This window comes from Nomascus leucogenys, chromosome 17 (assembly GCF_006542625.1).
Source record: "Nomascus leucogenys isolate Asia chromosome 17, Asia_NLE_v1, whole genome shotgun sequence".
NCBI classification, from domain to species: Eukaryota; Metazoa; Chordata; class Mammalia; order Primates; family Hylobatidae; genus Nomascus; species Nomascus leucogenys.
Window position 1 is genome coordinate 35,169,726 of NC_044397.1, and position 232,517 is coordinate 35,402,242.

A 232,517-nucleotide genomic window follows, 5' to 3' on the forward strand; every position below is an offset into this window, starting at 1 on the left:
TGTGTCCAGGAGTCTGGGGACAGCTCTTGCCATGGCCCAGGAAACCCCTTTGCTAAATTACGTGTGTATGGAAGATACCCGTTCACACCAGTCTGGATGCGCCCACGTCCCCAGAATGCATTTGAAGTGCCACATAGGTTAATGGTCCTGTGAGTACTTGTGAAAAGACCTTGTTACTGGTGTGCTCAAGAAGGCTTTCTGAGGGCCTGGGGGCAGGGGCTCATGCCTCTAATCCCAGTGCTTTGAGAGGCCAGAGCAGGAGAAGAGCTTGAGGCCAGAAGTTCAACACTAGCCTGGACAATATAGCAAGATCCTGTCTCTAAAAAAAAATTTTGTTTTTTGAGATGTAGTCTTGCTCTGTCGCCTAGGCTGGAGTGCAGTGGTGCAACCAAGGCTCACTGGAACCTCCACCTCCTGGGTTCAAGCGATTCTCCTGCCTCAGCTTCCTTTTTAGCTAGAACTACAGATGTGCACTGCCACCCCTGACTTATTTTTGTATAATTATAGAGAGGGCTTCACCATGTTGGCCAGGCTGATCTCAGACTCCTGACCTCAGGCCCACCTCAGCCTCCCAAAGTGCTGGGATTACAGGCATGAGTCACCACACCTGGCATTTTTTTTTTTTTAATTAGCCGGGCATGGTGGCTCACACTTGCAGTCCCAGCTACTCAGGAGGCTGAGGTGGGAGGATCTCTTGAACCCAAGAGTTTGAGGCTGCAATAAGCTATGATTGCAGCACCGCACTCCAGCCTGGGCCACATAGTGAGACTCTATCTCTACAAAACAAAAACTTAGCTGGGCGTGGTGGCTCATGTCTGCAGTCCCAGCTACTCTGGAGGCTGAATTAAAATTAAAAATTTCCCATAAGTAAGGAAACAAACAAACCAAAAGATCCTTAATTCATCCATCTCAAGATCACATCTGCAATGTCCATTTTAGGGACTTCATTCACAGGTTTCAGGGATTAGGACGTGGACATTTTTGTCCAGATCATTATTCTGTCTACCACAGGGAGCAATGCACAAAGTGAAGAAGGGTTGAGAAGGTGCTTTGGGACACTTGTCTGGACTGTATGTCAGGGAAGCAAATAGCTCAGGAGGTTTCTGATCCTAGTTCAGGGTTCTGAGAACCCAACAAGTCAAGCTTAGGGGGCTAAGGAGGGGACAGTTGCATCCTGAAATCCAGAGCCCTGTGGCATCCCAAGCCTTAGACCAAGAAGCTTTTACTTCCCAATGTCTTGAAGAGCTGTCAAGACCACAGCCTCCTGAAGCTGTGATTAAAGGTACACAGTGCCAGCAGCACTTAGAATTCCCTGCCTCCGGTAGCTTACACTTCAGTGTCTCCACCCTCACTGGACAAAGACTGGTCAAAGGGGATCCTGGCCGGGCATGGTGGCTCACGCCTGTAATCCTAGCACTTTGGGAGGCCAAGGAGGGCAGATCACGAGGTCAGGAGTTCGAGGCCAGCCTGGCCAACATGGTGAAACCCTGTCTCTACTAAAAATACAATAACAAAAAAAAATTAGCTGGGCATGGTGGCAGGCACCTGTAATCCTAGCTACTAGGGAGGCTGAGGCAGGAGAATTGCTCGAACCTGGGAGGCAGAGGTTGCCATGAGCCGAGATCACGCCACTGCACTCTACCTGGGGCGACAGTACGAGACTCCGTCTAAAAAAAACGGGGGCGGGGGGATCCTGGAGGATGTTCCAGGCAGGGCCAATCATCTAATGTGTGTAACCATTGTTGGGAGTCTTACAGAGCCCCATGCTCAGAAAGGGGCTCTGTGCTTGGGGTTTAATGCTCTGAGATTGTTATGTTGAAATTCTTTTTCTGTTTCTTTTTTTTTTTTTTTTTTTGAGACAGGGTTCCACTCTCCCACTCTCTTGCCCATGCTGGAGTGCAGTGGCACAATCTCAGCTCACTACAACCTCCGCCTCCCAAGCTCAAGCAATTCTCTCACCTCAGCACCCCGGATTAGCTGGAACTACAGGTGTGCACCACCACACCTGGCTAATTTTTTTTTTTGAGACGGAGTCTCGCTCTGTCACTCAGGCTGGAGTGCAGTGGCGCGATCTCAGCTCACTGCAACCTCTGCCTCCCAGGTTCAAGCATGAATTTATGTTTTGAAAGTGTGTCCCCGTGCCCAAAGGAGTGCAACATTAAATATCAAATAAAAGAATACCATGACAGGTTGAGAAATTGTAGAAAACAAAAACAAAAAAAGCTTTGTTCCTTTTTTTTTTTTTTTTTTTGGACAAGGTCAAGGTCTCATTCTGTCACCCATACTGGAGTGCAGTGGCTCGATCATAACTCACTGCAGCCTGAAATTCCAGGGCTCAAATTATCCCTGCCTTGCCTCAGCCTCCTGAGTAGCTGGGACTACAGGTACACACCACTATGCCCAGCTAAAGTTTTTTAGTTTTTGTAGAGACAGGTTCTCCGCTATGTTGTCCAGGCTGGTCTTGAACTCCTGGCTTCAAATGACCTTCCCGCCTCATCTTCCCAAAGCACTGGGATTACAGACATGAGCCACAGTGCCCATCTTGTTTCTGCTTTTGAACAAGGGGTCCTGCATTTTCATTTTGCAGCAGGTCTTGCAAATTATGTAACCATTCCTCATCCGAGGACAAGATACTGGCCAGGTGTGGTGGCTAATGCCTGTAATCCCAGCACTTTGGGAGGTTGAGGCAGGCAGATTGCCCGAGCTCAGGAGTTCAAGACCACCCTGGGCAACATGGTGAAACCCCCGTCTCTACTAAAATACAAAAACATTTAGTTGGGCGTGGTGGTGCACAACTGTAGTCCCAGCTACTCGGGAGGCTGAGGCAGGAGAATCTCTTGGGCCCGGCAGGTGGAGGTTGCAGTGGGCCGAGATTGTGCCACTGCACTCCAGCTTGGGTTACAGAGTGAGACTGTGTCTCAAAAACAAAAAAAGACACTGAAGGCCCCTTCTCCAAAGACCACCATAAAGCAGGTGGTCTTTGGAGAAGGGACCTTCGGTATCTCCTTAGGCAGTTTCCTTAAGTGATAGAAACAGCTCAGTTTTCCCCATGGAGACAGCATTCCTGTGTGCACCCTCTCTGGTCCCTTCTGCCCAATTCCCTAGGTCTCCAGGAAGGGATGATGGGATGGGATGGGCATGAGGGTGAGGAAGAAGCATGAAGGCGCTTATCAATAACAGATGTCACCAGGTGGTTTATTGACATCAGGTGGTTTATTGATGTTGAAACTCCATGCCCCTTTCACCACAGACCATCTGTTGGCCATAAGGCTATGGTGCCAGCGATCTCTCCCACTAACAGAGCTGGCCAGGTCCCAGGGCCTAGCAAACCTCCCAGAGTGGTCTCTAGGTATGGAGGACCCCAGAAAGGGGAAGGGGCTGTGATTGAAGGGATGCTACTCTCAGATTAACTGACAGTATGACCGTCGCATTAGGGTCAGCTACACTGCAGGGCTGGGGTGTGTGGATATCTGTGCTGGGGTCTGGGCTCCGTGGAGAGACGTGTAGGGGTAATGAGAAATTAATCAGCAATGAGAGGTGCACTCTGAGCCACCTCTCTGACCCTGAATCATTCAAGTGAGGAGCAGAGGAGCTCTTGACTGGGGGACAGGAGGATGCGAGGATCCCCAGGGCCTCAGAAGTTGTTATCAATGTTCCAGACATCCCCGCTAAGCGCATTGGCTGCCCCTTGCAGCGTCCAAGTGAGCAGGGCTAGCTGACGCCGGAAGCGGCTCTCCTGGAAGCCAGTGGAGGAGGTGGCCCCGGGGGTCCCGGAGCAGTTGGAGCGCAGCAGCCGCAGGTGGTCCAGCAGGGCGCCCAGCGTGTGGTCTCCGCGGCCCATGAAGATGTGGCGGAACGGGGAGTCGGCTGGCGACACGTACTGGGAAAGGAAGTAGAACTCCACCTGCGCAGAAAGGGGGATCAGGTCAGGGTTGGGGGCTCTGACTCGGGAGCAAAGGCCCGAATCATCCTTCCCGCCAGCCAGTCTCTTTGTTTTTTTTGTTTTTTGTTTTTTGTTTGTTTGTTCTGAGACGGAGTCTCGCTCTGTCACCCAGGCTAGAGTGCAGTGACACGATTTCGGCTCACTGCAACCTCCGCCTTCAGGGTTCAAGCGATTCTCCTGCCTCAGCCTCCAGAGTAGCTGGGATTACAGGCACCCGCCACGACGTCCGGCTAATTTTTGTATTTTGAGTAGAGACGGGGTTTCGCCATGTTGGCCAGGCTGGTCTCGAACTCCTAACCTGAAGTGATCTGCCCGCCTCGGCCTCCCAAAGTGCTGGGATTACAGGCGTGAGCCACCGCGCTAGCCCTCCCCTTCTTTCTATCTCTAGAACCCCTAAAGCCTGCATGTAGTTCTCCTGAGTCTTCCTTCCTCACCCATTCAGTGAATGCCCAAAGCCTCAAAGAACAATCTATTGCCCTGCTATTCCTCTTCTTAACACCACACCTCCCCACACGGAGTCATTCTCCACCTCCACCAATGTCCACAGCCCAGAGACAAAGGTCAAGGGGACAGCCCAGTCCTCATGAAGAGCCTGGCTTTCCTCCCTCTGACGCAGCTGCTGTTCCCTCTTTCCTGAGACGGCCTTGCTCCTGACCTAATCTCCCTCCTTTCTGCCAGCCTCTCCTAGTGTCTTAGCCTCTCCTAGCCCCCTCTCTGGTTTGTTCTGCTTCCACCCATGGGCAGGTCTCAAAGTTCCACCTCCCTCTTCTCTGTACCTATTAAATTATCATTGCCTGGGCACCACCCCAGTAAAATCAGAATCTCTAGGGGGTGATCTCAGATGCTCACATCTTTTATTTTTAGAGATAGGTTCTCACTGTCACCCAGGCTGGAGTGCAGTGGTACAATCACAGCTCACTGCAACCCAAACCCCAGAGTTCAAGTGATCTCCCTGCCTCAGCCTCCTGAGTAGTTGGGAGTGCAGGCACATGCCACCATACCCAGCTGATTTTCAGATGCTCACATCTTTTTAAGGCCTCCATCATTCACTCACAGAGCTCATCTGTGCCCCTGATGTCAACCAGGACCTCTGCGGGGACAGATGCCAAATCTCCCCACCCAATGACCCACTGGAATCCTGCCCTCCAGCCATCTGGACCTCCCCGCTGGGTTTGGGAGCACCTGGACATATCAGTACCAATCTCTTCCCAAACCTGGGCATTGGGCCCACACTCATGTGGCCCACGGTCTCTTCTGCAGGTGTCAAGCTCTCACCCTCAAAGGGGAGTGAGCATGGGGTGAGCACAGGCTTTGAAGGTAGACTACCTGGCCTCCAATTTCGGCTCTTCCACTTATTAACTATATGATTTCCGGTAAGTTTCTTAGCCTTTCCTAGCCCCCGTTTCTAGATATACTAGCAACCTCAGCACTGGGGGAAGCAAATGAAATAAATCCCCTAGCATGTGGTAACCTTCTATTATGGCAACTGCAGACCAGCACGGTGGCTCATGCCTGTAATCCCAGGACTTTTGGAGGCTGAGGTGGATGGATCATCTGAGGTCAGGAGTTTGAGACCAGCCTGGCCAACATGGCAAAACCATGTCTCTACTACAAATGCAAAAAATTTAGCCAGGTATGCTGATGTGCCCCTGTAATCCCAGCTAGTCAGGAGGCTGAGGCACAAGAATAGCCTGAACCCGAGAGGCGGAGGTTGCAGTGAGCCAAGATTGCGCCACTGCACTCCAGCCTGGGTGACAGAGCAAGACTGTCTCAGAAAACAAAACCAACCAAACAAACAGGCCGGGCACAGTGGCTGATGCCTGTAATCCCAGCACTTTGGGAGGCCAAGGTGGGTGGGTCACGAGGTCAAGAGATTGAGACCATCCTGGCCAACATGGTGAAATCCCGTCTCTACTAAAAATACAAAAATTAGCTGGGTGTGGTGGCACATGCCTGTTGTCCCAGCTACTCAGGAGGCTGAGGCAGGAGAATAGCTTGAACCCAGAAGGTGGAGGTTGCAGCGAGCCGAGATCACGCCACTGCACTTCAGTCTGGTGACAGAGCGAGACTCCGTCTCAAAAAACAAATAAAAACAAATGGTAACTGCTATTTTATTATTCTTCTATTCTAAGACAACTATTATTATTATTCTCCTCCTCTTCCCTCAGCATCAAATCTGTCAATTTCTCCTCCTAAACACCTGACATCGGTCCAGTCCCCACCTATGAGCATTTGCTGCCACCTGCCACTCTCAAGACATTTGCAATCTGACCAAAATCACTCTTAAAAACTCCACTTTGTTGTCTGGCATGGTGGCTCCTGCCTGTAATCCCAGCACTTTGGGAGGCCAAGGTAGGAGGATTACTTGAGCTCAGGAGTTTGAGACCAGCTTGGGCAACATATGGAAACCCTCATCTCCACAAAAATTAAAAAAAAAAAAATTAGTCGGGTGTGGTGGTGTGCATCTATAGTCCCAGCTACTCAGGAGGCCAAGGTGGGAGGATGACTTGAGCCCAAGAGTTCAACACCAGTCTGGGCAACACAGTGAGACCTCATTTCAAAAACAAAAACTCCCAGCCGGGTGCAGTAGCTCATGCCTGTAATCCTAGCACTTTGGGAGGCTGAGGTGAGCAGATCACTTGATGTCAGGAGTTCAAGACCAGCCTGGCCAACATGATGAAACCCCTTCTCTATCAAAAAAAAAAAAAAAGTAGGCATGGTTGTGCGCGCCTGTAGTCCCAGCTACTCGGGAGGCAGAAGTGGGAGAATCACTTGAACTTGACAGGCAGAGGTTGCAGTGAGCCGGGATCGCGCCACTGCACTCCAGTCTGGGCGACATTAAGACACTGTTCCAAAAAATAAAGAAAGAAAAATGAATAAAAATAAAACTCCCCTTTGCTCACATCACCTCTCTGCTCAAAAACCTCTCTAATTTCATCGATGCTAAGACCCTTAACATCCAAACTTCTAATCCTCTTGTTCGAGGCTCCCCATGGTTGATTGATAACACCATTTGGTGGTCCCCTCCCCTCTGCTTCTCCATGGGGCCCCTGTTCTGGCTCTGCTGGTCCACACCCTGCTTCCAAGTAAAACCAGACTGATTTCACTGCCACACCCGAATTCTGGTCTCTCCGCCCTGCAATGTCCTCTTTACTTTGCATCAATCCACATCCTGCCTGTTCTTCAAGATCCAAGTCACAGTCTAAAGTCGAGGTCAGCAAACTTTTTCTGTGAAATGCCAGATAGTAAATATTTTAGGTTTTGCAGGCCATGCTGGTTTTATTGCAGCTACTTAACGTTGCTGCTATTACACAAAAGTAGCCATAGAGAGCGTGAAAACCAATGAGCATGGCTGTTTCAATAAAACTTTATTTACAAAAACAGGGAGCAGAGGCTCACGCCTGTAATCCCAGCACCTTGGGAAGCTGAGGTGGGAGAGTCACTTGAGCCTAGGATTTTGGGACAAGTCTGGACAATATAGTGAGACCCCATCTCTACAAAAAATTTTAAAAATTAGCAGAGTGTTGTAGTGTGTCCTCGTAGTCCCAGCTACTCAGGAGGCTGAGGTGAGGTGAGAGGATTGCTTGAGCCCGAGAGGTGGAGATTGCAGTGAGCCCAGATCATGCTACTGCACTCCAGCCTGGGCAACAGAGCGAGACCCTGTCTCAAAAACAACAACAACAACAACAAAAAACAAGCGGCAGTTTGAATTTGGCCAATGGGCAGTAGTTCACCAACCCCTGGTCTAGAGCCAAAAAATTCACTGGGTCTGGCCCAATCCTGTATTGCAGGCTCTGAAGTCCTGAGTCCTTTCCTCTCCATCCCTGAGCCTGAGTCATGCATCTTTTTTTTTTTTTTGTGAGACGGAGTTTCGCTCTTGTTGCCCAGGCTGGAGTGCAATGGCGTGATCTTGGCTCACCGCAACCTCCATCTTCCGGGCTCAAGTGATTCTTCTGCCTCAGCCTCCTGAGTAGCTGGGATTACAGGCGTGTGCCACTACGCCCAGCTGATTTTGTATTTTTAGTAGAGACGGGGTTTCTCCATGTTGGTCAGGCTGGTCTCGAACTCCTGACCTCAGGTGATCCGCCCACCTTGGCCTCCCAAAGTGCTGGGATTACAGGCGTAAGCCACCACGCCTGGCCTAAGTCATGCATCTTACACACAGGTCCCTTTTATCCCTGGTGGGGACAGGGGTATGGCAACTTTGAAAGGCGGGTGTCTTTTTGTCTTCTGGATGCTAACACAGCTGAGGTTAAACCAAGATCTGTGAATGAGAATGAACCATACCCAACCTATTGCCTCACCCCAGGGTCACCCCTGTTCCAGTAGAGGAGACAAAGGTTAAAGAAGAATGAATGGCCGGGCGCGGTGGCTCACGCTTGTAATCCCAGCACTTTGGGAGGCCGAGGCGGGCGGATCACGAGGTCAGGAGATCGAGACCACGGTGAAACCCCGTCTCCAGTAAAAATACAAAAAATTAGCCGGGCGTGGTGGCGGGCGCCTGTAGTCCCAGCTACTCGAGAGGCTGAGGCAGGAGAATGGCGTGAACCCGGGAGGCGAAGCTTGCAGTGAGCCGAGATCGCGCCACTGCACTCCAGCCTGGGCGACAGAGCGAGACTCCGTCTCAAAAAAAAAAAAAAAAAAAAAGAAGAAGAATGAATGGAGAAAGAGATATAAGAAGGAGAGAAGGCCGGGTGCAGTAGCTGACGCCTGTAACCCCAGCAATTTGGGAGGCCGAGGCAGGAGGATCACTTGAGGCCAGGAGTTTGAGACCAGCCTGGGCAACGTGGTAAAACCCTGTCTCTACAAAAAATAGAAAAAATTAGCCAGGCGTCGTGGCACGTGCCTGTACTCCCAGCTACTAGGGAGGTTGAGGTGGGAGGATCACTTGAGCCCAGGAGGTGGAGGTTGCAGTGAGCAGAGATGGTGCCACTGCACTCTAGCCTGGGCAAGGGAGAACGAGCAAGAGAGCAATAGGTTTGTAAATGGCCAACGGGGACAGGCAGAGGGTACAAGCAGGAAAATGCAAGGAGGAGAGAGAACATGAGCCTCCAAGGGGTAGCCATGCTCACTCTGAAAACCGTGAGTGCGTGTGCACAAGTGGCTCTGTGTACACTGCAGTTCCCAGCTCACCCCACACTCACTGAGGACGATCCTGTTTACTATTTTGCCCTGCAGACTTTTCCCCATGGCCACAGTCCCTACTCACCCATTTCTTGAGATCAAAGGGTTGAGAGGTTGAGTTCTTGGAGTGAGGAAATGGAAGGAAGTGGAGGAGTTGCAACTGGAGGTGGGATGTGGGCTGCAAAGGATTCAAAGCTAAGCAGAAGGGATTGGTGAGGGAATAAGCTCTTGTTTAACTTTCACGTGACACCTCCTCCAGGCAGCCTTTCTGGATGTCACCCATTTCATTACCAGAAGAAAAACAGCTCTCTATACTCTGAATATCTTTAGCCTTTTGCACGTCCCAGCCTGTAGCCTCGTACTGTGGACCAGTGTGGACATGCTTTTTCTTTCCAGAAGGGTCGAGGAGGCAGTGGGAGCTATAGGAGGGGAGTCAGCGGGGAGGGGTGGAGGAGGGTGGATTGTCCCAGTTCTGCCAGGCGTAAACCAGGCGACTGTGGCCAAGGGGCTGGCCCTCCCTGTCCATTTCATCACTGATCGCTCGGGTCCTCCAGCCTGACCGATCTATGGGCACTGCGTGTCCAGGACTGGGAAGAGAGCATCCAGAGCATCCGGACTGTGTAGGCGGGGAGAGAGAGGAGGGCGCAGACGGGGCCAGGTCCAGGAGGCGGAGCGCCAGAGGAGGGGCGGGACACTGGGGGCGGGGCGAGGAGGGCGGGGCCTCACCCGCATTATGCGCACGTTGTACATGCGTGTCAGCCGCTCGTCTCTCTCCTCCGAGCTGTAGATCTCCTGCCGCAGCTTCTCCGCCGCCCGGATGTAGTCCCCCCGCGCCGAGTACACCCACTGCAGGGTCAGCCCGCGGGCCTGGGGGCGGAGGCGCGGACTGAGGCTGGCGGCAGGGGCCAGGACCCCCGCCTAGCATGGGGACAAGGACCCCCGCCTAGCATGGGGAAGGGGGCTGGGACCCCTGGCCTGGCAGGAGGGAGGAGGTAGACGAGGACAGAGTGCTGGAGGCAGGAGGAAGGGAGTGGGGAGAACATCCTGCACCTGCCAGGTTGGGCGATGGCACATGCTGGGGGCTAGGAGACTGGAGGCAGGGGGTTAAAGGGCTGGATTGCTAGAGAGGACCTAGACCCCAGGGATTGCAGAGAGAAGGGGCTGGACCCCTGGCCTGGACAGTGCTCCCCACTCCCAGAGACCAAGAGTGGGGTGGGCCTCTTGAACCTTGAGGTCCCCAGAGAACTCGTTGAGGTTCCCGATGTGCCTGAGGACGACGTCCCCGTAGCGGCCGAAGTCGAGGGGCAGCAGGCGATCGTGGCTGAGCCGGATGAGGAGCTGCCCTGCGAGCTGGGCCACGGCCTGGGCCACGGCGGGCAGGCGGCCTTGCAACACCTTATGCAGGTTCTCATAAGTGTCCTCCTTTGTGTGCAGGAACGGGTAGGCCTGGTCGTCCTGCCAGGACAGGGTGGACGCTGGGGCGGAGGCAGACAGGCTGAAGGACTAGCGCTGTGTCTGGGGCAGGGGGAGGACGTCTCACCTCCGTGAAGGAGAACTCGACGGCAGGGACTCCCACAAAGGCCGTGAAGGAATAGGCACTGCTGTCCATGGGTAGAGGCCGGATCCTGGGGGCAGGTGGGTTGGAGAGATCTGTGGGTTCAGGCTCCCCCACATCCCTCCCCAGCTCTCCCTACCCCCCCAACTTACACCTCAGCATCCCAGCTAGGATTGGTGAACACCACCTGTTCATAGAGAGTCTGCCCGCTGTGGTTGGGAGAATCCACCTGGGGGTGGGGGGAGGGCACTGATCAGGCTCTGCTCCTCCCCGCAACCTACTCCCCTTCACCCCCTATTCCTGGGGTGCTCTTGCCTGCTTCAGGACACTCTCAATGAGACTTGTCAGAAGGGGGCTGGTCTTGGCATGAAACTTGTCATCCCCTGGAAAAAGGGGAGGGGAGGGATGCCAGGCTCAGGGCTTAGCCCCAGAGGCAAGGGTGGACCCCAGGGGGCCAGGTGGTGGCACTGCCCCAGCTCACCCAGCACTGCGTTGTCCAGGCTCACGTACACTACGGCTTTGAGGTGCAGCACGCTGAGGTAGCCCTGTGGGTGGTTGACCAGTGTGGAGTGGGAACCCCCCACCCTCACCTCTCCCCACTGCCTAACAACCTGCCCAGGACCCTGCATCACCTCTAGCCACTCCGTGGAGCCCACGCTCCCAAAGTCACCACCGTCCCAGCTGATGAAGAGGAGACTTCTGCGGGGCCGGAAGCCTGGGGGCAGAGGGGAAGGAGGACAGGCTTAGCAGGGGCCAAGCAAAGACCCTCCCCTTGCCTTCTTCTGCCCTGGTCCCCCAGGGTCTCTGCTTCTCTGTCTCTCTTTCTGAGACAGGGTCTCACTCTCTCGCCCAGGCTGGAGTGCAGTGGTGCAATCATGGCTCAATGTAGCCTTGACCTCTCAGGTTCAAGTGATCCTCTTGCCTCAGCCTCCCAAGTAGCTGGGATTACAGGCATGAGCCATCACGTCCAGCCCAACATGCTTAATCTTGACACAGACCCATGGACTATGATTATGATTCATATCACTTTTTTCTTTTTTCTTTTCTTTTTTTTTTTTTTTTTTTTGAGATAGAGGCTCATTCTGTTGCCCAGGCTGGAGTGCAGTGGTGCGATCTCCCCTTACTGCAAACTCCGCCTCCTGGGTTCAAGTGATTCTCCTGCCTCAGCCTCCCTAGTAGCTGGGATTACAGGGGCCCTCCACCACACCTGGCTAATTTTTGTATTTTTAGTAGAGGGTTTCACCATGTTGGCCAGGCTGGTCTCAAACTCCTGACCTCAGGTGATCTGTCTGCCTCGGCTTCCCAAAGTGCTGAGACTACAGGCATGAGCCACCGCACCCGGCCTCACTTTCATTTTTAGGTGAGGAAATAGAGGTGAAGTGACTGGCCCAGGGCCACTCAGGTACAATGTGGATGCCGAGGTCCAAGTGACCACTGGCCAGTCTGTGTCCCTCACTGCCTCTCTGCCCTATCCTCCTCGGGCCACAGGCCCACCGCTGCCTAGCCCAGGCCCAGGCCCTGGCCCTGATCTTACCATTGCTCACCATGGAGGAAAAGGTCCGCACCAGCTCCAGGAGTATAGCTGTCCCCACAGCGGATTTAGCTGCTCCTGGACCCCACGCATCCCTCTGGGCCCCGATGACAACGTAGTGATCTGGGGAGGGGATGTTTGGGACCCACTTCTGATACTGGCAGTACCCAAAGTCTACCCCCTGCACCCTGGGGGCATCCTCCATCAGCCTGTATCTCTCAGCCCATCACATTCGGACAACCCCAGCCCTGCAGTCCCTCCAGTCCCTAAAGAGGGCGCCTCCCACTGCTTGGCCCTTCCCCGATAGCGTGCTCCTTCAGCTGGGTGCCTGCGGTCATTCTGGACTTAAAGGGTTTCTGTCACCCAGGCTGGAGTGTGCAGTGGTGTGATCATAGCTCACTGCAGCTTCAAACTCCCTGGCTCAAGCCATCCTCCTGCCTGAGCCTCCCAAGTAGCTGGGACCACAGATGTGTGCCACCATGCTCGGCTAATTTTATTTATTTATTTATTTATTTATTTATTTATTTATTTTTTGGAGTCTCGCTCTGTTGCCCAGGCTGGAGTGCAGTGGCGCGATCTTGGCTCACGGCAAGCTCCACCTCCCGGGTTCACGCCATTCTCCTGCCTCAACCTCCTGAGTAGCTGGGACTACAGGCGCCTGCCACCATGTCCAGCTAATTTTTTTGTATTTTTAGTAGAGACGGGGTTTCACCGTGTTAGCCAGGATGGTCTCGATCTCCTGACCTCATGATCCGCCTGCCTCGGCCTTCCAAAGTACTGGGATTACAGGCGTGAGCCACCGCACCCGGCCCATTTCTTTTATTTTTAAATTTTTTGTGAAGACGCAGTCTTGGCTTTGTTGCCCCATCTGTCAATTACCTACTTTGATTCTCCACCGCCATCCACATCTAGCTATGCTTGAAAGGGCCATCTATCCTATTTAATCTGATCTGATCTTTCTTTCATGCTTGAGTCTTTCTTTCTTTTCTTTCTTTCTTTCTTTTTCTTTTTCTTTCTTTCTCTTTCTCTCTTTCTTTCTCTCTTTTCTTTCTCTTTCTCTCTTTCTTTCTCTTTTTTTTTCTTTTTCTTGAGACAAAGTCTTGCTCTGTAGCCCAGGCTGGAGTGCAATGGCACAATCTCGGCTCACAGCAGCCTCCACCTCCTGGGTTCAAGTGATTCTCCTGTCCGAGCCTCCGGAGTAGCTGGGATTACAGATGCGTGCCACCACGCTCAGCTAATGTTTGTATTTTTAGTAGAGACGGGGTTTCACCATGTTGGCCAAGCTGGTCTCGAACTCCTGACCTCAAGTGATCCACCTGCCTCGGCCTCCCAAAGTGCTGGGATTACAGGCGTGAGCTACCACACCCGGCCCATGCTTGAGTGTCTATTACAACATCATCCAACGTAGGCTTACTCACTTCCAGTGCTGGGGAGCTCACTACTGGGCAACAACCCCCATTCCATCACTAGACAGGCTGGAAGGTGAGGTCTCTTCACTGCTGCCACCATCAGACCCAGTTCAGCCTCAATTTACCAGCTTCCCTCCTCTGGGCACCACTCCTGTCCCCTCTTGGGGCCTCCTGCACTAGCCCCCTATCTTGCCAGGGTGTATGGGCAGAAATTCCCCCCAGCCCACCACAAGCTGTGAGTGGTACTGGACACACAGCATACCTGGCTCTGAGCGGCCTTCGATGCAGCCGAAGATGTTGTTGATGGGGGTGGAGGTCCTGTGATTGTTGACCACTAGCTGCAGTCCTGGCCCGGGGCCCAGGTGATAAGGGGAGCCTAGGAGGCTCCCCTGCCATTCCTGGGGGGCCACAGGGCCTTTGAGCTTCCTGGAGAGGAGGAAGGCAGAAAGGGGGAAGTTGTAGAGACCCAGAAGAGTCCAAATCACTCTTTTCCTTCTTTCTTTCCCTCCCACCCTTTCTGGCTCCAGATCGCTGCCTCTGGACGCTGCCTTGGTAGGGCAGTGCAGTCAGGGCTGCCTTGGATGGTTCTCAGCTGAGGTAGGTGTGCAATCCACTGGGAACTTTGGTCGCCAGACAGTAGACCCTGGAGAAAGGCTGTGTCCATCCAGAAGAGTCACTTTTTTTTTTTTTTTTTAAGAGTCAGGGTCTCGGCCAGGCATGGTGGCTCACGCCTGTAATCCCAGCATTTTGGGAGGCCAATGTGGGCGGATCACTAGGTCAGGAGTTCAAGACCAGTCTGGCCAACATGGTGAAACCCTCTACTAAAAATACAAACATTAGCCGGACATGATGGTGGGCACCTGTAATCCTAGATACTAGGGAGTCTGAGGCAGGAGAATCACTTGAACCCAGGAGGTGGAGGTTGCAGTGAGCCAAGATTGCACCACTGCACTCCAGCCTGGACGACAGAGCAAGACTCCATCTCAAAACCAAAAAAGGTCAGGGTCTCTCTGTCTCCCAGGCTGGAGTGCAGTGGTGTAGTCATGGCTCACTGCAGTCTTAAACAAGAGTCACCTTCTTCTAGTTCACCCACAGTCACCCTGTGGCCTCGCTGCAGCCTCCCTCTCTCTGCCTCCCCCTCTCCTGGTCCCCAACACTCTCCTCACCTCAGCAGGCGGGAGGCAATGTCTGCACTGATGGGCTGGGCTGGGATGCTGGGAAGGCCTGATGATGCAACTGGAGGGAACTGGGTTTGATTGAAGGAAGGGAAGCCAGGCGTGTAGGGGTCTCCAGTTCCCAGGTGCACCTGCAGGGAAAGGGGTGCCCATGCAAAGCTGTGAGCTGGGCTTCCAGGAAAAACGAAAAACATGCCAGCCCCATTCTGAGCAAGAAGGTGTGGCCTGGGGACCTGGGAACAGCACGGCCAGCCTCCCCAGACTCACATGTCCATACACTGCCTGCTGGCTGGACAGGCTCGGCTTGGGTGGGTCCTGGGAGAAGTCTGCTGGCTCTGGGTATATGAGCACTCCTTGAGCCCCGAAGTCCTGAGCATTGGCCACCTGGGGAAGAAGGTGACTAGAGGACTCCTTCTCCCAGAAAAAAACCCGATTCATAAGGGCAGGAGAAATCAGGAAATGGCAAGGCCTTTGCTTGCAACTGTCCATCCCACGGAGAGGATGTGGGGGCACCACCTGGCCTGTGTCTTCCCAACCTCAGCAGCTCCTGGGCAGCCCTCAAACCCCACTGGGCCCCAGCGTACCCCATGTTTCTGTTCCCTTCCCCATCTGATTTCCCCCAACCCCCAATTTGTTCCCAGCCAACTTTTTCTTTCTTCCTTCCTTCCTTCCTTCCTTCCTTCCTTCCTTCCTTCCTTCCTTCCTCCCTCCCTCCCTCCCTCCCTCCCTCCCTCCTTTCTCTGTTTCTCTTTCTTTTCTTTTTGAGACAGAGTCTCTTTCTGTTGCCCAGGCTGGAGTGCAGTGGCACGACCATAGCTCACTGCAGCCTGGCACTCCTGGGCTCAAGCGATCCTCCCACCCGAGCCTCCGGAGTAGCTGGGACCACAGGCATGTGCCACCAGCCCAGCTAACTAAAAAAAAAAAAAGAATTTTTTTTTTTTTTTTTTTTTTTTTTTTTTTTTTTTTTTTTTTTAGTAGAGAGGGGGTTCTCACTGTGTTGCCTTGAACTCCTGGCCTCAAGCGATCCTCCTGTCTTGGCCTCCTAAAGTGCTGGGATTGCAGGTGAGAACCATCGTGCCCAGTTTATATTTTCTTACCATCCATCCACATGGTTCTTTCCTGTCTCCCTCTCACAGCACCCTGAACGATTCTCACTGGCAGTCCGACCCTCCGGTTCCCGGGCTCACGCCCTCCCTCTGTCCAGGGACACTTACCTTCTGGGCGAAGCTGATCACCCCCACGCGCACCAGCAGCAGGCGGCCCACTGGGTCCACGCCCCTGGCCCGCAGGTCCTGCAGGTCTTCGGGCCGCCCGTAGTGGGCGTACACCAGCTCTCCCTGGGGACACCAGGATGGTGAGGCGCGCTCCCCGCGTCCCTCCTTCGAGACCCAGGAAAGGGCTCGTGCCGCGCCCCATCCTAGGAGCGGGCAGGGGGTGCTCACCGTGACGTTGCCGATGGCGCTGTAGGGGCAGTAGACGTCAGGGTCCTCCAGCGGCAGCTGCTCTCCGACCTTCCCGGCCTCATCGACCCAGTGCAGGGTGTTGGCGTGAGCCCTGGGGAGTGGGGCTGGTGAGCGCCCCGAGCCGCGTCCCTCTCCCCGCGCGCCCCCCGCCCGCGCGCGCACTCACGGGTCCGGGAATTGCAGCCCCACGTAGTGCGTGTCGGTCCACACGTGGTCCAGCTTCTGGCGGGAGAGCGCCGCGCGGAGGTCCTGAGTCAGAGTGGCCATCCCGGCCGAGCCTGCCACCCGTTCCCGAAGGCTGGTTTCCCTAAGCGGGGAGAGGTGGGGACTTTTCTGGGCGCCCGGAGGAGAGGGAGGAAAGACGGAAGGTTGCCAGAGACGTGCGGTCGCCAGGGGCAGGGGCGGCGAGGGGTTCCTGAGTTTAGGAAAAGAGCTCTCCCCGCGGACGCTTTTTTTTTTTTTTTTTTTTGAGACGGAGTCTCGCTCTGTCGCCCAGGCTGGAGTGCAGTGGACCAATCTCCGCTCTCTGCAACCTCCGCCTTCCTAGTTCGAGCCATTTTCCTGCCTCGGCCTCCCTCGTATCTGGGATTACAGGCACGTGCCATCACGCCCGGCTAATTTTTGTATTTTTAGTAGAGACGGGTTTCACCATGTTGACCAGGTTGGTCTCAAACTCCTGATCTCAGGTGATCTGCCCGCCTCGGCCTCCCAAAATGCTGGCATTACAGGTGCGGCCTCCCAAAATGCTGGCATTACAGGCGCGAGCCACAGTGCAGGGCCCTTCGCGGACCCATTTTCTCCCATCACCACCAGGGCGGCGCCCAAGAATCTCAGGACCTCCTTCTGCTTAAAACCTGACTTCCCATAGCTGGGGGTCCTGCCCATCATCCTGTAGGTTCTTCCCGGCTCAAGTCACCTCTAGTCACCTTCTTCCCCAGGTGACCAATGCTCAGGACTTCGGGGCTCAAGGAGTGCTCATATACCCAGAGCCAGCAGACTTCTCCCAGGACCCACCCAAGCCGAGCCTGTCCAGCCAGCAGGCAGTGTATGGACATGTGAGTCTGGGGAGGCTGGCCGTGCTGTTCCCAGGTCCCCAGGCCACACCTTCTTGCTCAGAATGGGGCTGGCATGTTTTACACACACACACACACACACACACACACACACACACACACACACACACGGCACCCAAACACTTTTCTTCAAAAGAGCTAACTGGGCAGGCAGCAGACCCTTCTCATCTCCCCCATCCTCCACGTGGGCCTTGTGGAGACACTTTACACCAAGGTACCCAGGGGAATCACCGGTTCCTGGGCTGGAGCCATCCTCCCGCCTCAGCCTCCTGAGCAGCTGGGACTACAGGTGTACGCCACCAACTGCTGATTTTTAAAAATTTTTTTGTAGACAAGAAGTCTCTCTGTGTTTCCCAAGCTGGTCTTTTTTTTTTTTTTTTGAGACGGAGTCTCGCTCTGTCGCCCAGGCTGGAGTGCAGTGGCGCAATCTCGGCTCACTGCAAGCTCCGCCTCCCGGGTTCACGCCACTCTCCTGCCTCAGCCTCTCCGAGTAGCTGGGACTACAGGTGCCCGCCACCACACCCGGCTAATTTTTTTGTATTTTTAGTAGAGACGGGGTTTCACCGTGGTCTCGATCTCCTGACCTCGTGATCCGCCCGCCTCGGCCTCCCAAAGTGCTGGGATTACAAGTGTGAGCCACCGCGCCCGTCCTCCCAAGCTGGTCTTGAACTCCTGGCCTCAAGCGATCCTCCCAAAGTGCTGGGACTACAGGCATGAACCATGACGACCCGCCCCATATGTGTATTTAAAGGCACATATCAAAAGGGTGAGATGAGATGCTTATGGGAAGGGGAGTGGGGAGGATCACTCAGAGATGAGGCAGGAAAATTAAATGGGAAAGGAAAGTCCTTTAACTGACCCATGAGTACACTGTATTATGGTCTCAGAAGTATGATCAACTCCATTCTTTACACCCAACCTTAAAAAAAATCCCCTCCAATCTAATCATGATACTATATTGTTCAAAACACTCCAGTTCTCTCTCTTTCCTCTTAGAATGAAATTCAAAACAGTAAAGTAGCCAGTATGGCCCTTTAGGGCCTGAGCTACATCCACCTCACTGGCCACATGGACCGTCTTTCCCTTCCTCCAAGAGGCCACCATCTTCACATTTCAGACCCTTTGCAAGTGGTGAATCTCAGCCTGAATGTTTTTCCACAGTCTCTTTGCCTGGCAAATTACTCATCTTGTCAGTTTAGACTCGTCAGTTCCTCAAGGAAGCCTTCCCTGAACTGCAATCTAAATCAGGACCCTGGTTATAGTCTTTTCTTACACCTTTTTCTTTTTTCTTTCTTTCTTTCTTTCTTTCTTTTTTTTTTGAGACCGAGTCTCGCTCTGTCGCCCAGGCTTGGGTGTAGTGGTGCAATCTCAGCTCAATGCAACCTCTGCCTCCTGGGTTCAAGTGATTCTCCTGCCTTAGCCTCCTGAGTAGCTAGGACCACAGGCACCCACCACCACACTCAGCTAGTTTTGTATTTTTTTAGTAGAGACAGGGTTTCGGCATGTTGGCCAGGCTGGTCTCGAACTCCTGGCCTCAGGCAATCAGCCCGCCTTCACCTCCCAAAATGCTAGGATTACAGGTGTGAGCGACGGCACCCGGCCCCTTTTCTTTTCTTTTTTTTTGGAGATAAGGTCTCGCTCTGTCACCCAGCCTGGAGTACAGTGGCATGGCCATAGCTCACTGCAACCTTGAACTCCTAAGCTCAAGCCATCCTCCTGCCTCAGCCTCCTGAGTAGCCGGGACTCTAGGCATGCACTACCATACTGGGCTAATTTTTTATTTTTCTTTTAAAAAATTATTATTATTATTATTATTATTATTATTATTATTATTGACATGGAGTTTCACTCTTGTTGCCCAAGCTGGAATGCAATGGCGCAATCTCGGCTCACTGCAACCTCCACCTCCCAAGTTCAAGTGATTCTCCTGCCTCAGCCTCCCAAGTAGCTGGGATTATAGGTGCTTGCCAACATGCCCAGCTAATTTTTTTTTTGTATTTTTACTAGAGACAAAAAAGGGTGAAACAGGGTTTCACCATGTTGGCCGGGCTGGTCTTGAACTCCTGTACTCAGGAGATCCACCCGCCTTGGCCTCCCAAAGTGCTAGGATTACAGGCGTAAGCCACCATGCCTGGCCAAATTATTATTATTTTTTTTAAGAGATAGGATCTGTCTATGTTGCCCAGGCTGGTCTCAAACTGGGCTCAAGTGATCCTCCCACCTCAGCCTCCCAAAGTGCTGAGCTCACAGGTGTGAGCCACCACACTGAGCCTCACATCCTTTGCTTTTCTTTCAAAGCAATGATTCCAGTCGTAATTATGTAGTTGTGAATGATTGTTAGTTTAGCATTGGTTTTCTCCAGTGGATTGTAAGCACCATGAGAACAAAGTTAGACTGTTTTAGTCTCTGCTATCTCACCACCACCTGCTTAGCTTAGTACCTGCCACACAGTAGGTGCCCCAAAATATTTGTTGGATAAATGAATTAATTACTTAATCATTGTCACCTCCAGTCCAGGCATTCCACTTCCCTGGTCACACCCTGAATCTTTTTTTTTTTTTTTTTTGAGATGGAGTCTCGCTCTGTCGCACAGGCTGGAGTGCATTGGTGTGATCTCAGCTCACTGCAACATCCGCCTGCCAGGTTCAAGCGATTCTCCTGCCTCAGCCTCCCAAGTAGCTGGGATTACAGGCATGCACCATTACACCCAGTTAATTTTTGTATTTTTAGTAGAGACAGGATTTCACCATGTTGGCCAGGCTGGTCTCAAACTCCTGACCTCAGATGATCCATCTGCCTTGACCTCCCAAAGTGCTGGGATTACAGGCGTGAGCCACTGTGCCTGGCCCATATCCTGCATCTTGTCATTACCCGCACTCCATCTCTGGAATACTTATCCATTGAGGATCTACTGAACATCTAGTAAGTGCCAAGCACTGTGGTAGGTGCTGGAGACTCTGAGATAGACAGGACGTATTGTATCAGGAAGTTTTCAAGGTTCCAGAATCCTACTCTCTGACTAGACCTTGTCAGGTTCCAACTCCCCCAGTTATCCTCACTGTACCTGCTCTTCAATCCCATTGAACATGACAAATGTCCTATAGCTCCACGTTTATCATCTCCCCCCACTTTCTCTTCCCTCTCCATCCCACCCAGAGCCACGTTTCACTCTTGTTGCCCAGGCTGGAGTGCAATGGCGCGATCTTGGCTCACCGCAACATCCTTGCTCTCTCCCCAAAACTGCTACTTTTGCCTCAGTGCCACACCCCGCTTCTAGACCTGTCAAACTGTCTACCTGTACCCAGACGACCAAATACTGCTCAGCCTGTACCCAGACGACCAAATATTGCTCAAAAAAATAAAAGTAGCCCTGAACAGGCTGGGCACCATGGCTCACGCCTGTAATCCAAGAAGTTTGGGAGGCCAAGGTAGGAGGATTGCTTGAACCCAGGAGTTCGAAACCAGCCTGGCCAACATGGTGAAACCCTGACCCTAAAAAAGAATACATAAATTGCCGGGCCCAGTGACTCACACCTGTAATCCCAGCACTTTGGGAGGCCGAGGCGGGCTGATCTCCTGAGGTCAGGAGTTCGAGACCAGCCTGACCAACATGGAGAAACCCCATCTCCACTAAAAATACAAAATTAGCTGGGTGTGGTAGCGCATGACTGTAATCCCAGCTACTCGGGGGGCTGAGGCAGGAGAATCACTTGAACTCTCGAGGCGGAGGTTGCGGTGAGCCGAGATCGTGCCATTGCTCTCCAGCCTGGGCAACAAGAGTGAAACTCTGTCTCAAAAAAAACAAAAAAACAAAAACAAAAAACCGTAAATTAGCTGGGCGTGGTGGCTCACGCCTGTAGTCCTAGCTACTTGGGAAGCTGAGGCACAAAAATCACGTGAAGCCGGGAGGCAGAGGTTGCAGTGAGCTAAGATCACGCCACTGTACTCCAGCTTGGGCAACACAGTGAGAATCGGTTGCAAAAACATAAAAATAAATGAATAAATCCTGTCCCCAAATAATAATAATAATTTTGAAAAAAGAAAAATGAAAAATTAGCTAGGCCTGGTGGCCCCTCCCTGTAGACCCAGCTACTCGGGAGGCTGAGATGGGAGAATCACCTGAGCTTGGGAAATCGAGGCTGCAGTGAGCCCAGATTGCACCACTGCATTCTAGCCTGGGTGACAGAGCAAGGCCCTGTCTCAAAAAAAATTAATGTAATGTAATTTTTTTTTTTTTTTTTTTGAGATGGAGTTTCACTCTTGTTGCCCAGGCTGGAGTGCAATGGCACGATGTTGGCTCACCGCCACCTCCCCCTCCTGGGTTTAAGCGATTCTCCTGCTTCAGCCTCCCGAGTAGCTGGGATTACAGGCATGCGCCACTACACCTGGCTAATTTTGTATTTTTTTTGTTTTGTTTTGTTGTGTTTTTTTTGAGACAGAGTCTTGCTCTGTCGCCCAGGCTGGAATGCAGTGGTGCGATCTCGGCTCACTGCAACCTCTGCCTCCTGGGTTCATGCCATTCTCCTGCCTCAGCCTCCTGAGTAGCTGGGACTACAGGCGCCCGCCACCACGCCCAGCTAATTTTTTGTGTTTTTAGTAGAGACGGGATTTCACCATGTTAGCCAGGATGGTCTGGATCTCCTGACCTCATGATCTGCCCACCTCGGCTTCCCAAAGTGCTGGGATTACAGGTGCGAGCTACCATGCCTGGCCTGTAATTTAATTTAAAAGCCCTGAGCAGGCTGTGTGCAGTGCCTCATGCCTATAATCCCAGCATTTTGGGAGGCTGAGGTGGGAGGATTGTTTGAGGCCAGGAGTTTGAGACCATCTAGGCAACATAGGGAGACCTCTTTTCTACTAAAAAAAATTTAAAAATCTGGCTGGGCACGGTGGCTCACACCTGTAATCCCTGCACTTTGGGAGGCCGAGGTGGGTGGATCACCTGAGGTCAGGAGTTTGAGACCAGTCTGCCCAACATGGTGAAACCCCGTCTCTACTAAAAATACAAAAAATTGGTTGGGTGTGGTGGGGGGCATCTGTAATCCCAGCTGCTCGGGAGGCTAAGGCAGGAGAATTGCTTGAACCTAGGAGGCGGAGGTTGCCATGAGCCGAGATCGCACCACTGCACTTCAGCCTGGGCAACAGCGAAACTCTGTCTCAAAAAAAGTAAAAAAAAAAAAAAAAAATAGCCGGGCATAGTGGCACACATCTGTAGTCCTAGCTACTTGAAAGGCTAAGGTGGGAGGATCACTTGGGTCCAGGAGTTGGAGGCTGCAGTGAGCTATCAAGTCGGCACTGTCTGGGTGACAGTGAGGCCCTGTCTCAAAAAAATAAAGCCCTGAACATTGTTGATCCACAGACTTAAGGTCTTTCAGCAGGTGAACCCAGCAACATATCAAAAGAGTAATCATACACCTTGATCAAGGTTAGCGTTGAGCTCAGGAAGATAAGGAAATCTATTAACACAAATTACTATATAAACATTAAAGAAGAGGCTGGGTTCAGTGGCTCATGCCTGTAATCCCAGCACTTTGGGAAGCCAAAGCGCTTTGGCAGATCGCTTGAGCTTACGAGTTGGAGACGAGCCTGGGCAACATGGCAAAACCCTGTCTCTACTGAAAATACAAAAATTAGCCAAGCGTGATGGCGCGCATCTGTAATCCCAGCTACTCAGGAGGCTGAGGCATGAGAATCACGTGAACCTGGGAGACAGAGGCTGCAGTGAGCCAAGATTGCACCACTGCACTCCAGCCTGGGTGACAACAGCGAGACTCCCAAAAAATCAATCAATCAATAAAAGTCTCAGTGAGCTAGGAATGAAAGGAAACTTCCTTAATTCAATTTTAAAAAGCTGTCTGGAGCACAGCAAAGTTCATTCTTAATGGCAAAGTATTATAAAAGCATTGCTATTAAAGTCAGGAAATAGGCAAGGATACCTACTGCCACTGTTACCTTAAATTCATGTCCTCTCAAATGCAATGAGAAATGAAAAAAAAATGTAGAAGGTATAAGCATTGGAAAAGAGAATCTCCATCTCCTACTATCTGTAGCTTAGCTGATTACCTCCTAAGAAAACCCAGGTGAATCCACTGAAAAATTACTCCCGTCCCTAAAGAGGGCTATGGGTGGACCTAGCTTCTGGATCTGCACCCACAAATGAATTTGCTTACTTGTTTTTCTTTTTTTCTTTTTTTTTTTTTTTGAGATGGAGTCTCGCTCTGTTGCCCAGGCTGGAGTGCAGTGGCGTGATCTCGGCTCAATGCACGCTCCACCTCCTGGGTTCAAGCCATTCTCCTGCCTCAGCCTCCCGAATAGCTGGGACCAGAGGTGCCCGCCACCGTGCCCGCCACCATGCCCGGCTAATATTTTGTGTTTTTAGTACAGACGGGGTTTCACCGTGTTAGCCAAGATGGTCTCGATATCCTGACCTAGTGATCTGCCCGCCTCCGCCTCCCAAAGTGCTGGGATTACAGGCATGAGCCACTGCGCCCGGCCGTTATATTGTTTTTGAAACAGGGTCTCGCTCTGTCTCCCAGGCTGGAGTGCAGTGGCGCAATCTCGGCTCACTGCAACCTCCGCCTCCCTGGCTCAGGCGATCCTCCCCCGTCAAGCTCCCAAGTAACTGGGACTACAGGCACTTGCCATCATCCCCAGCTAATTTTTGTATTTTCTTTAGTAGAGACGGGGTTTCGCCGTATTGCCCAGACTTGCTTGCTTGTTTTTCTGGTTCCCTAGAATGCACCTTCTCAGAACCCCTCAGCGCTCCCTGCTCCAAATCTAGGCGCCTGGGTGAGGCACTCAAGGCTTTTCTGGGTCTGTCCGGTCTGATACTGGATGCTGCACCCCTCTGATCTCAGACAGTCAGCTCCCTCACCTCCCAAATATGCCACCATCAGAGCCTCAGTCCCCTGGAACCTCAGCTCCGAATGCCTACCATCCTTCCCAGGACCGCTGAACAGGGGGGCCATGAAGGCAGATGGGAGGACTCAGGAGGGGGACCCAGACACTAGAGGCCTGGGCCAGGAGGCAGGGGGGCCCAGTCTGAGAGGATGAGGGGAGGGACACTCGAGAACAGGATGGGGCAGGGCCATCCCTACCTGATGGTGTCCTCCAGGCGCCCCTCCCCCAGGAACTGCAGGAACATGGCCTGGAGGTCGCTCCAGTACAGTGTGCCCCGGTGGGAATCCAGGTCGGGCTCATAGTTGACATCTTCACTGACCACCAACACGGAGTCTCCACATGCCTGGCAGGACCCTCGGAAGGCGACGTAGCCCAGAAGGAAGGCTGGCAGGTGGCAAGATAGGGATTCTCTTTGTGCCCACCTCTGGACCCCAGAAATCTCCCCCATCCCAGGCCCTTCACTTCTGGGGAGGGGGACAACTCTCACCCCCGGTGAAGATCAGCAGGGCCGTCAGGACCAGGTAGGGGGCAGCCCTCCGTCCTGCTGCTGCCCAGGGAATGAGGTTTGGCTGCCTGGGTCTAGAGCCCAGGGGCTCAGGGCCCCTCAGCTCCATGGGGCAGAAGTGGGCCAGTGTCTCCGCCCCCTCCTCCTCGTCTTCCTCTTCCTCCACCAGGTGCCCTTTCCGGGGGCCTTCCACACGCTGGTAGACGGTCTGAGAGGATCTTGGGGACAGTTGTTGCTGTGCGGGCGAGGTGGGCATGAGATTGGGGCAAGAGGCCTGGGGGGTGGGGAGGCATCTGGCAATAATGAGGTCAGTGACTTGGGGGTGTCAAATGAGCGTGGTGGTGGGGGCACGGGGGAGGGGCAGGGGTGGGAAGAAGAGAGGTCAGGACATGGTCCAGGAGGGGCAGCCTCAGGGGCTTGGGAGGGGGCTGAGGGACTTAGAGAGAAGGCCTAAGGGGTCTTCCCAATCCCACTAGTCTTACCGCTCTCTGGAGTAGACCCCAAAGCCGCTCCATGCTTGTGTCCCCTCCTGAAGCCTGCAGGCTGTCCCCCAGCGATAAACCGATAAACCGTTTGTGGGAGCCCTAGGAGGGCCTCTTATCAGCCCTGGCAGGCAGCCTGAACCAAGGCTGCTCCTCACCACCCCCAAGGGTGGGAGCACAGTCCTGGCCTCAGTCCAGCCTTCCAGACGTGGCCCCCCGGTCCAGGCCAGAGCACAAGGGGCTGTGCTCTCCCCTGCCAATCTCTCCACAGCCCCACGCCTGCCTCCTCCCTGCAAAACAATCAGTTTTTTGACCTTGGGGCGGACTTTGGCCTCTTAGTTCTCATCAGGGGTGGGGGAAGGGGGCTGATAGTGGGGGAGGGCAGAGACATGGGTGTCCCTTCCCCTCTCCTGCTTTTACCCCTCCCTGGATCCTGGGGACCCCTTCCTAAGCCCCGCCATGCCCAGGTGGAAGATTCACTCCTAAGACATCTGCCCCTTCCTCATCTGGCTTTCAGAGTCCCCCAGTGCCCGGGTCCTGTGACATATCAGCTGTCCTCCCTGCCCTGACACTTGCCCCAGTGGCATTCAAAGCTGGAGGCACCACAGTGGTGTGACTTGGGGGTTTGGTCTGGTGGTGTGCATGTGTGTCTCTTTTGAAAGGTGGTTCTCAGACTCCCGCTGGCTGCTGGAGAAGGAGGGGCACAGGTGGGAACACATGGTCAGATGAGACCAGCGAGAGCTCCCAGATGGTGGTCCTCGGGTCAGGGATCTGTGGGTCAGTGGGGAGGAGTGATCAGAGTCCTCGCCAAGGTGTGGGCAGAGCTGGGTGACCCTGGACAAGTCATGGTCCTCCCTGGGCACCGGCCCCTGTTTGGTCACCGAAGGACTTGGATCACATGGGTTTCTACCTCTTTGGGTTCTGAGGCTGATGAAAGGCCAGTTAGCCTCGCCCCAGAAACACGTCACAGGCACAAACTGCTAAACAGGCACGGGGCGCAGGTCCCCAAACACTTCTGAGGGCCCCAGGACAAGTAGCTCTGAAGAGGAGGGCTCAGGGTCCCACCAAGTTTCCCTTTGGGATCTCCCCTGGGAAACATCAGCTCCTACTCAGGTCCAGAGAAGTTCCGAGCTGCTGGGATGCACCAGCGCCCTAGTCCCCGCCCCATGTCTGTCACCACCAAGAGCCCCAGGAAGGAAGGCATAGCGCAGCTCACCTGAGCGCGGGTCCTGGGGTGCTCAGGCGTGCTGCTCCCCTGAGACCTGAGGCCTACGCTGAGGCCCCGCCCACCAGGCCCCACCTCCTGCTCTGCCCACCCAGGCTTCACCTCCTGCTCCACCCACTTCCTGCCACACTCACCCCATGCCGCGCCCCTCCGCTGCACCCTGCAGCCCCTCCCACCTCCCACCACAACTGTTACCCCCCAGCAACTCCCCCCACCCCCAGTGCTCATCGTGTGGCCCTCCCTGGGTCACAAACCCTCAGAAACCTGAGGAATCCATGGCCCCTGGGGCTGTGTCCTAGCGCCCACTGTGGGATCGGCATGGGTGTAGAAGTGAGAATCCCTCCCCTCACCTCCCTCCAGAACCCTGTGCCCACTCCCCACCCCACGGAGGCCAAACTTTTTTTTTCTTAAAACATTTTTACTTCTTTCAACCCAGAAACATCACCATTTACAAGGACAAGAGGGAAAGGAGGAGGGAGGCGATGTGGCATGGGGGTTAAGGGACTTCCATCTGAGCTTGGGAGCAGGTGTGTGGGGAGGAGTGCCATCAGGGGCACTTTCGCTCCACGCATTGCTTCCCGCCCTCCTCATATTCCTGCTTGGAGATCCACATCTGCTGAAAAGTGCCCTGGGTGGAGGGGGCAGTATCAGGGTCAGGGTGGTCTTGGAGGGAGGTGTGGACGGGCAGGTGCAGCCCCTGGGAGCCCTCCAACAGGCCCCAACCACCCCTTGGGTTCACATCCCTCTGAAGCCCCTCCCCACCTCATCCTCCCCTCCTCCGTCTGTCCCCTTTCATATTCAGAGGGAGAGTATCCTCTTTATATCATTCAATCAATAATTCATTCATTCAACAAGTATTTATTGAACAGCAGTCTCTGCCCTGAGCTAAGCCCTGTTCCTGAGGTGGGGGGATGGCACGCACAGCCCCAGACCAGCCAACCTGCACCCAACACTCAACACCCCCTACACACACACAGCCCTTCCCCACCAGGTGTCCTCTTCTCACTCCATCAGGGCTTTGGAACACCGCCGGTCTCCCTCCAGGATATATTCCCTCCACCTCACCATTCCAACACTGTGGCACCTCATCTGCAGCCTTCAGCATTACAACTCGCCCCTTGAGGGTTCCTGCAATGAGCATCTCAGAGTGTCCCTTCTCTCTATTTTTTAAAAGTTTTAATTTTAATTATTTTTGTTTTTATTTTATTTTTTTGAGATGGAGTCTTGCTCTGTCGCCCAGGCTGGAGTGCAGTGGTGCAATCTTGGCTCACTGCAGCCTCTGTCTCCCAGGTTCCAGCGATTCTCCTGCTTCAGCCTCCTGGGTAGCTGGGATTACAGGCACGTGCCAACATGCCTGGCTAATTTTTGTATTTTTAGTAGAGACAGGGTTTTGCCATGTTGGCCAAGCTGGTCTCAAACTCCTGACTTCAGATGATCCGCCCACCTTGGCCTCCCAAAGTGCTGGGATTACAGGCGTGAGCCACCACGCCCAGCCTAATTTTTGTTTTTTGTAGAGATGGGGTCTCACTATGTTGCCCAGGCTGGTCTCAAACTCCTGGGCTCAAGTAATCGTTCCACCTCAGCCTCCCGTAATGTTGGGATTACAGGCGTGAACTACCATGCCTGGGCTGCTTTGATCTTTCTCACCCTACACACATGTGCTGTCTAATGCAGTGGCCAGTAGCCTCCTGTGGCTCACCAGCCCTGGTCCAAATTGAGATGTGCTCTAAGTGGAAAATATACACCCAATTTTTTTTTTCTTTTTTTTTTGAAACAGGATCTCGCTCTGTCACCCAGGTTGGAGAGCAGTGGCACAGCTCACTGCAGCCTCAACCTTCCAGGTTCAAGTTATCCTCCAACCTTGGCCTCCCAAGTAGGTGGGACTACAGGTATGCGCCACATTGCCAGCTGCTTTTTAAATTTTTGGTAGAGATGAGGTCTCGCTTTGTTGCCCAGGCTGGTCTAGAAATTTTGGACTCAAATGATTCTCCCGCCTTGGCCTCTCAAAGTGCTGAGATTACAGGCGTGAGCCACTCTACTTGTCCAGGATATATTATTAATAGTTGATTTCAGCCCGGGCACGGTGGCCCACACCTGTAATCCCAGCACTTTGGGAGGCCAAGATGGGCATATCACTTGAGGTCAGGAGTTTGAGACAAGCTTAGCCAACATGGTGAAACCCCGTCTCTACTAACAATCCAAAAATTAGCCAGGCGTGGTAGCTCACGCATGTAATCCCAGCTACTCGGGAGGCTGAGGCAGAAGAATCGCTTGAACCCAGGAGGTGGAGGTTGCAGTGAGCCAAGATTGCTCCACTGCACTCCAGCCTGGGCGACAGTGAGACTCTGTCTCGAAAACAAAAACAAAAAAAGGAAAAAAACAAAAGAACTGTGGCTGACATGCTTCAGCCCTGAGCTAAGTTCAGACTGCCAGCCTCTGTCTTTCTGACCCTGGTTTCTGTCTCCCTGGGGGACTTCCTTTCTCGTGGATGTCCTCCTTGTCTGTCATGGCCCCACTGTCCCCTCTGTGTGACTGATACCCTCCAGATGCGGGTTGCAACTCCAGCTCCCTGCTCAGTACCTTCCTTCGACCCCAGCAGCAGGTCCAGACTGAACTTACCACCTCCTGCCCCAGAACCAACCTGCCTGCCTCCTTTGCTAGTTGCCCCTTGCTGTCCACCCCATCCCCACTGCTACCCATGCTATGACTCCAGGGCAATCAAAACAGCCTCCTTGCAAGGTCCCCTTGACCCCAGCTCACACCCCGACCCCAAAGACTCATGCCTGGCAGTCTTTCCAATCATGCCTGCATTGCCACATCACTCCCTTGCCCCAAACCATCAGGGTCTCCCCTCTGCTGACTGAGCACAGTGGGTGTATCATCAAAATCTCATCATGACCAATCTCTCCAACTACCTGTCCCTCTACTCTCAATTTTTTATTTTTTGAGAGTCTCACTGTGTCACCCAGGCTGGAGTGCAGTGGGACGATCTCAGCTCACTGCAGTCTCTGTCTCCTGGGTTCAAGAGATTCTCCTGCCTCAGCCTCCTGAATAGCTGGAATTACAGGAATGCACCATCATGCCTGGCTAATTTTGGGATTTTTAGTAGAGACAAGGTTTCATCATGTTGGCCAGGCTGGTCTCGAACTCCTGACCTCAAGCGATCCACCCATCTCGGCCTCCCAAACTGCAGGGATTACAGGCATGAACCACTGCGCGCAGCCTCTTCTCCCCAATTTGTAATAGTAGAGATGGGTCTTGCTATGTTCCCCTGCTGGGTCTTCAACTCCTAGCCTCAAGCCATCCCCCAACTTCAGCCACCCAAAGTGCTGGGATGACAGGTGTGGGCCACCGTACCGGGCCCCTGCCCCCCGATTTGTGTCCTGTTCATCCTTCTGGGAACATTCATTGACTGACATTTCTCAAAAATAAATGTTTGTTGAATGAATGAATGAATGAAGAGGCAGTCAAAATGGCCGGCACTGTCTGGGTCTCCCCTCTCCCCCACAGTCAGTGCTAGGCCAGGTCCCCTTCCTCTCACCAGTGAGGCCAGGATGGAACCCCCAATCCAGGGGCTGAACTTGCGTTCCATGGTGCTGTTGCTGGCAATGAGTTTCAGTCGCATGCTCTGGGGGTAAAAAGGGGCTGGGGGAAGCAGACACCTAGGTTCTGGGAAGGGACAGGGCTTGGGGGGCAGGGGGAAGACTTGGGAAGCCACAGGGGCAGGGGTTCTGCTCTGGTGGCCAGAACAGAAGGAAGGACGTGGGAAGGATGAAGGGACTCAGTCCTGGACAGCTGAGCCAGGACGGGCGTCCAGGGCCCTGGGTCAGGGGTGGGCTCCTACCGGTGGGGTCTTCTGGGAAAGCTCTCGATTGAGCCTGTCGGTGAAGCCCTGCAGCAGTGTGTTCCCGCCGGTGACAATGACACTCCCATACAGGCCCTGAGAGCAGGAAGGAGTGAGCCGCGGGGGACAGCCCCCCAACTCCGCCTCCCCACTTCCCCTGGGCCCCTTTGCTGAGCCTCAGCTGCGGCCTGGCCTCACCGGGCGAATATCAATGTCACACATGCCGATGCTGGTGGTCACCACGTGGCCCACACCCAACATGGTGTTCCCCGACAGGCCCTGCGGAGAGAGGTGTCTGGGGCTGTGGGCCCTCTCCCCCTTCCCCCAGACCCCTGCAATCCTTCCCAGCCTCCCCCATGCCCCAGGATCCAGGGACTGCAGCCAGCACCCACCCCAGTGCTCGCCATACAGCCAAACCTTGACGTTCGAGGGATCAAACAGGCCCTCGGGGATGCGGAGTCGCTCGGCGCCGTAGTCTGTGTTGTAGCCATTGGGCATCTCGTAGTGCACTGTGGGCATTTGTGCAGCCACCCTGCCCAGAAGGGAGCAGGACTCTGCCTGGGGTGCTCGAGAAGGATCAGTGGATAGGCAGCACCAGAGCCCCCCAGCCCACCCCAAGAGTCCCGGTTCTGCCCTCTCTCCCACCCCAAAGCCCTGAGCCACACTCACTGTTCATCATAGGGGGAGTCTGAGACCTGCAGCACGGAGGCCTGGAAGTCCTGGATCACCTCCTGAAATCCCAGCGGGGGTGGTGAGGGCCTGCATTCCCACTGAGCAGCACCCCCTGCCCCGCTCCCCCTCCCTGCTCCACCTCCCATGCAGGGCCTCTGTCCCGCCCCCCATTCATGGCAGGGGAGAGGGGGTTTCAGGGGGCCCTCTCCAGAGCCTCACATTACACATGTAGTTATGCCAGGACTTGGAGACCTGGGGTAGCTTCTCCTTCTTCTTCCAGTTTGGGGGGGCACCCTCCCGGACAGGCTCCTGTTGGGGCACAGTGTTGGAACACCCTTTCCTAGCCCACCTGACCCCCACCCCCACCTTCCTGGCACTGTTCCCAGCTCTGCAGCTAACTGGCACTGCAGGCTCTGCTGTGCTGCCTGCAAGAGGGGTTTCTCACCCTTCCCTGATGGAGAGGAAAGAGAATGGGGCATGCCTCTCTCTCTGTGTGTGCCCTTCATGCGGTGGGTGCAGCTGATCTGGAGAGCACCAGGAATACAGCAGTGACAGAACCTCAAGGGAATGGCCTCCTAGGGGGCCATGATCCGTGTGAGGGCACAGAATGGAGCTAAGCACACAGTGTCACTTCATACAGCACCCTCTCTGCTGCCTACTGCGGTTCCACTTTACAGAAGAGGAAAATGAGACCCAGGGAGCTTTGATATCAAGCTGTTGGTCACACAGCTCTTTTTTTTCTTTTTTTCAGACGGAGTCTTACTCCATCGTCCAGGCTGGAGTGCAGTGGTGCGATCTCGGCTCACTGCAACCTCTGCCTCCGGGGTTCAGGTGATTCTCCAGTCTCAGCCTCCCAAGTAGCTGGGACTACAGGCATGTGCCACCATGCTTGGCTAGTTCTTGCAGTTTTAGTAGAGACGTGGCTTCACCATGTTGCCCAGGCTGGTCTCAAAGTGAGCTCAAAGCGATCTGCCTGCCTCGGCCTCCCGAAGTGCTGGGATTACAGGTGTGAGCCACCACGCCCGACCGGTCCTGCAGCTCTTGCACGGCAGAGGCAGAACTTGAACCTGGGTCTATATTGGACCTTAGAACCCACCACACTGGCCCTCACACATCCTGCTGTCTGCCAGCTGGTTCCATGACCTCAGCATATCCCTCAGCCTGTCTGGATTTCGGATGCCTCAATTATAAAAGGAGGAACTGGAGCCAGGACCCAGTGGAGAGCCTGCTGCTCTCTGCTCTGCTATCTCATGTGTCAGTGGGTTGACGGCCATGGGGTGAGTGGCCAGGACTCTAGTGTCAGCTCCATGTCCCCAGAGGCCCCACCTTGGCTGCGATCATGTAAGGTGGGATGATGTCAATGGCCATCTCCTGGAACAGCTCTCGGCACTGCATGGAGATGAAGTCCCCTGCCAGAGGGGACTTGACGATGCCTAGAAGGAAGCCACTGTCAGGATCTGGTCCTCCCGGGGCACCCCCGCCCCCTGCTGAAGCCCCACCTTGCTGCAGGACGTAGCCGTCATGTACTGGAATGGCTGTGGTGTGGGTGGCTCCACTGTCCAGCACGAGGCCCGTGGACCGCCCATTTGCAAAGCTGGCAAAGGATGGGTAAGTCAAAGAGACAGCAGTGGCAAGTGAGGGGCCTGGGTCCAGATCTTATCTGGTCACTCTCTGCTCTACCGGGGTCCACCCCATCCCCAGTCTGCAAATCTCTCCTCCTGATGATGACTCATCTCCTGGAGAAAGGCTCTGAGACCCCAGTTACTTCTTTTTTTTTTTTTTTTCTTTTTTGAGATGGAGTCTCACTATCTCCCAGGCTGGAGTGCAGTGGTGCCATCTCGGCTCACTGCAAGCTCCGCCTCCCAGGTTCACACCATTCTCCTGCCTCAGGCTCCCAAGTAGCTGGGACTACAGGCGCCTGCCACCACGCCCAGCCAATTTTTTGTATTTTTAGTAGAGACGCAGTTTCACCGTGTTAGCCAGGATGGTCTCGATCTCCTGACTTCGTGATCTGCCTGCCTCGGCCTCCCAAAGTGCCAGGATTACAGGCATGAGCCACTGCGCCCAGCGACCCCAGTTACTTCTTTACTTTTTTTTTTTTTTTGAAACTGAGTTTTGCTTTGTCGCCCAGGCTGGAGCTGGAATGCAATCGCTCACTGCAACCTCTGCCTCCTGGGTTCAAGAGATTATCCAGCCTCAGCCTCCCAAGTAGCTGGGACTACAGGTGCCCATCGCTATGCCTGGCTAATTTTTGCATTTTTAGTAGACATGGGGTTTTGCCATGTTGGCCGGACTGGTCTCTAACTCCTGATCTCAAGTGATCTGCCCATCTCGGCCTCCCAAAGTGCTGGGATTACAGGCGTGAGCCACCGCGCCTGGCCAGTCCCTTTATTTTTCGTTGTGTCCTACAGATTCCCTGAAATTAGGGTCGCTATCACCCCAGTGCGTAGCACAGGGTTCAATGCAAGGCAGATCCTAAAAACAGTCCGTGTTGAAGGAGTTATTGGGAAGGGACTGCCGCAGTGTTCTACACGTCTCCCTCCACTGCCCAGTTCCAGCCCCTGCTCTCTCCCGGGCCCAGCTCACTGTCTGCTCAGCCTGATGCAGGGAACGGAAAGGGGCTGCTGATCTGGCCACCCCAGGGTCGGAGGTGCTCAGTCCATTGGGCCTTCTGCACTAGTGGGGCAGAGGGAGGTGTCTGCCCACTGGGACACTGATCTTCAGAGAACCAGGCCTGACCCCCCAGCTCATCTCAGCTGAGCTCAGCACAGGCCCCACCCCAGCCCTCCACCCAGTCAGAGCAGCTCAGTCCAGAGGATACGCGGTGAGCACAGCCGTCTTGCATAAGAAGAAGGCAGGAATGTTGTACTGCTCGAACATCAGCTCTGTCAGCTTCTCCCGCTTGGCCCGTGTGTTCCACTGAGGAGAAAGTGCAGGAGGGGAGGATTCAGGAAGGGAGAGGCACAGACCCACACTCACGCACAACGCAACCCACTCACTCACACATACACTCACGGTCACACACACGCATCCATTCAAACACTTGCACACACACATAACCTAAACACTCACACATACACTCATGGTCATACACACATGCATTCACTTGCACACGCACACACATACACTCAAACATATACACTCACATTCACAGACACACACATAAACACACACATGCATTCACACTATACATACACTCACAGTCACACATGCAAACACACTCACACACAGTCAAACACACATATACACTCACATTCACACACACTCAAACTCACACACACTCACACATACACATATATTCACACTCACAGTCACACACACATGCATTCAAAACATTTGCACAGGCCAGACACAGTGGCTTATGCCTATAATCCCAGCAATTTGGGAGGCTGAGGCAGGAGGATTGCTTGAACCCAGGAGTTCAAAACTAGCCTGGACAACATAGTGAGATGCTGTCTCACTAAAAAAAAATTTTAAAGTAAGGAGCTTGTGGGAATTAAAACTACATGAACAGAAATGAAAAACTCAATAGAAGGATTAGAACATAAAGTGGAGGGAATATCTTGGAAACCAAAGGAAAAAGGTAAAGAGATGGAAAATATAAGAGAAAAGGGAATTAAATTAGGGGACCAATTCAGGGGGCATCAAAATCCAATAACAGAAAATCCCGAGAGAAAATGGAGAGAAATAAATAATTAAATAAATAATTCTTTTTCACTGAATTGAAAGACATAGGTTTTCAGAGTGAAGAGACACACTAAGTGCCTAGAGCCATGAATGAAAATACACCACACTGAGGATAAAGTAAAAATTCTATAAACTTTCAGAAAGAAAAACATTACATCAGAGGATCAGAAATCAGATGGTTTCATCCTTCTTAATGGCAACAATATATGCTGGAAGAAGGACAATGGAAAAGTGCCTTGAAGATTCTGAAGAATAGGCCGGGTGCGGTGGCTCACGCTTGTAATCCCAGCACTTTGGGAGGCCGAGGCGGGCGGATCACGAGGTCAGGAAATCCAGACCACGGTGAAACCCCGTCTCTACTAAAAATACAAAAAAATTAGCCGGGCGTGGTGGCGGGCGCCTGTAGTCCCAGCTACTTGGAGAGGCTGAGGCAGGAGAATGGCATGAACCTGGGAGACAGAGCTTGCAGTGAGCCAAGATTGCGCCACTGCACTCCAGCCTGAGTGATAGAGCGAGACTCCGTCTCAAAAAAAAAAAAAAAGATTCTGAAGAATAATGATTTCCAACCTGGCATGGGATACCTAGCTAAGCTATCAACTCAAGGTGAGACATACAAAGTCTCAAAAAATATACTTCCCATGACCTTTCTTTAAGTTTTTTTTTTAGATGCCAGGCTCGGTGGCTCATGCCTATAATCCCAGCGCTTTGGGAGGCCAAGGCGGGCAGATCACCTGAGGTCAGGAGTTTGAGACCAGCCTGGCCAACATGGTGAAACCCCATCTCTACTAAAAATACAAAAATTAGCCAGGTGTGGTGGGAGGTGCCTGTAATCCCAGCTACTTGGGATGCTGAGGCAGGAGAATCGCTTGAACGTGGGAAGCGGAGGTTGCAGTAAGCCAAGATCATGCCATTGCACTCCAGCCTGGAGGACAAGAGTGAGACTTCATCTCAAAAAAAAAAAAAAGTTTTATTTTAGATTATTATTTAATTTAATTAATTTATTTTTTTAAATGGAGTCTCACTCTGTCACCCAGGCTAGAGTGCAGTGGCATGATCTAGGCTGACTGCAACCTCTGCCTCCTGGGTACAAGCAATTCTCTTGCCTCAGCCTTCTGAGTAGCTGGGACTACAGGCATGCACCACCATGGCCAGCTAATTTTTATATTTTTGGTAGAGATAAGGTATCAGTATATTGCCCAGGCTGGTCTCAAACTACTGGGCTCAGGGCCTCCCAAAGTGCTGGGATTACAGGAGTGAGCCACTGTGTCTGGCCTCTCATGACCTTTCTAAGGCAGTTACTGAAGGACCTGCTCCATGAAAACAAAGGAATAAGTCAAGAAAAGGAGTCAAGTACAGGAAACAGGACTTCTAACCAGGACAGAGGCAAAGGGATTCTACAAGATGATGGTGAAGGAAGATGCCAGCATGATAGGTCTGTCCCCTGGCAGAGGGGTACTAGTGCAAACTGGACCAGGTCAGTGGGCTCCTGAGGAAATTTCTTCAAGAAGATGAAATTGATGAGAGGCCAGGCGTGGTGGCTCACGCCTGTAATCCCAGCACTTTGGGAGGCTGAGATGGGCAGATCACGAGGTCAGGAGATCGAGACCATCCTGGCTAACACGTTGAAACCCCATCTCTACTAAAAATACAAAAATTTAGCCGGGCGTGGTGGTGGGCACCTATAGTCCCAGCTACTTGGGAGGCTGAGGCAGGAGAATGGCGTGAACCCGGGAGGCAGAGCTTGCAGTGAGCCGAGATCACGCCACTGCACTCCAGCCTGGGCAACAGAGTGAGACTCCGCCTCAAAAAAAAAAAAAAAAAAAGAAATACAAAAAATTAGTTGGATATGGTGGCGGGCGCCTGTAGTCCCAGCTACTCGGTAGGCTGAGGAAGGAGAATGGCGTGAACTCAGGAGGTGGAGCTTGCAGTGAGCCAAGATGGCGCCACGGCACTCCAGCCTGGGCAACAGAGCGAGACAATGTCTCAAAAAAAAAAAAAAAAAAAGAAAGAAATTGATAAAATATCTAATGGAATTGATGTCTTGACAAAATATACAATTGATGAATAATTTAGGGTTCACATTGTTAAGTAGATAGAAAACCAGACCAAATACAGTCAAACACAGGGCCAAGGTGGTGGCTCATGCCTGTAATCCCAGCACTTTGGAAGGCCGAGGTGGGTGGATCACGAGGTCAAGAGATCGAGACCATCCTGGCCAATATGGTGAAACCCCGTCTCTACTAAAAATACAAAAATTATCTGTGCCTGGTGGCGTGCACCTGTAGTCCCAGCTACTCAGGAGGCTGAGGCAGGAGAATTGCTTGAACCCAGGAGGCGGAGCTTGCAGTGAGCCGAGATCGTACCACTACACTCCAGCCTGGTGACAGAGCAAGACTCTGTCTCAAAAAAAAAAAAAAAAAAAAATTGAACACATTTTTTTTCTCCAGTTCTAGGAAAACAAAAAGTTGCACAAGAAAGGAAAAGTGATCATAGTGTATTGTCTGTCTCAGGCCTGATTAGCATACATAGTAATAAGAGTGTAAATATTGGGCTGGGCACAGTGACTTATGCCTGTAATTCTAGCACTTTGTAAGCTGAAGTAGAAGGATCGCTGAAGCACAGGAGTTTGAAGCCAGCCTGGGCAATATAATGAGACCCCATCTCTACAAAAGATTCTCTTAAAATTATTTTTAATTTAAAAAGAATGTAAATACCGAATACTGATTTCTTTTAAAGTCTAAAATACAACTGGGCTGGGTGTGGTGGATCTCGCCTGTAATCCCAGCATTTTGGGAAGCTGAGGCGGGCGGATTGCTTGAGCCCAGGAATTCAAGACCAGCCTGGACAACATGGTGAAACCCTGTCTCCAAAAAAATTTAAAAATCAGCTGGGCGTGGTGGCTCATGCCTATGGTTCCAGCTACTCTGGAGACTGAAATGAGAGGATCACTTGAGCCCAGGAGACCAAGGCTGAAGAATTGTGCCGCTGCAATCCAACCTGGGGGACAAACTGAGCAGAGCCCCTGTTTTTTACACAAAGTCTCAAAAACAAACAACAAACAAAACCCCAAACAACAACAACAACAAAACCCACTGTACTTAAAGGAGGGTAATAAGAAGTATGTGTGGCATAGGCTGGGGAGGAAAAGAGAGCTAAGTGATCATTTTCTAAAGTGGAAAATTCATCGATAATACCTAAAACTGAAAACTCCACAGGCAGCAATTTAAGTGTAATATTAGAGATATGGAAGAAAATACCCCCAACATTAGCTAAAAAGGAGAAAAACGGTTGCTTTATAAAGAGGAATTTATAAGGAGGTGGGTAAGAACATTTTTTTAAATGCAGTTTTAATTTTTTTTTTTTTTGAGATGGAGTCTCGCTCTGTTGCCCAGGCTGGAGTGCAGTGGCGCGATCTCGGCTCACTGCAAGCTCCGCCTCTCGGGTTCACGCCATTCTCCTGCCTCGGACTCCTGAGTAGCTGGGACTACAGGCGCCCGCCACCACACCCAGCTAATTTTTTGTATTTTTAGTAGAGACAGGGTTTCACCGTGTTAGCCAGGATGGTCTTGATCTCCTGACATTGTGATCCACCTGCCTCGGCCTCCCAAACTGCTGGGATTACAGGGGTGAGCCACCGCGCCCAGCAAAAAATTTTTAACTTTTATTGTTTTAATAAAAGAGACAGGTCTTGCCATATTGCCCAGGGTGGTCTCAAACTCCTGGGCTCAAGTGATCCTCCCACCTTGGCTTCCCAAAGTGTTGGGATTACAGGTGAGCCCACATACCCAGCTCACCAAAGTTGACCATAATAATAATAATAATAAGTTAAAAGGTCAAAAAAGGACTTGTAGGCTGGGCATGGTGGCTCACGCCTGTAATCCCAACACTTTGGGAGGCCAAGGCGGGTGGATCACCTGAGGTCAGGAGTTCGAGACCAGCCTGGCCAACAAGGCGAAACCCCCTCTCTACTAAAAATACAAAAAATTAGCCAGGCGTGGTGGTGGGTGCCTGTAATCTCAGCTACTCAGGAGGCTGAGGCAGGAGAATCCCTTGACTTCGGGAGGCAGAGGCTGAGATCTCACCATTGCACTCCAGCCTGGGTGACAGAGTGAGACTGTGTCAAAAAAAAAATAAATAAAAAAGGACTTGGAGACAGAGAAGGGCAGCAGAGTGGACAGAGCAAGAAGAGAGCAGGAGGGATGGAGACTTAGCCAAGAAAGAAGGAAAGTGGTTGGGATGGGTGAAGAGAGTCTAAAAAGTGAAGTGGCTCAGAGCGGTGGCTTGAGAGGAGAGGAGGAGAGGTGGATGGTGGGAAGGAGGTGTGGTGGAGATCAGGGTTGGGCATGAGGATGGAGGAGGCACTCACCGGAGCCTCGGACATGAGCACTGGGTGCAGGTTTGGCTCAGACTTGACGTGTTTGCTGTAGGTGTGATCCAGGATGGCTCGGAAGCACTCCCAGTCCTCGACTGGGGCCAGAAGTGCAGCATGGAGAGACGCAAGAAGGCAGGCAGGGGACAGGGACAGGAAGAAAAGGAGGGAGAAAGGCCAAGCCCAAAGGAGGAGGGTCAGTGAGTCCAGCTCCAGGGGAACGCCCCCCTTCCCAGAAACCTGATGGGCCCCTGGGAAGGGAACCCAGCGAGAAGAACCCTGGCAGCGAGAAGAACCCTGGGGCTGCAAGGAAGACTCCGCGGGGAGTGGGGTCTGCTATGTCCCAGATTGTGGGGAGTGGGCTCCCTGTCTGTCAGGAGGTGATGGGTGGGGGCCCCTTACTCATGCCATTCTTGAGGGGCGACATGACCTCCGCTCCATCCCGAGGCACGTGCAGGGCATTGGTGTCGATGTGGAAGATCTTCCCTTTCTTCTCTTTGTCCCCCTCCAGCTCCAGCCCGCCCCCCTCCTCCGCGGCCAGCAGCCCCACCGTGGTGGGGAAGTCAGCCTGGTGGGGAAGGGTTGGGGGGAGGATCGGCAGGGAGAGGGGTCACCCTCTTGCCCCTGTCCAGCCCCACAGCAGGGTCCTCAGCCCGCCCCTGGGTTTATTCCCATGTTCCAAATCAGCAGAGTTTCTGGGCGATCTGGGAGAGCCCTGGGTCACTGCAAAGCCTGAAGAAGGGTCTGGAGCCCCTAGGATTTGGAGAGGAGACTGGAAGGCTCACCTTGGGACAGTCCTCCCCAGCGTACCCAGCGCGGACTGAGAAGGAGCCAATGTCAAAGACCAGCGCCCCCACCTCATCTGTGCGGGGAGACAGGCCTGTAAGGGGACCTCCCCCGAACTCTCTCCCGCTAGGTAGCTCCGAGAGAAAGTCAGGGCAGAGCCACAGTCTCGCCACCTTCAACACCAGTCTGGGGCCGGTGGGAGCTGGGCCTGGAGTCCGAGGTCCTGGGACTGGGGGTGGGGGCATCACACCGCCAGGGTCCCTTCTTGCCCAGCGGCCATGCTCAGGCCACCCTCCCGACGGGAAAGGAAGGGGCCCGGGGCCAGGTGGAGGTGGGTTGCAAGGTAGGGCCCAGTGCCCGCGGGGCGTCCGGGGAGGACTGAGCCTAGGGGTGGCGGGAGACCCGAGCCTGGGACTGGACCCGTTCGTGCGTAGAGGTGACAGGCCCCGGGGTGCCCAGAGCTCGGATGGATGGCGCGGGTTCGGATGGCAGGGCTGCGGGAGCCGGGGGCCCGAGGCTCGCTCACCTCCGCCGTAGACGCCCCCGCTCATAGTGCCCTCTGCGCTGCTCGCGGCCCGTGGGCGGCGGCGGGATCAGCACCGAGGCGGCCGGACAGCTCCCGGGATCCCTGGCGGGGCGGGACTCATGGCGGCCAATTGGGAGGCCGGATCCCCCGCCCCCAACGGCGCCGCCGATTGGCTGCCAGGCGAGACAATGACCCGACCGGGGGCCGCTGCTTTAAAGGGGAAGATACCCTCCGTTAAGCGGCCAGGAGGAGATGGGGCAGGGGGCACCTAGCAGGGACTTAGAGACCGTCGCTACGGAACGGGCGGCAGAGAGGAGAGCAGAGGGAAGAGGCGGAGACTGGGACTCTGCAGGACGACTGATGAGGTCTCTACCCCCTTGCTTTTTATTTTTATTTTTATTTTTTTGGTAGAAACGGAGGTCTTGTGATGTTGTCCAGGCTGGTCTCGAACTCCTGAACTCAAGCGATCCTCCTCAGCCTCCCAAGTAGCTGGGATTACAGGCAGGTGCCAGCACCCCTGGCTAATTAAAAAAATTTTTTTTATAGAGACGGGGTCTTGCTCTTTTGCCCAGGTTGATCTCGAACTCCTGGCCTCAAGCGATCCTCCCACCTCAGCCTCTGGAAGTGCCAGAATTACAGGCGTGAGCCACTGCGCCCGACCTCTACCCCCTTACTTTTTAAAGCAGGATTGGGGAGAGAGCTCCAGTCCCCAGAAGGGTCATCTATCTTCAGGCTGCTCTGAGCCCGGTTCTGCCACACCCAGGCCTAAATGGAATCACCCAGGTCTAAATGGAATCACCAGGAGAGGGAGGGAAGGGAAGATTGAGAGAGGGACCAGAGGGGGTGTGTCTCCATCTCTCTCTGTTTTTTCCTCCTTTTTTTTTTAAGAGACTGGGTCTTGCTACCTTGCCCAGGCTGGCCTTGAACTCCTGTCCTCAAAGTCCCAAAGTGCTGGGATTAAAAGCATGAGCCACCGTGTCCAACTTCCCTCCTTTGTCTTTCGTTGGCCCCTTTTTTCCTTGCCTTGCTCCGCACCCCCCCCCCAACCCCCCACCCCAGTACCAAGGCCTTATACGTACTGTAAGTACTTATAAGGTACTTTCACACACAGGCATTCAGCACACCTGGCTTTAGCTTCCTTTCTCCATCTGTCTCTCTTTAGCGCCTGTTCTCCTGAGGAGGCATTTATCAACAAGAGTGTTTTTGTTTCTTTTCTTTTTGAGTTGGGGTCTTCCGTCACCCAGGCTGGAGTGCAGTGGCATGCTTATAGCTCACTGTCACCTTGAAATCCTGGGTTCAAGTGATCCTCTCGCCTCAGCCTCCTGAGTAGCTGGGACTTACAGGTGCATACCACCACACCTGGCTTTTTTTTTTTTTTTTTTTTTTTTTAAGAAAAAAAACTATGTTGCCCAGTCTGGTCTCGAGCTCCTGGCCTCAAGTGATCCTCCCACTTTGGCTTCCTGAGTCATTGGGATTACAGATGTCAGCCACAGCGCCAGGCTAACAACAGGGTTTTCTACTGCTTGGATCCCAGGTTCTTCTGGGCTTCCAGCACCACAATTTTGGTAGCAAAGGCAAAGGAGCAGCTCTGACAACTTGGGGGTAGCTGAGGGATTCTTATGTGAGGTTGTGTGTCTGTATGTATGTGTCTATGTGTGTTGGTGTATGGGTGCATGTGTGTACATATGCACATCTGAATGCTTGTGTGTGTTGACTATGCCTATCTACTTGTTTGGGGGCGAGGGAGCTTTGACACCAGAGATAGCACAGGAAGTGGATACTATGTGAGGTCCGCGTGCCCCTGAAGGTTCTCTGCTCACCACATGCCCACCCTGGAAGAGACTCCACCCCTCCCCGGCCAAAGGACAGATGGCTTTAGCTGGCTCTAGCTGGCTCATGGATTACCTACTGACGACGGTGGCATTTCAATGCCTAGGGTTGGTTCCAAGTTCAGACTTGGCTTCTAAGACTGAAAGGGTCCGGGTTTCAGCGGGAGTGGTGAGCTGTAGGGGAGAGGGCTGACTCAGGAGCTGGAAGAATGAGATTTTTCCAGAGTGACCCTACGTCAGTCCATTGAGGTCTGGAGGAATTGAGTGGATCTCTTAAAGTGCTTACATTTCTTTTTTTTTTTTTTTTTGAGACGCAGTCTCGCTCTATCGCCCAGGCTGGAGTGCAATGGCGTGATCTCGACTCACTGCAAGCTCCGCCTCCCGGGTTCACGCCATTCTCCTGCCTCAGCCTCCCCAGCAGCTGGGACTACAGACGCCCGACGCCACGTGCGGCTAATTTTTGTATTTTTAGTAGAGACGTGGTTTCTCTGTGTTAGCCAGGATGGTATCGATCTCCTGACCTCATGATCCGCCCGCCTTGGCCTCCCAAAGTGCTGGGATTGGCCACATTTCTTTTTTTCTTTTTGAGCCGGAGTCTCACTCTGTCGCCCAGGCTGGACTGCAATGGCGCAATCTCAACTCACTGTAACATCCGCCTCCTGGGTTTAAACAATTCTTCTGCCTCAGCCTCCCAAGTAGCTGGGGTTATGGGTGTGTGCCACCACTCCCAGCTAATTTTTTTTATTATTATTATTTTTAGTAAAGACAGGGTTTCACCATGTTGGCCAGGCTGGTCTCGAACTGCTGATCTCAAATGAATGCCCCACCTCTGCCTCCCAAAGTGCTAGGATTACAGGCGTGAGCCAGCATGCCCAGCCGAGTGCTTGCATTTCTTATCGTTTAAAATGCTGAGGTGAGGATGAAAGGAATGTTGGGGTGGAAAGTGATTCTATTCATCTTGTCCCTCTCCTTTTGTTGACATTTAATGATGTTGCCTCACTTACTCTGAAGTTCACCTTGCCAATTCTTACTATCCCTTCTTTCCTTCCCACCACCCCAACCATGTCAGATTTAGAAACTTGCCCAGGCAGGGCATGTGGTGGCTCACGGCTATAATCCCGGCACTTTGGGAGGCTGAGGTGGGAGGATCGATTGAGGCCAGGAGTTTGAGACCAGCCTAGGCAACACAGAGACCCCATCTCCCAAAAAAAGAAGAAGAAGGAGGAGAAGGAGGAGAAGGAGGAGGAGAAGGAGAAAGAGTAGGAGGAGGAGGAGAAGGAGGAGGAGAAGGAGAAGAAGAAGAAGGAGAAGAAGAAGAAGAAGAAGAAGAAGAAGAAGAAGAAGAAGAAGAAGAAGAAGAAGAAGAAGAAGAAGAAGAAGGGGAGAAGGGGAGAAGGGGAGAAGGGGAGAAGGGGAGAAGGGGAAGGGGAAGAGGAGGAAGAGGAAGAAGAAGAAGAAGAAGCAGAAGCAGAAGCAGAAGAAGAAGAAGCAGAAGAAGAAGAAGAAGAGGAAGAAGAAGAAGAAAAAAAAAACTTCCCCAGTCTTGGCTGGGAATGGTGGCTCACACTTTTAATCCCAGCACTTTATGAGGCCAAGGCAGGCGGAACACTTGAGGTGAGGAGTTCAAGGCCAGCCTGGCCAACATTGTGAAATCCCGTCTCTACTAAAAATAAAAACATTAACTGGATGTGGTGGTGCATGCCTGTAGTCCCAGCTACTCGGGAGGCTGAGGCAGGAGAATTGCTTGAACCCGGGAGGGGAAGGTTGCAGTAAGCCAGTGATCCAAGATCACACCACTGCACTCCAGCCTGGGTGACAGAGCAAGACTCCATCTAAAAATAATAAAAAAACACAAGGAAACTTGTCCAGTCTGGCCAGGCATGGTGGTGTGTGCCTGTAGGGGTTTTACAGGTTTTTTTGTTTGTTTGTTTCCAGCTAGAACCTGAGCTCTGTCCTGGATCACACAGTCCAATGGGATCAGAGCCAGGATTAGAACCCACAGCTCTTATCACCCAGTTGAGATATGCCTTTGTTTCCTAACACCTCTGTGTTTCTCACCAAGCTGTGCTGTCTCTATCTATAGGACAGCTGGCGATGAGGCCCCCATCTGATTCTGGAGTCAGTGGCTGAAAGCTGGGCATACAGGACTATTCAGTAAGTGTCCCTGTGGATGTGTTAAGGCCTTAATATTATTATGCATAAGTTGGAAACCTGCAGTCTATTTGGTAATGAGCAGTGAATTTTCTTCTCATGGCTGGGGGGAAAGCTATAGTTGGCTAACTACAGGGCAGAACTTGATTTAAACTCCCAGTCAACTGTGACCAATTTTTTTTTTGTCATGGGATCTGACATAAGATTCTAGTGTATTATGGTAGTGGTTAGAATAAAGCAATTAATACATTTCACTTGTCCATTCATTGATTCAACAAATATCCCTTTTTTTCTTTTTAAGAGACAAGTGCTGGACGTGGTGGCTCATGCCTATAAACCCAGCACTTTGGGAGACCAAGGCAGGAAGATGGCTTGAACCCTGGAGTTAGAGACCAGCTTGAGCAACATATCAAGAACCCATCTCTACAAAAAGTTTTCTAAAAAATTAGCCAGGCATGGTGGTGTGATCCTGTAGTCCCAGATACTCGGGAGGATGAAGTGAGAGGATCACTTGAGCCCGAGAGGTTGAGGCTGTAGTGAGCCATGATCGTACTACTGCACTCCAGCCTGGGCAACAGAGCAAGACCGTGTCTCAAAAAATAAAATAAAGAGACAGGGTCTTGCTTTATTGCTCAGGCTGGAGTGCAGTTGTATGGTCACGGATCAGTGTAGCCTCGAACTCCCGGGCTCGAGATCCTCCTGCCTTGGCCTCCCAAAATGCTGGGATTACAAGCATGAGCCCTGTGCCTGGCCAAGAAACATCTTTGATGCCTACTGTGTGGCAGGCACCATGCTAGACATAGGAGGGATACTGAGATGGGTGAGATACAGGATATCCTCGCTCTCAAGGAGCTTTGGTGCAGTGGGGAGCTCAGATACACACAGAAGAGAGGTGAAAGGGAGGCCAAGGCCGGGCGCAGTGGCTCATGTCTGTAATCTCAGCACTTTGGGAGGCCGAGGCGAGCGGATCATTTGAGGTGAGGAGTTCAAGACCAGCCTGATCAATATGGTGAAACCCCATCTCTATTAAAAATACAAAAAATTAGCTGGGCGTGGTGGCGTGCGCCTGTTATCCCAGCTACTCAGGAGGCTGAGGCAGGAAAATAGATTGAAACCGGGAGGCGGAGGTTGCAGTGAGCCGAGATTGCACCACTGCACTCCAGCCTGGGTGACAGAGTGAGACTCCACCTCAATAAAAAAAAAAAAAAAAAAAAAAAAAAAAAAAGGGATGCCTGGAGGAGGAGGGGCTACCTGTCACTGAGAATCCAGGAAATCTTCTAGAAGTGAAGTTGGAGCTAAACTGTGAAGGATGAGGCCATGCACAGTGGCTCATGCCTCTAATCGCAGCACTGTGGGAGGCTGAGGCAGGTGGATCACCTGAGATCAGGAGTTTGGGACCAGCCTGGCCAATATGGCGAAGCCCCATCTCTACTAAAAATACAAAAAGTTAGCTGGGCGTGGTGGTGGGCGCCTGTAGTCCCAGCTACCTGGGAGGCTGAGGCAGGAGAATCACTTCAACCTGGGAGGCAGAGTTTGCAGTGAGCTGAGATTGTACCATTGCATTCTAGCCTAGGCAACAAGAGTGAAACTTCGTCTCAAAAACAAACAAACAAACAAAAACCGTGAAGGATGAATAGAAGCTCATAAGTGAAGAAGGCGGGAAAGATATCCCACAAAGAGAACAGCGTGGACAGAGGTCTAAGGACATGAAAACTTCTGGAATATGTGGAAATAGGAGTTCAGTCTAGAAGGAGGGTTGGATGTGAGCCGCTGACAGAGGTCAGTGTCAGGAGGAGATGAGACGAAGTAATTAATGACCAACCGGAGGAGGTCGAGGCTGCAGTGAGCTATGATCACACCATTGCAGCCTGGGTGACAGAGTGAAACACTGTCTCTTAAAAATAAAATAAAATAAAATAAAATAAAATAAAATAAAATAAAATAAAATAACAAAATAAAACCAATGGGTTCATGCCTACAACTCTTTTTATTTATTTTTCTTTCTTTTTTTTTTTGAGATGGAGTCTTGCTCTGTCACCCAGGCTAGAGTGTAGTAGCGCCATCTTGGCTCACTGCAACCTCTACCTCCCGGGTTCAAGCAATTGTCTGCCTCAGCCTCCCGAGTAGCTGGGATTACAGGCGCCCGCAGTTACGCCTGGCTAGTTTTTGTATTTTTAGTAGAGATGGGGTTTTACCATCTTGGCCAGGCTGGTCTTCAACTCATGATCTCGTGATCCACCTGCCTCCGCCTCCCAAAGTGCTGGGATTACAGGCATGAGCCACTGCACCGGGCCTTCTCTTTTTCGTTTTAGGGAAAGAGTCTTGCTTTGTCACCCAGACTAGAGTGCAGTCATGCACCACTAAAGCCTCAAACTCCTGAGCTCAAACAATCCTCCCACTTTGGCCTCCTGAGTAGCTGGGACCACAGGCAAGCGCCACTATGCCTGGCTTTTTTTTTTTTTTTTTTTTTTTTTGAGATGGAGTCTCGCTCTGTTGCCTAGGCTGGAGTGCAGTGGCGTGATCTCTGCTCACTGTAAGCTCCGCCTCCCGGGTTCACGCCATTCTCCTGCCTCAGCCTCCCGAGTAGCTGGGACTACAGGCACCCGCCACCACGCCTGGCTAATTTTTTGTATTTTTAGTAGAGACAGGGTTTCACCATATTAGTCAAGATGGTCTCCATCTCCTGACCTTGTGATCCGCCCGCCTCGGCCTCCCAAAGTGCTGGGATTACAGGTGTGAGCCACCGCGCCTGGCCTTTTTTTTGTTTTTGGTAGAAACAGAGTCTTGCTATGTTTCCCAAGCTGGCTTTTTTTTTTTTTCCTTTGAGACAGAGTCTCGATCTGTCGCCCAGGCTGGAGTGAAGTGGCGCGATATTAGCTTACTGCAACCTCTGCCTTTTGGATTCAAGCGATTCTCCTGCCTCAGCCTCCTGAGTAGCTGGGATTACAGGCATGCATCACCACGTCCAGCTAATTTTTTTTTATTTTTAGTAAAGACAGGGTTTCACCATGTTGGCCAGGCTGGTCTTGAACTCCTGACCTCAAGTGATTCACCCACCTTGGCTTCCCAAAGTGTTGGGATTACAGGCGTGAGCCACCGCGTCCAGCCCTTGTTTTGTCTTTTTTGAGACAGGATTTCATTCTGTCACCCAGGCTGGAGTGCAGTGGCGTGATCACAGCTCACTGCAGCCTCAGTCTCCTGGAGTCAAGCAATCCTTTTGCTTCAGTCTCCCGAGCAGCTGGGACCACAGGGACATGCCACTACACCCAACTGATTTTTTTTTTTCTTGAGACAGAGTCTTGCTCTGCCACCCAGGCTGGAGTGCAATGGCATGATCTTGCCTCACTACAACCACTGCCTTCCAGGTTCACGTGATTCTTCTCTCTCACTCCCAAGTGGCTGGGACTACAGGCATGCACCACCACGCCTGGCTAATTTTTGTATTTTTAGTAGACATAGGGTTTTGCCATGTTGGCCAGGCTGGTCTCGAACTCTTGACCTCAGGTGACCACCTGCCTTCGCCTCCCAAAGTGCTGGGATTACAGGTGTGAGCCGCTGTGCCCAGGCTGATTTTTGTATTTTTTGCAGAGATGAGGTTTTGCCATGTTGCCCAGGCTGGTCTCAAACTCCTGACCTCAAGCAATCCACCTGCCTCAGCCTCAAAAGGTACCCGGCCTTCACCCAGCCTTCTGCCAGATAAACCAAGTGCCTTGGCTTCACAGGGAGCCCCAGTCCAAGGATGGATGGCAAGTGCCCAGAAATACACAGTCCAGTAAAGGCTTCAACAGGAATGGAGCCAGCATTGCAGTGGCACACAAACAACATTTAAAGCAATATTTAAACTAAGTCCCAGGAAATGGCCTGGGTTTTTCTGGCAGTCAACGAAGTGGAGCTGGAGTAGGGGTGAAAGGCATTTCTGAGTTGAGGGGACAAGACCTGGCCTTTGTGTCATGCAAAGAAGTTGACTCTTCTCCTGGAAACCCCTGGGAACTACTGCAAGATTTTGAACAGGAGGGTTATTGATCCAATTAGCATTTTAGAAAGATACCTCTGGCAGCCATTTGGTAGATTGATTAGAAAGGGACTAAGTTAGAGGCCAGGAAATGGGCAGGAATCAAGGTAACAGTAATTGGCACACCGTAGAAGGGATGGATTTAAGCAGTATTCAAGAGATAGCATTCGGCTGGGCACAGTGGCTCATGCCTGTAATCCCAACACTTTGGGAGGCTGAGGCAGGAGGATCACTTGAGGCCAGTGTTGGAGACCATTCTAGGCAACATATCAAGACCTCATCTCCACAGAAAAAAAAATTTTTTTTAATTAGCCTGTTGTGGTGGTACGTGCCTGTAGTTCTAGCTACTCAGGAGGCTGAGGCAAGAGGATCACTTGAGCCCAGGAGGTTGAGGCTGTCAAAAAAAAAAAAGAGAGAGTGAGCGATAACATTGACGTGATGGATCCACTAGGCATAGACTGCTACTCTTATGCCATTTCCCATTGCCCTTCTTTGTTTATTATTATTATCATCAATTATTTTTAGTTTTTGAGATAGGGTCTCACTCTGTCACCCAGGCTGGAATGCAGTGGTGCGATCATAGCTCACTGCAGCCTCAATCTCCTGGGCTCAAGGGATCCTCCCACCTCAGCCTCCTGAGTTGCTGGGACTACAGGCACGAGCCACCACATCTGGTTAATTAATTTATTTATTTTTATCTTTAGTAAACATGAAGTCTCACTATGTTCCCCAGGCCGGTTTCGAATTCCTGAGCTCAAGCAATCTTTCTCCTTCGGCCCCCAAAGTGCTGAGATTACAGGTGTGAGTCACCATGCCCAGCCTATTTTATTATTTTTTATTTTTTATAGAGACAGGGTCTCACTATGTTGCCCAGGCTGGTCTCGAACCCCTGGGCTCAAGTAACCCTCCTGCCTCGGCCTCCTAAATTGCCTTCTTTGTTTATTAATAATATTTTAGCTGGGTACATGGACAGAGACTACATGTCCCAGCTTTCCTTGCATCTGACCAACTTATTTTTTTCATTTTAATTAATTAATTAATTTATTTATTTATTTTGAGACAGAGTCTCACTCTGTTGCCCAGGCTGGAGTGCAGTGGTGCAATCTCGGCTCACTGCAAGCTTCACCTCCCGGGTTCACACCATTCTCCTGCCTCAGCCTCCCTAGTAGCTAGGACCACAGGCGCATGCTGCCACGCCTGGCTAATTTTTTTGTATTTTTAGTAGAGATGGGGTTTCACCGTGTTAGCCAGGATGGTCTCCCAACTCCTGACCTCGTGATCCGCCTGTCTTGGCCTCCCAAAGTGCTGGGATTACAGGCATGAGCCACTGCACCTGGCCGCTTTAATTTTATTTATTTATTTATTTATTTATTTTTGAGACAGAGTCTCGCTCTATTGCCCAGGCTGGAGTGCAGTGTCGTAATTTCGGCTCACTGCAACCTCCGTCTCCCGGGTTCAAGCAGTTCTCCTGCCTCAGCCTCCTGAGTAGCTGGGATTACAGGTGTGTGCCACCATACCTGGCTAATTTTTTTTTTTTTGTATTTTTAATAGAAACAGGGTTTCACCATGTTGGTCAGGCTGGTGTTGAACTCCTGACCTTGTGATCTGCCTGCCTCGGCCTCCCAAAGTGCTGGGATTACAGGTGTGAGCCACCGTGCCCGGCCTTTAATTTATTTTTTATTAGAAATTTAAATAATAGAGATGGGGGTCTTGCTATGTTAACCAGGCTGGTCTTGAACTCCTGGCCTCACGCGAACCTTCTTCTGGCCTCCCAAAGTACTGGGATTACAGGCGTGAGCCACTGTGTCCAGCTGCATCTGGACAACTTCTGAGCAGGTTAGTGGTGTCCTTAATCAGGAAAGGACCTGTGCTTCCCACTTTACCCCCCTTCCCACATTCAGATATGATGGTGATTTCTGCCTAGGCCCCATGGAACAGAGAGATAGAAGCCACATGTTTAAGATGGCAGAGACCAGCCGGGCGCCATGGCTCATGCCTGTAATCCCAGGACTTTGGGAGCCCCAGGTGGGCAGACTTGAGGTCAGGAGTTTGAGACCAGTCTGGCCAACATGGTGAAACCCTGTCTCTACTAAAAATATAAAACTTAGCCGGGTGTGGTGGCACACACCTGTAATCCCAGCTACTCAGGGGCTGAGACAGGAGAATCATTTGAACCCGGGAGGCGGAGGTTGCAGTGAGGCGAGATCGCACCACTGCACTCCAGCCTAGATGACAGAGCGAGACTCCATCTCAAAAACAAAAACAAAAAGAAAAAAAAGATGGCAGAGATGTCCCCACAGTCTTGGAGTGTCTGTTTTGAGGTTAAGTCACTGAATTTTGGGGAATTCTTTGTTATAGCCGCTTGGACTATACCCTAACTAATTGACCATCCTTCGGATATGGGGAGGGAGGGCATGGGAGATATCTCAGTGGGTGCTGGTGCTGTCAGCTGGGCCAGGAGATTCAGGGAAGGGGTAAGGTTGGGCAGGGTTGGGCTCAGGGGAAGATGATTAACTTAGTTTTGAATATGTTGAATGTGAGATGTCTGTGAACAGTGGTGTGTAGTAAAGTTTTTTTGTTTGTTTTGAGACAGGATGTTGCTCTGTCACTCAGGCTGGAGTGCAGTGGTGTGATCATAGCTTACTGCAGCCTCCAACTTCCGGGCTCAAGCAATCCTCTCACCTCAGCCTCCTGAGTTGCTGGGACTACAGGCATGCCACCATGCCTGGATAATTTTTAATCTTTTTTTTAAAGATGGGGTCTCACTGTGTTGCCCAGGCTAGTCTCGAACTCCTGGTGGTGAGCCACAATTCCTAACAACCGGCTCTTCAAAAAGGGGGGAGCCCTGATCGGAAGCATTTGCCAATGTCCATGACGTAAATAGTCCCACCTTGGCTGAGTTCAAGTTCCTACTATCTTATTTTATTTTATTTTATTTTTTTGAGATGGAGTCTCTAGCTCAGGCTAGAATGCAATGGCGCTATCTCAGCTCACTGCAACCTCCACCTCTTGGGGTCAAGCGGTTCTCCTGCCTCAGCCTCTCGAGTAGCTGGTATTACAGACACCCGCCACCACGCCCAGCTAATTTTTTTGTATTTTTTAGTAGAGACTGAGTTCCACCATGTTGACCTCAGGTGATCCACCCACCTGGGCCACCTAAACTGCTGGGATTACAGGCGTGAGCCACCGCGACCAGCTCTTCAAGTTTCTACTACCAAGATGACTTCACTGAATAAGGAGCTGGGTGTACAACGGGCACTCGTGACCTGGCATGAGCGGATGCCAGCATGCCACTGTCCATGAGCATCTAAGTGGGGATATTCAGTCAACCATTGGATGTACACCAAGTCGGCACATGGGGAAGAGACATCTGGGCCGGAGACAGAGGTTTGAGTGTTATGAGCAATTAGCAGGTAAAGTCACAGTAGTGGATGAAGTCACCAATGAATAACATGGAGAGTGAGAAGAGGAGGCCAAAGTCAGTATTCTGGGAAAAACAATGTTTGCAGAGTGCCCTTAGGAGGAGGAGAGGCTAAGAAGCCAGAATAGGTAGAGGAAGGAGGCCCTGTGACCCATCAGAGCCACATCCACCACTTGCTCTCGAGGGTCCTGCCTTCTCAGATAAGTTGGCTACTCATTGGTCATCACCTGGCAACTGTGTCCTTCCTTGCATCTGGCCAACTTCTTTTTCCTCTCTCTTTCCTCCTGTCCTCCTCATTACCATCTAAATTAGCTCTAGTAGCTCCCATCAAAAATCAAATAACGGCCGGATGCGGTGGCTCATGCCTGTAATCCCAGCACTTTGGGAGGCCGAGGCGAGTGGATCACCTGAGGTCTGGAGTTTGAGACCAGCCTGGCCAACATAGTGAAACGCTGTCTCTACTAAAAATATCAAAATGAGTCGGGTGTGGTGGCACATGCCTGTCATCCCAGCTACTTGGGAAGCTGAGGCAGGAGAATCGCTTGAACTTGGGAAGTGGAAGTTGCAGTGAACCGAGATCGCAGCACCAGTGCACTCCAGCCTGGGTGACAGAGCAAGACTCTGTTTCAAAAGAAAATATATATATATATATATATATAATTTTTCTGTAGAGACAGGGTCTCTACAATTTTTTTTGTAGAGATGAGATCTTGCTATGTTGCCCAAGCTGGCCTCAAGCGATCCTCTTGCCTCAGCCTCCCAAAATGCTGGGATGACAGGCATGAGCCACCACACCCAGCCTAAAAAATATGCATATCTTTTTTTTTTTTTTTTTTTAGATGGAGTTTCACTCTTGTCATCCAGGCTGGAGTGCAGTGGTGCAATCTCGGCTCCCTGTAACCTGAGTTCAAGCAATTCTCCTGCCTCCCTCCTGAGTAGCTGGGATTACAGGCACTAGCCACCATGTCTGGCTAATTTTTTGTATTTTTAGTAGAGACGAGGTTTCACCATGTTGCCCAGGCTGGTCTCGAACTCCTGACCTCAAGTGATCCTCCTGCCTCAGCCTCGCAAAAACATTGGGATGACAGGCATGAGCCACCGCGCCCAGCCTAAAAGACCCCAACTATCTTGATTCCACTTCCTCTTCTCACTGCTGCACCAGCTTTGTACATGGTCCCCAGCCAAGCTGAGATACCCAAAGTCTGGTCCACGTTGTTTTTCTCCACTGCGTGATTTCTCACTCACCCATTGCAAATGCTGTAGGCAGAGCTACAGTGGCTCCTACCCAATCCTCTGCACACTTCTCAGGGCAGGCTTGCTTCATGTCTCTGCAGCCTTCAGCACAGTTTCCCATTCCTTTTTTGGAACACTCTTTTCTTTTGGGTTCCAGAAGTCCGCATCCTCCTGATTTTCTTCTTAGTTCGCCGGCTTCTCCTTTGGCAACTTGTTCTCCACCTGACCTCTAAATGTCGGAGTTCCTCAGAGCTTGGTCTTAGGCCATCTTGTCTTTTCCCTGCACCTCTTTATGACGTCATCTGCTAGAATGTGCCACTCACTCCTGGGGCTCTATTCCAACCCAGATTTCTCTGCTGAATTCCAGGACTGTGTCTACAGCCACCTATTAAACATTTCTCCTGGATTTCTCAAAGAACTAAAAATAGAACTACAGTTTGACCCAGCAATCTCATTACTGGGTATTTACCCAAAAGAAAAAAAAATCCTTTTACCAGAAAGAAATAATGCACTCGTATGTTCCTTGCAGCACTATTCACAAGAGCAAAAACATGAAATCACCTTAGGTGCCCATCAACGGTGGACTGGATAAAGAAAATGGTACATATATGTTATGGAATACTATGCAGCCATAAAAAGAAACAAAATGAAGAAACAAAGAAACATGTTTTTTACAGCAACATGGATGCGGCTGAAGTCCATTCTCTTAAATGAATTTAGAGCAGGAACAGAAAACCAAATACCATATGTTCTCACTTGTAAACGGGAGCTAAATATTGGGTACTCATGGACATAAAGATGGCATCAATAGACACTGGGGACTACTAGGGGGAAGAAGAAAGAAGAGGGGGCAAGGGTTGAAAACTATTAATACCTAACGGAGCCGGGCATGGTGGCTCACGCCTGTAATCCCAGCACTTTGGGAGGCCATGGCAGGCAGATCACTTGAGGCCAGGAGTTCAAGACCAGCCTGGCTATCATGGCAAAACCCCATCTCTACTTAAAATACAAAAATTAGCCGGGCATGGTGATGCACACCTGTAATCCTAGCTACTTTGGAGGCTGAGGCAGAAGAATCACTTGAACCCAGGAGGTGGAGGTTGCAGTGAGCTGAGATCGTGCCATTGCACTCCAGCCTGGGCAACAGAGCAAGACCCTGTCTCAAAGAGAAAAAGAAAAACTACCTACTGGGTACTGTGCTCACTACATGGGTGATGGGATCAATCATATTCCAAACCTCAGTGTCACACAACTTACCCATATAACAAACCTGCACACGTACCCCGTGAGTCTAAAATGAAAGTTAAAAAAAAAAAAAAAAAAAAAGAGGCTGGGCGCAGTGGCTCACACCTGTAATCCCAGCACTTTGGGAGGCTGAGGCAGGTGGATCACGAGGTCAGGAGATCAAGACCATCCTTGCTAACATGGTGAAACCCCGTCTGTACTAAAAATACAAAAAATTAGCCAGGCCTGGTGGCGCGTGCCTGTAGTCCCAGCTACTCAGGAGGCTGAGGCAAGAGAATCACTTGAATCCGGGAGGCGGAGGTTGCAGTGTGCCGAGATTGCGCCACTGCACTACAGCCTGGGCAACAGAGCAAGATCTGGCCGAGTGCGGTGGCTCACACCGGTAATCTCAGCACTTTGGGAGGCTGAGGCTGGCGGATCGCTTGAGGCCAGGAGTTCGAGACCAGCCTGGGCAACATGACAAAACCCTGTCTCTACAAAAAAAATACAAAAAATTAGCCAGGCATGGTGGTGTGTACCAGTAGTTGCAGCTACTGGGGAGGCTGAGGTGAGAGGATCATCTCAGCCCAGGAGGTCGAGGCTGCAGCAAGCTGTGATCGCGCCACTGCACTCCAGTCTTGGTGACAGAGTGAGACCCTGTCTCAAAAAAACAAAACCAAAAACACCAAAAAAAATTTTCTCCATACCCACTTCAAACCTTAAACTTCCCAATCTTAAACTGTTGATCTTCCTCCCAGAATATGTTCCATCTCAAATGTTCTGCTCGAAGTAAACAATACCTCCAGGCCAAGCAATGTTATTTTTTTGTTTTTGTTTGTTTGTTTTGTTTTGAGACAGGCCTGGCTCTGTCACCCAGGCTGGAGTGCAGTGGTACAAATTCAGCTCACTGCAACCTCTGCCTCAGGAGTTCAAGTCATCTTCCCACCTCAGCCTTCTGAGTAGCTGGGACTACAGGCGCACGCCATCATGTATTTCTTCTTCTTCTTCTTTTATTTTTTTTTTAACAACAAAGTCTTGCTATGTTGCCCAAGCTGGTCTCGAACTCCTGGACTCAAGTGATCCGCGCACTTCTGCCTCCCAAAATGCTGGGATTACAGGTGTGAGCCACCACGCCTGACCCTAATCCATATTTCAATGCCCATCTGCCTCCTCTATAGATTGCAAGCTCCATGAGGAGGGTGCACCTGTCATTCAAAGTTGCATCCTCATTGCCTAGGGCAGTGCCTGATACATCATCTGGTTCAGTAAATATCAACGGAATGAGTTAAAACAGGAAAGCTTATTAGCACAGAAACCAAAGCAGAAGAAGCAGCACACATGCCCTCTTGAGATTGACAAAATTGTGCTGTAGTCCTGCGCTGCTTGTTGTTAAGTGACTTTAGGGAAGTCACCGTGGCCATCTACAGATTGAGGAAATCAACGTAATTATCTCTGAGGTCCCTCCCAAATTCTCATGTGTAGTTGACATCTATTATCTATTGCTTATATGTCACTGAATTGGCAGGTATGCATAAATAGAATTAGCACCTAACTACGAATATGATTGTTTATATTTTATTTAAAAAAAAGTTGGGCTTTTGTTTCTCATATTGAGAGCTCTGTTATGCCATTGTGGAATTTCTCCCAGATGTCCACCCCCGCCCACCTTCAAACTCTGCTTCCTTAGACAGATTTGGCAATAGCTTTGTAAGTGATATGGACATAATTGCCTACAATAATGAAAACCTACAGGATTCTTTTTTCATTTTCCCTTTGGCATGTTTACTATTCCCTGCCCCACCAGGCAGATCATTCTGAGTGTGTGAGTGTGTGTACCCATTACGAAGACAACTACTATGTTCCTGACATATTCGATTTGGAAAAACCAATTGTAGGCTGGGCACGGTGGCTGACGTCTGTAATCCCAGCACTTTGGGAGGCCAAGGCGGGCGGATCACGAGGTCAGGAGTTCAAGACCAACCTGGCCAACATGAAACCCCATCTCTACTAAAAGTGCAAAAAAAAGTGGCATGCTCCTGTAATCGCAGCTATTCAGGAGGCTGAGACAGGAGAATCGCTTAAACCCAAGAGGCAGAGGTTGCAGTGAGCCGAGATTGTGCCACTGCACTCCAGCTCTGGTTGACAGAGCAAGACTCCATCTCAGAAAAAAAAAAGAAAAAGAAAAAGAAAAAATTGTTTTTGAAAAGCGATTTGTAATGTCTTTCACAGAGACTAAATGAAGAGTATGTTTTCATACTTTTTAAAATACAATTTCATCTTTTTAGATTCTGATGCATGTGCACATGAATGTACACACGTACATGGGTATATCTCGTGATGCTGAAGTTTGGGGTACAATTGATCCTGTCACCCGGCGTGCAGTACCCAATAGGTAGTTTTTCAACCCTTCCCCCCTCTAGTAATCCCCCGTGTCTATTGTTCCCACCTATATGTTCATGAGTACCCAGTGTTTAGCTCCTACTTATAAGTGAGAACATGCAGTGTTTGGTTTTCTGTTCCTGCAAAAATGTGTCCACTTAGGATAAAAGCCTCTAGCTGTATCCATGTTGCTGCAAAGGACATGATTTCTCCTTTTTTTCTTTTCTTTTGTTTCTTCTTTCTTTCCCTTCCTTCCTCTTTCTCTTTCTTTTCTTTTTCTTTCTTTCTCTCTCTCTCTCTCTTCTGCATCCATGTTGCTGCAAAGGACATGATTTCTTCTTTTTTCTCTCTTCTTTTCCCTTTTTCTTTCGTTCCCTTCCTTCCTTCCTTTTCTTTCTTTTACTTTTTCTTCTTTCGTCTTTCTTTCTTCTTCTTTTTCTTCAGTTGAAGTCTTGCTCTGTTGCCAGGCTGCAGTGCAGTGAGTGGTGCGATTTTGGCTCACTGCAACCTCTGCCTCCCAGGTTCAAGCAATTCTCCTGTCTCAGCCTCCTGAGTAGCTGGGATTACAGGCGTGTGCCACCATGCCCAGCTAATGTTTGCGTTTTTAGCAGAGACGGGATTTCACCATATTGGCCAGGCTTGTCTCAAACTCCTGACCTCAAGTGATCCACCCCCCTTGGCCTCACAGTGCTAGGATTACAGGCGTGAGCCCCATCTCGTTCTTTCTTATGGCTGCGTGTTTTGATACTTTCAAATTACAAGGATTCAGTGAAGGCTATTCATTGCCTTGAACTTCCCAAAGCATTTCCACAATCGATGGTGTTCTCAGTAAGAATCTGGGACTTGCAGGGCAGATGCTGTCAACACCCCCATTTAACAGATGTGGAAACTGAGGCCTAGACCTACGTTCTTGTCCCTTTACAGGCAAGGTCCCTGGAGGAAGGGGTTCATCTAGAGACTCGTACAGATATACTGGAATGCACAGTAAAGTTTTGGCTGCCTGGGTTCATATCTAAACTCTGCAGCCTCAGGTCTCTTTCCACTATTAGAAAATGGGGAGAAGGCTGGGCACAGTGGCTCACGCCTGTAATCCCAGCACTTTGGGAGGCCAAGGCGGGCACATCACGTGAGGTCAGGAGTTTGAGACCAGCCTGGCCGACATGGTGAAACCTTATCTCTACTAAAAATACAAAAAAAAAAATTAGCCGGGCATGGTGGCGGGCGCCTATAATCCCACCTACTCCAGAGGCTGAGGCAGGAGAATCGCCTGAAACCAGGAGGTGGAGGTTGCAGTGAGCTGAGGTCATGCCACTGCACTTCAGCCTGGGCGACAGAGTGAGACCCTGTCTCCAAAAAAAAAAAAAAAAAAGAAAAGAAAAAGAAAAAAAAAATGGGGAGAATGTTAGCACTTAATTTCCCAGTATTGTGAGACTTAACATATGTCAGCCTGGGCAGCATAGCGAGACCCCACGTCTACCAAAAATTTAAAAATTAGCTGGGCATGGTGGCTGGGGCACACCTGTGGTCCCAGGTACTAGGGAGGGTGAGGCAGGAAGATCACCTGAGCCCAGGAGATTGAGGTGGCAGTGACCTACAACCACGTCACTGTACTGCAATTAAAAAATAAGTGTGGGGCCAGGCGCTGTGGCTCATGCCTGGAATCCCAGCACTTTGGGGGGCCGAGACAGGCAGATCACGAGGTCAGGAAATCGAGACCATCCTGGCTAACACCGTGAAACCCGTCTCTACTAAAAATACAAAAAATTAGCCAGGTGTGGTGGCACACGCCTGTAGTCCCAGCTACTCAGGAGGATGAGGGATGAGAATCGCTTGAACCCGGGAGGCGGAGGTTGCAGTGAGTCGAGATAGCACTCCAGCCTGGGCAACAGCGCGAGACTCCGTCTCAAAAAAAAAAAAGTGTGGAAATCAATAAATGTTATTTCAGTGGCAAGCCCTGAAAGGGGGTCTACAAAGGCCCAGTGGGCGAGGCTGAGGAAATGCCTGGACACGACCCTTCTCATGACATTCCCAGGGCGCCCGCATCAGCCCCTACCAACTCCCGCTCGGGGACTTTCTCGGAATCGCGCTGCTTCTTCCAGCCGCCTCGAGGCGAGCCCCGTCCAGGTCGCTTTAGCTCCGCCCCCTGATGAGGGGCGTGGCCTCCTCAGGGCCGGGGCGTGGCCCAACCGGGAACTGGGGCGACGAACTCCCCTTCCCAGTCTGGGCCACCCAATCCAGGCGGGGCGGGAGGCTGATCACGTGACCAGCGAGCGGTCTCACCCTCCTCATGTGCCAGTACCACCTCCTCCAGTCCCAGAGGGGGGATGTCTTACTGCTTTCCGTGAAGCAAACCCTTTATTTGAGTACGGTTTGCGTCCACAAAGCGTGCGTGAGATCCTTGGGAGCTACTGGGCCCGTCTTTGCCCCCCTCGGTGGGGTTTTGTCTCCTGGCTTCCCCCAAGTGCGAGGCAGTTGGTCTCGCCCAGCCGGGTCCTGGGCGCGGCGGCGGCAGCCGCGTCACTGGCGGGCGGGATCCCTCCGCTCTGGGGAGGCATTGCTGGCGGCGGGGCTGGGGCCACTGAGGAAATCCATCCGCGCCGCCGCCGCCGCCGCCTCCGCCGCGGAGGAAGACAGCGCCACCCGCGCTCCGCTAGCGACCCCCGCCGCAGAGTTCCACCGCCACAGGTACCTCCGCTGGCAAAAGGAATCCTCGCGCCCCCCAGCCCCAATTTCCCCCAGGGGAACCTCTCTTCCTTCGGTCTCCCCGGGCTGGCCTCCTGGGAGCGGACGTAACTCCCCAGACCTCCCTTCCCTTCCCTTCTGGCCCCGTCGCTCCCAAACCCGGAAGGGGAACTGGGGGGACCCTCGCCTCCCACCGTGCGTGCGCTTCCCCGCACCATCAGCGAAGTTTTTGCCCGACCCCAGACCCCAGCCCAGCCCCGCCCCGACTGCCCCTTGCTCCCTTGGAAGTTGGGGGGCTAAATTCCGGGCTTCCTCTAGGCCCCGCCCCGCCCCCTTTCCCCACCGCCACCCTCCCGCCTGCCCCCGGGGAGCACCCCTCGTGTCCTCCACTGTCGCACCCCTGCCGGCTCTCGCCTTGCACAACTCCAAAATCGGGGAGAAGCAGGCAAGGCCGCGCGCCACCCTTCCTTTCGTCTCCGCCCTACCCCCCGATTTGGGTGCTGCCCGTGGTTTCTGGCCCCACTCCCCGAAACCGGAGCCCTCGGCGCCCTATTCCCTTTGCAGGTCCTCACCCCAAGCCCAGCTCCCAGGCGCCCTGCGCCCGCCCCCCGCCCAGCTTTCTTTTGGGCAAAATGGAGGTCGTGGGGGCTGGAGGGCCAGGCCCACTGCGCTTCGCAGCGCCGCACCAGCCCGCGCCTTCCAGCTGCCAGATCCAGGGACCCTCCCTTCACCTCTCCTGGGCCCCGCCAGACCTGCGGAGGCGGTGGCACCCCCATTTCTCTGTGGGGCCCCAGCTGCTATATCCCTAGAGTCTGGGGGCTGCTGAGGGCCCTGGGGGGTGATGGGGACCGAGGACTGAGAGCGTCGTCCCCGCCCCCGGGTTCTTCCTCCAGCCCTGCTTCCTTCTGCCCTAGGCCTCCGGCGGTGCCGCCAGGCCTGGGCTGCTAGTAGCTGGAAGAGGCTTTGTGCGGGCCTGGGGGTTGGGTAGAGTAAGGAGTTCTGCCCGCACCCCCCACCCCCGATTTTGAGGGTCACCCCTTGGCACTGGCGTAGAAAGCTGAACTTACAAGGAGGGGAAATGTCAGTGGGGAAGAGGAACGCCCTGCGCCTGGGGGAAGTGGGAGCTGGGTGGGGGACGCCTGGGCCGGCCAAGTGCAGTGTGTACGGCCGGATCGCACAGGTGTCCCGCGGGCGGGGAAGGACTCAGGCTCCCGGAGCGGAGCCAGCCAGGCCCCTGGGGCCCGGGCGCCGAGCCTGCGGGCTGGGCCCCCCGGGTGTCCAGGGCGCCGGGGCCAGGCCGCCTGGGGCCGCCCGCCGGCGCCTGGGAGAGAGCAGCTCCGCGCCTCCGGGCCGGGGACCTCGTTGCGGAGCCGTAATTACTCGAGAGCGGCTCCCACGGGCTTTCTGCGGGCGCGGCGGGGCGGGCGGTCTCTGCGCTGGAGGGAGCAGCGGCTCGGGGCTGCCTTCCCCGCCGCTGTCACCCCCACCCGCGGCGTACGGCTAATGGGGCGCAGCCGGACCGGGGATTATCCGGGGTGAGCCGTCCAGAACCTATTAGCGCCCAATCGGCTTTTCCCAAATCCTGTAAACAGCCACCCGGACCGGTTCTGGGGAGGGCGGGAGGCTGGGTCGGGCGGGGGCGATGGGGCCGGGGGTGGGGTCACCCACCCTACAGGTCTCTGCCGTGGATGCGGTTGCCTTGGCAACGGGGCTAGGGTGGGGGCATTTCACCAATGAGGTGCTCTCGGTCCGGGTGACGGTTGCCTAGGCAACCCCACGAACAGCCCAGCTTTCCCCTCTGGTCTCTCCCCCCCACCCGCCACCATCGAAGCTGGGGGTGTGTGTGGAGGGTGTGCGCCTTGTGGGGTGAATTTCAAGAGGCACCGCCCCTTTTAAAATTAGGTGCTTGGAGGGCGGTGCCTGTGCGGGTTGGGGCAGACGCCAGGTCTGTTTTCGAAGGGACACCCCCCCTCCCCCAGTTCCTGCCGCGGGTGTCCTGCCCGGGCTGTGTCCGAGGGAGGGGTTTCCCCTGCGCTTCCTCTTGCACTTCCCGCTCCGTTTCCGGGGGGCGGGAGGAAGATTGGGGAAGTCGGCTCTTACTCGGCGACGTCTCTGGTGCCGGAGACCCTGGTTGTGCCCGGGGTCGGCGGCCGCGCCGCCCCTTCCCCCTCCCTTTGCTTACCCCTTCCGGGCCGCGCTGCAACCCCGCCTTTCTCCCCACTTCCCCGGCGGCCTCGGGCCTGACGTCAGCCCTGCGTCCCCCAGGCCTCGGGCCAGCGGCCAGGAGCTGCCTCCCCCAGCCCCCGTCCCGCGGCCCCCAGCCGCCCCCAACCCCGCCCCACGGGCCCGGCGCCATGAGTGAGCTGGAGCAACTGAGACAGGAGGCCGAGCAGCTCCGGAACCAGATCCGGGTGAGGGCCTGGTGCGGGGCGGGCGATTCATGTGTATACCGCCCCGTGCCCTGGACCGGGTTGGGTGAGGGTGTTGGTGGGGGAAGGGGGAGGGAGGGCCCCTTAATGGCTCAGAATCTGACCCTGTCCACTCCTGTCTTCTGTTCTCTTCTCTCCCTTTCCTCCCCAACCTGTCTTCTCTCGCGTCTCTCTGGCTCTGCCATCCCCTACAGGATGCCCGAAAAGCATGTGGGGACTCAACACTGACCCAGGTGAGGGCACTTGGTGGCCAGGGGGTAACTAGCGTTGGAGGGGCAAGGATCAGAGGCCGCTGCTCTCTGCAGTCCTGCTGCCTGGGCCTCCCCGAGCCCATTCGGTCTCTATCTCCAGATCACAGCTGGGCTGGACCCAGTGGGGAGAATCCAGATGAGGACCCGGAGGACCCTCCGTGGGCACCTGGCAAAGATCTATGCCATGCACTGGGGGACCGACTCAAGGTGTGTCTGTGCGTGGGTTGGCAATGTGGGCCGACTTTCTAGCAGGCTGTGGGAGCAGCCTCAGATCTGGCGGGGTGAGCAGGCCACCAGAATACCCAGAGTATGTCTGGAAAAATGGTGACTGCCAGACATGCCTGCCAGATATGGACAGGCAGGATCATGCTGGTGAGAACTTGTGGGCTGCAGCTGGAGACTGTCTCTCAGGTGGCTCACGCCTGTAATCCCAGCACATGGGGAGGCCAGGGCAGGATCACTTGAGCTCAGGAGTTTGAGACCAGCCTGTGCAACATAGTGAGACCCTGTCTCTACTAAAAATTGAAAAATGACCTGGGCGTGGTGGTGCTCGCCTTGTAGTCCCAGCTATGCGGGGGAGGCTGAGGTGGGAGGATCGCTTGAGCCTAGGAGTTCCAGGCTGCAGTGAGCTGTGATGGTGCCACTGCACTCCAGCCTGGACAACAGAGAGAGACCCTACCTTCTCCCACCCAGTGGGAAGGGGGTGTGTCTTGTTTTCATGCCACCCTTCTGCTCTCCCTACACCGTTTCCTACCAGGCTGCTGGTCAGCGCCTCCCAGGATGGGAAGCTCATCATCTGGGACAGCTACACCACCAACAAGGTAGGGTGGCACGGGCTGCGGGGTTGGGCAGGGCCACAGAGCCCTGGCTGGCTCTGACCCCGGCGCTGCCCCTGCTCCGCAGGTCCACGCCATCCCGCTGCGCTCCTCCTGGGTCATGACCTGTGCCTATGCGCCCTCAGGGAACTTTGTGGCCTGTGGGGGGTTGGACAACATCTGCTCCATCTACAGCCTCAAGACCCGCGAGGGCAATGTCAGGGTCAGCCGGGAGCTGCCTGGCCACACTGGTGAGGGGCCTGGCCCAGTTCGGGCCCTTTTTGGGGTCGGGGGTGCACTGCCCTCTGTGTGGAGACCTGGCTGACCAGCTCCTTCCCCAGGGTACCTGTCATGTTGCCGCTTCCTGGATGACAACCAAATCATCACCAGCTCTGGGGATACCACCTGGTGAGGCTTTGCCAGGGCTGGGCAGTCTGGGCAAACCCACACTTCCTGCCTCAGGGGCCACCGTCCCAGTGCTCAGCACGCAGCATGCACTGTAGCCTCCCTCTCCTGGTGGGCACTAAGGTGGTCAGGGAGGGATGCATCCCCTCCCCACCTAAGGCTCTGACAAGAGCCTCCCCGGACCCTTCCACAGGATTGGGCTCACGTGGTGGGGCGGGGAGAACAGGGACTCTGTTCTTCGCCCTGTCTCTTATCTTTTCCTTCTTCCTGTCACCTTTCTAGTGCCCTGTGGGACATTGAGACAGGCCAGCAGACAGTGGGTTTTGCTGGACACAGTGGGGATGTGATGTCCCTGTCCCTGGCCCCCGATGGCCGCACGTTTGTGTCAGGCGCCTGTGATGCCTCTATCAAGCTGTGGGACGTGCGGGATTCCATGTGCCGACAGACCTTCATCGGCCACGAATCCGACATCAATGCAGTGGCTGTGAGTTCTGGGGCGAGCTGGGCCAGGCCCTCCCCACCAGGCTCCCGGCCCTGCCCCTCACCCTCACCCCATCCCGGTCTCGTGTCGTGCAGTTCTTCCCCAACGGCTACGCCTTCACCACCGGCTCTGACGACGCCACGTGCCGCCTCTTCGACCTGCGGGCCGATCAGGAGCTCCTCATGTACTCCCATGACAACATCATCTGTGGCATCACCTCTGTTGCCTTCTCGCGCAGCGGCCGGCTGCTGCTCGCTGGCTACGACGACTTCAACTGCAACATCTGGGATGCCATGAAGGGCGACCGTGCAGGTGATAGCTGGGGGCCCAGGCTGGGCGGGCGAGGACCTGGAGCCCAGGCCAAATGGGTTCTGACTTCTCCCTTCTTCACAGGGGTCCTCGCTGGCCACGACAACCGCGTGAGCTGCCTTGGGGTCACCGACGATGGCATGGCTGTGGCCACGGGCTCCTGGGACTCCTTCCTCAAGATCTGGAACTAACGGCCCCACCCCCGCTGGGCCCAGGCCGGGAGGGGCCCTGCCCACGCCCACACTACAGGCCAGGGCTTCGGGGCTGGGCACACTCCCAGCCCCCTTCCCTGGGCCATGGGGCCTTGGGTCCCTGCCCTCCCACCCAGATTTGGTTCCTCCCGGGGCCCCCACTGTGGAGATAAGAAGGGGATGGAATGGGGGAAAAGGAGGGGCAGGAGGCCCTCATCCTTCTGCTGCCCTGGGGTTGGGGCCTCACCCCTCTGGAGGGCCAGAGGCAGGAGGTGGAAACCCCAGGGGCTGGCTTTTTTAAAACTGGTTTTATTTTAATTTTTATTATATTTTCAGTTTTTCCATAAAGGAGCCAATTCCAACTCTGTACCTGGTCTCTGCCCTTGTGTTCTCCTTGTTTCTGGACTTTGTTGCCTGAGGGCTGCTGAGGGGGTGGGTGGTGGGGAGGGTATGGGGCCTGCCAGGCAGCTGGGGCTGGGGGTGGGGTCCCCACTCTCCCTCAGAGCAAATCTTAAGCCCCAGCCCAGAGCCTTCCATCCAGAGGTTCTGGGATAAGCAGCCCCCACCGTGGTTTCTCCTGTCAGGCTGCTGACCAGAGCCAGTCTGACCAGGGGGGCCCTGCTCGGAGCTTCTAGTTCCCAGCTCTGTGCAGAGCCACTCATCCCTATGGCTCTCCCCAGATAACGAGCAGCGGAGGCGGAACGGGAGAACACACACCAAGTTTTATTGGGAGAAGGGAGTATTTACAGGAGCAGGTAAAAGAGAGGGAAGTCACACAGGGTGGAGAGGGGGCAGGGAAGATTGTGGGTACAAGGCAGACAGGGAACACGGTGACCCCTGCACCCACCCCAACCCCAGGAAGGGCAGGGGAGCAGCGAGGGCCCAGGAAGACCGGGGCCGGGGAAGGACAGCAACAGGGTCTGAGTCCCTGGGCAGGGGGGCTCAGGGGCTTGTAAACATTGACCACTCTCAGAAGGGGATGGGGGTGGGAGAGGGCTCCCCCTATACTTCCTCACAGGGTTAAGGCCTCTCCAGGCTCATGGGCCCCCTAAGTCCAAAGTCTCTTTAGCTGGGGAGAAGGGGCAGGAAGAGACAGGAAGAGTGTCCCCCTTCCCCTGCATTGGCTGCGGCAGGGGTGGGGGGGTTACATTCAGTCACAACAGGAGTCTCCCCCACACCTGGCGAGAGGGAAGGGGAGCTGGGGGCCAGCAGCAGCAAACACTCCCCCCGGCCCGTCACCCCTTATTGCTTTAGAGAGAATATTGTCTTTTCAGGGACGCTAACACTGTGGGAACCAGGGAGAGGCAGGTGGGGGCCCCCCACCCTGAGGCCAGCTTGATCCCCCAACACTGACCTAGTTGCCACTTTGGTGCAAAAAAAAAAAAAAAAAACAAAAAAAAACCCAACAACAAAAAACCAAACACCATCTTTCTGGGACTAGATGGGAAAAGAAACGGGCCACTCCCCATGTCCCCAGGGCAGGAGGGAGAAATACATTCATGGAGGGAGGCAGTGGCGAAGCCTTGCCCTAATACTGCACTCTGAGCAATGAGGTCAATGGGAGGAGCTGGATGAGAAACCCAAAAGACAAAACTGTTACAAAACCCAAAATGGGCGGAGATGAACCCAAGTAGGAGACCGGGAATAAGAAGTGGGTGAGCAATAGAAGGGGCAGCCTCCTCTGACCCAGGAGCTGCACGCTTCACCCCAACCTTACCCAACGGCAAAAAGCGCATCATATCAGACCCGGGAAGCCACCCGCTCCTCTCCCATTTGGTCAGCGGAGGGATCAGGTGCAGAGCTGGGCGGTCCACACCTCACGAGCTGGCTATAGGTTGGGGCCCCAGGCGGCAGCCCCTCCACTGCAACCCTAAGCCCAAAGCCACCCACTCCTTGCCTTTGAGGCTCCTCCTCCTGCCCCCTTCACTGGAAAAACAGCTCAGCCTTCTCTCTGCAGCCTCCGGAGCAATCATCCACCCCCGCTGCTCACAGGGGTGAGGCAGGAGCCAGGCAGCGGTGAGGCGGGGGCTTGTGGCCCAAAGAATACATTCACGTGGCAAGGCAGAGTGCTGGGGCTTTCAGGTTCAAACCCAGGGTGTCCCCCAAAATGGCAGCGGTGGGAGACGCCCCTCACCAGGGCCAGAGTCCAGCTGCCCCACCCTGCCAGCCAGAGAGGTTGGCACAGCCCGGCCCCTCCCGTCTACTCCTCAGCCAGCACAAGATGGCAGCCAGAGAGCTGGGGCCACTCGTCCAATTTGTGCAACTGTACCCCAAAGCAGCGAAACCAAGGGGCTACTTTGGCCCCACCCTGGACAGCTCAGCCAGCCCCGGTGACAGGAGCTGCTCACAGCGGGTCCAGCGGGCGGGGCTCAGACAGGCCTCCTGTGCAAACTGCTGGCCGCCGGCTTCGTTACCCCATGGCCCGCCTTCTGGGGGGTAAGTGTGGCCTTGGGGGCCAGGCAGGACAGGTCCATGGGGCCTGTGTCCCCATTGCCCCAAAATAACAGTGTGTTTTTTCTTTCAGCCTCCTAACCATTTTTTTTTTCATTTTTCATCTTTTTTCTTAAAAAAAAAAAAAAAAACAAGAACAAAAACCTCTGTGGACCTTCCATTGTCACACCCACTATCCTCACAGCGGGAAGGGGTGTTTAGAGTCTAGTTTTTAACAATATTTTTGCCTCTCCTAATGTTTTCTTCAAAGTCGCTTAAAATTAAAAAAAATAAAAAGAAAAACCCCCTCCCCCAGTCTGTAAAGTGCCTCGTGGTGGGTGAGTTAAGGTGCATCGTGTGTTTGTAACAAGTGCTGGGGACCCCGCCCCTGCCTCTTCCTCTGCTCCCTGCGGGGAGCCTGCAGGCTGGGACCCTCGGTCCACGCCGCCGCGGCTGCCCTGGCCTACAGCCCAGGGGCTGGGGGTCCGGGCTGGTCAGTAGTCATCCACGCTCTCGATCTCACCAGAAGATCCGTGCAGGGAGTACCCTGAAGCCGGGGAGAAGCTGCGTCTGAGCTCTCTCCTGGGCTCCTCCTGCCCTGTGCCAAGGAAGTCCCGCTCCTACCCCAGCCCAGCTCACCCAGGATGCTGGGGTCTGAGTGCAGCATCAGTGCCCGCCTCTTGGCCTTGCTGCCCTCCCCGGGGCCGAGTTTGGTGCTGTGGTTGGCCTGGAAGGCCGTCTGCAGCGAGGCGCTGCTCAGCCATGCCTCCTAAGGCAGCGGAGAGGAGGGTGAAGGTCAGGAGGCGCCAGGCAAGCCCTCCCCAGCTGCTGGTGCCAGCTGCCTCACCTGCTGCTGCTGCCGCTGCTGGCTGGCTTTCTGCTTGGCCCTCCGCTCCAGGAATTGTTTGGCAAATTCTTTGGCTTCCAGCGTGTCCCCCAGGCAGGAACGGATATAATCGTGGACATCATAGGGGGATTCCACCTCCTTGAGGATCGCTACAGCCATGGGCACTGCAGTATGAGCGAGGGCTGTCAGGGCCCCCTGGCCGGTTCTGGATTCCCAGGCCCCGCCCACCTCCTTGGAGCCGCTTGCCCACCGTCCAGGCTGCCCGTGGCGCTCAGCGTGTGCAGCATCTGCTCGCACCACTGGGTGAAGCCGTCCTGGGGCCTGGGAATGCCCTGCAGCAGCTTCAGCAGCTTCTCTTCTTCCTCCGTCTTTTTGCGAATGGGCCGACCCGATAGATGGCTGTACGAGTCACTGAAGGGGGTGGGTGAGTCAGGGTTGGAAATCAGCTGGCTGGGGTGGGGGGGGTCTGCCACCTTCCCTCCCAGGGCCATCCCGGAGCCTCCAGGTGCTACGCCCACCTGAGAGATGGGCTGCTCCGGCTGTTCTTCAGGCCGAGGCCACGGACCAGGCTCCCGCCGCTCTTTGGGGTGTCCTCCCAGAGCCCCAGGCCGCTGCTGCCGCCCCCACTCTTGTCTGGCCCGCCCCACAGTGGCCCAGCCTCAGACACCCACTGGTTCAGGGGGGCAGTGCCCAGGCCCCCAAGCTGCTACAGATAGCAGAAGATCAGAGTGGCTCAAACAAAGGCACCCCAGAAAAGCAGACGGGGAGGCTTGTTTAGGTGGCAAACGGACAGGGGTGAGGTGAGGGCCACAAGGGCTGTTGCCATCACAGGAGGGGCTGGGGCTTGGGCTGCACAAGTCTGGGTTCAGTGATCTCCCTCCCTGTGCCACCCTGGAAACTGTGTAGGGGGGGCCCGGGAGGTTCCCGGCCTGCTCACCACTCGGTGGTTGGGGGCCTGGGCCCGAGCTGGCTCCCGAGATGGGGGCTGTTTGTGCAGCTGCCGCTCGCCCTCCAGCTGCAACTCCAGGAGCGTCTTCATGGACAGCCCCTGCTTGGCCAGGCCAGCCCAGAGTGGGGGTGGGGAGCTGGGTGCGGGGGGCACAGGGACCACTTGCTGCTGTTGTAGCAACTTCAGCAACAACTCCTGCTGCCGCACCTAAGACGGGGACACGGTGAGAGAACCTGGCGAGGGTTCTCCCCCCAGCCGAGACTCGGCAGCACCCACCTGCTTGCGCCGAAACAGCTCTTCCTCCTCCTGCCGCCGCTTCTGCTCCTCCTGCTGCTGCTGGCGGCGCTTCTCCTCCCGGCGCTTGCGCTCCTCTTCCTCCCGCTTCGCCCTGAGCTCCACTTCTCTGCGCTCCTGGAACTGAGCCCAGTGGCCGATCAGAGGGGAGAGCTGCGGGGGACAGCTTGGGGCCTGCCTCGGTCCACCCTTCATTCCCAGGGCCTCAGACCCAGGATGCCCACTCACTTTATGTTGCAGCTGGAGTTGTTCTAGAATTGGACCCTGAGTCGAAGAATTAATTGGTATGTCCCAAAGACTGGCCTCACCACCTGCAGGGGGCAGGGGGGCAAAGGCGGCTGCAGGTGGGCACTCGGGCCCACTGATCTAGTCCAGCCGCGGCAGTGGACTCCCCAGCCAGAATGGCAGCTAGTGGTGTGTGAGGGTGGGGAGCAGACCCCAGTTCACCCGGAGACTGCCTTGGGGGTGGGGGGGGGCCAGGCAGGCCACACACCTGACTGTGATGAGGCTGAGGTATGTACGTCCCAGAGGCGGCCCGAATCCGGCACTGACAAGGACCGGCTCATCGTTGGGAGCAGGTTCTGGTCCCCGCCTCTGAGGAGCAAATTGTGGATTCTTAAGACCCCAAATCCATCTCTGGTCTGCCCCCGCCCCCCACCCTGTATCCTGAGGGCTCGCACGCACCACGCACCTGGGGGGTTTGAGCGCCTGGAGCTGCTGCAGGAACGCCGTGAGCTGCTGCTGCTGCTGCGGCGGCGGCGGCGGCGTCAGGTCCCCCAGAGCTGCCTTTTCTCGGAGCGTGCATTGCGGGAGCTGGCGGCTGCAAATGGGACAGTGGAGATGGTGGGCCACAGAGCTAGCGCCGGGCCTTCTCCCAGCCCACCCCAGGCCCCCCGTACCTGCTGACCAGCTGGAGAAACTGCTGGTGCTGCAGCTGCTGGTACAAGGCCGCCGTGGCCAGCTCCTGCTGCTTCTTCAGCCGCTCCTGGTCCATGTTTCCCTGCTCAGGTGAGAGCTCGGCCAGTGCCCGCAGCAGGGAGGAGGGGACTCTGCTGGACTCCTGCCCGCACCCCTCACACCCTGTCCCTCCATGCAGGGGAGAAGCAGCTCACCAGCAGTGGGGGTGGTGAGGGCCCTGGGGCAAAGGGCACGCGGCCCCACATCTTGATCACCTCGCCCAGCGGCTGGAAGCCCTCATCGCAGCCCCGCTTCACCAGCAGCGACATGGAGAAGTAGCCGGCCTGGAACCACTCTGCCATCTCCTGTGTCGTGAAGGGGCCTGGACAGGGAGCGAGGGAGCGGAGAACCACTGGGGTCACAGGGTATGCCGGAGACACTCTGAACCAGAACGGCCCTGAGCAGCCCTCCCATCCCATACAGGTACCTTGGATCTCGCCCTGTGGGTCCTTGTAGAACCACTTCCGGGCAGCCCCATGGCTGAGTGGGAGGGCAGTGGCTGCTGCGGAGTGGCGCAGGCCCTGGGTCTGCATGGCAGCCGTGAACTGCTCCTCCTCCAAGGAGCTGTCCTGCAGGGAGGCCACCAGCTTCTCCGCCTCCTGGATGCCCAGAAAGAGAAGAAAGGCTCAGCTACCAATCTCGGCAACATCAGGATGGGGATGGGGATGGGGATGGAGCTTGAGCTGGGGCCGGGGCTGGGGCCAAGAGGTCAGAAGTGGGAAGGGTCCCTCCCGCTTTCTCAGGCCCCCCACACCTGCTGCAGGTGCTTCAAGCCTTCATCATCCTCCAGATCTCCGGGTGGGCCAGCAGAGGAGCCCACCCCGGGACTCAGCTGGATCCCCCGAATATCATCTGGAAGGCATGAGACAGGAGGTGGAAGGGCAGGGAGGAGACAAGATAGCCTCCGCCTGCTCTCACTCCAGAACACCACGCTCTTGCCATGGCTCCTCAATGTGAATGCCCTGTGTGCCCACCCCCACGAGGGGAGCACTTTCTCCCACAGCCCCAGCGCACCCGGGAGGTAGGCCATCCTCCCTTCCTACCTTCGGCCGCTGGGGGCTCTTTCTCCGCAGCTTCGTCCCCATCCCCGTTTGTCCCCCAGAGTGGGCCCAGGGTGGGCAGTGGGGACGGGGAGCTGGACTTCTCCTCCTGAGGAGGCAGTGGGGTCAGCTCCTTCCCACCTAGAAGAGAGAGATGGCCAGAGTTCAGAACCAAGGGCTGGGCCTGCCACGCAAGTTAGCACAAGCCCTTGAGTGTAGCTGGAACCACGGGTCACACTCTCTTGGGCCGAGTCCTCCACTTCACTTGGGTCAACTCAACTAACGGCGGAGGGAACGTGGTGCCGACCCTCGCCTCCATGCTGCCAGACATGGCAGGAACGTATCACAACACCGCACACCACCACACAACACCGCAGACTTCACTCCAGGTTCTACAGCTTCTTCAAGGGACTTTCAAAGGTTATTTTGATTACGCCTGATTTCTATCTGGTACACTGCCTTGAAGACACGGCTCTGCTACCCCCTGGTTCCTGCCCACCTCTCAGCACTCTTCCAGTTCTAAGTAGCCTGTTCCTACAGGTAGGTGGGTAGCCAGTGCCCAGCCTGGCAAAGAACCCCGGTGCCCACCCGGCCCGGCCCCAGGCCCGCTGGGCACCCCGAGGCTCACCCGCCTCAGGCCCTTCCTCCTCTAGCCCTTCGGAAGGCTCTTCCTCCTCCTCCAGCCCTTGGAAGTCCAGCTCCTGCTCCTCAGGAATGGGCTCCTTGGGGCCCTTCTGCATGGGGCCGGGGTGGGGAGCAGAGAACAGCTGGGTGGGTGGGGAGGAAGAGGACACCGGAAGGGCAGGTTCCCACCCTCGCTTCCTCACAGATACCTTGAGAGGCAAGAAGGCCCCAGAGGCATCAAAGGTGCCCATTTCTTCATCCTCATCGTCCAGGCACCACTCTGGGAGCCCATCCTTGTCCTCCTCAAAGCCGTCAGGCGCTCGGCACCGCCGCAGGTGAGAGCTGCCTCCCCCTCCCCGCCCCTCCTCTTCACCACACCCTCCTCGATCCCCTCGCAAATCAAATTCAAACTTGCGCCTCCGTTCCCCATGTTCCCGCCAGCCAGCAGAGCGGGGACCGCCATCTGCGCAGGAAAAATCAGGGAGAAGAAGAGTGGGTACCCGAGCAAAGCCGGCGGCCCCCTCTGCTGCAGCTCATGGAGCACCTCCAGGGCTGCTGTCCCGGCCACTCCCACGCCAGCTAGCCTCTGCTCCCTCCCCATGGCTACAGGAGCCCGCCCTCTCATTATGGTTCCTGCTCCCCACTGCCCCCGCCAATGCTACCGGGCCCCAATCTCACCAGGGCTGGCGGAGCGCCAGCGGTCGCCGTCTCGCCGGAGCCCTGCCCCGAGCCTCCAGCTGCCCTCCTCCTCCTCCTCCTGCTCCTCCCGTAGGGAACGCCAGTTCTCGCTGTCTGAGCGGGCGTGCTCCTTCCTTGGACCAGCCCCTCCCTCCTCAAACCCACATCGTGCTAGGAGATGGGAAGAGAGGGGCAGTTATCAGAAAGGCAGCGTGGTGCCTGGACCCTCAGGAAACGTGTGGGGCCAGCTCCAGGCCCTCCTGCCCCCAGCACCTCCGAAATAAACACCCCCATACTGGGCCACCCATCTTGGTCCTCCCCGCTGCCCTGGCCGCCGCCCTCAGCAGCCTCGTACCTCCATCCCGCCTTGCTGACTTCTCAAACCGCCTCTCGCCTCTGCAGCAGGGGAAACGTGTGGGTCAGAAACAGTACAGCCTCCCCTGCCACCCTGTGCGACCGCCCCATGCCTTGTCCACTGTGCCCTGAGGCAGTGGAGGGAGGGAGGAGACAAAGGAAACTAGGGGTCAGGAGCACAGGCATCTCTGACAGGGCTTATCTGGTGGGCCTCTGTTACCCTCTAGTGACAGGACCCAGGCCTCCCCTTCCTGGCCTGCCCTGCTCTACACCACGCCCCCTCCTGGCCCCACCTGTCATCCCAGCTCTGGCTGCGCTGGATTTCTCGGGGGCTTCGTCCAAAGGCCCCATCACCTTCTTCGATGCTTCTTTGGTAAAAGCAGCTGTCACCACGGCCGCGGCCTAGAGAAGAGGCCAGATGCACACTGAAACCTGCTGCACGTCCTCGAAGTCAGGGGCCCAGATCTGCCCGTCCCCAGGACACGCCATCACCCCTCTACCTCGGCTCCGCGTGCTGCCCCTGCCTCGGGAGGTGCCAGCCAGGGGGGGGCCAGCCCCTTTCCCCATCAGCCTCAGCACAGCCACGCTGTTCACTGACAGGGAGAAGTTTCTCTGAGGAGGGAGCCAGGGGCGGGAGTGAGGACCCAGGCACCCGACCACCCCCACCCCACAGCACCCTCCCGGCCTGTCTCCTCAGCGCTGGCCCCTCTCCTCCTAGCCCGACCCATGGCCTCCCCTCCCGGGCTCCCGCAGCCTCAGCTCCTGGCCCGGTCCCACCTGTTCCTCCTCAGTCAGCGGCTCCAGGGCCAGGGGCTGCAGTGGCTCGTCCTGCAGCACCGCGGCAAACTCCTTGTCCTGCAGCTCTTCCGGGACCTGGCGGTGGGGTAGGATAGCCAAGACACCACATGCTGCCAGATCCCCTCCACAGGCAGAGGCCACCACCGCCAACCCCCCTCGCCCGCGCACCCACCTTGTTCTCCTTGACGTAAAGGGCCAGCATTTCCTCTCGCCCATAACGGTAGTCAGCCAGCTTGTATTTGGGCATGGCAGGGGACGGGGGTGGGGAGGCCACGCTGCCGCCCCCGGACAGGGCCCTGAGCCTGGACACGACACAGAGAGAAGAAGACAGAGGTCAGGGCAGCCTGGACTGTGCTTTCTCGAATCTCCACGGCAGCGAGGCGCACACGTGACTCACCACTCAGGCCCAAAATTGAGTGTCTCTGCTGCCATCGTGGGGCTGGGCGTGTTTCTGAGAGGCCGGGGTGGGGAGGAGGGGACCTGGCGTTCACTCTCCAAACACCTGTGGGGGAATAGGGGCCATGAAGGACAGCACACGAAGGAGACCTTTAAAGCGCAGGGAGGACACCATGGGGGACATCCTGGTGGGCACGACAATGGGCCCTGGACTAGCCGGTGGGTCACCTGGGATCTAAAAGGACTCACCTGAGCCAGCCACGTGGCCACTCACACCATGAGTTACCCAGAGATGAGTCCAGACGGTGAAAGACCTGGGGGAGGCGAGGAGATGGGAAGCTCGAGTCCTTCCGGTCTCCACAGGGCAACCTCCCTCGGCCCGGGGCTCACCTGGCAGCCCGGCCCAGGAAGCAGGAGGGCAGAGGCTGGTGCTGGAGTGAACGAGGGTCCCCAAGCCACTGGGAATTGGTCTAGCCTCAGTAGAGCCTGGGAGGGACCTTCACATCCGGGAAAAACCCTTAAGGAGAGCGGGGGGAGGAGGTAGGGTTCAGGACATGGCTCTGCCGGCAGCCCTGCCCTGCCCCGCATGCCAGGAGAGGTCCATTCGCCGGGTGGTGTCTCTGGGCATCAGCACCCTCACCACCCTCTCTGGGAGGCTGAGACAGGAGGCGCAGTGCAGAACTCGGGGACGGAGGCAGCCGAGGCCAGGATGGACGTTCAGGGCAAAGATAAAACAAAAACAAGCAAGCAAGCAAAAACCCACTAGAGCCACAAACAGCTTACAGAGAAAAGGTCAGTTATGGAGAGAAGGATTAGAAATAAATCTAGGAGCAAAATTCTTTCCCTCATGAAAAAAATCACAGTTGGCTGCTCAGAAGCTCAAATCCAGGGGCTTGCTCTAGGGAGAAACCCAGTGAAAAGGAGCAGGAGGTGACTCTAGGGCCACAGACGGGTATATGACGAGGACTCCAGGCAGGCAAGCCTGAGCCAAGGCACCTCGGGCTGGTTTCCCCCACAGGAATCACACTCAGACCACCGCCCCCAATCAATAATGGAGGTTCAAACAACCAAGCCACCAAGGGGACAAGGATCTCAGGATACCGGCTGGGAAGCAGCCTCTGGCACCATCAGGTGGAAATAAGGTCAGGGCAACGGAGGCTGGTGGGGGCACGGCGGCAGCCTGTTCCTCTAAGGGACGACGGAGGGGACTCTCAGGAGGAGGCGCATCCCTGGGGCCCCGGGCAGAGGACTCAGGCGGGTGGGCGGGGTCCAGGTGCTGCGGTGTTGTCACTGGCTGGGAGGGAGGCTGGCCAGGCTTGGTGCTGCAGCTCCCATCAACTCCCGGACGCCACAGTCTGGGAAAGAAGAAGAAGGGGGGTTCAACTAGGGTGCTGAGGGGGAAAGGCCATCAGCCCCAGCTGAGCCAGCAGTCCACGACAAGCCGAGGCCTGCTCAGAGCCCAGGCATCCCAGGGGGAAACACAGGGCTCAGAGGCAACCCAGGGCCAGGCTGGCCTCCCCCGGGACCTCTCCTTCCTCAGCCTCCACTGGATGCTCCGGTGGTGGTGTGCTCCACGCCACGAAAAGCCACCAGCCTGTCACTGACTGCAGGTGGCCTCCTATAGCAATCTGGGGACTAGATGAGCCTTGAGAACATGACGCTAAGAGAAACAGACCAGCCAAAAAAGGAGAGCTACCCCTCACTTCTCTTTCATGAGGTCTCTAGAGCAGTCACTCATTGAGGCAGGAATGTAGAAGGGCAGCCGCCAGGGGCTGAGGGGACAGGGAGCTGTTGCTGAAGGGTCCAGAGCCTCAACTGAGGAGGGGATCCCGGGGCCGCTGGTGGTCATGGCTGCACACCAATGTGAGTGTACTTAGTACCACAGAACAGCACAGTTAGAGACAGTTAAAGTCTCCAAATTTTGTTGTATATTTTACCAGAATAATCACTTTTTAAAAATAGCTTTAGGGAACAAAAGGTATCTGGAGAGAACCACCGCATACCTAAGTTTACCCCACTCCAAGAAAAACACCCCACATTCTTTCAAACCAGCCTCAGGAGAGGCCGTTTTGAGCCTCCTCCAGTTCATTCCTTCTAGAAGGCCAGAAGCTCATCCTGGAGGCATGAGGGTCAGAGAGAGTAGAACAGAAAAGGGACCACCTGGCCAGCACAATGGCTTATGCCTATAACCCCAGCACTGTGGGAAGCTTGAAGAGAGGAGTCCGAGACCAGCCTGAGTAACAGAACAAGACCACGACTCTACAGAAACAATTCTAAACATTTTTTAAAAAAGAAAAAGTGGCCAGGCGTGGTGGCTCATGCCTGTAATCCCAGCACTTTGGGAGGCCGAGACGGGCAGATCACCTGAGGTCAGGAGTTTGAGACCAGCCTGGCCAACGTGGCAAAACCCTGTCTCTTACTAAAAATACAAAAATTTGTCAGTCCTGGTGGTAGGTGCCTGTAATCCCAGCTACTCGGGAGGCTGAGGCAGGAGAATCGCTTGAACCCAGGAGGCAGAGGTTGCAGTGAGCTGAGATCGCGCCCCTGCACTCCAGCCTGGGCAACAGAGCAAGACTCTGTCTCAAAAAAAAAAAAAAAATTTTTTTAAAGCGATGGCCTCACACTGCCCCCTGCCAGGCGCAGCAAGGGCAGCTCTCCTAGGTGCCTCTGGCTCGAGTCATCCATCCTGGCTGTCTTGGCTGCAAGGGGCACACAAAGGGGGAGTGGCTCATGCAGCCTGAGGACAGCGACACCAAGACAGGGGAGAGAGCAGGCCCAGAGCAGGAAAAAGCCCATGCCACCCACCTTCTTGGGAAGAAACCAAGAGAGTGAGGTTAACTCTCTAGGCACCTCCACAGCAGGATCTGGTGCCGGAAGCTGGTGGTGCCTGGCCCCTTCCTTGGACTAAAGGAACTAGTGGCACACCTGCAGGCCACCATGGGGCTCCCACCCTCCAACAGGTTCTGGACTAGGGGCCCCTCTGCTCAGGGGGCTCTTGGCCAAGTCTAGAGACATTCTGGGTTGTCACCACTGGGCAGGGGGTGCACAGGGCAGCCCCACAGCCAAGAGCTATGTGACTCCAGATACCAAGTGCGCCAGTGCTGAGACGCCCTCCTCTGCGCCACGAGCATGGGCAGAGCCCTTGGGGGTCTACTGGGCCAAGGGGAAGGCAAGGGAAGCCAGGTGTGTGCACGCTGGATCATTCTCCTCTCTGAACAGCAGGGACATCATTCCCTAATTACACTGTCCCACGAGGGAAATCTGAAATCCTGCCAGGAGGAAATCTTTGAGAAAAGAATAGTTTTTTGTTTTGTTTAAAGAAAAACTGCCTAAGTTTGTCTATTGCAAGCTCTCAAAGCCAGGCATCTGATCCCTGTCCAATGAAGACAAGAGCAGGAGGTGGTGGGGGCTGGGGTACTGCCACCTGCCCGCCTGAGCTTACCCGGCTGAGCTTTCTCAGCTCAGGGTCTCCTTCTCACAGGCCCCTTCCAGCCTGTCCCCCGCCCTGGCCCTGCCCTCAAGCCTCGGCCTACTTCGGCTCCTCGCCCCCTCCCCACCCCTTCTCTTTCTCGGGCCTGTCTACCCTCACTCCCACAGCATCTGAATCAATGCTTTTGAAAGACTGCCCCCTGCCGGAGACAAGGGGCGAGGACACGCTGGGCCCGGGTGCTCCAGTAGGCGCCGGGGCGCGCGGGAAGGGAGCCTGCTCTCTGGGGCTCAGAACTCAAGAGAGAAGGAAAAGACGGAGAACAGGCGGTCCCAGTGCACATTCAGCTAAGAACATTATCTCCTCACTCCATCACCCCTAAAATTAGCTCCAACATGGAGCACTGTGCCTTGGCACAGAACACAGCCACTTAAACAGAAGCACAGTTCCCAATTCCCCAACACTGGAACAATCGCCCAGCCCCAGGCCTGCTGGAGGGGAACTGGCCCTTTCTCAGAATGGAGATTCTCCAAGCGTGGTAGGGTGAGGACGCTGAGGCTTAAAAAAGAGATGCAAGCCCGCATTCCTCGCGGCTGGTCGGTTATCCCAGCTCTCTCATCTCTGAGCCATCCCAGCAAATCACACCACCGCTTGGCAATTGTCTACAAGTTAACAGTTTTCAAAGGATTTTCACTCTTTACCTCCTGTGATCCCTTTTGCCCATTTGCCCAGCCTTGGGCTCCAGCCAGGGAAAACAAGGAGGAAGCTGCTCCGACAGCGTGCCCCCCCCCCCACCCCCGACATCCTTGACACTCTATGCAAGACTGGAGGTGCGCATGGTGGCAGTAACCATCCCAAACTCTCAAGCATTATTCTGTGAGTTTGAAGCCATTTTACATTTGTTAGACTTTCAACATCCTTCATCTAGCCGCCTCCTCTCATCTTCTCTCCTCTAAAGTGGGCTATTTTTCTTCAATTCCCAAATTCCAATAGCAGATGTAAAAGTTACGGCTAACGCATCAGATCACGAACACGACTGATGTGTCCAGCAGCAGAAAAAGCTAGTCCAGAAGTTTAAGCACATGGTTCACTTGACTAACCACCACATGGGACCCTCAGGGCCCCTGGTCCCCAGGCAATGGCAGGGACACCAAGTCCAGGTCTACCCTCAAATCCTTCCCAATGGCACGACAGACCGCTGGGGTACCAACACCTACAATCTAAGAAAATGAGATTGGAGCTGGCTAGCCTGGTGGAGGGTGGCTAGCCTAGGTCTGCAAAGGGCACAGGAAAGATGGGAAGGAGAAAGAACCCCAAATCCCCCATGTTGGCAGCAAAGGAGAGACCCTTACTGGTACCACCGATGGTGTTTCCATGCCAAAGGCGAGGGTTGGCGGGGTTCTAAATTGAAACTGCTATATAGACTCGAAGGGGCAGTGCAGAAGAGGATGGGAAAGCTGACGATCTTCCAGAACGACACTTTGAGAGGCAGGAGAGAAGTAAGGCTTGGGTGGCTGGAAAAAAAAATCCAATCCAGCTATCAAGTCTTTATGTAGCATCTCCTAATTCCTAGCACTGGGATGCAACAGACCTGGAGTCTGACCGGGAATGCGAATAATGACTGTATAACAGAGAAGAAAGACGAGGGGCTTTTAAAAAGTTACTAGGAATTTTTTTTTTTTTTTTTTTTTAAGGCAAAGTGTGAGAGCTGTGGCCAGAGAGCTGCTGCACCGAGGGGCATGAGCTGGGAAGGGCCTGGCCTGGGACGGGGAGGGCAAGCAGTCTCTGCTAAGGAAGGTGTTTCCCGCGGCCGAGCAACTGGAAAGGAGACCCCAATAACCCAGCACCAAGATCGCCGGAGCGAAAGGAAAGAGAGGTGAGGAGGACCTAGGCGAGGTGCCTGGGTGGAGAGGAAGGCTTCCATGTTGGCCAAAGTCGTGGAACGCTTGCACTTGGGGAACCGCAAGGCCCAGCTCGTTCCGAGGGGAACCCAAAGGCGCGCTGGGGACAACTCTGGGAAGCGCGGGGCCCGGCCACCCTAGGACGCTAGGGTCGGGGGCCCCCAGGCGGCCCAGGACAGGGTTTGGCAGGGGCCCGGGGGCGACCGTTAGGAGCGCGGGGGTGGAAGGCAGCGCGCCGGCCCGGGAGGACGGCGTGCCCTTCAGGGAGGGGCGCCAGGTGCGAGGGGGGCGAGCAGTCGCCCCCTAAGCCGGGCGCCGGCCTCCCGGGGCCTCCCCGAGGCTGGCCGGCTCTGGGGGAGGGTCCCGGCGGCGGGGAGGGGCCGGAGCGAGCGGGAGGGCTGGCGGACGCACCGGGCGGCGGCGGCCTCGGGGAGGAGACGGGGGAGGGTCCTCGCTGGCGGCCCGCGCGCTGGCTCCGGCGTTTCCCTAGCTCGCGGGCTCGGCGCGGCCGCCGCGGCGTCGGGGGCGGGCCTGCCCCGGGGCCGGGCTGCGGGCCGGGGGCCGCGGGGCCACCGGGCCGCCGGGCGCTTACCGCGGGCGGCGCGAGGGTCCGGTCCCGGGGCGTGGGCGGCGCGCGGCGGGCGGGGGCCAGGGACGGCGGCTGCGGCGGGGGAGGGGGCGCTGGCGCTCCCGCGGCGGCCGCTCCTCTGTGTTTGTGTTTGTAGCAAGATGGCTGCCCGCCTCGCACCACGTGACGCGGACGCGGGGCCGCGGGGCCGCCCCCTCCGCTGCCGCCGCCGCCGCCTCCGCCTCCCTCCGCGGCTCCGGCCCGCGCCGCCTCTCCTCGTGCGCTGCTCGCGTGCCCCGCGCGCCACTGCCCGGACGCCCGTCGCCCCCGACAGCTCCCCCGTTCCCGCCCCGGCACGTGACTCGGGCGCCCAGCTGGTCACGTGACGGGGGCCCCCAGCTGCGGGCGGGGTCGGCCCCGGAGCGGCCCCCTCTCCCCCACCTCCCCCGTCCCCGCGACGCGCGACCCTTGGGACCGAGGCCGCGGCCTCCCTGGCGGTCCGGTTTCCTCCGGGAAGCCCGCCTGGATGACAGGAGACAATAAAATCCAGAACCCTTCATAAGCCGTCGTGGGATGTGTGAAATAAGTGGCTCAGGCAGATGAGTTGACTCTCACGAGCCTCTTTATTTTATTTTTTTATTATTTATTTAATTATTGAGACAGAGTGTCGCTCTGTCGCCCAGGTTGCAGTGCAGTGGCGCTATCTCGGCTCACTGCAACCTCCGCCTCCCGGGTTCAAGTGATGCTCATGCCTCGGCCTCCCGAGTAGCTGAAATTACAGGCACACACCACCACGTTTGGCTTATTTTTGTTGGCCAAGCTGGTCTAGAACTCCGGACCTCAAGTGATCCGCCTGCCTCGCCCCCCCAAAGTGCTGGGATTACAGGGGTGAGCCACTGCACCCGGCCCCTATTTATTTATTTTTTTGAGGCAGGGTCTCACTGTGTCGCCCAGGCTGCAGTATACTAGCCTGATCTCGGCTTACGGCAGCCTCCAACTCCCGTGTCTCGAGCGATCCTCCCATCTCAGCCTCCTGAATTGATGGGACTATAGGTGTGCACCATCATGCCCAGATAGCTTTTTTATTCTCTGTAAAGACGGGGGCGGGTGGCATGTCTCATAACATTGCCCAGGCTGGTCTTGAATTCCTGGCCTCAAGGGATCCTCCTGCCACAGCCTCTTGAGTAGCTGGGACTACAGCCGTGTGCCACCACACCCAACTAATTTTTTTAATTTATTGTATTTGTTGTTTGTTTTCCAAGATAGAGTCTTGCGCTGTCGCCCAGGCTGGACTCCAGTGGCGCTATCATAGTTAACTGCATCCTCCGCCTGAAGCTCCCTGAGTAGCTAGGACTACCAGGCACACTACCATGCCCAGCTTTTTTTTTTTTTTTTTTTGTAGAGACGGTTTCCCCCATGTTGCGCAGGCTGGTCTTGAACTCCTGGACCCAAATGATCCTCCTTCCAAAGTGCGGGGATTACAAGCATGAGCCGCCATGCCTGCCCTCTCAAAAGCCTCCGTTTCTCTTACAGAAGGATGTTAACACTGCTCTGCACCCAACCCCCGACCCCCAACTCCACACTCTTCCTTGAGTGCTGTAAGAATTAAAATAAGTGAATGTGAAAGGCTTTGACAAGAGAGAAACTGCTATGCAAATGTGAGGTGACTGAAACCCCCTTTGTTTAAAAAAAGGACTTTTCAAGAAAGACTCGCTGAACTTTTTCAAGGCTCGAAAGTTCCGTATATGCTTTCACCTTTTTCTTTGGAAGTTACTCCAGAATGTATACCTTACTTCCCAGAAGCCTAAAAGAGCTGTCGCCCAACACAATGTAATCCTCAAAACAAGGAAAAGGTAAGTTCGTGACTTGGAATTTGAGTGCCTGGTGTCTTGCCATGATAGAGTGTTGACTTCAGGAACTATTGTACCTGGAACAACTTTTGTTTCCCCCACCAAGTACCACTAGGCTTCTGTGCACTTGGAGTTTTCCTGTCTGTTTTCCTTTTTTAACTATTTTATTTATCGAAGAGACAGGGTCTTGCTCTGCTGCCCAGCCTGGAGTGCAGTGGCACAAACAGCTCACTGCAGCATCGACCTCCTAGGCTTAAGCGATCCTCCCTTCTCAGCCTCCCGAGTAGCTGGGACGGCAGGGAGTGGCACACCACCATGCCCGGGTATTATTTATTATTATTATTTTTTAGAAAGAGTCTCACTCTGTTGCCCAGGCTGGAGTGCAGTGGCGTGATCTCAGCTCACTGCAACCTCCAACCCCAGGTTCAAGCAGTTCTCGTGCCTCAGCCTCCCAAGTAGCTGGGACTACAGGTGTGTGCTACCATGCCTGGCTAATTTTTGTATTTTTAGTAGAGACAGGGTTTCACCATGTTGGCCAGGCTGGTCTCGAACTCCTGAACTCAGGTGATCCACCTGCCTTAGCCTCCAAAAGTGCTGGGATTACAGGCATGAGCTACTGCACCTGGCCCAGCTATTATTTTTTACTTTTAAATTTTTGTACAGACTGAAGTATCACTATGTTGCCCAGGCTGTTCTCGAACCCCTGGGCTCAAGCAGTCCTTCCATATCGGCCTCCCAAAGTGTTGGGATTACAGGCGTGAGCCACTGTGCCTGTCCTGCTGTCTGTTTTTATATTTTATTTAATATTTTATTTTTTTCGAGATGGAGTTTCGCTATGTCGCCCAGGCTGGAGTACAGTGGCGTGCTCTCAGCTCACTGCAACCTCCACCTCCTGGGTTCAAGTGATCCTCTCACCTCAGTCTCCTGAGTAGCTGAGACTACAGGCGGGCGCCACCACGCCCAGCTAATTTTTGTATTTTTAGTAGAGACGGAGTTTCACCGCTTTGGCCAGGCTGGTCTCAAATTCCTGGCCTCAAGTGATCCTCCCGCCTCGGCCTCCCAAAGTGTTGGGATTACAGGCGTGAGCCACCGTGCCCTGCCACCTAGCTTCCTTTCTCAAACAGGGAGTTTATAGGCTTTACTTTCTGATGACTTCAGCATCAGTGTTCACACTTTACAGTTAGTGGGGATTACTTGTCCAAAGTCACAAACTGGTGTCCAGGAGATCCAGGGAGACCCCTCTAGTCTTCTACTCTGATTGTATTAGTCAGTTCTCATGCTGCTAATAAACCTTGTCCTTCCTTGAGCCCAGAAGGACAAGGTTGTGTACTCCAGCCTGGGCAACAAAGTGAGTTCTTGACTCAGAGAGAAAAGTGAAAAAATATAATAAAAAACAAAAAAGAACTGTGAGTCTCCCATGAAGAATTAAAAAATTACAAAGAAATCACTTGGACCTAATTGGCCGGGCATGGTGGCTCATGCCTGTAATCCCAGCACTTTGGGAGGCCGAGGCGGGCAGATCACCTGAGGTTGGGAGTTCGGGACCAGCCTGACCAACATGGAGAAACCCCGTCTCTATTAAAAATACAAAATTAGCCAGGTGTAGTGGCACGTACCTGTAATCTCAGCTACTAGGGAGGCTGAGGCAGAAGAATCGCTTGAACCTAGGAGGCAGAGTTTGCAGTGAGCAGAGATCATGCCATAGCACTCCAGCCTGGGCAACAAGAGCGAAACTCCGTCTCAAAAAAAAAGAAATCACTTGGACCTAATGTGTTTTTGTTTGTTCAGGTGCTGCTCTGTAAAATGTCTTGGTCTGTGTTCTAAATTTGCAAACTTTTTAACTAAACAAAGAGATTTGTTTAGAAGGTTAATGGAGATGAAAGAGTGGTCTCACGCAGACAAAACAGCCAGCCTCTGCCTTTCTTTTCTTTTTCTTTTTTTTTTTTGAGACAGAGCCTTGCTGTGTTGCTCAGGCTGGAGTGCAGTGGTGCAACCTCCGCCCCTCCAGGTTCAAGCGTCTTGTATTTTTAGTAGAGATGGGTTTTGCCATGTTGGTCAGGCTGATCTCAAACTCCTGACCTCAGGTGATCTGCCTGCCTCGGCCTTCCAAAGTGCTGAGATTACAGGCGTGAACCACCGCTTCTGGCCCTTTTTTTTTCTTTCTTTTCTTTTTTTTTTTGAAACGGAGTCTCCCTCTGATGCACAGGCTGGAGTGCAGTGGCGCGATCTTGGCTCACTGCAAGCTCCGCCTCCCGGGTTCACGCCATTCTTCTGCCTCAGCCTCCCGAGTAGCTGGGACTACAGGCACCCACCACCACGCCTGGCCAATTTTTTTGTATTTTTAGTAGAGATGGGGTTTCACCGTGTTAGCCAGGATGGTCTCCATCTCCTGACCTCGTGATCCACCTGCCTCGGTCTCCCAAAGTGCTGGGATTACAGGTGTGAGCCACCGCGCCTGCCCCGCCCCCACATTTTTTTTTCCTTAATGGCAGATTCCTCTTCAGTGTTTTCCTTCGATGAAATGCAAGGAGAGGGCTGGATGCGGTGGCTCACGCCTGTAATCCCAGCACTTTGCGAGACCGAGGCAGGTGGATCACGAGGTCAGGAGTTCAAGACCAGCCTGGCCAACATGGTGAAACCCTCGTCTCTACTAAAAATACAAAAATTAGCCTGCGTGGTGACGGGCGCCTGTAATCCCAGCTACTCGGGAGGCTGAGGCAGGAGATTCACTTGAACCTTGGAGGCGGAGGTTGCAGTGAGCTGAGATTGGGCCACTGCACTCCAGCCTGAGAGACAGGGCGACTCCGTCTCAAAAAAAAAAAAAAAAAAAAGAAATGCATGCAAGGAGATAAGGACTGTCTTGTTGTCAGATCGGTTTATTGTCAAATCGGTTTATTACGGAGCTTGTCTTCACCCACCTAAATTGCGAGCCTTGATATTTTTTTTTGTGGATATCAGAGTTTGCAAAACATATTTTAGGTACCATGGAAAGACACACGACCTGAGTAATGGAGTGATTGCTCATAAACTGTGCTTATTGTTAATTATCAGACATAATGGGCCTTAAAATTGATTTATTGCATTCCGAATTACTTTTGGCCCTGAGCTAAGTTCTTTGCTCAACCAAACATAACTGCGTTGTAAGTCACCAATGACTTCCACATTGTGAAATCTACTGGTCCATTATCTTATATGACCTGTTACCAGCCAGTGACATAGACGGTCACTCCCTCCAGAAATACCATCTTCACCTGGCTTTCTGGATGCTATATTCTGTTGGTTTTCCTCCCACCTCACTAGCTGCTATTTCTCAGACTTTTACTGGTTCCTTCTCTTCTCCCCATCCTCCCAGGACTCAGACCTCCCCACTGGAACAGGATATGGGTTGGGCACAGTGGCTCACATCTGTAATCCCAGCACTTTGGGAAAGGCTGAGGCAGGAGGATCGCTTGAGCCCAGGAGTTCAAGAGCAGCCTGCACAACATGACGAAACCCCATCTCTATAAAAAATACAAAAATTATCCGGGCGTGGCGGTGCGCACATGTAGTCCCAGCTACTCGGGAGGCTGAGGTGGGAGGATTGCTTAAGCCAGGGAGGTGGAGGTTGCAGTAAGTGGAGATCAAGCCACTGTACTCCAGCCTGGGTGGCAGAGCCAGACCCTGTCTCAAAGAAAAAGGGAACAGGATATAGGACCTACTGCTAAACATTCCCGTCTCTGCCTAATCATTACTTCCTCTCGGAAAACCTTGGATCCCTCAAGATGATATTGGCTGTCTCTCCTTGGGGATCCACCCAATCCTATTCATGTCCCCTCAGCACAGGTCACGGGATCATGCTCACCTTGTCTTGCACACTACAATATGAGCAGTTCAGCACAGTATTATGTAATATAACTGGTATGTTCGCAGCCTAACAGGTCACCTTGATCCATCCCTTATAGCTGTGTAATATTCCATGGGATGGATGTGCCATAGATTGTTTACCATGCACTGATCAAAAGTTATCTGGAGGTCGGTGGCTCAGACCTGCAATCCCAGCGCTTTGGGAGGGTGAGGTGGGAGGATTCCTTAAGTACAGGAGGTCAAGACCAGCCTGGGCAACATAGGGAGACCCCCATCTCTACACAATAAATTAATATGAAAAGAAAGCCATCTGGGTTGCTTCCAGTTGGGCTATTACAAATAAAAATGCTATGGACGGGCTGGGCGCGGTGGCTCACGCCTGTAATCCTAGCACTTTGGGAGACTGAGGCAGGTGGATCACGAGGTCAGGAGTTCAAGACCAGCCTGGCCAAGATGGTGAAACCCCGTCTCTACTAAAAATACAAAAAAATGTAGCTGAGCATGGTGGCATACGCGTGTAATCCCAGCTACTCAGGAGGTCGAGGCAGGAGAATTGCTTAAACCCGGGAGGCAGAGTTGCAGTGAGCTGAGACTGCGCCAGTGCACTCCAGCCTGAGCGACAGAGTAAGACTCCATCTCGGCCGGGCGCGGTGGCTCACGCTTGTAATCCCAGCACTTTGGGAGGCCGAGGCGGGTGGATCACGAGGTCAGGAGATCGAGACCACGGTGAAACCCCGTCTCTACTAAAAATACAAAAAATTAGCCGGGCGTGGTGGCGGGCACCTGTAGTCCCAGCTACTCGGAGAGGCTGAGGCAGGAGAATGGCGTGAACCCGGGAGGCGGAGCTTGCAGTGAGCCGAGATCGCGCCACTGCACTCCAGCCTGGGTGAGAGAGCGAGACTCCGTCTCAAAAAAAAAGACTCCATCCCCCCCAAAAAAAAAAAAGAAAAAAAAATGCTATGGATGTTCATGTACAGGTTTTTAAATGCCGAGAAATATTCTTGCTGGGTCATTTGGTAAGTGTACGTTTAATTTTAGAAGGAACTGCCAAACTGTTTTCTAGGATGGCTGTACGATTTTACACTTCCACAAGCAGTGTATGTATGAGAGATCCAGTTTCCCTGCATTCTCATCCACACTTAGTATTGTTCAGATTTCGTATTTCAGCCATTTCAACACGTGTTATTGGTAGCTCGTCATGGTTTTCATGTGTATTTCCTTAATGGCTAGTGATATTGAACATCTTATGATGTGCTTATTTACCATTCTTATACTCTCTTTCACTGAAATGTCCGTTTGAGATTTGCCCATTTTCTTTCTTTCTTTTTTTTTTTTTTTTTTGGAGACAGAGTCTGACTCTGTTGCCCAGGCTAGAGTACAATAGTGTGATCCTGGCTCACTGCAACCTCTGCCTTCCAAGTTTAAGCGATTTTCATGTCTCAGCTTCCCGAATAGATGGGATTAACAGGTGCCTGCCACCACGCCCAGCTAATTTTTGTATTTTTAGTAGAGACAGGGTTTCACTATGTTGGCCAGGCTGGTCTCGAACTCCCAGCCTCAGGTGATCCACCCACCTCAGCTTCCCAAAGTACTGGGATTACAGGCAAGAGCCACCGCTTGCTTGCTTGCTTGCTTCCTTCCCTCCCTCCTTCCTTTTTTGTTTTTTCTTTCTCTCTTTCCTCTCTTCCTTCCTTCTTTCCCTTTTTCTTCCTTTCCTTCCTCTCTCTCTTTCTTTCTCAGAGCCTCACTTTGTCTCCCAGGCTGGAGTGCAGTGGCATGATCACAGTTCATTGCAGTGTTGTCCTCCTGGGCTCAAGCAATCCTCCTACCCCAGCCTCCTGAGTAGCTAGGACTGTAGGCACACACCACCAGGCCTGGCTAATTTTTAAATTTTTTGTAGAGACAGGATCTCACTATGTTGCCCAGGCTGGATTTGCCCATTTTCTAATTGGGTTGTTTGGTTTCTACCTCTCGAGCTTAGAGAGTGCTTTATATATGCTGGAAACAAGTCCTTTGTTGGATATATGATTTGCAAATATTTTTTCCTAGTCTGTGGCTTCTATTTTCATCTTATTAATGTGGTCTTTCACACAGCAAATGTTTAAACATTTTGATGAAGTCCAATTTATGTTTTTTTTTTTTTTTTTTTGAGACAGTTTCACTCTTGTTGCCCAAGCTGGAGTGCAATGGCGCAATCTCAGCTCACTGCAACCCCCAACTTCCAGGTTCAAGCGATTCTCCTGCCTCAGCCTCCTAAGTAGCTGGGATTACAGGCGCATGCCACCATGCCCGACTAATTTTTTGTATATTTATCTATCTATTTATTTATTTATTTATTTTTATTTTATTTTTTTTTGAGACAGAATCTCGCTCTGTTGCCCAGGCCGGAGTGCAGTGGCGCTATCTTGGCTCACTGCAAGCTCCGCCTCCCGGGTTCACACCATTTTCCTGCCTCAGCCTCTGGAGTAGCTGGGACTACAGGCAGCCGCCACCGCACCCGGCTAAATTTTTGTATTTTTTTAGTAGAGACGGGGTTTCACCGTGTTAGCCAGGATGGTCTCGATCTCCTGACCTCATGATCCACCCGCCTCGGCCTCCCAAAGTGCTGGGATTACAGGCGTGAGCCACCGCGCCCAGCCAATTTTTTGTATTTTTAGTAGAGACGGGGGTTTCACCATGTTGGCCAGGCTGGTCTTGAACTCCTAACCTCAGGTGATCCACCCACCTCAGCTTCCCAAAGTGCTGGGATTACAGGCATGAGCCACCGTGCCCAGCCCAGTTGTTTTTCTTTTATGGATTGTGCTTTTGGAGTCACATCTAAGAACTCTTCACCTTTAGCTCGGTGTGGTGGCATGTGCCTGTAATCCCAGCTACTCAGGAGGCTAGGGCAGGAGAATCTCTTAAACCCGGGAGGCAGAGGTTGCAGTGAGCCGAGATCGCGCCACTGCACTCCAGCTTGGGCGACAGAGTGAGACTCTGTCTCAAAAAAACAAAACTCTTCACCTGACCCTACACTATGAAGTTTTTTCCTAGATCTACGATCCATTTTGTATTAACTTTTTGCATAGGGCTGAGGCTCATTTCTTTGCCTATTTGTCCAATTGTTTCAGCACCACTTGAAAGGATCGTCCTTTCCCCATTGAAACGCTTTTATACCTTTGTCAAAAACAAGTTGGTTGGCAGTGGCTCACGCCTGTAATCTCAGCACTTTGAGGGAGCTGAGGCAGGAGGATTGCTTGAGTCCAGGAGTTCGAGATCAGCCTGGTCAACATAGTAAGACCTCGCCTCTACAAAAAATAAAACAAAATTAGCCGGGTATGGTGGCGTGTGCTGATAGTCCCAACTACTTGGGAGGCTGAGGTGGGAAGATGACTTGAACCCAGGAGGTCGAGGTTGCAGTGAGCCAAGATTGTGCCACTGCACTCCAAGCCTGGGTGACAGAGTGAGACACTGTCTTATAAACAAAAAAAAAAAATTATTTTTAAAGAGAGATAGTTGGCTGTACTTGTGTGAATCTATTTCTGAGCTCTCAATTCCATCTTATTGATTTTTGTGTCTATCCCATTGGGGAAACCATACTTTCTTGATAACTGTATTTATATAGTAAGTTTTAAAATCAGGTAGTGTGATTCCAACAACTTTTTCAAAGTGGTTTTAACTATTCTACTTCTTTTGCCTTTCCATAAAGTTTAGAATAAACGTCTATATTTAATACAAAAAAATTGCTGGGGTTTTTGTAGGAATTGCATTACGCCTATAGATCAATTTGGGTTTTTGTTGTTGTTGTTTGAGACAGAGTTCGCTCTGTTGCCTAGGCTGGAGTGCAGTGGCATGATCTTAGCTCACTGCAACCTCTGCCTCCTGGGTTCTAGCTATTCTCCTGCCTCAGCCTCCTGAGTAGCTGGGATTAGTACCAGGCGCGTGCCACCACACCCGGCTAATTTTGTATTTTTAGCAGAGACGGGGTTTCACCATGTTGGCCAGGATGGTCTTGAAATCCTGACTTCAAGTGATCTGCCCGCCTTGGTGTCCAAAGTGCTGGGATTAAAGGCGTGAGCCACGATGCTCGGCCCCTATAGATTAATTTGAAGAGAATTGGTATCTTTACTATAATATGTTGGATCTTCCAATTCAATCCCAATCTTGTGGTTAATGAAAGAATCTGAAGTAAAGGAAAGAACTACGGGATTGAAATGGGGTGCTGGGAGCAAATTTCTCTAGAATCTGAACTCTCTTCAACTGCTGATCAAATGGGGTCAGACTCCATCCTAGGGAACTGAGAAGGGTCTGGGAGACATAAATATGCCAACTCACCTGTGTAGGTTTACAGTTTACAACATTACCTTGGGTTTCACAAGTCAACTGCAAGAAAGGAGTTAGCATCCCCACTTTTTTTAAGCCAGTGTTTTCATATCCTTTATTCCCAAGTCAGTGTATTTGTCAGTTTGAATGTTACATGTATGATAAAACAGATTATGAAAAGCATACTTACAACGAGAACATTATCTTATATAACTGATCATTGAATATGCAACTTCTTGCAACAATAACTTAATGGACCCAACTCTGCCTTCTGAATGGACCAATTTTATGATTCTCCTAAAACGTTTTGAGTTGGGTATAGTTTCTTGTTGCTTCTTCCTGTGATCCAAGGCTTAAAAATGAGGCTGGGCACAATGGCTCACGCCTGTCACCCCAGCACTTTAGGAGGCCAAGGTGGGAGGATCACTTGAGATCAGGAGTTTGAGACCAGCCTGGCCAACATGGTGAAACCCCATCTCTACTGAAAATACAAAAATTAGCCGGGCATGGTGGTGCATGCCTGTAATCCCAGCTACTCGGGAGGCTGAGGCAGGAGAATAGCTTTAACCCGAGAGGCAGAGGTTGCAGTGAGCTGAGATCGTGCCCCTGCACTCCAGCCTGGGCAACGGAGCGAGACTCTGTCTCAAAAAAAAAGGAATGAATCTCTGGAAACTAGCAATTACAGCCAGACCTCCCTAGGACCAAGGAGACAGGAGTCGCGGGAAAAAGACACTACAGGTGATGCCCACAGTCTCAAGCACTGTGGCATATGCTTGACTTCAGAGCATTCCAGCACTCAAGGTCAAGTGTGGTGCCATCTGTATATCCTGTCATCGCAAATGCCCACAACTGCTACAATTAACAGGATATGGGAGAGAGGAGGCACATCATGTGTGGAGGAATGAATCAGTCCCAACAATTATGTGAACATTTCGAAAAAATTTTTTTTTTTTTGAGATGGAGTCTCGCTCTGTCCCCCAGGCTGGAGTGCAGTGGCCTGATCTCGGCTCTCTGCAAGCTCTGCCTCGCGGGTTCATGCCATTCTCCTGCCTCAGCCTCCCGAGTAGCTGGGACTACAGGCACCCACCACCACGCCTGGTTAATTTTTTGTATTTTTAGTAGAGGCGGGGTTTTACCTCGTTAGCCAGGATGGTCTCGATCTCCTGACCTCGTGATCCTCCCGTCTCGGCCTCCCAAAGTGCTGGGATTACAGGCGTGAGCCACCGCACCCAGTCAACGTTTCGAAAATTTCAATACCAAGGATTAGCTTCTAAAATACGACTTTACATGCTAGCGCATGCCTGTAGTCCTAGCTATTCAGGTGGCTGGGGCAGGAGAACTGCTTGAGCCCAGGAGGTCGAGGCTGCAGTGAGCTGTGATCACACCACTGCACTCCAGCCTGGGCAACAGACTGAGACCCTGAGACCCTGTCTCTAAAAAAAAAAAAAAAAAAAAAAAAAAAAGACAAGTTTAGGCTGAGCACAGTGGCTCACACCTGTAATCCCAGCACTTTGGGAGGCCAAGGTGGGAGGATCACTTGAGCCTAGGAGTTTGAAACCAGCCTGGGCCACAAAGTGAGACTCCATCTCTACAAAAAAAAATCAAAAAATTAGTCGTGCATTGTGGTGCACACCTGTGGTCCCAGCTACACAGGAAGCTGACACAGGATGATGGCTTGAGCCCAGGAGTTCAGGGCTGCAGTGAGCCATGTTCATGTCACTGCACTCCAGCCTGGGTAACAGAGTAAGACCCTGTCTCAAAAAAAATGAAATAAATTGGCCAGGCGCAGTGGCGTGGCCTAAAATCTCAGCTACTCAGGAGGCTGAGGCACAAAAATCGCTTGAACCTGGTAGGCAGAGGTTTCAGTGAGCTGTGATCACACCACTGCACTCCAGCCTCGGCAACAGACTGAGACCCTGTCTTAAAAAAAAGACAAGTTTAGGCTGAGCTGAGCCCAGTGGCTCACACCTGTAATCCCAGCACTTTGGGAGGCCACGGTGGGAGGATCGCTTGAACCTAGGAGTTCAAAACCAGCCTGGGCCACAAAGTGAGACTCCATCTCTATAAAAAATAAATCAGCCTTGCGTTGTGGCACACACCTGTGGTCCCAGCTACACGGGAAGCTGACACAGGATGATCGTTTGAGCCCAGGAGTTCAGGGCTGCAGTGAGCCGTGTTAACGCCACTGCACTCCAGCCTGGGTGACAGAGTAAGGCCCTGTCTCAAAAAAAATAAAATAAACTGGCCGGATGCAGTGGCGTGCGCCTGTAATTCCAGCTACTCAAAAGGCTGAGGCACAAGAATTGCTTGAACCCGGTAGGCAGAGGTTGTAGTGAGCTGAGATCACACCACTGCAGTCCAGCCTGGGCCACAGAGTGAGACCCTGTCTCAAAAATAAATGCATGCAAGTTTATAGACAGAAGCTATACAGCTAGCCATTCAATAAAATGCATGTGCAATATGGTGGAGGAGCTGTTGTGAACATCCCCATTTGAATGCTGGGCAAACAGAGTAGTTCAAGGTCCCCAGTGCAGCAGGTCCTACTCATTTCAGAAGGGAACTCTGCAGAAACTATGCCCATCTGGGCAGAGCCCCCACTCCACTGGCCTGGAGAGCCACGAATCCGGCGCGCGTCTTCCCCACCTTGTCCGCCAGGGGGCGACAAGTCCCTGCTCTGGGGTCGCGTGCCGCAGAGCTGGCGGGAGATGGTTGAGGGGCGTGGGTGGGTCAGCGTTCCTTGGGGACCCGTGAAGCCTGCGCTTAGGGCTCACCGCGTGGGTCCCCAGCACAGACAGGAGGCGGACAGCTTCCTGTGAACTGCAGGGGAGTCCCCGGACGCTGTCCTCCAGCGAGGTGGGGACCGGCTATGTCCCTCAGTTCCCCCTCGGTCCTCGGGCCACAGGGATATTAGACTAGGGGGTCAGTTCTGCCAGCCCTGCCCAGGCCTCTTTTGACCAGAGGAGCTACGACAGACGCGGAGTTCACGCCCCTTGGCGACCGCGGTCTCCTGAACTCGACCCCTTCCCTACTCCCATGGGGAAGAACCTCGCCCCTAGAACAGCCTCCCCTCCAGGTGTCTTCCCTACGCTACCCCTCCGCCGGCCGGGAACTCCGCCAGGCCTAGAAACGCCGACCCGGCCCTTTCCAGCTCCTCGCTGGCTCGTTCCTGGTCCCCGCCCTCGGCCGCCCGCCAGTCCCCGAGGCGTACACGTGTAGATCTCGTCACGCCCGGAAGTCTCGCGTTACTCAAACGCCTCGCGCAGTCGCACTTGCGCTCAGGGAAGGGGCGGGGCGAACGGAAGCCGGGAAGGCGATTTGTAGCTCGCGGGGTACGGGCGCGCGTGCGCACTCCGCAGCCCGTTCAGGACCCCGGCGCCGGCAGAGCGCCAACGAGCTGGCTGGCTGCTTGCACCCACATCCTTCTTTCTCTGGGACCTGGGGTCGCGGTTACTTGGGCTGGCTGGCGAACCCTTGAGTGGCCTGGCGGGGAGCGGGCCTCGCGCGCCTGGAGGGCCCTGTGGAGCGAAGAGAGTAAGCACGGGAGGGGCGGCAGAGGGGCGCGAGATTGAGGGCGACGCGATGAATGAATCGGAACGGGGGGTGGGGAGACACGGGATCTGGAGGAGGTGAGTGGGAGAGGACGAGGGGCCGGAAGGAAACAGGGACATCGAGTGTGTCCCCTCTCGGGTGCACCCTTTATTTTTGTTTTTGTTTTTGTTTGAGACAGAGGCTTGCTCTGTTTCCCAGGCTAGAGTGCAGTGGCGGGCGCGATCACGGCTCACTGTAGCCTCGAACTCCCGATCTCAAGCGATCCTCCCGCCTCGGCCCGGGTAATTAAAAACATTTTTCTTAAGATAGGGTCTTGCTATGTTGCCCAGGCTGGTCTCAAACACTCCGGCTCCAGTGATCCTCCCGCCTCGACCTCCCAAAATGCTGAGGTTACAGGCGTGAGCCACTGCCCGGCCAGGTGCACCCATTGTACAGGAAAAGGGGTAGGAAAGGCTTCGAGGTCACTGTGATCCCTCTGATCGCGTCCCTTTCCCACGCCAGGGCACACAGCATGGCAGAAAACCGAGAGCCCCGCGGTGCTGTGGAGGCTGAACTGGATCCAGTGGAGTACACCCTTAGGAAAAGGCTTCCCAACCGCCTGCCCCGGAGGCCCAATGACATTTATGTCAACATGAAGACTGACTTTAAGGCCCAGCTGGCCCGCTGCCAGAAGCTGCTGGACGGAGGGGCCCGGGGTCAGAACGCCTGCTCTGAGATCTACATTCACGGCTTGGGCCTGGCCATCAACCGCGCCATCAACATCGCGCTGCAGCTGCAGGCAGGCAGCTTCGGGTCCTTGCAGGTGGCTGCCAATACTTCCACCGTGGAGCTTGTTGATGAGCTGGAGCCAGAGACCGATACACGGGAGCCACTGACTCGGATCCGCAATAACTCCGCCATTCACATCCGAGTCTTCAGGGTCACACCCAAGTAATTGAAAAGACACTCCTCCACTTATCCCCTCCGTGATGTGGCTCTTCGCATGCTGAGTACTGGATCTCGGACCAGAGCCATGTAAGAAAAGGCCTGTTCCCTGGAAGCCCAAAGGACTCTGCATTGAGGGTGAGGGTAATTGTCTCTTGGTGGGCCCAGTTAGTGGGTCTTCCTGAGTGTGTGTGTGTGGTCTGTAACTATTGCCATATAAATAAAAAATCCTGTTGTACTAGTGTCCTGCCACCCTACTGCCACTGACTCTTTCCTGTGTAAATTCTGTGTGTGCCTGAATGGGGATGGTAGGAAATGCTACAAGTATCTAGGTGAAAGGGGAACCCAAGTGTTTCTTGCCTCTATAGAGAGCGTAGATTATGCTATGAGCAGTGTAACAAAACAGTACAGTGCAGAAGCCCAGTCATCCCAATGTCTGTTTGTTTGTTTGTTTGTTTTGAGACAGAGTCTCACTCTGTCATCCAGGCTGGAGTGCAGTGGCGTGATCTTGGCTCACTGCAAGCTCCACCTCCCGAGTTCACGCCCTTCTCCTGCCTCAGCCTCCCAAGTAGCTGGGACTACAGGTGTCCGCCACCACACCCGGCTAATTTTTTTGTATTTTTAGTAGAGACGGGGTTTCACTGTGTTAGCCAGGATGGTCTCGATCTCCTGACCTCGTGATCCGCCCGCCTCAGCCTCCCAAAGTGCTAGGATTACAGGCGTGAGCCACCGCACCTGGCCCCAATGTTTGTTTTAAAGATTTTCTTCTTCTGTTTGGGTGCAGTGGCTCCAGCCTGTAGTCCGAGCTACTGGTGGAGGCTGAGGCAGAAAGATCGCTTGAGCCTGGGAGTTTGAAGGTGCAGTGAGTTACGATCGTGCCACCTGCACTCCAATCTAGATGACATACTGAGACCCTGTCTATGCAAAAAAAAACCATTTTTTTTTTTTTCTGGGATGAAGTCTTGCTCTGTCACCCAGGCTGGAGTACAGTGATGCCATCCTGTCTCACTGCAACGTTCACCTCCTGGGTTCAAGTGATTCTCCTGCTTCATCCTCCCCAGTAGCTGGCATTACAGGTGAGCGCCACCACGCCCAGCTAATTATTTTTGTATTTTTAGTGGAAACACCATGTTGGCCAGGCTGTTCTTGAACTCCTGACCTCAAGTGATCTGCCCGCCTCGGCCTCCCAAATACAAAAAATTTTTGAAAACTAGATGGGTGTAGTGGCTTGCACCTATAATCCCAGCTACCTTGTTAGCTGAGGCAGGAGGATCGCTTGAGCCCAGGAGTTTGAGGCTGCAGTGAGCTGTGATCACGGCACTACACTCCTCCAGCCTTGGTGACAGAGCAAGATGGTATCTCAAAAAAAAAAGAAGGAAACAAACTAAGACTTCAGGACCTTGTTAGTGTCAGGCTCCGTGGTAGGGACTGGCAAGTGGCTTCATTTAATTCCTGGACCTGCAGGGCCTACCTAGATGGCACCCAGGCTTTCAGGTGCAGAGCCCTTCAGACCCTTTTTTTTTTTTTTTGAGACAGTTTCACTCTGTCATCCAGGCGGGAGTGCAGTGGTGCGATCTCAGCTCACTGCAACCTCTGCCTCCTGGGTTCAAGGGATTCTGCCTCAGCCTCCTGAGTAGCTGGGACTCTAGGCATGCATCACCATGCCCTGCAATTTTTTGTATTTTTAGTAGAGAAGGGGTTTCACCATGTAAGCTAGGCTGGTCTCAAACTTCTGACCTCAAGCGTTCTGCCCGCCTTGGCCACCCAAAGTGCTGGGATTACAGGCATGAGCCACCGTGCCCGGCCTTCAGACCCTTCTCACTGGGCTGCTCCAGTGGCAAAGTGACCCCCCCTCCAAATAATTACTGGGCACACAGGTAATACTTTCTGTTTGGATATTTGTGGGATGACCTGATTTTTCATATTTATCAAACTAGAGTCAACTAAAGCAATGTTTATCAAAGTGGGTTGTGACCCATTTGTGGGTCACAGCTTCTTAAAAAAAAAAAAAAAAAAAGCCAGGCACGGTGGCTCACTTTGGGAGGCTGAGGCGGGCAGATCACGAGGTCCAGAGATCAAGACCATCCTAGCTAACATGGTGAAACCCTGTCTCTACTAAAAATACAAAAAATTAGCCAGGCGTGGTGGTACATGCTTGTAGTCCCAGCTACTCTGGAGGCTGAGGCAGGAGAATCACTTGAACCGGGGAGGCGGAGGTTGCAGTGAGCCGAGATCGCGCCACTGCACTCCAGCCTGGGCAACAGAGCAACTCCGTCTCAAAAAACAAAAATAAAAAAAAACAAGGCTGGGTGTGGTGGCTCACACCTATAATCGCAGCACTTTGGGAGGCCGAGGCAGGTCAATCTCTTGAGCCCAGGAGTTCGAGACCAGCCTAGGCAACATGGCGAAATCCCATCTCTACAAAAAATATAAAAAGTTATCTGGGCATGGTAGCACAAAACTGTGGTCCCAGCTACTTGGGAGGCTGAGGTGGGAGGATTACCTGAGCCCAGGAGGGGGAGGTGGCAGTGAGCTGAGATCAAGCCGGTGCACTCCAGCCTGGGCGACAGAGCAAGACCTTGTCTAAAAAAAGAAAAGAAAAAGAAAAAAGAACCCAAGTTAAAAAAAAAAAAAAAGTGCAACTTAAATGGTGGTGTTTTATTGCAGATTTTTTTTGTTTTTTTGAGGCAGAGTCTCTATCTCCTAGGCTGGAGTTCAGTAGCACAATCTCGGCTCACTGCAACCTCTGCCTCCCAGGTTCAAGCGATTCTCCTGCCTCAGCCTCCTAAGTAGCTGGAATTATAGGCGTGTGCCAACACACCTGGCTAATTTTTGTATTTTTAGTAGAGATGGGGTTTCGCCATGTTGTCCAGGCTGGTCTCAAACTCCTGACCTCAGGTGATCCACCCACCTCAGCCTCCCAAAATGCTGGTATTACAGGTGTGAGCCACTAGGCCTGACCAGCAGATTTTTTAGTTAGGCATGTGTATATATATGTGTAGTATAATAGGATGTACATTGTGTTTTTTACTGTTTGAGGTCATAAGAGTTTAAGAGCCTCTGATTTACAGGTTAGGAACAGAATTTCACTCTAATTCAAGTAAAGGTAGTTTGGTTTGGAGGTCTGAAGATCAGACTTCTAATTCATCAAAATCCCTTCCTCTGGCATGTGCATATGAAATGGTCCCTACATTCACAGAGCTCGCCATCTAATTGGGAAGGTGGACACATAATTTTTTGTGAATGAGTAAGATGTGTGAGACATAAGAGTAGCAATGATAAGGAAATGTAGAGATGGAAAGGGCTAATAACTTCCTGGTGGGACCCAAAACGGTTTCACTCACCTTTGATCTGGGTGTTGAAGGATGTATAGGAGTTTGCCAGGCAGAAAAGAGGGGAGATGGCATATTTGGCAGAGAGATCACAGTGGGGCGGGGAGATGGGTAGATTTGGCTGGGAATGGTGGCCATGCCTGTAATCCCAGCACTTTGGAAGGCCGAAGAGAGAAAATCGCTAGAGCTCAGGAGTTTGAGACCAGCCTGGGCAATAGAGTAAGACTTCGTCTCTATCAAAAATTTAAAAATTAACTGGGCTTGGTGGCGTGCACCCGTGGTCCAGCTACTCAGGAGGCTGAGGTGGGAGGATTGCTTGAGCCCAGGAGGTTGAGGCTGCAGTGAGCCATGACTGAGGGCTTGTGAAACAGCAAGAACCTGTCTCAAAAAACAGTGGGCAAGGAGGGGATTAATGAGTAGGCAGCTACGTTCTGGGACCGGAGGGACTCGAGGTGGCTAGAAAGCAAGAGGTACTGGGAGACAAGGCTGTAGACATTTCTTTTTTTTTTTTTTTGAGACAGAGTCTCTATCGCCAGGCTGGAGTGCAGTGGCATGATCTCGGCTCACTGCAACCTCCAACTCCCTGGTTCAAGCGATTCTCCTGCCTCGCCTCCCGAGTAGCTGAGTAGCTGGGATTACAGGTGCACACCACCACACCCAGCTAATTTTTGTATTTTTAGTAAAGACAGGGTTTCACCATGTTGGCCAGGATGGTCTCGATCTCCTGACCTCGTGATCTGCCCACCTACAGCCTCCCAAAGTGCTGGGATTACAAGCGTGAGCCACCGCACCCGGCTGGCTGCGGATATTTCTATTGGGCCACATCCCTTCCATCAGCCTGACTGCAAGGCTTCCTTGCCTGGGAGCCCCCCAGTAGCCGAGCGGGGAGCTGGCAGGAAGCTGGATGGAGCTGTGTCTCCCTGCACGTATGTGCTCCGGGCCTGAGCCCAGCAGAGGTGGTGGCAGGCAGCCTTTCCCATCTGGTTTGTTTTGGCAGTTCCCTCCTGCAGCCTATTTGTTTGTTGTTTCTACTCCATGTTTTCTCACTGCTTGCCAGTGGGGCTTCCCTCAGTGGCAGTTCTGCAGAAACAGACCTCCACATTGCCACTGAAAGAAGAGTGGGGCCTGGGGCTCACTCTTTTGTGTGTGGGGGGGCGTGAACCAGGCTCCTGCATCTACTGGAGTCCATGCAGGGCAGGTGGGGCAGGGAACCCTGCCTGCAGGCCCAACCGTAGGGAGGCTGGCTCCAGCCTCTGTTCTCCTCCCTCTACTGGCTCTCCAAAGTGACTTCCATCAAAGCTTGGGAGGCCAGGAACAGTGAGCCACGTCTGTAATCCCAGCACTTTGGGAGGCCCAGGCAGGCGGATCACCTGAGGTTAGGAGTTCAAGACCAGTCTGGCCAACATGGTGAAACCCCGTCTCTACTGAAAATACAAAATTAGCTGGGTGTGGTGGCAGGCGCCAGTAATCCTAGCTACTCAGGAGGCTGAGGCAGGAGAACTGCTTGAACCCGGGAGGTGGAGGTTGCAGTGAGCCAAGATCGTGCCATTGCACTCCAGCCTGGGCGACAGGGCGAGACTCAGTCTCAAAAAAAAAAAAAAAAAAAAAGCTTGAAAAACAGGGGACAGGGGTGAGGAGATGGAGGCAGAAGGTGAGTGCAAATGCAATGCCCTGCCCTCCTTTTTACATTTTATTTATTTATTTATTTATTTATTTTAGAGACAGGGTCTCACTCTGTAGCCTAGGCTGGAGTACAATGGTACAATCATAGCTCACTGCAACCTCGAACTTCTAGGCTCAAGCAATCCTCCTGCCTCAGCCTCCCAGGTAGTTAGGACTACAGGCGGAAAAAATAAAAAAAAGAGCTACTATTGTTTTCTTTGTTTGTTTATCTGTTTGTTTTGAGACGGAGTTGTGCTCTTGTTGCCCAGGCTGGAATGCAATGGCATGATCTTGGCTCACTGCAAACTCCGCCTCCTGGATTCAAGTGATTCTCCTGCCTCAGCCTCCTGAGTAGCTGGCATTACAGGCATGTGCCACCAAGCCCGGCTACTTTTTGTATTTTTAGTAGAGACGGGGTTTCACCATGTTTACCAGGCTGGTCTCAAACTCCTGACCTCAGGTGATCCGCCTGCCTCAGCCTCCCAAAGTTCTGAGATTACAGGCGTGAGCCACTGAGCCCGGCCAAGAGCTAGTATTGTTTAGTATGAAGCCATTTTGCTAAGAAATGGTTTTAGGCTTCTTAATAGGAATGGGGAGAAGTGAAGGAAAGCAATTTTGTGTGTGTTTAATTCTCAAGTCTGAGTTATTAGTTTCTGCCAGAATCAGTTGTGGCTCGCATAGCAGGGAAGGGGACAGGGCCTTGAAATATTAAGTGGTTTAGTCAGGCTGATGATCCCGCTAGAGAGGCCCAGCACTTTGTCCCAGGTGAGTTTCTGGTGCTTGGTCAGGAGTTGAGGGAAAAATGGTGTTTCACAAACCCTCAAACCACCAGAGAGGTTGGACAAGAACGTGTCAATTGTAGTTCCTTAGGAAACAGATGTCCAATTGCACAGAGATTTGGGATGAGGCAAAGGTCATCCTACCAGAAGGAAGCCTGTGAAAATGGCCACTTAAGGTCCAATCTTCCTAATGACATTATGGGTGTTTTTCAGTTTTTGTGTTTGAGTTTAGCACTGTTTTCTAATTTTGGTCACGTATTGTTTTTGTAATGAGCAAAAGTTCATTACAAAAGTTTTTTTTGTTTGTTTGTTTTTTTTTTTTTTTTTGAGACGGAGTTTGGCTCTGTCACCCAGGCTGCAGTGCAGTGGCACAATCTCGGCTCACTGCAACCTCCGCCTCCCGGGTTCAAGCAATTCTTCTGCCTCGGCCTCCTGAGTAGCTGGGACTACAGGTGCACACCACCATGCCCAGCTAATTTTTCTATTTTTAGTAGAGACGGGGTTTCACCATATTGGCCAGGCTGTTCTTGAACTCCTGACCTCGTGATCTGCCTGTCTCAGCCACCAAAGTGCTGGGATTACAGGCGTGAGCCACTGCGCCCGGCCTACCAAAGTTTTATGAAGCCTATTCCTGACTGATCCTTTGTTCTCCAAGTAAGGTGATCAGGGAGTTAGTTATCAAACTGATGAGGGGCCAGGCGAGGTGGCTCACGTCTATAATATCAGCACTTTGGAAAGCTGAGGTGGGAGGATCATTTGAGGCCAGGAGTTCGAGACCAGCCGGGGCAACACAGTGAGACCCTGGCTCTATAAAAAATAAAGTTATTTTTTATAGAGTTATATTTTTTATATAAAAAATAAAGAAGTTAGCCAGGCATGGCGGTGCATGCCTGGTGTCACAGCTACTTGGGAGGCTGAGGAAGGATGATCATTTGAACCCAGGAGGTCGAGGTTGCAGTGAGCTATGATCATGCCACTGCACTCGAGCCTGGGGAACTGAGCAAGACCCATCTCTAAATAAGTAAAAATAAAACTGATGAGATACCTCAAGAAGTCATTTTATTGCCCATTCCAGTAACTAATAATTATCTGATGAATGAATGGGTCAGTGGATACATGGATGGTGCAGAGGAGAATGGCTTGCTGTCTCCTCTATAACAAGCCTCTGCTCCCTTAAGAAAAGGCAACCATCTCGTCACTTGAAGAATGCAAACAGAGGGTGGACTTTCACCTTCACAGGACCTGCTAGATTTCTTCCAATTCAGTCTATTAGTCTTGTTTGCTATTAGACAAATATACTTCCCTGAAAAGGGAAAAATTATTTGCTGGTTGATGAACTAAGACACGAGCAGAAGAGCTCACTTAGGCCGGGCACGGTGGCTCACGCCTGTAATCCCAGCACTTTGGGAGGCTGAGGTGGGTGGATCACCTGAGGTCAGGAGTTCGAGACCAGCCTGACCAACATGGTGAAACCCCGTCTCTCAAAAAGATACAGAATTAGCCGGGTGTGATGGTGCATGCCTGTAATCCCAGCTACTTGGGAGGCTGAGGCAGGAAAATTGCTTGAACCCAGGAGGTGGAGGTTGCAGTGAGCCAAGATCGCACCATTGCACTCCAGCCTGGGCGACAGAGCGAAACTCCGTCTCAAAAAATAAATAAATAAATAAATAAATAAATCACTGGGCATGGTGACTCATGCCTGTAATCCCAGCACTTTGGGAAGCTGAGGCAGGCGGATCACCTGAGGTGGGGAGATCGAGACCATCCGGGCTAACACAGTGAAACCCTGTCTCTACTAAAAATACAAAAAATTAGCTGGGCGTGGTGGCACATGCCTGCAATTCCAGCTACTTGGGAGGCTGAGGCAGGAGAATCACTTGAACCCAGGAGACGGAGGTTGTGGTGAGTCGAGATCACGCCAGTGCACTACAGCCTGGGCAATAAGAGCAAAACTCCATCTAAAAAAATTAAGTAATTAATTAATTAAAAATATATATAGACACTGAGAGACACCTCTCTCCACCCCACTATTCTGACGATGCTTTTTCAGTAAGTTGCATGGTAGGGGCAGCTATAACACAATACCCAAGGTAAAGTGCCACGAATCTATCCCTGGCTCCCCAGAGAAACAGGAGATGTTGCTGGAGGAAGGCTAAGGAATACACTGGACATTTGGTCTCCAGGCCTCCCAAGAAAGGACAATGGGAGAAATAATAAAGTGGGGAGTAGGGCAATAACAGCTAGTGTTTATCGATTACCATGTGCCAGGAGTTACATAATCCCACCGCAGCTGTGGGAGGCAACCACTATCATTTCCACCTCCCCCACTCTGCAAAGAAGGCTCAGAGATAAAGTCACCTGCCCAAGTTAGGCGCCTGGCAAGTCAGTGGCAGAATTCAGGCCACCAGGCTGGGTGCGGTGGCTCACGCCTGTAATCCCAGCACTTTGTGAGGCCGAGGCAGGAAGATCACAAGGTCAGGAGTTCGAGACCAGCCTGACCAACATGATGAAACCCCGTCTCTACTAAAAATACAAAAATTAGCCAGGCATGGTGGGAGGTGCCTGTAATCCCAGCTACTCAGGAGGCTGAGGCAGGAGAATCGCTTGAACCTGGGAGGCTGAGGTTGCAGTGAACCAAGATCACTCCACTGCACTCCAGCCTGGGCAACAGAAGAAGACTCCATTTAAAAAAAAAATAATAATAATTCAGGCCACCAATCCAAGCACTCCTGGTCACCAGACAACCAACCCCTTGAAGCCACCAGGCCACAGATCTGTTTGCTGAGAACAGAAACCTGGATGTCTGGTTCTATCAATGATTTTCTGACCAAGCAAGTAGCCCTTGCCTCATGGTCTCCAAATTGACTTTGGCAAAGGATTTTCCTTTGGTTCTCCAGCAGGAATCCCTTCTTCAGTGTTCCTTTTTTTTTTTTTTTTTTTTAAAGAAAGACAGGGTATTGTTCTTTCACCCAGGCTGGAGTGCAGTGGTGCGATCATAGCTAACTGCAGCTTCCAACTCCTGGGCTCAAGCAATCCTCCAGCCTCAGCCTCCTGAGTAGCTGGGACTACAGGCATGTGCCAGCATGCCTGATGAATTTTCTGTAAAGACAGGGTCTCCCTATGTTGCCCAGACTGGTCTCAAACTCCTGGGCTCAAGGGATCCTCCCTCCTTGGCCTCCCAAAGTGCTGGGATTCCAGGCGTGACCTACCGTGCCTGGCCCCCCAGCATTCTTGCTTCCTTCACAGTTCCCCAAAGGCCACCCAACAAGGTCCCCAGCCACCTCCCCTCCCAGCACAGAAGGTCTGGGCCTCTGGCTGAACTCGAGCTGAGCTGAGAAGCCACTGCTTGGAAATGAGGAGGGGAAGAGAAGCCAGGAGGCCCCTTTCCCAAGTCCGACTCCAGGCATCTGGGGCTCCGTGCTGCCTGGGGGTCTGGGACAGCTCGGGGGGGGGGTGTAAATTTGCTTCTGCTTGGATTTCCAATCTGAATCTGCTGCCAGGAGGAATCCGTGGAGCACAGCCTGCCTCCACGCCCACCATCCTCCTGTCACAACTGGCCCTTTCAAACTCTGCCTCAGTGGCTGCCTGCTCAGGAAGTGCATGGAAGCTTCGCACACCCGAGGATCCCAGGGAGCTGGGTTGATGGAGGATGGCTCAGTGCCCCCTCTAGGCTGGGCTCTTCTCTGAGCATGTAGTGGAGGGACCACATAATACAATCCACACATGGGTGGTGACCACAGAAAAGGGACATGCTGGACGCTTGGTAGTCACAAAAATGCATCAGAACTTCCATACGCAGCCCTTCGCTCTCTTCGATGACCAGGGCACCTGCACTACATGACTCCAGATGGTACCATTCCCATCAGAGTCTCTATGGATGCCCCTGGGAGTTGGGCAGTGCTCAGCTTTGATGGCTGTCCATGGCAGTCCTGCCAGTGAGATGCCTAAGACATGTACATAAATGACGGCAGTGCCAAGGAAGGAGACGATTTCCTGCTGGGAGATCAAGAAAGGCTTCATGGAGGAGGCGATGCACAGATTTGGGCTTTAAAGAAAAGGAGGAGATGGTGTGGGAGGGTAATCCAGGATGAGCCGAGCGAGGGCAGGAAGGCACAAACCATCTCCTGCGGTGGAGGGAGTGGGAGTGAGCAAAGCGGGAGAACAGGCTTGAACATGAAGTGAAAGGTAGACCTTGGAGGGTCTCAGTTCTGAGGCAATAGGAAGCCATGGCAGGTTCCTGTTCAGGGAATTAGCACAAATGAGGCTGTTCAGTGGGAAAGTTAATTGAGCAGCAGGGTTAGGGATTAACTGGAGGGGTCAATGAGGAGATGCTTTGCAGTGGTCCTGGGCCTGTGGGTCAGCAGCATGCTAGAAGATGAAGAGCAGGCAGATGGCAGGGGTGGGGAGCACTGGGCAGGGGGACGGTGGGCATTGGACGGGGACCCCCATAGAGCTTCTTGTTTTCTTCCTGTTCCTCAAGGACAGATGAATGGACCCTGCATAGCTCAGTATCCAAGAGGCTCTGGGCTCCAAACCAGCCTCTCCCCTCTTAGCGGAATTACTATGGCTTCAAGCCGGGTATGGTGGCACACGCCTGTAATCCCAGCACTTTGGGAGGCCGAGCTGGGCAGATCACTTGAGGTTGGGAGTTCGAGACCAGCCTGGCCAACATGGTGAAACCCCATCTCTACTGAAAATACAAAAATTACTGGGCGTGGTGGCACATGCCTGTAATTCCAGCTACTTGGGAGGCTGAGGCAGGGGAATTGCTTGAACCCGGGAGGAGGAGGTTGCAGTGAGCTGAGATCATGGTGCCACTGCACTCCAGCCTGGGCAATAGAGTGAGATTCCATCTCAAAAAGAGAATTACTATGGCTTCGGATTGGGTATGGGGCGAACCAAGATCCTCTCCTTCCTCCGAAGCTGCAATCACAGCTCTCTCTCCAAAAGCCCCAGGGGACAAGGCAGTCACCACTCCTATCCAGCAGGCTCCAGCATTTAGAAGCTGGTGCCCCCGGCCCATCTCTCACTGCTCTTCTACTGCAGACAAGGATGTAGGGACCCCAGAGAAGCTGTGTGAGAGGAGGGGCAGGTCCCACAGCCCAAAAGGCTCCTCCTCCTCCAGCTGTGTCCACCCCACCCATCTGTCTCTGGCCCCCTCTCCATGGTTAGGTCAGGGCATTGACGCAGCAGTCAGGGTCCTGGGAGAGCAGAGGCTGGGGAAGGGGAGCAGCCAAGACAGAACGCACGTGCGGCCATGTGTGGACGTGAGTGTGCGTGTGCACGTCCCAGGACTCTGGAAAGGATCAGAACCAGGAGCCGAGTGGGGCTGGGGGAGCCTGGACAGCAGGTTTGGGAAGGCTCAAGGTGAGCAGAGGATTCAGGGGAGCAGGGTCTGAGGGAATCAGGCCAGCCAGAAGCATACCAGCCTCCGTCTTCTGACCCCCACCCATCCATCTTGCCAAACCACTCATTTTTTCTTTTTTTTTTGAGACATGGTCTCCCTCTGTTGCCCAGTCTAGAGTGCAGTGGCGTGATCAGAGCTCACTGCAGCCTCGACCTCCCGGGCTCAAGATCCTCTGACCTCAGCCTCCTGAGTAGCTGGGACTACAGATGTGTACCACCATGCCCAGCTAATTAAACAAAAATAAAAATTATAGACATGGGATCTCACTATGTTGCCCAGGCTGGTCTCAAACTCCTGGCCTCAAGCAATCCTCCTGCCTCAGCCTCCCAAAATGTTGGGATTACAGGTGCGAGCCACTACACTTGGCCCAAATCCCCCTCCCATCAAGCTGTTCATCTCACCACACCCTCATGGTCCCTCACCCCTGACAGGTATTTATTCAAGTCACTTTCTCAGCCTGGTGTCTCTGACTACCTTATTTTAGATACCCCTGCCCGTGTCTTTTCTCCTTAGTTCTACTGGCTATTTGAAACCCTCTATCTTTTCTTTTTTCTTTTTTTTTTTTTTTTTTTGAGACGGAGTCTTGCTCTGTCCCCCAGGCTAGAGTGCAGTGGCGCGATCTCGGCTCACTGCAAGCTCCGCCTCCCGGGTTCACGCCATTCTCCTGCCTCAGCCTCCCGAGTAGCTGGGACTACAGGTGCCAGCCAACACGCCTGGCTAATTTTTTTGTATTTTTAGTAGAGACGGGGTTTCATCGTGTTAGCCAGGATGGTCTCGATCTCCTGACCTCGTGATCCGCCCACCTCGGCCTCCCAAAGTGCTGGGATTACAGGCTTGAGCCACCACGCCCGGCCTTTCTTTTCTTTTCTTTCTTTTTTTTTTTTTTTGAGACAGGGTCTCACTCAGTTGCCCAGGGTGGAGTGCAGTGGCAAAACCACAACTCACTGCAGCCTCAACTTTCTGGGCTCAAGTGATCCTCCCACCTCAGCCTCCCAAGCAGCTGGGACTCTAGGCACATGCCATCACACCCGGTTAATTTTTGTATTTTTTTGTAAAGATGGGGTTTTGCCGTGTTGCCCAGCTGGTCAAGCCAACTCCTGGGCTCAAGTGATCCTCCTGCCTTGGCCTCCCGAAGTGCTGGGATTACAGGCATGAGCCACCTCACCCAGCCGAAATCCTCTACCTTGTACCCATTTTTGTGTTCATCATCGGCAACCCCACTTGAATGTCAGCTCCATTCCCTGCTCTATCCCCAGGTCCTTGGCCAGGGGTAGGTAGGAAATCCATAAACATCTTTTGAATGAATGAGTGAATGTTTCCCACTCTTTCCAAACAAAATCCAAATTCTTCAGAGAGGCATTCAAGACCGTAGACAGCCTGACTCCTCCCTAAGCAGCACCCTGGCCTCATCTTCCACCTCTCTCTTCTCCACCTTCCCTTCTGCTCACCTGTAGGGAGACCCCCTGACACTACTGTTACGGAATAAAAGATGAAATGCTCCTGATTATTGTAAACACAAAATTGCATGCAGGATTGTGTAAAGACAATGCCAGGTTGGACTGCTAGAATGAGCCAACAGCCTGTGATGTGCTTCCCCCTGCATAGAGCCTATGAATGGACGTACAGTCAGGGAGGTTTCATATCACCAAGATTTCTATCCCAGAAAAGCAGATGTTCATAGCTCTGGGAATGGAATGCGACCCTTGTGGAGAGCCTATAAACGGACGCATTGGGGGGCGCCTGTCCATATGGATAAGATAGGGCTACAAACGCCCTCATCTTGCTGTGGCTCTTCTAGGCCTCTTTAGGGTTAAGGCATACTCCCTTCTGAGAATTTCTGGTCTAACCGGTTGTCTAGCTTCACGTCCTGTTTCCATGGATTGTTTGTAACCAGCTTTTGTTGCAATTGTTACTGCTGATTAGTGTCTTGCTAATCATAGGTTATGGAAAGATTGTGTTTCTGTTTTAAGGCTCTGTTAGAAATTACTGAAGCACACACTATATTGTAAATTCTTATCTCTGTATACTGTACTTCTACATACAAGTGTACTGTACTTCTACATACAAATGTTATGTTAAAGAATTACTTCATCCCCATGTGACCATCTCACCTCATAATCAAATGACCCTAAATCTCTCACTAACCTACCCCTGCCCTCACTAAACTTAATAATAAATGCTGGTATATCCGGTGCATTGTTGACACCACGGGACCAGAAGGTGGTGACCCCCCTGGACCCAGCTTTCACTATCTTGTGTGTGTCTATCATTTCTCAACCTGCCGATCCGTCTGGGAACAAAGAGATAGCCCCGTTGCACTGCGGGCTGCTGGCCAGATCCCACAATACTCACCTGACTCTCCATTCACTTTGCTGAAGCGACAATCCCCCACCCACCTCATACCTCTTCCCATTGATGTCCTACCCGCCTTCAAGGCTGAGGTCATTGTCACCTCCTCCCTCAAATCTTTCTTGACTTCTCCCAGCTAGCGGTGAGCTCCCTCTTCCAAACTCTTACGGCTCAGATCTGCACATTCCAGTCTTTTTTTGTTTTTGAGACGGGGTCTCACTCTTTCGCCCAGGCTGCAATGCAGTGGTGCGATCATGGCTCACTGCAACCTCGACCTCCTGGGCTCAGGTGATCCTCCTGCCTTAGTCTCCTGCATATTTGGGACTACAGTCATGAGCCACCACACCTGACTAATTATTTTTTATTTTTATTTTTTTTTAGAGACGAGGTCTTGCTGTGTTGTCCAGGCTGGTCTCAAACTCCTGGGCTCAAAGGATCTTCCTGCCTTGGTCTCCCAAAGTGCTGGGATTATAGGTGTGAGCTGCGGCGCCTGGCCCTTTCTTGTCTTTTATGAAGCCTGAATGGGATAGGCTGGTAGTTTCACCACACCCATTTGACAGATGAGGACACTGAGGGCTCAAGGATGAGGCCACTTTCTAAGGTGTGAGAGACCAGCTAGTCTTGGTCTCCTGCTCTGGGAATCTCACTCATCTGGCTCAGGGGTTCCAGAAGCCATAAAACCTTAGCTGTAAATCCCAGGCCCCATCACTCTTGGTGTTAGCTGTATTTCAGCGTTCTTAAGAACTCGGCAATGCTGCCTAGCTAACCTACATCACAGGTCAAATAAACAGATGTCAAGGTGCATGTGTGTCCTGCACAATGGACTGTGTGCTCTGTGCACTAAAAGTTAGGTGTCTGGGGTGGGGGCTGGGTGAGGTGGCTCACGCCTGTAATCCCAGCACTTTGAGAGGCCGAGGAGGGCGGATCACCTGAGGTCAGGAGTTCGAGACCAGCATGGGCAACATGGCAAAACCCCATCTCTACTAAAAATACAAAACATAGCCGGGTGTAAATGTGTGCCTGTAGTCCCAGCTGCTCCGGAGGCTGAGACAGGAGAATTGCTTGAACCCAGGAGGGGAGGTTGTAGTGAGAGGGAGATGGCACCACTGCACTGCCTGGGCAACATAGGGAGGCTACATCTCAAGAAAAAAAAAAAGTTAAGTGTCTGGGTTTGCAGAGTACTAGACAGTGAGGAGTGGGGTGGGGAGGAAGAACCCCAAATTTCTTGCCCTATTTGCCCCCATCAAATTCCTCAACATGGTCAACACTGTTTCTAGAACATGTCCCGGGATTGTGGGAAGAGAGACCACTCATTTGCCCCTCCCTAAAGCTTCTGGGCTTCCAGACCCAGCTACTTTGCGGAACCCAGCAACCCAGGCACCTCTGAGTCTCCGCCGAAGACCGGGATGCCCCCCAGGGGAGGTGTCCGGGAGCCCAGCCTTTCCCAGACAGCACGCTCCGCCCGTCCCGAGGGTGCGCACCCGGCTGCACTCCCCTCCCGGGACCCAGGGCCCGGGAGCAGCCCCCATGACCCGTACGCACGTCTGCAGCAGCCCCGCTCATGCCCCGGCGAGCCTCAACCCAGGCGTCCTGCCCCTGCTCTGACCCCGGGTGGCCCCTACCCTTGGCGACCCCTCACGCACACAGCCTCTCCCCCACCCCCACCCGCGCACGCACACATGCAGATAACAGCCCCGACCCCCGGCCAGAGCCGCAGAGTCCCTGGGCCACCCCGGCCGCTCGCTGCGCTGCGCCGCGCCGCACCGCGCTGTCCTCCCGGAGCAGGACCGGGGCCACCGCGCCCGCTCTGCTCCGACCCCGCGCCCCCTGGACAGCCGCCCTCTCCTCCAGGCCCGTGGGGCTGGCCCTGCCCTGCCGAGCTTCCCAGGATGAGGGCTCCCGGTGTGGTCACCCGGCGCGCCCCAGGTCGCTGAGGGACCCCGGCCAGGCGCGGAGATGGGGGTGCACGGTGAGTACTCGCGGGCTGGGCGCTCCCGCCCGCCCGGGTCCCTGTTTGAGCGGGGATTTAGCGCCCGGGCTATTGGCCGGGAGGTGGCCGGGTTCAAGGACCGGACCGGCGACTTGTCAAGGACCCCGGAAGGGGGAGGGGGGTGGGACAGCCTCCACGTGCCAGCGGGGACTTGGGGGAGTCCTTGGGGATGGCAAAAACCTGACCTGTGACGGGGACACAGTTTGGGGGTTGAGGAGAAGAAGGTTTGGGGGTTCTGCTGTGCCGGTGGCGAGGAAGCTGATAAGCTGATAACCTGGGCGCTGCAGCCACCACGTATCTGCCAGAGGGGAAGCCTCTGTCACACCAGGATTGAAGTTTGGCCGGAGAAGTGGATGCTGGTAGCTGGGGGTGGGGTGTGCACACGGCAGCAGGATTGAATGAAGGCCAGGGAGGCAGCACCTGAGTGCTTGCACGGTTGGGGACAGGAAGGACGAGCTGGGGCAGAGGCTTGGGGATGAAGGAAGCTGTCCTTCCACAGCCACCCTTCTCCTCCCTCCCCGCCTGACTCTCAGCCTGGCAATCTCTTCTAGAATGTCCTGCCTGGCTGTGGCTTCTTCTGTCCCTGCTGTCTCTCCCTCTGGGCCTCCCAGTCCTGGGCGCCCCACCACGCCTTATCTGTGACAGCCGAGTCCTGGAGAGGTACCTCTTGGAGGCAAAGGAGGCCGAGAATGTCACGGTGAGACCCCTTCCCCAGCACATTCCACAGAACTCACGCTCAGGGCTTCAGGGAACTCCTCTGAGATCCAGGAACCTGGCACTTGGTTTGGGGTGGAGTTGGGAAGCTAGACACTGCCCCCCTACATAAGAATAAGTCTGGTGGCCCCAAACCATACCTGGAAACTAGGCAAGGAGCAAAGCCAGCGGGTCCTATGGCCTGTGGGCCAGGGCCAGAGCCCTCAGGGACCCTTGACTCCCCGGGCTCTGTGCATTTCAGACAGGCTGTGCCGAACACTGCAGCTTGAGTGAGAATATCACCGTCCCAGACACCAAAGTTAACTTCTATGCCTGGAAGAGGATGGAGGTGAGTTCCTTTTTTTTTTTTTCCTTTCTTTTGGAGAATCTCATTTTGCGAGCCTGATAGGATGAAAGGGAGAATGATCGAGGGAAAGGTAAAATGGAGCAGCAGAGATGAAGCTGCCTGGGCGCAGAGGCTCACGTCTGTAATCCCAGGCTGAGACGGCCGAGATGGGAGAATTGCTTGAGCCCTGGAGTTTCAGACCAACCTGGGCAGCATAGTGAGATCCCCCATCTCTACAAACATTTTAAAAAAGTAGTCAGGCGAGGTGGTGCATGGTGGTAGTCCCAGATATTCGGAAGGCTGAGGTGGGAGGATTGCTTGAGCCCAGGAATTTGAGGCTGCAGTGAGCTGTGATCACACCACTGCACTCCAGCCTCAGTGACAGAGTGAGGCCCTGTCTAAAAAAAGAAAAGAAAAAAGAAAAGTAATGAGGGCTGTATGGAATACATTCATTATTCATTCACTCACTCACTCATTCATTCACTCATTCAACAAGTCTTATTGCATACCTTCTGTTTGCTCAGCTTGGTGCTTGGGGCTACTGAGGGGCAGGAGGGAGAGGGTGGCGTGGGTCAGCTGACTCCCAGAGTCCACTCCCTGTAGGTTGGGCAGCAGGCCGTAGAAGTCTGGCAGGGCCTGGCCCTGCTCTCGGAAGCTGTCCTGCGGGGCCAGGCCCTGTTGGCCAACTCTTCCCAGCCATGGGAGCCCCTGCAGCTACACGTGGATAAAGCCGTCAGTGGCCTTCGCAGCCTCACCACTCTGCTTCGGGCGCTGGGAGCCCAGGTGAGTAGGAGCGGACACTTCTGCTTGCCCTTTCTGTAAGAAGGGGAGAAGGGTCTTGCTAAGGAGCACAGGAACTGTCCGTATTCCTTCCCGTTCTGTGGCACTGCAGTGATCTCCTGTTTTCTCCTTCGCAGAAGGAAACCATCTCCCCTCCAGATGCGGCCTCGGCTGCTCCACTCCGAACAATCACTGCTGACACTTTCTGCAAACTCTTCCGAGTCTACTCCAATTTCCTCCGGGGAAAGCTGAAGCTGTACACAGGGGAGGCCTGCAGGAGAGGGGACAGATGACCAGGTGTGTCCAGCTGGGCACATCCACCACCTCCTTCACCAACATTGCCTGTGCCACACCCTCCCCCACCACTCCTGAAGCCCGTCGAGGGGCTCTCAGCTCAGCGCCAGCCTGTCCCATGGACACTCCAGTGCCAGCAATGACATCTCAGGGGCCAGAGGAACTGTCCAGAGCGCAACTCTGAGATCTAAGGATGTCACAGGGCCAACTTGAGGGCCCAGAGCAGGAAGCATTCAGACAGCAGCTTTAAACTCAGGGGCAGAGCCATGCTGGGAAGACGCCTGAGCTCACTCGGCACCCTGCAAAATTTGATGCCAGAACACGCTTTGGAGGCAATTTACCTGTTTTTGCACCTACCATCAGGGACAGGATGACCTGGAGAACTTAGGTGGCAAGCTGTGATTTCTCCAGGTCTCATGGGCACTCCCTTGGTGGCAAAAGCCCCCTTGACACTGGGGTGGTGGGAACCGTGAAAACAAGATGGGGGCTGGCCTCTGGCTCTCGTGGGGTCCAAGTTTTGTGTATTCTTCAATCTCATTGGCAAGAGCTGAAACCACCAATATGACTCTTGGCTTTTCTGTTTTCTGGGAACCTCCAAATCCCCTGGCTCTGTCCCACTCCTGGCAGCAGTGCAGCAGGTCCAGGTCCGGGAAACGAGGGCTGCAGGGGGCTGGGCCCTACGTGCTGTCTCACACAGCCTGTCTGACCTCTCGACCCTACCGGGCCTGAGGCCACAAGCTCTGCCTACGCTGGTCAATAAGGTGGCTCCATTCAAGGCCTCACCGCAGTAAGGCAGCTGCCAACCCTGCCCAGGGCAAGCCTGCAGTGCGCTGAGATTGTCCTCAAGGAGAGGGAGCCCAGAGGATGGGTCCCTTTGGGGGTTTTGGGGGCTGGTAACAGCTGCCAACCCTGGTCACTGGCCCTTGTTAATTTCTGCCTCTTCTTTGGTCTCTTCGGCTGATGCCACACTCCCAGCATCAGCCTTCCGCCTCAGTGCACATCCCCACTAAGTCCAGCTGCCTCCTTTACTCACCTGAAGACTGTCACCATGAATGCTGTCCTCTGAAATTCACAAAAGGGGCGGTACACACAGATGCGGTTGGAGCCACCTCTATAAACAGCATCTGCTCAGGGACAAGGGCCACTCTAGGTGGTCCATTTATATATTTGCGATTTTGTTTGTTTGTTTTCAGTGACAGTGTCTTGCTCTGTTGCCCAGGCTGGAGTGCAGTGGTGCAATCATGGGTCTCTGCAGCCTCAAACTCCTGGGCTCAAGTGATCCTCCAGTCCCAGCCTCCTAAGTAGATGTGACTTAAGGCATGCATCGCCATGTCCTGCTAATTTTAAAATTATTTTTATCTTTTTTTTAGAGATGGGGGCTTGCTATGTTGCCCAGGCTGGTCTCAAACTCTGGGCTCAAGTGATCCTCCCTCCTCAGCCTCCCAAAGTGCTGGGATTACAGGTGTGAGCCATTGCGCCTGGTTTATTCCTTCTACCTAATCCCTACCTGCTCCTTTACTCCCCTGGGGTGGGGGACATGGAACAAATGAACTCTACTTCCACTCTTGATTTCTACTTCTCATTTTCCCCTTTACTCTGACCACAACTTCAGATTCCTTCTCAAAATAATGCTTCAGCGGGAAAGGACCACTGAGGAGGGACCTGTGCAGACAGCAAAAGCTGTCATAAAACTGTATGGGAGGCCAGGCACGGTGGCTCATGCCTATAATCCCAGCACTTTGGGAGGCTGAGGTGGGTGGATCATCTGAGGTCAGGTGTTCGAGACCAGCCTGGCCAACGTGGTGAAACCCCATGTCTACTAAAAATACAAAAAATTAGCCGGGTGTGGTGGTTGGCTCCTGTAATCCCCGCTATTCTGGAGGCTGAGGCAGGAGAATCACTGAATCTGGGAGGCGGAGGTTGCAGTGAGCCGAGGTCGTGCCACTGCACTCCAGCCTGGGTGACAAGAGGGAAACTCTGTCTTAAAAACAAAACAAAAACAAACAAACAAACAAAAACAACTGCATGGGACCCCGATCCTGGTTGTTATCCCATATGTGAGGGCCGGTCTTTCTGCTTGTATCATCAACTGTAGAGAAGTCAGCCTGTGTTCCCCTGCACATACGCAAACGGGAGAGAATGTTTTGCAATCCGCAGCAGGAAAAATTACGGGCAGGTTTTGGAGGTTGGAGGGTACTTGACAGGTGTGTAGGGAGCCGGGCAGTAGGTGTGGAGCTCGGATGCGAGGAGTCGCCAAAGGGGAGGACCCAAGAGAATTTCCCTCTGTTCTAACCGGCTCCTGGGTTACAGTGCCCTCTTCAGGTCTTACTAGGAACTGCTGGAGAAACCTACAAGTGATAGATTCCTTAGGGCTCTGACCTTGTACATTTCTTTTCTTTTCTTTTTCAATGGAGTCTCACTCTGTCACCCAGGCTGGAGTGCAGTGGCGCGATCTCGGCTCACTGCAACCTCCGCCTTCCGGGTTCAAGCGATTCTCCTGCCTCAGCCTCCTGAGTAGGGGGACTGCAGACGCCTGCCAACACACCTGGCTAATTTTTTTGTATTTTTAGTAGAGATGGAGTTTCACCATGTCGACCAGGCTGGTCTCAAACTCCTGAGCTCAGAGGATCCGTCCACCTCGGTCTCCCAAAGTGCTGGGTTTACAGGCGTGAGCCACCGCGCCCGGCCGTGACCTTGGACATTTCAATACACATTTGCATTGTGGTTTCCACAGATGGCATTTGATTCTTGCACCATGAATGCTGTCAGCCAGTAAAGGAGAAATCTCCCTCTTAGGCTGCTGACATCGGAGCTAAGAGGCTTGTTCTTAAGCCGAAGGAATCTGGCTAATAAGAGACTGAGCTGGAACCTGAGCACAGGATTTAGGACTCCTAATCCCAAATGCTGTCCACCTCTTAGCCTGATTTGTAGTCTAAGGCTCAGACATCTCATCAATGAGTAACCTGCTTTTTCCTCCCTCCTCTCCCTCTGCAGGATTCAGGGTCACTGATCTTATTCCACAACTCTCTTCAGACTTCTTACTGCTTTCAGTTTCTAAAATATAATAAAAAAATAGTAATTTTCAACCAGATGTTGTGGCTCATGCCTGTAATCCCAGCACTTTGGGAGACCAAGGTTGGAGGATCCCTTGAGCTCAGGAGTTTGAGACCACCCTGGGCAACATAGTGAGACCCCCATCTCTACAAAAAAATGTAAACATTAGCTGGATGTGGTGGCATGCACCTGTAGTGCCAGCTACTTAGGAGGCTGAGGTGGGAGAATCACTCAAGCCTGGGAGGTTGAGGCTGCAGTGAGCTGTGATCACACCACTGCATTCCAGCCTGGGTGACAGAGCAAGATCCCATCCCCGCCCCCACAAAAAGAGTAGTTATCAAATCTGAACTGTCTGACCACTCCTGGGACGGATGTGAGAGGCAAGTACGTTAGAAACATTTAAAACATTTATTCCAAGTTTATAGAATGGCTACTGTGAACCAAGCCTTTGCACTAAGTGCTAGGAGACATGAAATGACACTCATAGCCTAGTGTCCAGTGGGCAGCCTCCTGGGGGCAAAAAAAGACACACATTAATTTATTTTATTTTATTTTATGTATTTTTTGAGACAGGGTCTTGCTGTGTCAGTCAGGCTGGAGGGCAATGGCGCGATCTCAGCTCACTGCAACCTTCATCTCCTGGGTTCAAGCAATTCTTGTGCCTCAGCCTCCCGAGTAGCTGGGATTACGGGCACATGCCACCACACCTGGCTAATTTGTGTGTGTGTATTTGTGTTTTTTTGTTTGTTTGTTTGTTTGCTTTTGTTTTTTTTTTGTTGTTGTTTTTTGTTTTGGTAGAGATGGGGTTTCTCCATGTTGGCCAGGCTGGTCTCAAACTCCCGATCTCAGGTGATCCACTCATCAGTCTCCCAAAATGCTGGGATTACATGCATGAGCCACTGCACCTGGCCTTGTTGCACATTAATTCAGACATAGTCATTTTGGTATGGGACTGAGTGCTAAGCTGTGCAATGCCAAGAGGCCGGGGAAGGGAAGAACCACAGGAGTTAGAAGAACTAAATGAGGCCCAGAGTCCGTGCTGAGAGGCAGATTCCCAAGGAGGGTGTTGCCAGATTTCAGAGGTTCTTCGAGTGCGGGACAGGAAAGGAACTTTCCTCTGAACTATGATTATGGTTATAATTAACAACACATTCAATCTGTGGCATCTGCATGCTACGATTCTCACCCGAAATCCACGAAGCAGCAATACAATGGGTATCATCCCCATTTGTCAGATGGGGAACTAAGTTCTGCTGGAAAGTGACAGAGCCAACACTTTTGACTTTCTGGTGGGGACAGGAGCCAGCAAAGCCTAGTTCTGAGTCAAGGGGTTACAGAATTGTTTAAAGATGATGCCTTCTGTTTGTAGAGAGCTTGGCTATTTACATGAAAAGCATGTGATTTCCTGGCATCCTTTTCATTTGCTCTCCTAACGCCAAGAGGAAGGCAGGGATGATGGACAGTCCCCATTTTGCAGAGGAGGAAACTGAGGCCCAGAGAGATTATGGGCCTTGCCCAGTTCATAAAACACAGAGATGGGGCTGGACGAAGTGGCTCATACCAGTAATCCCAGCACTTTGGGAGACTGAGGCAGGAGGAGGGCATGAGCACAAGAGTTCCAGACTGGCCAAGGAAACATAGGGAGATCTTGTCTCTAAAAAAAATTTTAAAGCAGTGGGGCGTGATGGTGTGCACCTGTAAGCCCAGCAGAAGCAGGAGGGATCACTTGAACCCAGGGATTTGAGACTGCATTGAGCTATGATTGCAGCACTGCACTCCAGCCAGGGTGACAGAGCAAGACCCTGGCTCAAAAGAGAAAAAAAAAAAAAGTCTGGGGGTGATGGCTCAGGTCTGTAATCCCTGAACTTTGGGAGGCTGAGGTGGGTAGATCACTTGAGGTCAGGAGTTTGAGACCAGCCTGGCCAACATGGTGAAACCCCATCTCTACTAAAATTACAAACATTAGCCAGGTGTGGTGGTGCACGCCTGTAATCCCAGCTACTTCGGAGGCGGAGGCATGAGGATTGCTTGAACCTGGGAGGCAGAGGTTGCAGTGAGCCGAGATCAAGTCACTGCACTCCTTCCTGAGCAACAAGAGCGAGACTCTGTCTCAAAAAGAAAAAAAAAGAGAGAGAGAGAGTCCCTTTTCTCTTTGACCCAGGATCACCAGGGAGAGGAAAGAGAAGAGATGGAGTGGATGAGACAGCTGTGGTCGGCAAGGCGTGTCCATCTTCCACGACCGACTCCTTCCCATTCAATCCCCTGCCTTGGGATCCTGCTTCTTCCCTGCATAGGCAGAAAGTACCTACCAACTTCCCTTCTTCCCAACTCCCTGCTCTGAGTACTGCACTAGGAGCCAACTCAGCCACCTCCTGCAGCCCCAGCTCTCCATCTTAACTGCAGCCTCTCGCTCTTGGGTACTCACTGACTCAAATCCTCCCTCTGGGCCCAAGCATCAGGCTGAACAAAGACCAGTCCTTAGTTCACAGGTCACCTAGGATTCTTTTTTTTTTTCTTTGAGACGGGGTTTCTCTCTTGTTGCCCAGGCTGGAGTGCAATCCCACCTGCCTCAGCCTCCCAAAGTGCTGAGATTACAAGCGTGAGCCACTGTGCCTGGCCAGTCACCTAGGGTTCTGCTGGAACTACTGAACCATAGTTCAGTAGGTGATTTTACCACATTAGGGTTTGTTGCTGGAGTTGCACTGGCTAAACAGGGTCTTTTAGATACTAGAATCTAAGCTGAAGGCTAATTATATTATTTGAAGATGGTGAAAGTTAATTCTACTAAAATTCCATCATAAAACTGTGGCATTGTGAAAGATTGTTGGCAACAAATAAATAGACGATAGTATAGTTTCTCAATTTATGGGAGTCATGGCCAAATGTCTCTAAACTCCCTTCTTTATTTAAGAAAATTGATTACTAAAAATGGCCAGTGGCTCACGCCTGTAATCCCAACACTTTGGGAGGCCAAGGTGGGCAGATCACCTGAGGTCAGGAGTTTGAGACGAGCCTGACCAACACGGAGAAACCCTGTCTCTACTAAAAATACAAAATTAGCCGAGTGTGGTGGCACATGCCTGTAATCCCAGCTACTCAGGAGGCTGAGGCAGGAGAATCATTTGAACCCGGGAGGCAAAGGTTGCAGTGAGCTGAGATCGTACCATTGCACTCCAGCCTGGGCAACAAGGGCAAAACAAGAGAAAAAAAAGAAATTACATGACCAGGCATGGTGGTGTATGCTTGTAATACCAGCACTGTGGGAGGCCAAGGTGAGAGGATCACTTGAGGCTGGTAGTTCAAGACCAGCCTGGTCAACATAGCAAGACCCCTGTTTCTATAAAAAATGTTTTAATTTTCTGGGCTGCTAAAAAGTAGACTGTAGTTCCAACTACTTGGGAGGCTGAGGTTGTAGTGAGCTATAACTGAGCCACTGAACTCTAACGTGGGTGATAGAGCAAGACATTGTCTCAAAAAAAGAAACGTGACTGCCACACATAGATTTCTTTCTTTTATTATTATTATTATTTTTTGAGACAGAGTCTCACTCTGTCACCCAGGCTGGAGTGCAGTGGTGCGATCTCGGCTCACTGCAACCTCCCCGTCCTGGGTTCAAGTGATTCTCCTGCCTCAGCCGCCTGAGTAGCTGGGACTACAGGTGCACACCACCATGCCCAGCTAATTTTGTATTTTTAGTACATACGGGGTTTCACCATGTTGGCCACACTGATCTCGAACTCCTGGCCTCAGGTGATCTGCCCGCCTTGGCCTCCCAAAGTGTTGGGATTATAGGCGTGAACCACTGCACCCAGCCAACATCATAGATTTCTGGCTTTAAAAAAATCTTGGCTGTACTGATTGAGCCTCCTCCCCAATCTTACAGAGGAAGGAACTAAGACACAGAGAGGGTGAGAAAAGTTCCCAAAGACACACAGCAAATTTAGGACTGGGCTCCAGTTCTCTCCAGGGGTTTTCCACAGCCCAAGGTCTTTCACACCTGTTCCCACAGCTGCCAGTCTTGTCAAGGTTGCCAGTCTCTGGGGCCTTGCTGGTTCCTGGCTCCCTAAAATACAGGGCCCAAGGGTCCTCCCCGACTTTCCTGTCCTGCCTTGAGCTCCCCACCCCCACTTCCAGATGGATTGGGAGCTGTGACCCCCAGCTCTGTGGTCCCAAAGGGAGGTCAGCTAAAGCAGCTACCAGGGGACTTATTGCCCAACAGGGAGTGGCTGTGATCAATGTCTTCTGCTGCTCTTCCCTGGGTTAACCATTTCCTGGCCCTGGCCTCTCTGTTGATTCCTCTGCTAACCTGGTATGGAGGAAGGGTGGACAAGGGCTTGGGATGGATGCCATTGATATCCCCAGGTCTGACATAAACAGGCAGGGGGGTGCTCTCAGTCCTCAGATGTCATCCCTGCCTGGGCTCTGTTGGCATTCCATGGCGAGGCTTTTCAGCCTCATTTGGGCAGAAGGCGTCCTGGGGATTGCAAAGGGGCTTTATTTCTCTTTTATTTCTGTTTGTTTGTTTTGTTTTGTTTTGTTTTGTTTTTTTGAGACAGAGTCTCTGTCACCCAGGCTGGAGTGCAGTGGCGCGATCTCGGCTCACTACAAGCTCCGCCTCCCGGGTTCATGCCATTCTCCTGCTTCAGCCTCTCCGAGTAGCTGGGACTACAGGCGCCCGCCACCACGCCTGGCTAATTTTTTGTATTTTTAGTAAAGACAGGGTTTCACCGTGGTCTCGATCTCCTGACCTCGTGATCCACCTGCCTCGGCCTCCCCAAGTGCTGGGATTACAAGCGTGAGCCACCGTGCCCAGCCTATTTATTTCTTTTTAGAAATGGTCTCCTTGTGTTGCCCAGGCTGGAGTGCAGTGGTACAATCATAGCTCACTGCAGCCTTGAACTCCTGGGTTCAGGCGACCCTCTCACCTCAGCCTTCTGAGTAGCTGGAACTACAGGTGTGCACCACCATGCTTAGATAATTTTTGTATTTTTTGTGTAGAGGGTGGGTTCTCGCTATGTTGCCCCAGCTGGTCTCGAACTCCTGGGCTCAAGCAATCCTCCTACCTTGGCCTCCCAAAGTTCTGGGATTACAGGCACAAGCCACCATGCCTTGCCTTGCCTTTTCCTTTCCTTTCCTTTCCTTTCCTTTTTCCTTTCCTTTTCCTTTTCCTTTTCTTTTGAGACAGATTTTTGCTCTTGTTGCCCAGGCTGGAGCACAATGGCATGATCTTGGCTCACTGCAACCTCTGCCTCCCAGGTTCAAGCAATTCTCCTGCCTAGTACTGTACTCCTGAGTAGCTGGGAGTACAGGCATGCACCACCATGCCCAGCTAATTTTTTGTATTTAGTAGAGACAGAGTTTCACCATGTTAGTCAGGCTGGTCTCGAACTTCTGACCTCAAGTGATCTGCCCACCTCGGCTTCCCAAAGTGCTGGGATTACAGGCGTGAGCCACCGTGCCTGGCCTCCAGCTATTTCTTAATATGATCCAATTACATACCTACTGATAAATATTTATGATGATAATTTTTCCTATTGTAAACAACGTTGCAATTAACATCTTCAGGTATTCGCAAATTTGTGCAAAATGCATGTATTTCTGTAGCAAGATTCCTAGAAATGTTAGGTCAAAGATAATGCACATTTGAAAGTTCAACAGTCATTGTCAAATGCCTTCTAAGAAGTTTTCTGGCCAGGCATGGTGGCTCACACCTGTAATCCCAACACTATGGGAGGCCAAGGGGGGTGGATCACCTGAGGTCAGAAGTTCGAGACCAGCCTGACCAACATGATGAAACCCCATCTCTACTAAAAATACAAAATTAGCCGGGTGTGGTGGCACATGCCTGTAATCCCAGCTACTTGGGAGGCTGAGGCAAGAGAATTGCTTGAACCCGGGAGGCGGAGGTTTGCAGTGAGCTGAGATTGTGCCATTGCTCTCTAGCCTGGGTGACAGAGCGAGACTCCTCCCCCAAAACAAACAAGCAAACAAACAAACAAACCAAAAAACAAACGCCTTCTAAGAAGTTTTCACTGGCTGGGCACAGTGACTCATGTTTGTAATCTCAGCACTTTGGGAGGCTGAGGCAAGCGGATCACTGGAGCCCAGGAGTTTGAGACCAGCCTGGGCAACATAGTGAGACCCTATCTCTACAATACAAACAAACAAACAAACAAACAGAAATTAGCTAGGCATGGTGGCTCATGCCTGTAATCCCAGCTACCCCGGGAGGCTGAAGTGGGAGGACTGCTTGAGCCTGGGAGGTTGAGACTGCAGTAAGCTGTGATGGCACCACTGCACTCCAGCCTGGGCAACAGAGTGAGACACTGTCTCAAAAAAAAAAAAAGTTTTCACCAACATTCTTTTTTTGTGTTGTTTTGAGACAGGGTCTCGCTCTGTTGCTCTGGCTGGAGTACAGTGGCTTGATCACAGCTCACTGCAGCCTCGAACGCCTAAGTCCTCCCGCCTCAACCTCACAACCAGCTGGGACCTACAGGCACATACTGCCATGCTTGGTTAATTTTTAAATTTTTTTGTTTGTTTGTTTGTTTGAGACGGAGTCTCACTCTGTCACCCAGGCTGGAGTGCAGCAGCGCAATCTCGGCTCACTGCAAGCTCCGCCTCCCGGGTTCACGCCATTCTCCTGCCTCAGCCTCTCCAAGTAGCTGGGACTACAGGCGCCCGCCACTACACCCGGCTAATTTTTTTTGTATTTTTAGTAGAGACGGGGTTTCACCGTGGTCTTGATCTCCTGACCTCGTGATCCACCCGCCTCGGCCCCCCAAAGTGCTAGGATTACAAGCGTGAGCCACCGCGCCCGGCCTAATTTTTAAATTTTTTGTAGAGACAGGGTCTCACTGTTTTGCCCAGGCTGGTCTCTAGCCTCAAGTGGTCCTACCATCTTGGCCTCCAAAAAGCACTTGGGATTACCAGCATGAGCCACCGCACCTGGCCACCAACCTACAGTCTTATCATCACTGAGTTCGTATCTACCTGCATCCTGTCCAACACTCCATACTACTGATCTTTCAAATTTTTGTCAGCTGGGCACAGTGGCGCACGCCTGTAATTCCAGCACTTTGGAAGGCCAAGGCAGGCAGACTGCTTGAGCCCAGGAGTTCAAGACCAGCCTGGGCGACATGGCGAAACCCCGTTTCTGCAAAATATACAAAAATTAGCTGGGCTTGGTGGCATGTGTGGGTAGTCCCAGCTATTCCAGAGGCTAAGATGGGAGGATCACCTGACCCCCGGGGGTTGAGGCTGTAGTGAGCCAAGTCATGCTGCTGCACTCCAGCCTGGGTGATAGAACGAGGCTCTGTCTCAAAAAAAAAAAAAAAAAAAAAAATTTTTTTTTTTTGGTCAATATAAGAGTCATAGTTTTGATTAGCATTTCCCTTATTACTAGTGAAGCAGAACAGCTTTTCAAATGTTTGCTGCCTGTTCGTATCTCTTCCTCTGTGACTTATCTTTCTCTGTGATTTGCCAATAGGCATTTGCAGTCCTTTTTTTCTTTTTTTTTTGACATGGAGTCTCGCGATCTCAGCTCACTACAACCTCCGCCTATCAAGTTCAAGTGATTCTTGTGCCTCAGCCTCCTGAGTAGCTGGGATTATGAGCATGTGCCACCACCCCTAGCTAATTTGTTGTATTTTTAGTAGAGATGGGGTTTTGCCATGTTGGCCAGGCTGGTCTCGAACTCCTGACCTCAAGTGATCCACCCGCCTTGGCCTCCCAATGCTGGGATTACAGGTGTGAGCCACCAAGTCCGGCCGTTTGCAGTCCTGCCTTCACCTAACTCTCCAGTTGCCACCGTTGCCAGTTACAGAATTTTAGGTTTGAAATGGTTTTCTGTTGGAATTCTGCAGACAATGTTCCACTGGCTGTTAGACTCCATGGTTGCTATTGAAAAGCTGGATGCCATGTTGATTTCTGATCCTCGGTATATGACTTGTTATTTTCTATCTGAAAGTGTTTCAGATCTTCTCTTCGCCCGATAGTCTGAAATCCAGTGCTTCCATGGGTCTCTGTGCATTCATCACCCTGGACACCTTTTTAATCTAGTGACTTGTATATTTCAGTTCTGGATATTTTCTTGTGCGTTTTTCTTTTTAGAATAATAATTTCTTTTTCCTTTATTCTCTCTTTTTGAACTCCTTTCATTTGAGTTTAGACTTCCTGGATTGATCCTCCAAACCTGTTTCCTTTTGGTTTCTTTTTCTTTTTTTTTTTTTTTCTCTTCTCTCTAGTTTATTTCCCTCTATTTCAATCTACAACGCTTCTACTGGATGGTAAATTTGAACTCTCATAGTTTTAACTTCCCAGAGTGTTTCTGTGTTTCTCTGTTCATTTTTCATGGCGTCCTTGGAAGGATGCCAAGCTAAGGAGGCCAGGGGGGAATAAAAGGAGTCCGGGCTCCCAACTGTGCCCTTCCCCTCTCCCCTGGGAGCCACCACTGAGGGTCCTCATGGTTCCTCCAGTCTGGACTCTGCTGCTGCTGGTAGGGGCTGCCCCTTTCAGGTAAGCTGGGCCCAGGGGGTAATGATAAACCAGGGTCAGTTGAGGGTGGCTTTAAGGAATATGGAAGGGCAGAGCTGGAGGGGGTGAGCAGGCTAACTACAAAAGACCTGGAGAGAGGCCAGGCGTGGTGGCTCATGCCTGTAATCCCAGCACTTTGGGAGGCTGAGGTAGGCAGATCACGAGGTCAGGAGATCGAGACCATCCTGGCCATCAAGGTGAAACCTTGTCTCTACTAAAAATACAAAAGATTAGCCAGGCGTGATGGTGAGTACCTGTAGTCCCAGCTACTCAGGAGGCTGAGGCAGGAGAATCGCTTGAACCTGGGAGGTGGAGTTTGCAGTGAGCTGAGATCATGCCATTGCATTCCAGCCTGGGTGACAGAGCGAGACTCCGTCTCAAAAAAAAAAAAAAAAAAAAAAGACGTAGAGAGGAAGGGGGAAACCCGATGGGATGGAAATGGGTTGACCTTGACTGCTGAACAGGAACGGGGAGAGGCCGCACAGCCCCAGAGCCTGGAATTAAGGGGTGGGTTCTGGGAGCAGGACAGGGCTACAATGTGAGAAGGGACGGAGGAGGTGCAGAGCTGGAAGACAGATCTAAGGCTAGGAGAGAAGGATCAAGGGGTCAGGCCCTCAGGAAATGGACAAGACCCAGGGTGGACCCAGCTGATGAGACAGACTTAAGTACGAGGCTGCGAAGAAATGACGGATGACAGGCCGGGCGTGGCGGCTCACCCCTGTAATCCCAGCAGTTTGGGAGGCCAAGGCGGGTGGATCGCCTGAGGTCAGGTGTTCGAGACCAGCCTGACCAACATGGTGAAACCCTGTCTCTACTAAAAATATAAAATTAGCCAGGCATGGTGGCACATGCCTGTAATCCCAGCTACTTGGGAGACTGAGGCAGGACAGTCACTTGAACCCGGGAGGCGGAGATTGCAGTGAGCTGAAATTGCACCATTGCTCTCCAGCCCGGGCAACAAGAGCGAAACTCCGTCTCAAAAGAAAAAAAAAAGATGGATGTCTTGGTGTCCTGCAGTGTGTTTGGGAGAATTTGAACAAGTAGAACTTCAACAACAACAAAAAATAGAGGGCTGAGCACAGTGGCTCCCACCTGTAATCCCAGCACTTTGGGAGGCCAAGGTGGGAGGATTGCATGAGGCCAGGAGGTCATGACCAGCCTGTGGAACATAGAAAGACTCCATCTCTATAAAAAATAAAGATAAATTAGCTGGGCGTGGTGGCATGTTCCTGTAGTCCTAGCTGCTGGGGAGGTTGAGGTGGAAGGATTGCTGGAGCCCAGGTTTGAGGCTGCAGTGAGCTGTGATTGCACCACTGCACTCTAGCCTGGGTGCCAGAAAAAAAAAAGAAAAGAAAAAAAGTCAAGTCACACACATTCACTGCATAAACACTGATCATCCTTACGTGACCACTCAGAAAGCTCACAGTCACTGAGTCTTATAATTCTTAATAATGACAAGAGTTGCATTTTTACTTTCTTCAAACCACCCCCAAGGAGAGAGAAGCCTCCAGACCGGAAGCTGGTCGTTCGCAGCTCTAGGAACAACTGTGAGTTGGAAACCAGGAGTGCTAAGATTTCTCCTCCCTCCTCCAAACCCACATTCTGCCACCAGAACACCAGTCCCTGAGTTCCTAGCAGGAGCAGCCACCTCCAGTCCCCTCTGGGCATCAGCCAGGACTACAAAACGTGTCCTGCCAAGGCCACGTCCAGCCCTCCAACCTCAGTTCATGACCCCGGACCTTGTCATTCTGTCCACTCTCCCAGCCCCGAATTTCTCCTAAAAGATTCTCTCTTTCAAATCTCTGCTCTGGGCCGGGCACTGTGGCTCACACCTGTAATCCCGACACTTAGGGAGGCCAAGGTGGGAGGATGGCTTGAGGCCAGGAGTTTGAGAGCAGCCTGGGCAACATAGTAAGACTCCATCTCTACAAAAAACAAACAAACAATTTCTGCTCTGGACCCCAAGTCTTTGCGACAGCTTTCTTTTTCTTTTCTTTTTTTCTGAGACGGAGTCTCCCTCTGTCGCTCAGGCTGGAGTGCAGTGGTGTGATCTTGGCTCACTGCAAAGTCTGCCTCCCGGGTTCAAATGATTCTCTTGCCTCAGCCTCCCCAGTAGCTGGGACTACAGGTGTGCGCCACCACACCCGGCTGATTTCATGGCAGCTTTCTCTAAGTGTAGCAGTCTTGCTACTTCCATCTCCCAGTGTGGCTCTGGGCCCTGCCCCTGCCCTTTCTGAAACCTCACGGTGACCCATTCTTCCTAGACGTCCTCACCCAGTGTGATTTTGAGGATGATGCCAAACCCCTCTGTGACTGGTCCCAAGTGTCCGCAGAGATGGAGACTGGGTTCAAGCTAGTGGGCCCTCTCCCACCGGCTCCATCGGGCCCCCCGGGGGGTACCCCAACGGAGGTGAGGGGCTATGGTTTCCGGGGGACCATGAGCAGGGAGGCAGCTGGGAGGCAGGGGTGGCTAGATGGAGAGAGAAGGGAGGCCGCCAGACCTGGATGCCTGGGCTCTGAGAAGGGGATGGGTGGGGGCAGCCCTCAGAGGTGGCTGGGCCTCAGTGTCCTGGGCTCTGCCTCCCCCAGAGGGCAGCTATCTGCATATGGAATCGAACAGCTTCCACTGTGGGGGAGTGGCCCGCCTGCACAGCCCGGACCCATGGGAGCAAGGCCCCCTCTGTGTGCACTTTGCCTACCACATGTTCGGGCTGTCTTGGGGCGCCCAGCTCAGGCTGCTGCTCTCGGGTGAAGAGGGCCGCCACCCCGATGTGCTCTGGAAACACCGGAACACCCAGAGACCCTCCTGGATGCCCACCACCGTCACTGTGCCCGCAGGGTTCACCCTGCCCACCCGGGTAAGGCCGGGGACAAATTGTGGGACCTCGGGGGGGGTGTCTGGGTGTTGGAGAGCCTGGGGGTGGGGGTGTGGCAAAAAGGGATTGTGGGGGCCAAGCCATCTGAATTCAGGAAGGAAACTAGGAGCCAGGAGGCCTGGCTGAGGGGCTCATGGGGTTGGGGTCCCTTTATCGTCTTGCAGCTGATGTTTGAGGGAACACGGGGTAGCACTGCCTACCTGGACATTGCTCTGGATGCCCTCTCTATCCGCCGGGGCTCCTGCAATCGCGGTGAGTCCCTGTCCCTCCTGCTCCTGCCTGCCCTCAGACCCTTTTCTCTCTGCCCTTGCACAACAAGAAGAGGATCCAGGGTGGGCGCGGTGGCTCATGACTGTAATCCCAGCACTTTGGGAGGCCAAGGCGGGCGGATCACGAGGTCAAGAGATCGAGACCATCCTGGCTAACACGGTAAAACCCTGTCTCTACTAAAAATACAAAAAATTAGCTGGGTGCAGTGGCGGGTGCCTGTAGTCCCAGCTACTCGGGAGGCTGAGGCAGGAGAATGGCGTGAACCCGGGACGCGGAGCTTGCAGTGAGCCGAGATCGTGCCACTGCACTCCAGCCTCAGCGATGGAGCGAGACTCCATCTCAAAAAAAAAAAAAAAAAAAAAAGAAGAATGAGAAAGGAGATGAGGAGCTGGCTGTATTGGGTCTGCCAGGTAGAGCTTGTAGGGCTTTGACTCTGGAAGCAGCCACGCCTGAAGAGAGGTCTCCGCGCAGCACAGTGGCTCAGGCCTGTGATCCCAGCAACTTGGGAGGCCAAGGTGGGAGGATGGTGTGAGGCCAGGAGTTTGAGATCAGCCTGGGCAACATAAGGAGACCCCCATCTCTACAAAAGAATTTATTTATTTATTTATTTGAGATGGAATTTCACTTGTCACCCAGGCTGGAGTGCAGTGGCACGATCTCGGCTCACTGCAACTTCCGCCTCTTGGGTTCAAACGATTCTCCTGCTTCAGTCTCCCAAGTAGCTGGGATTACAGGTGCCCACCACCATGCCTGGCTAATTTTTGCATGTTTAGTAGAGCTGGGGTTTCACTGTGTTGGCAATGCTCTTCTAGAACTCCTGACCTCAGGTGATCCACTCACCTCAGCCTCCCAAAATGCTGGGATTACAGGCGTAAGTCACTGCGCCCGGCCAAAAACTTCTTAAAAATTAGCTGGGCATGGTGGCGCACACCTGTAGTCCTAGCTACTCAAGAGGCTGAGGTGGGAGGATCGCTTGAGACCAGTAGTTCGAGGCCGCAGTGAGCTATGATCACACCAGTGTACTCCAGCCTGGGTGACAGAGACCCTGTCTCTAAAAAAGAAGAAAACATTATATCTTCCCTTCTTTCTTTCCTCTCAGTCTGTATGATGCAAACATGCAGCTTTGACATTCCAAATGACCTCTGTGACTGGACCTGGATCCCAACTGCCTCCAGGGCCAAGTGGACTCAGAAGAAAGGGTCGTCAGGAAGGCCAGGCGTGGGGCCTGATGGCGACTTCTCTAGCCCTGGTAGTGAGTAGCGGCCATGCTTCTGTCCCTCAACTTTCTGGGCACCAAGCACCCTATGATAATTGCCCTGGGACGGTCTGTCATGAACACCTACAGCTTCAAGCCTCTTATCAGCTCAAGTTTCATGCAGGAAGCTGATTTCAAGCACCCAGCCAGCCTCCCTCACCACCGCCCTACAAGCTCTACCTGGCAGACCCAATACAGCCAGCTCCTCATCTCCTTTCTCTGGCACCTTTCATTCTTCTTCTTCTTGTTTTTTTTTTTTTTTTTTTCTTTTTTTTTGAGGCAGAGTCTCGTTCTGTCACCCAGTCTGGAGTGCAGTGGCGTGATCTCTGCTCTGCCTCCTGGGTTTAAGCAATTCTTCTGCCTCAACCTCTCAAGTAGCTGAGACTGCAGGCGTGCACCACCACGCCCGGCTAATTTTTGTATTTTGGGTACAGACAGGGTTTCACCATGTTGGTCAGGCTGGTCTCGAATTCCTGACCTCAAGTGGTCCACCTGCCTCAGCCTCCCAAATGCTGGGATTACAGGCATGAGCCATTGCTTCAGGCTCCTTTCATTCTTTTCATTCTTCATTCATTCAAGAAATACTGAGCACCTACAATATGCCAGGTGCTGTCCTAGGCACTTGAGATACACCAGTGTAGAAAACAGACAAGGGCCGGGCGCGGTGGCTCACGCTTGTAATCTCAGCACTTTGGGAGGCCAAGGCGGGTGGATCACGAGGTCAGGAGATCGAGACCACGGTGAAACCCCGTCTCTACTAAAAATACAAAAAAAAATTAGCCGGGCGTGGTGGCGGGCGCCTGTAGTCCCAGCTACTTGGAGAGGCTGAGGCAAGAGAATGGCGTGAACCCGGGAGGCGGAGCTTGCAGTGAGCCGAGATTGCGCCACTGCACTCCAGCCTGGGTGACAGAGCGAGACTCCGTCTCAAAAAAAAAAAAAAAAAGAAAAGAAAACAGACAAGGAAGAGTAGGGTGGGGTAGCAGGGGACAGTTACCAACACAAAGTAAATATAGTTATAAAGTGAGCGATGCCACTGGGAAAATAAAAAGTCAAACAAGTTTGGAGCCAAGTGCACTGGCTCACGCCTGTAATCCCAGCGCTTTGGGAGGCTGAGATGGGAGGATCACCTCAAGTGATCCGTCCACTTCGGCCTCCCAAAGCGCTGGGATTACAGGCGTGAGCCACTGTGCCCAGCCGTGAGTTATCAATTATTTATTTATTTATTTTTGAGACAGAGTCTCGCTCTGTCTCCCAGGCTGGAGTGCAGTGGCTCGATCTCGACTCACTGCAAGCTCCGCCACCCGGGTTCAATTGATTCTCCTACCTCAGCCTCCTGAGTAACTGGGACTACAGGTGTGCACCACCACGCCCAACTAATTTTTGTATTTTTAGTAGAGACGGGGTTTTGCCATGTTGGCCAGGCTGGTCTTGAACTGCTGACCTCAGGTGATCCAGCCACCTCGGCCTCCCAAAGTGCTGGGATTATAGGTGTTGAGCACTGTGCCTGGGCGAGTTATCAATTTTAAATAGGCTGGTCAGAGTAGGTCACATTCAGGACACATTTGAGCACGAACTTGAAAAAGGTGAGGTAGCAGCAGAGGACATTCCAGGCTGAGGGGCCAGCTGTGCAAAGGTCCTGAGGTAGCAGTGGGGCTGTAGGGGAAGGAGGGGATCGAGGCACAGCGAAGAGCCATGTGGCCGGCATGAAGAGGGTGACCTGAGATCCACAGGAGAGGCAGATCACATAGAGCCTTGAAGGCCATTGTCAGGACTGTGGCTTTTCTATTCTATGTGAATGGGGAGCCGTTGCAGGATTTTGAGCAGTGACTTGATCTGACTTATTTTTAAAGGATTTTTTTGTGTTGAGAATCCACTGAGGAGAACAGGCAAGGGTCAATGCAGAGAGGCTGTTTAGGAAGCTTTTGCAAAAATCCAGGCAATATTCTTTTTCTTTTTTTGAGACAGAATCTTGCTCAGTTGCCAGGCTGGAGTGCAATGGCACGATCTCGGCTCACTGCAACCTCTGCCTTCCGGGTTCAAGCGATTCTCCTGCCTCAGCCTCCTGAGTAGCTGGGATTACAGGCGTGCGTCACCATGCCCAGTTAATTTTTGTATTTTTAGTAGAGACGGGGTTTCATCATGTTGGTCAGGGTGGTCTCGATCTTCTGACCTCGTGATCCACCCACTTGGCTTCCCAAAATGTTGGGATTACAAGCGTAAGCCACCACACCCGACTGATGTTCTTTCTTTCTATGCACCCAAGTCTATTCCTAGCTTCTTTCCACCACCTCCCTGTGCTCTCAGCTGAGCTTCTTTCTCTTTCTACTGTTGACTTCTTCCTTTTCTCTCTCACACAACATTCAGTTTCTTTCTCAATCTTCTCACACAGCCCACATTTCAACCCCTCACTGAGCCAAGCACTGTAGGTCAAGCATAGAGAGTTCTGCTCCCTAATTTCCTGAGTTTATAATTCTTATTTTTGAATTAAAAAAAAAAAGTGTTTAAAAACTAGGCCAGGTGCAGTAGCTCCTGCCTGTAATCCTAACACTTTGGGAGGCTGAGGTGGGCAGATCACTTGAGGCCAGGAGTTCAAGACCAGCCTGGAAAATACAGTGAGATCTTGTGTCTACAAAAAATACAAAAATTAGCCCAGTGTGGTGGCACACACCTGTAATCCCAGATACTTGGGAGGCTGACATGGGAGGATCGATTGAGCCTGGGAGGTGGAGGTGGCAGTGAGCTGTGATCGCACCACTGCACTCCAGCCTGGGTGACAGAGTGAAATTGTCTCTCAAAACAAATAAATAAATAAAAATAGAGATGGGGTCTTGCTACATTGCCCAGGCTGGTCTCAAACTCTGGGGCTCAAGCCATCCTCCTGCTTCGGCCTCCCAAAGTGCTTGAAGTATAAGTGTGAGCTGCCACGCCCAGCCTGTATCTCTTTGTTCTTCTTTTCCCTTAATACTTATCATTTCTCAATCCATTTCCTCCCTTCCACCTTACCATTTCCACATTTTATTTTATTTTATTTGTAAAGATGGGGTCTTGCTATGTTGCCCAGGCTGGTCTCGGACTCCTGGCCTCAAGTGATCCTCCTGCCTCTGCCGTATCTTCTTTTCTGTTCTTCCCCATCTTTTCCTCTCTCCACTCCATCAGTGTCCACTCAGACTCCTGCACTCCGGTCTCTGATCTTTCCTGCTGCCTAAACTTTGTCTTCTAGAAGGGCCCTGGCCGGGCGTGGTGGCTCATGCCTGTAATCCCAGCACTTTGGGAGGCGGAGGCAGGTGGATCACCTGAGGTCAGCAGTCTGAGACCAGTCTGGCCAACATAGCGAAACCCGTCTCTACTAAAAATACAAAAAATTAGCTGGGCTTGGTGGTGTGCGCCTGTAATCCCAGCACTCGGGAGGCTGAGGCAGGAGAATTGCTTGAACCCGGGAGGCGGAGGTTGTGGTGAGCCGGGACAGCGCCACTGCACTCCAGCCTGGGCAAGAGTGAGACTCCATCTCAATAAAAATAAATAAATAAATAAATAAATAAAGCCTTAAGAAGCCCTGGCCCCACCTTCACTGAAAGCCGACCAGACCTCTCTGCAACCCCTCAGCATTTAGCACCGTGTACCGCGCCCAGCAGCTTCAGTAAATGCTGGTTGGCTTTTTGGCTTTTTGTTTTTCCTTTCTCTCCCTTTCCTTTTCCATCTTGCTCGCTTCCTTATATTTTCTTCACCTTTCACTTCTTTTTCTCCCATTTCTCCTCTTCTGTATCTCATAGGTCTCCTTGGTTCTTTTGTTTGTTTGTTTTTGAGAGTCTCGTTCTGTCGCCCAGGCTGGAGTGCGGTGACGCGATCTCAGCTCACTGCAACCTCCGCCTCCCGGGTTTAAGCGATTCTCCTGCCTCAGCCTCCCGAGTAGCTGGGATTACAGATGCCCGCCATCACGCCCGGCTAATTTTTGTACTTTTAGTAGAGACGGGATTTCGCCATGTTGGCCAAGCTGGTCTAGAACCCCTGACCTCAGGTGATCCGCCAGCCTCGGCCTCCCAAAGTGCTGGGATTACAGGCGTGAGCCACCGCGCCGTCTCCTTGATTTTTCTTTCACCATTTTCCCACTTCCTTTCCTTTCCCTTCCCTCTTCCTTCCCGGTTGTTTCCTTTCTTCTTCCTCCCGCCCATTCCCGCCATTCCAGCCTCTTCGCCGCCGCTCAGGATCCCACCTTCCGCAGCAGTGAGCGCGCGCCAGGCAAGACTCCCTGGGACTCGGGCGCGAGCACGCACGCGAGCGCGCTCCCCACGAGTTGGCAGCCGCTTACATTTTCTTCTTCGCTACCAGTTGCGTCACCTAGCGAGGTCCACGTGATTGGCTGTCTGAGCTGGAGGCCGAGGTGGTGTTGGGTGAGAGGGGGTTTGCCGCCTGCTCGTGTGTGTCAGAGCCACTGTATCTCTCACCAGTTTGTATGAATAGGTTATGTCCAGCGGGTAAAGAAAAGGAAGAGGCAATCGGGTGTAGTGGCTCAAGCCTGTAATCCTAGCACTTTGGGAGGCAAAGGCGGGAGGATTGCTTGAGGCCAGGAATTCAAGACCAGCCTGGGCAACATCGTGAGACCCCATCTCTTAAAAAAAAGAAAATTAGCTGGGCATAGTGGTCCAAACCTGGAGTCCCAGCTACTCGGGAGGCTGTGGCAAAAGGATTGCTTGAGCCTAGGAGTCTGAGACCTGTGCCACTGCACTTTAGCCTGGGCAACCGAGCCATACCCTGTCTCAAAAAAGAAAAAGGAAAAAAGAAAAGGAATAGGCTATGACTCTAGTGGACCTTAAGAGTTAGCACCCAGGCCAGACGTGGTGGCTCATGTCTGTAATGTAGCACTTTGGGAAGCCAAGGTGGGCGGATCATTTGAGCCTAGGAGTTCAAGACCAGCCTGGGCAATGTGGTGAAACTCTATCTTTTCAAAAAAAATACAAAAATTAGCAGGGTGTGGTGGCGCACACCTGTAGTCCCAGCTACTTAAGGAGGCTGAGGCGGGAGGATCACCTGAGCCCGGAGAGGTTGAGTCTGCAGTGAACCATGAGAGCCATGACTGCGCCACTGCACTCCAGCCTGGGCGACAGAGTGAGACTGTCTCAAAAACAAAAACAACAACAACAAAGAGTTAGCACCCAAAGGACAAAGTTCTAGTTGCTGCTTTGGAGAAGGTGTCCGGCGCTTCCCATGGCAGCGCTGGGTCCTCACCCATCCCAAGCATTTGTGGGAAAGTTGAAGACCTCAGTCAGTTGGGATAGGACCACCTCGGCGCTGCCCGATTCTAGGCTGCTGTTGGGGCTCCCCAGGGACAAGTCCCCAGCCTCCTCAGGGCCCTATCTCTGCTGCCATCTTCCCTCAATTCCATCCACCCCAGTTCCCTGGCCTTTTGCTTCACAGGTGGCCGCTTCATGCTCCTGGACCCCAAGAATGCAAGACCTGGGCAGAAAGCCGTCCTCCTGAATCCCGTGAGCCCGTCCTCCGGCTGTCTGAGCTTTTCCTTCCACTACATCCTCCGGGGCCAGTCTCCTGGTGCAGCCCTCCACATTTACGCTTCAGTCTTGGGTTAGAGCGGATAATTCATGGGATTTACACTGACCTGGGCGCATCTCCCAGGATTGGCTTGATGGGAAAACATGGGGCATCCCTCAGAGTCTAGGGAGGTCTGGAATATGTGCGAGATTATTCCATGAAGTGGAAATCATGGCTGGGAGGGCACTTTGGGAGGCCGAGGCAGGCGGATCACGAGGTCAGGAGATCGAGACCATCCTGGCGAACATGGTGAAACCCTGTCTGTACTAAAAATACAAAAATTAGCTGCCTGTAGTCCCAGCTACATGGGAGGCTGAGGCAGCAGAATCGCTTGAACCCGGGAGGCGGAGGTTGCAGTGAGCTGAGATCTTGCCACTGCACTCCAGCCTGGTGACAGAGCGAGACTCTGTCTCAAATAAAAAAGAAAGTTGTGCTGGCCTGGCACGGTGGCTTATGCTTGTAATCCTAGCACTTTGGGAGGCTGAGGCTGGTGGATCACCTGAGGTCAGGAGTTCGAGACCAGTCTGGCCAACATAGAGAAACCTTGTCTCTACTAAAAATACAAAAATTAGCCAGGTGTGGTGGCACGTGCCTGTAATCTCAGCTACTCAAGAGGCTGAGGCAGGAGAATTGCTTGAACCTGGGAGACAGAAGTTGCAGTGAGCCAAGATAGTGCCACTGCACTCTGGCCTGGGCAACAGAGCAAGACTCCATCTCAAAAATAAATAAACAAATAAAATAAAAAAGAAGATTGTGCTTTCATCTGGTGGTTATAGTCCCCAACTATACCCTCTGCTCCTCATCCTCCTGGGTATAGTTCAAAGTCATTTCCCAGTCACCTTAAGCTCACTTCTCCTTCCAATTCCTTTCACTGCAGGGAGTATCCGGAAACACACTCTCTTCTCAGGACAACCTGGGCCCAACTGGCAGGCTGTTTCTGTCAATTACATAGCCGTGGGACGGATACAGGTACAGAGAAGCAAGGGGTCAGGTCCTTGCACATGGTAGGCACACTCAATGTTGACATAAATTGAGGGGCCTGGTGCTGTGGCTCATGCTTGTACTCCCAATACTTTGGGAGGCTGAGGAGGGAGGATCGCTTCAGGACAGGAGTTCAAGACCAGCCTGGGCAACATAGCAAGACCCCATCTCTACAAAAAAATACAAAAATTAGGCGGGCACAGTGATGTGTGCCTGTAGTCCCAGCTACTAGGGAGGCTGAGGTGGGAGGATCACTTGAGCCCTGGAGGTCAAGGCTGCAGTGAGCTATGATCGCACCACTGTACTCCAGCCTGGGCAATAGAGCAAGACTCTGTCTGGGAAAAAAAAAAAAAAAGAAAGAACTGAATTGAGGGTCTGGGCACAGGGAGTAGGGATTCTGGGTCCTGGAATGGAGTCGAGTCAGATCAGGGGCTTGGGGGTGTGGGCTGTGTGCTCACTCCCGGCCCACCTCCCTTTCTTTCCAGTTCGCCGTGGTGGGCGTTTTTGGAAAGACCCCTGAGCCAGCTGTAGCAGTTGATGCAACCAGCATTGCTCCTTGTGGGGGTGAGAGCAGGCCCTGAGAGGCCTGGATCTCTCAGAATCTGGGGTGGTCTGGGGGAGGGCTGGAGAGCGTCACTCAACTTGTTCAAATATCCTATTTTGATCCCCCAGAGAGTTTTCCTCAATGTGACTTTGAAGACAACGCCCATCCCTTCTGTGACTGGGTCCAGACTTCCGGGGATGGTGGACACTGGGCCCTTGGACCTAAAAATGGACCCGTCCATGGCATGGGCCCTGCAGGAGGTTTCCCTAATGCAGGTGAGGAGATTGAGGAGTGCTCGCGCCAAGAAATCACTCAGTCTGCTCCCAGGTAGCGGGCTGGCTGCTGTGACTGATGGGAGAAGTTGTTTCAGGCGGTGGGAAGATAAGTCCACCGGTGTTTATTCGGAAGTTGCCATGGTACCAGAACTGTGGAGATAGCAGAGCAACTTAAAGATTCTCAGGGCGGGGTGGGGGAGGTCACTGAAATCCTGAGAAAACCCAGGCATCTCACTTCATGGAAGCCAAGGCTTCAAAACCCACCACCTCATTTTCAGTCTAGACATTTATGAGTGGCTCATGCCTGCAATTCCAGCACTTTGGGAGGCCGAAGCGGGAGGATTGCTTGAGCCCAGGAGTTTGAGCTCAGCCTGGGCAACATAGTGAGAACCCCATCTCTAGAAAAAAAAATTTTTTTTTTTATTAGCTAGATGTGGTGGTGTGTGCTTGTGGTCCCACCTACTTGCGAGGCTGATGTGGGAGGATTGCTTGAGCTCAGAAGTCAAGGCTGCAATGAGCTGTGATTGAACCAGTGCACTCCAGCCTGGGCAACAGAGCGAGACCTTGTCTCTAAAAAATAAAAATAAAAAATAGGCCAGGCATGGTGGCTCACGCCTTTAATTCCAGCACTTTGGGAGGCTGAGGCAGGTGGATCACTTGAGGTCAGGAGTTCGAGACCAGCTGGGCAACATAGTGAAACCCTGACTCTACTAAAAAAAAATGTAAAAATTAGCCGGGAGTGGTGGTGTGCAGCTGTAGTCCCAGCTACTCAGGAGGCTGAGACAGGAGAATTGCCTGACCTCAGGAGGTGGAGACTGCAGTGAGCTGAGATTGCACCACTGCACTCCAACCGGGGCAACAGAGTGAGATTCTGCCTTAAAAATATATAAAAAGAGGCCAAGCACGGTGGCTCACACCTGTAATCCCAGCACTTTGGGAGGCCGAGGAGGGCGGATCACAAGGTCAGGAGATCGAGACCATCCTGGCTAACATGGTGAAACCCCATCTCTACTAAAAATACAAAAAGTTAGCCAGGCGTGGTGGCGGGTGCCTGTAGTCCCAGCTACTTGGGAGGCTGAGGCAGGAGAATGGCGTGAGCCCGGGAGGCAGAGCTTGCAGTGAGCCGATATCACGCCACTGTACTCTAGCCTGGGCGACAGAGAGAGACTCCGTCTCCAAAAAAAAAAAAAAGAAAAAAATATATATATATATACATACACACATATATAAACACACACACATATATATATATATATATACACATATATATATACACATATGTATATATAAAGAAATAATTTTTTAAAAAGACAATAATGAGGGGGGGGCACAGTGGCTCACACCTGTAATCCCAGTGCTTTGGGAGGTTGAGACGAGTGGATCACTTGAGGCCAGGAGTTCGAGACTAGCCTGGCCAACATGGTGAAAACCCGCTTCTACTAAAAACACAAAAATTAGCCAGACATGGTGGTACACACCTGTAATCCCAGCTACTTGGGAGGCTGAGGCAGGAGAATCACTTGAACCTGAGAGGTGGAGGTTGTAGTGAGCTGAGATCATGTCACTGCACTCCAGCCTGGGCAACAGAGTGAGACTCCATCTCAAAAAAACAATACACACACACACACACACACACACACACACACACACACACACACGACATTAATGAATGTAATCTAGGTTGCTGGTTTGCTTTTCCCTTTTTGTTTTTGAGATGGAGTCTTACTCTGTTGCCAGGCTGGAGTGCGGTGGCGTGATCTCGGTTCACTGCAACCTCCACCTCCACCTCCGGAGTTCAAGCGATTCTCCTGCCTCAGACTGCCAAGTAGCTGGGACTACAGGCACGTGCCACCACGCCCAGCTAATTTTTGTATTTTTAGTAGAGACGGGGTTTCACCATGTTGGCCAGGATGGTCTTGATCTCTTGACCTCGTGATCTGCCGGCCTCGGCCTCCCAAAGTGCTGGGATTACAGGCATGAGCCACTGTGCCTGGCCGCTTTTCCCTTTCTTTGTGACCCCAGCTTCTTTAGTTAGATGTCTAAAATGAACAGAAAAAATAATGCTACGACCTGGGGAATTTGAGTGTTTGCTCAGATTCCCGTTCAGAAAGCAAAGCTTTGCTAAAGCAGCAGTTGGCATGTCCTGTGTAGGTTTCTTATCTTGCCTGTTCCCTTCCTTTGCCCAGGGGGTCACTATATCTACCTCGAGGCTGACAAGTTCTCCCAGGCAGGGCAGTCAGTCAGATTGGTGAGCCGGCCCTTCTGCGCCCTGGGTGACATCTGCGTGGAGTTCACATACCGCATGTATGGCCTTGGGGAGGGTATTATGCTCGAACTCCTCCTGGGAAGTCCTGCGGGGAGCCCCCCCGATTCCTCTCTAGAAAAGCGTGGGATCTCAGCGCCCTTACTGGCAGAACACCTCCGTCACCATCCCCTCAGGACACCAACAACCCATGCAAGTGAGAGACGGAGGCGGGGGTCCTGTCTGTGTGAGGTGAGAGGGCCAATGCCTGGGATCTGGGGGCGCCACCAGTGCTGAAGAGGTGGAAAGCTGGAAAGAGAGCCGAGAAAAGGGGAACTTTGTGTTACAGAAAGTGAGAAAGGGGCTGGGATGGGGCTGGACTGTTGAGGCTGGAACAAGGTGACATTTTGGCAGAGAACAGACTCTATGCCCAGCGGAATCACAGAGTTGCTGGAGATTCATTTTTGTTTCTCTCTCCATCTCTCTCCCTTGTCACCTTCAGCTGATTTTCAAGACCATCCAGGGCAGCAACACGGCCTTTGTGGTTGCTATGGGTTTCATCTTGATCAATCCTGGGACTTGTCCAGGTAAGACCAAAGCCCAGGCTCCAGGAAGGGGTCGGTGCCCTGAGGTCACCATTCCCCGGAGTTGTCTCTATGAGCTGCTTAAAATGCGAGTCCTCCCTGGAGCCCGAATTCTCACCCAGCTGGCTTTGTTTTCCATCTGCAATGCACCTCTCCTTCCCCTGCACTTCAAGATGTTTGCCTGGGTGAATGTGGCTTGGATGGCATGGATTTTGGGGGCTGGATCCAGAACTCCTTCCTCTGTAGTCTTGAAGGCCGGACCCATATCCTATTCATTTCTGGCACAATATGTGACATATATTAGTGTTTGTTGAGTGGATGAAGGTTGGGGTTTGGGAGTAGAAAGAGAGGTGTGAATAAGTCACCCATTGGAGCCCACTCCAATTAGATGGCAGTGAAGAGGGTAGTGGTATGGTTTTGACTAAACTCCAGGGATTCTTTTTTTCTTTCCAGTAAAAGTGCTACCAGAGCTTCCTCCCGTATCTCCAGTTTCTTCCACTGGCCCTTCTGAAACCACTGGCCTCACAGAAAACCCTACAATCTCCACAAAGAAACCTACAGTTTCCATAGAAAAACCCAGTGTCGCCACAGAAAAGCCCACAGTCCCCAAAGAAAAGCCCACCATTCTCACAGAAAAACCCACCATCCCCACAGAAAAACCCACCATTCCCTCAGAAAAACCCACCATTACCTCAGAAAAACTCACCATTCCCACAGAAAAACCCACCATTCCCTCAGAAAAACCCACCATTCCCTCAGAAAAACCCACCATTCCCACAGAAAAACCCACCATTCCCTCAGAAAAACCCACCATTCCCTCAGAAAAACCCACCATTCCCTCAGAAAAACCCACCATTCCCACAGAAAAACCCACCATCCCCACAGAAAAACCCACCATTCCCTCAGAAAAACCCACCATCCCCACAGAAGAGCCCACCACCCCCACTGAGGAGACCACCATCTCCACGGAAGAGCCTGCCATCCCCACAGAAAAACCCAGCATCCCCACAGAAAAACCCAGCATCTCCACAGAAAAATCCACCATCTCCCCAGAAAAACCCACCATCTCCACAGAAAAACCCACCATCCCACAGAAAAACCCACCATCTCCACAGAAAAACCCACCGTCTCCACAGAAGAGCTTGCCATCCCCACAGAAAAACCCACTCTCCCCACTGAAGAAACCACCACCTCCATTGAAAAGACTACCATCTCCACAGAAAAACCCACCATCTCCACAGAAAAACCCACCATCCCCACAGAAAAACCCACCATTCCCTCAGAAAAACCCACCATCCCCACAGAAAAACCCACCATTCCCTCAGAAAAACCCACCATCCCCACAGAAAAACCCACCATTCCCTCAGAAAAACCCACCATCCCCACAGAAAAACTCACCATCCCCACGGAAAAACCCACCATCCCCATGGAAAAACCCACCATCTCCACGGAAAAACCCACCATCTCCACAGAAAAACCCACCATCCCCACGGAAAAACCCACCATCTCCATTGAAGAGACTACTATCTCCACAGAAAAACTCACCATCCCCACAGAAAAACCCACCATTCCCACAGAGAGGCTCACAGCCCTGAGGCCACCCTATCCCAGCCCTACAGCCACTGGGCTGGCAGCCTTGGTGACGTCTCCACATGCTCCAAGTGCCCCTGTGACCAGTGTGATCCTGGGCACTACCACAACCCCCAGATCCAGTACAGGTATGAGGTGGATGGAGCGTGGGCCAAGGCTGAAAGTCAGAGACAATGACTAGGAGAGAGTCAGGGAAAGGGATGCTTCTGGTAGAAGGCTTCTAGTTGCTTCTAGATGCTTCTAGTACTCTCAAGGGAGAGCTGAAGCAGTCCATGGCGACTTCAGAGGAAATGGGGAGGACTGCCCAGAGCGAGAGGGATGGCAGGGCTAGAGTGGGTGGGGGTGTCAGGACCCAACCATGAGTCTTCCTTCTCCTTGTTTGTTGTTGAGATATAATCCATATTTCATAAAAGTCACCCTTTTAAAGTGTACAATTCTAGGCCAGGCACGGTAGCTCACACCTGTAACCCCAGCACTTTGGGGGGCCAAGGTGGGAGGGTCGCTTGAGCTCAGGAGTTTGAGACCAGCCTAGGCAACATAGTGAGACCCTGTCTCCACTTTAAAATTAAAAAAAAAAAAATTAGCTGGGTGTGGTGGCGCACGCCTGTAGTCCCAGCTACTCGGGAGGCTGAGGTGGGAGGATCGCTTGAGCCTAGGAGGTTGAGGCTATAGTGAGCCATGATTGTGTCACTGCACTTCAGCCTGGGCAACAGAGCAAGACACCGTCTTAAAAAAAAAAAAAAAGCAAAAGCAATTCTGTGGTTTTTAGTATATTCCTGAGGTTGTGCAACCATCATCACTTTCTAATCCAGACATTTTCATCACCTCAAAAAGAAATCCTGTACCTATTAGCAGCCACTCCCCACTCCGCCTTCCCCCAGCCCCTGGCAACCACAAATTTCTTTCCTATATCCATGGATTTGCCAGTTCTGGACAGTTCATACAAATGGAATCACGCAATATGTGAGCCTTTGTGTTTGGCTTCTTTCACTGAGTGTAATGTTTTCCGGGCCATCCATACTGTAGCATGCATCAGGACTTCATTCCTTTAAAAAAAGTATTTCTGGCCAGGCGCGGTGGCTCACGCCTGTAATCCCAGCACTTTGGGAGGCTGAGGCGGGCAGATCACGAGGTCAGGAGATCGAGACCATCCTGGCTAACACAGTGAAACCCCGTCTCTACTGAAAATACAAAAAAATTAGCTGAGCGTGGTGGTGGGCGCCTGTAGTCCCAGCTACTCTGGAGGCTGAGGCAGGAGAATGGCGTGAAGCCGGGAGGTGGAGCTTGCAGTGAGCCGAGATCACGCCACTGCACTCCAGCCTGGGCGACAAAGCGAGACTCCGTCTCAAAAAATAAAAAATAAAAATAAAAATAAATAAATAAATGACGTATTTCTTATTTTTTATATTTTTGAGGCAGGGTCTCACTCTGTCGCCCAGGCTGGAGTGCAGTGGCGCGATCTCGGCTCACTGCAACCTCCGCCTCTGGGGCTCAAGTAACTATCCTGCCTCAGCCTCCCGAATAGCTGGGGCCACAGGCCTGCACCACCACGACCGGCTAATTTTTGTATTTTTAATAGAAACGGGGTTTCACCATGTTGGCCAGGCTGGTCTTGACCTCCCAAAGTCTTGGGATTACAGGGGTGTAATCCTGTAATTACACCTCGGCCTCGGCCTCCCAAAGTCTTGGGATTACAGGGGTGAGCCACTGTGCCCGGCTGTAGGGTTTCGCCCTGTTGGCCAGGCTGTTCTCGAACTCCTGGCCTCAAGTGATCTGTCTGCCTCAGCTTACCAAAGTGCTGGGATTACAGGCGTGAGCCACCATGCCTGGCCTAAAATTGTTTTATTTTTAAATTTGTTTTGTAGGGATGGGGTCTCACTACGTTGCACAGGCTGGTCTCAAACTGTTGGCCTCAAACAGTCCTCCTGCCTCAGCCTCCCGAAGTGCTGGGATTACAGGTGTGAAGCACCCAGCCTTCAGACCTTTTAATGGCTAAATAATATGGTCCTGTTTCCTAGAGAAGAACTTGAGTTTGGGGGTAGAGGAGAGACAGGGAGACTCCCTGAGAAAGCCGTGGAATGAAAGCGTGACAGAGGCTGTTTTCCCCTTAGAGCGCTGCCCCCCAAATGCCCGCTATGAATCCTGTGCTGGTCCTGCTTCGTGCAAGAGCCCCAGGCCTAGCTGTGGGCCCCTCTGTTGGGGGGGCTGTGTCTGCAACCCTGGCTTTTTGTTTAGTGACAACCACTGCATCCAGGCCTCTTCCTGCAATTGCTTCTACAACAACAACTACTATGAGGTAAGTCCCCCGGGATGCTGGGGTCCCATGAGGGAGATAGACGGCAGAACACCTGGGTTCCAGCTCCATCTGCTCCCCATGTGAAGGGAACGGGGATCACTGGATAGTCCCAAGGGGTCAGCTCAGAAGCAATGGTTACATGATGGCGAAGTTATTCATTCAATCTTTTCTTTTTTTTTTGAGACAGGGTCTCGCTTTGTCACTCAGGCTGGAGAGCAGTGGCATGACAGTGGCTCCCTGCAGCCTCCACTTCCCAGGCTCCAGTGATCCTCCCACCTCAGCCTCCCGAGTAGCTGGGACTACAGGCACAGGCCACCATGCCCAGCTAATTTTTGTATTTTTGGTAGAGACAGGGTTTCGCCACGTTGCCCAGGCTGGTCTTGAATTCCCGAGTTCAAGCAATCCTCCTGTCTCAGCCTCCCAAAGTGCTGGGATTATAGGCATAAGTCACCGTGTCCAGCTGGGCACATTTCTTTTTTTATTTTATTTTTTTTGAGGCAGAGTCTAGCTCTGTCACCCAGGCTGGAGTGCAGTGGCACGATCTCAGCTCACTACATCCTCCACCTCCCAGGTTCAAGCAATTCTCTGCCTCAGCCTCCCAAGTAGCTGGGATAACAGGCTCACGCCACCATGCCCGGCTAATTTTTGTATTTTTAGTAGAGATAGGGTTTTACCATATATTCTTTACCTCTTTAAATCTTTTATCCATATTTATAAAGTGTACACAATAAGATTTTCTACTTCATATAAGATTATTGTAAACATGAAATTAAGTCCTAACACATACAATTACTTAGTAAGTGTTAATTATTATCATTAGCAATTTATGATAAATATATGCAACCTATTAATTAAAAGTGCATTAAAGGGCCCGGCGTGGTGACTCACACCTGTAATCCCAACACTCTAGGAGGCCGAAGTGGAGGGATTGCTTGAGGCCAGGAGTCTGACGCTGCAGTGAGCTATGATTGTGCCACTGCACTCCAGCCTGGGCGACAGAGTGACACCCTGTCTCAAAAAAAAAAAAAAAAGTACGTTAAGCTATTCATTAATGTCCAGAGCCTCTTCTCAGCTCCAAGTGTTCTTACCATTGACATCAGAGCTTCTGCTTGTCCCTTTCGGGACTATTATTTCTTTCCCCTGCCCCCTTTAACCAGTCTCCTGGGTCTCTCTGAGTTGCTGCTGAGATTAGCTTCAGCCACAGCCTGGGCAGAAAGATCTGTCACAACCATTGGCACCAAGAAGCTCTTCCCTCTGCCCTAGGAGGCGTGTATTCACTTTTTTTTTTTTTTTAACAAACTATTCACTCACAGTCCTCTATTGATGCAAAAACCATTCTAGCCGTGTTTGTTTGTTTGTTTGTTTGTTTGTTCTTGAGACAGAGTTTTGCTCTTGTTGCCCAGGCTGGAGTGCAATGGCGCCATCTCCACTCACTGCAACCTCTGCCTCCCAGGTTCAAGCGATTCTCCTGCCTCAGACTCCCGAGTAGCTGGGATTACAGACATGTGCCACCACGCCCAACTAATTTTGTATTTTTGGTAGAGACGGGGTTTCTCCATGTTAGTCAGGCTGGTCTTGAACTCCCGACCTCAGGCGATCCGCCTGCCTCAGCCTTCCAAAGTGTTGGGATTACAGGCGTGAGCCACTGTGCCTGGCTGTATTCACTTCTAATAGATTCATTTATGCATTCAACAAATGTTTATTTAGTACTTTCTTCAAAGGTGTTTTGTTTTTTTGTTTTTTGGGGTTTTTTTTTTTTTTTTTTTTGGTAGAGATGGGGTCTGGCTCTGTTGCCCAGGCTGGTCTATGAACTCCTGGGCTCAACCCATCCTCCCACCTCAGCCTCCCAAAGTGCTGGGATTACGGTGGTGAGCCACCGCATCCAGCCTACTTAGTACTTTCTACTCCCCTGGCATTGGGGTCGCCACGAATAGGTTGTGGTCCTTGCCCTCATAATGCTCTCAGATTCAGAGAGACACCTGGGGTCTTGGTTTACTCCTTCATTCAGCAAGTGTTTATTGAATGAGAGCACTCATGGGAGGGCTAAGATGTTGGGTAAAGACAGATATTGGCTGGGTGCGGTGGCTCACGCCTGTAATCTTAGCACTTTGGGAGGCCAAGGCGGGCGGATCACCTGGGGTCAGGAGTTCGAGGCCAGCCTGGCCAACATGGAGAAACCAAGTCTCTACTAAAAATACAAAAATTAGCCAGGCGTGGTGGTGCACACCTGTAATTCCAGCTACTCGGGAGGCTGAGGCATGAGAATCGCTTGAACCAGAGGCGGAGGTTGCAGTGAGCCAAGATCATGCCACTTCACTCCAGCCTGGGTGACAGAGTGAGACTCCGTCTCAGGAAAAAAAAAAAAAGAAAAGACAGACATAAGGCTGGGTGCGGTGGCTCACGCCTGTAATCCCAGCATTTTGGGATGCCAAGGCAGGAGGGTCACTTGAGCTCAGGAATTCAACACCAGCCTAGGCAATATAGCAAGACTCCGTCTCTCCAAAAAAAAAAAAAAAAAAAAGTCGGGCATGGTGGCATGTGCCTGTAGTCCCAGATACTTGGGATGTTGAGACAGGAGGATGGTTTGAGCCCAGGGGGTCAAGGCTGCAGTGAGCCATGATTGCGCCACTGCACTCCAGCCTGGGCAACAGAGTGAGACCCTGTCTCTTAAAAAACAAAAACAAAAACAAGTGGGAGGAGAGAAGAGCATTCTGGGGGGAGAGAAAAGCACGTGCAAATGTGCTGTCGTGGTGGAAGTATCAAGTAGGTGGTGGGGAAGGAATCACATGAGGAAGGTCAGGTCTGCATGGGAGAGCAGCCTCTCTCCCAGGCATGGCGGAGGGAAAGGAAGAACACCCAGGTGCGGAGGCTCACGCCTGTAATCCCAGCACTTTGTGAGGCTGAGGCGGGTGCATCACCTGAGGTCAGGAGCTCGAGGCCAGGCTGGTCAACATAGTGAAACCCCGTCTCTACTAAAAATACAAAAATTAGCTGGGCATGGTGGTGGGTGCCTGTAATCCCAGCTACTCAGGAGGCTGAGGCATGAGAATCACTTGAACCTGGGAGGCAGAGATTGCAGTGAGCTGAGATCATGCCATTGCTCTCCAGCCTGGGCGATAGAGTGAGACTCCACCAAAAAAAAAAAAAAAATGAAAAGAAGGAAGGAAGGGAAGGAAGGAAGGAAGGAATGAAGGAAGGAAGGAAGGAAAAGGAAGGAAGGAAGGAAAAAAAGGAAGGAAGGAAAGGAAGGAAGGAAGGAAGGAAGGAAGGAAGGAAAAGAAGGGCTGGGCACAGTGGCTCATGCCTGTAATCCAAGCACTTTGGGAAGCCAAGGCAGGCAGATATCCTGAGGTCAGGAGTTCGAGACCAGCCTGGCCAACATGGAGAAACCCCATCTGTACAAAAAATACAAAAAATTCGCTGGGCATGGTAGTGGGCACCTGTAGTCCCAGCTACTTGGGAGGCTGAAGCAGGAGAATTGCTTGAGCCCGGGAGGTGGAGGTTCCAGTGAGCTGAGATTGCACCACGGCACTCCAGCTTGGGCAACAGAGCGAGACTCCATCTCAAATAAATAAATAAATAAATATAAAAATGAAAAAGAAAAGCAAAGGGAGAAGTACTCTAGGAGCTATATGACTGTGTGACCTCACATCCCTTTCTCCCAGCCTAGCGCAGAATGGTTCAGCCCCAACTGCACAGAACATTGCCGCTGCTGGCCAGGCAGTCGGGTCGAGTGCCAGATCTCTCAGTGCGGGACACACACCGTGTGCCAGCTTAAAAATGGCCAGTACGGATGCCACCCCTATGGTGAGAGCCCCTCCCCATGCTGTCCCCGCCTGCCAGCCTGTTGGAGTAGATGTGACGCCAGGATCCCAATCCCTCGCTTGAGCAGAGGAACGGGGGCCTGCCACCGGGCAGCGGGTGGGCCGGCATGTGGGGTCCAGCCTGGAGGAGCCACAGAAACAGCTTTGCCTGTTCTCCTTCCTCCTCCCAGCAGGCACTGCCACCTGCGTGGTCTACGGAGACCCTCATTATGTCACCTTTGACGGGAGGCACTTTGGCTTCATGGGCAAGTGCACTTACATCTTGGCTCAGCCCTGTGGCAACTCAACAGGTAGGCCCTGGAGATGCCGCCGCGGCCTGGAGGGAGGGTCTGTGGGCATCGCTGCTGGGCATGGGGCACGGTGGGTGGCAGGAAGGGGCAGGGCGCAGATGGGAGAAGAGGCAAAATAGGAGCAAGTTCTTCTGTAAGGTGAGGGTTGAAGGCCAGGAACAGTGACTCACACTGGTAACCTCAGCACTTTGGGAGGCTGAGGCAGGAGGATCACTTGAATCCAGGAGTTTGAGACCAGCCTAGGCAACACAGCAGGACTCTCATCTCCACGAAAAAAAAAAAATTAAAAATAAGGCCGGGCTCGGTGGCTCACGCCTGTAATCCCAACACTTTGGGAAGCCAAGGTGGGTGGTTCACCTGAGGTCAGGAGTTTGAGACCAGCCTGGCCAACATGGTGAAACCCTGTCTCTACTAAAAACATAAAAAGTTAGCCAGGCATGGTGGCAGGCGCCTGTAATCCCAGCTACTCGGGAGGCTGAGGCAGGAGAATCACTTGAACCCTGGAGGCAGAGGTTGCAGTGAGCCGAGATCGAGCCACTGCACTCCTGCACTCTAGCCTAAGCAGCAAGAGCAAAACTCCGTCTAAAAAAAAAAAAAAAAAATTAAAAAATCAGCTGGGTGTGGTGGGACACACCTATAGTCCCAGCTACTTGAGAGGCTGAGGCAGGAGGATCGCTTGAGTCCAAGAGCTGGAGGCTGCAGTGAGCTATGATCACACCACTGCACTCCAGCCTGGGTAGCAAAGTGAGACCTTGTCTCGAAAAATAAATAAATACATACATAAATGAAGTTTAAAAAAAAAAAACAAAGGCAGTGGTTAGGGAGCACAGATGCCCTGGAGGATGTTCCAGCCGCTGAATGGAGACAGACACGCTGCGGCTGCAGGCTCTTCTGGAAGAGGCAGTCGTGGTCTGCTCCTGTGTGGATCTGGCCTCCCCTACTGGACTTTGGTGCTGGTGTCTTGGTGGCACTAATCTCTCTCTGTGGCGCTGGGCTCAGGGCACTGCTCGCGGCAGATGTTCAGAAATGAGCCACTGGGCTCTCTTCATTCCTCTCCCCACCCAGACCCATTCTTCAGAGTGACAGCCAAAAACGAGGAGCAGGGACAGGAGGGCGTGTCCTGCCTGAGCAAAGTCTACGTGACCCTGCCCGCGACCACCGTCACCTTGCTTAAGGGCAGACGCACTCTGGTGAGCCCCATTCCACCCCCACCATCCTTGCAGGGTCTGACTGTGTGTCCTGGCCGACCCCTCCAAGCCCTGAACTCTTCCATGGATGGGGTTCAACAAGACAGTGGCCTGCAATCCCAGCTCCTTGGGAGGCTAAAGTGGGAGGATTGCTTGAGGCCAGGAGTTTGAAGCCAGCCTGGGCAAGATAGCAAGAACCTGTCTCTTAAAAAATAGAAAAACTTAGCCTGGTGTGGTGGCACTTGCCTGTTGTCCCCTCTACTCCAGAGGCTGAGGTGGGAGGATTGCTGGAGCCTAGGAGGTTGAGGCTGCAGTGAGCTGTGATTGCACCATTGCACTCCAGCCTGGGCAACATATAAGACACTGTCTCTTAAAAACAAAAACAAAAACAAAACAGTGATGAGGAAGCTCCAGTCCACTCCTGGTGGATGAGATTGTTAGGCAGCTGTGGATGGTGTCCTGCATTCCAGCTATGGAAATGAAAGTCTGCTGGGGTCCTCCTTGACCCGCAGATCTGTCTGTCTGTCTCTTGCCTCTGCCCTGCCTTCCAGGTTGAGGGTCAACGAGTTACTCTCCCAGCCATACCCTCTAAAGGCGTCTTCCTGGGTGCAAGCGGGCGATTTGTGGAGCTGCAGACGGAGTTCGGTTTGCGGGTGAGATGGGATGGTGACCAGCAGCTGTATGTTACTGTGTCCAGGTAAGGCAGTGTCCCGGCCAGGCAGCTGCCACTTCTTCCTGCTGCCTCTTCTTCCTGCTGCCCACCCTGCCCACACCTCTTCCATCCCTGGCACCACTACTTGATCCTTTATGCATCTCTTGATGGGTGGGAAGCACTCTGCTTAAGTGGGGATCCCTTTGGACCAGGAGACAGGAGAAAATGGTTTCGGGGCATGTGATACATAGCAGGATGGATGTACATGCTTTGGGAATGTGCTAGGAGGAGCACTAGTGAGTTCTGGATGCTTTCAGAAGGACAGTCACCTGGTCCCATTCTCGAAGGAAGAGTGGCTCCCCAGATGAACGAAACAAGGGAAAGAAAGATTCTTCTTCTTCTTCTTTTTATTTTTATTTTTTTTGAGACAGGATCTCTCGCTCTGTTCCCTAGGCTGGAGTGCAGTGGTGCTATCTCGGCTCACTGCAAACTCTGCCTCCCAGGTTCAAGCAATCCTCCTGCTTCAGCCTCCCAAGTAGCTGGGATTACAGGCGTGCACCACCACGCCCGGATAATTTTTGTATTTTTAGTAGAGACGAGATTTCACCATGTTGGCCAGGCTTGTCTCAAACTCCTGACCTCAGGTGATCCTCCTGCCTCGGCCTCCCAAAGTCTTGGGGTTACAGGGGTGAGCCACTGTGCCCAGCGAAAGAAAGACTTTATAAAAATACTTTATAGAGGCCAGGTGCAGGAGTTCCCGCCTGTAGCCCTGCACTTTGGGAGGCTGAGGTGGGAGAATCCCTTGGGGCCAGGAGTTCCAGACCAGCCTGGGCAACATAGTGAGACCCTATCTCCACAAAAAAATTTAAATATTAGCCAGGCGTGGTGGCCTACACCTATAATCTCAGCACACTGGGAGGCCGAAGCAAGAGGATCACTTGAGCCCAGGAGTTCCAGACCAGCCTGGACAACATAGTGAGATCCTGTCTCTTAAAAAAAAATTAGCTTATCGTGGTGGTACTTGCCTGTAGTCTCAGCTACTCAGGAGGCTGAGGTGGGAGAAACGCTTGAGCCCAGGAGTTGGAGGCTGCAGTGAGCTGAGATTGCACCACTGTGCTCCAGCCTGAGCCACAGAGGGTGACCCTATCTCTAAAATAAATAAATAAATAAATAAATAATTTGGCCAGGCACGGTGGCTGACACCTGTAATCCCAGCACTTTGGGAGGCCGAGGCAGGCAGATTATCTGAGGTCAGGAGCTCGAGACCAGCCTGGCCAACATGGTGAAACCCCATCTCTACTAAAAATACAAAAAAATTGGCTGGGCGTGGTGGTGTGTGCCTGTAATCCCAGCTACTCGGAAGGCTGAGGCAGGAGAATGGCTAGAACCCGGGAGGCGGAGGTTCCAGTGAGCCGAGATTGCGCCACTGCACTCCAGCCTGGGTGACAGAGAGAGACTTCATCTGAAAAAAAGGATAATAAAATAAAAATAAATAAATAAATAAGGTGAGAGTGTTTTAGGGCCAGCAAGGGGTTTGCTGTGGCTGAACAATGAACAGAGGGGAAGGAGGTTTGGGGGAGGGCCATGGGGTCCTCTTGTCCATTCCACACCTCTTCATCCTCCCCACGCCCTCTGTTTTGGGACCCCAGCTCCTTGCCTTCTCTGCCACTGCCCCTCGAGGACCGAGGCTTCTTCTCTCCATTAATGCCTGCTCCTCTCCTGTTCCCCCAGCACCTACTCTGGCAAACTCTGTGGTTTGTGTGGGAACTATGATGGCAACAGTGACAATGACCACCTGAAGTCGGACGGCAGCCCAGCAGGAGACAAGGAGGAGCTAGGGAACAGCTGGCAGACGGACCAGGACGAGGACCAGGAGTGAGCAAGGAGCCCTCCCACCAGGGTCCGGGGAGGGTTCTGTCCCCTTCCTGGAACTCTCATTTTTTTTTTTTTTTTTTTTTTTTTGAGATGGAGTCTCCTTCTGTTGCTCAGGCTGGAGTGCAGTGGTGCCATCTCAGCTCACTGCAACCTCCGCCTCCCAGGCTCAAGCAATTCTCCTGCCTCAGCCTCCCGAGTAGCTGGGCTTACAGGCGCCCGCCACCATGCCTGGCTAATTTTAGTATTTTTGTAGAGATGAGGTTTCACCCTGTTGGCCAGGCTGGTCTCAAACTCCTGGCCTCAAGTGATCCGCCTGCCTTGGCCTCTCAAAGTGCTGGGATTACAGGCATGAGCCACCACGCCACCACGCCCAGCCTTCCCCCAACCCCCCTTTTTTTTTTGAGATGGGATCTCCCTCTGTCTTCCAAGCTGGAGTGCAATGGCACGATCATGGCTTACTTCAGCCTCAAACTCCTGGGCTCAAGCAATCCTCCCTTCTCTGCCTCTCAAGTAGCTTGGACTATACCATGCCCAGCTAACTTTAACAAATTTTTTTGGTAGAGAAGGGGGATCTCACTATGTTGACCAGGCTGCTGGCCCTCCCCAACTTTTTTTTTTTTTTTTTTTTTGAGATGGAGTCTTGCTCTGTCACCCAGGCTAGAGTGTAGTTGTTGTGCAATCTCAGCTCACTGAAACCTCTGCCTCCTGGGCTCAAGTGATTCTCACGCCTCAGTCTCCCAAGTAGCTGAGATTATAGGCACATGCCACCACACCTGTCTGATTTTTGTATTTTTAGTAGAGACGGGGTTTCATCACATTGGCCAGGCTGGTTTCGAACTCCTGACCTCAGGTGATTCACCTGCCCCGGCCTCCCCAAATGCCGGGATTACAGGCATCACCACCACACCCAGCCTGTGCCCTCCCTTTAAAAAATGACTGGCATTGCCCCTTTCTCCTCTCTACCCTGGAGACTTCAAGTTGTTCTTTCAGTTGCTCAATATTCTTTTTTGTTTGTTTGTTTGTTTGTTTTTAGAGACAGCGCCTTACTCTGTCGCCCAGGCCGGAGTGCAGTGGTTCAATCACAGCTCACTGCAGCCTCCAACTCCTGGGCTCAACTGATTCTCTCACCTCGGCCTCCTGAGTAGCTGGGGCTATGGATGTGCACCACCAAACCCAGCTAATTTCATATTTATTTTTAAAGAGATGGGATCTCACTGTGTTACCCAGGCTGGCCTGGAACTCCTGGGCTCAAGTGATTCTCCCTGCTTTGGCCTCCCACAGTGCCTGGCCGGGGCTCGGTGTTCAAACATCCTCTGGGAGGGGTTTCCCAGCTGACAGGCTGGTTTGCCAGTCCCGGCCTGCCAGCCTTGCTGCCTGCTGGATTAGGGCTGAGCTGGAAGTGAGCCTTTGTCTTTAGGGCATTTGGGGTGGGTCTCTTGCAGGTGTCAGAAGTACCAGGTGGTGAATCCCCCGTCTTGTGATTCATCTCTGCAGAGCAGCATGTCGGGGCCAGGGTTCTGTGGACGGCTGGTCGACACTCATGGCCCATTTGAGTATGAAGGAGGGCAGGCAGGGTCGCACAGGGGCGGTGCTTGGCACCTGGGCTCCTCCAAGGCTCTACCCCCGTCCACCCCATTCCCCCTGACTTGGTCTTTCCCCTCAGGACATGCCTGCTGCACGTGAAGGCCACTTCCTTCCTCGACAGCTGCATGCTTGATATGTGCAGATTCCAGGGGCTGCAGCACCTGCTGTGCACACCCATGTCCACCATGACCGCCACCTGCCAGGACGCAGGCCACGCCGTGAAGCCCTGGAGGGAACCCCACTTCTGCCGTGAGTTGTGCCAAACTCAGGGGAGAGGCCGGGCACGGTGGCTCACACCTGTAATTCCAGCACTTTGGGAGGCCGAGGCGGGTGGATCACGAGATCAGGAGTTCGGGACCAGCCTGGCCAACACACTGAAACCCCGTCTCTACTAAACATACCAAAATTAGCCAGGCATGGTGGCATATGCCTGTAGTCCCAGCTACTCTGGAGGCTGAGGCAGGAGAATCGCTTGAACCTGGGAGGTGAAGGTTGCAGTGAGCCAAGATTGCACCACTGCACTCCAGCCTGGGTGACAGAGTGAGACTCCATCTCAAAAAATAATAAAAATAATAAATAAATAAATAAAAATACAAAAATTAGCTGTGTGTGGCAACGGGTGCCTGTAATCCCAGCTACTCGGAGGCTGAGGCAGGAGAATTGCTTGAACCTGGGAGGCAGAGGTTGTAGTGAGCCGAGATTGCACCACTGCACTCCAACCTGGGTGACAGAGTGAGACTCCATCTCAAAAAATAATAAAAATAATAAATAAATAAATAAATAAATAAATAAAAATACAAAAATTAGCTGTGTGTGGCAACGGGCGCCTGTAATCCCAGCTACTTGGGTGGCTGAGGCAGGAGAATCGCTTGAACCCGGGAGGTGGAGGTTGCAGTAAGCACAGATTGCGCCACTGCACTCCAGCCTGGGCAGCGAGAGTGAAACTCTGTCTTTTTAAAAAAAAAAAAGTGTTTCTGTGCAGCCCAAGTCATCCCACGCAGGCACACGGTACAGGCCCTAGGCAGAGGAGGCAATGTGGCTGCCTCCCAGCTCCTGGTGTGGCCCAGCTCTTTGGGGAAGCTGCTTTAGGGCAGGTCTATCCCCTGACTCAGACCTCACAGATGGCCCCGGTCCCCTGCGGGCCAACAGCTCACCTGGGGCATGTCTACACAGCAGCGCTGCCAGCGGTGGGTCGGTCTGCTCCCGCCATAGGTCTATCTAAGGCTCTCAGGGCAGGCGCCTTAGTGCTGGCCCTGCAGCCCCAGGGACCCAGCAGTCTCCTTGGGGAAGCTTCTCACAGTCACTCTCTCTTCTCGAGATTGGCCAGAAGCCTGGAGCTGGGACCCTTCCGAACGTGTCCTTCCTGTTTCCCACCCGGCCCCATGGCTTGTTCGTCTCCTTCTCACCCAAGCTTCTCCCTCCACCAGCAATGGCCTGCCCGCCCAACAGCAAGTACTCCCTGTGTGCGAAGCCATGCCCTGACACCTGCCATTCAGGATTCTCTGGCATGTGCTGCTCAGACCGGTGCATGGAGGCCTGTGAATGCAATCCGGGCTTCGTCCTCAGTGGCCTCAAGTGCATACCTCGCTCCCAGTGTGGGTGCCTCCACCCTGCAGGCACCTACTTCAAGGTGAGTGGCTGCGTGGACCTCTCAGCCCTGCAGCTAGAAAGGGCCTGCTCCCTGCTCTCACACCCCCTGCAAGCTCTTTCTTTTCTTTTCGTTTCTTGTTTTGTTTTGTTTTGTTTTTGAGACGGAGTTTTGCTCTGTCGCCAGGCTGGAGTGCAGTGGCGCGATCTCGGCTCACTGCAACTTCTGCCTCCTGGGTTCAAGTGATTCTCCTGCCTCAGCCTACCGAGTAGCTGGGACTACAGGCGTGCACCACCACGCCAGCTAATTCTTGTATTTTTAGTAGAGACGGGGTAGGGGGCGGTTTCACCATGTTGGCCAAGGATGGTCTTGATCTCTTGACCTCGTGATCTGCCCACCTGGGCCTCTCAAAGTGCTGGGATTACAGGCATGAGCCACCATGCCTGGCCCTTGTTTTTTGTTGTTGTTGTTGTTGGTTTTTTTTTTTTTTGAGACAGAGTCTCGATCTGTTGTCCGGGCTGGAGTGCAGTGGCACGGTCTCAGCTCACTGCAACCTCCGCCTCCCAGGTTCAAGTGATTCTCCCGCCTAAGCCTCCCAAGTAGCTGGGATTACAGGTGTGCACTACCACGCCAGGCTAATTTTTGTATTTTTAGTAGAGATGGGGTTTCTCCATGTTGGCCAGGCTGGTCTCAAACTCCTGACCTCAAGAGATCCACCCGCCTTGGCCTCCCAAAGTGCTGGAATCACAGATGTGAGCTGCCACACCTGGCCTCGGATAGATCAATTTTGGTTGAAATGATGAATAGACCCAGAAATGATGGAGTGACTGAAAAAATGAATGGATGCCAAGCTTTTGCAGCGGATCTTGGAGCTGCAGGAAGAGAGGATGTCTCCCTACTATTAAGCCAGTGATCTGAACAGTTCTGGTGGGCTCTGGTGTCAGATCTGGGAAAAAAACAAAACAAAGCAAAAAAACCACTTTCTCTTCCTTCCCTGCTGTCTTCCCCAGGTAGAGGAGCGGTGGTACAAGCCAGGCTGCAAAGAGCTGTGCGTCTGTGAAAGCAACAACAGAATTCGCTGCCAGCCCTGGAGGTGTAGGGCCCAGGAGTTCTGTGGCCAACAGGATGGTATCTATGGCTGCCATGCCCAAGGTGAGCCGTCAGGGTGGAAGGTGAGCTGGGGACTGCCCAGGCAACACCAGGCAACACCAGGCAAGGTGATGGGTCCTGCCCAAAGCAGCTTCCCCAGACCGCTGAGTCTCCACCAGGGCCTGGGAGGGGCAGCATTTTCAAGGACCCAGAGGGTGAGGTTGGGGACATCAGTGTTTCTCTTCCGCAGCTCCAAGCCAAGCCAACCACACTTCCTAGGGAAACACCACATCTGTGGGTGGGCTGTGGGGACCATGCCAATGTGGACTCTCCAGGATGGCAGCTCTGGGTCACAGCTTCCGGGGCGTGGAGGAGTGAGACTGTAAACTCCATCTTCTCCTCCGCAGGTGTCGCCACCTGCACGGCCTCGGGCGACCCCCACTACCTGACTTTCGACGGCACCTTACACCACTTCATGGGCACCTGCACCTATGTCCTGACCCGGCCTTGCTGGTCCAGGTCCCAAGGCAGCTATTTTGTTGTGAGCGCCACCAACGAGAACCGCGGGGGGAACCTGGAGGTCTCCTACATCAAAGCCGTCCACGTGACGGTCTTTGACCTCAGCATCTCACTGCTCAGAGGCTGTAAGGTCATGGTGGGTGTCTTCCTCCTGCCTCCTGGACCCTGAACACCCAGCCTGTTTGCTTCTCTCCTGTGCCCCTCCTTGTCTGCATGCCCACCTCTCTGGCTCCTTAGAGCACCTGGGAGGCACCTGCAGCTGACCCAGACCCTCTTCCTTGGACTCCCTCCTCCGTCTGTGAAATACCCACCAGCACCAGCCCCTCCTGCTCCCAGTTTTTTGCTTTTTTGTTTTTTTTTTTTTTGAGACAAGATGTTGTTCTATCACCCAGGCTGGAGTGCAGTGGTGCAATCATAGCTCATTGTGGCCCTGACCCCCTGGGCTCAAGTGATCCTCCCACCTCGGCCTCATAAGTAGCTGGAACCACAGGCATGCACCACCCGCACGGCTAATTTTTTTTTTTACTTTTTGTAGAGACAGGGTTTCTCCATGTTGCCCAGGCTGATCTCGAGATCCTGGGCTCAAGCGATCCTCCCGCCTCAGCTCCCAAAGTGCTGGGTTTGCAGGCATGAGCCCCCGTCCTCGCCTTTATCCCGAGTTCCTTCCTGACTCTCCTTTCTACGTCCTCCCTGCCTCTGCAGCTGAATGGCCATCGGGTGGCCCTACCTGTGTGGCCTGCACAAGGCCGGGTGACCATAAGGCTCAGCAGCAACTTCGTCCTCCTCTACACGAACTTTGGGCTCCAAGTTCGCTACGATGGGAGCCACTTGGTGGAAGTGACAGTCCCCTCCTCCTATGGCGGCCAGCTCTGTGGGCTGTGCGGTGAGTTTCCTGGGCACCTGCGGGGAAAGCTGGGACAATGAGTAGGCGTGTGACCTGGTCCCAGTTCCCCCAACATCTCTGTGAGGTGTTCTAAGTATTTGTCAACTGACTAATTGGTTGAGGACATTAGGCATGAAGGTAGGAGTTAAGGGAAGATGGAGATGAAGAGACAGAAAAGGGCCAGGCATGGTGGCTCATGCCTGTAAATGCAGCACTCTGAGAGCCCAAGGTGGGTGGATCACTTGAGGTCAAGGGTTCGAGACCAGCCTGGCCAACATGGTGAAAACCTGTCTCTACTAAAAATACAAAAATTAGCCAGGCATGGTGATGCACGCCTGTAATCCCAGCTACTCGGGAGGCTGACGCGGGAGAATCGCTTGAACCTGGGAGGTGGACATTGCAGTGAGCTGAGATCGCGCCACTGCACTCCAGCCTGGGTGACAGAGCAAGACTCCATCTCAAAAAAATAAAGAAAAAGAAAAAGAGACAGACAGGGTTAACCTTGCTATGTAGAGTGAAGAGTGAGGGTGCCAAGAGGATGGTGGCCCTGGGGCCTGGCCTGCTGGGGGCCCCTTGTTGCCTGTTTTAATGACTCCCTCCTCCAGGGAACTACAACAACAACAGCTTGGATGCCAACCTGCGCCCTGACAGAAAGCCTGCAGGCAACTCCGTGCAGCTGGGGGCCGCCTGGAAGTTACCTGAATCCTCTGAACCTGGGTGAGCTGGGGGTCAGGGGAGCCAGGCAGGAGGGGCTAGGCCTGGGAAGGGCTTCAGGGGCAGCTTGGAAGTGTCCTCTGTGTGTCCCCACTCTCTCTGTGCTGTACCTCCCTACTAGCAGGAAACTGGCAATCTCTCCTGTTTAGACTCTCCAAGATTGGAGTTGGTAAGAAGTTGTTCTGACTTCCCACGCCCACGCCTGCTGATTTCTCCCATGCTTAGTGATCTCTTTGGAGGGCCCACTTGGGAAGTTCACCCTGAGGTCTAGCCTTTTTCCTTCCTGCTGCATCTCCTGGCCTTCCTACTTGAGGGCACCGTTTTGTCCTCTTCTCCTGTATCCCTCTCTCTTTCCCTGTCCACTTTTTGTTGTTGTTGTTGTTTTTGAGACAGAGTCACGCTCTGTCACCCAGGCTGGAGTGCAGTGGCGTGATCTCAGCTCACTGCAACCTCTGCCTCCCAGGTTCAAGTGATTCTCCTGCCTCAGCCTCTCAAGTAGCTGGGATTACAGGTGCTCACCACCACGCCTGGCTAATTTTTATATTTTTATTTGAGACAGGAATTCTCCATGTTGGCCAGGCTAGTCTCAAACTCCTGACTTCAGGTGATCTGCCTTCCTTGGCCTCCCAAAGTGCTGGGATTACAGGTGTGAGCCACTGCACCCAGCCCCCTGTCCACTTTTGCTTCGGTTTGGGAGATGGTTCCTCAGGCCCTCAGGTCTTGTCTTGTCTTGTCTTTTTTTTCTTTTCTTTTCTTTTCTTTTCTTTTCTTTTCTTTTCTTTTCTTTTCTTTTCTTTTCTCTTCTCTTCTCTTCTCTTCTCTTTTCTTTTCTTCCTTCCTTCCTTCTTCCTTTCCTTTCCTTTTTCCTTTCCTTTTTTTCTTTTCTTTTCTTGAGACAGGGTCTTGCTCTGTTGCCCAGGCTGGAGTGCAGTGGTGCAATCACAGCTCACTGAAGCCTCCAACTGCTGGGCTCAAGCCATCCTCCCACCACAGCCTCCTGAGTAGCTGGGACTATAGGCACATGCCACCACGCCCGGCTAATTTTTAAAAATTTTGTGTAGAGATAGGATCTCACTATGTTGCCCAGGCTGGTCTTGAACTTCTAGTCTCAAGTGATCCTCCTGTCTTGTTCTCCCAAAATGCTGGGATTATAGGCATGAGCCACTGCACCCAGCCTGTAGCCCTCAGTTTCTATTCTCTCTTCATTCAGCTGTTTCCTTGTGGGTGGCAAGCCCTCCAGCTGCCAGGAGAACAGCATGGCAGATGCCTGGAACAAGAACTGTGTGACCTTAATAAACCCTCAGGGTAAGGCATGTCCCTGCTGGCCCTTTTTCCTCTCTGAAGGACAGGAGGCTAGGTAGGGAGTCTAGTCAGGGAGGGAGAAACAACAAGACCAGAAACAGATGGAAAAGCACGAGGAAGGCAAATGGGAACACAGGGCCAGCCAGCAGTCACCTTCTTGGGACCTATGACCGATGGGTCTGTATTTGTGTCTCAGGCAGTACATAAATCCGGGATTTCTTTTTTTTTTTTCTATTAAAAATGTTTTAATAGGCTGGGTGCAGTGGCTCATGCCTGTAATCCCAGTACTTTGGGAGGCCAAGGAGGGCAGATCCTGAGGTAAGGAGTTCGAGACCAGCCTGGCTAGCATGGTGAAACCCCATCTCTACTAAAAATACAAAAAATTAGCCAGGCGGCCGGGCGCGGTGGCTCACGCCTGTAATCTCAGCACTTTGGGAGGCCGAGGCGGGTGGATTATGAGGTCAGGAGATCGAGACCATCCTGGCTAACACGGTGAAACCCCATCTCTACTAAAAATACAAAAAATTAGCTGGGCGTGGTGGTGCGCACCTGTAGTCCCATCTACTCAGGAAGCTGAGGCAGGAGAATTGCTTTAACCTGGGAGGTGGAGCTTGTAGTGAGCAGAGATCGCGCCACTGCATACCAGCCTGGGCGACAGAGTGAGACTCCGTCTCAAAAAAAAAAAAAAAAAAAATTAGCCAGGCACGGTAGCACGCGCCTGTAGTCCCAGCTACTCAGGAGGCTGAGGCAGAACAATTGCTTGAACCTGGGAGGCAGAGGTTGCAGTGAGCCGAGATTGCGCCACTGCACTCCAGCCTGGGCGACAGAGCGAGACTTGGCCTCAAAAAAAAAAAAAAAGTTTTAATAGAGATGGGGGAGTCTCACTAGGTAGCCCAGGCTGTTCTTGAACTATGGACCTCAAGGAATCCTCCCCTTCGGCCTCCCAAGTAGTTGGGATGACAGGCATAAGCCACCACGCCTGGCTGTTTTTCCTTTTTTCTTGTTTTTTAGAGACAAGGTCTCACTCTGTTGCCCAGGCTGGAGTGCAGCGGCACCATCACAGCTCACTGCAGGCTTGAACTCCTGGGCTCAGGTAATCCTCCTGCCTCAGCCTTCAGAGTAGCTGGGACCACAGGCATGCACCACCATGCCAAGCTAACTTTTTTGAATCAGAGTCTTGCTCTGTCGCCCAGGCTGGAGTGCAGTGGTGTGATCTCTGCTCACTGCAGCCTCTGCCTCCCAGGTTCAAGCTATTTTCCTACCTCAGCTTCCCAAGTAGCTGGGATTACAGGCCTGTGCCACCACACCCAGCTAGTTTTTTTAATTTTTAGTAGAGAGAGCATTTCACCATGTTGGCCAGACTGCTCTTGAACTCCTGACCTCAAATGATCCGCCTGCCTCGGCCTCCCAAAGTGCTGGTGTTACAGGCGTGAGCCACTGTGCCCGGCCTAATTTTTTAATATTTTCTGGAGACGGGGTCCTGCTATGCAGCCCAGTCTGGTCTTGAACTCCTGGGCTCAAGTGATTCTCCGACTTTGCCCTCCTAAAGTGCTGAGGTTACAGGTGGGAGCCACCACACCAGTCTGGGTTTTGTTTGTTCGTTCGTTTTGTTTTTATTCAGATAGGGTCTTACTCTGTCACCCAGGTTGGAGTGCAATGGCACAATCATAGCTCATCCTCCTGCCTCAGCCTCCCGAGTAGCTGGGACTACAGGTGCTACAGGTGTGCACCACCATGCTGGGCTAATTTTTGTAGAGACAGAGTTTCACCGTGTTGCTCAGGCTGGAAAATCCAGTATTTTTTTTTTTTTTTGAGTTGGAGTCTCGATCTGTTGCCCAGGCTGGAGTGCAATGGTGTGATCTCAGCTCACTGCCGCCTTCGCCTCCTGGGTTCAAGAGATTCTCCTGCCTCAACCTCTCGAGTTGCCTGGACTACAGGCACCCTCTACCATGCCCTGCTAATTTTTGTATTTTTAGTAGAGACTAGGTTTCACCATGTTGGTCAGGTGAGTCTCAAACTCCTAACCTCAAGTGATCTGCCCCCCTCGGCCTCCCAAAGTGCTGGGATTACAGGTGTGAGCCACTGTGCCTGGTGGGAAAATCCAGGTTTCGATTGAAGTGGATGTTGAATCAGCCCCAGGGAAGCCACATGGCCCTGCTCCTTCCCGGCCCCTCCCCTGGCTCACCTGCCTTCTCTCTTCCTGCAGGACCCTTCTCTCAATGTCACCAGGTGGTGCCCCCCGAGTCCAGCTTTGCCAGTTGCGTGCATGGCCAGTGTGGGACCAAGGGCGACACCACGGCCCTGTGCCACTCCCTGCATGCCTACACGTCCCTGTGTGCCCAGGCTGGCCAGGCCCCTGCCTGGCGGAACAGAACCTTCTACCGTGAGTAACTGGCCACCTGTTCCCACAGCCCATAGGCACCCTCCAGAATTCTGCCCTCTCTTTCTTCCTCTAAATTCTTTTTATTTTCTTTTTGAGACAGAGTCTCGCTCTGTTGCCCAGGCTGGAGTGCAGTGGTGCAATCTCGGCTCACTGCAACCTCTACCTCCTGTGTTCAAGCCAAGATGGGTGAATCACCTGAGGTCAGGAGTTGGAGACCAGCCTGGTCAACATGGCAAAACCCTGTCTCTATTAAAAATACAAAAATTGGCCAGGTGTGGTGGTGAGCACCTGTAATCCCAGCTACTGGAGAGGCTGAGATGGGAGAATTGCTTGAACCTGGGAGGCGGAGGTTTCAGTGAGCCGAGATTGCACCACTGCACTCCAGCCTGGACAACAAGTGTGAAACAAAAAACAAGAGTGAAAAACAAAACAAAACAAAAAGTTTTGGCGATGGATGGTGGTAATGGCAGCACAACAAGGTGAATGTACTTAGTGCTGTTGAAGTGTACATTTAAAAATTGTTGCTGGGCGCAGTGGCTCACGCCTGTAATCCCAGCACTTTGGGAGGCCGAGGCGGGTGGATCATGAGGTCAGGAGATCGAGACCATCCTGGCTAACATGGTGAAACCCCATCTCTACTAAAAATACAAAAAATTAGCCAGGCGTGGTGGTGGGCGCCTGTAGTCCTAGCTACTCGGGAGGCTGAGGCAGGGGAATGGTGTGAATCTGGGAGGCAGAGCTTGCAGTGAGCCAAGATCATGCCACTGCACTCCAGCCTGGGCGTCAGGGCGAGACTCTGTCTCAAAGAAAAAAAAATTGTTAAAATGGTAGATTTTATGTCTGTTTGTTTTTGTTTGTTTGTTTTGCTTTTGAGAGTCTCACTGTCGCCCAGGCTGGAGTGCAGTGGTCTGACCTCGCCTCATTGCAACCTCTGCCTCTCAGGTTCAAGAGAGTCTCGTGCCTCAGCCACCCAAGTAGCTGGCTCGTGGTTCAAGAGAGTCGCGTGCGCCACCACGCCTGGCTAATTTTTGTATTTTTAGTAGAGTTGAGTTTTCACCATGTTGGCCAGCCTGGTCTCGAACTCCTGACCTCAGGTGATCCACCTGCCTCGGCCTCCCAAAGTGCTGGGATTACATGTGCGAGCTACTGCTCCTGGCCACTACTAGGAGCTTTTGATGCCCCAAGGTTTGGGGGCTGGACATGCCACCCCACTCTTCCTAATGCTCTCATTTTCTTTAGCTATGAGGTGCCCACCTGGCAGCAGCTACAGCCCCTGCGGCAGCCCCTGCCCAGCCACCTGCAGCAGCATAAACGACCCGAGGGACTGCCCCAAAGCACTGCCCTGTGCTGAGAGCTGCGAATGTCAGAAAGGCCACATCTTGAGTGGAACCTCCTGCGTGCCCCTTGGCCAATGTGGCTGCACTGACCTAGCGGGCTCCTACCACCCGGTGAGAGGCCAGCTAGCAGGGGCCCCACCCTTTCCAGGCCCACATGTTTGGGGTCAGGGCAAGCTCAGGAGAGGCAGGAGGAAGGCTCAGAACCTGGGAGGGGCAAGGCTGGCCAAGGCTGGGGGGCGAGGAGGAAGGCCAGATGCTGTAGCCAGCTTCAACAGGGCATTGACCCATCTCCCCATTTCGACTTTCTGTTGGCTCTGCTGATCCTTGTGGCCCACAGGTCGGGGAGCGCTGGTACACAGAGAACACCTGTACCAGGCTCTGCACCTGCTCCGTCCACAACAACATCACCTGCTTCCAGAGCACCTGCAAACCCAACCAGATGTGCTGGGCCCTGGATGGGCTGCTCCGTTGTCAGGCCTCAGGTAGGAGGACCACAGTGATGGGGGGACCCCACAGCCCTGAGGCCCACTTTCCCAACTCCCCAACAGATTCCCTGCTGCCTGTAGCACTGGGGTTCAGGTTTCGGCTGGTAACTCTGCTGCAACCAAGAGCTTCCGGTGGGAAAGATGACCTCCAATTGCTGAGAAGGGAACCTTGGGGCTCACCCATCCTTCTCCTGTAGCGGCCACCAACTTAGATGGGATATTATAAATCCTTCCCTGGGGCCAGACGCCATGGCTCACACTTGTAATCTCAGCACTTTTGAAGGCCAAGGTGGGCAGATCACTTGAGACCAGGAGTTCAAGACCAGCCTGAGCAACATGGCTAAACCCTGTCTCTACTAAAAATACAAAAATTAGCCTGTAAGCCCAGCTACTCGAGAGGCTGAGGCAGGAGAATTGCTTGAACCCAGGAGCCAGAGGTTGCGGTGAGCAGAGATTGTGCCGTTGCACTCCAGCCTGGGCGACAAGAGCAAAACTCCGTCTCTAAATAAATAAATCTTTTCCTGGAGGCCAGGCATGGTGGCTCATGCCTGTAATCCCAGTGGTTTGGGAAGCTGAAGTGGGAGGATCACTTGAGGCTAGTAGTTCAAGACCAGCCTGCGCAACATAGTGAGACCCCATCTCTACAAAAAAAAAAAAAAGGTAAAAAGTTTAAAATTAAAGACATTGCACCTGTAGTCCCTGCTACTTGGGAGGCTGAGGTAGGAGGATCTCTTGAGCCCAGGTCTGCAGTGAACTATGATCTTGCCACTGTATGCCAGCCTGGGTAACAGAACAAGACCCTGTCTCTAAAAAAAATTTTTTTTTAATTAGTTGAATAGGGTACTTCATGCCTGTAGTCCCAGATACTCTGGAGGCTGAGGTAGGAGGACCGCTTGAGCCCAGGAGTTTGAGGCTGCAGTGAGCTGTGACCATGCCACTGCATTCCAGCCTGGGTGACAGAGAGAGACCATGTCTCAAAAAAGAAAAAAAAAAATCCTTCCTCCAAAGAATCATGCCCCACTCCACCCGTAAACCTCACACCTCCTAACCCTGGCCCCGGGTTTTTGTTTGTTTGTTTGTTTGTTTTGATGCAGTGTCTATGTTGCCCAGGCTGGAGTGCAGTGGCGCAATCTTGGCTCACTGCAAACTTCGTCTCCCTGGTTCCAGCGATTCTTCTGCCTCAGCCTTCCAAGTAGCTGAGATTACAGGCACACGGCACCATACCCTAACTTTTTTGTATTTTTTTAGTAGAGACGGGGTTTTACCGTGTCGGTCAGGCTGGTATCAAACCAGCCCACCTTGGCCTCCCAAACCACTGGGATTACAGGCATGAGCCCCTGTGCACGGCCGGACCTGGGGTCTCGACTGTTTTCTGGAAGGCAGGGAGAACCCAGGACTAGTTTCCCAGGGACCCTGTACCTGCCAGAGGAGTGTCATAGCCCAGCTGCCTCTGTCCTCCCAGGTATGGGAGTGTGTCAGCTCCCAGGGGAGTCCCACTACGTGAGCTTTGATGGTAGTAACCATTCTATCCCGGATGCCTGCACTCATGTCCTGGTGAAAGTGTGCCACCCCGCCATGGCCTTGCCCTTCTTCAAGATCAGTGCCAAGCATGAGAAGGAGGAAGGTGGAACTGAGGCTTTCCGCCTTCACGAGGTCTACATTGACATCTACGATGCCCAGGTCACCCTGCAGAAGGGCCACCGTGTGCTGGTGAGCTGGGTGTGGTGACTGGGGCTGGGAGGGAGCGCTGGGGAGGGGACTGTGGTCCCTGCTCCTACTCACCATCACTGTCCTCCTGTTTAGATCAACAGCAAACAGGTCACCCTCCCCGCGATCTCCCAGATCCCTGGGGTCAGTGTCAAGTCCAGCAGCATCTACACCATTGTTAACATCAAGATCGGGGTGCAAGTCAGGTTTGACGGGAATCGTCTCTTAGAGATTGAAATCCCCACAACCTGCTATGGAAAGGTGAGGAAAACATCTGGCTCTCCTCGCTGGGGAGGCAGCCCCGGGAGATTGGTGGCTGGCAGGGATGGGGGGCAGTGTTCACATCGTGCCTGCCCAAAGAGGCCACTCCTCAGGATGGAGCAGGGCAGTGGAGGAGTGCGCCTTTCTGTGTAGGATGGACAAGAGTGCTTCCAGGAAAAACCATTCTGCCCGGGCGTGGTGGCTCACACCTGTAATCTCAGCACTCTGGGAGGCCGAGGCAGGTTGAGGTCAGGAGGTCGAGACCAGCCTGGCCAACATGGGGAAACCCTGTCTCTATTAAAAAAAAAAAAATTAGCTGGGGGTGGTGGTGCGCACCTGTAATCCCAGCTGCTTGGGAAGCTGAGGCAGGAGAGTTGCTTGAACCTGGGGGGCGGATAGTGAAGTGAGCCGAGATCATGCCACTGCACTCCAGCCTGGGTGACAGGAGTGAAACTCAAAAGAAGGAAGGAAGGGAGGGAGGGAGGGAGGAAGGGAAGAAAGGAAGGAAGGGAGGGAGGGAGGGAGGGAAGGAGGGAAACCACAGGAAGGAAGGAAGGAAGGAAGGAAGGAAGGAAGGAAGGAAGGAAGGAAGGAAGGGAAGGGAAGGAGGGAGGGAGGGAGGGAGGGAGGGAGAAAAACCACTCTGGTGCTTCCCCAGCACGGAAAAACCACTTTCCCCCGCCAGGTCTGCGGCGTGTGTGGGAACTTCAATGATGAGGAAGAGGACGAACTAATGATGCCCAGCGACGAACTAGCGCATAGTGACAGTGAATTTGTGAACAGTTGGAAAGATAAGGACATTGACCCAAGGTAGTGGTCCCCTAAGACCCTCTAGCTTTTCTTTCTCTCTCTCTTTTTTTCTTTCTTTCTTTCTTTCTTTCTTTCTTTCTTTCTTTCTTTCTTTCCTTCCTTCTTTCCTTCTTCTTCCTTCCTTCCTTCCTTCCTTCCTTCCTTCCTTCCTTCCTTTTCTTCCTTTCTCTCTCTCTTTCTTTTCTTTTCTTTCTCTCCTTTCTTTCATTTTTTTTTTTTTCTGAGACAGAATCTTGCTTTGTCACCCAGGCTGGAGTGCAGTGGTGTGATCTCAGCTCACTGCAACCTCCGCCTCCCAGGCTCAAGTGATACTCCTGCCTCAGCCTCCCAAGTAGCTGGGATTACAGGCACCTGCCACCATGCCTGGCTACTTTTTGTAGTTTTTAGTAGAGACGGGGTTTCACCATATTGGCCTGGCTGGTCTTGAGCTCCTGACCTCAGGCGATGTGGCCTCCCGAAGTGCTGGGTAATCATGAGCCACTGTGCCTGGCCCCTCTAGTTTTTCTTTTTTTCTTTTTCTTTTTGAGATGGAGTTTTGCTCTGTCACCCAGGCTGGAGTGCAGTGGTGCAATCTTGGCTCACTGCAACCTCTGCTTCCGGGGTTCAAGCAATTCTTGTGCCTCCACCTCCCGAGTAGCTGGGATTACAGGTGCACGCCACCACGCCCCACCCCCGGCTAATTTGTGTATTTTAGGTAGAGATGGAGTTTCACCATGTTGGCCAGGCTGGCTTTGAACTCCTGACCTCAAGTGATGCTCCCCACTCAGCCTCCCAAAGTGCTAGGATTACAGGCATGAGCCACTATGCCTGGCCACCCCTCCAGCTTTTCATAGCAACATGAGCTAGGGAGCCAGACTGTAGGGCACACCTGGGGCAGGAAGACCAGAATGTTCCTTTTTTCTTCTTCTTCAATTTTTAAATTTTTTTAGAGACAGGGTCTTGCCACGTTTGCCCACGCTGGTCTCAAACTCCTGGGCTCAAATGATCCTCCCGCCTCGGCCTCCCAAAGTGCTGGGATTACAGGCCAGAATGTTGCTTTGTGTGTGTGATTTGAGGGCGTTGACTTCTGGGCATTCTGGGGCGATGTGTGTCATTGATCCATCTCAAGGCTGCTAGAACCCACTTGAGGAAATGTGAAAGTCTTCCTTTCCTCGCTTAGAAACCTTGGAGGAGGAGCAGGAGCAGAGGCTCATGCCTGTAATTCCAGCACTTTGGGAGCCCAAGACTGGAGGATCACTTGAGGCCGGGAGTTTGAGACCAGCCTAGGCAACACAGCAAGACCCTGTCTCTACAAAAAATTAAAAACAAAAATTAGCCAGCCATGGTGGCACATGCCGGTAGTCCCAGCTATTCGGGAGGCTTCAGCAGGAAGATTGGTTGAGTCTGAGATTTGAAGGCTGCAGTGAGCTATGATTGCATCACTGAACTCCAGCCTGGACGACAGAGCAAGACGCTGTCTTAAAAAGTTTAAAAATAGCCGGGTGCAGTGGCTCACACCTCTAATCCCAACACTTTGTGAGGCCAATGTGGGAGGATTGCTTGAGCCTAGGAGTTTGAGACCAGCCTGGGCAACATAGCAAGACCTCATCTCTACAGAAAAAAAAAAAAAGAAAAGAAAAGAAAAGAAAGAAAGAAAAATAACCAGGTGTGGTTAGTCCCAGCTACTCACAAGGCTGAGGTGGGGCGATCCCTTGGGCCTGGGAGATTGAAGTTGCAGTGAGCCTTGATCACGCCACTGCACTCCAGACTGGGCGACAGATTGGGAAGCAAAAAAGGAAATCTGGGAGAAGAGGAGGCCGATGGAAGATTGGCCAGAGCTCAGACCAGCTTCCCTGTGAATACCAGAGGGGTTAGGAGGGTGGGGAGTCCCTGAGAGGTCTCTCTGGGTCATTTGGGAGCACCAGATCATTGTCATAGGGCCAGGCGTGGTGGCTTAGGCCTGATATCTCAGCACTTTGCGAGGCCGAGGTGGGTGGATCACTTGAGGCCAGGAGTTCAAGACCACCCTTGCCAACATGGTGAAACCTCGTCTCTATTAAAAATAAAAAAACTAGCCGGGCATGGTGGCAGGTGCCTGTAATCCCAGCTACTTGGAAGGCTAAGGCAGGAGAATCACTTTAACCTGAGACGTAGAGGTTTCAGTGAGCCAAGATCGCACCACTGAACTCCAGCCTGGGCGACACAGTGAGACTCTGTCTCAAAAAAAAAAAAAAAAAAAATTGTTCGGGCGTAGTGGCGGGTGACTGTAGTCCCAGCAACTCGGGAGGCTGAGGCAGGAGAATCGCTTGAACACGGGAGGGAAGGCAGAGGTTGCAGTGAGCTGAGACTGTTGCATTGCACTCCAGCCTGGGTGACAGAGCAAGACGCCCCCTAAAGAAAAAAAATTTGTGTCATAGTAGGGGGACAGCTGTCCCTAGGCTGATTCTTTTCCCTTCCCAGTTGTCAGAGTCTCCGGGTAGATGAGCAGCAGATTCCAGCGGAACAGCAGGAGAACCCGAGTGGAAACTGCAGGGCAGCCGACCTCCGCAGGGCGCGGGAAAAATGCCAGACAGCGCTCCGGGCTCCGGTGTGGGCCCAGGGCGCCTCCCGCATAGACCTCATGCCCTTCCTGGTGGACTGTGCAAACACCCTCTGTGAGTTCGGAGGTCTCCACCAGGCCTTCTGCCAGGCTCTGCAAGCCTTTGGGGCCACCTGCCAGAGCCAGGGGCTCAAGCCCCCGCTCTGGAGAAACAGCAGCTTCTGCCGTGAGTGTGCCCTGCTGTCACCCCAAACCCCTCCCAAACCCCGTTTCCCTCTCTGCTTCCCTGAGAGCTCCCTCACTCTCCTTCCTGTTTGTTCCTAACTCAGCCCTCATTGTTTCTTTGACAAGGACTACTTTTTAATTATTTATTTATATAAAATTTTTTTTGCTGGGTGTGGTGGCTCACGCCTATAATCCCAGCACTTCGGGAGGCCAAGGTGGGTGGATCACGTGAGGTCAGGAGTTTGAGACCAGCCTGGCCAACATGGTGAAACCCCATTCTACTAAAAATACAAAATTAGCCGGGCGTGGTGGCACATGCCTGTAATCCCAGCTACTTGGGAGGCTGAAGCAGAAGAATAGCTTGAACCTAGGAGGCAGAGGTCCCAGTGACTCGAGATTGTGCGATTGCACTCCAGCCTGGGCAAAAAGGAGCAAAACTCCATATCAAAAAAAAAAATTTGATACAGGGTCTCATTCTGTCACCCAGGCTGGAGTGCAATGGCATGATCTCACCTCACTGCAACCTCCGCCTCCTGGGTTCAAGTCATTCTCCTACCTCAGCCTCCCAAGTAGCTGGGACTACAGGCGTGTGCCACCACACCCGGTTAATTTTTGTGATTTTAATAGAGACGGGGTTTCACCATATTGGCCAGGCTGGTCAGAAACCTTTCTTCTTTCCTCCTAGCAGACAACTGGGCAAACTTCTATAGCATTTTACTTAAAAAAACAAAATTATTGAGATTATTCCCATAGCATACTATTCACCCTTTTAAAAGTGTCTTTTAGCCGAGCATGGTGGCTCATGCCTGTAATCCCAGCAGCTTGGGAGGCCAAGGCAGGTGGATCACCTGAGGTCAGGAGTTAGAGACCACCCTGGCCAACATGGTGAAACCCCGTCTCTACTAAAAATACAAAAAATTAGCCAGGAGTGGTGGTGGGCGCCTGTAATCCCAACTACTCGGGAGGCTGAGGCAGGAGAATTGCTTGAACCCAGGAGGCGGAGGTTGTAGTGAGCCAAGATCGCTCTGTTGCACTCCAGCCTGGACAACAAGAGTGACACTCCATCTCAAAAAAAAAAAAATTGTCTTTTAGTATCTTGATAAAGTTGTGCAACTATCACTACTATATAATGCCAGAACCTTTTACAATTTAAAACAGGAATTCAATAGAGTTGTTTTAATACGTAACACATTTGCAGGATTCAAAAACGTATAAAGTATTAAAAATTTGAAAATACTTTTAAGTATTAAAAGATACCCAGTAGGTTGGGTGTGGTGGCTCATGCCTGTAATCTTAGCAATTTGGGAGGCTGAGGTGGGTGGATTGCTTGAACCCAGGAGTTCAAGACCAGCCTGGGCAACATAGTGAGACCCAATCTCTACAAAAAATTACCTACTGGCTGGGTATGGTGGTGCATGCCTGTGGTCCCAGCTACTTGGGGGGCTGAGGTGGGAGGATCACTTGAGCCCAGGAGGTTGAGGCTGCAGTGAGCCATGACTGCATCACTGCACTCAAGTCTGGGTGACAGAGCGAGACTCTATCTCAGAAAAAAAAAAAACTCCCCAAAAAACAAAAAAAGATACCAGTGTACGGTCTCCCTACCACTCTCACCCCATGGGCCTGGTTCATGTCTCAGTATTTTTCCCAAGACCACTTATTTATGCTTATATAAACAAATTCAAATTTATATTCTTGGCTGGGTGCAGTGACTTACACCCGTAATCCAAGCACTTTGGGAGTCCAAGAAGGGAGGATTGCTTGAGGCCAGGAGTTTGAGACCAACCTGGGCAATATAGTGAGAGCCCTGCATCTCTACAAAAAAATTTAAAAAACAAAAGACAAGAAAACTATATGCTCTGTGCTTTTGGAGTTTTGCCAATCTGAGAATTGAAAAACGTCTTTTTTTGCCAGTGTTCCTTAAGGAGGTTTATTTTATTTTATTTTTATTTTATATATATTTTTTGAGACAGAGTCTCGCTCTGTCACCAGGCTGGAGTGCAGTGGTGTGACCTTGGCTCACTGCAACTTCCACCTTCTGGGTTCAAGCGATTCTCCTGCCTCAGCCTCCCAAGTAGCTGGGACTGCAGGCACGCACCATCACGCCCAGCTAATTTTTGTATTTTTAGTAGAGACAGGGTTTCACCATGTTGGCCAGGATGGTCTCGATCTCTTGACCTCGTGATCTGCCTGCCTTGGCCTCCCAAAGTGCTGGGATTACAGGCGTGAGCCACTGCGCCTGGCCAAGAAGGTTTATTTTGCTTTAAAGCACTCTCACGTTCCAGGAGCAAAGCAGAGGTGCAGGGGGCGCTGCAGAGCTTCTCAGGGCCAGTGGAGGCAACATGAGCACAGCAGCCTGAGCTGGCCGAAGGGTCAGGGTGAAAGCTGCACACAGGTCCCGTGCATAAGGAGGCCGCTGCTCAGCTGCCCCACAGCTGCTGGGCATCACCGTGGGTCCAGTGTGACCAGATCCTCTGATTTTTTTTTTGGAAAGAAGCTATAAGCCTGAGTTTTTATTTGACATTGCTATACTTTTTTTTTTTGAGTCTCACTTTGTAGCTCAGGCTGGAGTGCATGATCTCGGCTCACTGCAGCCTCTGCCTCCCAGGTTCCAGTGATTCTCCTGCCTCCGAGTAGCTGGGATTACTGGCGTGTGCCACCACGCCCAGCTAATTTTTGTATTTTTACTAGAGATGGGGTTTCACCATATTGGCCAGGCTGGTCTTGAACTCCTCACCTCAGGTGATCCACCTGCTTCAAGCCTCCCAAAGTGCTAGGATTACAGGCATGAGCCACTGCGCCCGGATATGAAAAATAACAAGTCTTAATTTGAGTTTTTATTATGAGTGAGACGGGACATTTTTTCATATACTTAGGAACCCTTTGAATTTCCCTTTTTGTAAACTATCTGCTCTTATCCAGTCACCATTTTTCCACTGAGTCGTTGGTCTTCATTGAACTATTTCATGGAAGTCCTTTATCTATTATGGAAAGTAGACCTTTATTAGTGCTCTGAGTTACACAAAGTTTTCCAGTCCTTTTTGTTTTCATCTTTTGACTTTTTTTTTTTTTTGGCCATGCAGGACAAAAATGTTTATGGGGTCAAATATATTAATCTTGTTTTATGTCTTCTGCATCTTGAGCAATAGCTATAAATGCTAGCCCCACAGAAGCTACAAAAGATTTTGCTGATTCTTTGCTCTAGAAATTTTGTTTGTTTGAGACAGAGTCTCGCTCTGTGGCCCAGGCTGCAGTGGCACAATCCCGGATCACTGCAACCTCTGCCCCCTGGGTTCAAGCAATTCTCCTGCCTCAGCCTTCCGAGTAGCTGGGATTACAGGTGCCCACGACCACGCCTGGCTAATTTTTTTGTATTTTTAGTAGAGATGGGGTTTCACCATGTTGGCCAGGCTGGTCTCAAACTCCTGGCCTCAAGTGATCTGCCTGCCTCGTCCTCCCCAAGTGCTGGGGTTACAGGTGTGAGCCACCGTGTCCGGCCTGCTCTAGAACTTTTATGGTTTCATTTTTTTATATTTAAGTGGGGTTTTTTTTTTTTTGGTGTATGTCTAAGTTTTTGACCCATGAGGATTTATCCTGATGTGTAAAATGAGGTATGAATCAACTTTGTTTTTGTTTTTCTCCAGAAGGCTAGCCAGCTGTTCCAACATTATTAAATGACTAGTCTGTCTTTGCCCAGGGACTGAGATACCACATTTATCATATACTAAATTCCCATATACATTTGGATCCATATCTGAGCTTTCTCCTCTGTTCTGTCGGTCCATCTGTATTTGCATGTGGCAGTAACACAAAGTCGTAATCACTGAAAATTTAAAATGAGCTTTGGGCTGGGTGCAGTGGCTTACGCCTGTAATCCCAGCACTGTGGGAGGCCGAGGTGGGCGGATCACCTGAGGTCAGGAGTTCGAGACCAGCCTGGCCAACAGGGCGTGGTGATATGTGCCTGTAATCCCAGCTACTCAGGAGGCTGAGGCAGGAGAATCACTTGAACCTGGGAGGTGGAGGTTGCAGTGAGCTGAGATCGTGCCATTGCATTCCAGCTGGGGTGAAAAGAGCGAAATTCCATCTCGAAAAAATAAATAAATGAATAAATAAAATAAAATAAAATAAACATTGACTTACGGAGAGACATTCACTACTGATGGCTCTTTTTTTTTTAGGGAGTTCCTGGCTTTTCTGGTTTGCTTATGTCTTCAGCTCAACTTTGAAATCATCTTGTCCTATTAAAAGCACACACACATATAAAATACTTTTGGTGGCTGGGTGTGGTGGCTCACTCCTGTAATCCTAGCACTTTGGGAGGCCAAGGTGGGAGGATCACCTGAGGTCAGGAGTTTGAGACCAGCCTGGCCAACATGGTGAAACCCCATCTCTACTAAAAATACAAAAATTAGCCAGGCATGGTGGCACATGCCTGTAATCCCAGCTACCCGGGAGGCTGAAGTAGGAGAATCCCTGGAACCAGGGAGGCAGAGGCTGCAGTGAGCCAAAATCGCTCCTGGGCGTCAGAGAGAGACTCTGTCCCCACCTGCCCCCGCAAAAAATATATATATATATATTTTTTTTTTCGGTTTTTGAGACGGAGTCTCGCTCTGTCGCCCAGGCTGGAGTGCAGTGGCGCGATCTCGGCTCACTGCAAGCTCCGCCTCCCAGGTTCACGCCATTCTCCTGTCTCAGCCTCCCGAGTAGCTGGGACTACAGGCACCTGCCACTGTGCTTGGCTAATGTTTTGTATTTTTAGTAGAAACGGGGTTTCACCAAGTTAGCCAAGATGGTTTCGATCTGCTGACCTCGTGATCCGCCCACCTCGGCCTCCCAAAGTGCTGGGATTACAGGCACCAGCCACCGCTCCTGGCCTATTTTTGGTATATTTTATTGAGATTACATTAAATGTGTACATTCACTGAGACAGAACTAACATCACCATGTTGTTGAACCTTCTTATCCATGAACATGGTATGCATTCCCATTTGTTCACACTATTTTTGCTTAAAGGCCTTTCTTTAACTCCCCCAAGAGAATTAATACCTCCCTGCTCTGTGCCTCCATCATGCGTTGTATGCTCTTGCCTGTCAACACACCTACTGATCATGCATTTCAAGGTCCTGCTGCAGTTGCTGTTTGACCACTGTCCTTCACGCTGACTTGGGAGAGCCATTCTTGTTCCTTTTTTTTTTTTTTGAGACAGAGTCTCACTCTGTTGCCCAGGCTGGAGTGCAGTGGTGTGATCTTGGCTCACTGCAACCTCTGCCTCCCAGGTTCAAGCGATTCTCCTGCCTTAGCCTCCTGAGTAGCTGGGACTACAGGCGCCCACCACCAAGTCCAGCTAATTGTTGTATTTTTAGTAGAGACAGGGTTTCACCATGATGGCCAAGATGATCTCAATCTCCTGACTTTGTGATCCACCCACCTCGGCCTCCCAAAGTGCTGGGATTACAGGCGTGAGCCACCATGCCCAGCTGCTTTTTCGTTTCTTTCCCCCAAAGCCTGGCACACAACCCATACTCAGTAAATGTTTGCTGAATGAATAACAAAAGGACAAAAAAAGCTCCCCAAGCCTTGTTGGTCATCCACCCATAGCCTGGTTTGTACAGCCTCTGCCCACCTTGGCCCCCTGTGACCCTCTCCACTGACCCACTGTCTCCTTCACCCACAGCTCTGGAATGCCCTGCCTACAGCAGCTACACCAACTGCCTTCCCTCCTGCTCACCCTCCTGCTGGGACCTGGATGGCCGGTGTGAGGGCACCAAAGTCCCCTCTGCCTGCGCAGAGGGCTGCATTTGTCAGCCCGGCTATGTGCTGAGTGAAGACAAGTGTGTCCCCAGAAGTCAGTGTGGCTGCAAGGATGCCCACGGTGGCTCCATCCCTGTGAGTGGGCATGGGAAACGGGACTGGAGGCAACACAGCTTGAGGGCGGTGCTTTCTCCTTTTCTCTGCCTCTCTCAGCCTGGGATACCTGTGACTTTACAGCTGGCCCAGGGGTGTGAAGGCTGGTGTGAGTGGCATATTGATCTCCAGCCAGGTCTGGGCTGATGGCGCATGGTTTGGGTTTTGGATCTGAGGAATCCAAACAAGCAGCACATGGCATGGTATAGTGGAAAGACCATGGCCTCATTTCAGGCTAACCTAGGATTGAATCCTGATGGTGCCACTGATGAGTCAGATGACCTCTGTTATCTCTGTTTCCTCATCTATAAAATGGGTTCAGTAGTACCTCCTGCACAACATATGTAAGACATCAAGCACAAACACAGTGCCTTTTTTTTTTGAGACGGAGCCTCCCTCTATTATCCAGCAGGCTGGAGTGCAGTGGCATGATCTCTGCTCACTGCAATCTCTGCCTCCTGGGTTCAAGCGATTCTCCTGCCTCAGTCTCCTGTGTAGCTGGGATTACAGGCAAGCGTCACCACGCCCTGCTAATTTTCGTATTTTTAGTAGAGACGAGGTTTCACCATGTTGGCCAGGCTCGTCACAAACTCCTGACCTCAGGTGATCCACCCGTCTCGGCCTCCCAAAGTGCTGGGATTACAGGCATGAGCCACCGCACCCAGCCCCCTCCTCACTCTCTTTCTCTTCCTGTGACTTCTACAGCTGGGCAAGAGCTGGGTCTCCAGTGGTTGCACGGAGAAGTGTGTCTGCACAGGAGGAGCCATTCAGTGTGGGGACTTCCGATGCCCCTCTGGGTCCCACTGCCAGCTCAGTTCCGACAACAGCAAAAGCAATTGTGTCTCAGACAGTAAGGGGAGCGACTAGGGAGGTTGGAGGGGGCGCACTTGGGGCCAGGGCTGAGGTGGAGGAAGAGGCAGGGTGGGAAGGGGCTTAGCCTGAACCCCAGCATAGTCAGGGGTTGGGGTGGGCGACTGGATCAGGAGGCCTGGCCTCCAGTTTAGCTCTTGCTAACTCTGTGGCCATGTGCCAGGTCCTGATCCCCTCTGGGACCCTCCACCTGTAGGGCCAAAAGAGGGGACTGGTCAAGGAGATCCTCCAAGATTTTCGTTTTCTTGTTTGTTTGTTTTTTGAGACAGGGTCTTGCTCTGTTGCCCAGGCTGGAGTGCACTGGCACCGTAATATAGCTCACTGCAACCTCAAATGCCTGGAATCATGTGATCCTCACATCTCAGCCTCCCAAGTAACTGGGACTACAGGCATGGACCACCACACCCAGCCAATTTTGCTATTTTTTTTCTAGAGATGGGGTCTTGCTATGTTGCCCAGGATGGGCTTGAACTCATGGGCTCAAGTGTTCCTCCTGCCTCGGCCTCCTAAAGTGTTGAGATTACAGGCATGAGCCACTGTGCCCGGCCCCTCTAAGGTTTTTAATCAGGCCAGGAGAGAGAGAAAATTGAAGATCAAGGATCCAGGGAGGCTGGGCATGGTGGTTCATGCCTGTAATCCCAGTACTTGGGAGGCAGAGGTGGAAAAGTCACTTTAGCCCAGGAATTTAACACCAGCCTGGCCAATATAGGAAGACCCTGTCCCTACAAAAAATTTTAAAATTTTAAAACATTAGGTGTAGTGGCTTGTGCCTGTAGTCCCAGCTACTCAGGAGACTGAGGCAGGAGAATTGCTTGAGCTCAGGAGTTTGAGGCTGCAGTGAGCTATGATTGCACCACTGCACTCCAGCCTGGGACACAGAGTGAGACCCTGTCTCAAAAAAATAAAAAAAAAAAATAATAATTAACGGCCTCTAATTGAATGTCAGTAGGTATTGAAAAAAAAAAAGTCTAGGTACCAGGCTTGGTGGCTTACGCCCGTAATCTCAGCACTTTGGACTGTGGGAGGCCGAGGTGGGAGGATTTCCTGAGGCCAGGAGTTCAAGACCAGCCTGGGCAATGTAGTGTGGTCCCCATTTCTAAAAAAAGAAAAAAGTTAGCTAGGGGTGATGGTGTGCACCTGAAGTCCCAGCTACTCAGGAGGCTGAGGCAGGAGGATCGCTTGAGGCCAGAAGTTGGAGGCTGCAGTGAGCTATGATTGTGCCACTTGCACTCCAGTCTGGGTGACAGAATAAGACCCTGTCTCAAAAAAAGAAAAAGAAAATAAAAAAGAGAAAAGAAAGGATCCAGGGAGCCTGAGCCTAAGAGGGTGGCCACAGGGGATGTCACTGTGGGGGAGGGACTCTGGGGACCGTTACACGTGGGCAGGGTCCCTTCTCAGTCTTTTGTTTTGTTTTTTGCTTTTTTGAGATGGTGTCTTACTCTGTTGCCCAGGCTGGAGTGCAGTGGCGCGATCTCGGCGCTCACTGCAACCTCCACCTCCCGGGTTCAAGCAATTCTCTTGCCTCAGCCTACCAAGTAGCTGGGATTACAGGCATGCACCACCACACCTGGCTAATTTTTGTATTTTTAGTAGAGACGGGGTTTCGCCATGTTGGCCAGGCTGGTCTCAAACTCCTGACCTCAGGTCATCCACCTGCCTTGGCCTCCCAAAGTCCTGGGATTACAGGCGTGAGTCACTGCGCCCAGCCCCTTCTCACTGTTTGACTTCTTGGCAGAGTCTGAACAATGCTTAGTCTATGGGGACCCCCGTTACCTCACATTTGATGGCTTCAGCTACCGCTTCCAAGGCCGCATGACGTATGTTCTGATCAAGACTGTGGATGTACTGCCTGAGGGGGTGGAGCCCCTCCTCGTGGAAGGACGCAACAAGATGGATCCTCCCAGGAGCTCCATCTTCTTGCAGGAAGTGATTACCACCGTCTATGGCTATAAAGTGCAGCTCCAAGCTGGTCTGGAGCTTGTGGTAAGAGCTGGGCCAGGGCCTGGTGGGTGTGGGGAGGCAGCTGGACCAGGTAGGCCACCTGGAGTCAGGGATCCCTGTTTCCTGGGATGTTTGTGGCAGGGGTGGGCTGGTTGTAAAATCAGAGTCAGCAGGATGCAATGGTTCACGCCTGTAATCTCAGCTACTCAGGAGGCTAAGACAGGAGGATCACTTGAGCCCAGGAGTTCAAGACCAGCCTGGGCAACATAGCAAGACCCCACATCTCTGCAAAAAATTTAAAATGAGCTGGATATGGGGGCACACACCTGTAGTTCCAGCTATTGGGCAGGCTTAGGCTGGAGGATCACTTGATCCCAGGAGTTTGAGGCTGCAGTGAGCCAAGATCTTGCCACTGCACTTTAGCCTGGGTGACAGAAACTGTCTCAAAACCAAAAACAAATTCAGCAACAAGCTCACTTCATGTGGGGAGGCAGCAGAGGCTGGCAAGAGACAAGAGGAAGAGAGGAGGAGGAGGAGGACAGAGCATGAGGTGTGTGAAGGTCAATCCTGGGCTGAAGAACCAATGGCATCCACTACACCGATGTATTTTTATTTTTTGAGACAGAGTCTCGCTCTGTCACCCAGGCTGGATTGCAGTGGCACCATCCTGGCTCACTGCAACCTCCACCTCCCAGGTTCAAGTGATTCTCCTGCCTCAACCTCCCTAGTAGCTGGGACTGCAGGTGTGCACCACCATGCCTGGCTAATTTTTGTATTTTTAGTAGAGACACGGTTTCCCTATGTTAGCCAGGCTGGTCTGGAACTCCTGACCTCAAGTGATCCGCCCGACTCGGCCTCCCAAAGTGCTGGGATTACAGGCGTGCGCCACCATGTCCAGCTAATTTTTGTATTTTTAGTAGAGACGTGGTTTCCCCATGTTGGCCAGGCTGGTCTGGAACTCCTGACCTCAAGTGATCCACCCGACTCTGCCTCCCAAAGTGCTGGGATTACAGGCATGAGCCACTGTGCCCGGCCTCACTGTGCCAATTTTTTGCAAGGAAGGACTTGGGCTGGGAAGGGGGCGGACTTCACAGAGGCTTCTGCCACGTGAATAGCAAAGCCCATTGGGGTATCTTATTCCACTGTCTGCACGGAGACGTATGGAGATGACTGGGAGAAGCAAAGCCCAGCCAGGAAATGGCAGCAGGTCAGGAGGATTCAGCCCTCTCTGTGGCTCCTGTCTTCCCTCTTTAGGTCAACAACCAGAAGATGGCCATCCCCTACAGGCCGAATGAGCACCTGCGGGTCACCCTGCGGGGCCAACGGCTCTACCTGGTCACCGACTTTGAGCTGGTCGTCAGCTTCGGTGGAAGGAAAAATGCAGGTACTGGAGAGAGAGGAAAGAAGAGCAAAAGGGCCATTTCTGGGAAGTGGGAGGGAAAATACTGTTTAAGACAGGCAAATCCTGGTGAGCAGACTCGGCCCGGTAGTGGGGCACCCAGCTCCAGAGGAGGACCAGGAGGAGGTGCGGTGAGACTAGGTGGAGAGCAGAGGGCAGAGTCTTTGCTGGGCGCTGTGGCACCGGCCGGTAATCCCAGCGCTCTGGGAAGCTGAGGCGGGAGGATTGCTTGAGGTCAGAAGCTCAAGACCAGCCTGGGGAACATAGTAAGACCCCCGTCTCTACAAAAAAAATTTTAAAGGCCATGCGCAGTGGCTCACGCCTGTAATCCCAGCTACTTGGGAGGCTGAGGCAGCAGAATCGCTTGAACGTGGGAGGCAGAGGTTGCAGTGAGCTGAGATCGTGCCACTGCACTCCAGCCTGGGTGACAAGAGCAAAACTCCATCTCAAAAAAAAAAAATTTTTAAATGAGACAGGTGTGATGGTGCATGCCTGTAATCCCAGCTTCTGGAACTGGAGAGGCTGAGATGGGAGGATCACGTGAGGCCAGGCATTCAAGACCAGCCTGGGCAACATAGCAAGATCCCATCTCTACAAAAAATAAAAATAAAAAATTAGCTGGATGTGGTGGTGCACACCTGTAGTCCCAGCTACTGGAAAGGCCGAGGAGAGAGGATCGCTTGAGCCCAGAAGTTGGAGGCTGCAGTGAGCCATGACTGAGCCACTGTACTCCAGACTGGGCAACAGAGCAAGACCCTGCTTTAAAAAAAAGTTAATTAAGGCCAGGCGCAGTGGCTCACGCCTGTAATCTCAGCACTTTGGGAGGCTGAGGCAGGCAGATCACGAGGTCAGGAGATCGAGACTATCCTGGCTAACACGGTGAGACCCTGTCTGTACTAAAAATACAAAAAATTAGCTAGGCGTGTTGGCGGGCACCTGTAGTCCCAGCTACTCAGGAGGCTGAGGCAGGAGAATGGAGTGAACCTGGGAGGAGGAGCTTGCAGTGAGTGGAGATTGCGCCACTGCACTCTAGCCTAGGCGACGGAGCGAGACTCCATCTCAAAAAAAAAAAAAAAAAAAAGAGTGAGGGCTAGGCGCGGTGGCTCATGCCTGTAATCCCAGCACACTGAGAGGCCGAGGCGGGCAGATCATTTGAGGTCAGGAGTTCTAGACCAGTTTGACCAACATGGTGAAACACTGTCTTTACTAAAAATACAAAAATTAGCCAGGCATGGTGGTGCATGCCTGTAATCCCAGCTACTCGGGAGGCTGAGGCATAAGAATAGCTTGAAACTGGGAGGCAGAGGTTGCAGTGAGCCAAGATAACACCACTGCACTCCAGCCTGGGCAACAGAGCAAGACTCTGTCTTAAAAAAACCAAAAATAGTGAGGAGTCTCACTTCTGGGGGCCCCCTTCCTCCTGCAGTGATCTCCCTACCCAGCATGTACGAGGGGCTCGTGCGTGGCCTGTGCGGAAACTACGACAAGAACCGCAAGAATGACATGATGCTGCCCAGTGGCGCCCTGACCCAGAACCTCAACACCTTTGGCAACAGCTGGGAGGTGAAGACCGAGGATGCACTCCTCCGCTTCCCCAGGTGCATGGCCTGGAAGGGATGAGGCTGGGGAGGTGAACAACAGTGTCTGTGCACGGTGGCCACTAGCCCTCCTGTCCTCAGGAGAGGATGAAACTCCAGGGAGAGGGTGCAGAGAGGCCTGGATCCTCCCAATTCCGTCATTCCCTCTCATCTGACTCTGGGGGCTGCCGCTCAATGGAAATCTCTCTCTGTGCCCCCACCCTGCCTTCAGCCTGCCTTCCCAGTTCTTTTTCCTTCTTCCTTCTCTTCCTCCTCCTCCTCCTCCTCCTCCTCCTTCTCTTCCTCCTCCTCCTCCTTCTCTTCCTCCTCCTTCTTCTTCTCTTCCTCCTCCTTCTTCTTCTCTTCCTCCTCCTTCTTCTTCTCTTCCTCCTCCTTCTTCTTCTCCTCCTCCTCCTCCTCCTTCTTTTCCTTCTTCTTCTTCCTCTGTCACCCAGGCTGGAGTGCAGTGGCGTTATCTCAGCTCACTGCAACCTCTGCCTCCCAGTTTCAAGTGATTCTCGTGCCTCAGCCTCCCAAGTAGCTGGGACTACAGGCATGCGCCACCACACCCAGCCCCAGTCGTTCTTATTTCTTTTTTTAAAATATATTTTTTAGAGACTGGGTCTTGCTCTGTTACCCAGGCTGGAGTGCAGTGGCGTGATCTTGGCTCACTGCAGCTTCCACCTCCTGGGCTCAAGTCATCCTCTTGCCTCAGCCTTCTGGGTAGCTGGGACTCCAGGCAGCCACCACGCCTGGCTAATCAGTTCTTCTTCTTCCCCCACTTCACCTTCCTTGGGGCCTCACCTGACCCCGTGGCTGTCTCTACTGCAGGGCTATACCAGCGGAGGAGGAGGGACAAGGGGCAGAGCTGGGCCTCCGCGCGGGCCTCCACGTGTCCGAATGTAGCCCGGAGCAGCTGGCGAGCAACAGCACCCAAGCCTGTAGGGCGCTGGCAGACCCCCAGGGCCCCTTTGCTGCCTGTCACCAGACGGTGGCCCCAGAGCCCTTCCAGGAGTGAGTCTTGGGCCCAGGACTTTCGAGAAAGGCCCAGGTGCCTGCTCTGGTCTTTCCCTGGGGCCTCCTGCCCGCTTCCTGACCCAAGCTCTGTGTGGTTCACTCCTCTGTTCTCCCTGTGGCCTAATTTCCTTGTGACCCTCCCTGGACACCAACTGATGTCTTTCTGTTTGGGGTTCCAGGCTCTCTTCTGCAGGGGTGGGTCTCCTCTCCTCCCCAAACTCTGACTGTGCCCTTCCTGCCCCCTCTCTGCACCAGGCACTGCATGATGGACCTGTGCTCTGCTCAGGACCCAAGAGAGCAAGAGGAGCTGCGTTGCCAGGTCCTCAGCGGGTACGCCATCCTCTGCCAGGAGGCGGGTGCTGCCCTGGCTGGCTGGCGGGACCATACCCTCTGTGGTGAGGCGTTGCCCCTCCCCGTGCCGACCCTGACCCCTCTGCCATCCACTTCTGCTGAACGCTTTTCCCACCATTGCCTCATCTCGGGCTTTCTGTCTTAGTCCCAGCATCCCTCAAATTTCTGTCTTAGTCCCAAGTCCAAGTCGGCACAACTGGCAGCCTGGCTCCTTCTCTGCCCCTACCTGGGAGCCTCCCAACCCCATCCCGCATCCTGCTCCTTCCTGCCAAGGTCCACCTTCGCTCAACCAGTTCCTTCAAATGCTCTAATGTTGCAGACCCTGGATGGGCTGGGCATAGTGGCTCACACCTGTAATCCCAGTGCTTTGGGAGGCTGAGGCTGGAGGATGGCTTGAGCCCAGGAGTTCCAGCCAGGCTGCAGTGAACCATGACCGCACCACCACACTCCAGCCTGGGCAACAGAGCAACATCCTATCTCAAAAGAAAGAAAGAAAGAAAGAAATTAAAAAAGGAAAAGACTAGACAGGCTGGACATGGTGGCTCATACCTGTAGTCCCACCACTTTGGGAGGCTGAGGCAGGAGGATCAATTGAAGCCAAGAGTTTGAGACCAGCCTGGGGAACCAGTGAGACCCCATCTCTATAAAATTTTTAACAAATTAGCTGGGTGTGGTGGTGCATGCCTGTAGCTCCAGTCACCAGAGAGGCTGAGGTGGGAGGATCACTGGAACCCAGGAGTTGGAGGCTGCAGTAAGCCATGATCACACCAGCATGGGCACTCCAGCCTGGGCAACAGAGTGACTCCATCTCTAAAAAAAAAATTAAAAAGATAAAAAATAAAAAAAAGACCCTAGATGAAGCTGCAACGCATTCTGGCTTCCTGCCTATAAGCAATTCTGAGTGTTTTTGTTTTTGTTGTTGTTGTTTGAGACAGAGTTTCGCTCTTTGTTGCCCAGGCTGGAGTGCAGTGGTGGGATCTTGGCCCACTGCAACCTCCTCCTCCTAGGTTCAAATGATTCTCTTGTCTCAGCCTCCCGAGTAGCTGGGATTATGGGTGCCTGCCACCACGCCCGGCTCATTTTCGTATTTTTAGCAGAGACAGGGTTTCACCATGTTGGCCAGGCTGGTCTTGAACTCCGACCTCAGGTGATCCACCTGCCTCATCCTCCCAAAGTGCTGGGACTACAGGTGTGAGCCACTGTGCCTAGCCTACTCTGAGTTTTATCGGGCTACCTTGTCCCTGTTTGGCCTGCCCAGCCCCAGCCAGCTTCTGACCATGACTGTCCCCGCAGCCATGGAGTGTCCAGCAGGTACCATGTATCAGAGCTGTATGACACCCTGCCCAGCGTCCTGTGCCAACCTGGCGGACCCCGGGGACTGCGAGGGCCCCTGTGTGGAAGGCTGCGCCAGCATCCCAGGCTATGCCTACAGCGGCACCCAGAGCCTCCCCCTGGCTGACCGTGGCTGCACCAGCAATGGCATCTACTACCAGGTCCGGGCTGGCAGCGGGAGGCCCTGGGGAGCAGAGGTGCCAAGGAGAGCCAGACCAGGGATGGAACCGGAACGTCTCCTCCTGGCCCTTCCCCTTTCTAGCTGGGCAGCAGCTTTGTGACTGAGGACTGCTCTCAGCGGTGCGCCTGCGCCAGCTCACGGATCCTGCTGTGCGAGCCCTTCAGCTGCAGAGAGAGGGAGGTCTGCACCCTGGAGAACCACACCTGAGGCTGCTTTCCAGGTGAACCTGCACTCCTGCCCGGTTCCAAGCTGCCCCATGCCCTGGGGCATCCATGGACCAAGGATCGTCTCCTCCTTGTCCTCAGGACTCTTCCACATTGATTTCAGGATGTCTGTCCCTGCCTTTGTAGGGAGGGACAAAGGACAAAGATCTCCCATTCTCTAAGCATCCACAACTTGCCGAATCCTTCCCTAATGTTCCTTCCCATGATCTCCTTCAGCCCTGGTGGTTAGCACAACACTGCTAATTTATACGTAACAAACATGGAGTTCAGAGAGGTTAAGCAGTTTCCTGCCAGGCGTGGGTGACCCATGCCTGTAATCACAGCATTTTCGAAGGTGAGGTGGGAGAATTGCTTTGAGCTCAGGAGTTCAAGATCAGCCTGGGCAATATAGGGAGACATCGTCTCTACTAAAAATTAAAGAAAAAAAGAAGTGGGTGTGGTGGTGCACTCCTGTAGTCTCAGCTACTTGGGAAGCTGAGGTGGGAAGATCACTTGAGCCCAAGAAATTGAGGCTACAGTGAACTATAATTGTGACACTGCACTCCAGCCTGGGTGACAGAGTGAGATCCTGTCTCAAAAAAGAAGAGAAGAGAAGGGAGGAGGGGAGGAGAGGGAAGGAAGAGAGGGAGGGGAGGGGAGAGTAGAGGAGGGGAGAAGGAGGGAAGGAGAGAAGGAGGGAGGGAGGAAGGGAGGAAGAGAGGAAGAGAGGAAGGAAGAGATGAAAGAGTTTCGAAGGAAGGAAGTTTCCCCAAAGCCCAGGGCTAGTGAGGCAGGGTTGGGAGCCAGGCTGGCTGACCCCTGGCCAGTCTCTGGCAGCCGCTGCTTTCTCCCCTGGCGTCCCAGCCCCCAGCCAGACCTCCCCTGAGCTGGGAGTGTCCTCCCAGGGCCCCCCTCCCACAACCCTCTCTGTCCTTGCAGAAAGCCTGTGTCTGCGGAACCCCTGTCAGAATGACGGGCAGTGTCAGGAGCAGGGAGCCACCTTCACCTGTGAGTGTGAACTTGGTTATGGGGGAGACCTCTGTATGGAGCCTCGAGATGTGCCACCTCCCAGAAAGCCAGGTGAGGGCATCATCCAAGGCCCTGTACCCTCACAGCCTCTTCCTGGCCGACAACCACAGAATGATTCTATATGTATTATATTCACATATAGAATGATATGTATTATATTATGTTATAGATATTATATATTATAAACATAATATCAATGTGTAGATATAATGGATAATATATTATTAATATATTAATATATGTTGTATATTAATTATATATTTATATATTACATACATTATTACAGTAGGAATTATAATATAATCCCTAGAAATTAGCAGGACAAGCATCCTCAAAAAACCAGTCCTGGCCAGGTGCAGTGGCTCACACCTGTAATCCCAGCACTTTGGGAGGCCGAGGCGGGTGGATCACGAGGTCAGGAGATGGGGACCATTCTGGCTAACACAGTGAAACCCCATCTCTACTAAAAATACAAAAAGTTAGCCGGGTGTGGTGGTGTGCGCCTGTAGTCCCAGCTACTCGGGAGGCTGAGGCAGGAGAATCACTTGAACCTAGGAGGCAGAGGTTGCAGTGAGCCAAGATCAAGCCACTGCACTCCAGCCTGGGCGACAGAGCGAGACTCCATCTAAAAAAAATAAAAAAATAAAAAAACATTATCTGGGTATGGTAGTGCACAGCTGTAATCCCAGCTACTCGAGGCTGAGGCACGAGACCTGCTTGAACCCGGGAGGCAGAGGTTGCAGTGAGCTAAGATCACGCTACTGCGCTCCAGCCTAGGCGACAGAGCAAGACTCCATCTCAAAAAAAAAAAAAAAAAAAAAACTAGTTCCTGTGCCCATCTCCTACCTATATACTGTGGAATCTTCTCTCTAAAGCCCAGCTCCCCACTCCTGTGACCTGTATCTCTCACCCCTGCTGCTTCCTCCTCCTGTGTCCTTCTGTGCCTTTCCAGCACCTTTCACTGTCCTTCCCTATCCCAAACTATAATTCCCATGGGCCTCTGGGCCAGCGGTTCTCCAGCTTTATCTTGCCTAAGATTGAAGAGGGGGTAACTTGTGTACATGTCTATTCCAGGACACACCCTGAAAGATCAGATTCGGTAGGTATGGAGTGGGCCCAGGAATCTGCCTTTTTTTTTTTTTTTTTTTTTGAGACAGAGTCTTGCTCTGTTGCCCAGGCTGGAGTGCTGGAGTGCAGTGGCATGATCTCGGCTCACTGCAACCTCTGCCTCCAGGGTTCAAGTGATTCTCCTGTCTCAGCCTGCTGAGTAGCTGGGATTACAGGCGCTGGCCACCACGCCCGGCTAATTTTGTATTTTTAGTAGAGATGGGGTTTCACCGTGTTGGCCAGGCTGGTCTGGAACTCCTGACCTCAGGTGATCTTCCCACCTTGGCCTCCCAAAGTGCTGGGATTACAGGCGTGAGCCTCCGCACCCAACCAGAATCTGCATTTTCAACAAGGGCCCAGGAAACTATGGAAGTGACTCTAGGGCTACTCTTTGAGAAATGCTGGCTGAGATGACACCTGGACTCTAGGGGACCTATGAGGAACAGCTCCCCACCTAAATAGGCTTAAGGGAGGGCAGGCGTGGTGGTTCATGCCAGTAATTCCAGGACTTTGGGAGGCCGAGGCGGGAGGATCGCTTGAGCCCAGGAGTTCAAGACCAGCCTGGTAACATAGCAAGACCCCATCTCTACAAAAAATCATGAAAATTAACTGGGTGTGGTGGCACGTGCCCATAGTCCCAGCTACTTGGAAAGCAGGCTGAGGCGGGAGGATTGCTTGAGCCCAGGAATTCAAGGCTGCAGACAGCTATGATCGCGCCACTGCATTCCAGCCTGAGCAACAGAGCCAGACCCTGTCTAAAAAGGCTTATGGGAAACAGAAAACATTGCGGGGGTTGGGGGGGCATTAAGACCTTGGAGTCCCTGGAGGTGAGAACCTCCTGGAGGGAGAAGCAGACACACCTAGAGATTTAGAGAGATGAGGTCCCCTGGGGCAGCAAGCAATCCCCAAAAGGGAGTAGCCCTCAGTCCCGACCCTTCCCGTCTCATGTTCGACCTAATGTCTCTTCCTGCACCCAGAGGCATCTAACCTGGTGGCCGTCCTACTGGGACTGCTGGTGCCTGTGGTGGTCGTAGTACTGGCCATGACCAGAGAGTACATTTATAGAACGAGGAGGAAGAGGTGAGTCCTGGGAAGGAGAGAGGAAGGGCGGGTGGGGTGTGCAAATGGGGGAGCGGCTGGGCCCGTAAAGGGCCACTCAGGGACCTATGTCTATTCCCCCATGCCTTCTAGAGAGAAAACACAGAGCCAGGAGGGAGACAGACTGGCCAGGCTGGTGGACACAGGTGAGAACCAACCCCACAGCCCAGAACCTCGGGGCCTAGAGTTGAGTCTCCTCTCACACACGGTTTTCTTGCTTTCTCCTCAGATACTGTTCTGGACTGTGCCTGTTAAGTTGCTCAGTTTTGAGTTGTCTTCAGACAAGAAGATTAAATAAATTTATGTATTTATTTATTTATTTAAGACTGGGTCTTGCTCTGTCGCCAGGCTGGAGTGCAGTGGCACGATCACAGCTCACTGCAGCCTCAACCTTCCGGGCCTCCTGCCTCAGCCTCCTGGGTAGCTGGGACTGCAGGCATGCGTCACCATGAAGGCTAAATTTTAACATTTTTGTTTTTGTAGAGATGGGGGCGGGTCTCACTATGTAGCCCAGGCTGGTCTCAAACTCCTAGCCTCCAGCAATCCTCCCGCCTTGGCCTTCCAGAGCACTGCGATTACAGGCATGAGCCATGGTGTCTGGCCAAAATTATTTATTTTTGTTTCGGTTTTTTGTTGAGACGGAGTCTCGCTCTGTCTCCCAGGCTGGAGTATAGTGGTGTGATCTCTGTTCACTGCAACCTCCGCCTCCTGGGTTCAAGTGATTCTCCTGCCTCAGCCTCCTGAGTGGATGGGATTACAAGTACACACCACCTTGCCTGGCTAATTTTTGTATTTTTAGTAGAGACGAGGTTTCGCCATGTTGGCCAAGCTGGTCTCGAACTCCTGACCTCAAGTGATCTGCCCGACTTGGCCTCCCAAAGTGCTGGGATTATAGGCATGAGCCACCATGCCTGGCCCAAAATTATGTATTTTTGAGATGTGAATGTGCACATGATTATGGTGGAGGAAGTTGGGTCTTGGAGGGAGGAAAATGAGGGAGAGAGGCACATGGAGGCCTAGGTAGGGCTGGGTTCTGTGCAAAATGTCTAGAGGGGAGAGGAACCTAGGTTTGAGGTGAGGGTGTTGTCCCTTAGAGAAAGCCACACGGGGGTGGCCCATTCAGTCCCGGCGAGGCTGACATCACTAAGGGAGACAGAAGGAGCAGGGAGGGCAGAAGGAACCGGGCGGGCAGGGGAATGGAGGGTGGGATGCAGCCCCAGACCCTCGGCTTCTGATTTAGGAGAAGACTTCACCCCAGGAATCCAAGTGCTTAGAGGACGTGGCCTCTGGCTCCCCACCAAGGTGATTCTGAGAAATTTTACATGTCAAGTACGGACTAAGGTTGGGGAATGTGGCTTTTTTTTCTTTTTTCTTTTTTAGAGACAAGGTCTCACTCTGTTGCCCAGGATAGAGTGTAGTGATGCGGTCATAGCTCACTGCAGCCTTAACCCCCGGGGCTCAAACGATCCTCCCATCTCAGCCTCCTGAGTAGCTGGGACTACAGGCATGCACCACTACGCCTGGCTAATTTTGATATTTTTTAGAAGAGATAGGGTCTCACTATGTTGCCTAGGCTGGTCTTGAACTCCTGGGCTCAAAGAGCTCAGCCTGCCTCCACCTCCTAAAGTACTAGGAATACACGTGAGCCACCTTACCCAGCCAAATGTGGCCTGCCCACCTTGCCTTTCCTTTTCCTTCCTTCCTTCCTTCCTTCCTTCCTTCCTTCCTTTCCTCCTCCTTCCTTCCTTCCTTCTTCTTCCTTCCTTCCTTCCTCCTCCTTCCTCCTCCTTCCCTTCCTTTTCTTCCTCTTACTCCCTCCTTCCTTCTTTTCCTTCCTTCCTTCCTTCCTTCCTTCCTTCCTTCCTTCCTTCCTTCCTTCCTTCCTTCTTTCCTTCCTTCCTCCCTCCCTCCCTCTCTGTTTTCTTTCTTTCTCTCTCGCCTCTGTCCCTCCCTTCCTTCTTTAGAGACAGGTGCTTCCTCTGTTACCCAGGCTGGAGTGCAGTGTCGCAATCATAGTTCACCCCCCAAAGTCCTTCCCACACCTCCTCGAGGGAACAAAACATGGGTGATGTGTCACCAAGGGAAGAGGGGACAGAGGACTCAAGAGCCCGAGGGACTCCAGAAGAGGGCTGTAGAGGTTAGAAATTGAGGACAAGACTCCCTGGGCTGGGAAGGGCCCAAGCTGTCATTTGGAGTCCAGCACTGACACAAACACGACAACAGGGGGCGACTGAGGTGCAGACATGGAAAAAGCAGGTCGGGCGTGGTGTAATCCCAGCGCCTTGGGAGGCTGAGAGGGGAGGACTGCTTGAGGCCAGGAGTTTGAGATCAACCTGGGCAACATTATGAGGCCCCCCGTCTCTACAAAGAATAAAAAATCAGCTGGGCATGGTGGCGTGTGCCTGGAGGATTCCCAGCTACTCAGGAGGCTGAGATGGGAGCTTGAATTCCTGGGCTCAAGCCTCAGCCTCTCAAGCAGCCAGGACTACAGGCGCATGTCACCACTCCCTGGCTAAAAAAAGTGGCTTTTTCCAAAAAAGCAAATCAGCCTGTGACCCTCTGGGGAGGCCCCCACCCTCGGCATTCCTCCATTTTCCAAAAGGGGCTAGGGATTACTGAGGGCGGGGTCTGAGGTCTGGGTTGCTGAAGAATTCTGACCTCTATCCTAGTAGGAGTGACCCACTCGCCCCAGCCTGAGGCCAAGGTGCAAACGTCCCGCCCCCTCCCTTGGGGCCTCTGCCTCCCATCAGGCAGGTCCTTGCTTGGGAGTGGGGGCTGGGACGTCTTGCTTGTGCTCTAAGAAGGAAAGGAAGGCTTGCTGGGTGTGGTAGCTCACACCTGTAATCCCAGCACTTTGGGAGGCTAAGGCGGGCGGATCTTTTGAAGTCAGTAGTTGGAGACCAGCCTGGATAACATGTTGCAGTGAGCCGAGATTGCATCACTGCACTCCAGCCTGGGCAACAGAGCAAGACTCTGTCTTAAAACAAAACAAAACAAAAAGGGCCAGGCACGGTGGCTCACGCCTGTAATCCCAGCACTTTGGGAGGCCGAGACGGGCGGATCATGAGGTCAGGAGATTGAGACCATCCTGGCTAACATGATGGTTAAATCTCTACTAAAAATACAAAAAAAATTAGGCGGGTGTGGCGGCGTGCGCCTGTAGTCCCAGCTACTCGGGAGGCTGAGGCAGGAGAACGGCGTGAACCCAGGAGGCAGAGCTTGCAGTAAGCTGAGATCGTGCCACTGGAAGGAATGGAAGGCTGCCATTTGAGATGGGGGAGGATCGGGATGTAGGACCCCAAAGAGGATTTGGGTTTGGGGATGTCAAAACAGGGAGGATAGGCTGGGTGTGGTGGCTCACGCCTGTAATCCCAGTGCTTTGGGAGGCTGAGGAGGGAGAATTGCTTGAGGTCAGGAGTTGGAGACCAGCTTGAGCAACATAGCGAGTCCCTGTCTCTACAAAAATGTAAAAAATTATTGGGTGACTGAGGCAGGAGGATTGTGTGAGCCCAGGAGTTCCAAGCTGCTGTGAGCTATGACTGCACCACTGCATTCCAGCCTGGGCAACAGAACGAGACCCTGTCTCTAAAGAAACAACCAACCAACCAGGGAGGATTCTGAGTTCTAGAAATGTGTTATACTCTGCGCTCATCCTCTGAGATGACATGCCCTGAGGCCACCTTCATGGAAGGAAGCAACACCCAACATGGGTAAGGAAAGGGCCCCGGGAAGGGAGGGTCCTGCCCAGCGAAACCCTCCCTTGCCCTAGCTGGAAGAGCATTCATGGTGGGGAGCTGGATGTGGCAGGAAGGCTCAGGGCAGCCTGGAGCTGTTGGGGCTGGACCTCAGGGGGCTTCTGCAGCCCCCTGCCCTGACCCCAGCTCCCCACACTGGATCTTCACTCTTGGCCTCTGCTGTGCCTCTGCAATGCCCATTAACCTTTCTTTCTCCAGCTACCAGCTCTCTAGGACACCTTATCTAGCCTGGATGTCTGGTTGGCAGGGAAAGAGGGTGGGCCTGGGCAACATCCTCTGGATGGACCCCCCCCCAAGTCCCTCCCACACCTCCTCAGGGGTACAAAACATGGGTGATGTGTTACCAAGGGAAAGGGGACAGAGAAGAGCCTGAGGAACTCCAGAAGAGGGTTGTAGAGGTGGGAAATTGAGGACAAGCCTCCCTGGACCGGGAAGGGCCCAAGCTGTGATCTGGGGGTCCAGGACTGACCCAAACACGTCAACAGGGGGCGACTCAAGTGCAGAAATGGAAAAGGCGGGTTGGGCGCGGTGGCTCACCCCTGTAATCCTAGCGCCTTGGGAGGCTGAGAGGGGAGGATAGCTTGAGGCCAGGAGTTTGAGGTCAGCCTGGGCAACATTGTGAGACCCCCCCCACAACCTGTCTCTACAAAAAACAAAAAAAAAATCAGCTGGGCGAGGTAGCGTGCGCCTGGAGGATTCCCAGCTACTCGGGAGGCTGAGGTGGGAGGATCCCTTGAGCCCAGGAATTCAAGGTTACAGTGAACTATGATCATTCCACTGCACTCCAGCCTGAGCGACAGAGCGAGACCCTGTCTCAAAAAAAAAAAAAAAAGAAAAAAATAAATGGACCAGGCTAAGCCAGGCTGGTCCTTGTCAAGACCTGCCCCTGCAGGTGTCCGGGGAAAGGCCAGAAAGATCCCTGGAGAAAAGGACACAGAAAATGGCAAGAAAGAAAGCGGGGACTTTGGAGGGGTAAGTTGGGGGAAGACAGGAGGTTCCCTCTCCCCGTTCCAAGAGGCTGGGAGAACCTGCCTGGGCAGCATCTTGAATGGGAGAATTGTCCTCGCCCCAGCCACCAGTGTGAGCTTGTGTACACATGTAGGGGGGGGTCCCTTCTTCCCTTCCCCCACAGCCAATGCAGACACTCTCCCTGCATTGCCTCTAAATCTACCCTAGCTGTCAACATCTGGCCCCCATCTGTCTCCATCCAACCGGACCCCCTGCTCCAGCTCCTGCCCCAGCCTCCCTCTCCAGTGGCTGTTGGGCAGGGCTGGGAGCTCAATGCCTTCCCGCCCTCCCTCCTGCAGCAGCCTGTGGCCAGGACTGAGGAACCAGGACAGGGGAGAGAGGGGACAGCCCCACCCCGGAGGTGCCCCAGGCACTTGGCAGAGCCAGCTGGAGCTGTTAGAAGCAGCTGCAAATGATTCATCTCGCTCGGCCCCCACCCCACCACCTCAAACACACCCTGGGGCTGATAACCAAGTTCCAGCCCCTACAGGCCTGCAGCCTCCAGACCTCTGACACCTCTCGGTCAGCCACAAAGCCCTCCCTACCCAGCCCCACTCTCCTTAGAAATCTAGTCCATCACCCCCATCACCCCTGGAGCTGGGACACGTCCCATTTTCTTTTATTTATACAAAAAGTTACTTTTTAAATATAACTTAAGAACCCCTCCAAGCACCGGCGTCCGTTTCTGGGTTCCACCACCACCTACCGCCCCTTTCACTACCTCACCCCACACCCCTTCATGGGACACAGCTTAGGGGTCCCAGGCGGGGTCCGGGGATGTGGGATGACCAAGGCACTGTTGTGGAAACAGACACGATGATGGGCCCCTGTTTCAACTTGGGCAAAGGAGGCCATAGCAAAACAGGTTCCCCCCAACACAGTTATGACAAGGACGGTAGAAAAACAAAACGAAAAAACAAAAAGGGAATGGGGAGAAAAATTAAGACCAAAAACAAAACTCAAAAACCTTCAATATGAAGGCAGCAGCTGGGGGAGGGGCATTTACAAGGGAAAAAATGATTGAGTTTGGTGGTGACAGCAGCAAGTTGGGACTACAAACCCCAGTGATTTTGTCACTGGGCCCTGACACCCCTTCTTGCCCCCTGGGACAGCCCCCCACTCCGGAGCTGGCAAGGGAGTCACACTCTCTTTGGTCTGCGGGAACGCACCCATCAAGGTGAAGGGGGGGCACCTGGGGAGGCCGGGAGATGATGGGCGCTTCCTTTTCCTCTGGTCACACCCAGTCCCGAGGGAAAGGCGCCCTCACCCTTGGTCTGGAGTTCCCCGAGGGGGCTGGGGGGTGATTTTCCTCTCCTATTATGGCAGAACCCCCGAATCCTGTCTCTCCAAATTGCCAACTCCCCACCCCACGGGCTCAAAGTGCAATCCAGCGGGGCGCAGGGCTGGGGGCCTCTGTGAGTCCCCACTCTGCCCCAGAAAGATGGGGAGGCGGTGTCCCCGGGGCGGGGAGTTCCTGCAGGTCAGTACTGCGGGGCCGGTCCTCCTGTCCCACCCGGGGTTCCCGGCTTGGCCTGGGACTTCATGTGCTGGACACTGGCCAAGATTTTCTTCTGGTGTCCCGCCAGAGTGACTCCGATTCGGAGCAGGTCCCTGCAGAAGGAAAGGAGAGCTCGGTGAGACCCTAGGGTCCCTGTAGCCGCTCTCCTCGCTTGGCTCTTGAGCCAATCCTGCCTCAGGATTGTGAGCCAATCAGAAAAGCCAGCGGGGGAGGGAGAACCGATGTCAACAGTTGCCGGGCAGTTTTAAGAGCCCCGGGCCGCCATCCTTCTGTGCAGCCGCAGAAGGGAGGGAGTAGGGCTGGAGGCCAGAGGCAGGGGCTTTGGCTTGGGTGCCAGGGAAGGAAGGAAAAAAGAGAAAAGCCTGCAAAATTGAGACTGGGGAAGAGGCCGCACAGATTGCCGTAGAGGGAAATGGAGATGTGAGAAAGAAAAGGCCGAAGTGGGAGAGGAAGAGCTGGGTGGAGAGGAAGAGGAGGTTGCTGATGGCTGGAGGCTGAGATAAGGGGAAAAAAGGGAGAGGAGGCCCCCTGGGTCAGAGAGAACCTGGGAAGAATTAGGGAGGGATGTGCCCAGGCCCCGCGGGGCAGGGGCAGACTGGCCTGAGACCCTCTGGCTCTAGCCTCCTGAGTAGCTGGGACCACAGGCACGCACCACCATGTCCAGCTAATTTTTTTGTTTTTGTTTTGTAGAGATAGGATTTTGCTATGTTGGCCAGGCTGCTCTCAAACTCCTGGGCTCAAGCAATCGGTCCACCTCAGCCTCCCGAAGTGCTGGGATTACAGGATGAGCCACCACCCGGCCTTCACATTTCTTTTTTTTTTTTTTTTTGAGATAAGAGTTTCTGTCATCCACGATGGAGTGCAGTGGCACAATCTCGGCTCACTGCAGCCTCCACCTCCCGGGTTCAAGCGATTCTCCTGCTTCAGCCTCCTGAGCAGCTGGTATTACAGGCACGCACCACCATGCCCAGCTAATTTTTGTGTTTTTAGTAGACACGAGGTTTCACCAAGTTGTCCACAATGGTCTCGAACTCCTGACCTCAAGTGATCCACCCACCTCGGCCTCCCAAAGTGCTGGGATTACAGGCATGAGCCACCGTGCCCGGCCTTCAGATTTCTATTCCTTCTATTTCTGTTATTCAACCTGGGGTGAGAGGAGATCTTGGGAGAGAAACGGGAAGGCAGAAAGGGGGAGTAGCAGACAAAGGCCAAGTGGGGATACGCAGCCTTTGGGAGGCGAGGAATCATAAAACCATTTCACGTAAAAGCTGAAGAGGATCTCCAAAACCTAGCCCAATCTTCTCCTTTTATGGGTGGAAAAAGAGAACCCGAGTTGACACATTGTTACTGTGAGAGCCGGGCCTGGAATGCAGATAGATGCACAAAGATAGCTAGGGAGTGAGAGGCGGAAGCACCATGGCCCAGGGCCGTGATGGCAGGAGGAGGTGAGGCGGGCAGGCTGGCCCCAAAGAGTCCTTGGGTCCTCGGCTCCATGGGGCTGTGACTGCTCCTCTGGGGCCCTTCTAGGCATGGCATGAGCGCAGTGTGAGAAGACAGCACTGGCACCCAAAGCTGACCCCAAAAGCCCCTGCAGACCCCGTGGGCCTGACTCCAGCTGCCCTGCTCTCCCCGCCCCACTCCAGCTCCTGCCACTACTTACTCGGCAGAGATCTGGCTGACCAGCTCGAAGGAGCCAAAGCCAGCGGCTGCGAAACTTTCTTCGTATCTTCCCATCTTGATGGCCCGAAGCCACTCGCCCACAGAACCAAAAGCTGAGTAGTGAGGCTGCCGCTGGTCCAGGAGAGGATGTGAGGCCCTAGGGGGCAAGGATGGGGAGGAATGCTGAGTACCAGGCCTGGGTCCAGGCAAGGAGGTGGAGCCCAGCCTTGGAGAGGCGGACAGAGACCCTCTGACCCAACACCAATGAACAGACACTTCTGGGCAAGGAGTTGGGGCAGAGAGCGGGAAGGAGGGACCATTCTCTGCAGTCCTCACCCGCCATTCTCCCGGGCCACGATTTTGAGGCTGGCGGGGTTCCGGATCATCTTGTCCAAGGCGCTGACCACCTGGGGGAAGCGGGGCCGGGCATTCCGGTCTTTCTGCCAACAGTCCAGCATGAGCTGGTGGAGGGAGGTGGGACAGTCTGGGGGCGGGGGCAGCCGGTAGTCCTGTTCAATGGCATTGATCACCTGGAAAGAGGGGAAGAAGCTCTGGGTGAGGCTGTCCAGGAAAAGCAAAGATGCTAACAGGCCCAGGAAATGGTGACTTGGAAGATGGTAGGATAGGAGCCACAGCCCCCCCAAAAATAACAGATCCAGGAATCCTCCTAGCCGGAGCTAAAGCTCTCTGTGGCTGGAGGCCCCAGCAGCTCTTGGCTATGATACAGACATGTTACCTCCCAACCCTGCCCTCCATCTCTGTATCCTTCTGCGACCCAAATATGCTGTATCCAACTCTTTTATTTATTTATTTATTTATTTATTAAGACAGTCTCGCTCAGTTGCCCAGGCTGGAATGCAATGGCATGATCTCAGCTCACTGCAACCTCTGTTCCTGGGTTCAAGCGATTATCCTGTCTCAGCCTCCCGAGTAGCTGGGATTACAGGCACCCGCCATCATGCTTGGCTAATTTTTTGTATTCTTTTAGAGACGGGGTTTCACCATGTTGGCCAGGCTGGTCTTGAACTCCTGACCTCAGGTGATCTGCCCACCTTGGCCTCCCAAAGTGCTAGGATTATAGGCGTGAGACATGGCGCCCGGCCTGCAACTCTTTTTAAAAATTTTTTGTAGAGGTAGGATCCGGCTATGTTGCCCAGGCTGGTCTCGAGATCCTGAGTTCAAGTGATCCTCCCTCTTCAACCTCCCACAGTGCTGGGATTACAGGCGTGAGCCACCAGGCCTGGCCCTGTATCTCAACTCTTTGATACAAAGATCAATTCTCCTTTTTGTCATCTCTATGGTCTCAAGAACCCAGCAGTGATGACTCTCTGGGAACCCACCCTTCACCCCAAATCCCAGGTGAGAGAACACTCGAGGAAAGCTTGATACGACCACGGGACACTTACATCCTGATTGCTCATGTCCCAGTACGGCCTCTCCCCAAATGACATCACCTCCCACATCACAATCCCATAACTCCAGGCATCACTGGCGGAAGTGAACTTCCGGAAGGCAATGGCCTCTGGGGCAGTCCATCGGATGGGAATCTTGCCTCCCTGCAGAAGGAGGAGAAAAGGTGAGCTGGGGGACTCACTGAGGGACTCACCAGACCCAGCACACGGCCCCCAAGTCCCCCACCCACCTCTGCTTTTTTCCCCTAGCTCAGGCCCCAAGCCTCCTACTCTCCAACTGTCTGCCCAGGTTGGAGTGTAGTGGCACGATCTTGGCTCATGCAAACTCTGCCTCCCAGGTTTAATTGATTCTCCTACCTTAGCCTCCCGAGTAGCTTGGATTACAGGTGTGTACCACCACCCTCAGCTAATTTTGTATTTTTAGTAGCAACAAACAGGTTTCCCTATGTTGGCCAGACTGGTCTCGAGCTCCTGACCTCAGGCGATCCTCCTGCCTCAGTCTCCCAAAGTGCTGGATTTACAGGCGTGAGCCACTGCGCCTGGCCACTGTTCTTTCTTTCGAGACAGGGTCTTGCTCTGTCACCCAGGCCACAGTACAGTGGCACATACATAGCTCACTGCAGCCTCCAACTCCTGGGCTTAAGCAATCCTCCTGCCTCAACCTCCCAAGTAGCTGGGACTACATGCATGCCACTGCGCCTGGCTAATCTTTTAATTTTTTTGTAGAGATGGGGTCTTGCTATGTTGCCCAGGTTATCCAACTGTTATTTTCCTAGACATCTGGAAGTCAGCTTCCTGGAGCTGACTGTCCCCCCACCCACAGCCTGCTCCTGTATCCTCTCCCTGGAGCAGGGCTGCCAAACCCTCAGCCTCCCGCCTTTCCAACCTGCCCTCCCGACCTGGCCCTAAGAAGCTCACACCCCTGGTCCCCAGCATTACCAGGGAGCTCGTGTAGGTGGGATCGGAAGAGTTCTCCTCCAGGAATCGGGAAAGGCCAAAGTCAGACACTTTGCAGACGAGGTTGCTGTTGACTAGGATGTTGCGAGCAGCCAGGTCTCGGTGGACGTAGCTCATCTCGGCAAGGTACCGCATGCCCGAGGCGATGCCCCGCAGCATGCCCACAAGCTGGATGACCGTGAACTGTCCGTCGTTTAGCTGGAGAGCAGATGGGGTGGGGGCTTGGTGAGGACAGGCCCACCCACTGTTACCCCTCCCATCCACATCTTTTTTTTTAGAGACAGGGTCTTGTTCTGTCACCCAGGCTGGAGTGTAGTGGTGCCATCATAGCTCACTGCAGCCTCAACCTCCGGGGCTCAGGTGAGCCTCCCGAGTAGCTGGAACAATAGGCATGTGCCACTATGCCTGGATAATTTTTTAATTTTTAGTAGAGATAGGTTCCCATTATGTTGCCCACTCCTGGCCTGAAGCGATCTTTCAGCCTGGGTCTCCCAAAGCACTGGGATTACAGGTGTTGAGTCACTGCACCCAGCTTCCCGTCCACTTCCTAAACTGTATCTGTCACTTCCAGACCCACCTCACAACTCACCTGTAGGGCAAGCCCCCCAACTCCCTCAGGTGAGCCTTCCTCCTTTCTCTTTTCCCAAGTTTTCTCAGCTCTGGCTACAGTATCACAACACATTGCTTACAATGGTTCCTGTTTCGATGGTAAGCATTCAGTCTCTCCCAATCAGATTATAATTTGAAAAATTATTTCAACTTTCCCTTCCATTTAGCCTGGTACACTGCTTTATACCCAGGAAATACTCAACAAATGCTTTTCTGTTTTTTTAGTTTTTTAGAGACAAGGTCTCTTTCTTTCCCCCAGGTTGGAGTGCAGTGGCACGATCATGGTTCACTGCAGCCTTAAACTCCTGGGCTCAAACGATCTTTCTGCCTCAGCTTCCTTAGTAGCTGGGACTACAGGTGTACACCACTGCACCTGGCTAATTAAAACAAAGGGTTTTTTTGGTAGAGATGGGGTCTCACTGTGTTTCCCAGGCTTGTCTCCAACTCCTGGCCTCAAGCGACCTTCCCACCTTGGCCTCCCAAGGTGCTGGGGTTACAGGCATGAGTCACCTGAGCAACCTGTCTACAGGTGGAGATACATTGGTGCTGATCCAACCACAGAATTGTTCAGCCCTCTTGGACTAGCTGTGTGTGGATTTGCAAGAGAACAGTGAGGAACTGCAGTATGACCAATGATCAGTGCAAAAACCAAGGTCTGAAGCCCAACCTTGACCTTTAAAGAGTTTGTTCTCACCAGGGAAACCAACAAGTCACAGACAGTAAACAAATCCCATCTTCTGGGTTTAGCTAAGATTTGGGAGACCGTCTGCAGCCCTACAGAACCAGGGACATAGAGTCCAAAAACTGAATTTTGAATCCATCCTCCAGATCTGCACCTGCCCTACTCCCGGCTCAGTTCGTGGCAACACCACCACTTGCCAGATGGTCAGGGTGTAGACCTCAGTTTCCTGTGACCCACTTTTCTCCCTCACCAGCCACTTCCAATCCATCAGCAAGTTCTTGCTGGTGATGCTTCCAAGACATGTCCCAAATCCAAACCCTTCCCTTCACCCCACGGCCTGGATGCTGGCAACAGACTTCTGCTGCAGGCCTCTCCCAGCTCCTGCTCTTGCTCCCCAGCACCCTGCAAAGAGGTCTTTTTATTTATTTATTTTTTTGAGATGGAGTCTCGCTCTACTGCCCAGGCTGGAGTAAAGTGGCGTGATCTCAGCTCACTGCAACCTTCGCCTCCTGAGTTCAAGTGATTCTCCTGTCTTAGTCTCCTGAGTAGCTGGGATTACAGGGATGCACCACCATGCCTGGCTAATTTTTGTATTTTTAGTAGAGACAGGGTTTCACCATGTTGGCCAGGCTGGTCTCGAACTCCTGACCTCAAGTGATCCACCTGTCTCAGCCTCCCAAAGTGCTGGGATTACAGGTGTGAGCCACCGTGCCCAGCCGGGATCCTCTTAAACTACTCTCCTGCCAAAGCCCTCCAGTGGATTCCCATCACACTGCCCAATGCAGGGTCTACCATCTATCCTCTGTTCACCAGGTTCACCTGTGCTGGCCTTCCCATCTCTCTCTCTTTTTAAGAGATGGGATCGCCCAGACTGAAATGCAGTAGTGCAATGATGGTTCACTACAGCCTCGATCTCCCAGGCTTAAGTGATCCTCCCCCCTTAGCCTCCCAAGTAGCTAGGACTAGAGATGTGCGCCATCATGCTCTGCACATGGAGGCCAAGGTGGTGGGCAGATCACGAGGTCAGAAGTTCGAGACCATCCTGGCCAATATGGTGAAACCCTGTCTCTACTAAAAATACAAAAATTAGCTGGGCATGGTGGCGTTCGCCTGTAGTCCCAGCTACTCGGGAGGCTGAGACAGAAGAATCTCTTGAACCCAGGAGGCGGAGGTTGCAGTGAGCCGAGATCACGCCACTACAGTACAGCTGAGTGACAGAGTGAAACTCCGCCTTAAAAAAAAAAAAAAATTGGCCGGGCGTGGTGGCTGCCTGTAATCCCAGCACTTTGAGAGGCCGAGGCAGGCAGATCACCCGAGGTCGGGAGTTCGAGACCAGCCTGACCAACATGGAGAAACCCCGTCTCTACTAAAAATACAAAATTAGCCGGGCGTGGTGGCACGTGCCTATAATCCCAGCTACTGGGGAGGCTGAGGCAGGAGAATCACTTGAACCTGGGAGGCGGAGGTTGCGGTGAGCCGAGATCGTGCCATTGCACTCCAGCCTGAGCAACAAGAGTGAAACTCCATCTCAAAAAAAAAAAAAATTCAATTAAAATTAAAAAAAAGAAGGAATGACAACCTTCAGCTGTATGGGGCAGTGGGAAAGGAGGGTCCCACAGGAGCCCAGCCTTTCCCAGAGGGAAAATTAAAGGCAGAGGGCTGGCTGGGCGCGGTGCCTCACACCTGTAATACCAGCACTTTGGGAGGCTGAGGTTGGGAGATCACTTGAGGTCAGGAGTTTGATACCAGCCTGGCCTACATGGTGAAACCTTGTGTCTACTAAAAATACAAAAATTAGTTGGCATGGTGGTGCATGCCTATAGTACCAGCTACTTGGGAGACTGAGGCAGGAGAATCGCTTGAACCCTGGAGGTGGAGACGGCAACGAGCCAAGATTGTGCCACTGCACTCCAGCCTGGGCAACAGAGCGAGGCTCCGTCTTAAAAAAAAAAAAAGGCAGAGGACCAGGGCTTAGCCCAAGAGGAAAAGGCTGGAGGAGGTGACCTGGGACCCACTGTCTGTCCTGGCTTCTTAACCCAAGTGGCCTCTGGGTGTAAGTGGGAACTCCGGGTGGCCGCAGAAGCCAGGGAGGGTGCTCACCCGCAGGAAGGAGTCCAGGGCGCCGTTCTCCATGAACTCTGTGAGAATCATGACGGGCATGCTGTTGGTGACCACGCCCTCCAGGCGGATGATATTGGGGTGCTCGAACTGGCCCATGATGGAGGCCTCGCTCAGGAACTCGCGCCGCTGCCGCTCCGTGTAGCCACCCTTCAGGGTCTTGATTGCCACACAGCTCTCCTTCTTCCCCGGGGCCTTGAGCCGCCCCCGGCACACCTCGCCAAACTCACCTTCAAACAAGGATGCGGAGGTCATCAGCTCTCCCACCCCGGTGTGGCCCTGCCCACCCCCCGCTTTGTTCCCAGGTGCCCGGGCAGCCTTCCGCTCTCACCTGCACCAATCACCTCTTCAATCTTGACGTAGGAGACATCGATCTCTTTTGCAAATTCCCTCACAGCCTCATTAGGGTCTTCATAAGTGAAGGGGTCGATGTAGACCTTAGTACCTGAGAAATCAGGCAGGGTCCTGTCAGCCAGGAATTAACTCCCACTGGACTCGGAGGCTCGGCTCATAGCTCTTGGCCCCAAGCCCCTATCTCCGTGTTTTGTTTTTCTTTTTTTTCCTGAGATGGAGTCTCGCTCTGTCACCCAGGCCTGGAGTGCAGTAGTGCGATCTTGGCTCACTGCAATCTCCGCCTCCCGGGTTAAAGTGAATCTCCTGCCTTGGCCGCCTGAGTAGCTGGGATTACAGGTGCCCACCACCATGCCTGGCTAACTGTTGTATTTTTTATAGAGATGGAGTTTCAACATGTTGGCCAGGCTGGTCTCAAACTCCTGACCTCAAGTGATCTGCCCACCTCTGCCTCCCAAAGTGCTGGGATTATAGATAGGAGCCACCGCACCCGGCCCCAGGCCCCTATTTCCATCAAATTAGGGCAACCCACCATGCCCGATGAGATACTGTCCATGTTTGTCTGAATATTCTGCTTCTCTCCCGTTGCTCTGCTTCCTGTAGCCAATGGGAAAGGAGCAAAAGGTAAACTGAGTCACACATCTTTATGAGGCACACAGCGAAGGGAGGTGCAGGGATTGGAGAAGATTTCAAGTAAAAAGAGGCTGGGGGCACCCAGAAAGCCTTGCCCTGTAGCACCCAGGCAAGTGGCCATCAACTGAGGGCTTCCAGGGGCCTCCGGGTGTCAGAGCCCTTACCTGAGGCAGAGCACGGCGACCACAATGACCACCAGGACCAGGACCACACCCACGACTGCCGTGCCCGCAATCAGGGCCAGCTGCTCCCGCCAGCCCTCGCTCTCTGTGGAAGGAAAGGCTGCTGATCAGGAGAAACTGATGGACCTGCAGGAGGCCCCAGCCCCGGCTTTGAGCAATGAACTGTGATCTCCTGAGAACAGGTCCCCAGTACAGGGGACAGGTGGAGGGAGAGGACACAAGCAGGCAGGGTCAGGGAACAAACAGTGGGTTTCAAACTGTCCCCCAGGGGCCAGCAGGCTCCTCTGAAGTCCCTCAGGGCAAGGGAGGAAGTTTCGCAATCTTTTTACTGCTAGAGTAGTTTTTTGTTTGTTTTTTTGAGACACAGTCTCACTCTGTCGCCCAGGCTGGAGTGCAGTGGCGCAATCTCAGCTCACTGCAAGCTCTGCCTCCCGGGTTCTGCAATTCTCCTGCCTCAGCCTCCTGAGTAGCTGGGATTACAGATGTGTACCACCATGCTCGGCTAATTTATGTATTTTTAGTAGAGATGGGGTTTCACCAGGTTGGCCAGGCTGGTCTCAAACCAGCCTGGGCATAAGCCAGCATGCCCAACTGCCAGAGTGGTTTTGATTTGGTTCTAGCATAAATACCAGAGTCCACAAAAGTCTCCATTCAACGAAACGTTCTAAAGGTGAAACATTTTCAGGTTTTTATCCAAAAAGTGGAAACAATTGAAATGTTCACCAAAAGATACAATAATAAACAAAATCAGCTATTTCCATACAACTGATTATTACGTCTCCATAAAAAGAAACGAAATATTGGCCAGGAGTAGTGGCTCACGCCTGTAATCCCAGCACTTTAAGATGCTGAGGTGGGAGGATTGTTTGAGGCCAGGTGTCCAAGACCAGCCTGGGAAACATAGCAAGACCCCATCTCTACCAAAAAATAATAATTAGCCGGGCATGGTGGTGAGCACATGTGGTCCCAGATACTCAGGAGGCTGAGGTGGGAGGATTGCTTGAGCCCAGGATTTTAAGGCTGCAATGCACTATAATCAGACCATTACATTCCAGCCTGGGTGACAGAGCAAAATCGTGTGTCTAAAACAAAAACAAAAAACAGGCAAGGTCCAGTGGCTGATGTCTGTAATCACAGCACTTTGGGAGGCTGAGGTGTGCGGATTGCCTGAGCACAGGAGTTCGAGACCAGCCTGAGAAAGATGGTGGAAACCCTGTCTTTACAAAAAATACCAAAAAAAAGTAGCCGGGCATGGGGGAGCTCATGCCTGCAGTCCCAGTTACTTGGGAGGCTGAGGTGGGAGGATCACTTGAGCCTGGGAGGTTGAGGCTGCAGTGAGCTGTAATTGAACCACTGCACTCCAGCCTGGGTGACAGAGCGAGACCCTGTCTCCGAAACAAACAAAAAACAAACCACAACGAAAAAAACCCATGGATATATACTACAACATGCATAAACCTTGAAAACATTCTGCTCGGTGAACAGTCACAAAAAACCACACTGGAAGATTTCAAGACAGAAAGTGGATTAGTGCTTGCCAGGGGCTAATGCAACAGAAGGATCTGGGTTGGGGGTGATGGCTAAGGGCTATAGGGTCTCTTTCGAGGATGCTGAAAATGTCCCAAAATTACTTGTGGTGGTGACTGCACAATTCTGTGAATGTATCAAAAGTCATCGATTGTACACTTTGAACAGGCAAGTTGTATGGCAGGGGAACTGTATTTCAGTAAAGCTATTACAGAAAATTGCAAGGTTTAGTTAGAAAGCCACTGGTCCAAGGCTGGGTGTGGCAGCTCATGCCTGTAATCCCAGTATTTTGGGAGGCTGATGCGGGAGGACTGCTTGAGGCCAGGAATTTGAGACCAGCCTGGGCAACATAGGGAAACTGTCTCAACAAAACATAAAAAAAAATTTAGTTGAGCATGGTGGCACATGCCTGTAGCCCCAGCTACTTGGGAGGCTGAGGTGGAAGGATTGGTTGAGCTTGGGAGTTGCAGGCTGCAGTGAGCTATGATGGTGCCACCGCACTCCAGCCTGGGTGATAAAAAGACCCTGTCTCTTAAAAAAAAAGAAAAAAGTTAGGCCGGGCGTGGTGGCTCACACCAGTAGTCCCAGCACTTCAGGAGGCCGAGGCGGGTGGATCAGGAGGTCAGGAGATCGAGACCAGGAGGTGGAGCTTGCGGTGAGCCGAGATCGCACCACCGCACTCCAGCCTGGGGACAGAGCGAGACTCCGTCTCACAAAAAAAAAAAAGTTAAAGAAAAAAGAAAGCCACTGGCCTAGCATATTAAAAATAACCTGTTACCTCCAATCCTCAAAGCCCTGCAGGAAGCTTCATGATATTCCCATTTTGTTGGATGGGGAATGGGGAGCTCAGGGGTCAGGTTGCTGCTAAACGTCAAGTCTGAGGTGAGCTTTTTTTTTTTTGAGACAGAGTCTTGCTCTGTTGCCCAGGCTGGAGTGCACTGGCACAATCTCAGCTCACTGCAACCTCCACCTCCCAGGTTCAAGCAATTCTCCTGCCTCAGCCTCCCGAGTAGCTGGGACTACAGGTGTGCACCACCACGCTCAGCTAACTTCTATATTTTTAGTAGAGATGCGGTTTCACCATGCTGGCCAGACTGGCCTCGAACTCCTGACCTCAAGTGATCCTCCTGCTTCAGCCTCCCAAAGTGCTGGGATTACAGGATGAGCCACTGTGCCTGGCTGTGCAGTGATCTTTGATCGAGCAACTGCACTCCAGCCTGGAGGTACAGAGTGAAGCAGGCCGGACTTCACGAAACTCAGCTGTTGGTTTTGGTTTCGACATTCTACATTCTCTTCTCTCTAGGGCATGCCATGTGATCCACAGGAAGAAGGACATGAAGATAGGACTTTGGCCGGGTGCAGTGGCTCACGTCTGTAATCCCAGCACTTTGGGAGGCCGAGGCGGGTGAATCACAAGGTCAGGAGTTCAAGACCAGCCTGGCCAACATGGTGAAACCCCGTCTCTACTAAAAATACAAAAAATCGGCCAGGCGCGGTGGCAGGCGCCTGTAATCCCAGCTACTTGGGTGGCTGAGGCAGGAGAATGGCTTGAACCCGGGAGGCGGAGGTTGCAGTGAGCCGAGATGGCGCCACTGTACTTCAGCCTGAGGGACAGAGCAAGACTCCATCTCAAAAAAAAAAAAAAAAAAGAAGATGGGACTTCGGGGACCTGGGGTCTTTCCAACCTCCACCCTCACCCCCTTCCCCAGGCTCACCATCCAGTTGGGTCTGGCTGTGATGTTCCTGGCCGAAGGGCCCGTAGCCGGCCTCAGAGCGCGCCCGTACCTGCACCAGGTAGCTGGCTCCCCGCTTCAGCCCCCGCAGCTCTGCCCGGTTTTCTGACGTCTTCAGGAACCGCACACTGCTGGGACCCTCGGCGCCCTGTCCGGGAGGTAGGGGGGTGGCCGTCACCCGGGGCCCCAAGTTCCTGTTGCTCTTCCTGCCTCCTCCCCTCGCCCTCCACTCCCATCACTAGCCTGCCTTGCAACTGGTGAGGCCTTTGGGAGAACTTACATATGCAAGCCATGTGCTGTATTCATAATGTCATTCCTTTTTTTTAAGATAAGGTCTCACTCTCTCAGGCTGGAATGCAATGGTGCAAACACGACTCACTGCAGCCTCGACCTCAAGTCGAGAATCACTTGGGTTCAAGTGATTCTCCTGCCTTAGCCTCCTGAGTAGCTGGTATTACAGGGGCTCACCAACAAGCCCAGCTGATTTTGGTATTTGTAGTAGAGACGGGGATTTCACCATGTTGGCCAGGCTGGTCTCGAACTCTTCACCCTAGGTGTTCTACCCACCTTGGCCTCCCAAAGTGCTGGGATTACAGGCATGAGCCACTGTGCCCAGTCTCATTTTTTTCATTTTAAGTTTTTTATAGAGATGAAGTTTCACCATGTTGCCCAGGCTGGTCTCAAACTCCTAGGCTCAAGCATTCTGCCCACCTCGGCCTCCCAAAGTGCTGGCTATTACAGGTGTGAGCCACTGTGCCCAACCTGAGCCACTGTGTCCAGCCGCTGGTAACTATTACAGTAACTATTTTATAGATGAAGAGTCTGAGGCTCAGACAGGCCAAGGGGCTTACCCAAGGCTGCCCAGGGAATCCATGGCAGAGCTGGAATTCAAATGCCTGCCAGATGCCTGCAACCCAGGTGTCCCAACCAACCAGGGGAGCATAACCCATTGCCCACCCCCCCCAGGGCTGGGGGATGGCCTCACCTTCTCATGGTATTTGACCTCGTAGTCCAGCACAGCCCCACTGGGTGCCCGGGGAACAGCCCAGGCCAGGCTCAAGCTGCTGGGTGAGGACCGTGTCACCCGGATGTCAGACACTGCGGGAGGTACTGTGAGAGGCAGAGACACAGGGAACCCTTGTGCATGGTAGGTCTGTCCCTTAACTTTAAAAAGTTTTTTTTTCGAGACAGAGTCTTGCTCTGTCTTCCCAGGCTGGAGTGCAGTGGTGCAGTCTCGGCTTACTGCAACCTCCGCCTCCTGGGTTCAAGCAATTCTGGTTCAGCTTCCCAAGTGGATTACAGGTGCCCACCACCATGCCTGGCTTATTTTTTTATTTTTAGTAGAGACGGGGTTTCACCACATGTTGGCCAGGCTAGTCTTGAACTCCTGACCTTGTGAACAGCCTGGCCATGTCCCTTATCTTTTCCAACACTTCCTCTGCTGGCTACACTTGTCTCAGTTTCCCCCTGGCTGTTTCGAGAATTCCTTCTGATTCTCTCTGCCCCAGTCCCACTGGGAGCCTTCCGGTACTTAACTCTCCAGCTGAGCTTTACGAGCTCCTCACCCTCTCTTTCTTATTCATTTATTTTGAGATGATCTCACTCTGCTCTGTCACCCAGGCTGGAGTGCAGCGGTGCGATCATAGCTCACTGCAGCCTCTGACTCCTGGGCTCAAGCGATCCTCCTGCTTCAGCCCCTTGGGTAGCTGGGACCACAGGCACGCACTGCCTTGCCCGGCTAATATTTTTATTTTTTGTTGAAACAAGATCTTCCTATGTTACCCAGGCTGGTCTTGAACTCCAGGGCTCAAGTGATCTGCCTGTCTCAGCCTCCGAAATTGCTGGGATTACAGGAGTGAGCCACTGTGCCCAGCCATTGCCTCTTTCTGCCTCTTGCCCCCAAAGCCTTGGCCCCTCACACTTCCTGGGGACCCAACTTCACAGCCCCTGCCTCTCCCCTTCAGGCCCTCAGTGACATCTCTCCCACCAGACCACCAGCCGCCCCAGCCCCCAAGTCTCACCCTCTCGGTCGGTGGTGACATTGACAGGCTCAAATGGGACGGGCCCCGTGGCTAAGGAGGATACTCCGTTCAATGCAGTGACCTCAAAGGTATAGGTGAAGTCAGGACGTAGCCCTCGAACCACCACCCAGGGCTCCACCAGGTCCCGGGGGCCGGGGTCAAAGGTCAGGTCTCCCCCGCAGGGTGCGCAAGAGCCTCCGGGTCGGCACTCCCGGCAGCGGAGGGCGTAGGTGAGGTCCTCTCGGCCACCGGACTCCAGGGGGGCACTCCATTCCAGGTGCAGGGAGGAGCCATTCAGGCGGGAAACCACGCTCCGCGGAGCCGAAGGAGGGGCTGCAGAAGACCAGGGAGTCAGGCAGAGGCTGACCTGCTCTGCGGCAGTGGGGAGAAGGCAGTGGAGGAACCAGCAGCCACGCTGGACTCTTGCCTTGGAGACAGCGGGCTCCACCTGTTCCCCCGGGCTGCGGACCAGCATGCCAGGGACAAAGTGAAGAAGACCAGGGAGGATGGGGGCCATGTCAGGGTCCACCTCAGGGGTCTGTGACCCCTCCCCAATGAACTGCACCTGGGTGCTGGTCACTTACTGGTGCAGGGTGCACCCCGGGGGTCTGTGCGTGCCCGGAAGTACCCGATACGGCACTGGCAGACGGCTGATCCAATGGTGTTAGAATGACTATTCGCTGGGCATGGCTGGCAGGACCCTTCTCCTGACAGGGGCTTGAAGGTGCCCTGGGCACAGGCTGAAAAAAAGAAAGCATTCATCAAAAGCATGCACAAAAACATCCATCTGCACGGTGGGTCCGGTGGCTCATGCCTCGAATCCCAGCACTTTGGGAGGCTGAGGCTGGAGGATCGCTTGAGCCAAGGGGTTCAAGACCAGCCTGGGCAACATACTGAGATCCCATCTCCAAAAAAAGAAAACAATTCCAGTTGCTTTTAAGGCTGATGAAGTGCTAAGGTGGGAAAATGGACAAAAGCTCTCAAAACCTCTCCTCTTAGAGGAGAAAGGAGACTGTCTCCAGAGAAGGGGTCCTAACCTGTTTTGACCCTGATCTCGGCAGTCTGGTGAAGCCCACAGAAAGACCTCTACTCCAACTTATGATTTTAAATGCACACCACAAAATACATAGGAATACCAGAGAAACCAATTAAGGTGAAATGCAATGACTGAAACGTGAGGAAAACAGTTTGGGCTACAGCAACATTTGTGTTTCTTTCTTAAGATGTAGCAGCAAGTCTCCTAATCTCTGTAATACTGAAGTCATCATGAGCAAAAACAATGTTTTGGCACTTGGAATGGCCTGTAAGTACCTGTGATTTTTTTTTTTTTTTTCCTAAGAAGGAGGCCAAGGCGGGCAGATCACTTGAGGTCAGGAGTTCAAGACCAGCCTGGCCAACATGGTGGAAACCCGTCTCTACTAAAAATACAAAAGTAGCCGGGTGTGGTGATGCATGCCTGTAATCCCAGCTACTACTTGAGAGGCTGAGGCAGGAGAATCGCTTGAACCCGGGAGGTGGAGGTTGCGGTGAGCTGAGATCCCGTCACTGCACTCCAGCCTGGGCAAAAAGAGCGAAACTCCTTCTTGTTTGAATGCACTCCCAGGCTGGAGTGCAGTGGCATGATCTCGGCTTACCACAACCTCCGCTTCCCAGGTTCAAGCGATTCTCCTGCCTCAGCCTCCCAAGTAGCTGGGATTACAGGCATGCGCCACCATGTCTGGCTAATTTTGTATTTTTAGTAGAGACAGGGTTTCTCCATGTTGGTCAGGCAGGTCGCACAGATAATTATTTAAAAAATTTTTTGTAGGCTGGGCGCAGTGGCTCACACCTGTAATCCCAGCACTTTGGGAGGCCGAGGCGGGAGGATCATGAGGTCGAGACCATCCTGGAGATCGAGACCATCCTGGCTAACACGGTGAAACCCCACCTCTACTAAAAATACAAACAATTAGCTGGGCGAGGTGGCGGGCGCCTGTAGTCCCAGCTACTTGGGGGGCTGACGCAGGAGAATGGCGTTAACTTGGGAGGCGGAGCTTGCAGTGAGCTGAGATCACACCACTGCACTCCAGCCTGGGCGACAGAGCAAGACTCCGTCTCAAAAAAAAAAAAAATTTTTTTTGTAGAGACAGGGTCTTGCTCTGTGGCCCAGGCTGATCTTGAGCTCCTGGGCTCAAGTAATCCTCCCACCTTGACATCTCAAAGTGCTGGCACTACAGGCATGAACCACTGTGTCAGGCAATACCTGTGATTTCCATGGGGCCCAAGTCTCAGGTCCTGCTACAACTGCAGGTGGAATTTCAAGTGGAAATTAATGAATTTCAGGTGAAAATAAAGTATTTTTTTCCCCAGCTGGGTGTGCTGATGCACACCTGTAATCCCAGCACTTTGGGAGGCCGAGGCGGGCAAATCACTTGAGGTCAGGAGTTCGAGACCAGCCTGGCCAACATAGCGAAACCCCGTCTCTACTAAAAATACAAAAATTGGCCGGGCGCGGTGGCTCACGCTTGTAATCCCAGCAGTTTGGGAGGCCGAGGCGGGCGGATCACGAGGTCAGGAGATCGAGAACACAGTGAAACCCCGTCTGTACTAAAAATACAAAAAATGAGCCAGGCGTGGTGGCAGGCGCCTGTAGTCCCAGCTACTCGGAGAGGCTGAGGCAGGAGAATGGCATGAACCTGGGAGGCGGAGCTTGCAGTGAGCCAAGATTGCGCCACAGCACTCCAGCCTGGGCGACAGAGCAAGACTCCGTCTCAAAAAAACAAACAAACAAACAAAAAAATACAAAAATTAGCCAACTGTGGTGGTGCATGCCTGTAGTCCCAGCTACTCTGGAGGCTGAGGCATGAGAACTGCTTGATTCCAGGAAGTGCAGGTTGCAGTGAGCCAAGGTTGCGCCACTGCACACTAGCCTGGGTGACAGAGCAAGACTCTGTCTCAGAAAAAAAATAAAGTCATTTATTTTCCTCCATCAAAGCTCACAGATTCTCACCGGGCGCGGTGGCTCACGCCTGTAATCCCAGCACTTTGGGAAGCCGAGGCGGGCATATCACGAGGTCAGGAGATCGAGATCATCCTGGCTAACACGGTGAAACCCCGTCTCTACTAAAAATACAAAAAATTAGCCGGGCACAGTGGTGGGTGCCTGTAGTCCCTGCTACTCAGGAGGCTGGGGCAGGAGAATGGCGTGAACCCGGGAGGCGGAGCTTGTGGTGAGCTGAGATCGCGCCACTGCACTCCAGCCTGGGCAACAGAGTGAGACTCAGTCTTAAAAAAAAAAAAAAAAAAAGCTCACGGATTCTCTAGAAAACCAGAGGGTAAGAAGCCCTGCTCCAGAGAGAAGGCTGAGAATTCAGTATCAGTAGAGACACAATGAACAAGTGTGGAGACCTAAAGGCTTTGTCCTGACACCACCAAGGTCCACCCCACAGAACGGTCCTGCAGCCCAAGCCAGCCTCCCATGTTCGGAAAGCAGGGAAGTTGGCCAAGGTTAAAGAGAAGTCTGGAAATGAGAAAGGCTCAGAAAACAGACCCTCTAGTAACTGAGTCCTCAGGAGAGGGAAGAGCATTTGAAATGGAAACTTGGCTGGGTGCCGTGGCTCACACCTGTAACCCCAACACTTTGGCAGGCTGAGGTGGGCGGATCACGAGGTCAAGAGTTCGAGACCAGCCTGGCCAACACGGTGAAATCCTGTCTCTACTAAAAATACAAAAATTAGCCGGGTGTGGTGGCGTGTGCCTGTAGTCCCAGCTACTCAGGAGGCTGAGGCAGGAGAACTGCTTGAACAGGGACCCGGGAGGTAAAGGTTGCAGTGAGCAGAGATTGTGCCACTGCACTCCAGCCTGGGTGACACAGCAAGCCTCCAATTCAACATCTAACAATACAAAATGGAAACTTAAGAAGTGGGTCCTGAGTGGAGTTCAGGACTCTCCCCCTGGATGAGCAGCAGTCGCAGGGGAAGCTCCAGCTCTCACCTCGGCACTTGGTGTTCCCCTCGGCTGCCTCGAACCCCGGAGCACAGCTGCAGCCCGTGACCGGCTGTTCAGCCCACTGGCCATCCTCACGGCAGTAGAGGCTGGGGCTGGGGCCAGGGGCGGGGACGGCATCCACCACGCAGCTACCGGCCACGGGCACGACTAGCTCCCGAGGCACTGTCTCCGGGAAGCGGGTCAGGTTCACAGTCAGCTGGGCACACTTTTTGTAGAAGAGGTGCAGGGACAGCAGGGCCATGCAGGCACCCTGGTCCTGGAAGGCCAGGTAGAAGCCAGCCTTGCTGAGTGGTCCCAGACGCAGCGTCTTGACATTCACCTTCCCGGTGGCCTCGGCCCCAGGGCGCTTCCGGGTGAGATGCTCCGCGGCCACCGTGTCCACCTGCCGGGGCGGGGGAGGCACACCACTGCTGTCCCCACTCCCTGAGGACCCAGTGGACTGTTGTGATTTTCCCAGCTCACCCTCCCGGACCTCTTTGTTTCCCATTCCAGAACCTTCCCTCCACCTTCCCCAGGGCACACCTTCTGCAGGCCCCCACACTGTCCATTCATCCTTGCAAAGCTCCTGTGATGTGCCCAGCCTCTGGCCTGCACCTCTGCCCTTTTTATTCACTCGTTCTACAAACATTTACTGACACTGACGCCATGCCAGGCCCTGACCTCAGAGTCAAGGAGACAGCGATGAATGAATCCTAGGGAAGTTATAAAGTACCATGAGGCCGGGCATAGTGCCTCATGCCTGTAATCCCAGCACTTCAGGAGGCCGAGGTGGGAGAATCTCTTGAGCCCTGGAGTTAGAGACCAGCCTGGGTAACACAGAAGACCCCGTTTTAAAAATATAGATATAAAAGAAAAATAAAGTAAAATGAGTGCCGAGACAGGCAGGTGGACAGAGGTATGCAGGATTGTAGGGAGGAGAGAGTCAGCCGAGGCGGCACAGGCAAGATCTTGGAGCTGGAACTTGGAAGACAAGTAGGGGTGTGAAAGGCAGAGAGGCCCCCAGGTGGACACATCACCGCTGCAAAGTCTCGAGCTGGAAACCAGCCAGGTGCAGTCAGGGAACGGGAGAAACTCAGTGTGGCTGGAGCGCAGTGGGGTAGGGTGGTTGAGGTGACTGGATGAGTAGCCTGACCCCTGGGCTTCCCTGGGGGCCGGCCAGGCAGCCCCCATATATTCTGCTGCTCCGCCCAGGAGATCACCCCCTTCCCTCCCCAGACCTAAGCCTCCTGCTTCCAGCCCCCAGCGTGCGGGCCAGAGGCCTCACAACTACATCGACTGGCCCCAGAACTACATCGGCTGCCCTCTAGGCCACGGGCCTGCTGGCTGGAATCCCACCCTGGCTGTGGCTGAGCCCCTGGGGCACCCAGGTACCTTGACGTAGGGGTTCTCCATCCAGGCTGGCGTGAGGGCCGTGGCCGTGTCCGCATCGCTTTCATAGTAGAAGACGGTGAAGGTCTCCTTGCAGGAGCGCCCAGCCCGAGGCAGGGACAGGCACTCGAGCATGGTGAAGCGCAGCGTGGCGTACACGTGGACGGCGCCCCGCCGCGGGACCCAACCTGTGCGAAGCCAGTGAGCCTGGCCCGGGGCGCGCTGCACGTCACACACCTCATAGGTGCGCACGCTGTGCTGTTCCTCATCCAGGCCGCTCAGTTCCTCCCACTGTGCAGAGAAGGAGGTCAGCTAGGGGGCTGGGGAGCCGCCAAGGAGAGGGCTGCATAGGGTGAATCCTATAAAGTGAGAGGGACTGAGAAAGGGGGGCCGCTGGTACTGCGAGGAGGGCGCCTCTGAGAAGGGCTCAGACGACACTGCTGGGGCTGCTGTCATCTGGGGGTACAGGGGTGAGGAGTGGCACAGGCGCCCTCTCCTCCCTCAGTTTCCCTCCAGAGCTTCAGCTCCTGGGTGCAGCTCTCACCTGCCCGTCCACCTGAGGGAACGTCACCCACTTCAGATCCGCAGTTTCCAATTTTGTGTTCAGCAGGGTCTCTGAGACAGACAGAGAGACAGAGTCAGCGCTTGGGGTGGAGGAGGGAGGTCAGGAAGACCAGATCCCTGGGAACCGAGGCAGGTGGATCCTCTTAGCTCTGAGCTAGAGGAGTTGGGGGGCCAAGAGGGGAGCAAGCCCTGCCCTCTGCACCCGCCTCTGATTTCTGGCCTCTTTTGCTAAGTGCCAACCCCACCCCCAACATCTGGTAGGCATGGGGCTCCCTTGGGATACCCCAGATCTAGGCCTCCCTGGAAGAGGAAGGGAGATCAAAATGGACGGGGAGAAGGGGCGGCAGCTCAGAAAGGGTTAAAATGAGAGCGAGCCGTACCCTGGTCCTGACCCCCACGAGCAGAGGCTGCTGGTGTGGGAGGGGAACCTCTTGTCTCAGCCTCCATGTTTCCTCCCCTAAGTCCCAGAATCAGCCTCTCTACCCCTCAACTTCATTCCCTGTCCAAGACCCCTCCCTGCTTTCAGACCAAACACCCCGTCCTTCCCTCCTTGAAGGGAGTGCTCCGTGCCTGGGGCATAGCCCTGGCCCCCATCCCAGCACCTCCCTCCCCATGAGTGCCCTGATCAGGAAGCGCTGGAGGTCGGGATGCTAGGGTTCCCAGGCTCCCGCCGAGGCCTCACATCTGGATTTGGTTACGGGAAGGCAGAGGGGAGGAGATTCTGGGGGGCGGTATGAATGGGAAGGGTGAACACACCTGGCTTGGCTCGAATCATCGGGGGAGGGGACAGGCACTGGAGGAAGGGGGGGATTAGGAAAAACTGCACAGCCCCTGGCAGTGGAGAGTGGAGGAGGGAGGGTGGGGGAATCCCCTCGGGGGCTGGCAATGTGGGGGGCAGCAGGCGCTGGGAAGGGTGGAGAGGGGAGCCAGAACACCTGGCTCTCACCCCATGGGAGCTTCAGGAGAGCAGGGAAAGAGGGTTGGTGAGGCAGCCTCTTCCTGGGGACCAAATGATGCCCTCCAGCCAGGGGTCAGGTGGGAAGCCAGCCAGCCTGAGGTGAGAGGCGCAGGGTCCCCATGGGTGGCAAGAGACAGCCCTGCTCGCTGGGGACAGGATGCCCGGGTTCTGGGAAGGGGGTGGATAGAGGCTGCCGTCTCCACCCTCCATTGTTCCAGCCGGGATAGTGTTTTCCTGTCTCCAATTTACACACTGTCTCTGCCTCGGGCTCGCCGGCTCCCTTTCTGCGTCCCAGCTCGGCTGCAGCACGCTTTGATCTGTCAGTTCGCGTGTCTCTCACCTCTCTCTCCTCCACTCTCTGTCCACCTCCATTTCTCTTTCTGACAGTCACTATCTCCTTCGCTTTCGGCCTCCACTTCTCGCGTTCCTCGCGGCACGGGGCCTTGGATAAACTACTAAACCTTAACTAAGCCCCAGCCTCCTCATCTGAAAAATGGGGGCAATGATAGCACCCACCCTCAGCGTTGCTGGATGGGCGAAATTAACATTTGTAAGGCGCTCAGCACAGGCCTGGTGCTTGGAAACACTCAGGTAATAAGCGTCCCAATCACCATTTCCTCTTTGCGTCTTTCCTTCTCACCACACCTCGTCCTCGTGGTTTTTCCACCTCTTTGGCCTTCCTCTTCCCCTTGTTCATGGATTTTTTTTCCCCCTTCTCCTTTCTCTGAGCTGGGCAAGCCTCCCCTCACTCCCAACCCCACACCTAGCCTTCGATCCCCAGCCCAGGGCAATCCTGCCCAGCCCCGCGGAGAGGGTTTTTCTAACGCCGCTGAATTCTTCCCTTCGGGAGTCCCTCATAGCCTACCCCCCCATAGACCACTTTCATACCAGACAGAGAAAGGGGGGTGTTGGCAGCTCACTGAAAGGAGATTAGGGACACAGAAGGAGAGTTTCTAGGGCTCTTGGCTCCCCCTCTAGGGGACCAGGAGGGACAGAGATCCATGGCCAAAGAAACGCTTGGAGAGACCAGGAGGCGGGAGATAGGCTGGGTTAGTTCGGGCGATGTGGGGGCCGTGTAGGTCAGTTTCTACCTGGGGGCTGTGTAGGTCAGTTTCTACCCGCTCCTAGGTCTCAAGGGAAGCCCGGGACTCACCTGGGGCCGGGGTCTAGACCGCATTTAAAGGGATGGGGTGCAGCCTGTAGAAACCAAGGAGCCACTCTATAGCAGGGGCAGGAGCAGTGGGCGGGAGAGTGGTTTGGGGGTTTGCTGTGTGAATGCAAAGGAGGCCATCCTGTTGCAGGAGTGTGGAATTGGAGGATCAAGGTGTGATCGCTAAGGAATTGGCGGTGGGGGTCGTTTTAGGGCCTAGCACGAAAAGTTGTGCCTTGTCTGCTGTTGCTTTTCCAGAAACCTTCCCTCATGTAGGGCAGGAGGTGGGACTGGGACAGAAACTTTGCAGATAGTTTTGAATAGTGGGGTAGGGAGGAAAGGAAAGGCAGCCAGGGGCGTATGTAATCAGCAGTGAGAGTTTGGGGAGCCCGGGCAGGGGAATGTCCCGGGTTGTAGCCAGACTCCATCTCTTTCCCAAACAAAAGAAAACTCCACTACCCGCCGGGCGCCTCTTCCCCGCCCCCCTCCCGTTCCAGCACTATCGGTCCGAAGTGTTTGGGATTGGAGTGCCCGGGTAGGGGTAGACAGAGGCCCCCTCCACTCCGAGGCCCAGATGTGGGGGAGGAGGTCCCAGGAGTGACGGGGTGCACCCCCCCAAGGAAACTCACCTTCCAAAGCTGCGGCCAACGAAGCCCAGCAGAGCAGCGCCCGGAGCTCCATGGCGCCGCCTCACTCGGGTAGGATCCGAACCGAGTTTGGGGGGCCCTCGCCCCCCCAGGTCTGACTCTCCCTGGGCGGGTGGACGCCGATTCTCCGCGCTGGACTCTCCGTCGGGGCCCTCAGCGCGGGCCCATGCAAGCGTGCGGGGCACCGGGCGGCGGCGCCAAGTGTGGCCCCGCGTCTGTGCCGCGCGCGCGGACGGCGGGCCCGGAGCGTGCTGGCAGTGGCCGCGCCCGGCGGGCGCGGAGCAGGACGTGGCTGGAGTTGGGGTCCCTCCGGGGCCTCGGGGTCTCGCCCCGGGTGGCGGGGGCTGAGCCGGCCGCTCGCGGTCTCCCCCCCTCCCTGGAGTGGCTCTGCTCGCGCCGCCGGGCCGAGTGCTCTCCTCGCGGGCGGGGATGGTGGGAGCCCGAGAGGGGACGCAGCGGGAGGGAGGGAGACTGCGGCGCGGAGCCGGGCTGGCCGGGCCGGGGCTGAGCTGCGCTGGGACTGGGGCGGGCGGCGCCGGGCCCGGGAGGGAGGGGCCCGCGGGGGGCGGGGGCAGCTCTCCCAACGCGGGGGCTCCGCGAGGGAGCCCGGGGCGCGCAGATTGGAGCTCACGCTACTGAATAATTCATGAGGGAAGCGGAGAGGGGCACCGAGTGGAGCAGGTCGGGAAGTTGAGAGAAAGTTTGGAGAAGGGGGAGGGGCGGCGGGTGAGGAACCCCGGGACCGCCCAGATGTGCGCCGTGGCGGTGCGCGCTGTCCAGGACCGAGCATGTCGGGGCTGGGGCCCAGGGACCCCCGGGACAGGCCCGAACCCGGCTGGCACCAGGGAGCAGAGAAAACACACACCCAGCAGTAACACGGAGGGCCGCCCAGGCGTGCACGTAAATGTTCACCGCGCACACAAAGCCCGCTCTGACCTTGCTGCGGACTCTAGATGCCGCTCTTGGATGCGCCCACCACCCTCTAGTGGGCGCAGGGACTGCGTTTTTGGGGGAAAAGGAAGGAAAAGGGAGTAGAAGCTTTGGAGAATGGAGGGCCGCCCAGGGGGCCTCAAGGAGCAATTCCAGCTTGGATAACCTTGCAGCGAACGTTCACACAGTCACCCCATAAACGTTCAGTGTTGGGGACCTACTGTGCGCGCAACCAAGCCCTGAAAAATGTCCAGAAGGGGCGCGCACTAAGCTGCGCTGGGGAGTAGAGAAAAATCGAGGAAACAACGGTAAAGAAAAGGTGGGTGTGGCCGGGCGCGGTGGCTCACGCCTGTAATCCCAGCAGTTTGGGAGGCCGAGGCAGGCGGATCATTTGAGGTCAGGAGTTCAAGACCAGCCTGGCCAACATGATGAAACCCCGTCTCTACTAAAAATACAAAAATTAGCTGGGCCTGGTGGCGCGCGCCTGTAATCCTAGCTACTCGGGAGGCTGAGGTAGGAGAATTGCTTGAACCGGGACCTGGGAGGCGGAGGCTGCAGTGAGCTGAGAGCTGAGATCGCGCCACTTTACTCCAGCCTGGGCTACAGAGTGAGACGAAATATCAAAAAAAAAAAAAAAAAAAAAGTGGGTGTGTCCGAGAGGGTGAGGGGTCCGGCTAAGATCTCCAAATCGCCCTTCTCACTCTCACTCTCGTGTTTTGCGGGGGCTTCCCCGCCGCCCGCAGCCATGACCCCTGAGGCTGGGGCTGCGGCTGCGGCTGCTGTCTTTCCTGAGCTGTTTCCTGTCTGGCTCCTGGGGGCCCTCGGGATGGCTGGGAGGGGCCCTTCCTCTCATTGCCAACTCCCCTCACCCTCCCATCAGTTAGCGGGGAGGGTCCAGCACAGCCGTGCTCCTCCCACCAACCCCCTTCTACTTCAGGGAACTTAACAGTATGGGTTACTGGATGGATGGATTGGAGGGGGTGCTGCTCCAGGAGTCAGCCCCTGCAAGGGGCAGAAGGAAAGGACTTAGACTCCCACAGTAATTAGCGGGGACAGAATTTTTTTTTTTTGAGGCAGTCTCCTTCTATTTCCCAGGCTGGAGTGCAGTGTCCTGATCTTGGCTCACTGCAACCTCCGCCTCCCAGGTTCAAGCGATTCTCCTGCCTCAGCCTCCCGAATAGCTGGGATTACAGGCGCAGGGCACCATCCCCGGCTAGTTTTCGTATTTTTAGTAGAGACAGGGTTTCGCCATGTTGGCCAGGCTGGTCTTGAACTCCTGACCTAAAGTGATCCACCCACCTTGGCCTCCTAAAGTGCTGGGATTACAGACGTTAGCCACCGCGCCCAGCCGGAGGACAAAATCTTGAGGAACCCAGCAAGAGAGACGTTGGAGCCCAGCAAGAGAGACGGAGTCCAGGATGCTTGGGGGGCTGCCAAGCGCCCTTACGTCCCAGAAAGGACAGACGGGCCTGTGATAACCTCTTGTCCCGGCTTACTTATCTTCCTGCTGCAAGAGGTGTTCCCCACACCCCTGCCCTTCCTCGCTGTTCTGCCTGGGTCCTGCACCCGGGTTGGGGGGGAGGGGGTCACCGAGGGCAGGAAACAGCCGGCTTCGCTGGAGCCAGGCAGACCAGGCTGGAGCTGGGAATTCCCTCCTCCCTCCCCGATGCAGGCCCAGTCTCCCCTTCTTTTATTCAGCTTCTCCCTTGGGGTTCTCTGCAACCCTCTCCCAAACCCCTGCCCTGCCTTTTGCCACTCTCACTCTGTACCCAGATCCTGTAGCCTCTAAAAGTTATGTCTTCTGGCTGGGGACAGTAGCTCAGTTCTATAATCTCAGCATTTTGGGAGGCCGAGGCGGGTGGATCACTTGAGCCCAAGACTTCGAGACCAGCCTAGCCAACATGGTGAAACCCCTTCTCTACTAAAAATACAAAAATCAGCTGGGCATAATGGCACATACCTGTAGTCCCAGCTACTAGGGAGGCTGAGGCACGAGAATCGCTTGAACCCAGGAAGTAGAGGTTGCAATGAGCAGAGATTGCACCACTGTACTCCAGCCTGGGCAACAGAGCAACCCTCTGTCTCGAAAAAATATATAAAGTAAATAAATAAGTAAATAAATAAATAGGCTGGGCTCGGTGGCTCACACCTGTAATCCCAGCACTTTGGGAGGCTGAGGCGGGCAGATCACCTGAGGTCAGGAGTTCGAGACCAGCCTGGCCAACATAGTGAAACCCCATCTCTACTGAAAATACAAAAATTAGCCGGGCATGGTGGTGCAGGCCTGTAGTCCCAGCTACTTGGGAGGCTGAGACAGGAGAATTGCTTGAACCCTGGGAGGCAGAGGTTGCAATGAGCTGAAATCGTGCCACTGCACTCCAGCCTGGGCAACAGAGCAAAACTCTGTCTCAAAATAAATAAATTAATTAAACAATAGAAAACACTCATCTCAGTGGGGCACAGTGACTCACACCTGTAATGCTAGCACTTTGGGAGGCTGAGATGGGAGGATCGTTTGAGTCCAGGAGTTTGAGGCCAGCCTGAACAACATAGCGAGACCCTGTCTACAAAAAAAGAAAAGAAAGAAAGAGAGAGAGAGAGAGAGGAAGAAAGAAAGAAAGAAAGAAAGAAAGAAAGAAAGAAAGAAAGAAAGAAAAAACATTCTATTCCATGTCAGGTCATCAGCCCACACCCCACACCAGGCAGTAATCTATTTCCTACCATCTAGTGTATGACAGTCAAAGAATGAATAAATGAAATCTTTCTTGAGCATCTACTATGTGCCAAGTGATCACATTGCTAGTTTTCAAGATTTGTAAAACATGGTTCCTGGCCTCAAAGAGAATCTGGCAAAAATTAATATAGTTTTATGTCATCTGGTGAATTGTAACATGGTAAAAAAAAAAAAATCCCATGATTTCCCCTTTACGTGGAGATGGCATCTGAGACTTTCACTTCAATTCTCAGGAACCACCCTCGGTCTATCCTGTGTGTGAAGTCATGTCCTCCACCCAAGACCACCCAGAACCACTTTCCAGGCAAGCAAATTCAGTAGCCACTGAATTACAGAATGTGGGTGAGCATTCATGTTACTACCTGAATCCATGCCTATTCTGCAAACCAGACAAAACTCAGCCCTCCCTTCCTCATTATTAGAGTGCTTTGCTGTTCCTTACCCAAAATATTAGGCTGTCACCTTTGTTCCCAGCCCAGAGCAATATACTGCTATCACATGGTGCATTGTCGGTACTTGGGCATAGCACCCACCAACAGCTACTGGAGTTTTCTTTTTCTTCTCTTTTTTATTTTATTTTATTTTTGGAGATGGAGTTTCACTCTTGTTGCCCAGGCTGGAGTGCAAGGGCGCGATCTTGGCTCACCACAACTTCTGCCTCCCAGGTTCAAGTGATTCTCCTGCCTCAGCCTCCCAAGTAGCTGGGATTACAGGCATGTGCCACCACACCGGGCTAATTTTGTATTTTTAGTAGAGGTGGGGTTTCTCCATGTTGGTCAGGCTGGTCTCGAACTCCCGAGCTAAGGTGATCCACCTGCTTCGGCCTCCCAAAGTGCTGGGATTACAGGCGTGAGCCACTGCACGCGGCTTTCTTTTTTTTAGACATAGAGTCTTACTCTGTTGCCCAGGCTGGAGTGCAGTGGCACGGTCATGGCTCACTGCAGCCTTGACCTGGGCTCAAGCAATCTTTCCTCAGCCTCCTGAGGAGCTGGGACCCCATGCGGGGACCATGCCTGGCTAATGAGTTTACTTTTTCTTGTCCAGATCGTGACAGTTGTTTTGAGTAATCCTGGAGTTAGAGCTTTTCCTATTGTAAGAAATAACAAGCAACAAATCATCCCTTTCTCTGTAAATTGTTGAACTTCTCATTACTCTTTCCACATCTCAGTCTCCCTTCTTCTGGGCCACCTAACTGTGTCAGGTCCAAAGTTCAGGTTTACCCCAAAGTTCATGAAGTTTAAGCTTCAGCACCTCTCACCTGCCTGGCTTCTTCCACGGCCCTGGTTAATAAGTGCCATAATTTAAACAGTTTTGAAGGTGAGTTTCAGCAGGACAACACTTGAAATGACCTGAAATCTTACAGCTCTGTTACAAAAGGATTTGATAGAGTTTTCAATATTACCAATAGAGTTGTAAAGCTCAAATAAATTTTTATAAACAATAATGAAACCTTAAAAACTTAGCCAGGCTGGCCGGGCACGGGGCTCACGCTTATAATCCCAGCACTTTGGGAGGCCGAGGCGGGCAGATCACGAGGTCAGGAGATCGAGACCACGGTGAAACCCCGTCTCTACTAAAAATACAAAAAATTAGCCGGGCGTGGTGGCGGGCGCCTGTAGTCCCAGCTACTCGGAGAGGCTGAGGCAGAAGAATGCCGTGAACCCGGGAGGCGGAGCTTGCAGTGAGCCGAGATCATGCCACTGCACTCCAGCCTGGGCGACAGTGAGACTCCGTCTCAGAAAAAAAAAAAAAAAAAAAGAAGAATTGAAAATGGAGGACACCAAGTCATTTTCTACCTTCCAGGATTAGACAAGTCAAGGGTAGAAACAGCCACAGGGCCTCACCAGCATCCAGGTGGCTAAGTGCATAGCCTAAGTCGTGGTGCACAGAGGACCCTACAGGATCACGCAGGAAGCACAGCTGATGCAGGTTTCAGGTGAGCTTTCTGCAGAAGGTAATGATGTCTGAATGAGTCCTAGAGGAGACTGGCAGGAAAGGAGTTTAAAGGCAGAGTTGTGAGGTCGCCCCATTCAGAGAGCTGCCAGAGTTCAGGATGCCAGGTCAGAGAGGGCAAAGACAGTGACCATGGGTGAACTGGAGAGGTGAGTGAGGGCCAGCCTCAGGTCATTACGGGGTTTTTGCAGGACTGCCCTGGGGAGCTAGTGAAGGGTTTTAGGCCAAGAAGCAACATTGTATGGTTTGTAGAGAAAGATCCCACTTGTACAACTTTGGAGAATAGACTGAAAGGAATCAAGACTGAAGGCGGGGAAACCAGTGCAGTATCCAAGTGACTATGTGGGTTTGAACCCAGATAGGCGTGTATGTGTGTATGTGTTGGGGGGAACGGTGCACGCATGTATGGAGCCGGGGAGGATTCAGGAGATGTTAAGGGTTGGGTGCGGTGGCTCACACCTATAATCCCAGCACTTGGGAGGCTGCAGCTGGCAGATCACTTGAGACCAGGAGTACAAGACCAGCCTGGGCAACATGATGAATCCTCATCTCTACAAAAATTAGCCAGGCGTGGTGAAGCACACCTGTGGTCTCAGCTGTTCGGGGGGCTGAGGTGAGAGGATCACCTGAGCCCAGGAGGCAGAGGTTGTAGTGAGATTGCACCACTGCACTCCAGCCTGGGCAACAGAGCAAGACCCTGTCTCAAAAATAAAAATAATGGGCTGGGCACGGTGGCTCATGCCTGTAATCCCAACTATACAGGAGGCTGAGACAGGAGGATTGCTTGACCCCAGGAGGTGGAGGCTGCAGTGAGCCGCCGTGATCACCACTGCATTCCAGCCTGGGCGACAGAGTGAGACCCAGTTTCAAAAAAAAAAAAAATTAAAATAAATAAACAAAAGAGTGTGATTGGCCGGGCACGGTGGCTCACGCTTGTAATCCCAGAACTTTGGGAGGTCAAGGCAAGCGGATCACCTGAGGTCAGGAGTTTGAGACCGGCCTGGCCAACATGGTGAAACCCACTCTCCACTAAAAATACAAAAATTAGCTGGGCATGGTGGCGCGTGCCTGTAATCCAGCTACTTGGGAGGCTGAGGCAGGAGAATCGCTTGAACCTGGGTGGTAGAGGTTGCAGTGAGCTGAGATGGTTCCACTGCACTACAGCCGGGGCAACAAAGCGAGGCTCCGTCTTTAAAAAAAAAAAAAAAAACCAGGCGTGGTCGCTCACACCTGTAATCCCAGCACTTTGGGAAGCCGAGGCGGGCAGATCCCGAGGTCAAGAGATCAAGACCATCCTGGCCAACATGGTGAAACCCCGTTTCTACTAAAAATACAAAAATTAGCTGGGTGTGGTGGTACACACCTGTAGTCCCAGCTACTCGGGAGGCTGAGGCAGGAGAATCACTTGAACCAGGAAGCAGAGGTTGCAGTGAGCCTAGATTGCACCACTGCACTCCAGCCTAGGTGACAGAGCAAGACTCTGTCTCAAAAAAAAAAAACAAAAAAAAAACACACAAAAAACCAAAAACACACACACACAAAAGAGTGTGATTGACCCTTTAACATTTCATGCAGACTTTCCCATCCTGCTCCCCTCCCTAGTGCTGGGGATAGAGGAAGGCCTCTTGAGTGCTGTTGGAATAGCAAGAGGCTGAGAGAAATAGCTAGAAATGGCAGTGAGCATCAGTGAGCTGATAAGAATGAGAGAAGGGCAGAGCTTGTAGCAGAGGCCAGGGATGCCAGAGGGCATGGAGGTGGAGGAGAGAGAGGCTAAGGGGCTGGGGCCAGAGCTAAGGACTGCTCAGGGAGGGGAGTGGAAAGGTACGGGGTAGTGGGAGGATTGGGGAGAGGTAGTGGGAGGCTCATTGTCCCAGCAGGGGGAAGTCTTTTGTTTCCTCTCTTCCCCTGACAGCCTGGCAGGATATGAGGCCAAGCCCCCCCATGCCAGCAGCATCCCAGCACCCACTGGACTGCACTGTGGCCCTTCCCTGACTATTGTGTCCTGGCTGGGAATGGGGGCAGGGGCAGGCAGGAGGCTGGCTCTAGGAGGGAAAGTAAGAAGTACTATTTGTGGCTGGAGGCTAGGATACCAGGGTCTGGAAGGGACAAGAAGCTCTCGGGCTGGTTAGGGGAGCTTGGCACAGAAAGATGTGTGTGGGGAGGAGCAGGAAGCCAGGCCGGGTGGGGCCGGCACCGAGGGTAGCAGGTCGGGCCAGGGGAAGGTAGGCCGGGCCCCAGAGGAGATGACGCAGGGCCTCAGGCCTCTCCCAGCCCCCACTGTTCTAGCCTGGGGACCAGAGAGCTCACCTGAACCTCAGAGAACCCCCCCCACCCGCTCCATTCCCTAAGGCTGACATCACCCCATGCGCCACAGCCCACCAACCTGTCTGGCCAGAGCCCTCCACATCCAGCTGCTGTCTGGATACCCTCCCTCCCCAGGATCCAGGGGTCTGGCCTCGCACTGCTGCCCTCCAGGAACCCTGGAATTTCATCCCTCCCCTCTGCTCACTCCTGGGCCGTTTTGCCCCATCAGCTGTTCTTGCAGGAAGGGCGCCCTGCTCAGCTCGCCTCTCTTCCCGAGAGTCTTTTGTTTGCTGGGTCTGCAGGAAATTGGAGGGGCGGTGGCCAAGGGCTCATCTGCCCCTGGGACCTGGGGGAGGGGGGCGCAGATTCACCAGACTTAATCCGGGGGAGTTTAAAGCAGGAATGGGGTGGGGGAGGGTGGGGGTGAGGTGGGTGGATCTCCAGGAAATTAGCATTTAAGGCCTAACTCTGAGAGTGCCATTAGATCTCCTTCTCCCGAAGGGGCAGACGGGGCATGTCTGTGTTCCAGGATCTGGGATCCCTAGTAGTGAGGGCTGGGGGAACACTCTGAGGTCACCTAATAGGTTGACAGGGGCGTTGACACCAAGGTAGAAAATCTCAGACACTGAATCCCACAATCTCCTCTATATCTATACACCATTTTTAAAAATAGAGATGGGGGCTCGCTATGTTGCCCAGGCTGGTCTCGAACACCTGGGCTCAAGAGATACTCTCGCCTTGGCCCCGCAAAGCGCTGGGATTACAGGCATGAGTCACTGGGCCCAGTCCCACAATCCCGTCTTTTACACGCCTGGGATCCTGCGGATGCCAAGAGGTGGGGAGGCAGGTCAGACCAAACCGTCTTTGAGAATTACTATTTTTTCCATTAAAAAATGGTGGAGAGGACGACCCGCACGTAGCCACACAATTCGCGCCTTCCCAGGACGCAACCGCAGAAAAGGCGGCGGTGTGGACGCTCTGGCGGGCCGGCGTCCTCTCGTTGGTTGCCCTCTCTCTGAAGCCATCATGGTCGCCGCCATCTTTCCTTTCCTGCCGTCAGTCACGTGGGCAGCACGCCCCAGGCCTCCGACTGCTGGCGTGCAGTGGGGCGGATTCCGGAGGGTTCCTGCAGCCACCGTGAATGTTTGGTTATTCCAGGCGCAGCATAGCAGCGAAGAAAACTGAAACTCCTGTTTCGTGGAGCTTAACTTTCTTTCTTTTTTGAGACAGGATCTCTGTTGCTTAGGCTGAGGGCATGGGCAAGGTTATACCTCATTGCAGCCTCGAAGTCTTGATCTCAAGTGATCCTCCACAGTTGGCCTCCCAAAGTGTTGGGATTATAGGCCTGAGCCAATTTTATTTCATCTATTTATTTTTTAAAAATTTATTTCAGTTTTGTTTTTTGTTTTTTTTTTTTTTTGAGACAGTCTCGCTCTATCGCCCAGGCTGCAGTGCAGTGGCGCCATCTTCGCTCACTGCAAGCTCCACTTCCCGGGTTCACGCCATTCTCCTGCCTCAGCCTCCCGAGTAGCTGGGACTACAGGCGCCCGCCACCACGCCCGGCTAATTTTTTGTATTTTTAGTAGAGACGGGGTTTCACCATGTTAGCGAGGATGGTCTCGATCTCCTGACCTCGTGATCTGCCCGCCTCAGCCTCCCAAAGTGCTGAGATTACAGGCGTGAGCCACCGCGCCTGGCTGTTTCAATTTTTAAAATTTTTTTGTGGAGACAGGCTTGCTATGTTGCCCAGGCTGGTCTCACACTCCCGGGCTCAAGTGATCTCCTGCCTCCACCTTTCAAAGCATTGGGATTATAGCGCCCAGCCATGTGGTTCAATTTTAAATGGGATTGGCAGGGAAGATTTCACTAGGAAGATAATATTTGAGCCCAGAAGACCTAAAAGAGGTTCTGGAGTTGTCTGAGGAACAGCCCAGAGGCCCTAGTGGGGCACGTGCAGGAGGTGAGAAGAGAGATGTGGGGATGGAGAGGCCACAGTACATGCATGGGCCACCATGCCTAGCATTCTGAGACACTTCTGAGCCAGGAGATACTATTATTTATTTATTTATTTATTTTGAGACAGAGTCTCACTCTGTCACCAAGGCTGGCGTACAGTGACGCAATCTTGGCTCACTGCGACCTGGCCTCCTGGGCTCAAGCGATCTGCCCACCTCACCGTCCCCAGTACCTAGGATTACAGGTGTGCAGCACCATACCAGCTAATTTTTTTGCATTTTTAGTAAAGGAGGAGACTACCTTTCATATTGTCTTATGCCTAATTTCTGCCTCTAAAAAAGAAAAAGTAAAAACTAAAAGGCAGAAATAAAAGCAGACAGCCCGGTGCCATACCTTAGGCCTAGTAGTTAAAGATCGACCTCTGACCTAATCGGTCGTGTTATCTGTAAATTACAGACATTGTATAGAAAAGCACTGTGAAAATCCTTATCCCATTTTGTTCTGATCTAATTACTGGTGCATGCAGCCCCCAGTCACGTACCCCTTTCTTGCTCAATCGATCACGACCCTCTCACATGCACCCCCTTAGAGTTGTGAGCCCTTAAAAAAAGACAGGAATTGCCGGGCGCGGTGGCTCACACCTGTAATCCCAGCACTTTGGGAGGCCGAGGTGGGCAGATCACGAGGTCAGGAGATCGAGACCATCCTGGCTAACACAGTGAAACCCTGTCTCTACTAAAAATACAAAAAAATTAGCTGGGCGTGGTGGCAGGTGCCTATAGTCCCAGCTACTTGGGAGGCTGAGGCAGGAGAATGGTGTGAACCTAGGAGGCGGAGCTGCAGTGAGCCGAGATCATGACACTGCACTCCAGCCTGGGCGACAGAGTGAGACTCTGTCTCAAAAAAAAAAAACAAAAAACAAGAAAGACAGGAATTGCTCACTCAGGGAGCTCGGCTCTTGAGACAGGAGTCTTGCTGATGCCCCCAGCCGAATAAACCCCTTCCTTCTTTAACTCAGTGTCTGAGGAGTTTTGTCTGCGCCTCGTCCTGCTACATTTCTTGGTTCCCTGACGGGGAAGCGAGGTGAATGGCGGATGGTCGAGGCAGCTCCTTAGGCAGCTTAAGCCTGCCCTGTGGAACATCCCTGCAGGAGACTCCAACCAGCCTGAGTGACGCGGATCCTGAGAGCGCTCCCGGGTAGGCATTTGCCCTGGTAGGACGCCTTGCCAGAGCAGTGTGTGGCAGGCCCCCGTGGAGGATCAACGCAGTGGCTGAACACCAGGAAGGAACGGGCACTTAGAGTCTGGACATCTAAAACTTGGTAAGACCAGTCTTTGAAACTTGCCCACTCCAGGCCGGACGTGGTGGCTCACGCCTGTAATCCCAGCACTTTGGGAGGCCAAGGTGGGCTGATCACGAGGTCAGGAGATCGAGACCATCCTGGCTAACATGGTGAAACGCCGTCTCTACCAAAAATACAAAAACATTAGCCGGGCGTGGTGGTGGGTGCTTGTAGTCCCAGCTACTCGGGAGGCTGAGGCAAGAGAATGGTGTGAACCCAGGAGGCGGAGCTTGCAGTGAGCCGAGATCGCGCCACCGCACTCCAACCTGGGCGATAGAGCGAGACAACGTCTCAAAAAAAAAAAAACAAAACAGAAAATTGCCCACTCCATTTAAGTGGAAGCGTGGCCTCATCACCCATGGCGTGGCTTTATCAGCACTTTGGTTTTAGTTTTGACTTGGTTTGAACTGCTTGACAGGACCAGTCTTAGGAACTTGCCTACTCCATTTAAGTGGAAGCGTGGCCTGATCACCCACGGTGTGCCTGTACCGGCACTTTAGTTTTTGTTTTTGACTTGACTTAGATTGCTTAATACTTTGGTTTTGGTTTTGACCTTAGATTTCTAGATACTCTGATTTTAGTTTTGATTTTAGTTTGGTGCAAACTGTGAAAGTGTGTGTGTGCCCTTTTTACCTGTTCTTTGTTTTGTGGCGTGCGTGTGGTGTGAGTGCAGTGTTTTGTGTCGAAGAAGCATAGGTCAGGCACAAATAAGCCCGCCCTGCTAGGAACTATGTTGAAAATTTTCAAAAAAGAATTTAAAGGAGACTATAGAGTACTTGACACTAGGAAAACTTAAAACTTTGTGTAAGAGACTGGCCAGCATTAGAGGTAGGTTGGCCATTAGAAAGAAGCCTGGACAGGTCCCTTGTTTCAAAGGTATGGCACAAAGTAACCTGTAAGCCAGGGAACCCAGACCAGTTCCTGTACATAGACACTTGGTTACAGCTAGTTTTAGGCCCCCCTGCCCCCAATACACAGTGGTTGAGAGAACAGCAGCATAAGCGGCTGGCAGAGGCAAAGAAAGACCAGCAGAAAGAAAGGAAAGAGACAGAGAGGAAAAGAGGCAAAGAGAGAGAGGAAGAGACAGAGAGGAAAAGACAGACAAAGAGGGAGTCAAGGAGAGAGAGAAAGAGGCAGAGACAGAGAAGAAACGGAGGCAAAAAGAAAGTCAAAGAAAGAGAGAAAGTCAAAGAGAGAAAGAGAGAGATATCTATAAGTAGTTAAGAAAAAAAAAGGTGTACAGTATTCGTTTAAAAGCCAAGGTAAATTTAAAACCTATAATTGATAATTGAAGGTATTCTCCGTAACCTTATAACACTCCAATACCACTTTGTTGTCAGTGTAAACAAAGGTGTATCCCAAAACAGTGAGGCCTTCCTATCAAAAATCCTTAACCCAGTGACCCGCTGATGGCCCAGATGCATTCAATCTGTAGCGGCAACTGCTTTGCTAACAAAAAAAAGTAAAAAAAAAAAAAAAATTTTTAGAGGAAACCTCATTGTGAGCACACCTCACCAGTTCAGAAGTACCCTAAGGAAAAAAAAGGGGGGGGGGTGGAATTTATATAAAAAGAGTATTATATAGTAAACTCTTGTCCTGAAATAAATTAACTGGTTTAAAGAAAGAAATATTTGTAATAAGTCAAAAAGTTGAAGAATGTCAAAGAACTGTCTGCGAAAGCCATGAAAGAAAAAAAGTTATAAAAAAGAATTTATGCAAAAATGTAGTATAATTTAAAAGTAACTAGGCCTCCTGAATGTAAAACGATTTAAAAAAAAAAAACAGTTTATGTGCAAGGTGTATAAGAAAAGTAAAATATACGTTTGGTAAAAGGATTATAAGGAGGCATAAGAATGTACATTTTTACCTACATTAAAAAGTCAAAAAAAATTATTGTTTTAAAAGTTTGAGCAAGTTTTAAAATGTTATTTTTAAAGAAAATTCTGTATGTAAACATATTAGCTAAAGTTAAAGAAGTATCACCCAGTTTTTCTGTGAACTGGACATTAAAGTAAAAGCATGACAGGTTTTTCTTAAAGCACCAACCAGCTCTTTAGCAAAAATTATAAAAAGTTAAAAAGAATCTATAAAGTCTTACCTTATGGTCAAACATTAAAAATTAGATAAATATGTCTACAAAGTTTTACTAAAATTAGGTTTAACATTCATAACACACTAATATAAAGATAAAATTTAGCTTATCTGATATAAAAATCATATGAGAGGCGTTGTTAAATGTAAAAAAATATTTGGCTTTCTTTAGTTTAAAAACTAATAAAAATAGGTGCTAAAGGAAATTTCTCGGTAAAAAGGCGTTAAGGACTATTAAGTCCACTGCCAAGGTCCCCACATTTAAAACAAAAAGTCAGTTTCTTAAAAATCATATACTTGGTTTATCTTCCACTTTCCTTTCTCTCAAAAACTAAAAGTCTTTTAGCACATGTACCACCCCTAGAATTTCTGGTAAACTAGCACCAGCCTGAACATCATGTTCTCATCAAACGGTAGAAGAAAAACTCAAGCCAGCCCGGGAAGGACCCTACCTTGTGCTGCTAACCACCAAGACTGCTGTTCATACAGAAAAAAAAAAAAAAAAAAAAAAGGAATGGACTCATCACACCAGAGTCAAGAAAGTGCCACCCCCTCCAGAGTCGTAGGCCATAGTCCCAAAGGAAAACCCTACCAAACTAAAGCTAAGAAAAACTTAACTCTTTTCATCTATTCTATTACTCTTTCTTCTTTCCTCATTCTATTGCTGACCATCTAGTTATTAACATAACCAAGTCAATTTCTCCTCAAACTGTTGCATTTAATGATTGCTTTGTTAAACCCTGTGAGGACTTGCCAAGTCAAAGACAGCTCTCTACTTCAGTAAAGTACTTCTGTCCCTCCTGACTCTCCTCAGACTGGGCATTAGTAAACCAGGACCATTTAATCCAGGGAGATTTCGATAAAGACCCCAGTGCCAACCAGGAGTCTTGCCCCCCGATGTAGAGGTTTCATGCCATAGTTGGTCCAACGTTCTGTGGACCACTAAAGAGCAAGGATGGACTGCCCCAACTGGTTTTTGTAATTTCCTAAAACCATACATTCATTTTATTAGAGGATCATGGAAGTTAAAGACTTAAAACAAACTTTAGCAATTAAGACAGGATACCAAGATGCAAATGCCTAGTTAAAATGGATCAAATATTCCATCTGCACGTTAAACAAAAGCAATTGTTATGCTTGTGCACGTGGCAGGCCAGAGGCCCAGATTGTCCCCCTTCCACTAAGGTGGTCCTCCAGTCGACCAGGCGTAGGTTGCATGGTAGCTCTTTTCCAGGATTCTACAGCCTGGAGTAATAAGTCATGCCAAGCTCTCTCTGCTGTATCCCTAAGTCTGGCACCCTGCGGGTCAGCCCCCAAGGGCCATCTAGCTTCCGTCTCCTAACACTAAGTTCACTTTGTGTCTCTCACTACTGGGAGGAAACTTAGCATTCCTTGGAGACCTGAAGGGATGCAATGAACTTAAGAATTTTCAAGAGCTTATTTTTATTTTTTATTTTTTTTTTGAGACGGAGTCTTGCTCTGTGCCCCAGGCTGGAGTGCAATGGCGCGATCTCGGCTCACTGCAAGCTCCACCTCCCCGGTTCACGCCATTCTCCTGCCTCAGCCTCCCGAGTAGCTGGGACTACAGGCGCCCGCCAACACACCCGGCTAATTTTTTGTATTTTTAGTAGAGACGGGTTTTTTCACTGTGTTAGCCAGGATGGTCTCGATCTCCTGACCTCGTGATCCGCCCCCCTCGGCCTCCCAAAGTGCTGGGATTACAGGCTTGAGCCACCGCGCCCGGCCTTCAAGAGCTTATTAATCAGCCCTTGTTCATCCCTGAGCAGATGTGTGGTGGTATTTTGGTGGACCTTTACTAGGCACTCTGCCGAATAACTGGAGTGGCACTTGTACTTTAGTCCAATTGGCTATCCCTTTCACCCTGGCATTTCATCAACCAGAAGGAAAAAAAATAAGATATTGTAAAGCAAGAGAAGCCCCTTATGGGTCTTTCGACTCTCATGTCTATTTAGACGCAATTGGAGTCCCACGAGGAATACCAGATCAATTTAAAGCTTGAAATTAAATAGCTGCAGGATTTGAGTCAATATTTTGGTGAGTGACAGTTAATAAAAATGTAGATTAGATAAACTACATCTATTACAACCAACAGCAATGAGCTTTTCATGAGTTAAAAGAAAAACTCATGTTGGCCCCAGCCCTGAGGCTACATGACCTGACAAAACTCTTTACACTTGATGTGTCAGAAAGAGAAAAAATGGCAGGGTTGTAACCCAGACTGCAGAGCCCTGGCCAAGGCCAGTGGCCTGTCTCTCAAAACAACGAGACGAGGTTTCCAAAGGCTGGCCCCCAGGTCTAAGGGCCCTAGCAGCAACGGCCCTGTTAGCACAAGAAGCAGATAAACTAACCCTTAGGCAAAACCTGAATATAAAGCCCCCCATGCTGTGGTAACTTTAATGACTACCAAAGGACATCACTGGTTAACAAATGCTAGATTAACCTAGTACCAAAGCTTGCTATGTGAAAATCCCCACATAACCACTGAAGTTTGCAACACCCTAAACCCCACCACCTTGCTCCCGGTATCAGAAAGCCCAGTTGAACATAACTGTATAGAGGTGTTAGACTCAGTTTATTCTAGCAGGCCCCACCTCTGAAACCATCCGTAAGCATCAGTAGACTGTAAGCGGTATGTGGATGGGAGCAGCTTTGCCAACCCCTGCAAAGTGACTCTGAAGAAGACGACAGGCCCTGCTCCGGTCACGCCCAGAAGCTGTCTGGGCCACGCGTGGCCGAAGCATGAGAAAACTAATCGCAGGACCCATTTTCCTTAAAATTTGGACTTTTACAGTAAGGACTTCAACTGACCTTCCTCAGCCTGAGGACTGTACCCAGTGTATACATCAAGTCACTGAGGTAGGACAAAAGGTTGCTACGGTCCTATTATTTTACAGTTATTATAAGTGTACTAGAACTCTAAAAAAATCTTGTTTGTATAATGTTATTCTATACAAGGTATGTAGCCCAGGAAATAACCAACCTAATGTGTGTTATGACCCACCTGAGCCTCCCATAACCACAGTTTTTAAAATAAGATTAAGAACTGAAGACTGGTGGGGGCTTATAAACGATATGAGTGTCAGCCAAAACAGAAGAAGAAGAGGTGCCCAAACAAGTCACCTTAAAATTTGATGCCTGTGCTGTCATTAATAGTAATAAGTTAGGAATAAGGTGTGGTTCTTTTAATTAGAAAAGAGGCTATATGGCAGAAAATAAGTACATCTGTCATAAATTAGGAGTGTGTGGAAATAAATGTAAATACTGGTCTTGTGTCATTTAAGCCACTTAAATTAAAAAAAAAAAAAAGACCCAGTCTCCCTTCAGAAAGGAAAAAATGGCCCTTCCTGTACTAAAGGACAATGTAACCCCTTAGAGCTAGTAATAACCAACCCCCTTGATCCTCGCTAGAAAAAAGAGGAGCATGTGACCTTAGGAATCGACAGGGCCGGACTGGATCCTCGAGTAAATATCTTAGTTCGAGGAGAAGTTTATAAATATTCTCCTGAGCCAGTATTTCAAAACTTCTATGATAAACTAAAAATGCCAGTACCAGAAATTCCAGGAAAAACAAGAAATTTGTTTTTGCAATTAGCCGAGCATGTAGCCCAGTCTTTCAATGTCACTTCGTGTTATATATGTGGAGGAACCGTAGTAAGAGATCGATGGCCATAGAAAGCCCGAGAATTGGTACCTACAGACCCAGTTCCTGATGGATTCCCAGCCCAAAATAATCACTCTGATCACTTCCAGGTCCTAAAAGCCTCAATCATTAGACAATACTGTATAGCAAAAGTGGAGAAGGACTTCACCCTTCCTGCAGGAAGACTACATGGTGGAGTTCAAACCACATAGAGAAAAATCCATTCAGTAAATTTCCGAAGTTGCAGACCGTTTAGGCCCACCCAGAATCCCACCAGGACTGGACAGCCCCCACTAGGTTATATTAGATATGTAGACATAGAGCCTACGCTAGGCTGCCTGACCAGCAGACAAGTAGTTGTGTTATTGGCACTTTTTTTTTTTTTTTTGAGACGGAGTCTCGCTCTGTCGCCCAGGCTGGAGTGCAGTGGCGCAATCTTGGCTCACTGCAAGCCCCACCTCCTGGGTTCACGCCATTCTCCTGCCTCAGCCTCCCGAGTAGCTGGGACTACAGGCGCCTGCCACCACGCCCAGCTAATTTTTTGTATTTTTAGTAGAGATGGGGTTTCACCATGTTAGCCAGGATGGTCTCGATCTCCTGACCTCGTGATCCACCCGCCTCAGCCTCCCAAAGTGCTGGGATTACAGGCATGGGCCACCGCACTCGGCCTATTGGCACTATTAAACCATCTTTCTTCCTACTGCCCATAAAAACAGGCAAACTCCTAGGCTTCCCTTTCTATGCTTCCCGCGAAAAGAGAAGCATAGCTATAGGAAATTGAAAAAATCATAAATGGCCCTCTAAGAGAATCATACAACATTATAGGCCTGCTACTTAGGCACAAGATGGCTCGTGAAGATACCGGACCCCAATTTACATAATCAACTGAATCATACGGTTACAAGCTGTCTTAAAAATAATCACTAATAATACCGGCAGAGCCTTGACTATTCTAGGCCGACAAGAAACTCAGATGAGAAATGCTATCAAAATAGATTAGCTCTGGACTACTTGCTAGCAGCTGAAGGAGAGGTCTGTAAGAAATTTAACCTTACTAATTGCTGCCTACACATAGATAATCAAAGGCAAGTAGTTGAAGACATAGTTAGAGATAGGACAAAACTGGCACATGTGCCCGTGCCAGTGTGGCATGGATTTGATCCTGAGGCCATGTTTAGAAAATGGTTCCCAGCGCTAAGAGAATTTAAAAGTCTTATAATAAGAGTTATAATAGCAATAGGAACCTGCTTACTGCTCCCTTGTTTGCTACCTGTACTTCTTCAAATGATAAAAAGCTTCATCGCAGGCTGGGCACGGTGGCTCACGCCTGTAATCCCAGCACTTTGGGAGGCCGAGGCGGGTGGATCACGAGGTCAGGAGATCGAGACCATCCTGGCCAACATGGTGAAACCCCATCTCTACTAAAAATACAAAAAAATTAGCCGGGCATGGTGGCGGGTGCCTGTAGTCCCAGCTACTTGGGAGGTTGAGGCAGGAGAATTGGCGTGAACCCAGGAGGCGGAGCTGGCAGTGAGCCGAGATGGTGCCACTGCACTCTAGCCTGGGCGACAGAGCAAGACTCTGTTTCAAAAAAAAAAAAAATAAATAAAATAATAATAATAAAAAAGCTTCATTGCTACCTTAGTTCACCAAAATGCTTCAGCACAAGTGTACTATATGAATCACTATCGATCTGTCTTGCAAGAAGACATGGGTAGTGAGAATGAAAGTGAGAACTTCCACTATTGAGTGAGAGTCCCAAAGTGGGGGAATAAAGGAGGAGACCACCCCTCATATTGTCTTATGACCAGTTTCTGCCTCCAAAGAAAGAAAATGTAAAAACTAAAAGGCAGAAATAAAATCCACAAGCAGACAGCCCAGCGCCACACCTTAGGCCTAGTAGTTAAAGATAGACCCCTGACCTAATCGGTTATGTTATCTATAGATTACAGACATTGTATAGAAAAGCACTGTG

General features: G+C 52.7%; 8 protein-coding genes across 22 annotated transcripts; 4 read left to right on the forward strand and 4 right to left on the reverse strand.

The window, feature by feature from the left end:
* Window positions 1–3,194: 3,194 nt before the first annotated feature.
* TFR2 (transferrin receptor 2) lies at window positions 3,195–25,277 on the reverse strand. Of its 2 annotated transcripts, XM_030797246.1 has the most exons (19): window positions 25,161–25,277; window positions 24,661–24,913; window positions 24,371–24,557; window positions 16,367–16,507; window positions 16,180–16,291; window positions 15,952–16,074; window positions 15,005–15,121; window positions 14,729–14,868; window positions 13,825–13,988; window positions 12,157–12,276; window positions 11,255–11,337; window positions 11,104–11,167; window positions 10,938–11,005; window positions 10,775–10,851; window positions 10,608–10,692; window positions 10,295–10,522; window positions 9,794–9,934; window positions 9,153–9,245; window positions 3,195–3,904 (listed from the first exon to the last, which is right to left on the reverse strand). In XM_030797246.1, exons 1-19 carry the CDS (start codon window positions 25,191–25,193, stop codon window positions 3,635–3,637), a joined length of 2,499 nt encoding a protein of 832 aa, XP_030653106.1. In that variant the 5' UTR covers window positions 25,194–25,277; the 3' UTR covers window positions 3,195–3,634. The 2 variants fall into 2 exon arrangements, with proteins under 2 accessions (XP_030653106.1, XP_030653107.1); XM_030797247.1 differs by lacking the exon at window positions 9,153–9,245.
* Window positions 25,278–26,782: 1,505 nt separating this feature from the next.
* Window positions 26,783–40,397, reverse strand: ACTL6B (actin like 6B). Of its 2 annotated transcripts, XM_003278100.2 has the most exons (14): window positions 40,270–40,396; window positions 39,743–39,819; window positions 39,360–39,525; window positions 38,955–39,055; window positions 33,723–33,820; window positions 32,401–32,495; window positions 32,228–32,334; window positions 31,121–31,210; window positions 30,899–30,960; window positions 30,647–30,761; window positions 30,428–30,508; window positions 30,230–30,325; window positions 29,927–30,013; window positions 26,783–27,013 (listed from the first exon to the last, which is right to left on the reverse strand). In XM_003278100.2, the coding sequence occupies exons 1-14, from the start codon at window positions 40,292–40,294 to the stop codon at window positions 26,933–26,935; spliced, it is 1,281 nt and encodes a 426-aa protein (XP_003278148.2). In that variant the 5' UTR covers window positions 40,295–40,396; the 3' UTR covers window positions 26,783–26,932. The 2 variants fall into 2 exon arrangements, with proteins under 2 accessions (XP_003278148.2, XP_030653140.1); XM_030797280.1 differs by lacking the exon at window positions 26,783–27,013 and having other exon boundaries at window positions 29,999–30,030; window positions 40,270–40,397.
* Window positions 40,398–58,440: 18,043 nt separating this feature from the next.
* On the forward strand, window positions 58,441–64,450 carry GNB2 (G protein subunit beta 2). Of its 2 annotated transcripts, XM_030797276.1 has the most exons (10): window positions 58,829–59,203; window positions 61,466–61,611; window positions 61,824–61,862; window positions 61,981–62,087; window positions 62,638–62,701; window positions 62,784–62,946; window positions 63,037–63,103; window positions 63,383–63,584; window positions 63,677–63,893; window positions 63,975–64,450. In XM_030797276.1, exons 2-10 carry the CDS (start codon window positions 61,555–61,557, stop codon window positions 64,079–64,081), a joined length of 1,023 nt encoding a protein of 340 aa, XP_030653136.1. In that variant the 5' UTR covers window positions 58,829–59,203; window positions 61,466–61,554; the 3' UTR covers window positions 64,082–64,450. The 2 variants fall into 2 exon arrangements, with proteins under 2 accessions (XP_030653135.1, XP_030653136.1); XM_030797275.1 differs by lacking the exon at window positions 61,466–61,611 and having other exon boundaries at window positions 58,441–59,203.
* Window positions 64,451–64,784: 334 nt separating this feature from the next.
* On the reverse strand, window positions 64,785–79,670 carry GIGYF1 (GRB10 interacting GYF protein 1). Of its 10 annotated transcripts, none has more exons than XM_030797239.1 (27): window positions 79,369–79,664; window positions 73,839–74,803; window positions 73,698–73,762; window positions 73,450–73,554; window positions 73,225–73,354; window positions 73,032–73,127; window positions 72,755–72,866; window positions 72,548–72,656; window positions 72,256–72,296; window positions 71,901–72,071; window positions 71,432–71,685; window positions 71,227–71,332; window positions 70,602–70,739; window positions 70,313–70,410; window positions 69,986–70,157; window positions 69,714–69,880; window positions 69,501–69,601; window positions 69,293–69,421; window positions 69,095–69,195; window positions 68,830–68,912; window positions 68,584–68,724; window positions 68,296–68,514; window positions 67,877–68,064; window positions 67,609–67,769; window positions 67,359–67,522; window positions 67,151–67,280; window positions 64,785–67,075 (listed from the first exon to the last, which is right to left on the reverse strand). In XM_030797239.1, the coding sequence occupies exons 2-27, from the start codon at window positions 74,034–74,036 to the stop codon at window positions 66,975–66,977; spliced, it is 3,480 nt and encodes a 1,159-aa protein (XP_030653099.1). In that variant the 5' UTR covers window positions 74,037–74,803; window positions 79,369–79,664; the 3' UTR covers window positions 64,785–66,974. The 10 variants fall into 10 exon arrangements, with proteins under 10 accessions (XP_030653099.1, XP_030653100.1, XP_030653101.1 ...); XM_030797240.1 differs by having other exon boundaries at window positions 64,785–67,058; window positions 79,369–79,663; XM_030797241.1 differs by having other exon boundaries at window positions 71,227–71,685; window positions 73,698–73,965; window positions 74,550–74,803; window positions 79,369–79,665.
* Window positions 79,671–80,806: 1,136 nt separating this feature from the next.
* POP7 (POP7 homolog, ribonuclease P/MRP subunit) lies at window positions 80,807–94,067 on the forward strand. 2 transcript variants are annotated; one of them, XM_030797293.1, is made up of 2 exons: window positions 80,807–81,197; window positions 93,390–94,067. In XM_030797293.1, exon 2 carries the CDS (start codon window positions 93,400–93,402, stop codon window positions 93,820–93,822), a length of 423 nt encoding a protein of 140 aa, XP_030653153.1. In that variant the 5' UTR covers window positions 80,807–81,197; window positions 93,390–93,399; the 3' UTR covers window positions 93,823–94,067. The 2 variants fall into 2 exon arrangements, with proteins under 2 accessions (XP_030653153.1, XP_003278150.2); XM_003278102.4 differs by lacking the exon at window positions 80,807–81,197 and adding an exon at window positions 92,619–92,870.
* Window positions 94,068–108,779: 14,712 nt separating this feature from the next.
* EPO (erythropoietin) lies at window positions 108,780–112,004 on the forward strand. Of its 2 annotated transcripts, none has more exons than XM_003278104.2 (5): window positions 108,780–109,310; window positions 109,883–110,028; window positions 110,287–110,373; window positions 110,974–111,153; window positions 111,288–112,004. In XM_003278104.2, the coding sequence occupies exons 1-5, from the start codon at window positions 109,298–109,300 to the stop codon at window positions 111,441–111,443; spliced, it is 582 nt and encodes a 193-aa protein (XP_003278152.1). In that variant the 5' UTR covers window positions 108,780–109,297; the 3' UTR covers window positions 111,444–112,004. The 2 variants fall into 2 exon arrangements, with proteins under 2 accessions (XP_003278152.1, XP_012351754.1); XM_012496300.2 differs by having other exon boundaries at window positions 109,220–109,310; window positions 111,291–111,530.
* Window positions 112,005–122,962: 10,958 nt separating this feature from the next.
* On the forward strand, window positions 122,963–184,986 carry ZAN (zonadhesin). The gene is given in 51 exon segments (XM_030797230.1): window positions 122,963–123,015; window positions 124,528–124,580; window positions 125,298–125,363; window positions 125,366–125,443; window positions 125,623–125,891; window positions 126,074–126,161; window positions 127,279–127,431; window positions 132,847–133,011; window positions 133,856–133,947; window positions 134,445–134,523; window positions 134,632–134,778; window positions 136,965–137,140; window positions 137,142–137,237; window positions 137,523–137,607; window positions 138,058–138,687; window positions 138,690–139,322; window positions 141,306–141,490; window positions 145,156–145,297; window positions 145,485–145,604; window positions 146,670–146,794; window positions 147,343–147,488; window positions 149,175–149,318; window positions 150,761–150,871; window positions 150,982–151,151; window positions 152,330–152,532; window positions 153,501–153,642; window positions 153,987–154,234; window positions 154,801–154,981; window positions 155,587–155,698; window positions 156,906–157,000; window positions 159,204–159,380; window positions 160,620–160,828; window positions 161,055–161,199; window positions 162,665–162,912; window positions 163,006–163,170; window positions 163,856–163,980; window positions 166,420–166,724; window positions 172,397–172,608; window positions 173,332–173,476; window positions 175,232–175,479; window positions 176,692–176,821; window positions 178,263–178,434; window positions 179,245–179,427; window positions 179,686–179,760; window positions 181,075–181,228; window positions 181,230–181,274; window positions 181,376–181,514; window positions 182,437–182,577; window positions 184,611–184,713; window positions 184,825–184,877; window positions 184,961–184,986. Coding segments are annotated over 51 exon segments (8,187 nt in total).
* A 5,095-nt stretch (window positions 184,987–190,081) lies between these two features.
* Window positions 190,082–214,093, reverse strand: EPHB4 (EPH receptor B4). The gene is made up of 17 exons (XM_030797203.1): window positions 213,554–214,093; window positions 210,797–210,867; window positions 210,256–210,543; window positions 208,870–209,266; window positions 205,482–205,637; window positions 204,898–205,230; window positions 203,862–203,986; window positions 202,859–203,024; window positions 199,599–199,701; window positions 199,334–199,398; window positions 198,782–198,895; window positions 198,433–198,680; window positions 195,024–195,239; window positions 194,079–194,228; window positions 193,009–193,202; window positions 192,674–192,829; window positions 190,082–191,105 (listed from the first exon to the last, which is right to left on the reverse strand). The coding sequence occupies exons 1-17, from the start codon at window positions 213,603–213,605 to the stop codon at window positions 190,976–190,978; spliced, it is 2,964 nt and encodes a 987-aa protein (XP_030653063.1). The 5' UTR covers window positions 213,606–214,093; the 3' UTR covers window positions 190,082–190,975.
* Window positions 214,094–232,517: the final 18,424 nt, after the last annotated feature.

What these genes read in the sequence shown, in the direction of transcription:
- GNB2 (XM_030797275.1), top strand. Translation starts at nt 58,538, where the DNA reads ATGACATTCCCAGGGCGCCCGCATCAGCCCCTACCAACTCCCGCTCGG. An exon ending in GGGACTCAACACTGACCCAG is followed by an intron (nt 61,863 to 61,980) that starts GTGAGGGCACTT and finishes CTCTATCTCCAG; the next exon opens with ATCACAGCTGGGCTGGACCC. An exon ending in CCGACATCAATGCAGTGGCT is followed by an intron (nt 63,585 to 63,676) that starts GTGAGTTCTGGG and finishes CGTGTCGTGCAG; the next exon opens with TTCTTCCCCAACGGCTACGC.
- POP7 (XM_030797293.1), top strand. Translation starts at nt 93,400, where the DNA reads ATGGCAGAAAACCGAGAGCCCCGCGGTGCTGTGGAGGCTGAACTGGAT.
- EPO (XM_003278104.2), top strand. An exon ending in AGGAGGCCGAGAATGTCACG is followed by an intron (nt 110,029 to 110,286) that starts GTGAGACCCCTT and finishes TGTGCATTTCAG; the next exon opens with ACAGGCTGTGCCGAACACTG. An exon ending in TTCGGGCGCTGGGAGCCCAG is followed by an intron (nt 111,154 to 111,287) that starts GTGAGTAGGAGC and finishes TCTCCTTCGCAG; the next exon opens with AAGGAAACCATCTCCCCTCC.
- TFR2 (XM_030797246.1), bottom strand. Translation starts at nt 25,193, where the DNA reads ATGGAGCGGCTTTGGGGTCTACTCCAGAGAGCG. An exon ending in AGCAGGCAGTGTATGGACAT is followed by an intron (nt 14,869 to 15,004) that starts GTGAGTCTGGGG and finishes CTTTCCCTGCAG; the next exon opens with GTGCACCTGGGAACTGGAGA. An exon ending in TCGAGTTCTCCTTCACGGAG is followed by an intron (nt 10,523 to 10,607) that starts GTGAGACGTCCT and finishes CTGTCCTGGCAG; the next exon opens with GACGACCAGGCCTACCCGTT.
- GIGYF1 (XM_030797235.1), bottom strand. Translation starts at nt 74,036, where the DNA reads ATGCGGGGCAGGGCAGGGCTGCCGGCAGAGCCATGTCCTGAACCCTAC. An exon ending in CCTCACCACCCCCACTGCTG is followed by an intron (nt 69,602 to 69,713) that starts GTGAGCTGCTTC and finishes TCACCTGAGCAG; the next exon opens with GGAAACATGGACCAGGAGCG. An exon ending in AGCAGCGGCAGCAGCAGCAG is followed by an intron (nt 67,281 to 67,358) that starts GTGAGGCAGCTG and finishes CCGCTGCCTTAG; the next exon opens with GAGGCATGGCTGAGCAGCGC.
- ACTL6B (XM_003278100.2), bottom strand. Translation starts at nt 40,294, where the DNA reads ATGAGCGGGGGCGTCTACGGCGGAG. An exon ending in CTTACATGATCGCAGCCAAG is followed by an intron (nt 31,211 to 32,227) that starts GTGGGGCCTCTG and finishes GTGCCCCAACAG; the next exon opens with GAGCCTGTCCGGGAGGGTGC. An exon ending in GTTCCATCCTGGCCTCACTG is followed by an intron (nt 27,014 to 29,926) that starts GTGAGAGGAAGG and finishes CCCTCCACCCAG; the next exon opens with GGCACTTTTCAGCAGATGTG.
- EPHB4 (XM_030797203.1), bottom strand. Translation starts at nt 213,605, where the DNA reads ATGGAGCTCCGGGCGCTGCTCTGCTGGGCTTCGTTGGCCGCAGCTTTG. An exon ending in GTCGCCGTGCTCTGCCTCAG is followed by an intron (nt 199,399 to 199,598) that starts GTAAGGGCTCTG and finishes CATTGGCTACAG; the next exon opens with GAAGCAGAGCAACGGGAGAG. An exon ending in CCACCTACACGAGCTCCCTG is followed by an intron (nt 194,229 to 195,023) that starts GTAATGCTGGGG and finishes CTCCTTCTGCAG; the next exon opens with GGAGGCAAGATTCCCATCCG.